We start from the raw sequence: 243,793 nt of genomic DNA on the forward strand, positions 1-243,793 counted from the left end.
AGATCTGAAAGCTCTCTCGCTAGCATTGGCAACATTTTGCATGGCGTGGCGCGAGGCGAGGGTCGAACGGCGACAAATGGGCCGAGCCTTATCGGCCGTGATCGCTTATTAAGTAAATTCCACGCGGGCCCGGCCAATTATCAATTACGATGGAGTTTGCGCTCGTTTGATTCATGATTGTTTCGCGTGACACGCCGGCCGCGACACGGCTTCGAATTAAAGCTGCGCGGTTACACGCTCGCGGCCGTAAATGTTAACGCGACGATTGCCACGGTGGTCACCGATCACCGGCGCTAACAAATTGTTTCGCTGGCTCCCTCTATCGTTCGCTCCCGCTCGCCGAAAGTCGCATTTTCCCCGAATTTTTTTTTTCCACACCCGCACAGTCGAAACCACCGGAAAACAACGAGCAAAAATTTCTGTGGTTTTATTCGTCGATCTTCGTCGAACACAATAGAAATTGTTCGGTACACGGTGGAATTGTGATTTTTATTCGCGGTAACACAACGATGGTCGAATTTTTCCGACAAATTTCGAACTGTGCTCGGTTGGAAAGTTTCAGTGGCACCGGTCGGCAATTAGTCAGACAGAACTGTAACGTCTGATTGCTTTTAATAAGCGCGATGTTCCGTGGGTTTATTTTCGACGAAGAACTATAGGTAAAAGTTTCAGCTGCGGGGGATGGTAATTGGCCGAAAGTAAAGTGTACGCGATTGGACGTGTAATTATCTGCGATAAAAGGAACGTGAGGTAATATACGTTTTTATAGAAGCGTACGTTGATATAGAAGTTTCAGTAGTACAGATGTAGCAATGATCGGACTGTTCTCGGTAAAAGTTAGAATTTAATGGGATTCGATTCTGATACTAAGTTGATGAGAGATGACTGAATTTTCTTCTGAATAGAATCACTGATCAAAGTAAGTGATCAATTACAAGATTCTTGATTGTATCACAATAGAAATTGAGTTCTTCATCAAAACGAGAACCCAGTTTGAGAATGTTCAGTAGTACAGCTCGACCATTGGTCAGACGGAGCTCAGGAAAAAGGAACAATTCTGCTGAATACATGGTGACTCTAAAACTAAATTCTAAATAGACCCACTGATCAAAGCAAGTGACCAATTACGAGATTCTTGATTGTATCACAGTAGAAATTGAGTTCTTCATCAAAACGAGAACCCAGTTTGAGAATGTTCAGTAGTACAGCTCGACCATTGGTCAGACGGAGCTCAGGAAAGGAACAATTCTGCTGAAAGCATTATAATTCTAAAATTAAATTCTAAATAGACCCACTGATCAAAGTAAGTGACCAATTACAAGATTCTTACAATAGAAATTGAGTTCTCCATTAGAACGAGAACGCTGTTTGAAAATGTTCAGTAGTACAGCTCGATCATTGGTCAGACGGAGCTGAGGAAAGGAACAATTCTGCTAAACGCATGATAAATTTTGTGTGCAGAGTCTGGCGGTACTTTACGCCAGTATTTTAAATAGTCGAGGTCTGTCGTTGGCCTGACCGTGTAGAATTAAAATTTATTTGCCGACATCTAATTACCGCGACGAATGGAACGCGCTCGCCGTATTTTGTCAGTAGACATAGAATGTTCAGTAGCGGTGGTCTGCGGTTGGTCGGACGCGGACTTTCGCGGAATCAAGATTTATCCGGCGACAGCTAATTACTTTGGATAAATGGAAGGACACGGGTTACGGGTTAACTTGGTCGAAGGGAATGGTGGTCGAATGGGATCGGTTCGGGCCGAGGGCCATACCGAACATGCTCCTCGCTCATGGTAGATTCCCCGCGCTGGAAGAACGTCACAGGAATCGTTCCCGCAGCGTTCCCGGGCGTTCGTCCTCACCGCACAGGAAACGGAGGAAACGCAATACCAACCGGGCCGGCATTATGAAGTCACCGTTCGCGGTGTGTACGTGGCCGTCTGCGCGTGTAACTCGGCAAAGAATGCGACCACGAAAGCGAAACGCGGCCCGTCCTCTCTCTCTCTCTCCCTCTCTCTCTCTCTCTCTCTTTCTCTCGCCCTCTCTTCTCTTCTCTTCTCTGCTCCCGGCGTATAGAACTGCGGAGCAGACAAATGTCGATGGCGAGCAACAAGTGTCGAGGGTGGCGGTCTTTACTTCTGACAATGAGTACAAAATCTGGCTGACTCGAATACGGGGCGAGCAAGCAGCCCCGCAGTGTGCCGCGGACTCGTCACAAAGCCCCGGCTACATTCACAATTAGCGATCACGCGAATTCGGCTCTCCTTTTCATTCAACGGACACCAGCGAGCACACGCTCGCGTACGCGTCGCATAATCCCGCAGACACCCGACTCACGATACGCCACATATTTAATCCATTCGCTCAATTCCTGATTTCATCCGGCCGAAATCTGTACCAAGGAATGTTCGAAATTAGGACGTAGCAAGTATGCTACTGTGCATTTTGTTTCGCGACGATTTTAACACTAAATTTAACCGCCACCGGTCAAAATGACCGGCTCCAGATTGATTATTTTACAATTACTGAAATAGTAAAAATGATTTCATAAGAATTGATTGAATAAATATCTATAGTTATTTGATAATAAATATCTTCAATATTCTCATTTTTATAAGGGAACATGCACCAATTGCTTTTAAGGTTCGGTGGGTTTAGTGTTAACGGGATTTTTGTACGATATAAAACTAAAAAATGTTGACGTAAAAATCTTAGGAAATCTGAATAAATTCAATGATGTAAGCAATACTTTGAATAATGGTACAGCTACCGTACTCCTAGTGTTAAGGGTAGTTTCCTGCACTCCTTCTGACCAATGGTCGATCTCCACTACTGTAGCGTATCGCTATAATCGAAATAATAACGTGAGAAATACCAAGATTACATTTTATTCCACGCCTCGGATGGCAGAAACAAAAACGCATTATACCGGCAATTTGCACCCCAGCCCGATCGGAGGTGCGCGTATCTGATATAGCATTCTGAACAATTTTTCCCGGGAATTTCGCGCAGCTCTGTCAATTTGTACGGGAAATTAACGCCGATTCGTGTTTACCAGATGGAAAACTAAACACGGGCATCGATCGATTAAAACCCGCTCTTTTTTTCCCCGGTGGTCGGGCGTTTTTTTTTCTCTCGGCTGCTGGCGCGCGCGCGCACGTGTGTGTGTGACTGTCCGACTGTGTGCGTGTGTTTTTCTGTTTCATTTTTCCTTTCGGGCGTTGTTTAACGGTCGGTTAGCCAGCCGCGAATAAATCAGAAGAGAGAGAAAGAGAGTACAGGCTCGGTTTGTGCGTCGGCCGCCGAGTTTCATTCCAGCGATTATTTCACATTTCATTTGACGGAAGATTCGTCGACCCTCGTAAAATTACACGGTACCTTTATTCGATAAGTTTTTCACATTTCATTTGACGCAAGATTCATCGCGCCCTCGTAAACTTCACCCCCGCGGTACCTCCGCCTCGATAACTCTTACCTCCCCCGCGTTTTATTTGCTGCTACGTTCTTCAACTTTCCCGCCCTCTTCCCTCTCGCCCCTAGCTGCCGCCCAACCATCCGACGATCCTCTAAGAAGTTGCGCGAAGATTATGCTACCCCTCCTACACGAGTATCCTCGTTTTTCTTCGAAAGTATCCAACGTCCGCATCGACGATTCGAATTTCCCGCCGAAAGGTGATTATCGAAAAGTTCGTGGCCGAATTCCTTGTTGTATTCCAATACGAAATCGGACGCGAACTTTTCCCACTGACCCCTAATGCATCGAGAAGCGTACATCTTCGAGAGACTCCTGCCGTAAGTTTTCAGTTTCTAGACTCGCTTTTAATTCGACTCCGACCGGGACCAGGAATTTGAATTTAAAGGCGCATTTCAGTTGAATATCCCTCTCGCGTTTCTCCAAGCACTTTCGAGATCCCGGAATCTACGGTAGACATTTTTCCATGCATTCTGGACCTTTAGGAAAAGGGATCCTTGAAGGGCCAGTTGAATCGAGTCAAGCATCTCTTAGTGATGCGAAGAGATTTATGCGTTAGAGGGACCGGATGGCCACCGTTGTTATTTTCACGATTTTCGTACAGAACAAAAAATTGTATGCAGTCGACGATTCGCTGGTGGTGGAGTAATGGTCTGGGCGGGAATTGGGTACTATGGAAACGCGCGCGGAAATTAAGTCTATAAGTGGAAAAATGAATAGTGCAAAGTACAGGATGTATAAAAAGTAATGGTCATCCGTCCTAGGGGTGAATCTACACCTCTGGTGGACATCGGTGGACATTTGTGAGAGAAACTTGTTTACAACAAAGAAAATTGTTGTTAAAGTTGTTTTTTACATCAATACTTTCTACTCATCGAGAAGAGAAAAAGTTTGAAAGGAGCCACATGTCGGAAAGAAATAGTTATTGAGATAATGAGCTGTTAAAGTTCTCGCAAAATTTGATTGTGTAGATTTATACGTATAGACAAAAACCTACTATAGTCCACACGACCGTGTCGATGAAACAGACCATGACCTACGACGGACGACCATTACTTTTTACACACCCTGTACATTAGTTTTATCAACGAACTATTGAAGAGACATGCTGTAAAAATTGCGGGCACTAACTTCATTTATCAGCAAGATAATGCAAGTGTTCGTACCGCGAAGATTGTAAAAGAATATTTTGCACGGGGAAATATTTAAATTTTGGAGTGGCCAGTCGGTCTCCAGATTTAAAAACATTACAGAAAATTGTAAAAACCTTGTATTGAACGAAACTGGGTACCGTTAAGCAGAAACGTGGTTCAAAAATTATATAAATCTATATCGAAACGTTTATTCCAAGTTCTACAAATAGAAGTCGGAATTGCAAAATATTTAGACATAATTTTTTTATACATAGACTTTATTTTTTAGTTATTTCAAGAAATGTGTGCTTTCATCTTGACGCACCGATTTTTCGTTTAATGTTACATATTTTCTAGTAAAATTGCATCTTCTCGAAATAAATGCATCGAAACATATTGAAATAATTTTTTATTCTTATTACCCTGTATATCAAGATCACACAAACAATGTAATATACTAACTTGAAAAGATCGAAAACCATTTATCTGTATAATGTGCTATCTTTTTGTGGCAGAGTATCAGTATGGCCCGAGTCGACCGTATATCATGCGACTGATAATGATAGTAAGATACTTGGAAGTGATTGAGGGAGAATGAATGTCACTATTGCTGGACTATTTAGTTTAGGTTATCGGAAGGTAGTAATCGTGATTTAGCAATCGAGTGTCAGTGTTTCTTCCAATACTGTTATGAGCTTCAGTAAGTATGTCTGCTAGTAAAGTAATCATGGCTCGGATTTTTACATCCTTATATTTTTCCACATAGGCTGCGGAGGACACTACACAAAGATCCCTTGTTTCGCCCATAAATTATCACAGGAGTGAGGCCAGAGTTGGGCAAAAATTTTATTGAAATAAAATATTTCGAATAAAGTGGGTTTTGAACCCACTTCGAAATTTTTATTTGAATAAAATGTTCGCCCAACTCTGAGTAAAGCTGATCTATTTTCCTTTTCAAAACAGAAATCTTCCAGCCGTACCCAAGTCCTGAAAGAAATCTTGGGACCAAGCAGGTCAAATAAATAAATATCGCAAAAATGTCAGTGGGCCACTCAATCGTAGCGTAAACACAGACATGACGCGACGGGACGGTCGCAGAATTTCTCTATTCTATTCTATTTTATTTTATTCTATTCTATTAGCAGAATTTCTCTAAATAAAAGTTTAACAGTATTCACCTGTGTACACACTGCAATATATAAAACTGAAAAAATTTCATTTAAGAGGAAAAAACAAGATCGCTTCGATTTTTTAAATATTAAATTGTATTTCTGATTTTGTTACGGCCTTGTTGCTTCGCCTTTTCGCGCACGAAAGAATACTTGTTCCACGCAGCACTAGTCCGACCATTCTGATCTTCTTTCAAAAATTTTTAGGATCATCTACAATATATAAAAACGTGGAGTGTTGTTTGTTCTTTTAGGCGAGGCTCTTTTGTAAATGTTTGTTCATACACGTCCATTATTAGTACATGAATTTATTAGTCTAAAAATGTTCAAAAAGATTGTCCGCCCTTAACACTTTGAGTGCTCGTTTGTGAACTAAGTGGAAGGAAATCGAATTACACCAATGTAATGAATGTCAACTCCGTTTATTTCAGTAGTTGTAGTCTTTGTTGCTCTGTGATTTCTCTGTGCTTTTTATATTTTTAATTTTCACGATGACCTTCCTCTTTGGTGTTAGAATTCCCAGACGCCGCTGAGGAGGAGGAAGAGTTCATGCCAAAAAGATTAAAAATATTCCACGATTTCGACGAGCTCGAAGATGTCTGATAGTTCGTCGACGTTGTTTTCCACCATTTCGGGTCGTATCGTGGGACTCGTATGCCAGAAACGGAGTTGTCCTCTGTCTCGATCCAGCCCTTCACGATTAATTCGGGGGTATGTTCAAGCACATGGATCGACTTTGAAAGAGAACGCTTCTCGGGGAGCACGTGTCCCTGCGAGAGACACGTCAGCACGACGAGCAGAAGCCACCAGCTCAGACAAAAACGGTGAACTTGAAATCTCATTTCTGGAACAGCCTTCCTCGAGCGGATTTCCTTTTGCGAACGAGAAGAAATTAACCGGAGACCTGGTGGACGAGAACGGAAAGAATCATTACTCAACGCGTCTCTGGAAACTCCACACTTTTCCGAAAAAAGATGAATCGGATTCAAAAACGGCGACAAATCTCTTCAACGAAATTTTCAGAATACGCGTAATCGACACGGATCTACATAACATACTTGTCAAGCGACGAATTACACAATTTTCTAAAAATTTCTTCCTCGCGTCGCACAGTGGTCCAAACGGCCGATTTAGGAGTGCAAAAGTCAAAAAACCAAACATGAAGTAGGCATTTAATACTGTTTCTTACATCAACACACATGTCTGTAGAAGCTGAAATCAACAATTTTACTTCTCAAATCAATTATTGTTAAGTGTGGCATAGGTTGAAAGTAGCAGTATGAAAAGTACATCGATATAAAGGACATCCTTTTCACCTATTATTTTTTTGTTTGGAACATTAATATTGATTTCTAATTATAACAGCCGCGTTCAGAAGCATTAGGAAGATATGAAAAAAAATATAAAACAATTTTTCGGAAATGTTTAAATAATGTTCCTCAAGGAAGTATTAAGAAATTTATTTTTTAAGTTTGTTGTAGGAAATACTAATGATATTCGCCCGTATTCGCGTTAATTTTTGCATGAATATTAGGAATGGAATATGTAGTTTGTGGTTTCATCAAATTTATTTACAGAAAATTGCAGATTAGCAAGTTATTTTATTTTTTCTGGTACAGTTCGATGACGAGTACGCGTGGAACGAAGAGGTTTTAAGAAATTCATTTCTTAAATTAGTAGGAAATACTAACGATGCTCGCCCGTATTCGCGTTAATTTTTTGCATAAATATTAGGAATGAAATATGTAGTTTATGGTTTCATCAAATTTATTTGTAGAAAAATGCAGATTAGCAAATTGTTTTATTTTTTCTGGTACAGTTCGATGACGAGTACGCGTGGGACTTACATATATAATAGACGTATTATTATAATAAATAATATATAATAGACGATTAATAGACGTATTAGGCAATAATGTGCAAAGAATGCACATTATTATTATTATTATTGTTGTTGACGTAAATTTCATTTCTGAAAATTATACTTTTGTAAAAAACGAAGAATTGTGTACAAGTTTCTCTTTTCTATCACTATACATTAAAACTGGCATTATAAATTGAAATATGTTACTTCTCTGCTATATTTTAAGAAAAAAAAATATTTCAATAAACTTACGGAACTCTATTAGCCTTCTTTATACTTACCTAATGTGTATAGAATACATGTAACACAGAATTATCGATTATTAGAAGCGTTTATACTTTTGCACTCCTAAATCGGCCGTTTGGACCACTGCGCGTCGTGTGGTAAACTAACTATTCGAACAACTCGAAAACGACTTGTCCCGGTTTTCCGAAGAACACGATGAACGGAAACTGCATGTTCGACTCACCAGGCGTCAGTTTCTCGAAAATGAACGAAGTCTCTGTAACTCCTGGAAGAGAAGCGACGAGTTCCCCGATGATTCTCTACTTTTCTGAAGGACGCGGGTCGTTTCCGTCGTGAAAGTCGCGTTCCTCGTTGGCTGTCGATCCGGCGTTTTTAATTCCTGCTGGCAAGTGCTCGGCGGTCGTCCAACAATTATTCAAAGATTTATTGCCCGGCACCAGAGCGACTTTGTATTTATACTCTTTATTCGGGTTTCCCCAGGCGTGTCCCCCGACGTCGACGACACCGTCGCGTATCACGTACGATCCCCTCGAGACTATAAGACCCGCTTCGCCATAACTTTTCACCGGGTACAATGAAATAAAGCCGCACCTACGGAACGTGGGACACCGGAGCCCGGTTCACAGCCGAACTAGTCCGTACAAATACCACAATTACTCTACTGGATGGTACGACGACGGAGGCTGCGAGAGAATATCCTTCGTCTTTCTTTCGTCACTCTATTTCTCTTTTTCTTTCTCTTACTCTTTCGGACTTTTTTTCCTCTTCTTTTTTTTCTATTCGGGTCAAGAGTGCAGACCCGCTATACGACTGGGAATTTTTATCGGGACAAATGTTTCGTCAGATATCTCTATCTCTCTCTCTTTCGCAACTGTCCTCGTTCCGATTGTCATTATCTGCCGACGAGTATCTACGTTCGATTTCGTGTGTACCCGACGGTGGACCCGTGCAAAGAATCGCTCGACCTTCCACAAACGCGGAAACACCACTCGCATTAGTCCTCGCAATTAAACAGCACAGCTCCGCTTGGACTTTTATGGAATTTAAAGGAACTGGGGCGGAAGCAACATTTTCTTTGATCTGTCCCAGGGTCTATCTTGGTCTAGGGAATACGACATTCTTGTTAAAACCCCTGTTGTGGAAGGTCGGACTTTCTTTAATCGCGCGGAGATCGCCAGTCTACTCTTGGCAGCTTTTCCGCTGAAGCCAACACGCAATCATTGGACTGCGGATCTTTATGCAATATAAAAATTGTTGGCATCGATTCCAACTAACAATAATTTCACAATTCATCAATCTTGACTCAATTGATCAATCAAACTTTCACAATCTTGACCCTGAGGGTCAAGCGGAGTGCGCGGCAAACAGCACCAGCGCACAGTGGGACGAATGGCCGTTTTAGGTGGAAAAAAGTCATTTCAGAAAATAGATATAACATTCATATATACTTCTTTGGGAATGTTCACTGACCCTAATTATACCCATAATAATTCATTTAACAGTGATATGAGCATAGAAATCAATACGTGAAAACTCCGAACCGTAATACGGCGAAATCGTACGTTTATATTCGTTACAAAGAAACTTGTATCAGAGCAATAAATAAGATTCTTTAAGCTTCTATACACGATTTTCTATATTAATATAAATAAATGTTTACATTAATGTTCACAAAGTTTGTTAGCAAAGTCCTTTAGAATAATTTTGAGACATTGTTTAAGTACCAGTTTTCTAAGTAATTTAGTTGACTTTAACAGAGCATAACTAGTAATCGCCGGGGATAGCCGGGTTGAAACTTTTTTTGTTTTATAGTTCAAACTATACTAAAGAGATTCTGACGAAAAAAAACCCTGCGGAATGCTGCGGATCCGCCTGCTACAATTTTTTAAATTTCTGTATCACCGTGCGCGCCGCGTGCGTACGGTGCATAGAGACTGAACTGCGCTGCAGTAGTGGACTGAATGGGCATGCTAGCCGGGAAAACGTCATATAAACACACGCAGCGATAACTCAGAAATGTTTACTTCTTCTAAGAGCCACAGAAGAAATTCATTTAGTGCCTGCAGAGACGTGAAACTGAAAGTATCACTTTGTTAGACTGCAGCGATCGAAATTGTTTTCTTCAGCTAGCTTGCTTAGAAAACTTACCTTTAAGCAGTAATTTTCCATTATACATTTTTTCTAAGTGCCATGGAGAATGTTACTACCCGTAAGTACCTATTTGATCATATATAAGTTATATAAATAATGTTTTTCGTAAAGATTTTGTTGGTTTTACAAATACCATTTTTGTATGCCATGTAACCCACTTGAAAATTGAATAACTGAAAAATGCTAAAAGATCTTGCCATAAAATTTGCATAGAAGTTACTTTAGACTGTTTAAAACAAATTCCCACAGAAATTAGCTGCTGACATCTTCTACATTGTTTGTATTTTATTTTTTAGTTTCAACTGTTTCAGTATCGAAACAAGAAATTTTTTAATTATGGATATCGGATGGACATTCCAAAAATAGTATTCTTAGTTTACAGCGACAGTGATATTACCAAAGAACTATAGTTATATTTTTTTTGTAGTTATATTGTTGTATTTAGATTTTATTGTTATACTTGTTTAATATTACTGTTACATTATTTATGTAATTTATATAATATTTTTTACATAAATACTATTTTTAAAGGCTGTATATATGTTAAATCTAATTTCTTGGCCTAACACAAAATTTGAATCGGTTTCAAGAAGCGTGATCTATGATTTTTCTGCACCAAGTTCAATTTTCTTAAAATTTCCTTTATATTAAAAATCGAGTGCTAAATTGTTAATACTTTATCTATAAAAAATTACATATAATTCAAAAATTTTTTCAAAAATTTATTCGAAAATTTTTTTATGCGATTAAAATTACCATAAACTTAAAGATTGAGATCTCCTCTTTACAACGACACCACATACGTTGATATCACTAGCCGCATCTAATGTGTAGGATTTTTTTCCACCGAAACAATATATATAAACGTGCAGTATTGTTCGTTCTTTAATACAGGTAAATTGTACGTCACAGGAGAGGCTCTACGTAAATGTTTATTCATACACATCCATTTTTAGTACATGTTTTACAAGGAAAAAAATGAGTACATGTTCCTCGAACTAAAGACAAATTACCCAAAAATTTTCGAAAAGAAGGTCGAAAAGCTAGACGAGCTCGAAAAGCTAGACGAGTTCGCAAAGCTAGACGAGTTCGAAGAGCCAGACGAACTCGAAGAGCCAGCCGAACTCCAAGAGCCAGGAGAACTCGAAGAGCCAGCCGAACTCCAAGAGTCAGGAGAACTCGAAGAGTCAGGCGAACTCGAAAAGCCAGACGAACTCGAAGAGCCAGACGAGCTCGAAGAGCTAGACGCTTTCGCATAGCTACAGAAACCCGGCAAGCTACACGATTTCGAATAGCTAGACGACGCTGCTATCTCCGAAGATCGCTTCTCGGGGAGCCCGTGTCCCCGTGAGAGACACATCATCACGACGAGCAGAAGCCACCAGCTCAGACAAAAACGGTGAACTTGAAATCTCATTTCTGGAACAGCCTTCCTCGAGCGGATTTCCTTTTGCGAACGAGAAGAAATTAACCGGAGACCTGGGGGACAGGAACGGAAAGAATCATTACTCAACGCGTCTCTGGAAACTCCACCCTTTTCCGAAAAAGATGAATCGGATTCAAAAACGACGACAAATCTCTTCAACGAAATTTTCAGAATACGCGTAATCGACACGGATCTACAGAACGTACTTGCTGAGCGGCGAATTGCAATTTTCTAAAAATTTCTTCCTCGTGTCGTGTGGTAAACTCGAATTATTCGAACATCTCGAAAACGACTTTTTTCGGTTTTCCGAAGAACACGATGAGCGGAAACTGTATCTTCGACTCACCAGGCTTCAGTTTCTCGAAAACGAACGAAGTCTCTGTAACTCCTAGAGGATAAGCAACGAGTTCCCCGATGATTCTCTACTTTTCTGAAGGATGCGGGTCGTTTCCGTCGTGAAAGTCGCGTTCCTCGTTAGATGTCAATCCGGCGCTTTTAATTCCTGCTGGCAAGTGCTCGGCGGTCGTCCAACAATTATTCAAAGATTTATTGCCCGGCACTGGAGCGACTGTGTATTTATACTCTTTATTCGAGGTTGCCCCCACGACGACACCGTCGTGTACGTATCCCGTAAGAGACAATAACCATACACATACGCCTTCCTTTTATGTTTTTTCACAATCTTAATGAGCTGATGACAGCGTTTTCAGTTTTTCCAATTCTTTCAAAGCTTTTATCTTTCTCAGAAATGCATGTAATTCACGATAATGTTGCGTTTCACTTGCTATTTCGCATCTAGGCAGATAAAGCTAGAAATTGAACAGCTGTGCAAGATTGTATAACTTAATTTGTTATTGCGTAATTATATACGTAGTGTGATAAGAAACAGCAAAATATTGTTCAATAAGCATCGAACTTAGCACACAGCTAGAAATTAGTCGTGAGTGGACTGCGAATTTTTAAAAAAATTAGATGAATTTAAAAATACCGTTACATTGTCTTTAATCTATTAAACATATTATACAGAAAATAAATTTCGATTTCTTTCCAGGATGTTGCAATTCAGGTAGAAAATTTTTATTTTGCATAAAGATCTGCAGTCTAATCACGATTAGACTGCGCATTTTTATCCACTCCCGAGTCGGACAGTCCCTCTCTTAGGTCGTGGTCGCTGGCCGTCTTGTTTTCTCTCGTGATTTATAATTTCATTTCATTCAATGATGTTTGTTTTACACCTTTCAAGTTATCTTTCGAGCGCAGTTATCTAATTGACGGAAAGGTTATGCGTGAACGGCTTACATCAGCAAGGTCCATCTCCTTTCCAGGAAAGAAGAGCAATACAGTCTTGTTTACAAGAGTGTACTCTCGAGGTCTACAAAGGAACCAGCTTTGTGTAGACGATTTATAGATAATTAGAAATAATATTTGAAGCACTATTACGCTCTTACTTAACACTAAACCTACCAAGCATTAAAAGTATCTGGTAAATATTGCTTTATAAAAATGGCAACGCTAAATTCGTAGAGATCGTCTGTAATTTTGCGATATAATAGATGCTTGGACAAGGAAATTTATTCCATCATTTTCCCTGAACGGATTTTTATAATTTCGATAATTGGAGAAACTTTAAAAAAAAAAATTAAACCGACTTCGAAAAAACGCACTAAAAAGTATAAAAAAGTGTGAAATAAAAAATAACTTCTTATAAAGAAAGAACGCACTAAAAAGTATAAAATAATTTCCATTTAATTTATGTGAATACACCCGAACTTAAATACAATACAATCTTTTCGGAGGCGGCGCAAATATATTATTTAAATATAAATATATTAGTATTTAGAAGAAGTTAAGGATTTTCGTAATTTACAGTGTCGAAAATTTTCAATTTTGCGCCGCCTCCGAAAAGATTGTATTGTATTTAATTTCGTGTGTATTCACATAAACTAAATGGAAATTGTTTTATACTTTTTAGTGCGTTTTTTTTTATTTCACACTTTTTTGGTGCCCTTCCGTCGAACCTACAGAGGTGTCTTGGCAAAATATCTTCGCTCGACATGAGTTGCCGCCAGCGCAGTGGTGTTCACCACTAGAACGGTCTGGATTAAGGTCGTTCGACGGGTTACGGCCAGTTACAGTGCGGCGAACGCCCGCGCTAATGGTGAGCGCCACTGAACGTGCCGTTGCGGTGCTGGTCCGTCTAGTGTGCGGCAAAGACCACCACCCGCGGTGCCTTTTCGACGGCGCGGCGCGGACCGGTGCAGGTAGACACCGTGTCGGTCTAGTGTGCGACAACCTTACAGGTTGTTCGAATCGTTACTGTTCCTAATGTCTAACATTCAGCGGAGTTCACAACGGTATCACCACCCTACATTTTCGCAAATAAAATCGTAATTAATAAAAAAATGTAAAATTTTTTTGCACGGGACCATCCCGGGGACATACTCTACAAGATGCAAAAGGTTTCGTTCCGATTGGTCCATCCATCTCGGCGTAATCGGTGAACATACATAGAAAAAAAACGAAAAAAGAGGGCACTTACAGATCGAATTGAGTAACCTCCTCCTTTTCCGAAGTCGGTTAAAAATATATAAAACTGGTCATTTGACCGTGGTAGGTGTTGTGTTAATAATGGGTCCCCAATCTCCTGCATTTGCGATTGTTGCTTCGCAACGTTCCGGCACACTTCCTGCCAATTTTTCAGCATATTGTGGGATCGGGACCCCCAGATCAAGTATACTGTAGGAGATTGGGAAGAATGGGAGGGTTCCGTGGGTGATCGCGTTAGTTCGATCGGCTACCACCAGTGAGGCCGGGGTTCGATTCCCGCGGCGGCGGTGCCCTCATTTTTCCTGAGATCCAACAGTATGATACTGGCACAGTCACCTCCATATCTTTCTTATTTGGTAACTCAGACTTTTCACGCTGTGAGTATATTTTCCCCTGAACTTTTGCTTCGTGTATGCCCACTCGTTTTCGATTGGATTGGCATCTGAAGACTGAGATGGCCAATCATTGAATCGTGATTGACACCTTCGCGGGCCCACGTCAGACCTTTTCCGACGCGTTTCGAAGAGAGAAACGGTTTCTTTACACAGTGAAAAACTGTTTCACTCTCGAAGGTTTTAAACGTACTAACAGATCTCTTCGATTATTAGGGGACCCCTTGAATTTTTATATTATCGTCTCACTTGAAGAGTTTGTTCGCAGATAACACAGATACAGCGAGTAAGCTCTTGTGAAACAGACTGTACGTGTGAAAACTGCGACGGATGTCCAACAACATTCGTTCGTGGAACGATACATAATAAAAGTTATTAGTTCTGCGAAATGCTAGATATAAGTTCTATTCTATCTTTTATCATCCTAAGACGCTGAACTCTAACACAGTTTATCTAACAAAAGTCTTCTAATCATTGCGCCGCGCCACGCCGAGTCGTGCCAATGGTAAGATTAGAAATCTGTTTCTCAATCAGAGTAGTTGATGCACGATTAAAATTGCTCGGAGCGAAGCGATTGTTACACTATTTACAATTTTACACAGACTTTCCCGTTTCGAACTGGGACAATTGTTCCAGTAGTCAGCCATTTAACCCTTTAGCTACTGGTATACAGGGTGTCCCAGCTAACTTGACCACCTTGAATATCTATGTTGTTTTTAAAGATACGTCAAATGTCTGAAGAACAAGGTTGAATGGTAAAACGGGGCTCATAAGATACCAACAAAATTTTTTTATTCATGTAATTTTTTAGAGATATGAAGGTCACCTTCATTTTTTTTTAATGGAATGAGGTATTTTTAATACATCAATCGATGCAGCTGGACATTCGCAATAAAAAAGTACTAACCTATGTATGTCGAAAAGTTAGTAGTTCAGGAGATATTTCAATTTAAAAAACCCTAAAATACCATACTGTCGTACCAGACGTTAGTGTTTACTTACTTATGTAACGTCTTAGTTACATTAATAAATCCGAGCGATTTTGCGCGAGGTCTTGGGTATCTCGGTCCGGGATCCGGCAAGGTCGCAGCGTGCTCATCGTTCACCTAATTAGCCGGCCTTTTTCTGGCACAAGGGAGCCGAACGAAGCTGTTTGAAAGGATCGAGAACCCTCGGCCGGGTTGTGGCGTCACCCTGGGGCCAGATCCGTCGCCGGACGGGGTTAATACCTGCAAGGATTTGCAACCGGCGACCCCCATTCAGGTAAACGTTCAGCCGGCGAACGTTATTACGTTTAATTGGACGTGAATCAGCCGCGGGAAAAGGGCCGGACCCTCGAGAGCTTTGACGTATTCAGCCTCCGCCTCTTCCCCCCCCCCTCTCATTCTCTCTCTCTCTCTCTCTCTCCTTTCCTCTCCCAGCCTCGAAACTTTCTCGCGCAAAGTTTACCACGGCGGTCGTGCGCGTTCTTTAAACACGCGCGGCTTGCAAAAGCCAGCTTCAAGAGCGAGCCTTGAGTACTACTTTTCTTCTAATCTGCAAGTAAGTTGTCGCCTTTGTACCGACACGGTTATTACAACACCGCCAACGCGGGCACACGCCCCGGCTAATAGCGACCGGCATCGTTTAAAACCGGAAGGTGGAACGTTCTCGCGGAGAATACCACAGTTTTTATATTTTAACCCGTGATATCACCACCCGGAAATGCGAAAAATGATAGCTTACGAACACTCGCGAAACGTATTTGAAAAGGGATTGTACAGCACGACGATTTTGTTTCCAGTAGTCCGTTGCTTTGGCTGCGTCCCTGTATAACAGGACGTTTGAGCTTCGTTTCCACCGCTGGTGTTGAATTTGATAAAGGAACTGTGGCGGTTAAATATAAAAAAAACTTCACAAACACGAGGATCCGTTAAAAGACAAGAAAATATGCTTTATTAAACAATGGACGTACAGAAAATGAAAACCGTCGCACTTGTACGATGCCCGTTAAATACAATACTCGCGTGTCGTGTATACTGTTAAACTAAAAACTAAGACAAATCTCAGCATTTGAATCCTCCCTCTGCTCCGGGGTCAGCTCTATTTAAAGATAAATCAACTAGGCGGAGGTATCCGTTAATGGGGGAAAAATCATCCCTATTCGCTAGACGACTTGAGGGAGGAGGGTCTTCCTGATCCGTGGAGGAGGAAGTCACTCCCTCAAGTCGTTTTAGTGGATTTCCAAAAAAATATTCGTACTATGACCCCCGGAGCAGCGCGTTCATAATATCACAAGTGGGCCTCTTAATTTATGACCCCTCGACCTGGCACAGGCCAAGGGTAATGTCAATTGCTTGGGTACCTGCACATGGGCTAGGACCCACTGTTTCCGTTCGGGGCCCTCGCGTACCCGGATTAAGGACCCTCGGTATCGTTTTATGGTCCCTTTTCCCGAAGTCATTTGGAACGATGCAAAAAAGGGAAAAAAGGCCTTTTCGTAAAATAAATACGCTAAAAGTCGAGGGGCCATCTGTGCCGCTTGTAAATGAACGCGCATTTCTTACAGCTGGGGTCTGTTCTTTGGATTATCATTTCGTCTACCGAGAGGTGAATGTTTTGGGAATGCTTGCTCGGCGAGCTCCCGGAAGTCAAAAGCACCTTCCTCCGGAGATAATTGTTAATAATACACTGGGTAAATATGCCTTATTACGGCCACTTCGCGATATAGTCAGCCTTCTTCGAAATAAATTCCTTCGCACTGAAATTAACTTGCCCTTGGCGAGACTAATTTCTTTGTAGTAGTAACGGTGTAGAGCAGGCGTGGGCACGGGTGGAGCCCCTCAAACGCCTGCTTCCCCCACCAAGCTTCCTTTCGGTGGCGCTCCTCGTGGCTCCGCTGCACGAGGCCTGCGCACTGCTTGCGACAAGCGAAACGCGTCCTTCCTACATAGCAACGACGGATGCTGGTGGGGGACAGTGGGCACTGCGGTGGGGACAGTTTTGCCTCAATTGAGGCAAAATTGCCCACGCCTGGTGTAGAGAATCGCGTCCGGCGACATTTACGGCAGGGACATCACTATTCTGCATTGGGCCCGGTACGTGACCTTTGTAGTTTGGCTACGTCGTTGGGCCTGTCAACACCATAAATTTGCTAAAATTGTCGTCCGTATCCGGAAACCCTCGATGCAGCCCTGCCGTAAAACGGTTAAAATAATCATCTCTCAGGGTCAGCGCGGCTGGCTGCTCGATGCTGCGGCGCACATGTTTTTTAGGTAGCTGGAAGAACGAAGGGTCGGTCCCCAAACATTGTAATCTTGGCTAAACTTGGGGCCCGCCTCTGGTAATTAGTTTGTAGCCAATCACCCTCCACGTCAAGGAAGTGGGGATGAAACCCCCAAGGAGTTCGGTGAAAGTAAGGAGTGGGGGCGACTTAGGAAGTGGGGGTGGCCGAACCGTCATTTTTTGATTTCGTTTTTCTTGATCTTCAGAGTCTGAAGTTCAGACCCCTTTTAGAAGTGACTCCAGTCACACCTAGAACTAGCACCGCGCTCTCTACATAGTCTTGTACTGTTTGCGACGTCACTTCTCCGTCAATTCCGCGTACGTCTGGGACGATAAAGGACCGGACCGCCCTCTAACGGGACACGTTACCGAAAATACAGGATTCGAGAGCGCTCCTCTAAGAGATTCCGATATTATCGAGGACCTCGTAATGACATCTGTCGCGCGTGCCGAGAACGGCAAGTTTCAGGGCCTCATATGGGACACGCTGAAGGAGCCACCGATCTTCCGAATTGTCACGGGAATGTAACAGCATCCCGCAGCCAGGAAGCGCCCGATCCAAAGCAAATGGCCATTTTCGAGATGAGGCGCGAGGACACTCGACAAACAAACCGGAGGCGCCGCCAGGACAACAGCTCTACTGAACATCTCGTCCGCTGCGACTGATTGAAAACCCTGACGCCGTCTCGCCCCGTCAAGGGAGAGTTGCCCCGGGGTCGGTGCCCTCGTAACCAAGAAGAGGAAGCCCCTCCGCCGGTCAAGAGAGCGATAGGCTCCTTGGCCGATTTCGTGACTGTCCGGGGCCCTAGGACGCTATAGGGAATGCTCCTGTGCCGAAGAGTTCGCGCGGTGGAAATGCGCCATGGGCAATTCGGAAAAGCGATCTTCGATCCGCTAGACCGCCGAAAATCGATGGATCACTGTCGCGCTGGCTCTCATGAACGCATCACGCATTGAGAAATGGTATCCGCGCTGCGTTATTAGAGTAAAGTTGAGTCGAGAGAATAGTGAGTGCCTGTTAGCGGGTCTCGAGGTGCCTGAGACGAAGCCCATCGCCGTTCCGGCTTGCTTGACGCTCTATCGGGAGCTGTGTACCATCTAAAAGCGTAGAAAACGAGAAACGGTAAGTCGTCCCAGTGATTTTTTCGATATTTCGTAGCGCGACGACTTGACCTTCGTCGCGTGAGGGCGAACGCTTCCCGTTCCGTCCTCGATAATTCGCTTGTATTCATTTCGGGAGTACTTTGAGTTTTCCGGGTAATTTCGAGAGAGTTTTCCTTTTCGGATTGCGTGCGAAGGAGCGTCCTCAGAGGAGTCGCGTTTCGTGAGAGCAATCTCTTCGATATCTTGTGAACGAACGCAGGCGGGGTCGCAACTTAAATCTATCGGCGCGAACTGTCTAATAGTGACGAACAGTGAGTGTGATTCGGACGACGGATTCGGACGACGGATTCGTAAACGTATCGGCGCATTTGCGGACTAGCTATGACCAGTGATGCCAAGGCTGTGGTACTGTGGTACTAAACCATACCCCCACCATAGCCTACTATTGCCCCTACGTTGTTTTCCAACGCGCCCGCGCGCTACACTCACCAGCGTACCTCTACTGTATCCATAGATTTAGTACCACAGTACCACAGCCTTGGCATCACTGGCTGTGACTCGACTCTCTAACGATTCGACGCTGTTCTCGACGTGGAGCGGTTCCGCAAGGACCATTTTATGGCCGTACAATGTTTCGTAAGGTGCAGGTAGTTAGGGACGAGATGCTCGCAGTGCATGCCGCCTGAGCGTTTAGGGATTCCTCGTGCCGCGTGACACTTGAGGCGAAGAGTCCCGTGCACTGATGCCAAGGCTGTGGTACTGAACCATACCCCCACCATAGCCTACTATTGCCCCTACGTTGTTTTCCAACGCGCCCGCGCGCTACACTCACCAGCGTATCACTCTACTGTATCCGTAGAGGTACGCTGGTGAGTTGGTGAGTGTAGCGCGCGGGCGCGTTGGAAAACAACGGAGGGGCAATAGTAGGCTATGGTGGGGGTATGGTTTAGTACCACAGTACCACAGCCTTGGCATCACTGGTCACGTGCCGTGTGACACTTGGGTCGAGGATGCCCGGTGGTGCGTGCCACTTCGGACGGCGGAGATTTATGTCTCCCGCAGGAAGGGTCTCCCCGTGCCGTGTGACACTTGGGGCCAGTGATGTGATCAGACCCACCGTAATTCGCGCATGCGCGGCCAAGGCAGTACCGTATCTACAATGACGCAACCGAGCGGCCAGGGCCCTGACGCCTTGAGGCAGTTATTCTGGCGGGAATGTACCAGTGTTATAGGCGGGACACGACTGATGGACGAGAGAAGTTTATGTATTCTTTTCCCTATACCATCCTCAAAATAAAGAATAAGTTTCAATTATAAAAATCTGCGTGGGGTGCTCAAGCTACACGATTTCATCGAAATACTTACGCTACTAAGGCTGAAATTGCCGCGCATGCGCGAGTTAAGGTGGGTCTGATCACATCACTGCTTTGGGCCTTGGCGTGGTGAAGGACAAGGTTGGGACAGCTCGTGTTCCGTTCGTGGCATTCGGGAATACTCTCTAATAGCCAGATCGTAGCTCGAACTGATTCGATACGGCCTCCGCCGCCCTACTTATACGCCTGTCGCGATCTGTTCACTCGCGAGAATACGCGGCGTCGCGGTAGCCACCTCGCGGCCGCCGCGGGAGGTAGCGCCTCGCAGTCTCGCGTGGCGCGCTCGCGTATAGTGTATGAGGGAGATGTCTCGTGTCCTATACACTCATTACAACATTGATATGTGAAAGCATGTAGAAGAATTTAAGGATTTTCGTAATTTCGAGTGTCGAAAATTTTCAATTTTGCGCCGCCTCCGAAAAGATTGTATTGTATTTAAGTTCGTGTGTATTCACATAAATTAAATGGAAATTATTTTATACTTTTTAGTGCGTTTTTTCGAAGTCGGTTTATGTAAGTGTTTATTCATACACGTCCATTATTAGTACATGTTTTACAAGGAAAAAAATTAGTACATGTTCCTCGAATTAAAGACAAACTGCCCAAAAATTTTCAAAAAGATTGTCCTCCCTTAACACTTTGAGTGCTCGTTTGTGAGCTAATTGGAAGGGAATCTAATTACACCAATGTAATGAATGCCAACTCCGTTTATTTCAGTAGTTGTAGCCTTTCTTGCTCTCTGATTTCTCTGTGCTTTTTATATTTTTAATTCTCATTATAATTTTTATAACCTTCATAACCTTCCTCTATGACCCTAGAATTCCCAGACGACACTGAGGAGAAGGCTCTGTTCATGTTAAAAAGATTTAAAAAATTCCACGAACCCGACTCGGCCTGATTTTTCTGATACGTCGACGTCGTTGTTCTCCGCCATACCGGGTCGGCTCGTGCAACCCGTATGCCAAAACTGGAGTTGTTCTCTGTCTCGTGCCAGCCCTTCAGGATTAATTCGGGGATATGTACAATCGCATTTGAAAGTGAACGCTTCTCGGGGAGCACGTGTCCCTGCGAGAGACACGTCATCACGACGAGCAGAAGCCACCAGCTCAGACAAAAACGGTGAACTTGAAATCTCATTTCTGGAACAGCCTTCCTCGAGCGGATTTCCTTTTGCGAACGAGAAGAAATTAACCGGAGACCTGGTGGACGGGAACGGAAAGAATCATTACTCAACGCGTCTCTGGAAACTCCACCCTTTTCCGAAAAATATGAATCGGATTCAAAAACGGCGACAAATCTCTTCAACGAAATTTTCAGAATACGCGTAATCGACACGGATCTACAGAACGTACTTGCTAAGCGACGAATTACAATTTTCTAAAAATTTCTTCCTCGCGTCGTGTGGTAAACTCGAATTATTCGAACATCTCGAAAACGACTTTTTTCGGTTTTCCGAAGAACACGATGAACGGAAACTGTATCTTCGACTCACCAGGCTTCAGTTTCTCGAAAACGAACGAAGTCTCTGTAACTCCTAGAGGATAAGCAACGAGTTCCCCGATGATTCTCTACTTTTCTGAAGGATGCGGGTCGTTTCCGTCGTGAAAGTCGCGTTCCTCGTTAGATGTCAATCCGGCGCTTTTAATTTCTGCTGGCAAGTGCTCGGCGGTCGTCCAACAATTATTCAAAGATTTATTGCCCGGCACTGGAGCGACTGTGTATTTATACTCTTTATTCGAGGTTGCCCCCACGACGACACCGTCGTGTACGTATCCCGTAAGAGACAATAACCATACACATACGCCTTCCTTTTATGTTTTTTCACAATCTTAATGAGCTGATGACAGCGTTTTCAGTTTTTCCAATTCTTTCAAAGCTTTTATCTTTCTCAGAAATGCATGTAATTCACGATAATGTTGCGTTTCACTTGCTATTTCGCATCTAGGCAGATAAAGCTAGAAATTGAACAGCTGTGCAAGATTGTATAACTTAATTTGTTATTGCGTAATTATATACGTAGTGTGATAAGAAACAGCAAAATATTGTTCAATAAGCATCGAACTTAGCACACAGCTAGAAATTAGTCGTGAGTGGACTGCGAATTTTTAAAAAAATTAGATGAATTTAAAAATACCGTTACATTGTCTTTAATCTATTAAACATATTATACAGAAAATAAATTTCGATTTCTTTCCAGGATGTTGCAATTCAGGTAGAAAATTTTTATTTTGCATAAAGATCTAATCACGATTAGACTGCGCATTTTTATCCACTCCCCGAGTCGGACAGTCCCTCTCTTAGGTCGTGGTCGCTGGCCGTCTTGTTTTCTCTCGTGATTTATAATTTCATTTCATTCAATGATGTTTGTTTTTACACGTTTCAAGTTATCTTTCGAGCGCAGTTATCTAATTGACGGAAAGGTTATGCGTGAACGGCTTACATCAGCAAGGTCCATCTCCTTTCCAGGAAAGAAGAGCAATACAGTCTTGTTTACAAGAGTGTACTCTCGAGCGTGTACGGAGTCGTACGAAAAAAGACGGAGCCAGCGAGTCGCGGAAATGAATTTCGCAGCGTTTGGAAATTTTCATTTCGAAGATCACCGGGCTGTCTGCTCGCCGGGCGAAAATTAGACCGGCGCAGCGCGTTTGCGGAAGCTCGCGTTCGAGTTTAAATGAATTTACTTTTCGCGTCGTTTTTTCGACGAATGCCCGCGATAATGTACCGAAAATAATGGGAAAGTTTTGATAAAACGAGCCAGAGCAGAGCTGCGCCGGCTGCGAACTCTCCGTGTGTATTAAACGGGAAACGTGTTTCTGCGGGAGTTTTTCATAAAGGGCGACCCGCCGCCGTTGAAATTCTTGCGAATTTTTCCGGGGCTCTCGCTGTCGGTAAACACTGCATAACATGTATGACGGCGCCATTGACTATTTATAAAATCTCTGTGCCCCGAGAATCCCCCGACCCCCGTCCCCGAACGGGCTTCTACTCTTTCTTCGGCTGTCCGATGGAACTGGTTTTTTGACCGGGAAAACCTTCAAACTCCCAAATATTTGCACGATCACATCTCCTGATTTTTCCAATATTTAAATCCACGAATTTTTTATGATTAAATATTTGCACGGCCGCAGGAACGGCCCTGTCTCGAAATAATCGACGATTCGCGTTCGGTCGCTGTTGGACATTTGGACATGTTTAAATAATTTTTCGAGTACTCGAATCTTTATACTTCTCAATTTTCAAGCAGTTGTACGCTTCCAGGACTTTACATTTTGTGTATTAGGCGATCCAGATATTCTCCAAATTTCTCAATTTTCAAGCAGTTGTACGCTTTCAGAACTTTACATTTTGTATATTAGGCGATTCAGATATTTTCCAAATTTTTTAATTTTCAAGCAGTTGTGTGTTAGGCGATTCAGACATTTTCCAAATTTCTCAATTTTCAAGTAGTCGAGGGCTCCTAGGGCTAATTTCGAATATTAGGCGATAGAGACAATCGTTGCTCACAAATTTTGCAACACTTGACGCAGCACCAACACTCAAATATTCCAAAGACATCAAATTCCCGTGAATTCAGGCGATCACCCGTTCGGCGCACCAAACTTCGCTATTTTAAACACTCGGAGGCTCTCGAGACGCGAAATGTTCGTGTATTCGGAGATCGGGGAACGCCTAAGTTTTCAATCTTCCGATTTCTGGAGACTTCAAAGGCTCCGGCAGAGTCTGCCGGCGTAACCAGCTATTTATTTCGTCGCCGTTTCTTTTTCGTTTCCGATCTCTCTCTCTCTCTCTCTCTCTCTCTCTCTCTCTCTCTCTCTCTCTCTCTCTTTCTCTCAGTCGCCTCGGCTTGGGTTCCAGAGTAGCCTGGTTATTTAAACAAAACCCGGGGGGCGGAAGTGATTCGCAGATTGTACGGGGACAAGAAACTAGCTCGAAAACTGGCTCCGAAACTGCAACATTTCGGGGAGAACAAAAAACGCGCCGGCACGGACCAAGTATTCCGCAGAAAGAGAGCGTAAGAAACATTTTTCCAAAGGATTCCGTCTGAGTAGAAGTTTGCGCATTATTTCCCCGGCTTTCTGGCCCCGGCCACGGAGAAAGGAGAGAGGATTTTATCCCGAACTCAGTCATGTGCAACAAAGGGGTATTGATATGGGCCGTGCTTGTGAAACGGGCCAATAGCTGCGGCCGCCATTGTCACCCGCGGCCAGATCCATACCGGAGATATCTGCTGTATTCTTCCAACTACAAATTCCCCCGGTCAATTTTTTCCTTCCTCTCTCTCTCGCTCGTTCTATCGGTTCTTTCTCTAGCTATCGTCATTACGTATCTCTCCACTTTCCGCCAGTCGATACGTCCCTGCCAAACCGGAGCATTAGCCCCGCAACAAGAAAATTCCTGACGCCCCATACAGACGCCATGTCCATCCAACTCTCCCCAAAAAATTGGAAAACTCTGACTCGAACGTCTAAACAGTTTTATGGCCAGCGAGTCGGTTAATTTATTGCGTTCGAAAGTCGAGCCTCCGATGGAATTTTTTAACAATCGCAGGACTGAACATGCATTTTTTCACATTTCCTTTATTTAGGCAATGTTTTGAACAAGGTGCAATTTGTTTCGTTTGAAAAGATGTACCTTCGCTCTGGCATTTTTTAATAATCACACACAATTAGGGGATGGTCCCAGGAACGCGTACAAAACATCTGCAGATTAAATAAATCGTCGTATCGTCGCTGTACATTACATTTGTCGGAAACGTCGAGTGTATGTCGTTTAAAATGATGTACCTTCCCTGGAATTTTTTAGCAAGCAAAGCAATATAAATTTGCGAATATATTAAAAAATCTAGTCAAAAATATCGCAATACATTAAATCACACACACATAATTTCAAACCCTATAAAAAAATTATTACTCTGATTGTTAAAACCAGCCTTTGACATTGTACTAAAAATGCCAGGCGCCGTTCAACAATTTCTCTCGGCGAAACCATCGCACATAAAAATCCCAAATTTTACAGACCTGTCGATGCACATTTCGAGAGTACGCGGTGCAATTTTTAATGAAAAACATCGACTCGTTTCGAAGTTGCAGCGGTTTGAAGAGAGCGCCTCGAAAAAATGATTGTATCCACAGCCACGTGCATTCATTTCGCATCGATTGATCTAATAGAGTAATTTCGCGCGGCAATTTCTCGTAATACGGTCGCGTGCGACTCGGCGCAGGGAATGCCGGCAGAAAAAGTAATTGTTTTCGGTCGAGCGTTGCAATTTAAAACGACCGCGGCGCTTTTGTCGGTCGTGTGTGCGTCGAGTTAGGCTGCCGAGAACTGCGCGCACCCCTAATTCGGAACAGTATGATACCGGCTTTTAGGGAAGTTGTTTGTTTCGAGGGGAGAGAGAGATAGAGTGGGTATTACGCGGCAAGCCGCGTTTTTATTATTCATTTCTTTAATGGGATGCCGCATTGTTTTCTTTTTCCGGCTGCTAATTACGAGAAGTGGATTTTCGTTGGCCTCGGCAACCGAGAGGATGCTGAACGCATCCGCCAACCCTCCATAGAGACTTCATTTTACGCGAGATCAAAGTGTCTAATGTAATTACAAGGAATTAAATCGTACGGCAGCGACGAGTATCACGGAAATTGTAACATGGCACAGAAAAACTCGACATAATTAATACCCCGAGACGGCGAGCCCTGAAAATTTTCAAAGCTCTGTCCCCACGGGCCGCTCGTCGGGAATGCACGAGCACGTAAGCCGGCACAGAAATATCTCAAAATTGATCCGTTGTCTCTAATAATACGCCCAGATCCCGAGAAACCAATAACAAATGGAATATTTCATCACCTTCCTTCTCGAAGCGTATTCTGGTCCAGTGATTTCCACAAAACAAATATCTCTTATTCTTCCTTTGCAGAAAAATTTGTGGACTTTGCTGAAACGTAAGCAAACGGGACCAAAAATTTTGGCAAAAAATGTATCACCTCATTTTTCATGGGTTAACGCTTAATTGCTTATAGCAAACCCAATCTTGATTTTGCCTCCATCCAAAAATTCGTGAACTTCTGTGAAACATAGACGAAACCGATTGTGAAGGTACGACACGGAATGATTTTGTAGTTTCATAGCAAAAAATTCCCAAAGTTTATCAAAATTTAGCGTCCAACTCTAAAACACCCCCTTTCCATGGGTGTACACAATCGCTTGCACCAAACCCAATTTTGATTTTTCCTCCATCAAAAAATTCGTGAACTTCTATGAAACATAGACAAAAACGATTATGAAGGTCCGATACGAATAGATTTTGTAAAAAAATCGGGAAAGCAGCCGAAAATGTCGCGTTCCGTAGAAAGTGCTCTCGAGCCGGGCGATTGATCAACCCCCTTGAAACCGTAGCCGGTGTCCGTCGACGCGGATTAACATAACGAAATCCGTGCAGAAGTGGATGTTGTTACGTCCGTGACACGGTATTCAAATGACGAACAGGTTGTAGGTCAGCGTTGAATATTTTATGAGTTGTTTGGATGGCAAAGTTGAATTTATTACATAAACACCGCACGACCCCCGGGCCCACGGCATGATACTTGACGTTCAGGTGATAAGACGGTTCGTTACGTGCTGGGAAATTTGCAAATCCCCCGGTTACACCGACACTTCCCTCTCAAATAATAATTAAAGAACCGCCGGGCCGTGGACAATTTCATTCATTATCCCCAACCGCTGCATAACTTCTTACAAAACTTAACAACGATATTCCCAGAATGTTCATCGACTGGGCACGGTGAAACGTCGCGGAAACTTCTCCAAGATTTTCACGGATTAGTCCACAAAAATTCGTTGATCTCGAATTTTCTTTCGGGGGAGCATCGGGGAACTTGGGAGTATAAAATGCACTCTTTCGTTCGATTTCGCGGGTCGAATGGCTCGTGCGCGGGGCGGAGAAAATTTCATAGTAATTCCAGAAGTTCGAAGTTGACCGATCGCTGGAAGTTTCCGAACTGTCGCGTTTAAATTGCAAAAATTTCGCTCGGCCGACGATCCCTTCTCGGTTACCGCCGTCTGATGTAATGCATAGGTATACTCCATAAGCGAAGGTACACATCGAGCCTGTATGGCCAGGCGGTCCCATATCCTTCCTCCCCACGGCACACAATTTCCAAATGCCGAAGACACGGCGAACAATCCTAAAAAACCAATTTCTACTTCCCGAGTTATCCGAGAAAATCCCCTGGCGCAGCTTACTGCGAAAATTGAAGAAAAACAACGAGTAGTCTGACCGGAGGCTGACCCGCACCACTAGCAAAATTTGTCTTTGCCCTTTGCCGCAGCGCGAGCGTTCTGTGATCGTTCCATCGGGCTTCTCGATCGACGCGAGCCCAATTAATTTAATTGATCCACCGAAGGGAAGAGGGAGGAAACGTTGTGAAAGTTTCCGTGTTCGCATTCAACCGGCATCTCCCTGCATCTTTCAATAATTCGAGCTGGACGATGAGACCGATTCGCGGGTCTTTTATTCGCGCGCGAGTTCCCGGGAAGTGTCCGAACTTATCTCGATCCCGCTCCGGCTGAATCGGCTTCCGCTAATGGACTTCTCTCGGTCTTTTTTCCATTCGGTTTTACATATTCAAGTAGCTTCGCGCGCGAACGAATGCTCGTGAAACGCGATTTTTAATTTAGAGCCGGGAGCAGCTCGGGAACGAGACGAGAACCGAGACGGATCCGAGACGATACAGACACGGAACGGTGGAACGTATTTCGTATTTCCCGCGTCGATTTCCAGCCTGCAATCTCCTTTACACTTTCCCCGTTCTACCCGTCGAGTAGAATTGCTTCCGTGGACTGGGTTTCATCTTCCATTCCGCCATAGTTCCGCTGCTTCTTATTTCTCCCATACACGGAAGACGGGAAAGCCCTCCGTTCCCTTTTTCACCGATATTCCCTGTGTCTTCGCTACCCTCGCCGCACCTGGGGCTCCCTATTAACTTTTCATTCGGCTTCTCTCGTCTGCCTTGCCACGTTCTCTGCCAATGTCTCCCTCGCAATCAAATAAATATAAATATCCTTCGCCTCGCGACGAGGATCGCCGTTAACGGCTCGCAACGTGGAATCTAGCTTTATTCCCTCGCTCGAGATCGTGTCTAGAAAATAAAGGACAGTAGACGATGCTGCGTGAAAAGGCGCGTCGGATACGTGCTGTACGATTTTCCCGTAGCTGGCTCAGTTTCCGAGATAATCCGCTTTAAAGTCGTGCTCGCGGAAAGTAGAAACGGCCAGCCACATGGTCAGGCACTTCGAATCTTCGAACTCGATTATCTCGGAAATTAGACGGCCTACTGGAAAAATTATTCCCATGTTTTTCATCCAGTCTTTTACCTAGATTTTTAGAGTTGCTCTTGAACGAGATCTCTAATCCTGTTAACAGCAGATATAATTTGGATTGTTTGCCGGCTACAAAGGCGCGGGTAGCTATTATTTCGATCGGGAGCGGGCAGAGTCGAGTGCCTAGCACTCGGCGATATCTTTTGTCGCATGCCGACGCTCGCAATCGAGTTATTCACAGTTCGAGGGGCAGGGATCTATAGTCATGGATAGCCTCTTTTCTCGGTCTTCGCTGTAATCGGGTTTACGTAATCTCTGGTAATAAACGAATCCATTTCCCCCGTAAATAGATTTCCCTCCCCTGGTTTTCGTGCGTCGAGTCGCGTCGTCGAATCGACGTTCTCTCTGTCGAGTGAGAGAGACGTTCACAACAGAAATGGCCGGCCACATCCGTTCCGACGATCCTTCGTCGAAACACAAAATCGTCGGTCATTTCTGTACGCCACCGTGCTTCGGGAATCTGATTAGCCCTTGACGACGGACGCTTTTAACCGTGACATATTTATATACTCGCTCCTTCGGGACCAGTGCCAACCGCTTGCCCTATAACGTCGAGGCAATCCGTAATATCAAGCCGACGTTCAACTGAAATACAATTCTATTTCGCTATCATTATTAACATTCTGACTACTGTCACCTCCACCAAAAATAGGAAACGGAACTACTTGCCTAGAATTATTCTAAATATGTACAACTTTTCTATTTAATTTCATTCTACAGTGTAGAATAAAATATCAAGCCGACGTTTTCAACTGAAATACAATTCTATTTCGCTGGCATCCATTCATTATTAACATTCTGACTGCCACCTCCACCAAAAATGGAAGACGGAACTCCTTGTCCATATTTGTAAACGAATTTTATCAAATTCGTTCACTTCAACTTTTCTATTTTCGTTTCATTCTATAAAGTAGTTCACTTTTATGGAACTTTCTAGACTACCAGGTAGACACTGAACGTGCTAATCCGCTCGCAAAAATTCAGGGTCAGAAAGGACCTCCGATCGTTTAAGGGTTAAAGAGCAGGATGGATCAACCGGAACAAATCAGCCTGTCACCGAGTAGATTGAAAGCGTGCCCTTTTTTCTGTACGGGCTCGCGAGCGCGTGCAAGGTGTGTCGCTAATTCCATTAAAAGCATTTCGCGATCCTCGGCGGCCATGTTGCGCCACGCTACGCGCTCCGAAACCTTCTACAATCTGTGCAATCTTCGAACCAGCGATTTTCTGGCTCCTAAAATAGCATCGAGCGTCGCGGTTTCTTCATCAAAATGGAGGACACTGGTGAACTTTACGGAGTCTTCTAGGACGAGGATCCCTCGGCGGCCATATTGTGGCATGTTGGAATCCTTCAATAGAATCTATCATTTTCTAGCTGTAAAACAATTTACGGCTTCGAGATTTCCGTTGTTCGTGAAAATAGGGGGTTCTCTATCGAAATGGAGGACTCTAGTGGATTTTGCAGGGTCCTCTAAACCGAGTGTCTCCTCGAGATCCTTGTTCAAAAGCTTCCAGACTTGGAACAGATGTGTTTCTGGCTCTCGAAAGAGTGTAGAGCCTCGCAATTTCCTTCGGTAAAATAGACTCTGCTAGTGACTCTAAAGCGCTCGAGAGCGCCGCCATTTTTTCCCTAGACTAGCCGCGACGTCCTCGATGAATCGTTAGTGAAAGTCGAGCGTGTCGAGTGCCGGCGTGAACTTATTATTAGTGCACGTTAATTCGTGTATAATAAGCCCATTAGAGTCTTCTTATTCGACCGAGTTGAAGTTGGCGTCCGTCCTCTTCCGGTTCTGCCTCTTTCTCTCTCTCTCTCTCTCTCTCTCTACCTCTTTCTCTCTTCCCCTCTCTTTCTGGTTCTTTCTGTTCGTTTTTCGCGGGACTTTGAATGGCGTTTATTAGGGCCACGGCTCTACATCGAGAGCCACTTCGAAGCTAGCAACATCGCAGCGGGATCATTAAATGAGAAAAATTACTGCAGCCCCGACGAACTTCCGTCAGCCAACTTTTTTCCTCATCTCTTTCACTCTCGCCCGCTCTCCTCCCTCCCACTCCCGCTCTCTCACTCGCCTTCTCCTACGTTCTCGTCTCACTTTCTCTTTGTCGATTGGTTTTTGTTTTATTCCCGCGGCAGAGAACCGATTTCTCGTTTTTCGAAACTTTTAATAATAACGCGATGACTCGACGGATTCGTTAAACGAGGAGCCAATATATCGTTACCGACTCTCTGCCGCTCTCGATCGCCCACTTTCAGCCGATCCTTAACATAATTATTAGAGAGCAAAAGCAGAAACAGAGAGGATATCATAATAAACGAACCGTGGAAGTATTTCTCAAGAAGTTCGACCGCGTCGAGGGCCTGCACTCTCGATTTCCCCTTTGGGAAGCCCCATTCTAGGGACCTACTCGTGCTACCAGAGCCTGCCCATGATCTCCAACAGACTCGCGATCTGTCTTCTGAATACGAAGAAGCTGGACACAATTGTTAATCAGGTTGCCGATCTCTCTGCTGAATGGTTCCAACATCTTGTAACGTATCAGACGATGACGGTTCCAAACGTCCTCAAAAATTAAGTACCGATCCGTTTCCTTTTTTTCTTTGTCATTCCACAGCCAATGAGAGTGACCAATAGAATTGAGGGAATGAAGGATGGCTTCCTTCCACGTGCGTATTCGAGAAGGTCATCCTTAATCTCTAGGAGCAATCAAAGACCCTGTGCATCTCTGGAGTTCCGGGCCGTCGCGCGTCGTTCTCAGAAGCCGTGAGAGCGACGTCTCTCAATGTTTCACGCGTCATTCGGTATTAAAACGGCGCTTAAGCGAATTTCGACGACGCACACCTCGGCACGCGCATGCAAAATTCAATATTTCAATTTCCGACAAATAGCCCCGGCCGTGCTCGCGCGAGCACTCGCGCTCGCGCCAGCGCGGCTTCATCCACTTATTCAGCGTCCGATAAATTTTCAATATTCAAACACCGTTGTGCCGGCAGTGTGCCACCAGAGAGAGAGAGAGAGAGAGAGGTGGGAGGAGTCGGTCGCGTTCGCTTATTCGACGAGAGATTTTCGTTCGTTTACACGTGCGACCGGCTGCATTAATACGGAAACGCGTCGCTTTGCATTTCAAACGTTGCTTACAGGACCGCCGACCAAGCGTCGCGTAATCGACAAGAAGGAGCTCATTTTAATTGGAGAACCAGGTCCGATCGCGGCGCTTTGATCGCGCCGGACCACGATCGCGACTCCAGTCGATATTCAATTAAAAGATCCTCCGTCTGAGGACCGCGTTAGACGGCCTCTTTCGCAGCCCTGAACCTCTCCGCCCCAGTAACTCCCACGAAATTACAATAATCCAGTTAATAACAACGAAGAAATCTCTCGCTCTTAATAATTCGAATGATAATCGGTTACTTACTGGACTGCGGATCTTTATGCAAAACAAAAATTATCTGCACCAACTTTCAAGGGACAGTAGCAGTATACATATAGAAGATTCTTTCTTTTTCTAATAATCTTAGCAAGTTGAAAATAATATATTTTTAAACTCGTTGAACCCTAAAAATGACTTTATAGTCGAAGCAATTCTTATGTCGCTTGTATCACAAAATAATTAAAAGCAATTCTTATATCACGAAATAATTCAAAGCAATTCTTATATCACTTATATCGCAAAATAATTCAAAGCAATTCTTATATCGCTAAATTGGCTTCATGTTCAATAAATTGGTAAAACGTTCGTGTGTGCTACCTGTAAATGGACAAAATCGAAAACATTGTATGTACCAAAAATATTCTAGATAGAATGAATTGTTCGCTTCCGGTCTCTAAATTAAACTAGTTTTTTTTCGATAAAATCCGCAGTCTAAAAATGTGCTGGGACGTGGCCCGGATAACAGAGACTCAATTATTACGAGTTCATACAACTATTGTCTATATGCATATAACATACAAATAAACGAAGTTCTACCGTATAAAAAAGACGAAAATATCGAGATCATCCTTTTCGAAAAATACAGTTCCGAAAGGTGGCAGGTGTTCCGTCGTCAGTTGATTAATTGGCCTAAGTTAGGGAGTATAACGAGTGGGTATTTGCGAGGCAAATGATCAGCGTGTCGGCCCGTTTACACGGTCCCCGCGAAACCTGAGCCCGAACCCGGGGGCTCGTGTTCCGAAAATAAGAATAGGAAGGGGTCGGGCGAAGCTTCTTTTGCCAAGCATAATGATCCCGGTCGCATCCTGTTGGCGGCCGACAATGAGGATCGATAATTCGAAAGGGTCGACTGGCCACGTCGCCCCGCCGGCAAAGATTTTCGCGGAATTTCGTGCCACGGAACTCTGTCATCCGACGCGGAGGAAGAACACGCCGAGACGCGCCGGACCACCCTATATTTCAAAGGATTCCGTGACAATTCGCCCCGGCCCGTCCAGCCGGAGCTTTGTTATCGCGCTCGCCTTTCTGCGGGTACCTGTGCTCGATATCATCGCTCTCACGACCCCGAGATATTCTGGGTCACTGCCGGATAGACCGGCGAACAGTGCACAAAACGCTCGAAAACAGAAATACTTTTATCTCTCGTTAGCGTCGCGTCGTTTGCGAGACGTACAGAACAGTAGCGGATAGTGGAGGCTGTTTTCTATTGGCTGGGGACTCTGTGACGTCGCACGGAAACGAGACGCTAGCGAGGGTAGATCACATTCACCTGGAACTCTCTCTTTTTGGAAGTTTGTATTATCGCAATCCACGTTCGGGTTGAAAATTGCACTAAAAAGAAAGTAACATAGGTCCTTCTTCCCGACACCCATTCAACTAAGGAAACGGTTTCATAGAAATGACTGAATTGATTCCTTTTTTCAGCAAATATTATAATGAAGCGTGTATAAGATTTCAATCAGTTCAATCTTTTCGCTTCTATGTGTACCGATCATCGAACTTATTTTCCGCGTGAAGCGTTGCGAACGATAAAAGCGGATTTGGAAAAGTTTCGATTGAAGCAATACTTTCGTCGTATTTTTTCAGCTCTCCCCGGGCCCCTTCCCTCCTTTGTTCCCGTTTGTTCTTTGCAGATATGCACAGAGTGCGCGGATATTTCGCCGATCCATTTCAAATATTTCGCACGGTCCGTCCGATAACAATTTCGCCGGTGGAAATTCTCGCGCGGAGGGATGATCTTTTCGTTTAATTTTTCATCGATAGCGGGAGGAACGGCGAGAGGAAGCCCTTAAATAACTCGCGTCGAGTTGAGTCGAGCCGAGTCGAGTCGAGTGGCGGGAAAGGTGAAGGCAGCTCTCGCCGAAGTATAATGAAGAAAGGTGAAGAGACCGATGTCGAGAAAGAAGGAAACTATTACGGGACAAAGGGCGGCGGGGCTGGGAACGGCGGGCCACTGCCTTAAATGTGAGAAATGGCGGCACGAAACGCGAGTGTCGAGAGCGCGCGATAATCTCGATGAAATTTTTGGCCGAACAAAGAAGGAAACGTGCTCGAAAAGGGAATTAATTAACGGAGGAACGCCCTCGGGAGAATGATCGCGCGCTCTCCCTCCGTTTCACCCTTTCCTCCCCGCACCCTCTCTTGCCCACGTTCGCGCTGATGTAAAAATATTCGAGGGAAGTTTTTGATCGTTTCGAGAAGAAATAAAAATAACAGAGCTCCGGGTTAAAAAAAAAGAGAGAAGGGAAACAGAAGGGAGAAGGAGAACGGTATTTAATTATTTCTCTCGGCGGAGGAACAGCGGGAAATTTCAATAAATTTGAATCGCAAACTTACAAATTAAATTCGGTCGGAGTTCTCCTACGGTGTCTATAAATATTGTTCGGAATTTTCCCCCGTAGTTTTTCAGTTAGAATGTTCCGCGCGAAACGGAAACCGATTAACGGATACGTCCGAGGAAACTTCATCCGCCGCGTTGAAATATTGCTTTCTAAAAGCAATACTGTTTTCTGAAACCTATACCGCGCGCGCCCGCGGAAACTTTCTCTATTATTACGTTTGCTGTATTTAACGTTCCCCCGAGAATAGGAGAGAGAGAGAGAGAACATGGTGCAAGAACTGCGATAATTTTCGATCGGAAACGTTTCCAATAACGTTGTTCCGGGAAAATATTAACTTATCGAGAGAGAAAGATCGTTTCACCGAGGATGTTCTTTCCGCGTTTGAAAAGTATCGCGACGCGCCCGGTATTTCTTGAAACGCCGTGAATCAAAGGGAAAAGTGTTGACGATTTATTAATTATCGTCGAGGGCTCGACGACTGTGCATATTTAGTTTCGCGAAATCGTCGGCCGTTGCTTTGCCCCGGACACCGAATGCTTCGCGCAGACTTTCCATGGAATCAGCAAAATTGCGCGACTGCAAACATCTGTGACACTCGGAGCTCGGTCATCGTATTTGTCCATCGAGTTTATTTCCGGGTGAACTCGGTAATTCATTCTCGTGCGCTTTTAATTACAAAATCTCCGCGCTATAGAAATTCTCGCGCTTCTTTGTGCCACGTTTTAAAGCTGCTAACGCGAGCGAAAATACTCCTCCCGCGTGTGTGCAAACACGCGGCCACGTCATCGAAAATACAGTTTTCAGTCGACCGGGAACATTACGCGAGATCAAAGAAAATATATTTCAAGAAGTGAAAACCTTTTCTCATTGATTATATCAGAGTTGGGCAAAAATTTTATTCGAATAAAAATATCGAACAAAGTGGGTTTTTTCCAAGTGGGTTTCACACCCACTTCATTCGAAATTTTTATTTGAATAAAATTTTTGCCCACCTCTGTCGATTATAAATAGACAGCAGATCTTTATCCAAATCAAAATTCTCTACAAAATTCTTCTAATGTTTTTAATGTTTTAAATTACACCTACTTATTTTTGTCATAAATGCATAAAATCTTTCAAAAAACAAAGAGAAGAACGTAGTCCAATAATTTGTTGCAACTACAACGCAGGCATTAAAAATGTGAAACATTAATTTTTAAACGTAGAGGAACGAGTGCACGCTGGTCTTTCTGTATTTTTGCAAGGAGAATCAACCGAAATTTCTCTGAAAGGAATCGGACGTCCCGATAAACGTTGTTCAGCCTCGCTTTGATTTAAAAGATGGAAAAGTTCGATGCGAGGCGAATGCTAAGTTGCTCCGATGTCAGACAGAAGTATTCGACTCGGAAAGCTTTGACTGGCGACCCTAATGTCTCCCAGTGTGCCTCGCGTATTTGAAATTATTGGGGGATCGGTGTGTATGTATCGAGCCACTGAGCCAGAAGGGAAACGTATACTTTCCCGAGAGTTGGCAATCTTAAGAATGTGATGCTAGGCAGCTATACATAATCAAAAATGGAACAAAGGGGCTGCTCCACTTTCGACCAATTGTCCAGAGTTTGAAAGAAAGTGACGTCGTAGAAAATCAGGCCGTAATACAATCGCCCAATGAAGAATGCGAGAAGAGCTTTTCTATTTCAGAAACGGAAGAGTCGTGGGGCTTTTTTCACTCTTTCTCGTTCGGTTGTTTTAAACAAAAGCAAAAAAAGAAAAGAAAGAAACGAAAACGCGGTTGTTTATGGACACGGTGATTCGGTGATCCGTGAACACTACCGGAGTGGTATCGTTCGGCTTGGGAGAAACTACTTTTTATCTGGCAAGTATTATACCATACACGGTGTCGTTTTCATACAAACGTCATATACGTTTCCGGGCCATTCTGAGCTGCAGAGAGTGGCCGTACTTTTCTTATCTCGCAGCCATTCTATTGCATCGTATACGATCTACCTTAACGATATCAGCGGCGTACAGTAAACTTCGATGTTGTTCACAGACACCGCATTATATTTCGAACGGAAACGACTTTTATCATTTTAACAGGCTTCGTTTCACGGCAACTTATATGCTCCGAGAAGTTATATAATGTTCGGGGCCCCAGCGCGTTCCTACAACTGGATTTTAGATGGAAAAAGGAACCATCGACAAGGGAGAACCGTTTTAAAAATACTCCGTGCAAAATGGTTGCATAATTTTTCATATTTGCGAAGCATTACATTCATTGCTCGTAAGTGGACAGGAAAACGGTCGCGATTGTTACGAATATTAAGAATATTAAGAACTGGATAAAATGTTATAAAAATATAGGAATATCCAGGAGAGTTTTCTGTATTCGTAGCATGCGAAGCGGTTTATACACTGTTGCACAAATAGAGAATATTTAATATTTTTATAAGTGCAGCTGATTCAAGCCGAAGTTTCCATAAGAACCAGTGTAAAACGCGGCACGAATCATCTGCTCTTTACAATGTTAGAACAACGCCACTTGACGTAGTGGCGAAACCTTGAAACTGATAGCCAAACGATGTCGATTAGCATCCGATAACACTAACATTTTATGCAATCATAGAACAGAAAAATATGAAAGCAGAGAGGAAATAAAAGCACAGACGAGATATAAGAATATATCTATATAATATATCCTATATCTCGTCGGTGATAAAAGTGCTCACGCCCGGGGTTTGGCCGTGTCACTTTTGTCTTCACATCATGTTTTGTGTGCCTGGAACAGCTCCTACATCATCTTTAGCATGGAACAGAACCTACACCATCTTTAGCAGGAAACAGAACCCATTTGTGGCATGGATCAGAACTAGCTTCAACCACCGATCAGATACTATTATTTAATAGTTAATATCATTTAATAGTAAGTATCTGGTCGGTAGTTGAAGCTAGTTCTGACACATTTATATTTACTCTATTCGCACTCGTGTTATTTCTGAATTTCGAATTGTTCGCTTCGAACACGAGAGCACATGGATAAAACAATAGAATTCCATCGTCAGCTCGAACAATATTGACTCGATAAAATTTTTTACGAAATAGAATCACAAGTCTAAAAGAAGAAGTTCGAAATAGTGTCGAACAACTGTTCAATTTTCGCAGCATTAGCTCGACGTGATTGTCGATTTTTAATATTTTATAGAACAATCGGTGTCATCTCTGCGAAATAAAATATTTGTGTTTACAGTGGCCCCCTGGCCACTGTATATTTATACATACACACAGCACACGCCACACACACACACACACATATATATCAGAGGTTTGAAGTTTCAAGTTGGTACTGGTTGGTAGCACTGGGTAGCACTTCATCAGTTGGTCGGTTCAATTTTCAAAGTTGAGTTGTTTTATGTCAACGTGTGTCAACGATTCTAACTGATTCTAACTAATGTCGTGGAGGCTTTGATAAACTTTTGAGTACGGTAAGTGTAACAATACAGCTTCAAATAACGATATAAATTACTGCAATCTCGAGTAATGGTTTGAACAGTTTCCATCGTTGAGAAATGTCTGTGGCCATTATATTTACCTTCTACTTTTAAATGCCTTTTATATCGTTCTCATATTGCAAATTACAGTCCATACCCCCAATAGTAATGGGGAATTACGTTAGCAAATATTTTCTTCGAAATACCGACACTGAGAAAGAAGAAACAGAAGTACAGTCCACTTCCACAAATGATCGAACTGTTGATGATAATTTCAACACACCAGTAGCACAAAAAACATTGCCGATTGATCCTAGATCAGTGACTAGTGGTATTAACAGAACACCAATCGAGGTAATTCTTGACCCATATTTTTTAAATATTTTTCCAGCATTGTAGATTACATTAAACAATGAATAAAATAATATTGATAGGTATATTCCACACCTGTTGGAGTAAACGGAAAAGTACTCTCCACGATTCCAAGGCATTTACAATGTAAACCGTACTTAGAAACGGATTTAGATCATCTGCCATGTTTATCGCCGAGGAAATCTGTACCGACAGTAGAGGACGAAGAATTAGATTCCTTGGATGGGGTAAATTTATAAAGTGTATAACAATTCAGCACTTGTATTACTTTATTAAGTTTTACTAAATTAAGTAAGTTATTTTTAGGATTTCACGAATACAGAAATGCAATTAACACCTCCAGTGACCAGTTCGATGTCTCTAAGAGCAGTTACACTGACAGATGAGGAGCGTTACAGTGTCTTAGGCATTGACCCTAGATCACCAGCTGCAGATTTCAGTAGAACTCCAATGTTAACGCCACTATCTATGATTCTTTTAAAGGCTAGGCACAGAGTGAATTCAAGAAGACGGTGTAGCTATACTGATGCCTCTCGTCCAGGATTCTCTTACTGTGAAACTTCCTCGGAGTTTAATATCCCGGAAATACAAGTCTGGCCTGATTTATGTATGTGTAAAGAAAGTTGTTTGAATTTGATGAACAACAAAATTAATGAGAAATTAAACGAATCTGACTCAAGTTGCAATCATTCATCTCAGACAGATTCTGGTAAGGATATCACTGTTATTGAATCTTCTAACTTAAGATTAGTTAACTAAGGACTACGATTAATTATTCTACAAACATTTTCAGCGGAAGACAAAGAAGTAGAAAGTGGAAGCGATGATGAAAATAAAATAATTTCAGATAACTACAGTGATGCTAAAAAGAACATAAAACATAAGGATGTTCACACCACCGATAACGATATGATAAAAATATGGAGAGATCCATTAATATCAGACGATCACACAGAATTGGATTCAATTGAATCACAAGATACACGCATCGAAAAGAATATATCACAATTGCCAAAACAAGAAGTCGATGACAACAGCGTTGCTAAAGATATACTGTCGCTGCAATTATCTAACTGGGAAATTCATAAAAGGACAGATGTATATAAAAAGAAGAAAAAGGTCTTCAAATCAGAAATTAAAATGATGATAGATGAAAAGAACATTTCCAGTTTTAATGATAAAGATAGAACCGAGTCTACAAAGGTATTTAATATTTTATCAATTATATTGAAACAATAGAAACATTAATCACTTTTACTTCCAGATTCGAGCTCCTCTTGCTAATCGTTCAAACAATGGACACATCCACACCAATGTAGCAATAAATTCGCCGAAACAGGTAATCGGAAATAAAAACATAAAGATTACAGTTTCACGGGAGAATTCGTCGCCGCACAAGTATATTACAAAGCATAAAACAAGAGGTATTGAATGGGATCCAGACTCCACAGTTATTATTTAACACTAAGCGTACAGAGTACAAACTGCGACTGGTATACAAATTTTTATAAAAATGACAAGACTGAATCAAATTAAATGCAATTTTTACAACAATAATTTTTATCAAATAAATACATTTATTTAATCATTTCTAATGTAATCATCATTGCAACTTAAATAATTATAAAATAAGAAATGTAAAACCAGTCATAGTACGATTAGTGTTTATTATATATATTACTAGAATCGTTAATCTGGGATAGAAATGTTTAAAATAAGGAGGCTTTTCAGATTTTTGTAAACTTTAATAATTATGTGTTGCGAGCACAAGCATAATTCGGAATATAATTCATTAAAATGATAATAAATTGTTTTTATACAACAAATTGACTTATTTATTATCTCACGTTATTATACTGAATTATCAGAGTCTTTTGCTTGCATTGCAACTCGTATCTTCGATTTGACTTCTTGAATGGAAAGTTGAAGGTCCTTGCTTGGTTGCACCAGTTGTGACACACTGAAAAAATATATTAAAAATAGAGAATCGAGATATCAATATTTAATATCAGTTCCAACTCACTTTGGATCTTTTATTACAATTCTCTTCTTACTGTTATCATTTTTCGCGATCAATTTAATTGTTATATTGCTCTCAACTTTTTTGGGATTACTGAAAACCTTTTTACCAGAGGCATCCCAATTTACTATGTTGCTTGTGTTGATAATTGAGGGTCTAACTATTTTGTTTTTTATACTAGTGTCAACAGGTTGTCCTTTGTAATTTCTTTTTTTGCGTTTCACATCATCGAACCTTGATAATTTTGTATTGCTTGCTGTTGTTTGAATAATAGCTTCGTCTATGCTGTATGGAGCTTGTGATGTGGCAGATGTAATTGATTCATTATCTTGGTAATTGTACGAAGTTGAAGGTAAACTAGGTTCAGACACTGGCCTTGGATCTATGTTTTGTGGAATACCATTGTAAATGGAAGTCAACGTTTCTCCAGGATAGTGTTTAGTCAGACGTTCTTCTGTTAATGGTAAAGCTGGCGTCCTTTTCTTTCTATGATATTGCTCCCTAAAATTTATTACTGAATTTTATTTCATTCTTGATAAATAATGATTAGAGGCGTGTAAGATCTCGAAAATTTCGACATTTTCCGGTTCTCGCACACCTCTAACAATCGTTCATCCATGAATTTTTATAGAAAATTGGTTTTCCGACATACGGGGGAACAAATTTATCTGTACTTGGATTCAGTGCATCTTTCTGATTTCTCTTTATGCGTATACCCACTTCTCTATGGCGTTGAGCAAGCTTAGTTTTGGTTTCTGCCACAGTTTCTACCTCGGGTACATAAAATATGTGCAACGAACCTCCATAAAAATTTTTACCATCAATGAACCGTTTTGCTATTCTGTGTAATACCATTCAATGAACACAGTAAAGAGAAAACGTTAATTATACAGTAATATCAAAGTAAAAAATATAAACCTTGCACTCTGTATACGTGCATACTGTAAATAATAAGCTTCTGTAAATTCTTCTGCAGGATAGTCAGGGACTACATGAATCCTTTTCACATCCCCATACGGTTCGACAAGCTTCTTTACCTCTTCACTTAATTGGAGCTTCGGTACTCCGCATATCACAACATGTTTTGATTCATCGTTTATCGTATAAACCTGTTACACAGAGCTGGCGTGTCAAGGAAATATTACAATGAAAATAGAACATAGTTATATCATATGTTACAAACTATTCATACCAAACTGCAATGGTCTAAATTAAAACGATTAGAAATCACGATGTTTATCAAAGCAATAGAATTTAAAATAACCTATTCAAAATATGAGGTTAGAAAGAGTATGTTGTTATTTATGTATGTATAATAGGATACAAGTCCACAATGCTACCTTCACGGATGTCAACCTTTTCCCTTGTCTATAAGGTGGTCTCGTATTACAAAGCTTCTGCTGTATATGATGAGGAAGTTTTGTAATCTTGCATCCATCATTCATGACTTATAATAATTCTTTGCTACGATTTTCTTTCACTGATGTTTTTCTAAAATGACGCCAGCTAGGAAATATGTAGTCGTAAGTACTTCTCACATAACACCACAAGTAAAGTCGTAATCTAATGTTTCTGACTAATTTTCAGAAACATTATTGTTGTATAGTTGTATATTTCTTTGCAGTCGTGTATATATATGTAGCGCTTTTAATGACATTCAATCAATAGCCTCACAACAAGCATTTATATCGTAACAAACGTTAATATCTCGATTGTTGTAGCCGTCAAACATCAATAAATTGCAGTAACAAAAACTCGAGTAAGTTCGCGCTTGCTTGTAGAATGACACGAAGTTTGAATCAATTTCGGTAACATAACAGGTGTTCCCCTTCGTGTAAAAAATATGTAATGTTTTCTCAATATCATTAAATAAGTGTAATATAATCCATATTTATTATATAATGAATTCGTTTCAATTATTTTTAACACATAAATTACAAAATCGAAGGAGATTGTGTGTAGAACAGTGTAGAATGAGGATCATGAGGATATAATAAATCTTAAAAATCCCTATTATCGTTCGATCCGTCTTGTATATTTTTTATAGAAAAATATTTAGGCAGTATATTCTTGATTATCTCTGTTTATACAGATTGTTTTTGTTGTGTAATATTAATTTTTAAATAAACGTTGTAATAATTCCCTAAAACCACCGACGGAAATGGATACGTATAAAACGGATGTCATCGTCCAGAAGAGTAATGGCGTCCATAGCGGACACACAATTTTCCTACTGTTTGCCCGTTGTGTTTAAACTTCCATATTAGAAGTAGATATTCTCTAGTTGTCGGTATACACGTCGAGTAATGTTTCCTTTAATCTTTATGTTATATTAAACGGTTCGAAAACATTTTTGTTACGTTCGGTGCAAGGAAGTGGTTGTGTACATTTCAAGGGTTTTACAGTGGAACAGCATCAAAGAAAATTTGTTCGCAATTAATGAGCAGGTTGTTTACCAGTTTCCGTAAACGTGTTTCATTAGTTTTAACAACAACGAATTCTAGATTTCTATCGAATTTCCGTTCGTCGAGTTGCTTTCGATTTTTTTTTTTAAAGAAAATTATAGTCTAACCTTCGATAACGTTCCAATTTCAGTAGAAGCAGATTTAATCGATCATTTACGGGTTTCGGATACTTAAATGTACAATAATAAATCAATCGAAAACAAATTGAACGTGCTCCGACACGGATTCATAAACTGTGGACAATTTTTATCGATAAAAATTCCGTATTTTACTTTCACATATTGTGAAAGTTCATTTTGTGACTTCTTATGTTTGGATGTGCAGATACACGTTTCAATTAAAACGTTTTCAATCATTGCCATCACCGTATTATTAACGATTAATTGAAATTAACATTACCTCTTGTATTTGATCAATATCTCTTACAAATATTCAAATTTGAATTTAATTTTAGTTTCACTCGTTTGTTAATTTGGAAATGTGCTGCATGACACACATAATGCAAATCTAATAAACTTAAAAATTAGACACGATTGCTTACTATACTGCTAATAAACACTGTATTTTATTTTTATTTACAGAATTAATAACTGCAATGGGTTCGACATAGCATCATTAAGATATATTAAGCAACAAATATGTTTGTCCCATATTATCCGTTTAGATTATATTTTCTTTTATCTATTTGAATTTTTTGAATATAGCATCTCATAAATTATTTCATCATGTCCGCAAATACTCAATTCGCAAATCCTCCACCAGCTATAAGCTTGCCTAATATGTCGGTACCACCACCCGCGACTCCAAATTTATCAGCTCCACCTCCCAATTTAACTACCATCAATACATCTGGGAGCTATCAACACCGATACACTAATCACAGAGATGGAGCTCGTGGTTTTTTCAAACCATTCAGACCATACCATGCTCCAAAAATTGTTGCTGCCGGCCAAGATAGTTTGCAAGATGAATTCGATGGAAAACGGCTTAGAAAATCTGTTATGCGCAAAACTGTTGATTATAATTCTGCTATTATAAAAAGCTTAGAGGTAGGAACCTTAAATTGCTCTATGAAATTGAATTGAGTCAATGATAAACGGGTCTAATATAATCAATCTTATATGCGTAGAATCGAGTATGGCAAAGGGACTATCGGGACAGACGTGCTCTTCAGCCAGATGTAATGTATTATCCTGACTTACTCCCACCACCCAGTTATGTTGACAATCCGATAAATGCAGTCACTACAAGATTCGTGAAGACTGCAACAAATAAAATGCGTTGCCCTATCTTTTGTATGGCATGGACACCAGAAGGCAGACGCCTGGTCACTGGTGCATCCAGTGGAGAGTTTACTCTGTGGAATGGCCTTACTTTTAATTTTGAAACTATTTTACAGGTACGCTAAAGTGCTTCAACAATATTCTAATTATAGTTGATGTTGCGCGGTGTACAGTAAAATTTGGTGCTCCTTAAAATATTCGTCCACTAAAATTCTTAGGGTATCCACGAGGAGCCATAACATTTTAGTGTACGCTCCAAATTCAGATACTTTTAATCAAAGTTCTCATTTTTCTGCGCAGGCACACGATAGTCCAGTGAGGACAATGGTGTGGTCACACAACGAGAGCTGGATGGTTACCGGGGATCATGCAGGCTACGTCAAGTATTGGCAGAGCAACATGAACAACGTCAAGATGTTTCAAGCTCACAAAGAAGCTATTAGAGGACTCAGGTATACCATCCACCACACTAGTCCTTACGTCTCTTGCGCCACTGTTATAGACGATCCGTCCATCCTTGCTGTAGTTAAGATATTGGACATGACTCTCATTCTCTTCCTTCTCTGGTTTCATGACTCTTCTGCTATGACAATAGTGATTCTTGTATGGGTACACAGGTGATCTCCAGAGATTTCGTAGTTTCGAAAAATTTTCTAATACCAGGCGCATCAGAAATGTGCAAATAAATAACTCCATGACGAGTCCTATCGCAGAAATTTTCTGGTCCATTTAATTTTAGAGAAGTCTATATGTGAGAAATGAATATTTGATAGAAATGAACAGGATGTAATACTACACAATATGCAAGTAGATCGAGTTGTTATTGCTCCAATAAATGTATTAGTTAATCTTGATCGAATTGACTATGTGGTATTAGGCTAAATTTTTTTCAAATTCTTTGTATCTCCGCGGATCATAATTATATTCAAAGTTAATGTGAAAGGATAGCGTAAACTTCTCTGTCAACTGTGTTGTACACGTGTTAATATGAAACATTTAATTTGTACTCCTAAAGTCTTAGGGACCTAAGTTGATCTACACATTCATTTATGTTGTGATAAAAGAAAACCTGCCAATACTTTATACTGTTCTATACGAAATAGTCCGAAAGAGAAGTGAAAGAAACCAAAAGAAAAGAAAATTAGGTCCTTATGGCTCTTGGTGTGAGTTTATACAGTCAGGATGTGGGTCAAGATGTATATTCTACAGTTACCAATAAACAAAAAAGAAATATATACAGTAATTCCTAGTCGAGACTCCCATTGAACTATAATAAAAATAAATATCCTGTGTCCTTACATCATCCAAGTTTGAATAAAGTTCAATAAAGACGTTTCAGTATTACATGGTTCTGATAATAAAGTATTTTTTCTTCGATTTGTGTCACTTGTGCCCTTTTGCAGATGAGAGAGAGAGAGAGAAAGAAAGACTAGCAGAGAAATATAATGAAATTCATGTACACTTCGGACATTTTTTTTGTGCAATAAATGTTAAATTTTTAAAAAATATTACTCTTGGTGTATCACTCGGTGGTCATGTGGCATCAAAGAGAGATTCTAATCTTACCATATTAATGATACCGTTTGTTGCTTAATGAGCGACGAATTTTGCTTGAGTGCCAGATATGACTGTCGAAGATGGTTTTTTGTTTATTTATAATATTTACACATAGATCTTCCTTTTATTACTGATGTCTGTCGATTCCTCAAGGTGCACTTGTGTCACAGCATCCACGATGCATATATTCTCACAGAACATTATGCTTTTCTGAAAATTAAACCGAAAGTAAACTTGATTTGCACATTTTTACATATTGCCAGACGCGTTTTTAGCGCATAAATTGCTTACACTTATAGGAGGAATGATGCATAAAATTCATCAATAACAACAGCTTATACATTTTATTTTTTTCTACAAACAATTACGTCAGAAAAAAAATTACGACCATGAATTAGTATGCTGATCGGAATTAACTTGTACATACGACATTATTTAGGTTTCACTTGAACTGCATGCGTAGACACGGAAATGTATATAAATAACTTCCTTCTCAGGTACCACGAAGATAAAGGCAAAATACAATATTCTTTGCTTGTTTCCATACATACATGAACATTGCATGCGGTAGTGTTTATTTAACGAACAGAATGACGAATCAGTAATAAATGTAAGCTTTTAAGTTCAATTTGCAGTAATCATCTCCTGAAGTCATGTTATAATAATGTCCGCAAGATGTACCAAGTGTCCCATTGAATTCAATAAATACTTCTCACGGTCTACTTCCTATCATTTCGAATTTATTGCACTTGTAAAAAAAACATAATTTTTTAATAAAACTCAATAAAACCCGGTCGATATTTCATTGTGTTGTGTAATTTTTTTAATATTTACTACTTCACACTTGTATTTATACTAGACAATGAAATCAAGATACACATTATCATAGTACTTGTTTCATTCAGTCTTTTATTCATCATAAACTTTTTCACAAAATAAAAAACTGGTTTTCTAAACAATATAACAGTGTTTGTGTAGTGTTTGAATATAAACTATTGTTTTTTGGGCGGGTAGTTTCAGCCCAACGGATCATAAGCTGGCAACATGCAGTGATGATGGAACTGTGAGAATTTGGGACTTTCTTCGGTGTCACGAAGAACGAATTTTGAGGGGTACATATCACGTTACGTCTTAATCGATTAATCATATTTTCCATAAATATTTAATTAGGCAACAAGTCAGGTATCTCTATAAACGCAACTCGACAAAGATGAAAAGGAACTCATTCGTTCAACCTTTGTCTAGGTCACGGTGCCGACGTAAAATGTGTGCACTGGCACCCTCAAAAAAGTCTAGTCATCTCTGGGAGCAAAGACAACCAACAACCGGTTAAATTATGGGATCCAAAGACTGGTCAATCGCTCGCAACTCTACATGCTCACAAGTCAACAGTCATGGACGTGAAGTGGAATGAAAACGGGAACTGGTTGGTAACCGCGTCGCGGGATCACTTGCTCAAGCTGTTCGACCTTAGGAACCTAAGCCAAGAAGTTCAAACGTTTCGCGGTCATAAGAAGGAAGCTTCCAGCGTCGCGTGGCATCCAAGTCATGAAGGCTTGTTCTGTAGTGGCGGTAGCGATGGAGCTATTTTATTTTGGCACGTTGGGTACGCTTCTGACTACTTCTATAGTTCATTATCCGATGCTAGAGGTTTTCGCAAACCTCTATCCCATACTATTTGCATGATTCATGTAACATAATAAATTTTTAGGGCCGACAAGGAGGTGGGTGCGATAGAACAAGCTCACGACAGCATAGTCTGGACGTTAGCTTGGCACCCGTTAGGGCACATACTCTGTTCAGGTAGCAACGATCATACTTCAAAGTTCTGGACACGTAACAGGCCCGGCGATTTGATGAGAGACAAGTATAATCTGAACACGTTACCAGCGGGATCTGCTGGCGTTGACGATCACGAAATAGGTATGTTAGAATTGATGTGGCTCGAGGAATTGCTATTACTACTTTGTTTCATATATTTTGTAGCTGACGAAGCGGCTGTAATACCTGGCATGGGACCAGAAGACAGAATCAACGCCGACGGTGAACCGGAAGACAAAAGCGGCGGCATTCCAGGGTTAGACTTGGATCATGCTGTCGATGAAGGAAAGAAATTCGCAAATAAGAAGGTTCCCTATAGTAAACCTATTCCACGAAATTTCCAAGCGCAATGGAATGAAATGGAAGCGGAAGATATGGAGCAAGTTGAGGCTCTGAACGCGTTTGTGAATCAGTTGATTGAGACTACGCCGGGTGCAGTACCTCTGAATGAGGTCGCACCTAATGGTATTATATTGTACGGGAAAATGATTCCTGTTGAATGTGAGTACTATTTCAATTTACTGTCGATCAGGATTTCGACGGTAATTACAATAATGCTCTTTATATTGTAGCTGGCTCCAAGTTAGCGGAGGCGATCAGCAAAGGAAACGATGCCATAAATAAGTTAGTATTCTCTGGGGACATAGAAGAGTTGCGAGACGTCGTTGGACCACCGGACAACGTGGACGAGGCGGAGGAGTTTCTGCAGGACGACGGCGAGATAGATTATTCGAAAGTTCCCGACATCGAACTTCCTCCACCATTACCTAGTTCTAAGTTTGCACAAAACCCTGAACTGCTTAAGGCTCTGAATCGTGGTGGAAAACGGAAATTCGACCAACTGATCGGCTGGAGTGACGGTGGAGCTAGCGACAGGACGTCCAAGATACATCAGCCGGTTTTCGGCGGAGTGATGACTGAAGACTCGCAATCGAGTGATACCGATTTAAGGTACACCGGCAGCAAGGGGAACCAGCACTCCAACGATAACAACTCTTTCCATGCCGGACAAGACGAGGACCTCAGGAAACTGTCTCACGGTGATAACGTGAGAAACATGAACCGTGGCGACGAAGACATGCGATTCAACATATCCAGCGGACCTGGCAGGCCTAGCTCGCGTTCCGATTACGATGTAAGGAGTAACTACGCCGACAAAGATTTTAGAGGTTCCCACGGATTCCCACTGAAGAAGCCCTTGGACAACGACATTTACGACGACAGAGATCGGGATGGTAGTTCGCGGTGGGACGACGAGAAATCGATGAACGACGGCGCCCGGAAAGGGGACGGTAGTTTCTCTAGCAACTTCGACAAACGTGATAACATGCCAATGGGAATCGGCCCCGGCATCGGTAATAATATGCCCCACTTAAGCAACAGCATATCCCACATGTCCAGTCATCACAATATGCAAAATATTAATCCCAACATGCCCCCTCCGATTCCGAGTTTAGTGCCACACCCGAACATGTCGCAGCATCCTATGCAGAACAAACCTTTGCATCCCGGTATGCAGGGAATGGACGGTCCCATGCACATGATGCATCATCCCAACATGCATCCCGGGTTTGGTCCAAATGGACCACCACCTGGAAACTTTGGTCCAAACTTTCGGCCACCGAACGGTAATTTCGGGCCGAATCAGCACTTCAGGCCAAACCCGTTGCCTCTGTTCGGATCGAACCAGGGACCGTTCGGCAATAGTTTTCAAGGTTTGCCAAATTTCAGGGGGCCGAACGCCGGCCCTCCGAATTTCGACAGACCCGGTTTCGGCCCGGGTTTCCGGGGTCAGAATCCCGGGCAGAATACGCCAAATAACTTTAACTCGAATTTCGGTAACTTCGGGAATAAGCTCGGACCTAATCGTGTCATGAATCGGGGTCCTAACGACAATAATATGGGCAGAAGCGGGTACAACAACCGTGGCAGAGGACGGGACGGCGATCAGCCACGTGGTATCCGAGGAAGAGATAATTATTGAGATGAATCAAGAAGAGACTTGGTGTGCAAACGTTGGTAGACCGCCGTTTACACCGCATGGGCCGCCACGTACCATGCAGGTTATACAGTTTCCGAATGAAGAATCATAATTCGTAGGACGGTGGTACTCTTGTAAAAGCATCGCAGTGTAAAAATGACGAGACCTACGTTGGACGCGCGTAGCGGAACCATTTTGTACTCTCTGTTAAAAAAACCGGACGTTATGTGCTTGAATGAAAGTATACATATATTTTCTTTTTGGAGGAACTTTATTTGGGAGAGCTGTCCTTTTCCAGAGAAGCGACTGATTATCCATTATTAGACGGCTAGATTTCTAAATACGGGAGGTACCTCATCGATGTAAGCGCGACCTCTCCGCGTCTTGTAACACTATCGCGCAGAATATAATGAATTGTCTACGAGACGTACGGGAATCGCAAGAATTGTAATATAATATTAATAACCAATGACGCCAATGCTGTCTCAAAGAAAAAAAACTGTTCACAAGCTGCCTTGCGAAAGAACTTTCTTGTTCCGATTTGTGGATCGATTGAGGGCGCGCAGGAATGGAGAACACGAAGAAAGAAAAGAAGCATGTGGAGCATGTCGAACGTTTCGTAATTGTTGCTGGTCGTCGAAAAAAAAACGATGAATTAACTGTGAACCAGAACAGTTTACCTATCAGTTATTAATAAAATGAAGTAAGACGCAGAATCATTCGAATTAAAGCTCTGTCCCAGATTTAATTTATGAATATCATAGATATATACATTTAATTGACTACTATATAGTTCAAATGTATAATGCATAAATATATATTTTAATTCTATCCTGAACATTCCACCCCGTATGTCGAATTGAATTCGAATACATATATGTTTTTTGATTATATTCGAACTATATGCATTTGTTGTCGTTAGGTAGATTTACAATCATACAAATGACACTTGGTTCATTAGCGTATCACACGGTTTACTTCCGACGTTTGGTGGTGGTGTTGTGATAAAAACTAACCTCGTGTTATGATCCCTTGAGAGAGCGAGACTTAAGTTATTTATACAAAATGGGTAAAAAAGGAAAGGCCGGAGGTGGAAATTTAGGAAAAGCTTTGATTAGGGATCGTTTTGGTTCTGTGAAACATAAGAAACACGATGATATGACTATGGTAAGGTAATGACTTTACTTATAATTATTCGACTGCGAATTTCTATGCGAAATAAAAATTGTCTGTCTTGATCGCAAGAAATAAATACATAAATACTTATTGCTTTTTCCAATGATTTTAACGAGCTGTAAATAATACAGTAAGATTTATTGATTCTTTAAATGTTTTGTATTTCATTCAGTTATTAATGCGTAAAATCCGCAGTTCACTTATAACCTTTTACATTCCGGTATTTACATGTGATTGAGACATTTCGTTGTTCAAAAGTCGTGTCTTCGAATAGATCCATAGTGTTGATTTAAATGACGGCTACGATTGGGGACGACTCAATCTCCAGTCTGTCACGGAAGAAAGTTCTTTCCAAGAATTCCTTTCAACTGCGGAGCTAGCTGGAACGGAATTTCAAGCGGAGAAATTGAATATTAAATTTGTCAATCCGAAAAGCGGGATTGGCTTGCTATCTAAAGATGATAGGACAAAGATTTTGGAGTCGCAGAAGAAAAATCAAGGTCTGCTTAAGATCCCGAGAAGACCGAAGTGGGACGCTTCTACTACGGCTCAAGAGTTACAAGCCAAAGAAAAAGAACACTTCTTAGAATGGAGACGCGCTCTGTCTCTGCTCCAAGAAGCGGAGGAATTAATGTTAACACCTTACGAGAAGAACCTGGAATTTTGGAGGCAACTGTGGAGAGTTGTGGAACGCAGCGATGTAGTCGTACAGATTGTCGACGCACGGAATCCGTTACTTTTCAGGTGCGAGGATTTGGAAAGTTACGTTAAAGAAGTAGATGCTAGGAAACTGAACTTACTGTTGATCAACAAGGCAGACTTTTTAACGGAGGAACAACGAAAAGAATGGGCAAAGTATTTTTCAGATATTAATGTAAGAGTTGCATTTTTTTCTGCCACATTAGCAGCCGAAGAACAGAAGACTTGTGAAACGATAGAGGAGGAAGATCTTGAAGATGAAGAAGACAGGGAAGTAGAAAATTCGGATGATGACGACAATGAGTCAACATATAATTCAGAATTTGCTTCAGAGAGCGAATACGAAAGTGCAGATGATGGTACTAGTCTGAACGACACAGATAGCACAATGAAAAATTTTGAAGGAGAGAATGAAGAATGTTATTTCGATCCTCTAAAGCCCTCCACAGAAGAAATAAACGAAGACATTGATAATGAAAAGATCACAGAGGTAGAAAACTCGTCAGAATTATTAAGTAGAGATCAATTGGTATTGTTTTTCAAAGAAGTTTATAAAGGGAAAACATATACTAAAGGCATCACAACAATTGGTCTAGTAGGATACCCAAATGTAGGTAAAAGTTCCACAATTAATGCTTTGTTAATGGACAAAAAGGTATCAGTGTCTGCAACACCAGGCAAGACAAAACACTTTCAAACACTCTTCCTGGACAAGGATCTACTTCTTTGCGATTGTCCTGGTTTAGTAATGCCAAGTTTCGTTTGTACTAAAGCAGAAATGATTTTGAATGGTATATTGCCGATTGATCAGATGAGGGACCATGTTCCATCAATCACGTTACTAGGTACTTTAATACCAAAACACGTTATAGAAGACCTTTACGGCATCATGTTACCTCTACCCATAGAAGGAGAAGACCCTGACCGTGCCCCAACTGCAGAAGAAATTTTAAATGCCTACGGATGTATGTGATCGAGTTTATTGCAGAGTTGGATATTAATCGAACTCTAATTTACCATAGATGTTCCCAACATGCAACAATATTTTACCAGATGTTTTCTTTGACTTTAGATAATAGAGGTTTCATGACCCAAAACGGACAACCAGACAATCCACGATCGGCGCGTTATGTTTTAAAAGATTTTGTAAATGGCAAACTGTTGTATTGTGTCGCGCCACCAACATTAGAGCAAGATAACTTTCACACATTCCCTCCACGACGAAGAATTATTCCTGTAAATAGACATGTACCAGCTAGGACAATACGTGTTAACAAGGGAAGTAAGACTAGCACTGAGGATGTAGATAAAGTATTCTTTCAAAACAATACTTCAAATGTACATACTAAAGGAAAAATAGGAAGGATGCATGGTGTATACCATGGTAGTTCTAGGTATGTAACATTATTGTATATTTATTATTCAATAAAGTCATCCATGTATAATTATTGACAATAATCATTCATATATAATAAGTAATAGAGCGTTGGTACGAATGCCCTCGATAATATTTCGGCAATTATTGTAATTTCCAGCGATACAGGATCGGTACTTGGTTCCACGCAGAGCTTGTCAGTTGAGGAGAAACCATGGAAAAAGTTAAATAAACATTCGAATAAAAAGAAACGCGAGAAAACGAGAAGATTGTACGCTCATCTTGATCAACACTGATTGGTGGATATCGTTAGTACTGTATCGGTTGTTTTGAACTGTTGGAGGTCTTTTCGCTATATAACAGCGGATCGTATTTTGTAACATACGAATCTCTGAATTTTTATGTGAGGCGTCAGAGATCCATATTTGTTTTAAATATCACAAGTACATTCTAACAATAAAATACATACACATATAAGAATAATTCGCTGTTTTGCTTATATGCGTATATATTATAAAATTAAAATATTTTATAATTTATGTCCTTTACATTTTTTTCGTTTTCCTATCCCATTTCTTACATAGCTAAACGTTCGATGTCGTTGAACAAACACGGCCGTACATTTTGCTTTTACATTTCGCGAACGGTCAGAGGAGTAATGTAAACAGCATATCTCTGAAACATATCCCATGGAAAGCAATGATTTATTAAATAGGAAGCACGAATCGAATTTCTACCCATTACCAGTGAAATTCGTTCCACATAGTCTTAACCGGAGCATGTGGTAGTATGCTTTGTTATACTTTAGGTATAATTTAGTTTCTTTTATAAGTTAAGTCCATTGGCAAACACCAGATTTCAGACTTGTTACAATGCTTTCAATAGAAAAGCACAGTGTGTAGAATCGTTCTTGCAAACTTCGATTCAAATTCGTGAAGCATTTCATCTATATCATTGTCTAAGTCTTTGCTATTAGCCAGCTGCAACATTATATTTCGATCATTATACAAAAAGATATTGTTCAGTGTTATAGCTATATGCAAAAAATAAAAAATTTTCAAATACCACGGTGACTAGTTCGCAAATTAGAAAAGATCCAACTGTTGCTTCCTCGTGATTATCCTGGATATCAATATTAATTAGGTGCACCGGTTGACTATCCTCCTGAGGCCTGGATTCCATACATTCAATCACTTGATCGTACACCCGTTCTTCGCATGTGATTAGGATATCAAACTTGTCTTTGGACAATTGAAACCGCTCTGGCTTAGGTTTAATTCTACGGTTTCTGTCCAACATATACAACAGACCAGTCTGTGTGTAGCTAATGTTATTGTTAAGGAATTAACTTCAATTATTATACAGACTTATACTAGAACAACGTGTATATTTCTTTCTGACAATTTATTATAAATGCTATAAATGTGTTAAAGAAAAAGAAAAAGAGCTTTTCTTGGATGTTACTACCGCCTCACGCTTCTTGCCTGAAAGAGAAAAAAATAGGTTCGATTATCTAATTAGATAGGATACTATTGCTTGTCTTTTGCTAAAAGGTCATTGTAGATTTCTTCGTAAGACGTTCCGAAGTCGTAAATATTTGGACGATCCGGGGCGTTCCCGGGAAGCTTGACCTTGTCCCCTGTCCCGAAACTTTTCACGTTGAATCCTTTTTTGCTGAAAAAAAGTTCGGTAAATTCAGTGACGAATAGGTTCTCGAACAGAGAGTTCTTTTGACCGGATTGTTTGTCATCCGAGCCAATTACCTTAGGAAAGCATGGGCTTCCATGCTCCGATTCATATTGCTAGAACATATTACCGCTACGCTGATATTGTTTAGCGTAGACATTTCGCTTAAATAGTCTACCGGTTAAAAAGAGGAGTCGTGCTATGAAAAAAGGAAAATAATAAACGTAATGTCACTTAATCACAAAGGATCTGCACAGAGGCGAAACTCCGGCGTTTTTCGAGAACCAAATATCAATGCGCTTGCGTGTGCAAGTGGTTCCGACGTGAACTGAGCAGTTTCTGAATTTCACTATATCGATAAAAAATGAAACAACCAATAATGTGTAAATTTGTAATGATATTGAAAAATTACAATTACAAAGTTCGCAATTTTTGAGTTATCGATGCAGGAAACTTGGTTCTTTGGACATATAGAGGTTAGTAATTGTGTTTTCAAAATTTGCTACACGTCAGTTTCTGGAGCTATGTTCAACATGGAACTATGTGCTTCTGCACGCATGCGCGCTGGAAAATAGTTTTGGAAAAATCCACTGGTACGCCTCTGTACAAGCACGGACCAGATATAGAAAATATACCTCGTCTGTGCTTCTTTGTATTTTGTGTGTGGTTCAAACCCCTTGCGGTAATGTAGTGAAACGTATTTTCCAATTTAGTGTTGCGCAGTGACCTCTGCACGCGAACAAGAAGTTACATTCATCGGAGGAATCGACAGTCAATAATGAAACAGACGACACGACGGTGGAGCTCAGAATTAGGCATGATCAATTTTTATCGACACATGGATAAAGCGGTTGAGATCCGCCACTTTGATTACTTTATTTGAAAGTTGATCAACGTTTAAATAGAATCAAGTAAGTAACATTAATATTAAAATACATGTATATGTAATTTTTATATTGAAATCATTTCCTTGTACTTTCATCGCAATTTTCGCTAATAAATGGTCTAGAATGCTGTTGTAAAACAGGGTTATAACAATTGTTGAGGTTATTGCATTCTTTAATGTCGTAGCATATATAGATTGAGATCGTAGCTTTACATAAATTTTGTAAATTGTTTGCTGTTTCCTTTTGCAGATGAACGTGTTATGTTACCCGGATGAATTTAAAGACATTATATCTGTTCTACAACCTGGAAGGATATTGGATAACTTGGAGAAGAAATGAGGTATGTAAGAAAAAATACTATTTTATAAATAATAGTTGTTTTTATTTTCAACTGGCGCGCGCGCGAGCGCGAGTAACCAATCATTATTTTATTATTTATGTTACCTAATAACTATAAACTTCTTCTCCTTATATCTTCTTCTTTTATGTAGTATATAAAATAGAAAAGTATGTGTGTATGTGTGAGTATGTCGTACGTGTTGCCCATCTGTCGGGGTGAAGTTGCCGGGGCGCGGTGATATTGTAAATAATCGGCCGATTCTGAGCTGTCCGTGCGCGTTTTTTGTCTGCTATCTGCTATGACAACCTTTTCAGGTATACCGCCAGTGGCCGGGCGTAACCCGCCCGGAGGGCCAGTATAAAATAATAGATAATAACAGAATGCTGAAGCCACATGAAATTAATTATTAATATATTTTGACTAAAGATTATAATCCAACTAGTATTTAGTAAGTAAAAGGATTAAATTCAACCAGCATTTAGCATTTAGCTCGGACATTAAGATTAACAGTCGAAGAAGAGCACTTCCTTTCTAAATGAGCACAAAAAGAAGCAAAAACGTTGCTTCGGATAAAAGCGTTTTTTTCTGGCAAGATTCGAGGATGGTCGTCGCTGAGTTTGCCACTACACGAGCTGGTTGATTGGCTTTTGTAAAAGAAAGAGTAAGCGAGCAGCAGCCTCCTCGCCGTTAAATTGCATAATGTCGTACGGCCGCGGATCTCTTGCAAAATCGTGAAATAATGAGCGGCGTCGACAATGAAAATTGTGGGTTTCGGATCCCAAATTAAGGCGGAGCAGTTTGAGAAGCTTTAATCCCCGGATCGACCAATCCTTGCTTACAATTAGGCCCATTCCCACTACTATTCCAGTCGAATTTCTTTCGTCAGTTTCGATTACACGTCGACCATCATTTCTTCTTCTTCGATCAGGCCTCTTCATGACATGAAATCCTTTATTCTTGAACATAAAAGCAAGTACAAATTTAGAATAAGTTATGAGACTATTACACGATATAGCTGATTGAATCTGATGGTCGCATTCGTATCTGATTTTCGCAAACTTGTCTCTACATTTGCATAAATATCCACAATTTAGTGATCGATAGCAGATAAAAGATACGAATTATGGTTTCGATAAGTAAGTTCGAGTTAAAGACCACAGCAAGGAATTATAGTTCACAAAGCATCAAATTACGAACACGGACTGGTCACCAATTTGCATTTCGCTTTTCCCTAATTGGATGATCACCTCGTTGATTGGAGAAACTCCTTTCGTCGCTTGCACCGGCGACCAGATCGACGATTGACGAAACCAATTTAGACTTGGAATCGTTTCTTTGTGACTGTCATAATAGACTTCGCTCAACGTGCAATCCCTCTTGCAGGGGATACTCTAAATCGGCCAAACACGAACGGAACAAACACGAAACATCGATTAAGTCTAAATTACTAATACAGAATCCATTTTATCGTAAAACATTCTGCAAGAACTATCTTTACGCCTAGATAACCAAGCTACCTACGAAACACAAAATAGTAAAAACATTAGAATTTATAACAGTAGTTCCGATTATTTTCAATCCATTAAAATGATTACGAAAGGGTTAGTTCTACTATTAAAAACCTGTCTGTTGCAATTGAGGTAAAACAATTTTATTTTCCTTAAAGATCCACAGAACGACGTTCATTAAAAATGTTTCACCTTATAAAGAGAGAGAACAAGCGACTTTGAAAAGTCGTACTCGATGTTGAATTTATCAATTAAAACATTTAAGACAAGTACAAGAAAAAATTCGTAGGAGATAAAGAAGTATAATATTGACTTTTCCAACAATCCTCGTCATCCGCGAGTAGAAAAAGCCGGGAGGATGGTTCCAGCTAAGGCCACGTTGGTAGTTATCCGAGGAATCTAGTAAATAGCTCATTGCTAGAGCTAATAACTAGAAATCGGAATCCCGATTGGCCAACTAATTGTAAGAAGCCGGCTAAAAGGTGGAATTCGCGAATCGGGAGTTGCGCGCGCGCCATTAGCGGAATGCGGCGGTCAGGCATCGAAGTCTCCGGGGGCTATGGCGATTGCATATGTTGCACACGGGTTCCCGTTGACTCACGGCGTCCGCGTCCGTCCGATGGAAAAGAGCAAAATTCACGACTCGCATTCCCGTATATGAATTTGCATCCGCAGCGATGCGAGGAGAAGCCTCTCGCGAGCGAATTCTTTCTTGTCAGTGCAGTGGCACGCTGAGATCTCAATAGCCGCGAGAGCTAGCGGTGACGAACGCTTGAAATTCCTTTGTTCTAAACTAATCGCGCCGTTTATTTCAATTTAAACCGGTGACTGGCCGATTCGCGAGATTGTTCGGCCCCTTTTGCCGAACTTTTATCGCGATTCCCTGCCCCGCAGCGTCTTTAGCCATCGTTAGAAGGAACCGTTAGGCTCGATTCGAAGAGCTATTGAAAATGAAGTCGGAGATCGAAAGGAATATACGGGTCTCGTTAGGTTTATTTATGACGCTTCTTAACGGGCAGTCCAGTTAAACGAATATGTAATAGGAATCGAATAACCTTCGACCCTCCTACCAAAACAAAATGGCGGTGTTCACCGCATGATCCTCGAGAGGAAATTGCGTCACTCGGTCGTGGAACTACCTGGCAACGATTTTCGTCGTGGTTATCTCGAGTCCCTGTAAATTATTCCGCGTGTGTGCTCGAAGACGGATGTCCTTTAACTTATGGATATTGATGAGGGACGTCCGAAGAGCGCCGGTCGGGCATTGTCGACGTCTGACGCATGTCCTCCTCGCATAAACGCGGTGTGATCCGCCCGATGCACCGGCACCTGCTAAATTATACCCTGAATTATGGCTGGACTCGTCTTCCGAATATCAATCGGCCTGCTCGCTGGCCTTTCTGCTCGTTTTTCTAACCGATCGTTCGTGAAGTCGCTGTTTCGAGCCTGGATCGCTGAAGGATCGCACAATTTCGAGGCACTTGAATTAATGGCTATTAATATCCCCGTGTGCATGCTTCAAGAGAGCATCCGGATATAATAGCTAGTTGGATGTTAGCTGTAATGTCCTCGCGAGGTAAGGACATTCGTATAAGAACTGGTTACATGTGCGATTATTAATGTGGCCCAAGAGTTACAACTCCGAACAAATTGATCCTATAATTTCGTTCGTCAGTGTACTTAGAAAGCTAGCTTCCCGAGGACTCTTATCACCGCAGAGCATACTTTGTTAATTAATTAGAGATCGGTTCGGTCCTCGACTGGTCAGTTACCTAACACTCTATTTTAGTATAACTTTCCAGACTGCTGCTAATTATCGCAGGTAATTGACACGGATAGTTGCGTCCGTTTTGTCCACAGTCTTCACGAGAGTAGCGCTCTAAGGCGTCCGAGGAATCGATACACTGCGGCAACTCGACCATAGCGAATTCCCGTCGATTGTTTCGAGTGTCTCGCGACTCTGGCCAGGTAACAAGCCGTAACCGTTCGTGGTAAACAGAAAATTCCGCTCGTTATGGTAGCAAACCGTGGATTTCGGGCCATTAGACTCGCCGAAGATGGCTGTTGCCTTTGAACAGAGAGCCCCAGGAAGTATCCGTCGTATCTCCTGATCTGGAACCTCGGAACGACCGATTATTTTCGCATTTAAAGCGTGTGTCTTTAAATATATGTCTGTGAAATCTCGATACAAAAGACAATGCCTGCAACGCCCTACACCGGAAGACCCCTAACTCACGAACTTCACGCTGACGTCGAGGATGTTCCACGTTCGATCTATTAATCCGTGGCCATTGCAATTACTCAGCGGGCACGAGAACGGAACGGAGAAAGTGTTACTTTCTCCATTCATCTTCGAATTTTTCCAGAGGCGTCACGCCTCCGCGTCCTGCGGCTGGTCGCTCGAAAAGTCAACGACTATGATCGCTCCAGCTAATTAATTATCTTGACTCATTGACATTTCGTTGACGGTTCGTCTCTGGTCGGCCGGATGGTAATTGCGCTATAAATAAATTTCTGCGACGATAATCGCGCTATAAATAAATTTCCGCGTGTGGGAGACCTTTGCGGATTAATCGGCGACGTCGTCGGGAGAAGAACGATGAAGGATGATAAGGTCAGGGTCTCTGGTCGTTACAATGGAACTTCGTCTTTGATTGAGAATAGAAGAATAGATAATGGAAGGTTCGCTGAGAGACGGAGGACTTGTAGAAGAAACAAGATTACCATCGCGTCAGCAGGATTAAAATAGAGGATGACACACAGGGGGAGGTTCGCTGGCCGGAAGTTCTACGATGGACGAATTTAGGCGGCGTTTGCTGAGAAAAGCCTGCCCGAGTCATCCGAACGAATCATGCAAACAAGTTGGTCCTGTGGCGAACCTGTAATTTAGTAATGGGATCACGAGGATCGATCATGAGGATCTCGGACGTCTGAACGGAGACATGGAATCAATTTGATCCATTGCTCCATTGTTTGCTGGGATAAATGATTCCAGTTAGTCTGCCGAGTCCTGAGAGCAGCAAACTAGACCGGGGTTGAACCACAATCTTTGGTGCGAGGAGTCTCACGATTGGGGCTCGAGGATTACCTCTTCGGAGTAGTCGATGGTTAGGTTAACCGATAGTGGGAGTCCATAGTCTGTTCAACGAGTCGAGTCGAGTCGATACAGATAAACAACGCATCAGCTGTTAATCTGGCGATAGTGGCGAGGCTGTAGCCGTTCGCTCCATCAGGCTAATCCTATCCAATCCTGTCTGAAGTGTCTTAGCAAGATTGCCGTGATGCATAGCTGCTATAAACAACAGTTAATATGCGTCTTGAATAATTAACGCTTTGCCTGGTGGCGAGGTTAAGGGGGTAGACTCGTTTTTACGATTGCAAGGGCGCGGGATGCGTCTTCTCATTGCTCGACAATGCAAAGGACGATCGGGGCGATTTGAGGGCGATCGCGGCCTAGATTAATCTTTTGACTACTGAAAAATCTCATCTTTGCATTATCCCGCACTCTCGCAATCCTGTAAACGAGAGTCTACCCGCTTAACCAGCAGAACTAAGTAACTATTTGACGATTGGCTGGCTAATTGTCGAAGCGTCGAGCAGAAAGACGTCGAGCAAAGTCCTGTGGAAGGTCGGAGCGATTAGTCGAGGATTTTAAGGAGATTTGCAGCGACGATTGCGGGAAAGTACGGAGCTGTCTGGTGAAAGAGAAAGGCTCTGGGAAAGGATGTATAGCAGAACGAGCCGGCGCGGCAGGCCGTCGTCTCTTCGCGGTGCATCAGAATGGTGACCTTTCGTCGTTGCGAAACGCTTAGTACTCGAGGTTAGTCCTCTACCAGTATCGATACCGTTCCGCTATATCGGTCGACGGTTGCAAAATGGAGGCACCTCTTGCCGGCGATTCCTCTGGTAATTACTTAAACCCCGATGCTCGTCGCGTGTAACGCTTCGCTTGCCGCGCGAACCTCGTGCCTTGGAATTGGGCGTTTAATCATACTCGTTAACGATGACTCAACGTCGTGTCCGGACGGCAGGCATAGCATTCTCTCTCGTTTAGCGCAAAAACGAGCCTTCATTTCAGATTAAATTGATTGAAAAGACCTCGATTTTACTTCCTGTTCTCCAGTGTTTCGAATATCGTCGAGTTCTCCCGAATCCTTTCTAATTAACGAGCACAATGCACATTCAGAATAGTTTCTTAAGAAGGCAAGCTACAGATACACGCAATCGCAGATCTTTGAACCGTCTCAGAAAGGAAAAAGCGTTTAGTCATTACATCCTCGGACATGATCGACGTTATACCTGTAACGTGCACGCTTCGAGTCGCGGAAGGATCATGAAGATTGGGTGCAAGTGGCATAAACAATTCTCGGAGAGGAAAGTCCGAGGCTCAATTTTCAGGCTGGTCGCAACGCAAAACAGCAGAGGTCATCCACCTTGCGACGCGATTTTCAGTCGTGAAAAACCGCGTGTCGTTCACTTTCCACGGTGTTTGCCACCGCGACGGGATCATGGTACCGTAAACTTGAATACTCGGCACCCGTGAAATCGAGTTTCATCGAAAACCATGGTAAAACCTCGATTATTGGAACCTGCGATATCTACATCCTTTATTACGCGAAGATATTCCATGTGCAAACAGTTCAGTCTAAAACAATCCATAATTTTGTTGTACATTTTGGTGCATGAAGTGCTTGAAGAATCTGGAACTGTCCATTTCATACGACCTCGATGCAGCAAAAATTAAAATAAAGTCAAGGTAGATTCCTGTCCCAGCTGAAGCTTGACTCCTTAATTGGTCAGTGGATCCCAGCGAACCCGCCTCGAGAATCTACATTTACATAATACGTACTAAGCAAGAGCAATCATCGAAACGTGTCCGGGACCAACGAGGACAACTCCCAGGTGACAGTCTGTCGACCGAATCTGTCGTGTCCGTCACGAGTGGTCGGTTTTCGCAACGTTCGCGGCCGCCAGTCATCGTCGATCGATCCGCGCCGATAAATCTCGATTTACCGGTGAAACTCGAAAGTCAATGTCTTGTTCGGCTGCGTTCCCGGTTGGGCAAGGGTACATTTCCATTTTGATGGCCGAGCTGTGGCAGCGAACCAGCTGGACACGCGTTCCAAACGGACAGGCCCCGTTAGATTGCGTAAACCGATCGAGATCCTCCCCGATCTTCTCCTTCGAATGCTATACATACACAGTACGAAGTAGCATTAAAGGATCGTGCACAACAAGTCATTCCAACCTCGTTTCACACGCGAAGATTTATGTTACGTAAATACTTGATCAAAAAGGGACGGCTATCTAACAGAATTCAAGTCGTAGAATATTATTCCTCGATCTTCTTCGAATGCTATACGTACACAGTACGAGGTGGCATTAAAGGATCGTGCACAACAAGTCATTCCAATCTCGTTTCACACGCGAAGATTTATGTTACGTAAATACTTGATCAAAAAGGGACGTCTATCTAACAGAATTCAAGTCGTAGAATATTATTCCTCGATCTTCTTCGAATGCTATACGTACACAGTACGAGGTGGCATTAAAGGATCGTGCACAACAAGTCATTCCACTCTCGTTTCACACGCGAGGATATATTTTATGTAAATACTTGATCAAAAGGAGATGTCTACGCAACAGTATCGATAGATTTTCCTGCTGCACAGGAGAATTGCTGGTTAAAGCGAGTGCCATCGATTCTGCGACTGGCTGTAGATCGTGTTCCCATGAGAGATTCGTTCGGCCGATGATTAGCGTCTAATCGAGTAGATTTCAGAGTCGGGTAGACAGGCAGAATCGAAAAATTCCAGTCGACGTTTTCTAACGGTGTCCTTTCTCGTTAACGCGTATCACCGTCTCACCAGCTACGCAATATCGTCCGAGCGGTTTCGAATATTAGATAAGAGAATTACGGTATTTAGCGTCCCCGGTAATAACGGAATAATAAACGTTAAAAGCCTTCTCCGACGGATACGAGGCGGCCGCGATCGGCAAAAACGTCCCCGGACGTTCTACTTGTTTCTGGTAATAATCCCGGACCGGCGTAATTCCGTTATGCAACGTCGGGATGATCGTTAATCCGATGATGTTTTGATTTTAATGGAATATACCGTACGACCGCACGAAAAGAAAACCGGAAACGCTCGCCGCCGCCTGCAGAATGTCTTCTGCCTTCCCAGAGGCCAGTAATCGCGTGCACAGATAGATCGACCGGTGATAACGTATAACGGAAGAGGGTATCGATAATCGACGAAGGATAGCCCGTCGAACGATCGAGGATACGGCCGCGTTTAATTTTATAGCAGTTTCGCATCGAAGCCCGCCGCGGGACCCGGTATTGCGTGCATATTTCATTTTCATTTCACGGTCGCGAAATGGAACTCGCTTCGCCTTAATTTTCGTATTTGTACTTGCACTTTATTCACACGCCCACTCTGAATCGCAGATCATTATTCTCTAATAACATCGAACGAACTTGCATCTATGCAGCTGGTTTCCCTCCGTTTAACTCCGGAATCCTTCATAATTTAACCCTTTGTTTTAAACATTTCCTCCGACCTAGAATAATTCTGTTCTATATGACTTTTTTTCATTATATGGATATGGAATTGATATAATACCTCATGCAACACTTAAATGTGTAGTAGTTAATTCGATAGAATCAGATTTAAAAATGTAAAAATTGGATAGAGTTTTTTCTCGTATTTTGTTAACCAAATTTCTCGGATCGACGTGTATTGCGTAAGGCGTAAGCCATACGTCGGGTTGGCGCGCAATTCGATCCGCAGCTTCCGGCAATTTTTGCAAAATCAGTCGCGGGGTCATCGAGAGCCGCCGCAACGAGACGTGGCTCGCGAAGGATGCTGAATTATGTAACGGAACTCGCGTGGCATTGTGTGCTTTATTGGTTGCAATTATCACATTACGTTGCTCAACCTTGTTGCGCCGTTTTATAGCAATTCTCCTGGCAGTCTCCGTGGGGGCGTTTCCGTCAAAAACGTCGAGCGATATTTGCGGTTGAATATATCGACGAATATATTTCGACCGATATGTAAGCCCGGTGCCGTATCGAAATTAAAATGTAAATAATGCATCGACGCGTACGGCGCGTCTATTATGCGTCCATGAATATTCCGCGTGTCATAATGGCAGAGTACATAATTTCTAATAATAAAGTATTAATGCGTTCTCACTGGGCGACATTGGCATACAGGAGCCGTAGTAATGTATGCTTACTAATAATGAATGTTTATGAGGCTGCGTAGCATGAATACTGATCGTTCTGCCAAATTAATACTTTGTAATTATGTCCCTTCAGCAAACGTCAGTCCGCGCGGTGGCTGGCACGATGATGGAAAATGAATGATTGGCCGCGATGTACCGCGGTTAAAATTAACATAATCACGGAGTAGTAAAGAGAAGAATCGCCGGTGATTGTGTTAAACTGTAATTCTTTTAATCGCTTGGGTCAAGTCCGTCTCGGGTAACTATGTTGCTGCTAACATATAACTGCGTGTGCCCACACCTTTCTCTAGTACAATGCTTTTGGGGGGTAGACTCGTTTTTCCAGGATTGAAAGGGTGCCAGATTCGCCTTCTCATTTCTTGATAATGCAACAGTGGCGTGTATAGGGCCCCGAATTTCGTAGCATTCATTTTTTTTACAAGTTTATTAAAGTTTTCTTGCAACTTTTATTTCTAACTTGAGTTTGAGGGCCCCAAAATTTTTACCGCTAGGGGCCTCCACTTGACTTGAACCGCCACTGTAACACAAACACGGCGTTTTTCAGTAGTCAAAACGCTAGATAAAAGATCGATCTAGGGCGCTATCTCCCTAAAAACTCTTATTTTTTCGTTTGCGAGGCGTAATCTGCATTATTCGGAAGCATACAACTGCGCACGTAGTTATTTTCATAGCTAATGCGAATTACGCCTCGTAAACGAAAAAATAGGACTTTTGAGGAAGATAGCGCCCTAGATCGATCTTTTATCTAGCGTTTTGGACTACTGAAACACCCCGTGTTTGTATTAAGGTTAAGTTAAGGGGTAAGCGCAGACTAGTTTTTGTAAAGTTGGATTTTAAACTTATGTATATGCATTTTCAGTCTGGTATGTAAATACTTAACGCTGTCGGTATCAAACGCTTTGCACAGTTATTACTGGTGAATTAATATTATGTAGGATTACACTAATTTTTCTTGAAAATTTTCATTTCATAGGATATTGTACAAAATGTCAACTACTCTGCACTTTCCCACGAAAATGGGGCAGGAGCGTAACTTACTTGTTAGAGTTAAAAATGCTTTCACACCTTGTTTCATGTGCAACGGGACAAGAGCAGAATTATAAACAAGCTATAAAATGCTTTTTATTGCATTAAATTTATTGTTTAGTCTTACAGTTATCCATTTTTAAACAAACAAGTACTTTTTGCTGAAATATATAGTTCAAATTAACTTATAATACATTAATAAATACAAGCTAGAGAAACTAACCCGACCTTACCTTATTGATTATACCTAATCTACCACCTTAAGGGACTAGAAAATTTTTCTTTGTTAGGAATTATGTCTCATGCTCCGTAACAGAATGGAGAGTGGGAGAAAAAGATGGGGAGAAAAAGCGAATTTTTCGAATCCGAAGGAATTTCGTGGCACTTCCGGCTGGACTCGAGTATTCCAGAGGGCCGGTAGCATAATCGGGAGGTCGATCAGCGAGCACTATACTTCAGGAGCGCAATTCCGAGCCGTGCGCGCGGTACCGATAATATAACAGAGATAATCCCGCGGCACGAAACAGCGTGCGCAAACGGAACGCGAGATAAATACAGGATGATTAATGGCGGCCGTGTATACACACAACGTGTGTGCACTTCTGACATTAGACCGGTGTCGTTTGGTAGCTGGTAGCTCATGCTAGCGCATGAGGGGCCATGTTTTCGTCGGGTCGTCCGCACTGTATTTCCCTGTTTCTTATTTATCACTTCCACGCTCCTGTTCGCCGTTGTAAACCCCAGCCACGGGGAGAAAGTGGCGTCGTATGTAGATGCTGTCACCACCAGACCACCTCTCCACTTCGTAAATTTTCCTACAGGATGCCCTCCGGGGATGAATTTTAAGTCCTCGGGTTCGCGTTTATTATGCATGCTGCAGCCGGAACTGCCGGCCAGGGTCACCGAGCCTGTCGAGTGTCCCGCTATGATATAAAATTGGGAATTTCAGGGAAAGATTCGCTCGAACGGTGCTGATTCTCTGAAGAAAGTGCTCTTGGTACTTTAAAACAAGCCTCGGCCATGAAGGGTTAATTTTACACAAAGTAAAAATAGTCTGATACCGACTAGAAGGAACGGGAGTTGCATAAAAATTGATTTCTTCTCTTAATACTAAACCTGCCAAGCAATGAAAATGGCTACTATGCGTTGCAAATAATATAAATTCAATAGTCGATATAATTGTAAAATATAAAATCTGGAAACGGTCACTTAACACTAAACTGTTTTAGTTTACAAGAAAGACAAAATTCTATTTAGTTAGATTTTGTGCAATTTTTATTGTCTTGGATAAAAAGATATAGGGAATCAATCTCCAGATAAGCAACTTCTTCATTTTAATCATTGTAAAATGAGAAATATAAGACCGGTCATTTGACCGGCAGTGGTAGGTTTGGTGTTAATAAGTTTAATGGGTTGCAAATAATGTTCCAGTGATTTAATAGAATTAGAATTTTTGCCTACTCGTTTTTCCCATAAATGCATAAAACCTGCAATTCAATGATCGCAGTAAGGTCCGCAGTGAGTACGACCTACAGCCAGTTGAATAATTCTCCTACGAACGAATTCATAAGATGGCGAGATTCGCGGGGAAGGGTTTCGTGTCGATTGATGATACAGACGATGATCCGAAATGAAACGATTAGGGTTCGCGTCGCGTGCTGATGGCTGAAGGCGAGCGGATCGTCTCGCAACCGCGCGGCCACCGGAAACGGTGTACGAACGATGTCTAGGACGCGATGCAGTCTTTGACAGGCACATCACGCGCGAACACACGTCTACGCAGCCTAGACACGCAGATTTCTCGTGACATTGCTAGAAAATCTCCGGTGAATCTCGATTTTACTTAACCCGATTCTCCATACCTCTCGGAAAGGTCCGAGAACGCAGTAGATCGCGTATTCCTCCATTATCTCGCGACGAATCGCGTAATCGGTAGACTTCTAAGGAGTTTAAAGGTGTTCGTGGCGACGAGATGCACACCTGGTCGATTAGCTCGGAGAGAATTTTTTTTCATGATTCGTTCGAAATAATTGGATTTCTTAAATTGGAGAGACGATGAGGAATGTGTGTCGGGACTTTGAACGTATTGATGGTCGTGAAACATGTTTCCTAGAAATCCCCGCGGGATCATTATGCTGGCGATGAGTCGTTAATTAGCCACCTAAATTCCCATAGTGCGCGATACCAGCGAATGTTTGCGCAAGCGTTGATTGTCGGGCCTCATTCTGGCTGCGCGGTGTGTACTGACTCGATTAGGTGCATGGAACTTTAGATGCTCCTTCGGAACATCTGTATACGTATTTTATTCATAATTTATTGATTAATGAGTGTAGATATTTTGATAAATACATATACAGTGTCACACACATTTGACGTGACGTTACTTTAATAAAGTATTTATCAAAATGCCACTATGACTCAAGTTTGAAAGTTCATTTCCAATGATTGAGGGTACACACGATTCTAACAATTACAGAAAATATTCTTGAAGCATCCATTAGATATCCATTAAGACATTCATCGAGGCATTAATATCTTCCATTTCTGGGGACAAATTGTGATGATGCATTTGTTACGAAAATAAAACACAATTATTGGAAATCGCATCCATCATATTAAAACGAGCATACACAGTTCTTGTGTACTTATAACGGATCCCAGTGGATTGAGAATGCATAAAAGAAATAAAATTATTGAAAATAAAAATAAAATACCGGCTTCCGGTGTTAAGATGATTCGCGGAACGAAACCGAGAGTGCAAAAGAGGAGTTCTAAGGGCAGTGCTCGCTTTCGCGCGTAGAGAAAAGGTCTCTCGGAGAAAGCAAATGCACGAGAAGCCGGCGCGTCGGCAGACAGCTTCCTGACTGTCCATCTCCAACGGCGGCCATCGCCGTTACAATATTTTTAGACTTTCTTCTTGCTCCTTCGACTTTTGCTCGTGAGGTATTTATACCGTACGCTGCTGGCCTGTCTACCGAGATAGCAGAACGGTCGGATAAGAGCCGATTTACAACCGGAGCAACGAGCCATTTTATTTTCCGTCTTTCTACCCGATAACTCCGGTTGGAAGATGAGACGCACCGACGTCCTCAAACACAGCGACTGAAAACGTGTTCCGGCAGCTAAGATGCATTTTTCTGGAATCACCGTGAATAAACATTTCACAATTCGAATAGACTGCGGATCTTTATGCAAAATAAAAAATGTTCTCATTGATAGCAGGACACAGGAGCAGAATAAAAATTGTATTCTCCTTTTAATTATCCTATTAAGTTGAAAGTAATAAATTGGTGTCCTTAAATATTTTTGACACGTTCACTGCTATAAATTGTACATACCCTTTTTTGTCATAAATGCATAAAATCCGCAGTCTAATCATAACAGTTCGGAGCAAATGAAGTAGAAGACCGGTAGCAATGTCGTTAAACGTGTAATTTGCCTTGAAGTTGATCTTCGCCTTATCGAACGCTTCATCTGAAGCTGTTTTCGATTTTTTTTCTAATAAGCTTTAATAGATTTGGTTCATTTTGATAGTCGCTTCGAGGAAAGTTAACAGGCATAATCTGACATGCATTAGGGATCATTAATTACGCTTACCGGTATAAACTTGTCAACCTAATTAGCTTCTTATCGGAGAAGTGAACGAAAGCCTCTTCCTTGGTACAAAGTTCGGCCAATTAAACAGTAAAATGTAAGTACTGTATGGTGTGTAATGTATTCCGAGTAATATATCGTTACACAGAAAACTGATAATTCATTTGAAAATTGATCGTGGACTAGATTATTCGATACGTCGAGGTTAATCAGGCTTCCCGGCGTTGACCCATCTCCTTTCCATCCGTCGATCATGTAATATCGAATCCAGGAAGTCCCAGAAGCCAACGTACATCCGGTACACGCGATGAAAGTACGGAAGCCGGTTAACAACGATTATTTCGGTGGAGGGAAGGATCGAGGGATCGATCGAAGATATTTTGCATCTCGCGAAAGCCGGGAACCGGCGAGTTCGAGCGGGCAAATGTCATTAGGCTGCGATTCCCGTCACGATTTGTCCTCGATCGGTATGCGAACGCCAAAGATCTGATGCCCTGAGTCGACATTGAAACGAGTCGCATGTCGAAAACGAATCCGTGCGATCTTTTCCATCGAATGGATCATTCCAGGCTTGAAAAACGTTTCTACAGGCATTCAATTCTTTCGGGTGATTACTAGACTGTGGATTTTATGCATTTCTTGCCGAGTTTCTGCATGTAACACAAAACTGTGAACATATGTTACAGGAATTCAGGAATGCCGTTATTCTCGACTTGTTAAATGTTTGAAAATGTAATGCTTGAACTGCAAATTTTCCACATTTGAATTGGGCGATGTAAAACACAACCATTTAATTTTAAAGCGTTTTTTTTCCAAGTAATCGCAAGAATCCGTGACCGTTCGCATAACCGCAGGTGCGTGCACGGGCAGATTAACCGAGGAACGCGCAAAAAAATAAGAATAATCACCGCTTTAAGGAAGTTCTTCGATACAGGCGGACAACAACGTCGAGACACTGACAACCTTGATAGGGCATTGCCCCAGCATCTATACGTGGAGACAGGGCGGAATGCTAGTGTGCTTCGTGTGTATCGCGAGAAGTCACGAGAAGTCTCGGTTACATGAGCTAGAAAGTAGAAAAAGTATCGTTTACAATGCGGTTGCACGCGTTACGATAACCTTCTGTCGTGGCGATTTTTTCGGGGACATTTTCAAATTCTGCGGACCGTGTAGCGTGACACCGTCTCGATGTGGCAGCGCTCCGATCGCGTGAGAAAAACAACGAGATCGAGAAAAAGTCAAGATAAGCAGGAGATAGCGTGGTTAGATGGCTCTATCGATCATTGCGACGCTCGATCTGTCAGAATAACGCAGAGATAATTAACGAGCCAGCTTACAAAATGTCTTTCATAAATCGTTTGAAAAATCGGAATTCTCATCTGACAGATTCCATATTAACTTTCAAAAGAAATTAATTTATTCCTGCTAATTAATTCTGTTTGTCGCGGCGGTGGGAATCTTTCCATCCAATTTTTATGGTTGTAGTCATACATTTGTGAAAATTCATACAGCAATAAAACTAATTGGATGCTATTCTAAAAACGTGGAGGAGGGTCCAAGAATTTTGTGGAATATTTTTGAATGTCCAATAGGTGCTTAAAAAATAATTAATTGCGCGGTGTTGGTTTACGGGTGTGCTAGATCATTTTTACCACGCTTATATTTTCGTACTACGGTCGTCACGATATTTAAGAGGCTGGATCTTTCGATCGCAGCCGTCCGAACGATTTCGCAACTTGCTATATATAGTACCGTTTAATCTCATAGGCAGCGGTTCAATGCTTCCGTTTCGAACGCGATATTTCATGGGTGTTACCCGCGTATCAGCGATAGAGCATGAGAATTCATCTCCGTTGATCTGAGCACTGGAATCATGCGACTATACAATCCAGAAGTGCGCGGCTGGTATCACGGCGGAGCTAATCCAGATCATTGTTTAACAATACATATGTCAGCGACGTATCCTACGCAAATCCAGTTTGAATTTTTCAAATTACTTTCAATCTGGTTGCACCTATGAGCACACTTATGAACATTTAATTACTTCATAAAAATAATTGATCCAGGGTATGTCCAAATTCAATTTTCCAGGTTGCATTGCATGTGGAAATCATAGACACACACGAACATTTATTCTTGTTGTTCATACTTACGTTAGGGACTCATTTATGAACATTAAATTACAATATAAAAATAATTTATCCAGGGTATGTCCCAATTCAAATTTCCAGGTTGCATTGAATGTGGAAATCATAGACACACACGAACATTTATTCTTGTTGTTCATACTTACGTTAGGGACTCATTTATGAACATTAAATTACAATAAAAAAATAATTGATTTGATAACAGATTGCATTGACTGTGGAAATCCTAGACACACGGGAACATTTAATCTGGTTGTAGTTACGTTATGGACGCATTTAAAACGTTTAACTGCCTCATAAAAATAATTTATCATTTAATGCGACAATCCTAGACACATACGTCCAAAATCGTGTAAATTAAATGATTACTTAAAATAAAGCAGTCGAAATCCAGCTTAGATTTTCCAAACTATATTGAGCCTAGCAACACTTACGGTTTAGTTGCAAGCGCATTAAGTCGTAAGAGAGAATTAATTGGTCCCCGACAGTACTGAACGATCACGTACCTTGTCTAACGCCGGCATCGGTTATCGATCGGCGTTAGTCAGACTATTGCGAAGGCGCGAGGCAAATAACCCGGCCATTATGAAAGACAGAGGGTACTTAAGGCGAGACCAGACAGGAAAACGTGTTCCGAACCGAAGGTAACGCGGGCACGAATCGAGCCAAGGTCGTTCTACGTCCGAGAACCGCGATTCGGGCTAGCCTCGGTAGCATGATCTCGTGGAAAGTGGACTGGTATCGCGTGATCGTTCGAGAATTGCTCTTGGGCGAGCAGTTTACAGTTTGATGACGCCATTCGCCGTTGATTTCGTTCAAACCGCGGAACGTTCGCGTATTTCCTGTGGAATAACGACACTCCTCGAGTCCCTGCAAATCGATAGTTTAGGAAAAAGAAGCGAGCTTATGATCAACCGGCAGTCGTTGAAAAGTACATTAGAGGAAGCGCGTTGTAATGACCTTCGCGGAAAATTGCTTGCCGGTCAAAGACTTCCATGACTGAAGGTGCTGCGGGCCTAATGGCATCTAAATGATCCGATAATAACGGTGCGTATACGCCGCGCCGATTGAGAATCCGCGACGCGACGGCTTATACAGAAGACTGATTGGCGAAAGCCGCCTGGAAATTGAAATTCTAGAACACGCTCGGCCTGCGCGAGCAATTTAGAACCTGAGGTTTGCGGCCTCGCTACCTTCGAGGGCAGAAAATTGTTGCTTGAACTTGGCAGCGACGAGAACTCGCTCTCGGAGCTTCGCGTTCGCGATGATTGCCAGCGATCGAACGCGTGTTCCTCGCCTGTGTTTTCGCGCGGGATCCATTACCGAGGAAGAACCCTTCGATGCACATTTTTGGAGACGGTTCTGACTTTCAATGGTACTTGCCATTTTCATTCCGCATGAAAATCCGCGGTTTAATTATAAATTATGCTTTCAGTTTCGTTTACCCAGAGTGTCGAGCTCGTCATTTAATTCCTCGGGTTCCGACGATCGAATTAAATGCACGCCTGTTTCATTGCGAACATGTTTAAAAAAAAATTGATAAAGAAGGCGCACAGTCCTGTCCATCATTAATGACAGAGGGGAAAAAATTGATGAATAAAGCACGGCGTTGTAATACATCATCAATGACGCAGGAAGATGGGTCCGCCGCGTCGCGGAGGGATTAAAATGGGGTTCTTCAGTCGCGGCCTCGAGCGATTAGAATTGCCATTCCCCGAGCGCTGTCAAATTGCGCATGATTCATAGCCGGTATCTAAAGGCCGTGATAAAGTGCGAGGTTCATTGTGCCGGATCCGCTAACAACGCCGGACATATAAGGAGGGCATAGCCACGTGCGGGATAAGTAATATCGCAGATATATCGAGCGTAAAGTTACCGGGGCGAGGCATAGTGACCGTGTGCGTGGACGCGGTACGAAACGGCGCAGTAGTGAACCGCGACCAAATGTTAATGGAAAACAATCAGCGCACGTGCAGACACTGCAGACAACTGCGAGCGTTTGCAGACATTGCAGACAATTGCAGACGACGCGGTGCAATTTTCTGCGCGAGCTGATACACAAAACGGCCGCGGCGCACGAACCCAACCGGGATCGAACCTATTTTCTGCGCGGACGCAGGAATGTGGGCTAGGTTCAGCGGAGATCTACCATTCCGTGACCGTGTGTGCTACCTCGATGCACCTGTGAACACGCTGAACACCGATTACACTCTATTTCTTAAACAGTTTTTCCTTCACACTCGCTGAATACGCGGCATCGCGTCGGACAGGTTCAATTACACGGATTAGTCGGAATACCGAAACGCCGTGCTCGTTCCAGAAAAAGAATCGGGGGAACGATCGACGCGGATGAAGGAGCCGATCGAGGAAATTGGAATCCTGCATCTCGTCGTATATCTCAACTTCTTAGCTGTTATCAATTTGATCAAACGAACGGTTTTCCCGAAGTAACGAGCTGATGTAGCAAATTTTTTGCCACTTCTGATGCCCAGCATTACTACAAAAAATAGAAATTTATTACATATGTATATTTCTTTCCTCGATAGTTTCGACGAATTGGAAATAAGACGACGGTATTATTAAGTTCTTCCAATGTTTTTACTACTTTTCCGAAGCGAATGAGAAAAATGAGATTGTAAAAGTTGAGAGGGACGTATAACAGATTGCCAGAGAGTTGGAAATTGCGTCCTCAGCTTTAACATCCGGGGCGGTCGGCTCGTTTATGGGTCAACCGAAGAATATGGTGCAAGAGTACCACGAAACTGTCATCGATTTCCCTAACGTTCGTTCCGCTGCGATCCGCGGGATCATCAATGCCTAACAGAGGCACATTGTCCGCTGTGTCAATCGCGGACGACGATAATTCTATAGAATTAATCGACTACGTTCATTCCGGGGAACACGCTTAATGCGTCCTCCCTCTCCGTCGTTTTAATTCGACCCGCTGCTGCTAGTATAATGCCTGAAATCGAGAAAGACACGACGTTCTGGCTAACGATGTCGAAATCTGTAATGACACCGAGGATCTCTCTCGCTTTTCACCGCGTCGGCGGCGAGATCGAGATACCTATTTCGAATGAAAACGACAGACATGTTTGAAATCTTTCGGCGAGAAAGCGGCCGGGCTCCGTCACCTGGCGGGACGTTCGTTTTACCCGAGATTCTTCGAAGAAAGAAAAGTTGCCGTTTGTCACGCACATACACCGTGTGTTTGCTGACTCGCTCGTGCTCGTGTCTAATTACCGGTATTGCTGTTAGAGACACTAACGGGCAGATTAAGCGCTTAGAGCGCACCGGAAGGCGTGACGGAACCTCGAAGAAACGCGGATGAGACTTTCGCGCGGATCGCTCACGAAATCAGAAGGGAATACTGAGAATCAACCTGCAAATCTCTGAGCAATTATTTTCAAATTGGTTGCCAATCACATTGGGCGGTCTGATTTTTAATATTAACACTAAACATCACCGGTCGAAATGACTGGTTCCAGATTTTTTACTTTACGATTATTGATATAATACATCATAATTTATAGGAGAAAGGCACAAATTTTGAGTCCGGTAGAGTAAAGAGCAGCCAAAATAATTTCATAAGAAATAATTGTATAGATATCTTTAGTGGAGCACATATTATGTACAATAGTAGCCGCACGAAATCCAAATAAAATCAATCTTGTCATTTTTATAAGGGAACACGTACCAGCTACTTGTAAGGCTCGGTAGGTTTAGTGTTAATGGTGGGGCGCGTTTGATCCTTCCATTCGAAAGCTAACTGGAATCTATTTTTCATTCTGTAAGGTTATTCTATATTGTTTTATAATGACTTTGTAATGTATCTGTAATGTTTCAAGAGTTTATTGGCATTCTGCTATTTACTTTCTACTCTTAAGCTTGATCGTAAATCTCGGTATCTTTAATAGTAAGGCCTTATCCAATATGGCCGCTGCAACCAGGTTCCAATATGGAGGACCCCGAAGCACATTGTAAACGCATTATCACCAGAACTATCGGATCTGGTCGGAACGACCCACTCTAGAATTTTTATTCTACTATGACTCAGGTCGTAAATAAATTCAATTATCGCTGTCCCCTGTAGCAATAAAAAACACATTATCAACAAATGTACGGTGTCGTAACGCGATTTTCCTTCTATGTGTTCGGAAGACGAAGTACAAAATTATGAACGCAACCATTAATCTTCTACGTATCATTCTACATACTTAGATGGAGGATCGTATAAACTTTTAAGTACATGCCTAAGTGACACACGACTAACTTGACATTCAATCAAGCAAGTATTCGAACGATCAACCTGCAGATGATTTGAAATACGATATTTCATATAATCTTCATATATTCCCCACGACTAACGGTACTTGCAAAGAGAGAGGGGACCTTTTTCCTTCGTCTGGCGACTCTGATTCAAACTAAAGTTACTGTTAGTCTGTTTTACTGTTCTACATATATTGTACTACTATATTAAATTATTAATCCTCCTTCTGTCCCATAATAATAGTAGCAAAAGAATATAAATATAGAACGCAACATTTATTATGAAAAAAACTAGATTACATTAAACAATAAATTAAAAATATTACTGGATTTCTCAATAATTTGAGAAGAGCTTTGCTTCCCTATATGTATGTATGCGTGAACTTAAAATTATTGGAACCATCGTTCTTCATTGCTTCTAGCGTAACTTGTGTTTTCTTATCTTACTTTTACAATCGGTTGATATTCAACTGAAATAAAACAATTGATTTCGATCAGCGGATGAAATTAGGAAAATAGTTATAATTCGTAATAACTAGGTTAACCTAAAAATTGCAAGCTGCGTCGAGAGAAATGACAGATGTCGTGAAATATTGATTTTGATTGAAGCCAATAATAGAAAAAAATTCATTCGCCAATAATTCCCGTTTAAATATTCACTGGCTGCTATTATATTATGGGACAGAGGGAGTACTAAATTACTATATTAAAATAACCATTACTATATCGAAATTACGATTCAAACCGATTCAAACTAAAGTTACCGAATTTCCCGAGAGATCTCGGAGTTTGAGCAGCAGTTCTTCCGGTTCCCATGGCTCGCGTAAATCGTGGATCCACACGGGATCTGCCGTAGATCTCGGGCGGCTAAAGAGGCGTAACCCGCCCGGTTACAGCAGACACAGACGTCATCGCAGCATTTGCATATTATCTCGGGCAGGCCGTCCGTATAAATAATAAGTAAGTCACGATCGAGTCACGAGGTTGGATACGGAATTACGAAGTTGCTCTCTCCGGGAGCCGTGATTCACGGTGTTCGGTAGCGAACCGGCCGCGGCCCCTAGCCAGAGTTATTGCTATGGCGAATTGATAGCGTACAGAGACCGTTTAAGACCAGCGATTAGGTGAGCCTAGTGCCCGGCAGGGTCTCCAGATGGACGAGAGAAGCGAACGGGAAACCGTATCTCCCGCTAACGGCCGACAAAACTTTCGTGTTCGATCGGGAATTACGAGGCGCTGCTAGATAGATACAAGGTGAGACTGCTCGCTTCGTTAACAATGTTCGAAATTTATGGAGTCCGACGGTGTCTGGTTCGGAAGTTCACCTGACCGCGATCCTGTGCCCGAATGATTCATTGTTATGTTTATGATCATTAATTGCTGTTTAGTCGGGACGATTAAGCGGTATTGACGATCGAATTAATGCGCCGGATAATCAGAGACCTGTTTCAATTATGACGGCGAAAAACCGGCTGCCCGTTAGCCGTTTAATGAAAATAGCTTTTGCAATTAGGTCTGCACAATAAAATCATAGTGGGGAGTAAATTCGTCTTCCTCTTCTTCTTTTTCTGTGGTTAACGTCGAGGTCATTAGCAGGACCTTAATGAAGAATAAAAACTTTCCATGTCATACAGTCAATATTTATCTCGCATTAAAACAGTTTTTTACTGAACAAACAGTGAACCGGCTTTGTTTCAGAAAAATATCTGATGACCTTTCGCACCAGAGATTTATTTTATTGGTTACGTCATTGTTGTATCTCGTTTCTACATTTTCTGCTTTCTACTCCGTTCATTTCGTCCACGTTTATTTTTGCCGTGCAACTTTTATGTTCCTCCGGAGGCGTCGTCGATTTTTCAAGATAAGATCGCGATGCATCGCAATGCACCAGGAGGCTTGTTAGGTTAAAAAATGATTCGGGCATATTTTTCGGGAGATAAGTTCAATTTGATTTATCGTTAGCGGCCCGACTAGCCGTTTTCAGCGCGCACGGGGCGCGAAACATTTCAAGGATCTCCTCTCTCGGATCACCGACGTGTTTACTCGCTTAACGATGTTAAACGGCTTGGTACCGGCTTTTATATAGGATGGTGCAATTATCTTGTTAGGGCCGCTCTGTTGTCTCGAGAGACGCAAAGGTGTCGGAACATCTAAATACACTCGAGAGATCGGGAATCAACAATCGAGCGTTGCTTAGTTGATCGAGTGCGTGCTATGTGCTCCATTTTAGAGGGGATGCTAACAGAATTTTAATTATGGCTCTGCCAATAACACTGATGAGTGAAGTCATTACTGATTAAACATCCAACTGGAATTTTCTTCTTCAATCTACAAGTTCCGATTTTATTAAATATCCAACAATTAAGGATTTTCTTCTTCAATCTACAAGTTGACACTTTACTAAAAATCCAACAATTTAGGATTTTCTTCTTTAATCTACGAATTAACACTTTATTAAAAATCAATCTTCAATCTAAAGTTCAGATGCGATTAAAAACCTGAAAACTTACATACAACTGAAACATTAAAAATTACCAGGCTTCCGGTATAGGTGAAGTGTTTAAAAGGGGACGTATGATCACCGTAGAGATCCTGCACGATCGAGATCCGCGCTGAAAAACGGAACCGCGCGGTCTATTCTTGACGTTCCGATAATCTGGCAGTCTGGTAGCCTGTTAAGGTTTCCTCGACGTCGAAAAAAGTCGAAAAGCGAGTATCGCCGGCGTGCCAGCGATCATGGCCATCCCCAAAGAGACGCGCCTCGATAACGACGCAGAACGCGTTTGTCCAGCCCTGGATCCTGGTGTTCATGCTTTGAAGTGGCCGGCAAAAACTGGATCACTTCTTTCGACGGTCGATCCGGCATCGATAAAACGCGGCTCGTTCGCGCAAGAAGCAAGAATAGCAAGAGTCTCCCCTCTTCTCATCGGATCGATAGAACAACGAGCTCCCCGGTTTACCGAAAACGGCGATCCCGTCGTCGCCGTGGCCGGGAAAGTCTCGTCTCGAGAACGTTGCACGCTCTGAATCGGATCGCATCGGACAACAGACGAGCCATGCCGGCTACAGGCTCGGCTCGGAAACGAAAGTGAACCAATTTCTAATCGACTAGCGCGATCCGGCGCACACGTGCATACTACGGACGCTACCAGCTGAATCGAAACCAGGACTTGCAAACTGTTCCAACGTCGATTTCGGTCCCCGAAGAATGTTATTCCAAGCAACTGTTGTAATAGAGTTACTTACTTCACAAATGAGTCACAAATTCCAGCAACGAATGCGAATATCGTCGGTTCGGATAGCAGAGGCTCCATTCTATCGTGGATAAAACAGGCACGCGTGCCTCGAATGGTATCGTGTTTGGTGTCAATTCGAGCGGTAAAGTGTCACGGATGTTTCAGTGAAAGTTTTATGAAGAAATAATTATAAACAAGAAAGTTATATGTTGTTTTATCTGATCCCATGTCGCGTCACACTTCTTGGCGAGCCATCTCTTGCCGAGATCGCAAGTTGCCTAACAGCGGATGATGATAGAAACTGTACTTTTATTAGACTGCGGATCTTCGTGCAAAGTAAAAATCGTCTAAGGCAAGAATCTCGAACCTTCTCGCAGCTCTCGATGAGTACAGGCTTGAAGTCTTACACGTATCTTTTTCGCAATATGTGGAACAGTTTCAGCAGTTCTTTAGGTTTGAAGTCCTGATCGAAACGCATCACGGTTCACGGATCCTGGATCGCGGTCGGAGGGAGAAAGACGAATGTGGAGGAAGCGAGCGATGGGACGAGAGACCAGCTGAACCGCGGCAGGAGAGAAGGCTTGTGCAACGACCCCGAAGAATATATATGAGGCAACAGAGAAGCTGTTCGAGATCGTTAAGCGACCATACGTCTTCGCAGACCGGTGTCTACGCGAAACGTTCACGCTTCTGCGAAAGGCGCTGGCGAAATTAGCCCCCCGAGGACCGACACCGTCCGGACAGCTCTGCCTGAGGGGACGTCCCACTGTGATATGTTTCCTTTTTCGACTTCGGGACACGGAAAACCACCCCTCTGCTTCTTTGCGAAATATTAGATCGCGCCATGCGAAATCCCAAATCGTTCTGATCATTACTTATCGAATTTCTACACTGGTCCCTTACTCCCACGGCTTGATCTGTTCCTCGACATCAAATTGATATGATACTGAAAAAATAATGGACATACACCTCTGGATCGGTGGACATTTGCAAAACCTAGGACATTTGTACAACTGTTTCACCCCTAAGACGGATGACCACTACTTTTTGTACACCCTGTACAATTAATTCGTTTTTCTCGCGGGATCTCGCGAAGAAGTTGAAACCTCAGGTTAACACATTGCCGACCGGTGATTATTGCATAATTTTGAAGAATCTATGGTACATGGCTAAACACTTTTTAATGGAACCTTCAATAGCCTTCATTAACCTTTCATTTAAGATTGTAATATAAAAGAAAATTTCTATGCTTTCTGTTGGTACAGCACAATTATATTATTGAAAATCCTATTAACAGGACCTAGGGCCTCCGATCACACGATGCGCTACTGATACAAGACGTTCCTCTTACTTTCGTTTTCCAAGCGACTTATACATAACTAAGCGATCCCGCCATTCGCGGAATGCAACAGCAGCAGGCCAGCGCGGACAAAAATTCTGCTTAAAGAAATATAAGAATTTTTACATCTCATTGTTGTATAGATTCCAATGTCCCTTGACTGTACGAATGTCTCTAGTTACGAAGAAGATAGCACCTACGTGAGATGTAACTCCGATAAGCCGTGGCGTTCGGTTTAAGAACCCCAATCGCCGAGGCAGATGATTACGAAACTATTTTTTCCGCGATGAATGAGCCTCGTTTACCCGTCGACTTTGACTGATACATAAATTGTTTCGAGCACAGAATTAATTGTATAGTTATGGTCGAGTGGGATCGGACGCCTAGTTTTTCCGCCGATTTAAAATGGTAACTAGTTTGAAATGTAGGCCTCGCGCGGCGCGGCCGATTTTAATTACAAATCGGTATGAAACCCGGAGGTCAGGTCAATTACATAAAACGAATAAATCCAAGATACATAGTCAATTAAGATGATATCGAGTGTGGTTGATGGCCTACAGGATAACAGTTTCTATTTGCCGCGATAATGAATTCGCGAGTGTGCACGGACGCCATATGCTGCGTCGCCGAGGCCTGAACGTCTTCGAACATCTGCAATGATGCATCACCCGCGGAGTCATCTGGTTAGCAGACTCTGCGGACGTTCTTAGGACTGTATTTTTTTACGTTGCTAATACAATCGAGCATTCAAATTAATAGACAGCGAATTTTTATGTCGGCTACGAGTCGTTAACCCACTTATTCACGTGCGGACTAAACGGTTTCTTGTATTTTGCATAGTAAGACAGTTAGACAATTATTTCAACTGAATTGGGTATGGGAATAAGTTTCCGTCCTCTTGACGTCACGTATTTGTTGGAACGTAGTACATGTTTTTGAAAGGTGTGTGCCTAAGCTTCGAAACGCAGTTAGCGGCAATTGTTTGGAGCGTGAACAGCAATCGGGTAAACTTTACTTTAACGGACTCGAAATTTGTGCCTTTCTGCTATAAATTATTATGTATTTGGTATGTAATCCAGTAGATTTGTACCCGGGGCGGCTGCAGATCGAAGTTTCCATCCTGTAGGATCAATGGTTCAGGAGCTATGCTTGTTTAAAGTTGAGCAATCTGCAGTGTTTTTGACAGGTGAGGGCGCAGCCATATTGGTTTGTAATGACGGTCGCGCGCCGCTTACCGAGCAGAATAATTAATTAGTTGGTTAATTAGTTGGTAAGCAGCTCTCGCGACCGTCATTACAAACCAATATGGCTGCGCCCTTACCTGTCAAAAACACTGCAGGTTGCTCAATTTTAAGCAAGCATAACTCCTAAACCATTGATCCTACAGGATCGAAACTTCGATCTGCCGTCGCCCCAGGTACAAATCTACGGGATCGCATACCAAATACATCATAATATATAGGAGAAAGGCACAATTCTGAGTCCGGTTAAGTAAAGAACAGCCCAGCAGTCAATTTTTCGTGTCAAAAACGTCGACATTTGTTCCACGTAAGCAGCATTTGCGGGAAGTTATGTTGCATTATTTTATTTTAAAGAAAGGTGCCGCGGAATCGCATCGTTTGCTCGTGGATATATACGGGGACGATGCTCCATCAGATACAAGTTATAAACAATGTTTTCGGCGGTTTAAAAACGATGATTTCGACGTAAGGGACAAAGATCGCGATGGTGCGCCAAAAAATTCGAGGATACAGATTTGGCAGCATTACTTGATGAAAATCCACGTTAAACACTTGAAGAACTGTCACATGAATTCAATAAATGTTTACACGCTACGGGTATGATTTATAGTTTATACGCTTTTGTTCAACAAAAAGGGCGGAAATTTATTCCCATACCTAATGGAAATACTTGAACAAGACCAGTAAAATATTCATAAAACTTAAACGTCTGTTTCTTCAAGTTACCAAAATGGCCGCCGGCAAGTGCAGGCTTTCAAAATGGCGGACAAGTCTCCGAAGTTACTTACAAAGGTCCTACAGTGTTTTAAATAGTGTCCCATGTTTCGTGAAAATTCCTAATTAATTATTTTTGCATGAATCGTCCGGGAACGCCCAAAGAAAGTCTGCTATCGATGGAAAGTTTGCAAAAATTTACGGTTCAGGAAGCAAACTGTGCGGACGGTTTTCATTAACCTACTTGATTCCGGCAGACCTCAATTGAGATCCGAGTGCACCGATCCGGCAGACCTCGATCGGTTTTACCTTGCCATTGCGCGGGTTCGTTAACTAACATGTGACATCGCCATTGTTCCATTTGTCAAGCCGTTTCCCCGCGGAATCGAATAAAAATAATAAAGAAACTAGCACGGGCAGTAGTGGAGAATTGTTGAAAAATGATTGTGTCAAGAAAATGCTCGGAGGACGTTCTATCGCGAGGCAAAAATCTTGTTTTCACATTTGGCTCTCGATCACAGCAGAGGATAACAATTACCGTGCTGTTTTCGCAACGTGCGTTTCCAAATCGTTTCGAACTGCAAAAAGATTCGAGATAGCAGTGGCTCGCACTGCTCCTCGAAATTAAAAATGAAAGCCTTGGAGTTTGAACGCAGCTTCCATATGACAAAAACGATTCAGACAATATTTGTTCTGAGAGGATCACGGGATATATTAATCGTTTTGTGATGTCGTTTCGTAAAAAAGTCGGTCGCTAAAAGTATTGTTTGTTCATGCATTAAGTGCGGAAGGTGGACGTCTTCGATTGCGTTGGATTTTAGTGATGCAATTTATGCGTGACTATCGGAATCCGAGTTTGAATTTCAAGTTGAATGTGACTGTCGAAATTTGTATTTCAATTTGAATCTGAATGTGACTGCTACAATTTGCATTCGAACGTGAATTGGACAGTTTAAACTTGAATTTGACTATTGCACATCTCGTTTCACATTCGCGCCAACAAGTTCGTGTTACAGAGAATGAAAATTTGTGTTCGAGTGCGAACTACAAGATCATTAGAACCGCAAGAAACTAGAACGCAAACACGGCACGGAAACATTTACCTTGCACTGTCCGAGGCTTTTTATCCTCCGATCAAATACATGTACAAAGAAGCCGAGCTAGATTTTCACGGGTGCGAAACCACGAAATTCCACATTTAAAGTTCTCGATCGCGATTTTCACCTACAGTCGGAACTTTCGCTTATTACGTTGTCCGCTCTCATTTTTCTGTCGCATTATCTAGGATTTCAGAATCGCGTGATCTAAAGCAATTGAACTTCCGCTGTTATTTGGCGCGGTGTACGTAATTGCGTCTGAATTGAGATCCATCTCGAGATGCAGAAGATACCGAGTCTAATCCACGTCCCATTTTCAATCATATAAAACCGACCAATAGGAAACAACCAACTCGTAGGGAATCGTTCAGTAGATTTATTCTGGGGACGTAGAATAAAAATCTGAAAAAAGTTAATTCAGCACATTCTCGTAGTTTTTATAATATACACATAAACTAAAGGATTAAATTGTACAGATTACCCCAAAGTTTTTTTTAATATTATTAGGTTGGCAACTAAATTCGTGACCTTTTGTTTCGTAATTCTTTGATTGTATCATTATTAAACTGCGGATTTTACGCATTTATGACAAAAATGAGTAGGTGTAATTTAAAATAGCAAAAATATTTGAAAAATTTAAACATACTATATATATAATACTAAATATAATAGGGAAGAAAATACATTTCTATTTCACTCCAGTTTGTTGCAATTCAACTGAGAAATTTTTATTTTGCATAAAGATCCGCAGTCTAATCATTATAACCTCATTCAGTGACCATTCCTTTCGAACTGTATATCATTGGAAAGCTCTGAATCTTGCGATTAATTTGATATAAAAAATACTCATGCTTAAAAAATATATATAAGTTACTTTGTTTGACAAAATATGGAGGTCGCGAACTTAGTTGCCAACCTAATATTACAAAATCAATTCAACTAAATTAAATTACAAGGACTAAAGATTACCCTATTTTTCGTAACGTTATTGCAAATCAATTTGCAAGGTCCTCGTGATCCTCTGTGTGGGAATCAGGCCGGATCAGATCTTCCAGGATACAAGGATCTCCATTGTAAGGATCTCCGAATGATACCTTGGGATTGACCATAATCGCATCAAGTCCGCAGTAAACGTTTAATCGTCCTGTTAGAAGGGGCAGGTCGGAACGTGATGAGATATGATACTCCGCCATGTTGGATGGCGATGTTCGTGACAAAACGGTCCTTGCGGATTCCTCCGCAACCGATCTAATGATTCCGACATGGGGGTCGAGCGTGAAAAGATGACTGGTTAGCTCGATTGGCAGAACGAAGCTTCGCGGCGGCGTTAGATAACAGCACTTGAGAATGATCGGAGCATCGTCGTCCCCTTTTCGAGTCATTATTTATAGAGGGGCCTACAACAGAGGAATCCTTGATGGCCTATTTGCTGGACTTCAATGTATTTTGTTCAAAACGCGGTAATAATATGTTGCACAATGGAAATCAAATGGCCTTAAATATCCTGTTCGAAAGAAAACTTTTCAAGCTGGCGTCGAGAGAGAGCTTAGAATTTCTACCAAAACGACGGGCGTCTGTTTGTTACGGTTGTTTCCGTTTTATGGAAGCGTTAACTTGCTCCCCCGGGATACGTCTCATTAATTAAACGCGCGCATGCTTTCTGGCCTAGCAATAGCAGTGTTTCACTTTTTCTGATTGCCGCGAGGAGAGTCGGGAGAGTTTCGTAATTAACGCAGTACGCTCGGTAATTAAATTACCTTGAGTATATGTGTAACACATCGTCGATGATGCCCTCTGTGTTTAGAACGAGGGAGAAGCATATCATGAATGCATTAAATCCTTATTACAGAGGAGTCTGTTTCTAGAACCGACAATTGAAACGATTCGGTCGAATAAAATTCCCCGGGGGCAGGATGCAACGTCGGATAAATAAATTTCCCGAACCAAGTCAGATGGGGAGAAGCATAAAGATTTATGAAGAATAGCGAAGAGGCTGAGGACGATACGGAGGCGAAAAGACTTTATTTCTTCTAGGCGGATTCGCCGTTACGCGGATCATCCAGGAAGTACCATTTATCAGTCCAGCCGCGGCAAGAGAAATCGTTGCGAAAATAATATATTCGTCGGGGTATGCATTATCATCTTCCCCGTGGCTCGTGTATGGCGGAAGGTGGGCCTCGATGGCGGGCAATTCATCGTCGCAGATAGCATACGAGGATCGCGATTCCTCGGGCATCCCCATCGGTGACATAACCCTCGAAACGAAAGTTACCCGGCCGGCTCCAACGACTCCATGAAATGCTTGGTAATTTCCGGTGCTGACGGTTCCGTGCAACCACGGGTTATCGCAATTTTCCTATCCCCCGGCAGTTTTGCAACAACGACACGGAAAACTGCGTGCGCACGCCTTATCCGGATAATTGCCCGAGGAATTTTTCGTTCGAACTTACCTTGTGGCGACGTCAATTTCTTTAGACGAGTTAATCCTCTCGCTTAAAACTAATTTACAATTCCTTAATCCCTTATTAACCTTCACTCTGCGTATAAGGGTGTGTAACCACACCCCAGACTAATAAAAACGTACACTACTCCGCGAAGGAAAGAAGCACCCGGCCGTATTTAATAGAAAAGCGTAAAAGATCCGCTGTTAAAATAGTTCTGAGAATATCTCAATAAATCAATCATTGTACAATACAATTTCCACATGAAGATATTGTTTGTCATTATATCTTATAATTGGACTGCGGATTTTATGCATTTATGACGGAAGTGGGTGGATGTAATTTAAAACAGTAAACACATCAGAACAATTTAAGAACCAGTATGTTATTACCAGTGATGGGCAAATTTTATTTTAAATAATAAATAAACGTGTGATTTTAATTGCAAATAATAACTAAACTTTTTATTTCAATAAATTATTATTTCTTATTTGCAAATAAAAGATTATTATTTGGATTGAGGTGGAAATCAAATAAATAGTTTTTGGTTTTCTCTTAATTTCTTGTATTTTGTATATACATACAATGAACACGTGCGCGTTTTTTGTCTGCTATAGCATCCTTTTCAGGTATACCGCCAGTGGCCGGGCCCGTCCGAAGGGCCCAGCTGCCTATAAAAAAAATACAATTTAATTTATTATTTGTCAACTAAAATAATAATTGAAATTGTATTTGTAAATGAGAATTAACTTTATTATTTTAAATAATTCATTTAGACTTGCTCAAATAATAAATAACTTGTTATTTAAATAATTATTTATTTAAATACATATATTTATTGTCCAACACTGTTTATTACCAAATTATTAACGATGTTAAAGATAGAAAAAAATTTTTATATGGTTTCTGCGTTTTGTAATTGACGAAGAAAATTTTTATTTCGCATAAAGATCCGCAGTCTGCTTATAATTATACTGGGTGTTTCTTTCTTTTGCGCAGTAGTGTACATGGAAAATATTTTACAAAAAATCGTCGGAACTGTACAGTATAGGATTACCATCAGAATACATATGTGCGCAGAGTGAAGGTTAAAACGTATCAATGAAATCCCCTTCGAAGCAATGACAGATCGCGGCAGCATCGTCCCGATTTCGTCAGCCTGCCTTTCATCGTAGTCGTTTCGCTTTCGTTCGATCCTCGCCATTGCGAAAACCGGAGCACAACCGAAAGATTCGCGCTGGCGATTACACGTCAGACGTCAAACGCGCGCTGATAAAAAGATGCAGACGGAACCTCGCAGTCCCGGCACTAAAGTGAGCCTAATTGAGAATTCATTGTGGTCACTCGGCCTGAGCGAATCTAGAACCGTGCATTGCGATTTAGACAAGGCTGCCGGGCAGTCATTTGGTCGGATTATACATATATGCGCTCGACAGACTTAACTCACGCTTAACTGATCTGACTTAGACTTAATTGACGCAGCTCCGGCGGAGAGGTAAGCGTCCTATGCAGGCGAATTAAATCTAATCGGTCTAAGGTGGCTACAATGGTAATTTCGTTTTATTCAGTTCAAGATCTCCGTGACACATCTCCGCAGCGTCGCAGCTAAGTGTAGTTTTGCTGGATGGCCTCGTTAGTCCTGAATTCGATGTATGTACGTGTTCATTATTTCTATCTCGGAGATGGATCAATTTTACCACTGCGAGGCCTAACACAGACTTAAATTAATCCCTTCCAGTCGGAGCTATTTCAACAAGAAACCTACCATTGCCGGTCAAATGACCGGTTTTATATTTTTCATTTTACAGTTGTTGAAATGACGAAGTTGCTCACGTGGAAATTGATTCGGTAAATTTCTTTATCCAAACACTATTGACTATTGTCAGAGTGTTGCTCAATTTTTGTTCAGCTGAATTCTGCTGGAGTCAGTTTGATTTGAGGACTTAATTACCCGCTTAATAACTATAGCAGTTCAAGAAGCGATGCAAAACAATCAAACAAAAGACTCCGCTTAATCAGGAGCCCGGCCAGATGTTAAGTCAGATGTTGGCCAGTACCGTTTGCTAACATGCCTCTCTCCGGGACCGCAATATTAAGTAGAAAAGTATTACTCACGTTTCATCCGATTCGGTGTTAACCGACAGCTGTTGACCGGCGCCGTTGGCCTTAATTTTCTTTGCTCTCGCGATCGACATCGACCCAAATTTTGCTGAAGCACCTTTGCCAAGCGGCCAGACGGTATCTCGACAATGCCGTAATACTCTTCGTGGTCACGAGAATGAATTATTCGGTTGTTGCGGTGTTCCATCACTGGTTTCTTCGAAACAAACATTCCATTGCCACATAAATACATTCAATTGCCTTCGGCGCATCCTTTTTTTTCCATTCACTAACGAAGTACAGGGTTACAACAAATCAGTTGCGAAGTTGTTGTTCCTGTCAGTTAGTTTACCAATACTCATTAGTAGACTTCGGATCTTTATGCAAACTGAAAATGTTTGCATTGATTGCAAGACAAGGAGCCAAATAAAATTTTTTATACTCTTAACTATCTTATCGAACTGGAACTAATGCACTGATGTCCTGATGATCTTTTTAATACGACGACTGCTTTGAATTGTGCGCATCCATTTTTATTATAAATGCATAAAATCCGCAGTCTACTCATTAGTATAACTAAAACAGCAGAAACATTAGACGAATTTAATGCTACTGTTATGTATTATTTTCAATCTATTAACCCTTTGCACTTGGAGCCATTTTAACTGGAAAATTAAACATTTATTCCGACCTACAATATCTTCATTCTGAATGCTTTTTTTGAATTTGGTGGATTCGAAATTGATATAATACCTCATACAATAGTTAAATGTTTAATAATTGATTAGATACCAACATATCTAATAATGTAAACAATATAAGGGTTAAACATTTTTGGAAAATTCGTACATAATTGATTGATTTGATTAGCAAATTCGTTACTAATTTTTATTGGCATAGTTTTTCTGCCACATTGAAATGATTGAAAAATTCGTATAAAATTTTGTCAGGGTATTCAAGGGCCGAAAAGATTGCCTCCATAGGCCATCGGGTTATTTAGTGGTGTTTTTCCTGTGAATAGACCATTCCTGGAACGCTTTTGCACCATGCGCTCGTCCACCAGTCTCGCCATATCACGGATCGCACTATAAAACTCACCTATCTCCGTTTTTATGATACTTTCGAAGCAGGAAACAGCACCTCGGCCTGCAAATATTAAAAATTTATACTCGGTCGTCGAGCCGCGTTACACCGCTACGATCGCTTACGAAACGACCACTAACTAAATAATTGTAAATTCGCGTGCACCGCTCGCGTTTCTTGTTTGAAGAAAGTTTCGTGGATCGGAGAAATAGTTTCCCATTTTTTCGATTATTAAGATCGAAATCTGTTTACCTCTTTCTTAGCGAGCTATTTGTTTCACCATCTTCCGAGGCATTTTCCTTATTTTTAACAGATCAAATATATTGAAGATTTAGGAACAGTAACTGCTATTATTTCTGCGGCAACGTATAATAGTTTCGTCTGGCTTGTCGATCGACAGTTGTCGTGTCCCGACCTCGATGCTGGCAATCTCGATAACCGAAGCTAGACATCAGAACTCGCGTTTTCGTGGTTCGTGCAGGCGAGCGTGATATATTTCGGAACGAGCTCCGAGAACGTTACATTTTACATAAGCGCGCGCTCGCTATCAAGAATAGGCATTATTCCGTCGGATTATAAGTCGCACACCGCCCGCAATCTGCCGATCTGCTTTGAAACAGGATGTTCAATTAAATTTCGCTACGCGAACGCGAAACATCTGGCTGAGACCTCGCTTCGACGACGATTCATCGTCATTTTGTACAGGACGTTTCAACACGACCCCCCTGACGATTTCCTCTCGCAAATTCATCGTCAGTTCTCCCAAAACATTAATCAAATCACTAAATCCACTAAAAATATTCCAGGATTTATCTCCCTTTATATAAAATGACTTATATAATTAATCGCGAAAGTATTGACTGGAGAATAGAGCTTACGTCACAATCGCCGATAAAACTATGAGAAGCATTCACTCTGCAATTTACTCTTGATAAAAAATAGGCGACAACAAAGCAGGATGTCATTCCAGCAACAATGATTTCACATTCGTTATTCTACACTCCGTTTTAAATGCCCGGGGAAAAAGCAAATTGCTTTTAGATTGCGCCCGAAAACAAAAAATCCTCGGAGAAAGGCGCGTGTGTGGATGGTTAATTGCAAGTTTTTGCGGCCGCCATTAGCAACAATTTATTAGGATGCTGTTGCGCCATTATACGTTGGTTTACTTAATCGACAATACCCGGAACGCGATAAATAATGCATCACGGTGAACGATAGATAAAAGTCATTTTGCAGATTCCTCTTAGCCGAATACCCGTTACTATTTCCTTCTAACTGTGCTCGCGTGGTCTTCATTTTGCAACTGGCGCAATTTCAACCGGTGGCCGCGCGAAGTGAATCCCATCGGCCCGTGCGATCCGCGCGGATTATTAATTATTCGCATTTAATTATCACATCCACGAACGGTATCGTGTTATCGGGAATAATTAATCAGAAGTCAACGGCGTACATCCAATCGGCCGCGTCTTATATTTTCCCCCTGTCGTTCAGGCTTTATTAACGCCCGGTCGTTCACTCGCCGCCATTGAGCAGCTGCGTAATAGAAATTTCAAAAACAAAACCAACCTGATCGAAGACAACGGTCCTGAAATCGTTTTCTGCAATTGGAATGTCGCAGTTCAGCGTCGCGAGCTCGTTACTGCGTGCGAAAGTGGTGAAAACTATTTTCCCGGCTTGTGAATGCTTGATTTTCATTAAATAATATAATTTTATACTAGGTTGTATACAAAAGGCACGACATTTTTTAATGAGGTATTAGAAGCATCAATTGTCCCATTGATTTTCATTAAATAATATAATTTTATACTGGGTTGTATACAACAGGTACGACATTTTTTAATGAGGTATTAGAAGCATCAATTTTCTCATTGATTTTCATTAAATAATATAATTTTATACTGGGTTGTATACAACAGGTACGACATTTTTTAATGAGGTATTAGAAGCATCAATTGTCCCACATTGATTTTCATTAAATAATATAATTTTATACTGGGTTGTATACAACAGGTACGACATTTTTTAATAAGGTATTAGAAGCATCAATTTTCCCATTGATTTTCATTTTTTAATAAGGTATTAGAAGCATCAATTTTCCCATTGAATTTCATTAAATAATACAATTTTCAGACTGCGGATTATTATACAAAATAAAAATTCCCTGCAGCGATTGCAATAAATAGAGACTAAATTGAACGTTATTTCTTCCCTTAACGATTTTAATAGAGGAGAGATCATATATTGACGTCTTCAATTTTTTAAATTTCAACACACAAATTTGAATTTCATCCACTCAATTTTTCTATAAATGCATAAAGATCCGCAGTCTAATAATTTTATACTGTGTTGTATACAACAGAAGTGGCATTTTTTAATGAGGTATCAGAAGCACCAATTCACCATAAAATGTATCGACAAGTTTTTAAACAATTGTGAAGAAAAAAGTGAAGGTCACGATTTTTAATCAGTTAAGCAAGTTAAGAGGTGCATTTTGAGCTTCAATAGCTTAAAATTACACTCTACTAAGGTTTATATGATCTTTGCATATTTTTATATACATTCAATTTACTTTTCTCCACACAAAAAATCACAGCTGCCACACACGTGCTACGTAGGTGCCGACCGAAGCAACCTCGCATAACCATAACACGTCCGAGACTCGAGAGACGAATATCCCTCCACCATAAACCTCCACTTGTCTGCTACACTTTTGCACCGGACTGTATCCGCGGCAAGTGTAGGGAAACCCGATTCGCAGCTGCCGGGTCTGAACGACCCACCCTGTATATTCCCCGATGTTTTCCCATCTGTTCCCAATGTCCATGGGGTCCCGTGGGTATCTCCCTCTCCGAGTTAGGGCCACGTAAGTCGACCAATCGTTCCCTCCCTCGCCATCGCCCCACCGTTCTCTTTCTTTCTCCTCTCTCTCTTTCTCTCTCTCGGAGCTCTCGACCCTCGAGTGGCCCGTATTCAAAGACTTCGTCCGGCGTCTGTCGGCAGTTAGTCGCGGGACGTTCGTCGCGAAACGCGTGTTCCCGGTCTATCGTGGTATACAGAGTGCGATTAGGGTACCCGTGAACAGAGACTACCCTTATCACGGCCGCACGATAACATCCGAAGTGAACTTGACCCGGTCCGGGCTCCTATTTCGATCGAGTGTGTGCTTTTCCGCTTAGCTACCAGTGCAACAGGTCTCGGCAGCCAGCTTCCATCAATCTTTATCGATTGTACGAGTCCTTCTGGATGTCTTCGTCATCGGAACAGCTAGGAGACCGACGCTAGAGTCTACGTAATTGGTCAACCTTGACGAATCCGAGAAATACCTTGATCAGTCGGAGCTGAACTGGCCCTAGTGGTGGTCAGAGGGAACCAGCGAGAAGAAGGCCGGTTAATTGAGATCGGAGCCGGGTCCAAGGACGCTGGGAGTCGGCAAAAACCTGGTGGAAAGGCTCGAGGAAGAAGGGTCCTTGAGGATATTTCGGAATACCTGCTCGACGATCCCTCCAAGATCTTTCGAAGAAGAAAGTTGCTGCATCCGGCTCAAGACTACGCTGGCCCACCTTCCTCGGGTCGGTCATCTTCCCAGCATTTCGTAACTCTATCGACGAGCTCCTTTCTTCAACCGCGCATTCCTACGGATCGAATGATGGGACTGACGCGATCTCGCGCCGGAATGCCGGCAATTTGACCACTCCGATGCGTTTCTGCCACGGAAGACCCGTAAACAGCTGCGGAATGGGCGTCGCAGCGCGTGCTCATCTCTCGGACTCTTTCGGATCGAATGGAGCTGGTCCGATGACGATCTGACGATCTATCGAGCCGCACGAATCGACCTGTCTCTCCGCGACTCTCGTGAGTAAACTGTGAGCAAAATTCACCCGCCGATCTACCCGGGTACCCGCGCATTTTCGTTCACTCCATTGCGTTTGCGTCGGTTCCACAGCTGATGGTTCTCGCACCGGGCTTTTCCGCAGCTGGTCTATAGTGTCCTGTGATATTCGCATGTCGTTGTTTGCGTTGGTTTCCACAAACATCCGATTTCCATCGGTTACCTACTTTTTTCAAATAAAGGATCCAGTGTCCCGGGATATTCCGAGCTCGTTTTCGTGATTTTTTGGTTACCAGTGGTTGTCACTAGACCGTGGGCCGTGGTTTGATTTGTAAGATTCCTTCGAGCTAAGTTTTTGTTAAACACGAGGTACGTACGATACTCGGACTAATTCGTTGCATTGTGTCTTGCACGTGGATTTCGTAACACCCGTGCCGTGTCCGCGGCGGAATAATCTTGTTAAGTGTGAACGTTTTAGGAGAGTATTTATGGGACTTTCACGCTGATGGCTGGTAAAAGCGTTAACATTCTTGCGAACTTTCGGAAAACGTTTCTAAATGTAGGCTCTTGCCATTTTAAAAGTCGTCTTCGTGGAAGATGGAGAAGGAACGAAGTGTAGAATGTACATATGTAGATGTTGATTCGTGGCTCCCAGTGAAACGTGATGTATAATAGATCCTTGTTCTGAAAGTCGTTTTAATGGGAAATGGGAAGGGAACGTGTGCGAATTAATTCGTAACTCGCAGTGAAACATGACGTAGATGCTTATTTATTGTCGAAAGTCGTTTCAACGAATCAAGTGTTTGTCGCAAGAATTAAAAGTATAAAGAAAGTACAAAGGGCTGATTAATTTGCACACTGAATAATTTAACTTTGCCGTCGTAGAGTGAGTAATCGAATGATATTTTTGAGCAGAATCAAAATGGCGCTGGCCACCCTAGCGCAGGGGTTAACGAGTACATGGTACACTATCGCTCAAAAGTCTCGGGGAACTGAATCGATAAATTATACGTAAAAATATTTTATTTTTTACTACGATCATTTCTTTATATCAATAATGGTTTAGTGAACAAAGTGTATGTCTTTCCTTCGCTGTCACGGTGCTGACAAAGTGGTTCTCCAACGTATGGCAGACTGGAAATTCACAGTGTAAAATGTCAGGGGTGTTTGAACCACGGTTCGAAAGCATAACCAGACGATCGAATTCGCAGTCATTCGCGAGGCCACGGAAATTGACGTAATTAAGAGCCGATCGAGCCATTTCGATACCAACAGTTTCACGGTTAAAAGCGATTGTCCCCAGAAAACTACCGTTAAAGTGATCGTGACCTCGATCGGGTCTCTATAGGTTCTATATAGATCCGCGTTGATCGTCTATATATGACTAAACAACCGGATCGGCGACTTTTTTGCGAAATCGCTGAAAGGATACAGCCTAAACTTGACTCCGGGAACGTGTTCGATCTTTTTACCATCGAGACTCCGAATTCGTTAACGCAATCCCCGTCTCCATTCTCGCGAAGATTTTTACGTCGGATTAACATTCGCGAGCTGTTATTGTTTGGAGATCGCTGTCTGGGTAGACAGGAAATGAGCTCTTCATTCGCGAACATTCTTCCGCCATTTTCGGACCGATCCCAGAGACGTTACCTGGCTAATGCAGCACTTTATACCACAATTTAAAAATGCAGGACTTCAACCTACGTTTTTAAAGTGTTACAATTCACAGAAAAAGCAATTTTATTAAAATTATTTTAATGAAAACGACAATATGAAAATTAATTTTATTGAAAATTTAATATTGTTTAATAGTAACATTACATTATTATGAGAATTGATTTTAATATTATTGAGGGGAATAGTATTAAAACTAATTTTACAGAGAATTTAATATTATTTAAAAATACATAGAAAAAAATAATGCGAAAATCGCGTTTTGACATCCTGAAATAAAAGTCAAACAATCTAATAAAAATTTGAATAAAATTAAATATCATAAGCATAATTAAATACAGCGTAAAATAAGCTTTAGGTAAATATTTATTGGTATAAAATCGCAATTGAAACAAAGGAACAAAAATCCTGCGTTTCTTTCTTTACAAACTAATATTACAAATTAGAATTCGCATCTGAAATTAAATTCACTTTGTTTTGATAATCTACTGAATTATCCTTCGCTAATAATTTTTTGCCATTTTCGTACCATTTAAAAAAAATAAAATCATTATTTCTTGCCGTTTTATGAACCCTATTCATTGTCTCTCTTCCAAGCGAACTCTCCGGCAATATCCAGAGTGATCGATAACATTCACGAGAATCGAAGCGGAAGAGTGACTTCAGGGGTGAAGCGAACCAGAGCTGAAGTTACTAAACGCGTTCCCCTAATTAAGTGTTGCAGTCACACGGCGAAACCATCGGACAGATTACCAATTGAATATCCCGTTGGCAACGTTCATTAAACTAGAATTAGAGCAGTTCGACTTCCCCCGTAGGTGGCTCACTTCGGGAGCGGTTTAGCGTTTCGCATCGTTTTAATTGGGATGCATTAGAGATACAATTAACGCTTGAAAATGTTCACTCGCGGATCTGCGCTTCCGGCCGATATTGTCAGTTAGGCTCTCGTTACATGATATTTTCTTATTTCAACTCGAACAGGGGCCAACCAACCACAGTCTGCCGTTTATAATTTCACGATCCACGGATCGCACGGCGCGTTCGCAAACTGGTTTTATTGCCCACGGGAGAGAGAAAAGGAAACGGGCGAAGGATCCGCCTGCAATCTTGTAAATTTCGCGTCGATTAATACGCGACTTCCACTTAATGAAGCCGTATTTAATTGGAGGAAACCGGGCATTGTAGTCGCAAGATTTTCCGCGGTTCGATAAACCTCGTGATGATCGCCTTTGTTGTGCCAAGTGCACACAGAACATTGTTGCTAGACGTACACGCAACGCTCATGAAAGTCGTCTCCGTTGACTCTTGCTTTCGATTGTTAATCTCGAAGGATAACGACGGAGACTGCAGCGGACTTTCTCGGGAATTCAGGTCCTGGGAGTGGTATCTCGGTGTAAATAAATTTTAACGTGCCAAGTTGTTCGACATACTGTCACGAATTCATTTTATCCCTCGTCCATCCCATTTTTCCGAAATAAGTAATGCTGTACAGTTACTTGTAGAAACCCATAACCGAAAAACCTAAGATGTAAATGTAGACTCATCAATTTGAATAAAAAAACATCGAGAAATAACTGTTTACCTTGTTGTTTTATCGATTTCTTTTTATCACTGTGTCAATTTGACATCGAAGGTCAGATTCAGTCCCTGAAATGAGGGACGGATGAGGGTTGAGAGACAGAGTAGCATAAATGGTACCAAAATGGTAGAATTTTAGTTTGTCATTAAAGTAGCAAGTCTCGGTGTGAATATCTTTAACGTGGCAAATTGTTAGACGTACTGTGACGAATTTTTTCCATGAGATAAAGTAGCATAAATGGTACCAAAATGGTAGAATTTAAATTAATCAGTAAGGAATCATAAAAAATAGAAAACACAAGAGATTTAAAGAGTACAATTTTGCTTGCATGAAATCGAAAGAAGAATAGATTTAAGATTCGAATTCGTTCGTGAAATATAAATGTGAATTTTTAAAAAACGAACGGGTCACTCTCCATATCAGAATAGTGAGTTTTGAGCCAGCCTGTATCTTCATAAAATGGTCCAATAGAAGTGTACAAAATGGCCTAAATGTCCCTTCACTTGCATCACTCGCATTAACGTCTACCTCCAATTAAGTAGTTGCAAAACACGCCCGAGCGTAGCTGAGCTGAAATTATGAGGTGGCTTTTGCCGGAGGCTGTACGAATTAAAACGAGATAGAGATCGAGATTGATCAAGCGATGTAGAACAAGCGAGGGATCAAGATGTTAGCGGGAATTTGACATTGTCGAAACGATTAAACTTCGCTTTGCCATCTCGAATTGATGAAGATTCCAGTGCACACGCGACCACCGGCAACAATGCTGCGAGATACACCGTAGATACAGTAAAAACATCGTTTTGAGCCGATGATGTAAGGCAGATATCATCTACGGAGAGGATATTATAATATAATGTGCGAGAGAGGCGGCCGACGTGACGCGACGCAATGGAAGTGTGTGACGAACGTTTCGTAACGTCGTTCAGCGCTGACTAGGTCCGGATTTTTATTAGCATAGATGGCGAGGGATTCGTTAAGCAACGTTCAAAAATTGCGAAAGGTTCGACGATCCCGTTGAGCGGAAAAATTAATCGATTTCGCTCGAACCGCGTTCGATTACGAGATTTCAATGCCGGGATATGAGCATCCTCTCGTTCCCAAGATATCTTTCACTTTTTCCAATTAAATATGATTTTATTATACATAATGATACACTATTAACTTGCAAACTAGAGCACCTCGTAATTAGATTAATTTCCGTATTTTGTAGATTGTTTTTACCATTCGTTCAACTATTAAATTTTTCTGATATAATTTTATCGACTTTTAGTGCAACGAGTTATGTACTTTTCGCAACAAATTTTCCTCTGATTCATCTCTAATATATTTTAAATATTGTGTTTACTGTTTATTAAAATTTTCTGGTAGTTTCATTGATTTGTAGCGAGGTCGTTGCGTCGTTCGCGCAAGAAGATGGCGCGTCCGCAGGAATTGGTGACATTCGCGCGAAACCGTGGTTCGCCGGGAATGACAAATCGTTTGGCGACTCGGATTTCTCGAACGAGGCCTCCTCTGTGCTCGGTAACGGTCGTATGAGCCAACTATCGAGCAAGAGCCCCCGACAATGTCGGTCGACTCGCTGCAGGCGGCCTATTAAACCCGCGTTCGCGTCTCATCGCGCTTAACCCGGTCGCTTACCTCCTTGGCCCTATAAGTATTGCGGGAGTCATCGCGTGGGTGGGATCCTTTCACTCTCGAGTCGTTATCGTTTCGGTGTTTTAATTCGTCGGCTCGGCTACCGTCATCCGCGAATCCGTTAGCTCCTCGCGCTGCGATTTATTTTACCGCTGCGATGATCCTAACTTGGTTTTCATTCATACTTTCTCCGAGTAAGAAGAAAGTTCATATTTATTGTATGTCTATAACATCTTACTTCGGTTTAAAGAAAATCAACCCGGAAATCTCTCTCTGTTATCATTGGATCCTTGAATCATTCAAAATTGCAATACACTGCCCGAAATTACCATAAAGCCGCCAGATTTTTTGGTGAAATCTTATAATTATGTCATAGTAATGAGAAGCTGATGCACGATAGCATTTTAGGATTAATAAAAGAATCCATTTACATGATTACATTCATAGATATATTGTTTATTTACAGAAAAACGTAGTTATATATAGTTTAACAAAAAACGAACTGCGAAATTTCCATAAAGCCAAGATTATCGAGAATTTCTTCTATATTTACAAATTAATACTTGGTATAATTGCCATCTCTTCGAATGAAGTACGAAGAGTTTCTGCTTCGACGGATGTCCACGCTTTGTTCACCGCAATCCATAACTCGGAAACAGAGTTGTACTGTTTACTTTTCTTGCGAGTATTCCCCAAAGATTCTCAATTGGGTTTAAATCTGGCGAACAAGCTGGCCATGTCAGAATCCTCATGTTTTTGTTGTCTAACCACTCCTTTGTTCGTCTTGATGCACGAATTGAGTCGTTATCATGCTGAAAAATGTAATTGGTATGAAGACCATTCATCATGTAAATACTATGACATAATTATAAGATTTCGCCAAAAAATCAGGTGGCTTCATGGTAATTTCGGACAGTATCTACCTAAAAAATTCGTCGTTAACGTTAGCAGAAAATTTGTTGGCCACCCTGTACGCGTAAACTGGGGAAGATTGATGCAGGCCAGTTTCGGAGCGATTCCGAAATTCGCGGTCATAAAGTTGCAGCCTCAAAGGCGACACCAGCAAAGCGAAAAAGATGAAGGCGTTTCCGCGAACCGCTGTTGAGCAGGAGCCAGCTGGCTTTGAGACTGAACTGGACGTTGACGATTCTCTGGAAGTGTCCCAATAGGGATGACCGCAGAGAATACCAATTTACTATCGATACTTCTGACTAGGCCGAGGACAAGATTTCCAAGCACTCGAATAGCATCGATAAACACTGCGCTCGCTAAATATTTCAACTGCGAGCGTGGCCTACCTCCTTTCTTCTATCACTCTAACGTTTCACGTTGCACCTTTCCGAACAGGTGCCTCCTCGACGTGGCCAAGTCGGATGAGGATTTTTTGAGACTCTGTGCAACTGTTTGCAACTGTGGAGCGTACAGAGCTCTTGGATTTGGAACGAAATAGAGCGGGTTTCTGCATGGGGGCCGTTTAGGGGACGATGACGTGCGCGAGGTCGGCAATTTAAAGTGCCATTTGCTTCCTGTGGAAGGGAACAACGGCCTGGTTTCTCCGTTCAGCGTGCCAGCTCTAAGTATTCGCGTGTGACCGTCCTAATTGCACGGCATGCTACGAACGCACGCTAATCAACGAAGCCCGGGCCCGACTCGGCCCGGCCCGGCGTTTCATACGCAGAGATACACACGCGTGCTCTCTCGGTACATATCCGCGACGCGGTTATTAACGATATACCGTGGCCCGACGTCAAACAGCACCGAGCGGAATACAAAACGATTGCTTCGGTTCTTCTAGCTGCCGGCGCCATTTCCCTCCTCCTCCTCCTCCCATCTTCTGATGATGCCTTTTACTTTCCGAAGGATGCGTGATATGACATTCGAAAACGTGCTCCACCAACTTTGAACGCGTTGCGTTTTCAGCCGAGAAATACGGTTGTTTGTGGTAGAACCACTTCGGCGGTGATTTAAGATCCAACCACCAAAGGCAATTTTGCTCCTCGCGCAGGATCTCGATAATTATTTTCAGTTAATACTCCGGCTTTGCTTCGCCAAGGTCTGTCTATTTACAGACTCCCTGTGGGGCCGTATTGTTGGGAGATGCTTGTCTGTCGATGGTGGAATGAATTATGCTGGTATCGATATCGTAGGCTGGTGCAGTGACATTCTTACGGTCGCCATCTTTGATATGATCGGATGAAGGAGATAAAGAATGTCGTGTCGGATAGTCTGAAGACGGCTAATCAAGTCAGCTAGTCGTTGCCATAACCTAGTGCTCGCCACTTCTGTTTAACAACGATTTAAAAAATGTTCTTCGACGCGATGGGGACTATTACCGAGTCTCCGGCATTACCAGAGCCGTAACGAGGCGCTCGCCACGGGCGCAACTAGGTTTGCGGCGCAAAACAAAGAATACCGACCCGGTTGAGGGTCGCTTGGACGCTTTTCAAATCTTGCAAAAATATTACGAACTCTCGTTACAAAACACGTATCCAAATCTAGACATAAAATTTCCATAACAATGCCTATAAACGACAGCTTCCTGCAAACGTTCGTTTAGCAAATTGGAAATTGTAGAATCGTACCTTCGTTCTTCTATTGGACAAGAGCGATTAACAAACATGTCTATAATATCAATTGAAAAAAATGTTGTCAGAACATTAAATTATGACGATATAATAGATGTGTTTGCAAATGGAAAAACGAGAAAAATTACTTTATAAAATATGCTGAACTGTTTTATGTTTTTATTATATTATTTTAACATGTACCTATGTTATTTTAGTTTTCTTTTATTTTGTCGTCATTGAATATGAATAAAAATTTGTTCTTATTTAGGTTATAGATTATTTGTTCATGCAAATACCTCGACAAATACATTATTGTATATACAGACAACTCATTTTGACGAGGTTAAAGCATTTAATATATTGCATTTAGTAAAATTTAACTTGTTACATTAGAATTTTTAATTTTTTTGTCATTGTTGGGTTACGGGGAGGCGCAAGTTAGACACTTGCCACAGGCGCTTCGTATCCTCGTTACGGCACTGAGCATTAATATAATACTCGGAGCGTCCATTTCGTCTCGGGTAACCGCCCAAGTTAATTCGGGGCTTAAAAGGCGCCTTTAACGAGGGTGTGTGCACGATAACCGGTATGTAGTTAGAATCGCGACGATCGTCTCATTGAGCGGGCAACCACGCGTGTCCCACGGTACAGATATCGTGGAAATAAAGCGGAGCACATGGCTCTGGGCCTGATCTTCGCACCTCGTCGGCTAATTCGCATGCAAATTTATGTGTCATTATGCGTGGCAACCACGGGTACAGTTACATCCGCCAAGTTGGTAGCGCCGTATAAAGCTGTCCCGCGGGCCTCCAGACGCGTTTCGAGGAATCCTGCGAAACTTATGACCGGCTTCCGTTCGCGTCGTCGTCGGCCAGACTGGATTTATGCCAGCCGAGGATTTCGCTAAGGGCCCCGCGCGAACTAGACACCGTTTCCACTGCGAAAACGTTCGCTGAACTTGAGCGCGTTCCGCACGAGCGTCGAGCAACGGCGCGACGAGCGATCATCTTGATCCCTTTGGGATTTATTCATGAAGGATGCCTAGACTCGCATTTTTACGGCATAATGCGCCGCTGTTGCACCGCCGATGCTCCCCGAGACAAACAATGCGCGCAGGAGTTAAGCAACTAGTTGTCAGTTCGGTGCCTGGATCTAACCTTGAATTCAAAGTCCGGGAAAATATGTGCTCGGGCTGCAATCGCTGAGAAGCGAGAGATTAGTGATCGTAATTGTAGACAAAGTAGGGACGCCTGTTTTACTTTCATGGGTTCCACGGAGATTGCGACTCGAGCTTCGTTTGTGAAGTCTTCCGTTTGGAAATCGAAAGTACAGTCGTGAGTACTGTGACTGTTCTAAAGAACTCGAGTTAAATGATTATCGTGCGTTGCTTCGAAGGTTCTAATTTTTTCATTTCTTCGACTGGATACAAAAATGTTGAAGAGTAGGGTGAAGTGCCTTAATATGGTATAGTCGCCTATTATGGCACTACCTTATATCTTGTAAGGGAGAAGTCGCACTCTAGTAAGAAAATTCTGAAACAATATATACATAGTTTACCATGTTTCAACAGTGTGCAGTGCAATCGCACCATTCTATAGATTTTTGTGTCGATCCTCCCCCAGTTGTGTCTGCTTCACGTCTTGAATATTTTTGATACTGTAGTTTCAGTTTATTTATATGAATGTTTTCCAACTGTTGGGTTTGGACTGAAACTCATTTTCTCTTTGTTAGTAGCTAGTATTATCAGTCCACGTGGAGTTCCCAATATGGCACTACCAAGGGTCCTCTAATATGGGTATAGCTATGGACATTCTTGATGTGGGTGCCGAATATGGCACTAGGTGTCATATTAGGGACTCAAGCTGTACCATATTAAGAACCCCTTGCAAATGACACACCACAAAAAATATTTTTTCCAAGCTGTATTAATTTTAGGGATGAAATGCATCTAACAATAAGTACAACTGGTAATTTTTTGGACGGAAATAACATTCTAAAATAATGAAAAAATGACATCAACAAGAAGTGGTTCATATTTGGGCACTTTACCCTATATCTGGAATGAGATTGTAATCTCTTTGTCTAGAAAACGTGACGTTGGTTTTACTGCCTCTCGAAAAAATTGAGATTTGCGGTTCCGGATTTTGAATTTCTTCGATTGATACAAAAATGTTGAAGAATGTGGCACGAATGAGATTGCAATCCCTTTGTTCAGAGCAGCTGTCCATCGTTGATTAAAATTTCACTGTTCTAAGATGAAATACATGGCGCACTCGTTACGTAAAATATTGCCTGTCAATCAATTGTTTATTAAAAATGAAGGTTTCCAGCCGAAACGTATTGGTACGTCGAGAGTGAACGCGCATCCTCCGAAGTCCTCAGCACAGAATTCGTAGACGTAACACACACACACACACACACACACACACACAGACCAGGGAGACGGTATTAGCGAGCGTCGAGGTTTGACATAACCGCATGTGGCGCACACGTAATAGCGGTTTACAAGAGCACACGAAACACGGAACTTTCGGTGTTGAAAGGATCTAGGCATGCGTGTCACGTACGTGTGCGCTTAGTCCGTACACACGATCGCAGACGATCCATCGCAATGCTATCTTACTCTCGAATCGCGAAGATCGACGAGAAGAATTCGTACCCGAGTGAAATCGCCGTAGCTCTCTCGTTCGTCTCGCTTCTTCTTCCGTCTTCTCTGCCCACCACCGGCACAATTAGGGTTAATTAGTACGCGTAAGCGAGAAATCGCAATTGGAGCAGACCTGTATAGCAACAGCATCAGTCGCTCTCTCCTCTCGACTTTCCATATGGTCTTCCTCAGGCAAAATGCTTGAACCGACTGCGCCTCTGCAGGAACAGCAACATTATCTTTACACAATTAACATTTCAATACGTCATTAACTCTCAGGCAGTCGGTCTTTTTCACGACTGCACAATTGACGGTTCGTAAGAACGCTCGCAGCTTCGCTTATTGATAGACGAGTGTTAAAATTGTAGAAAGTGAGATTACCATAATTAGAGAAGGAAACACAGTACTTTCGATAAAATTGTTAAAGAAAGAAAGGCCCTTGCGTAGACAATTTTTATCTTGCACAACGTTTCGCTGTTACATGAATGAAATTGTAAAAAGTAAGATTACCATAATTTGAGAATGTCAACACACTATTTAATTGATTAAAATTGTTAAAGAAAGAAAGACCCTTGCGTAGACAATTTTTATCTTGCACAACGTTTCGCTGTTACATGAATGAAATTGTAAAAAGTAAGATTACCTTAATTTGAGAATGCCAACGAATTATTTTCGATTGATTAAAATTGTTAAAGAAAGAAAGACCCTTGCACAGACAATTTTTATCTTGCACAACGTTTCGCTGTTACATGAATGAAATTGTAAAAAGTAAGATTACCTTAATTTGAGAATGTCAACACGTTATTTTCGATTGATTAAAATTGTTAAAAACAGGAAGGTCCTTGCGTAGACAATTTTTATTTTGCTCAAAGTTTCGCTCTTATGTGAATACGCGGCGTAAACACACTTTCGATCATTTGTTACGTGTTGCGTTACGAACCAATACGTCCGGAGCTACTTTGTACTATAATTTGAACTTTCTTGCGACATCCGAGGCTTTTCATCACTATCCCTGCTCCAAATAAAGATTCCGTATAAAAACATACATAGAAAGGCAAACTTTATTTTTCCAGAAATTTTAGAAAAATTTTCCTTTTCAAATTTTCTTAAACGCACGTAGCCTATGCAACCGAGCAACCCACTAATTGTTCCCGTTTCTGTTCAAGGCTGTCCGTAATGGTTCCCGCGCAATAAAATTCTGAATAAATGACGAGAAACGGAATGAAGTACCTACGTGCGCCGGACAATCCGCAGACGTAATTATGCTGGTCGTCGCGCCGTGAAAGAAAAAACCGTTTATCTCGATAAGAAGGACGTCCTTCTAGCCGTCGTGGTGGACGTTCGTCCTTCGCCGGGTACCTGTTGCTTCAGCAATTAACTGTTTTTCCATAGCCGCCGATAAATTAGTCGATCCGCGGCGCGATTAATTTGTCGTATTCACGCGCACGAACGATATCTAAACCGCGAAACCGGTGTGGGGGTGGCGGCCTTGTTGCATTCTCGTTTTACCGCGACTTTTAACCTTCGCTTCGCGAACGTTGCCTCTGCGAAGTCCATGCTTGTTCACCGTTAGTCATGTAATACGCAACATGTTCTGAAAAAGCACATTTAAAAAATTACATCATATAAAATTTTTTAATTAATTTGTTATCGTACCTTTGCCAACACATTCCCGACATTTTTCTGTTTAAAATGAGTCCAAACACGATACAATTCGGTCCATATTTTCTTGTGCAATTCACGATACAGCGGAGCCTCGATTATCCGAACTGCACTAAATATGGTTCGAATTGTGTCGTGTTTGGACTCGTTTTAATAAAGAAATTGTCAGGAATGCGTTGGTAAACGTTTCGCGAAGAAATAATTAATTATATCTTCCTTACATATATGGAATGCGCATAACTAACAAGCTTCAGTTATAAATAGACATAGTCGTATCCAAGGAGGAGCAATCAGCGAATCCGTTTAACTGTAGAAGAGTATCTCCGGTAGCCATGCCAGAGATCGATTATGATCTGGCGAGCGAGGGACCCTGACGAAGAAAAGCCCGTTGCCCGAATCGTTGCATCGAGCCACGCCAGGCCAGGAGAAACAGAGACGCTTGGACGCGGGACACGTGAAACCGGTTATGCTGATGGCAAACTGTTTTTCACCTTTTGCACCTCCCTCTACCTGGGCATCGCCCCTCCGTGTCCAGGTCTGCTCACTACCGGCGATGCTCTATCCTCTAGGGCCAGGGGACTCATAGGTCTAGATAGCTCATCTTAAAACTAGATTCCTGGCTGCCCGTCAGCCGATCGTCTACTAACGGTCGTCTAAACGCTTTTAAATCCTCTGTCATTTTTAAACGATTAACTTTTCAATCCTCTGACAACAGACTCTCATAGTCAGATAGGTCTAAATTCATGTTAGTTTTTCGGTTGTTCATTAGTCAATTTGGCGTAGCAGTATTTCATCATTCTGTAGGTCTGGGTCAGGAAGTTTCCTCACTATTTAGGTCCAGGTCTTCATAGTGTTACTTAGTCATTTTAGATCTGGATCCTTATCAATTAAAACGACGGCCTTTTAGCGACTATTAGCACACTTCTGAAGGCTTATTAAACAATTTCAGACGCTAATGGTGTATTATCTTGAACATCAGAAGTTCTCTGCCGCCAGGTAGCTCATCTTAAAGCTAGATTTCTACTGTCCACCTGCTGATCCTCTCTCAGTCGTCAATGATTTCACAAGACAGTCTCCTACTATTTTCTACGACCATGTTTTTCATAATCTCTCAGTGTCTTGGACCTAAATTCTTGTCTCTTTCCTCTAATGATCTATCATCTTCTAAATACTGGGATCCTGTGAAGTCCTCTAGGTCCAATCACCTCTTTCTAAGTAGAGTTCAATCCAGATTGTTCACCTGCTGATCCTCTCCTAATCTCTAAATCGCCAATAATTTCACAAGACAGTGTCCTACTATTTTCTACGACAAAGTTTTTCATAATCTCTCAGTGTCTTGGACCTAAATTATTGTTTCTTTCCTGTAATGTCCTATCATCCTCTAAATACTGGGATCCTGTGAAGTCCTCTAGGTCCAATCACCTCTTTCTAGAGTTCAATCCAGATTGTTCACCTGCTGATCCTCTCCTAACCTCTAAATCGCCAATGATTTCACAAGACAGTGTCCTACTATTTTCTACGACAAAGTTTTTCATAATCTCTCAGTGTCTTGGACCTAAATTCTTGTTTCTTTCCTCTAATGACCTATCATCCTCTAAATACTGGGATCCTGTGAAGTCCTCTAGGTCCAATCACCTCTTTCTACAGTTCAATCCAAATTGTCCACCTAGAGAGCAGTCTCCTAACGATGTCCGAGGTACTTCTAAAGCAATCTTCTCTGAATCGCAAAATTCTATTACCCTCCAGGATCAGGAAGACATTAGCCCAGAAGAAAATATCTAATTTATCTCCTAGACCTATTCTCAATTCAATCCCGGTCCCCATTTATTCAAACGATCGGCCCTTAAAAATCGCCAGCCAGTTCAACAGCAATCTCCATCAGTTTTTGCGCAACAACGTGCTCAACAAGGATCTGCCAGGTTCAGTGAGCTCATCCGAAACCTGAATTCTCGCTATTTTCTCTCCCTTAGTCATCGGTTTTTAATATCGAATGCCTCGCGTCGCTGATTCTTACATTTCGTTGAGCACGCGGCGAGCGAGGTGTCATTCATTTTTCGTGCGACGCAGGAATTCCTGCAAGTCCGCCGAGACCAAGTATAATTAACCATGCCAACGGGAGAGGAACGTGGAAGTCAATTCCCATCTGGACGTCGAAGATTAAAATTGTTGGCGAAGCTCCTCGTAACGGCACTTTTCGTCTTTCTCAATTTGCATGTTTCCCACACGATGGAAACAACATTATTTTTACGGCATTTCGTGGCGGCTGGGTTCAACGAAGTCCCATCACATAAATCAGCGAGGTCATTGAATCAAAAGTCACGGGAAGATTCATTTCGCGAGAAGCACGTAGGCCCTCCAGCGATAAAATACTGGGAAGCAACATTTATTTCGACTTTAACATTTAACACATTATCCACCGGCAATTATTCCATAATTTTTTAAAGTCCGTGGCCAAGTATTTTTTAATAGTTCTCTCAACAGCAACAGCTACTTTAATCGCCAACCAACAAAACTCACCTCTGACAACGTAATAAAAATAATTTTGTTTGGGATTATTGTGTAAAGTAAGATTTTCTAGCTTCCTTTTGGCACAGCACAATTTTTGAAAGTGGTGTGCGAGTAAATGGTGGTTAGTTCGACCTGGAATTTACGAACAAATGTTACACGAATTATTATTGAAGAGTTTTAACGATCCATTGGCCGGAGATCGAATCGATCAGCGTGGATTTCACGAAAACGAGGAAACAGGAACACACGATCCGCTGAATTCGCATGGCGGGTTACATGCATGTGCCATATAATAGCTCGGCGCGGCTGATACAATTGCAGGATATTAACAATTACCTATAATTTTGTCAGAACTTATGAAAGCCGTACAATAGCTTTTACTAGTCGAAAGTTGTGAGAGTTGTTCTCGTTTCTGTTCGACTTGCAAACGTATCGGAATGCTACTTTTCTTTTCCCGTTCGATGTCTCTCGCAAACGATCGTATTGTTAAGTTGTTCGCGAGGCTGTTGCGTTCGATTATGCACTCGTGACTGATAAGCATCGCCGGAGATCATCGGAAGCCTCTCATGAATTCATGCAACGTTCGAGTGCGTAAGAAAAGCAAGAAGAAATAATTCCATCGGAAATAATCGCAATGTTACTTTCTAGCATCCAATTAAAATTAATAACACTGCTCGGACCTCCATTCCATTTCGAATATCGCCTGACGAACTATTAAAAAATATCTTGTTTCCCTAAAGTGCTGTAAAATATTAATTTTCTCCGAAGTCCGGCAAAAAGCTTCGTATAACTTTTGTTAGCATATTTCCCTCTCTGTAATTGTCGCGGTAGTGCTTGAAGTGCACCAGAACTGATCATCGAATGGACTGCGAGGCACTCCGACGCGTTTTCTCTTAGCGAGCAAATAAAATGAAGTCGTTTCGACGGCCGCTGCGTGAAAGCCGGCATGTTGGTGTGTCCAGCTACCTTGACACGATCGACTCGTTCCTGTTGAATTTTTCTCCGGCGTCTATTCCGAGCCTCTTATCGCATACCTCCGCGATTTTTCAATCGTTCGTACGGGTTTCGCGCGTTGAAAGAGGCGCGAGTCATTTGCATCTCGCGAAGGGTCAAGGATAAAATCGTGGTGGCGACGCTTGTGCTGCGGACACGTGACTCCTCTGGGACTTGATAGAGGAATCCAAGCCCCGTGATACCCCCGCCATTTTCTTCCGAATCGATCCTAATTTTTAGCGCGCTTCACACTAAACCTACCGACCATCATGGGTGTATTAAGTTTATTTCTATTTTGTGCGATTTTTCTCATAATATACAGGGTGTCCCAGCTAACTTGACCACCTTGAATATCTTTGTTGTTTTTAAAGATACGTGAAATGTCTGAAGGACAAAGTTGAATGGTAAAATCGGGCTCATACGATATCAAAAAAATTTTTATTTGTATGTAATTTTTTTTAGAGATATGAAGGTCGCCTTCATTTTTTTAAAATGGAATGAGGTATTTTTTAATACATCAATCGATGCAGCTGGACTTTCGTTATAAAAAAAGTACTAACCTATCTATGTCGGAAAGTTAGTAGTTCAGGAGATATTTCAATTTAAATAACTCTAAAACACCATTACTGTCGTACTAAGGCATTAGCGTTGGCCATGGCTTTGAAAAAAGAACATATTTTTCAACTTTAAAGAAATATTGTGGCGTTATTATGAAAGATATTGAATTGTTCTTTACAGCAAAAGATTCTGTAGACTGTCCCGAATACAGTGATATCCAATATTAATACATCATAATTATTTAAACACCACTAGAACGGTCGTCCGCCGCTCCGTATCGCGAAGATATTTTGCTTTCTGGTTCGAAAAAAACGTCGACCATGCAAACTTGAAATGGTGGTTTCTCAAGATAAAAGTCTGCTCTATCGCGTGGTATAGTTCGATTTTCCGCTAAACCCTTATTTTTTTATATAAATTGAAAAATATCCTCAAAAATTGGTGCAAAAGTGGTGTCTCTCCGCCTTCAGTGATTGTTTAAAAATATTTAAACAATTATAATGTATTAACATTGGATATCACTGTATTCGGGAAAGTCTACAGACTCTTTTGCTGTAAAGCACAATTCAATATCTTTTATAATAACACACCTCAATATTTCTTTGAAGTTGGAAAATATGTTTTTCTTCAAAGTAATGTTTCTCGAAAACTGTGCGTCTAGGAGAAAAATTAAGGACAGATTCGGAATCAGCGCAGAAAACTCTCTAAGAACCACCCAACAGTAATTGTGGAACAAATTGTGTTTTCAAAAAGTTGTTCAGACTGTAAATGTTTATGTTTTTGTTCATTTTCACTGGACAGGTCACTCGACGAGGGTCTTGTTACTTTTGCAAGGCAGTACAAACTAACGTCCCACGGAGTTCTCGGTAGTTCTAGTTTAACTGCTGTCTGTCATAGATTAGTGATTTTACGGATGGCGGCCCTACCCATCGGGTGTTCAGCTCGCGGCGATATCGTTCTAGGCGATCGAATAATAACCCTGATTAACAAGGAACAGGAAAATGCCTTCGGACGTTGTACGGTCGTCGGAATTGCTCTTACGTGGCGAGATCACCTTATTAACTAATAAAGAAAAATAATCCTGGATTACGCCGTAGGATCTCCTCGATTACCATCCTCCGCGTACGACCGGACCGGTTGCGTCAAAACCCCATAGGAAAACGCTTCCGGTTATTAACGTCTTCCTACGAAAAGACCCCGCTCGAATGGAAGACAGTACTTTCCCATACTCTTAATTTTTGTCGGTACTTGCGGAGGTGTTATTAGGCGGTTGGGTAAGGCCTGTCATTCGGTCTTGCACGATCTATCGAAAGCAGGAGTTAAGGATGCTTATAGTACTCGTTCGAGCAAACAGGGAAGAAGAACATTATTTTTCGGAATTTATTGCAGGAAAGCCGCATGATGTGCCAGCAAAAACCTGATTGCTATGTGTTCGAGCAGGATTCAGGATTGTGGACAAATTTTTCTGCACATTATTTCATAGTTTTATACTTTCTACATGTCATTTTAAATGGACCTGTCATTTTTTATTCAACATCGTTACCACTAGACAGGTTTCCATACAAAATAAAAATTGTTAGTATTAATTGCAACATAATAATCCTGGACTCGGAATGAGTCACTTCATCTGCACAATAGTTCTAGCGTACCTAATCATGTTTGCAAAGATGACGATCATTTACATAAGTATTTGTTTAATCTCAGTAGGGGTAAAACATGTAATCTCGGATAATACCGGGATACGAATACGCGGAACGTTGCGTGACTCACGAAGCAGGTCAGCAATCTCTTTTGAAGACTATACACGTTTTGTTTCCATTCTTCGCAACTTCTTTTATCTTGAAACAGTAGTATCTTAGAGTCGTGGCGACGCACACGGGCAGTTCCCTTACGCTGTTAACCCGCTAACTTTTGTGAGCTGAACCGCATCGAGGTTCCAGGGAATTTCCGGCGTTTAACCAATCGCGAACGTTGTTGTTGCAGACGCAGCGGCTTGGCACGTCAGCGTGAGTCGAACCGGAGAGAGGGACAGTGTCTTCGGATCGATACGCAGCCGGTGGACGAACATTAGCTCGGAAGATGTTGCAAAGCTGCAACGGCGGCGGGTCGAGATGCGCCCGGCGCGCCTTGGTCTTCGTGTTCGCCTGGGGCTTGGTGATGATCGCGGCCGTGCAGTTCCGCCACGTGGAGAACAGCCTAAGGGAATCGCCAACAGGTGAGGACACCGCTGGAGATGTCCTTGTGGACGACGCGTATCGTCGCCGGGAGGTGCTAGTCAATCATCGAGGTTCTTCGAGCCTGGGTCTCTCGAGGTACCTTCTGCAAAGGTCTCCAGCGGACTCCAGTTTCTCGAACTCGGCTGGTTCTGGAATCCTGACCACGCTGACAACGCTATCGAACAACCCAACGAAGAATCCCCTGGACTTGGAGCCTTTGCTGGACAAGAGTCCCGCTAAGACGGAAGAAGAGCTGATCAGGGAGATAGAACAGAGGCTGCCTAGCCTTCCGTTAGCCTACTGGAACAAGAACAGCAAGTATCCCGGCGCGCTAAGCAAGAGCAAACGCAACGACAGCTGTTCGAACTTGAAGTACCCATCGATCTATGACATTGAGTTCAACAATGTCTACTGGCAGACTATGAGGACCAGTAATGGGACGTTCCAATTTTTCGGCGCGTTTTACGATCGTCGTAAACTATCGAGGATTGGACCAGCGATCAGGATAGTGGGGATGATCGACCGGATCGAGCCCACCGTGAAGACACACTGTCAGCTGTGGTACGACGGCGAGAGGGAGCCGAGGGTGGTGGAGACCTTGGAGTACAAGTACATCTGGTACCCGAAGTGGGGCAACTACAAGCAGGGCATCTACCAGCCCTACGTGATCGCCTGCAAGGTGCCCCAGTCTCATTGGCTAAAAGGACCACCTGCCTCGGTGTCCATGGTCGAGAAACCGTGCGACGCTGCCAGCAACAACCTCAGGGTGATTTATAACAAACCAGAACGCAAGAAGGACTTCGCGGTCTGTGTGAAAGGCTTGGATTTCCTTCACGAAGACCTATCGGTTAGGCTGGTCGAGTGGATCGAGCTGATCACCCTGCTAGGCGCAGACAAGATCTTCTTCTATCAGCTCCAGGTGCACCCGAACGTAACCAAAGTACTCGACCACTATCAGAGGCTAGGCAAGGTCCACGTGACCCCGTTGACCCTACCAGGTGGACAACCGAATGTCCCAGCGTTCCAACACATGTACCTCACGAAGAAGACCAATCACAAGAGACAGAACGAGCTGATACCCTACAACGACTGTCTCTACAAGCACATGTACGAGTACGAGTACATCGCGTTGCTCGACGTCGACGAGGTGATCATGCCGGTCAAGGACGCCACCTGGCAGGGCTTGATGAAGAGGGTCCTCGGGAAGGCGTTCAAGATTAGGAACGAGACCAGAGCCTCGTACAACGTCAGGAACGTCTACTTCCTCGACGACCTACTGCACTCGCACGGCTTCTTCAAGGACATACCGAAGTGAGTAAGATTCTCGACTTTCACGCCGCGCAGTTTATCGGTCTGGCGGAGCCGAGTCCGACCGGGAACAGATAAATTCGTGGCCGCCGACGCTGCCTTACGACGCCATTTTCACGTTACGTAACATGTTAACGATCCCGCGTGAATCACTGGATGCTGTTATCTCGCGCGGTTTTCGAGGGAACCGGCGAATCGATTTGTTTGAAGAGTCTCCCTCGTTGTTCTTCGTTTCAATGCTCCAGACGGTCTTCCGGGCTGGAACCTCGAAAAAATCGATTTTACCGTCGTCGATTTTGTTCTAAATAAAATATGTTGTAGTCCATGTGAAATTAGGGGGGGTTTAAGTCATCATTCAGTCGGTTTCGAATTTTTTTAGAAATGGCAGGCCTTCAAAGTTTTCAATTTTTGCCCATTTTGCCGAAAACGGGACTTGCTTACGAATTTTTATCTCGGGAACTATTTGTCCGATTGAGCTACATCTTTTTTTGTTTTATTCGGAAAGGGTTAGGCTATATTACAAAATAATTTTTTCAACCTCGTAAACCAACCTTTATTTAGAAGGGGAAACTTCAAGGAATATAACCATATTTTTTCATAAATCACTCTGGCCCCTCATCGAACAAACGGTAAAAAAAGAATTTGTTTATATTTTTCGACATTATAAAGTTGATTTTCGAGGTTGAAAAAATTATTTTGTAATAGCCTAACCTTTCCCGAATAAGACAAAAAAATGGTGGTTAATCGGACAAACAGTTCCCGAGATAAAAATTCGTAACTGAGGCCCGTTTTCGTCAAAATGGACAAAAATTGAAAATTTTGAAGGCCTGCAATTCCTTAAAAAAATTCGAAACCGGCTAAGTAATGACTTAAACCCTCCACCCCCTTATTTTACATGGACTATAACATATTTCATTTAGAACAAAATCGACGATGGTGCCTGCAAAAACTGATCGATTTGGCATGGAATGACCCCTTTTTGAATATCTTCGAAGCTGTCTTCAACCCTGCCAATAGGGTTGCCAGAAATGTTTTATCCAGATATAGAAGATGTAGTGAAAACTGCAATTATGTATACAGTGACTCCCATTAATATTCAGACGCTCTAAAAAAATCGATAACTTTGTTAATATTGGACTATGCGATTTGAACTTTTGTGGGAAGCTAGAGCAATTAGTTTACTACAGGATTCAAAAAGAAATTTTTTCAAAAATTGCATTTGGAAGGAATTGTAGAAAAAATACTAAAAGTTACATTCTACAACTTTTTTATGCGGGCCTATATTGAAAATTTTAAAAATACGTTTTGTAGATCTGTGTCAATTATATGCACTGTGAAAGTTTCATAGAAATCGGTTGATGCGGGAAAAAACGACAGGCATTGAAACATGTAAGAATCCTTAGATTCATTGCAGTTAGACGCAGAGAATCGTGAAAATCTGCAATTTTTACCATCTTTAAACGTTTGTAGCTTATTGCATCGTCGGCCGATTTTGACGAAATTACCAGAATACGTTTAATTTGCACACAAAACGTGTTTTCTAAATTTTGCATACAAACCCACACAAAAAAGTCGAAAAATACAACTTTTAGTATTTTCTCTGCAATTCCGACAACTTGCAGTTTTTTTCAAAAAATGTTGTCACGTTGTGTAGCAAACCAACTGTTCTGACTTTTCCAAAAATTTCAAGTCGTATATTCCAATATTAAAAAGGTTATGGTGTTTTGAAGAGTGTCCGAATATTAGTGGGAGTCACTGTACATATATGAGATAGGCTCAAAATATAGGAGTTCACGTAAAAGAGGTACACAGCAGATTTTAAACTTTTTTATTCAAACAAAGAGATTCTTGAAAATTATATGCTATTCAAATATGGTATAGGAGATCAAGTTCAAATATAGAAGACTCGCATCAAATATAGAAGATCTGGCAAGCCCACCTGTCAACGAACAGCCGAATTATTATGCATAAACTATGGAAAACTTTTCCGCACCGAATACAGAAGTGAATCCTCTGTTCCCAGGTACATGCACATGCTGCAGCACGTCTACCGTTCGAAGAACTTCACCAAGCCGAACCAGTACATCAAGTGCTTCCACAACCCGGAAAGAGTGGTCACCCTGCACAACCACTTCCCTCTGGCCTGTCTAGGCGCAGGATGCACCAGTTACCCGATCGAGACCGAGGATGCACAGTTGCAGCATTACCGAGCGGACTGTGTGAAGTCCCTGAAGAAGACCTGCGTGGAGTACAGAGAGAACAGTGTGCTGGACACGACGATATGGCGGTACAAAGACCAGCTGGTCGACAGGGTCACCAGGACCTTGGAAACCCTTGGATTCTTCAGGCCAAGCTAGCCCCAGAAAGGACTATTCGCTCTGAACGTTCCTCCAGTTTTCCTTCCCGCGTTGTTCTACGGTTTGCTCGCTTCTCGAAACAACGACGAAGCTATCGATCCTCGAAGAGCACGCAGAGATAGTCCTCGAGCCTTCGCTTCGATTAGAAGATCCCCCATTTCGTTGCGTTCTTCTATGAAGCTTTTCGTGACTCGGTGAAGCTGAGATTCTCCATTTCGGTGACTCGCGAGTGACCGAAGGAGGTTGTCGGTTAACGAGGATCATTGGGGATTAATTATAGATCTCTGAGACGAGGTCGGAGATTCTACGATTTTGAAAGACCTATCGATCGTTGGGCAACCTGCTGGAAATACCAAGGAAACATTGAGTCATTTACAAGGTGCAAGAATTTAATCCGCAGTCTCGTTTCAAAAGATCCCCGGCTCGGAGCGAGATGCGCCGACGATGGTATTGTAAGATAGTATTAAGCTAGATTATCTTTACATCGAGGTTAGCCTTGTTTTCAATCATCGCAGCCAACGTTGCGGCTATTCACGGAGAATTCACTGATTGGACTGTGTACCTTGATGGAACAAATTATCCTTTCTCTATTAAAGCGTCGATCTGATCGTTCTGTTTTTCTAACGTTAGTAGAATCTCCGGACACGACGCATTAACTCTGTACCAGCTGAAAGCCTATTAACCAAGTGCACTATAATATCGATTCATGATTAAGTTCGTTGTTGCCAATGTGTACAGGAAGTGCGCAAAGTATTCGTGCATCTTTTCGAAACGGATAACTTGGAAGGTTTAGTTTGCCAGCTAATTTTGCGAAAGTTATTCGTTTTTAATACTTCGTACACGGACTGTAGCCTTTGGAGAAGATACCGGCACAAACATAAATTCTTTTTCGTCGATGACTGTCTGTCCAACGTCTTGCGAATCACGTCGAAACATTTCCGCACGAGTCCGTCCGAAATCGAGCATCACCGAGCAGGATTAAGGTGAACAAGATTAACCAGCATGGTCCCTCCGTCATGAAGGATCGGTGACCGGTTTGTGAAGTGTCCCGTGAAAAAACGTGATCGGTCCTCCGACTCGAAGGAAGAAGACGAACACGAAAAAGACCTCGAAAGCGTGGGTATCGGGTGTCCGCGACGATTCCCTGGACTTGCACAACGCCATTGCGGTCGAGATTTTGCGAAACGAGGCTCGGTTTGCCAATCGGGAGCGCGTCGAATCGGCAGGAGTGCTCGCGAGGATCGTCCTTGCTATATTTAGCACTGATCCGACCACGAACTTATGTAAGCTTGCGCGCTGTTCCGCTGATTCGCGCCGGTTCTCGCGCGAAACGTTTCTCCCCGGAGCGGCGCGAATCTGCGGACCAGCGAAACCTGGCCGAAAGATTCTTGTTGGTAACGTTGTCGCGCGACTAACTGTATCGCCAACGGCGAGGATCTTTTGGTCAAGTCCATTGTACCTTAAGTCTAGCCATTCTTTCGTCCTAGAACGTTCCGGTGGTCGTCGTGCATCAGTTGATCGAATTAAAAGGCCAGACTCTCGTTTCCAGGATCGCAACGGTGCGGAATGCGCCTTCTTATTTATCGACGATGCCAAAGATGGGGTGTTTCGGTAGTCAAAAACGCTAGATAAAGGATCAGTCTAGGCCGCGATCACCCTCGAAAGCAGGGTTGCCATCTGCGAGTCCCGCCAGGTTCCTTACCCTCGCCCACACTCGTTAGCTTGCTCCACGTGGTACGCGTCAGCGTTAGCGGGAGGAGTGGGGGAAGCAAAGGCGAGCTCCGCAGCACAGCTGGGCGGGACTCGCAGATGGCAACCTTGCTCAAAAGTCCTATTTCACGTTTACGAGGGGCAATTTTCACTATTCAGAAGCATAAAGCTGCGCATGTAGCTATTTTCATAAAGCTGCGACAGGGCCATTTTGAGGGCCATTGCGGCCCAGGTTGATCTTTTACCCAGCGATTTTGACTGCTGAACAATCCCATCTTCGCGTTATCGAGAAATTAGAAGGCGCATTGCAGTGCCTAGAAACGAGTCTGCCCCCTTAAACGAGTGTGATATAAAATGGTACACTATTTAGAGCAGACGAGGGATCAATATTTTGCAAGATGTCACGTCGTCCGGACGTTCGTTGTTACACCATGTATATCGACCACGACATGCATTTAATCGAAACTATCCTGTAGCATTAGTTAGACTTATCCTTTCCGGAAGACTAGCGGTCGCGATGTAGCGTGTCGGCACTTTTTGTTCTCCTTTTTTATCTTATCGGAAGATAACGGAGAGGAAAGACGACTGGGCATGGTGGGAAACAGTGGAGGATGCTGTACGAAACACGCTGCCGGTCGTGGATCTTAAATCGCCTTGAAACATTCGATCCAGAAAGACTGAAATCTCCGCTGAAGAGTCAATACCAAAGCTTTCGAAATATTGCGAACGATGCGCCGAGAGTAATCAGCGAGATTTTGTTTGCGGAAGATGGAGAACACCTGGCTGGATCTCGGTTGCGCAATGTTTGCGGCAAACACGCTGTTTGAACTGTAAATTACTCGATACTAATTTTCTGCATAGCCGAGGGTTTGTAGTTTCAATAATCTCTGTCTGAATTTCGCTAATGCGATTATTTCTATGGAGAGACAGAACGAATATGGGAAGCATGTAACGTCCTCTAAACAGTGCCTTTGGACTGTCACGGTTCTTGATAGTCGAACGAGTAGTTGGAAAATGTTCTTTACGGAAGTGGCCTTAAACTAGCAGTATTTAAACATTTTTATAGAATAGCTTCGAAATAATACAAAAGATCGCTCAAAATTAGCAGAATAATTGAAAGCAATATTTCAGTGCTCAAAACGAACATTCTAAACTAATTCTAGATTAGTCTACGAGAAATGATAGAGTTATAATTAAACGCACAAAATGCCTCGAATTTTTACGATTGATGCGCCGATAGTTACGACAGTGGTCTATGTCAAAATTTAGATAAAATCAGTTTATCAGTTATTTCACATCACATTATTTTATACTAAATTAATTCAATGTAATTTTCAGTGCTTGTTATTTCTTTTAAATATCTCGAAACAAGAAATATATGATTTTGACCAGTTCCGTAATTATGGGCACATGTGTGCTCGTCACTGTTAGATGATCAAGTATTGCATATAAAATCCTAATTGTTAAGAACGTCTTGAATTTTTACAGAACATGTGCTCGTCAGCGTTAAATGATTACATAACGTTTGTGGTTATTATAGATCGCTAGAGACCAGCATTGCTGCTTCGTTTCGTTGATACGGAGACCGTTCATGGTCTCCAAAATGGCGCCGCGGAGTCCACGACCGGCAGTGATCGTCGAAACTTCCTGCGAACCAGCCACAAGTCCCAAAATCCCACGATTGCTCGCGCACGTTGCGAAAGCTTCTTGTTCCAGGGATGCACAAGACGAGCCGATTAATTTCGGTCACGTATGCCGGGAACGGCACGAAATAAATCGCGCCGATGCGTACGGGCTTCGAAAAGTTATGCGCTCGAGACTTTCAGGAATTTCGTTGGGCGGACGCCACAGTTTAATTGATTGTCATGGTGCTCACGCAAGCGGATTACGCGATTTTTCTCGGGTCGAAATACAATCCTATCTCCAGAACAAATTATCTAGTTTCATTTAATCTTGGAGACAATGAAAGTCTTCCAGTTTGAAGTACGCGATAAGATTTGGAAGCTTTAGTTTGTTAAAGTCCTTTACTATTTTTGATAGACGATGAAAATTGTGTTTCATTTACAAATGTACATTTTGGGAAACGATTGGGGGTTCCGCTTGTAAAGCACACTGTGCTTCGTTTACAAATATTCATTTTAGGGAAACGTTTACGAGTTGTGCTTGTAAATTCACACCTTGTGCTTCATTTACAAATGTTCATTTTAGGGAAACGTTTACGAGTTGTGCTTATAAATCAGCACACTGTGCTTCATTTACAAATGTACGTGCTGGAAAACGATATTGTGCTTATAGATCAGCACACTATGTTTCATTTACAAATATTCCTTTTTGGGGAAACGATTGTACTTGTAAATCAGCACACTGTGCTTCATTTACAAATGTACATTCTGAAAAACGATTGGGTACTGTGCTTGTAAATCAGCACACTGTACTTCATTTACAAATGTACATTTTGGAAAATGATTGGGGATTGTGCTTATAAATCGACACACTGTGCTTTGTTTACAAATATTCATTTTAGAGAAACGATTGGGGATTGTGCTTGTAAATCAGCACACTGTGTTTCATTTACAAATGTACATTCTGAAAAACGATTGGGTATTGTGCTTATAAATCGACACACTGTGCTTTGTTTACAAATATTCATTTTTGAGAAACGATTGGGGATTGTGCTTGTAAATCAGCACACACTGTACTTCGTCTACAAGTGTACATTCTGGAAAACAATTGGGAATTGTGCTTGTAAATCAGCACACTGTACTTCATTTACAAATGTACATTCCAGAAAACAATTGAGTATTGTGCTTATAAATCAGCACACTGTGTTTCATTTACAAATATTCATTTTAGAGAAACGATTCGGGATTGTGCTCGTAAATCAACACCCTGTGCTTCATTTACAAATGTACATTCTGGAAAACAGTTGGGGATTGTGCTTGTAAATCAGCACACTGTGTTCGAATGAAAAATTGGCATTTTGGAGAGACATTCCCGAAACATTCGCGCGCAGCATTTGTCCCGTGGACAAGGATATCGTTCCGAGCGGCGAACGAAAGTGCATCCGTGGAACGACTCAAGCTTTCCTCCGTGTCTCTGTTCTTTTTGGCATGGTGAACCTCGATCGCTTTCTACGCGATACGATCGAGCTGCTCGGCGGTCGCGGAAGCACCGTTTTCTTTTCTGCGTAGCTCAGAGCGCGATTGACGTTCCACCATGGATGTTTAAATAATAACTATCGTAGCGTGCCGCGAGCTGCACCACCCACAGTTCTTCAAACAATAGAAACTAGTTGGACAGAACAGTACTCCGTTTTTTGACTTCACGTTGCCCTCCAAACAATTGTTTCGATTAATATACTCAAAATTGATTGAAACTGCATTTTACGCATGCATAAGAAAATTTTTCAACTTCCCCAATCCGTCGAAGAAAGAGGGAGATCTTTAATTACTCCGCAATGCAACCGGTTAGCATGTAAATTTGTTTATTGTTACGAATTTTCGGGTTTTGTCCAGGTAGCATTGTTCGAAACACTGTGCGTCGAAAACTCGTCGACACTATGCGTCTTTGTTTTACGAGGAATATTTATGCTCACAGTGGTCTTCTCTGCGTTCTATCGATCGGTTAGGTTCTATTGTTAGGCGATTATAGTCGCGCGTGTGTGCGTATCATTGTTCGGGCGGACCGGTTTCAATGATCAGACTGATGACGATATTCCTGTCGAAAACGAATATTTCAATATTTACACGCTCGGTTTCGCTTTCTTTCCCGAGGGAACTGCTCGTGCCGATGATGTTCCCGTGCTGTTTACGACTCGACGTTAATAGGGGACTGTTTGCTGAGCCGAGAACGTCTTATTTGGACGAAACCGAGCGTTAAAGTGCCTAAATCTATTTAGGCGTGGAGCCGCGCCTCTCAATTCAGTCGACCTTTCGTTTTACATGTAAATATACTGAAGAGTCGGTTGGTATATTAATAAACTATTACGAGATACGTGTGTGCCTATTTTATTTTAAATTCCTTTGATCTTCCGAGTGCATCGAACATGAAACTACAAGCGTCCCTTGCAATTGAGACTCATTGTCTCGAACAAAACAATTATGTATGAATCTACAATGGATTAATAAAGACAATGTGATAAAAAAGCATATCTGCGTATGTATTTATTGAACCTTCCCGAGCGTCCGATTTGTTGTTGTGTTAGACGACTGAATTTTCGAAAATTTTCGAAAATTTTCGAAAATTTTCGACTGTCCGACATGTCGTTGACTTGTACTACTGAAATTCGTGCCACCTCCTCCGATATCATGTTTTCCTAATACAAAAGTCAATTTTCGAGATTTTTAAAAATTTTCGACCGTCTGGCTTGTCGTTGACTTGTACTACTGAAATTCGTGCCACCTCCTTCGGTATCATGTTCTCCTAATACAAAAGTCAATTTTCGAGATTTTTAAAATTTTCGACCGTCTGGCTTGTCGTTGACTTGTACTACTGAAATTCGTGCCACCTCCTTCGGTATCATGTTCTCCTAATACAAAAGTCAATTTTCGAGATTTTTAAAAATTTTTCGCCCGTCTGACTTGTCGTTGACTTGCACTACTGAATTTCGTGCCACCTCCTCCCATATCATGTTCTCCTAATACAAAACTAAATTTTGGAGATTTTCGAAGAATTTCCTCGAAAATTGATAAAGTATTAGGAGAACATGATACCGAAGGAGGTGGCACGAAAATCAGTAGTACAAGTCAACGACAAGTCAGACGGTCGAAAATTTTTAAAAATCTCGAAAATTGACTTTTGTATTAGGAGAACATGATACCGAAGGAGGTGGCACGAAAATCAGTAGTACAAGTCAACGACAAGTCAGACGGGCGAAAATTTTTAAAAATCTCGAAAATTGTCTTTTGTATTAGGAGAACATGATACCGAAGGAGGTGGCACGAATTTCAGTAGTACAAGTCAACGACAAGCCAGACGGTCGAAAATTTTTAAAAATCTCGAAAATTGTCTTTTGTATTAGGAGAACATGATACCGAAGGAGGTGGCACGAATTTCAGTAGTACAAGTCAACGACAAGCCAGACGGTCGAAAATTTTTAAAAATCTCGAAAATTGACTTTTGTATTAGGAGAACATGATACCGAAGGAGGTGGCACGAATTTCAGTAGTACAAGTCAACGACAAGTCAGACGGCCGAAAACGTTTTAAAACTTAATGTTTGTCGAAGTATCAATATTTGTCTCTTTCCAAAAATTTCGAAGATGTTAATCTAATTCTACTATCGAATACTAATGTACAGGGTGGGGGAAAAAAGAACACATCCACTGTTGTATGTATAACTTATATTCTTTATTTAACTAATAAAATTACAATATTGATTATTTTATTTGATTATTAGTGAATATCGAGTATTTCGTGGTAAGATAAGAAGTTCCCTGGCAGGAATGCAGTGACGTAGGTACGCATAGAGTCTCCGTTCCCGCCATAAGTGACGCTGTAGTTATTACTCGTGGCGGCAAAACGCTCAAACAATTAACCGAACTTACCAATTGTAAGTACATGAATGGTGGCGCCACGTGATAGTAAATTACCGATGCTGGATAAAGTAGTTCTACTTTATCGACACAGATAATGCCACTGTAGCTCATGTTTATCATCTGTCGGAAATATCGACAAGTTTGACGGTTTTGTCACTACTTGGAATGGCGCTGTACGGAAGTTTGAACGAAGCAAATAATTCTTGCCGAAATTCACGTTCTACCTTATGGGAAAAACGGCACGAATCATATGATCAGTATATGAAATATTAATTTTATTTCAAATTATATAATTTTCTACACAACCTGAATTCTTAAATATTGTAAAATGCATACGAAGTCTCTATGTATTATGAACATCTAATTATATTTCTATTTGTCGCCTCAATTAAACGATTTCCACATCTTCTAGTCTTGAAGTCATATTGCTCGAATATTAATTATCCGAACATTTGACTATTCGCTTAATGATTTCCATCCATAGTATTACACTTGCCTTCCATTGTTCAGTCCTCACTGGTCAAGGACAGTTGAGTGATGTAGAAATCGAATTGCTCGCACATAAACTGCTCCCCCAATGAACACGGTTAATTGCGCTTACACCGGTCTTAGAAACATGGAAACAGACATGTTTATTTGCCAAAGACGAGGAACGTAGGGTGCAAACAAGCCGGCTAACAGCTCCGACCAATGGCGGATAAGAAATCCGTATTTTTCGGCACAGTCGTAGGTGGACCAGTGGTAAATGCTCGCCTCGGAACGAAATTTCGCCGGTTGCAGAGACGGGATAAATTTGGAACACTCATCTCGGACGAAACGCGGCTGTGTTTCACGTATCCGTGGCAGTTTCGCGTCGAGGATCGTTTCTCGCACGTCGCCATCGCGATGTCAATTCTGACGAGCCAGTGTATTCATTCTTTAAAAAAACGCGAAACCAACTGAGTAAACAATTCCGACAATCTTCTCTGTCGTTGCATTCACGAAGCTCATCCGCGACGAACAGAAATAATAATAATCAGCCATGGGATCGATGGCGACGAGAGAGAAACCGAAAACCGTACACGTTTCACGCGTTCTCCTTTTGCAATAAATAATATATTATTGAAGAACTGTTAGATTATGCTAGATAAGTGAAATAGTGTAGAGAATTGGGGGAAACAGGTGCACAATGTGGCTGTGAAAAGAAATCGAAATATTAATAAAACAGTAATGACCAGCCATGGGGGTCATTCGTGACGACAGAGAAATCGAAGATCGTATATGTTTCACGTGCTTCTTTTACAAAAGATATATTAGCTAATTGTAAGTGACATAGTGTAGAGAATTGTGGCTGTGGAAAGAACTCGAAATATTAATTAAATGCTAACAATCAGCCATGATGTTCCAAACAAAAATCCTTTTTATAATAAATGTTATACTATCAAAAAACTGTTAAGATATGCTGGCTAAGTGACGTAGTGTAGAGTTTCGACATTTGGGGAAAATAGGTGCACGATGTGATTGTGGGAAGAAATAAAAATATTAATAAAAAATTGTTGATCAGCCACGAGATCGTTTGCGACGACAGAGAAATCGAAGATTGTATATGTTTCACGTGCTTCTTTTGCAAGGGAAGATGTTTTATTGAAGAACTGTTAAGATATGCTTTCAAAGTGACGCAGTGTCGAGGATTCTAGGAAATGAGTGCAGAGAGTGGCTGAGGAACGAATTCTAAGGTTCAGTGGCTCGAATCGGATAGCAGGATGCCGCCGCGGCCGCGACCGGAAGCGTTCGATCTAATGGTGGAGACCGAGAAACCGTCTAAGTGCATCAGTTTCCTTCGGTTCCTCTGGAAATTCTTCAGATGCGTTTTCTCCCACGTGTTCCTGGTCTCGCTGGTCGTGCTGTACTGTGTCATCGGCGCTTATGCGTTCGAGGCCCTCGAGGCGGCCCACGAAAAAGAGGTTTCTGCTTCTTCCGTTGCGTACACGAAATAATTATAACAATATTCGAATTATAACAATATTCGAATTATTAGAATATTCAAATTATGAGAATATTCGAATTGTAACAATATTCGAATTATGAGAATATTCGAATTGTAACAATATTCGAATTATAACAATATTCGAATTATTAGAATATTCAAATAATGACAATATTCGAGTTATAGCAACATTCAAATCATAACAATATTCGAATTATAACAATATTCGAATTATAACATTATATTCTAATAATAACAATTGAATTTTGCTGTCTGAAGAGATGAAATTCCATGGAAATGATTTATTTTGTTCTCTTTAGCCCCCATTTCAATTGCCAAAGTGTATATGTATTAACACTAAACCTACCACCACCGGTTGAACTGACCGGTACCAGACTTTTTATCTTACATTTATTGAAATAATAAAAATGATTTAATAAAATACGTTTGTATAGAAATCTTTAGCGGAGCTAAATAAAATCAGTCTCGTTAAAATCAATACGCATTCGATGTACATCTTTCCGATAAATAAAATGTTGAGTTTCTTAACAATTCATTTACATTTGATCTGAATTTTTTTACAAAAACCTACTTAACCCCTTGCCTTACAACATCGTGTGTGACACGCGATGAAGATTCTGAACACATTCTGATAAAAATGTATGTTCATAATTTCCATTAAACCGAAATAATATTCTATTTTGGTTTTGTTAATATACAGCTGTTGGGGAACGTATAGGCACACAATTGATATCAATATTCTCCAGTTGTAGGAAATTACGATCTACAAAAAAGTTCTAGTCACTAAAACCGTAAAACACATCGTAAGGCAAGGGGTGAAAAATACTTTATTTGTAAAGGGTTGTAATTGACTCGATGAAATTGAAAAATTAGATGATGTCTCGTTTGGAAGAGCGGCGTTCAACGTTCGATTGTTTCTCTTCCAGATCAAGAAGAGCATCAAGGGCATCAGAGGAGACGTGGCGGAACACCTATGGAAGATCACGAAGGAGGTGGATGTCCTGATTCGCGAGAATTGGACAGATAAAGCGTTACGCGAATTGAAGGTGCAGTATAAGTGGGTTACGAGCGTGCCAGAGTTTGTTTTCGATGCGCGCTGACTATTCTTTTTTTCGCAGGATTTTGAGAACCATCTGGTGTGGATGATGGAGAAGGAGGGCTGGGATGGCAGGGAGGGCGAGGACGACATTCAATGGACGTTCGCCGGGGCTTTATTTTACTCGATCGTGGTGATTACAACAATCGGTGAGTATTTACGGCCGGTCATTCTTCACCCCATTCTTCAATTTTCCATTTACGGAGTACTTTATTGACGGTCATTTTTACAATTGACGCCTCGTGCGAATATTTCTATATCTAATAACACTGTCCAACACCAAATTTGTTCCACAATTACTGTTGGGCGGTTCTTATAGAGTTTTTTGCTCCGATTCCGAATCTGTCCTTAATTTTTCTCCTAGACGCACAGTTGTTGAGAAACATGGCTTTGGCCATAGCATTTGGACAGTGTAATCAAAGATTCTTTGGCCTTTTCTCGAAGCTTTGAAGAGACTCACTTTTCATTTCGTTTTTTATCGGTACAACAAATCTCTTGTAAATCCTGCTGTTTTGTCGCAGCCTTACAAATAACTAGTTACTATTAACTTGAGTGCAAAAATGATATACATATATATTCCTATCACACTTAATAAATATAGAAATCCTTACAGAAGTAAATAAATTCGTTGTCTACGGACATCGGACGCTTTATCTAGAATCTAGACACAAAAAATCAGTCACTCTTTTCAAAAAAAGAAACAGAACAGTTCCGGTAACGGAAAGCTACGGGGAATTCAAGCTTTCTCGTCGTTGCTCGTCTCGGTCTCGTTTTTCTTCAAAGATCGACTGTAAAAGTCGTAATCGTCGTAGTCGTAGTTTTGTCCGTAAGGGTTCCCCTGAGGTCTAGGATACTGGTTATAGTTTCCTCCTGGATACTGGTAGTTTCCAGAGGGGTATCTGTTCCCGGCGTTAAAGTTGCTGGGAGGTCTTCGATTACCATAATAATTCGGCGATTGAACGAACGACGATGGTCCGTATTTGTTCGGATAGCCCTGGAACAGAAAAAGAAAAATGTTCTTCACTGTTTTAAATATTATCCATCCAGTTTTTCTATGCATGTATAAAATCCGCAATGTTTCATAATCAATACATACATACACCACCGTCCATAAGTATTTGACCATCTTCAGAGTTTATCGAAAATATACAAAATATATCTAAAATACAACATTTGCCACAGTATTTCTTTTATACACTCATATAAAGGTAATAATTAATAATGCAGATAATATTCAACATCAATTACTGCGAATAAAAAGACGATAAGAAAAATTGAATGAAAACTGGTCGAAACTGGTTTACTATTTCCAAGAGGAAACATTAAAAAAGCTTGTTGCTAGATTGCCTCGAATTGTAAACGCCGTCATTGCCCAGCGAGGTGGATATATGTATTGATGAACGAAGTACTTAATAACTAGACTGCGGATGTTTATGCAATTTTCAATGTTTGTAGAGAAATTCTAGGAAAGTGGTACCAAATAGAATTCTATTTTCATTGGTTATTACCAATGGAACCAGACTTCCGATTTTATGCATTTATGACAAAAATGGGTACGTACAATTTAAAACGATGGAGGTATTAAAAAGATTTAAGGCCACCAGTGCATTAGTTTCAGCTTGATAAGATAATTAAAAGAAGAATGAAATTGTTATTTGGCTCCTGTGTCCTGCAATCAATGCAAACATTTTTTATTTTGCATAAAGATCCGCAGTCTAAGGAACAACATTTGTAGATGCAAAATAAATAAAAATCGTACTAAATTCTGTCGAATTTGATATTCCAGCATTTTTTGAACATTTTTACAAACCATAAACGCACAAAGATCCGTGGTCTATTAATAACTTTCATCTATTTACTGGTAAAATTCTTAACATAATGCATTATAATACACTTCTATGTCAATCATATACATTCATATTCATTCTACTTCAAAGTAATTTAAGTTATAAGGTTGATATCACAAATACTTATAGACGGTAGTGTACATGCGATTATTATGGAACAGTTCTCCTTGGAGGAATAACAAATTTAACATAAATTCTTCCACGAACCTGCTGCGGAGGATAGTATCCTCCTCCAGAGGGGCCGTTAACCAGCGCCGGGTATTTTCTGCTGCTAAAGCAGCAGTACTTCTTATCGTTCGAGCAGCTTCCCTGCAAATAAGAAGGATCGAAAATGTCGGAGGAAATATATCAACGTCGAACGTGGAGCCGTTCGAGAAGCGACACTCACGAATTTTAGTCCAGTCGATGGACAGTTGAAGCTGTATCTGCATCTGCAAACGTCGAGGTCGCGGTATCGGGGATCATTTCTGATCCAAGGTGGCACATAACCACCGTCGAACGAGCCGTCGTCTGCTCCTCCATTGTAGGGAGGTCTACGATACGAAAAAAACAAGTCAAAAATACTGTACACCAGGTTTTTACCTCGAAAATGAAACATTCGGTAAACTTTATTTTACCGGACTCAAAATTTCTGCTTTTCTCCTATAAATTATTATGTATTTGGTATGTAATTCAGTAGATTTGTATCCGGGGCGGCTGCAGATCGAGTTTCGATCCTGTAGGATCAATGGTTCAGGAGTTATGATTGCTTAAAGTTGAGCAATCTGCAGTGTTTTTGACAGGTAAGGGCGCTGCCATATTCGTTTGTAGTGACGACCGCCAGCCGCAATTTGGTCGAAACTCGAATCATTTCAACGAAAAAATTATTACATTAGTTTTGTTCACAAAAATCAATTTCTTGCAAAATCCTGAGGTCGTAGACAAATTTTGAGACCAGATTTGAAATCAGCGTGAAAAAACCTACGGGAAATGACGTATAGCATGTTCAAAGAAAAATTTTTCCGCGCGTGGTATTGGAAAAACCACAATTTTCTTGACTTGTGCAAGTTCAACGAATTTTCTCAACGTTGAAAAACGTTCTTACCATAATCTCCCTATTTTTCCCATATTCTGCGTAGTTTCAGCTTTAATTTAAAAAAATTTCATCGCTCTACCTCATTTCTATCGAAAGTTCTTTGATTTTGAATCGAGTTTCGATCAAATTGCCCACTGTGCGCCGGTCCAACCAACTCGGTAAGCGGCGCGCGGCCGTCACTACAAACCAACATGGCGGCGGCCTTACCTGTCAAAAACACTGCAGATTGCTCAACTTTAAGCAGTTATAACTCCTGAACCATTGATCCTAGAGCATCGAAACTTCGATCTGCAGCCGTCCCGGATACAAATCTACTGGATTACATACCAAATACATCATAATTTACAGGAGAAAGGCACAAATTTTGCGTCCGGTAAATTAAAGAGCAACCGAAACATTACTTACACATAGAATATTTCCATTCTCTATGATTTTTTTGAAATTTCATGGTTATAAAATTGACATAATACCTCGTACAATACTTAAATATTTAGCAATTGATTCGATACCAACATATTTAATTGTGTAAACAATATTTTGAATAAAGTAATTTTTGTGGCGCCTCTCAGAGTCACCACTCGAGTGCTAAGGGTTAATATTGCGCAATCTCGTTACGTGTACGTAACGCATTGCTAATAAATATGTTACAAAGTATCAATACGAGCCACGTAGAACCCAAGGAACGAAGTTATTGGATTGGAATACAACGAGATGATACAAATACCTTTTTACAATGCCAGTTGGCCCGCCAGGACCGACAAGAACTCCATTGTTGCCAGGATACGATGCCGGCACAATGGGTCTACTATTAGGACCGTAAGGTCCGCCATTTTGTGGTCTAAATCCTATCAAAGGTCTCTCGTCCAAGTCCTCCAGGTTCTCGTTTACTAGATACCTTTAATTTAACCACAGAAATATCACAGGACTTATTAGCCAACACGAGTCACATGTCAAACGAAACATAACGCAATCAATTAAAATGTAAATCATCAATTGTTAATCTAGTCTTTCAATCTCGGGTGATAAGTGGACTGCGGATGTTTATGCATTTATAGTAAACTTGAGTAGATGAAAATCAAAATTGTTAAGAAATTTAAACAAATTGAAAATGTCAATCCTCAATTAAGACTTCTCTTTTAAAATCATTAAGGGAAGAAATAACGTTTTATTTAGTTTCTGTTTCTTGCAATCTATGCAGACAATTTTTATTTTGCATGAAGATCCGCAGTCCAAGCTTCAAGTTGTTAAAAACATATTTTGTTCGACACATGCAAACCTTTAAAAATTTTAATTGAACAACTTTATATTGTATTAGGGGTATACATATAAATTTTAAATTCTCATTTACACATTTTAATATTTTTAATTTAACGCTCACCGTACCGCGGCCGCTTTCATATTTCTTATTTTATAATTATTGGAGTTACAGGGTCATTAAATAAATAAATTTCGTCTAAATAAATTCAGTCTTGTCATTATTACAACACAACGCGCCAGTGTTAAAGCGTATACGAAGTTCGGCGTTGCTTTGATGATTTTGGTCGATATCCAAGTAGTTTAGAAAGCGTTCGAACGTAAAACCGGAAGTACTAGCTACTAGACACACCTTGTTTGATCGGCTCTTTTTTCACTGGGTTGATCTTTGTCTTTCCAAACCCATTCGTCGTCTTCGGCGTTGATCGCGACGACAACGCAACAGACGATGATCAAGGTCCTCATGGCAATGGCAGGTTCGTTCGATAGTAGTCAATGGTCTCTAGAGCTGGTCAGCTTCTCACAGTCGCCGAATATCAACGGCACACGACTAAACGAGAGTGAAAGTGAATCCGCGTCTTTATATATGCACCGTGGAAAGGTGAACGCACCGGTAGGCTCACTTCGAGGCCCCTTCGATAGCAATCTCGAATCAACAGCGTTCGTATGGGGTGATTTACCCTTTAACCAATTAGCACTTTGACCATTAACAGCCTCCTATACATGACGTAATGTTTCGCGTGGGTTTCCAGTTAATTTTCATGTTTGACCCCCTTCCGAAGCTATGTCCAATTTTAGAATCTGAATCTTGTGAAGTATTTTGATGAAAATGTACTTTTACAGGTTTACAGGCACTTCAAAAAATAAATATAATATGAAATCAATTTTCATGTTTCACCCCCTCTCGAAATCATTTTTCGTGTCCCCTCTGTATATTGGGTTGTTGCCAATCTCCAATTTTAGAATGTGAATTTTATGAAGTATTTTGATGAAAATGTACTTTTACAGGTTTACTAGTTCATTAATAAATAAATGTAATATGAAATGAATTTCTATCCCCTCTGTATATTAAGTTTTTTCCAACCTCCAATTTTAGAATGTAAATTTTCTGAAGTATTTTGATGAAAATGTACTTTTACAGGTTTACAGGTTCATTAATAAATAAATGTACATAATACGAAACCAATTTTCATGTTTCACCCTCTCTCGAAATAATTTTACGAGTCTCCTTTGTATATTAGGTTGTTGTCAATCTCCAATTTTATGAAGTATTCCAATAAAACTTTGACTAATGTAAAACCAAGTTTCATGTCTGACCATTCCCGAACAATTTTTTCCTTTTTTTTTTATGTACTAGTTACATGTAAAATGTCCGATTTTTGAATGCTATAACATGGTGAACATTTAATAACGTGGATTTTTATGCATTACAAAGTACGTATCAATTTGCAGAGATTGGGATGAAATGAAACCTGGATTCCCTCATGGATGGTTGCGCGAGGATCGAAACGGAATAAAATGCTGGCTAAATTATATTAAATTTTTTATTGCGTCGAGTTTGAAACTATCGACATCGTGAACATGTAAATTCCAATTTTATTAATGAGAGGAGTCCAGTGTACCTCTGAATGTAATAAAGCAGAAGTTTTTATTGAATACGTATACAGGTTGTCTCAAAATTCCTTCAACATCCGGAAATGGGAGGTTCCCGAGATCATTTGAAGCACGCGTCTAGGTCGCGCTCTGATTGGTCCGTGTTTTTCGTTAATAACTACTTGGCAAAGCCGCGGACGCCATTTTTGCAAAGGAAAATGTAGCTTCAAATAATCTCAGGAACCTCCAATTTCCGGATGTTGAAGGAATTTTGAGAAACCCTTTATATCGAATGAAACGAAAATTTCATGTATTCATGATTCTTCTAAACAGTGCTCTGCAATTAGAAAGCATGTGTTCTTGTATTTATAATTTTTCTGAACGGTGCTCCGCAGTTGGAAACGTACATAGCTATCAAATGAAAAAGAGATTTTGATAAAAAGTTTGATTTGATCTTGATCTTTCAATTTCGCTGTCGACGACGCGGAAGTATCATTGAGCCAAGGTGGATGTCGAAAGAAGAATCAAAGATTCTCTATGTCGAAAGAGCATGTGTCCGTAAGTCCGCCGAGGAATCGAAAGAAACACGCGGTACAAACTTCAATATCGTGTCTCCTTTGCTTCGGAACTTCCTGGAGATCCACTCTCGCAAGCTCGCATTACAAAAGTTTTCGCAATTTCTATTTTTCCATACTTTGCGCATCGGACGGCCCGCGGAAGAGGGGCCGATTTCTCAAGAATAAATGGTTGGATGGAATAATTTAACGAGACGGAAAAAAAGGTGTACGACGAAAAACGGACAAGATAGACCGTATCCGGCGGATAAGGACCGATCGATCGGACACAAAAGCGGAGCGGATGTTCGACCGTCCAGTCTGATTTCGGAATGCAACTCGGTCACGCGTTATGCACCTCCGGTGCATCCTCCTTGCCCTCGTGATAAGTCTGCTTGAATGCGCGGCCATTTTGACGTCGAAACAGCCATTAACGTCTCAGTTTATCGTTCATTATTGTTCCTCCGTCGTTGGTTCAGACACTCAGTCCCATTGTGCAAATAATAATACACAAGTTCGCCACAATTATTCGCATAGGAGAGTAAACAATTATCATAATCGCATTCTTATTACCAGACTGCGGATCTTTATGCAAAATGAAAACTTTCTACCTGAATCGCTACAAGCTGTGGTGAAATAAATATTTAATTTCTTGTTGAATATATGTCTAATAGGTTGAAACAAATATATTTAAATTCTTCAAATTTTTTACTGTCAGAAATTAGACCTACTCATTTTTATCACGAATTCCGCAGTCTACTTATTACTATTGATAGTTTATAATTAGACTGCGGATCTTCATGCAAAATGAAAACTTTCTACCTGAATTGCCACAACCTGTGGTGAAATAAATATTTCATTTCTTGTTGAATATGTCTAATAGATTGAAACTAATTGTATTTAAATTCTTCAAATTTTTTACTGTCAGAAATTAGACTCATTTTTATAATAAAATCCGCAGTCTACTTATTACTATTGATAGTTTATAATTAGACTGCGGATCTTAATGCATTTATGAAGAAATTGGTTGGGAAAGAAAATCGGTTGTATAAAACGGGAAAAGATTTCAAAAATTCAAGAATGCTGTAATGTTGTTTTTAATGTAACAAAGTCGTTAAGGGATCAAATCAATGTTTATATCATTCCTGCTTTCCCGATGAATGCGTAACAATTTTATTTTGCATAAAGATCCGCTGTCTGTTTATAATACATATATTCGACCAGAGTTGGGCAAAAATTTAATCAACGATTGACGAATAAATTTCTACTTCAATCGTTAATCGCAATTAACAATTAAGCTCCTACTTTAGTCGTTAAAAAATTGCGGTTAACGATTAAATACTTATTAATCGTCAATCGGATAATTGATTAATGATTAAGTGCTGAAATTTCGAAATGAAATACGGAATCAAACGTTTTACTGAGATATATTTCTGTTGATACTCCATCTCCATCATTTTTCGATGATTTCTTTTTCTAATCAACGATTGGCGATTAACTTCATCAATCGATTGAATCGATCGTCCATTTTTCAATGGTTACCTTTTTTAATCGTACACATTAATCAATCAATCATGGTTAAAATTTTAATTCATAATACTCTGTACTAACCTACAAATAGGGCCGGCCATCTGGGGGGTGCTGCGGATGCTATGCACCGGGGCCCCGCGATTGATAGGGCCCCAACATGATCAAAAACTAAAATAATGTAATTTTTCTGAAGTAATTAATATATTAGCAAAACAAAATCACGCGTTAAATAAACATGCATTAGTAACATATGTTAAATGCTTTCGGCGCAACGGTTCGATCGTTTATTACTAATTATGAAGCAATTTTGCTAATTATCAAACAAAATCAACGTTTCGATCCTAGTTTGGAGCCTTTTCAAGATTTATTTGAAGTTTTTAGCCATCCATGATAAATATGTTTCTTCGTTTCTTGAAAAGGATCGAAACTAGGATCGAAACGTTGATTTTGTTTGATAATTAGCAAAATTGCTTCATAATTAGTAACAAACGATCGAACAACAAATACGATCGATAGAAGAAACATATTTATTAGTAATAAATCATTGGTTTGTAATTTTTTTTACTTTACAAAAAATTTAGGGCCCCAAATGGTTTCTTGCACCCAGGCCCCTTTACAGAAAAGGCCGGCCCTGCCTACAAAGAAGCGTCAGTTCAAAATTATTGCTTTACAGACAATGAATCAAAAGCGCTCGGTCAATTATGATTTCAGATTTTCTGCTCCAAAGTGACATATCGAACCCATGACAAATATTCCTAGAAAAATGGATTCTCTTTAGCCATCGACGACAGTGACACAGATTAATTAACCCGCTGACCGTGTAAAACGAGTTAACACGTGATCGTGACGCGACAGTGTCTGAAAATAATTTTTCCTACGCATCCCACGTTAGAGTTCCCGTGTTTAGTGATTCACGTGGAGGAACCTTCATTTTTCAAATGTAGTGACATCATATTTAAGCAGAAACGGCGAATGAAAGACGGGCGGGAACACGAAATGCAATAAACGCGTTCGTGCACGCGATACGATACGCAACAGAGAGCCACGTGGGTGGCTGTTACATGGGAACGGCTCTTTCTCGTGGCTGTCCTTCGCTCTGGGAAAATCCCTGGCCCGAAAGAAGGGGAAGCGGACCCATTACCGGTGGTTCTCTGGCCTCTTTCTTTAAATAAAATCAAGCAGCATGTCGTAACTCCATCTTGCACGGAGTTACGGTGTTTCCCGAAGGTCGTCTGCATTGTTTGCACGCCATTAGGACCGGACAAACATGACTGAGGCTTCCCTCGTCGAACAGACAGCAACATCCATTACATCTGGCAACCACAAGAGAACCTAATCGCGAGGTTCTTGAACTCCTCTTCCTATGCAGAGTCCGGCTCGGCTATGATTTCAACAACGAAAATAATTGAGACAGCTCGTAGTGTGGATTCGACATTTTTCAACTTCGTTCCAAGAAGAAAATTTAGTTTATTTTTAACCGACTTCGAAAAAGCAGGAGGTTACTCAATTCGATCTGTATGTGCCTTTTTTTCGCTTTTTTCTATGTATGTTCACCGATTACGCAGAGATGGATGGACCAATCGGAACGAAAACTTTTGCATCTTGTAGAGTATGTTCCCGGGATGGTCCCGTGCAAAAAAATGTTACATTTTTCTATTAATTACGATTTTATTTGCGAAAATGTAGGGTGGTGATACCGTTGTGAACTCCGCTGAATGTTAGATTTTAGGAACAGTAACGACGCGACATCGTTACTGTTATCGATTGCGGCTTTCAGATATTTATAAATTACGATTTGGAATGTGACGGCTGACAGAGATAAAAAGTGTGAAATAAAAAAAATTTAATAAAAAAAAATTAAACCGATTTCAAGAAAACGCACTAAAAAGTATAAAACAGTTTCCACTTAATTTATGTGAATACAGACGAATTTAAATACAATACAATCTTTTCGGAGGCGGCGCAAAATTGAAAATTTTCGATACTGGAAATTACGAAATCAGCAACATCTGTCATTTGGAAAATTTTTAATTTTTGCGCCGCCTCCGAAAAGATTGTATCGTATTTAAGTTCGTGTGTATTCACATCAATTAAATGGAAATTATTTTATACTTTTTAGTGCGTTTTTTCGAAGTCGGTTTAATTTTTTTTTATAAAATTTGTTTGATTTTAATAAGAAAAATAAAATGGCTGGTAAATCTGGAACACACAGAAAAATCTCTGTGCACCCTACAAAACAGGATAACTTTCTGAAATTCTGCAAGCATTAATTTGCCAGCTGATCACTTTGGGAGTAACGTGTACAACAAAGGCTCTTCTTCAACGTCGAGGCTAATGCAATATCGGCGGGCATTTTTCTTTCGAAGAGTTAAAAGACGGTTTCCGCTTGCCGGAACAGCCGCGAAAAGGTTAATCGACAAGACCGCCACGCGAGAAGCCTAGAAATCGGGAAAACCGTGTTACCGGGAGCCGTAACTTCCTCTCCCTCGCGGAAGAAAAGTGAATTTCCTCAGAGGGTGGGAATGGCGACGCCACTGAAAATGACCTTGATCATTGAATTTTCTTGCCGGAGAGACCGTTTGATCGTACCGGCGCGTCCCCCCCATCTTCGAAATAAAATTATATGGGGACCGAGTGGCCGGCCATTTTCCCTCCTATCAAAGATTTCTGCTCGAAGCCCGGGCTTCTGATACGATTTCCTTCGTCTACCCCTTGGCGATCGAACGCGAGCATGTCTGTAATTTCTTCATCGCGCGAATCGGAGCCACTTTTATCGAGGACTCTTGGTATTTCGTGAGAGAACGCCTTGGCAATTTCGTTACGCTCCTCCCGAACCGTTTGTCGAATTACTGATTATTCATTCCGTCTGTAATTTATCCGTTCGCTACCATCATTTGCCCATTACAGGCACAGATACATATTTTTAAGATCGTGATCTCTACTTTTTCTTCGCGATTGCGACCAATTAGAGAAATTAATCACACATTAGCTAGTAAAATAATCCTTCTGACGTCTGAAAAAAACTCGAGCTGTTGGGTCCAATTTTGAAAAAGTTATTCGTTTTTAAAATATGTGTTTTATGTTAAATTAAATAACCATAGTAACTATACAGGGTGTCCCAAAATTCGTGAAAATTCCGAAAGGGGATGGTTCCTGAGACCATTTCAAGCGACATCTTCCTTTGCAAAAATGTTATCCACGGCTTTGTTTAGCAGTTATTAACGAAAAACACGGACCAATTAACAAAAACACGGCGCGCCAATTGTCTATTGGGCGACTGGCAACTCGCGTCTAGGTCGCGCTCTGATTGGTACGTAGTTTTTCGTTAATAACTCCTAAACAAAGCCGCGGATGCTATTTTTGCAAAGGAAAATGTTGCTTCAAATGATCTCAGGAACCTCCCAATTTCCGGATGTTGAAGGAATTTTGAGACACCCTGTATAAATCTACTAATTCTTCAGTGATCGATGACTATATCATACCAAGCGATAAGGAACTCGCAACCGGAGTCAACTCTTCTTTTTCAGCTGCCATCTTGGCGGATTGCGGAGCACTGTTTCGGAAGATTATGAATCCATGAAATTTTCGTTTCATTCGATGTATAAATCTACTAATTCTGCAGTGATCGTTGACTAAATCTACTAATTCTTCAGTGATCGATGACTAAATCATTTGCAAAGATGTTGAAGGATCGGACATACCAAGCGATAAGGAACTTGCAACCGGACGGATGTAGGATTATGCTAATCGCAAGAGCCACTCGATGGTGGAATCTAGACGACCTTGACCCAGACTAGTAGATGATTCCGCGAGACGCGGAGAACGTCTTCTCTCAAGGTCGTTGCGAAATGGCTAGACTGGACCTCGGATGCCACTTCCCAATATTAACCTTGCTTCGAACGCCTCTCATGGACTTTACCAGCTTTGTTTGCTTAGTAATTTACACACTACACAACCTCGTCTTCCCGACGGTGCTTCGAAACTGTTCTGAGGGCGTTTACCTTCTGGGAATCAAGGTCAACTCGCTCTCCTCACCAACAAATTAATAGCAATCCTTCCTCGGCGCCACTGTGACCTACAGATCGAAGCAGTCCGAAATTGAAGCTGCACACAAATCACTAAAAATAACTTCTTCGTTGAATATTTTAAGTCCCTGGTACTCTGGAAATGTTTTTAAACGCCATGTTTGGAAATCTATTACGGGAAAACTAAATGATATCGAGCAAAAAGACTTTGTGCAATATATTTCGACATTATTCGGTATTTTAGACAAACTTTTGTTGTTTACTAATTGTTTATATTTTAGAAAATCAATCTTTAACACTAGAACTACCGAACCAGTCAAAATGATTGGTTCCAGATTTTTTCTTTTAGAAATATTAATATTATAAATATGTTTCTCAGAGAAATATTTTTAGTGAACTTCTTTACTGAAGCGCATACTTAAACAAAACTCAAACGAAATCCTAAATAAATGCAATTTTGTCATTAATATAAGGCAATCTATGCCAATTGCGTTTAGTTCTCGGTAGTTCTAGTGTTAAGAAAGCCTGAAAGTCCAGTAGTAATTCAGTTCGCTGTTTTTGTGAAAGACGTAATTTGCAAAGAAGTGAATTATTGATATTTATAGACGCGCATCGATGAGATTCTGTGGGAGATTTGTAATAGAATAAGTTTGTAAGAAAATGAACTGTTTAAAAAGCGGTTGACAAGCAGCAGCTTGAAATATTCCGTGTTCTATGGACCTTCCGGAGGTGGTCTCAAAGCAGACTGTAGAGAAATTCTTTCGGCCAACAAAATTGCAGAAGGGTCGTTGACTTTCCCCAAAGGCGTCTCATTTAAATTCCCGGTCTGAGACGCACTCGACAATTAACTACACTTTACGCAACCGGGAAATTACGCAAGGGTAATCGAGCGTGCTCTCGGTCGACAGGGTACGGCCACATCGCTCCGAAGACCAAGAATGGCAAAGTCGTGACCATATTTTACGCCATCTTGGGGATTCCCCTGATGCTGCTCTGCCTCTCCAACATCGGAGACATCATGGCGTCGAGTTTCAGGTAATTAATACCTCCGAGACACGGGTTCGCTCTTTTCGACAAATATTTTACCAAACGGCGTCTCTTTAACAAATCATTTTATGATTCAGTAATTTGATAATCCAGAAGAAAAATTCGTAAATGACTAACATCATGCTGTATTAAACATGCAAGTCTACAAACAAAATCGTTTGATACATTAAGAAAAATAATAAATCATGTTTGACGTTCTCCAAATTGATTAATCAAGTAGAGAAGTTCGACAATAACTAACATGATAATATTTTAAACCATGCAAGTCTACGAAAACATCGTTTGATACATTAAGACATGTTTGACGTTCTCCACATTGATTAATCAGGTAAAGAAGTTCTACAATGACGAACATTATGCTAGTAAATGTTCAACTGAATGTATCTTTTCACATTCTGTTTTCGTTATTGTATGATTGTGATTGAAGTTGTAATATTTCAGATTTCTTTATTGGAGAGTTTGCTGTTACGTGTGCACAAAGCCGCCGAAGAAGAGGCGACCGAGGCCCCATTTCGGCCGATCTTATTCTGTGAGGCAGCCAGGGTAACTATCCTCAAAGTGGGTAATCTGACAACGATATACACGGTAATGTAACGAGGTTGAATTTCCGGTAGACGGTACGGCGGAAGTAGGGGTGGCTTTCGACGGTCAGTAAGAATCAGTCAAAGATCTGCAGACTCGGCCCTGGGCCTGTCCGATTGTATGACGAGGTCTTCGTTCTCCGATATGGACAGCAAGTATGGCACCTTCAAGTTAATGAGTCTAGTCAGCCGAATATACATATGATCTGTTTATTTTGAAAGTGGCCTAACTCCATTTTAAATTGAGATATTTAAGAGTTTGCGTTTCAATGAAATTAAAAATATACGTACAGGATACCAATGTATCACACTCCTTAAATCTAAGAGAGTTAAATTTACAATTCCTATTAAAATAATAGCAATTATTAAGTGAATAATATGTGTCTTCTTGCCAAAAATGGACTTGGGCCACTTTCAAAATTAACAACTAGATTTGTCATAAAATTTGAAACAGTCCAAGTCCATTCGGTATAATTTAAAAAGCTTCAAATTGAAAAAACAATATTCAATTTATTTTATATTCGTCAAACAACTGACAAATGGACTTGGGCCACTTTCAAAATAAAAATTTGTATCATTCTATTAACCAGCTAATTTCCTTTTCACAAAATCTGTGTCATTTTAAATGTACTAGTTACAATTTGCTTCAGAATGAAAAGATAACGTAGAAATGTAAATATTAAAATTGCTAGCTCGATTTTTCTCGAAAATGGACTTGGGCCATTTTCAAAATTAACAACTAGATTGGTCATAAAATTTGAAACAGCCCAAGTCCCTTCGATATAATTTAAAATGCTTCAAATTGAAAAAACAATATTCAATTTATTTTATATTTGTCAAACAACTGACACATGCCCTCCGGCCAAAATAAAAATTTATACCATTCTATTAACCAGCTAATTTCCTTTTCACAAAATCTGTGTCATTTTAAATATACTAGTTACAATTTGCTTCAGAATGGAAAGATAACGTAGAAATGTAAAATTGCTAGCTCCAGTTTTCTCGAAAATGGACTTGGGCCACTGTCAAAATAAACGGCTCATATCTTTCGTTGGAATTTTCAAATTGAGCAGAATATAAAACTAATTTTCCAGTCTCTTGTACAGTTGATTTCAGCACACGTTTCTAAATATCCTTTTTTTATTCCGACGTAGGTACAATTCCCGACGTTACGAGGACACGGAGCAGAAGCGTCTGAGTCCTTATTATCGTGCAGGAAGCTCGAGTCTCAGTCCAAATATAGGATTCAAATCCGCAACGATTTCTCGATACTCAGACCTGCCTGTCGAGCCGTCGGGAACAACTGCAGGTACTCGAATATTCCCATATTCCCTCGTTACTTTTTAATATTGCAACAATTCCGAACCCACTCCACCATTTTCACTGTAAAAACAAGACCAGAAAAATCGGGGACACCTCCGCACAATTTTTGTTAAAAGAACCAACACGTTGAAATAACAAATTACCTACCGGAAATTATCCTGTAATTTTTAAACATTTATTAATAGCAGTAACGATGTAAATCATGAACCAGCAGGCTAGTCTCGCTAACACGTTCGAATAATTTATTTCAGGATCGTTTTATATGCATATGTATAAAATTATATGTATAAAATTACGTGCCAGTTCGTTAACGTTAAATAATTCCCATTGTCTCTCTAAATAAAGAACAACTGAAGATACTCGAATACCTCCGCGTCCTCTTTTCGCTACGAACACAGTAAACATTGCGAGAAGATGAGGAAAAAAGAAACTGAGGTCGCGCCGCACAGTTTTCCCCCGGGAAGAAACGCTTTCTCTAATTAACGATTGCATTCAGCCAGTCCCAAGATGACACAATCGCTGGACAGACGATTGTTAATGAACCGTGCGCCCAACGACACGGATCGTTCCTCGGTCCTGTGCAACAAATACGCCCTGAACGATCTGGAGAACGAGTTGCAACAATGGCAAACTTCCGGGAGGAACGGAGGTAAATAGTTCCGATTGCATTCTTCGCTTTTTCCTTTTATTTCCTCGGCTCGAGTTTTGTCTTGAACAGGGGAAATAAAAATGTTTTACAGGTCGGGACACTCGGGGCGATAAAATGTTCGGGGCAATTGTTTAGGAATGTAATTTACGGGCCGTTTAAAAATAATGGTTTCCTCAAGATGCTTCGAGAACCGTCGCGAAAAGCGAGCTATGTTCATCTTGAAATGTCGAACGATGCGATCGATGCCTGTAGCTGTTGCAGAAATTGATCGTCGAAGGATATTTTGAAACTAACCCTGTTTATTGTAGTAATTAGATTGCCGATTTTATGACATTTTTTAATGGACTCATTGTAGAATGGTATTTTTTTAAAATTAGTGACCGACAACTCGAGAAAATTGCAAGAGGCAGAAGCAACAGAGAATGGCGATCACGTCGAGAAGCAACCCCCATACTCTTCAAGGTCGCTGCCAAGACGGTGTCTGTCCGTCGAGGGTGCCACCACGAATTACAAAACGAACCTGACGCCTCCTGTGCGATCGTCCTCTGCTTACTCGGAAATGGAAAACTGGAGGAGACATCCTGCTTCTAGAGCCAGGCGCTATAGAAGCAATTACCCCGTCGGTGAGGCTATAAAAATTAATATACAGCGCGGTGCATAACTTGCGGTCCACTCCGACACCTGACAAATCACGAACTATTCAACATATTCAACTATTCAAATGCTTCCCTTCTTTATGCAACCTAAAATGTTGAAATCCTTCTCAGCAGTTTTATCTCGTACCAGTGTGTACATATATAGAGACTATTTTTATTTTCATCGTCTATACAGTTAGGAGCAAAATTAATCACACACACTTTAAATCAGAATAACTTTCTTATAAATCGACTAAACGACTTCAATTTCTAGGCTAGAAGAATTAGTTTAGTAAATGACGTCTAAAAAATACGTTGAAACAATGCATTTGGTCGGAATTGTGAAAAACGATAGCAAAAATCGATTTTTACGACTTTCAGCTAATAACGAAAATTTAAAAGATGCGTTTGGTCAACTTGCATAAACTATATATATACATATACGCTCCGAAAATTTCATTGAAATCGGTCAATTGGTTTACAAGTTATAAACGATCAAAAGTGGTATGTAAAAAGTCCGGAAATCTTGAAAAATTGCAATTTTTACCATTTTGAATCGTTTGTAACTTGTAAACCAATTAACCAATTTCAATAAAATTTTCAGAGCGTATATAGTTTATACAAGTTGACCAAACACATCTTTTAAATTTTCGTTATTAGCTAAAAGTCGTGAAAATCAATTTTTACTATTGTCTTTCACAATTCCGACCAAATGCATTGTTTCAACATATTTTTTGGACGTAATTTACTAAACCAATCCTTCCAGTCCATTCATAAAAAAGTTATTCTGATTTAAAGTGTGTGCGATCAGTTTTGCTACGAACTGTAAATAGAATATTCTCTTCGAACAATGCAAGGTTTTTCGCGTTCGAAAAATTGCATTCAAAGTATGTTTATGAATATTTCGTGGTTTATTTTGCGAGTCGGGTATTGTGCGAGGCACAATGCGTCGACCATCGATTTTAGAAGGTCCTGTATGTTTTATGAAAGTCCATTTTCAGCTCGTTCATACAGGCGAGACACACTACCCGCGGACATAATGCAAGCCACGGGTCTCCCCATTCACAGACAATATTACGCCGACGATTTTGATTCGGATTATGAGTATTATACGACCGCCGAAGACGACAGACAGCCGATAAAACCGGTGCCTATTTGGCTGTGCGTGTTCCTCGTGGTCAGTTATATATTCGGTGGTGCGTTCCTCTTCAGCGCCTGGGAACAATGGCCGTTCCTCGATTCCGCTTACTTTTGCTTCATCACGCTCACCACCATAGGTACGGTCACATCAGTAATTATTTTCGAATATTACCAGACTGCGGATAAATTCTCTGCTGCTCTCAAATTCCATCTACTCATTTTTGTTTAATAATAACTGGACTGCGGATCTTTATGCAAAATAAAAAATGTTCGGCATTGATCGTGGGAAGCAAGAATAACATAAAAATTGATCTCACTCCTTAACGACTTTGTTACATTAAAAGCAACATTACGACATTTCTGAATTTCTTAAATGTTTTTCTATTTTATATTTCACTTAATCAATTTCTTCATAAATGCATAAAGATCCGCATTGTAGTAATAACGTCCTAGAGTTTCTCAAATCTTGAACTATTTCAAATATCTTTATCATCTTCTAGTATCAAATATCTTTATCATTGTCTAGTAATCAATAATTACTAGACTGCGGATCTTTATGCAAAATCAAAATTGTTCGCATATATTGCGAGACACAGGAGCCAAATAGAAACCTCTTACTTTTTTTAATCATCTTATTAATCTGAAACTAGTACACTGATGTCCTTAAATCTTTTCTTGTTGTCATGAATGCATAGGATCCGCAGTCTAATTATAATTACAGTTCGAATTGCGTTAAAGGCGAACCGTGTACGTCACCGTCGCGTCGTTGTGCATGAGAGAGTGCGAGCATCATCAAAAGGATCGATGATTTATGGCGTTTCAGGGTTCGGCGACTTCGTTCCAGCGTACAAGCTCGACGCGCACAAAGGGATCGCGGTTTGCTCGTTGTACTTGTTATTTGGGATTGCTTTGCTGGCGATGAGCTTCAATCTGGTGCAAGAGGAGGTCATCAACAACGTGAAGAACGTCGCGAAGAGCCTCGGGATCATCAAAGAGAGTGACGACGAGGAAGAAGCCGACTCGTACGACGCGTACGACGCTGAATACAACGACGAGGTCGACAACGAGCTCGAGGACTGCGTCCTCGATACCCCTCGATGTCACTCGATGCCGAGGAACGCTCGCGGAATCTCCGTCGCGTAGAAAACCCGCCCACGCCCCGAATTTTTCTTTTATTTACCGACAACCACCCCCCTCCGCCCTTCACTCCCTTGTTCCCGACAACCACCAGATTCTCTCGGGGATGCTCACTTTATCCCATCGAGACTGTATTTACGAGATTCGCTGACACTGGAACTACCAAATCCGCCAAAATGACGGGCTTTACGGGCCTTAGCTCCCGTTTATTCCATCCAGAATTACCCCTGTGTATTGCCCGATTGATTCAATTGTTAAGGTCAATTTTGAAAGGTGCCTTTGGTGGAATAGTGTTTAACCCCTTGACGTATATTAACGAGTCACGCTCGTCTGGAAGATTTTAAACGAAGCCTAACAAATATGAACGTTACGCGTTTCTTTTTAGATGAAATAAAATTTGATTCGCTTAATCAATATTTAAGCATTAAAATAAAGGTAGTCATACGAGAAGAGTATAAATTTTCTTTTCTCTTCTACGACATTTTTGGAGATAAAGACGTTCTAATCACTGTAACTGTAAGGAAAATGATACGGCAAGGGGTTAATGATTTGGAAAAATTGGAAGCGATGTTACTATATTTCAAGCTTGTGTTAAATTGCACTTACTTATTTTTCTAATCCGTAAATTAATCGAATCTGTTTCCTATATTCTGAATTTTAGGTCTCTGTATCTATTGATATTTTATAATGGAGAGGGATAATATAAGTATGTAAGTTTGCGATCAATATATTATGGATTTTATACGTTCGTAGCTGTAGAACTCGGCGAAATCGAATAATTAATCTAGTCACACCTTCATCTCAACATCGATTCAATAAAACGTTGGATAAAACTCGATCATGATTATTCATTCCCACGTTAATGATTTTATTCTTCGTACAAACCAATCAACGAGAACATAAATTTACTGTAAACGTCCTCGATCCAGGGTCCAGTGATGTACAATTCAGAATGATCGTTGCAAATATCACGAACGAAAAACAAAACGAAGGGAAGAACATCATCATCTCAACTAGAAAAAAAGAACTTTTTAAAAACCACGAATATATTAATTAAAATCCACTAAAAAGGAGAAAATAATTTTTTCCTGGTTCGCCATAAAATACCGAATCCAGTTAAACGATTAATAATATTTTTCCCCAAAATTTTAAGCGATTAGTTCAAAATCTGTTTTGTTGTAAAATTAGTTTCGGAATAGATAGAAAAATTTGACATATCAATTTAAATAAAATCATGACATTAGTGACTATGAAAGTGAAAACGTGGAGCACCCACGAAGATTACGTCAATTTAGTTTACTTAAATTTATATGAAATTTTTCTATCTATTCCGACACTAATTTTATAACGGAAGAAATTTTGAACTAATTGCTTAAAATTTTGGAGGAGAATATTATTGATCATTTAACTGGATTCGGTATTTTATGGAGAACCAGGAAAAAATTATTTTCTCCTTTTCAGTGCATTTTAGCATAAGCGTGGTTCTTAAACAGTTTTTGTTATATATATTTTATTTTCTACTTTTATTGTCAAGATTGGACTATGGGAAGTGGTTTAAAATTCGATTACAAGATTTGACGCATGCAACAACACGTCGAGTCGCTATAAGCGTGGTAAAATAATCAAATTAAACGTAAGAGAAATAAACAAAATTTCAACTAAAAATCGTATTCTCTCACCGTTCCACATTTCTGTTAAAATCCAAAGTTCAATCTCGAATGACGACACAAGTATCACTCTTTAAACATTCTCTGTTCAAGCTACGGCATTTTCAGCAGAGAAAATTAAAAATTCGAGGCTGTCAATGTGTTTCACCGAACTGATCAACTACTCACAATTACCCAGACAGAAAAATCTACGGGATCTCGTCGCCTCAGCCGTTGAACCGCAGGTATTTCCTGTCTTACCGCCATAAATTCGACGTCCCGGATCCCCGGCGATTTCCGCGTCTACCGGGTGTCCAGGAAATCGGAATCCGGTCAGGGACGTGTAGCTTGGATCGAATTATTTTTAGTCGCGCGCTATTTTCAGTCACTGTGTCGAACGAAGTCGCTACGGAATCAGTGCGCGAGCAAACTTCGAGGAAGCGGCTCGTTTTCGCGCAATTATCCGCGAGAAAACCGTGCTCTTCGCGGAAGCATGCTCGAACGTGGCTGAAACCAATTAAAAATTCTAGTATTTTCACCTGATCCATCAATTTTCGTTGTGAAGCATGCGATCATCTCCGCGAAGACCTAAAAAAAGAATTAATTACTTCTGGAAACTTTCGGAGAGACCCAGCTCGATAAATGGACAGAGCAAGTTAGCTTCTGCTTGATTGACTTTTGTTTGATTTTTCAGCAGTTTTAGAACGTTCCGATTGTTTTCGTAGGTATTTGTTTGAACCTGTCGAGTGCGCGAAAAGATGAAGAAAGAGGACGACGGTTTCTCCGAGCTCGGAACTTCTTTCATATTCCAGAAGAGTTAATCTAGAAGAAAGTTAATCCGGGAGAGTTAATGTAAGAGTGTTAATCTCTTCGAAGAAAGTTGTTACTTATAGTATTGGATTTTTCGACGGTTCTTTAATATCTCGTTCGTTTAGCTAAGTGTTTCTACGTGTTCCCGGGATTATCGATGTTTAGAGACGGAAAGTAGGAGGATGATAATCGCTGAAACTTCGTGACCGCTTTTAAATCGGTAATAACGGTGGTGAAGTCAACTTGTTGTTTGAACTTCGATCTTCCGGTGATTCTTTCACTTTTCTTCTTCTTGTTCGAGCGTCTTTATATTTAATGACGCCTCGAGATTTTCAATCTTGCCGGCTTAATGAGCAAGCTCAGCATTTAATTTGAACTTTCTCACACTCTTGCGTCAATTAAATATCTCAAGAACGAGAAGTGAGATTATAGGCGCACACACGCATGTACGTGTACATACTTTCATTCATAGAACCAGCTGTAACTCCACTTGAAGAATACTCACGAGCGAGGTGAAACTCATTCAAGAATCTCATTCAGTGTTTAAACAGCTAATCGAGCAGTGGTACGCAGCCAGAAGTAATTATTAATCGGATCTTAGTGCGAAATGAAAATTCTGCTAGATATTCATTTCAAGGGAATGGACATTTTTTGTGGGGTTGCAAAATTGATTATTTTTTAATTTGATAATATTCTAAGGAAAACGAACTCAAAGTTGGCTATTTTATGTAAATGAGAAAAAAGTGTTTGCTTGTCTTATGGCAATATCCAAAATTTAATAAACTTGCTATTCTCCAGCACAGACGATAAAGAATTTTTAAAAAGAAATTGAGCTGAAACACACGAACAACCAATAACTTTTGCATTCAGGAGAAAACCCTACCATTCAGCACACGGGAAGAAAGTGCATACCTCGAAGTAAGATCTACGACTTGTATGCGGTTCCTTGCGAATTCAGCTGCCCGGGTGGACAATTTGCAACCTAGAACTGAAACAAACGGACAAATAGCTTCTACGGGCACTATACAACGTACGAAACCAAGAAAATATTCTATCATTGAACACAGTGAAATAAAGTGCGACGCTGGAAGCAAGATCTACGATTTTTGCACACGGATCTTTGCGAATTCAGCTGGCTTGGATGGACAGTTCACTATGTGGAGCTCGAACACGCAGCTTCTGTATTTATTATCATTCGCCTCAACCAAGAAAATACTGAATCATTTAGCACAGTGAAAGAAAGCGCGAGTTTCTGAACAAAATCCACTACTGGCACAGAGTTTCTTGCGAATTCAGCTGACCAGGTGGACAATTTGCAGCACAGAGCAAAACTACGCGAACAACTAGCTTCTGCATGTATTATCATTCGCCTCAGCCAAGAAAATACTCAATCCTTTAGCATAGTGCAAGAAATTGCGACTCTTGGAGGAAGATCCACTACTGGCACACAGTTGCTCGCGAATTCAGCTGACCAGGTAGACAATTTGCAGCACAGAGCTGAGGCACATGAACAATTAGTAGCTTTTGCATTTGGTACTCGAGAACATACCCAATCATTGTCAAATACCCAATGAGAGTGCGTCGCTTGAAGGAGAATCTACTACTGGCACACCTTTCCTGGCAAATTTAGCTGACCAGGTAGACAATTTGCAGCACAGAGCAAAACCACGTGGCCAACTAGCTTCTGCATGTATTATCATTCGCGTCAACCAAGAAAATATTCGATCATTTAGCACAGTGCAAGAAAGTGCGACTCTATGAAGAAGATCCACTACTGGCACACAGTTGCTCGCGAATTCAGCTGACCAGGTAGACAATTTGCAGCACAGAGCTGAGGCACATGAACAATTAGTAGCTTTTGCATTTGGTGCTCAAGAAAATACCCAATGAGAGTACATCGCTTGAAGAAGAATCTACTACTGGCACACCTTTCCGTGCGAATTTAGCTGACCAGGTGGATAATTCGCAGCACAGAGCAAAACCACGCGACCAACTAGCTTCTGCATGTATTATCATTCGCGTCAACCAAAGAAATACTCAATCATTTAACACAGTGCAACAAAGTGCGACTCTTGGAGGAAGATCCACTACTGGCACACAGTTGCTCGCGAGTTCGGACACGTGCGAGTGACCGGCACGAGATGTTGATCTACCGGGTCGAGCGTGGGCGTGTTCGAACCGGGCCGAGGTGTGAAGCACGTGGTAACACGTGCCCGTAGCTCGGGGCATGTCTCGTCGGCCGGTGTCGAATCGGTCGGGGACGCCCCCGCCTTGTCTATGTTTAGAGACGGTCTGTGGGCCACGGGGGAAATCTCGTTTCGGAAATGTCGCGGCCCGGCACGGAACAATCGATCTCGAACGGCGGTACCGGAAGCTGTTGCCGGCTATATAGTAGAGGAAGGGTTGAGGAACTAGCGAAGAAAACCCGGACCTCCCCGGAGTCGCCTGCCGTACGAATGGCGGATAAGAAGTTTTCGGGCCGCGGTTCTCCAGTCGGAATTCTTGATTCGACGCGGGGCCGAGCGGTCGTAAACGGTTCGACAATAGATTTCGTTAAGCTATACTTCCGATCCCGTGACGGAGTCGATACCAGAGCACCTCTGGCCGCGATAGTATCCGAGGAAAGGCAGAAAGGACCGCGATACCGAGACGTTTCCCATTAAAACGCGCCACTGTAATTTTCGATCGGGGACGGGTCACGGGTCACCGGTCACCTTATAATCTGACTCCGTTACCCCTATCCTCTCTTCTTGCCTTTCGTCCTGCTCCTTTTTAGCATTCCACCCTCTCTTCCCATTCATTTATCCCCCCCCTCGGAGGATCAAGGATGTTCCTCCTGGAAAGAGAGGAACAGCCAGAGGATAAGAGAGAAAGAGAGGCTTTATCTCGTTGATAAGAGAAAACTAGTCTGAATTGTGTAGCTGGACGGGATGAAGTTATCGGTGCTCGGGTTACGTCAGGTAAGGCTTTCGGCAAATCTGAAATTCTGGAATTCACTTGATTCTTTAAGCTGGCCATTGTTTGCGAGTGTGTGCGTGTATGCTTGGAGGTTGGGTTTCTCTTTTCTCATGACGCTACTGAAATTCTTTCTGCCAGCTTTAACCCCCGGGATCGTCGTGTACTTTCCGTGGATTAGAGTGAACGCAACCCTTCGTGACGGAATTTTCTTTGCTTGGGATTTTTCTGTTGCGAAATGCTTTTGACGCTTGTAGCCGAGTTCGTAATGGATTGGATTGAATAACTTCAGAATTAATCTGTAACACGATTGGCTAACGATGAATGTTTAAAAACACTGTTGTACTAGTTCCAATCTTATTTTCTCCTCGTTTAATAGCGAACGTCCTCCTCGCGCAAGGAAAACTCGATTTCCCTACTTGGGTGTTCGGAACCGCGTCGTCCAAAGTACATTTTCCTCGGAAATCGCATCGTCGTGGTTTTTCAAGGAAGAAGCGTTACACTCTCCGTTTATTTGTACACGCGAAACCACGTTACCGCGAATTTCGTCGGCCAGGAGCGTTGTAACCGATCGTCTTCCGAAAACTTTCATGTTTTCGAGAGCCATCGTATTTTCGGTGATTTTATTCATGTTCGAACAACCATGACAACGTAGCAGTTCGGCTGCTTTCATGGCACGATCGTCCGACGCGTCTGATCATGACCAGTCCATTCTACTTCTCGGCGAATCCTGGGAAACGGTCACCGAATTATCAACGGAGAAAATGTTTTTACGTATTTCTGCAAGTAGATCGTACTACTAATTATGCGACACCCTGTATATCGGGAGGGTTCTACACGTGTATTTACGTGGGTGCGTCGAGGGTCACGGCCTGGAAATTTCACGGGGCTTAAATTTTGCATGGAGAACCCTCGCGTGTCGCCATTAGACCGACAGGGGTCTGTTTGTTACGCATGAAACTTTCGAATTGCGTTTCTTCCCGTGGGCGCCGCCGTGTCACGCGTCTCGCAAAATTTACGCCAACCTCCCGCGGGTGAGATTCGCAAACCCGGAACGGGAATCGGTAGTTTTGCAATTAACCCCTTCGCGTTCTCCGACCGGCCGTCTCGTAAACTGATTTTTTTATTCCTGTTCACGGACCAGCTGTCCCACGAGCTTCGTTCCGTCGGGACGTGTTTCTGCTAATATAATTAATTCTTTATCTACTCAGCGTTTACTTTAAAAATGGACTGTAAAAACGGTGAACAATTGTTTCACAAAAAGTGAGGACAGGACTGAGATTCTCCAGGGAATCGTGTCCCTGCCTCTCTATTGGTACACCGCCCCCATTGACGTTCTTGTAACGAGGTACAGCTTTTCTGTCGCTGTTGCCCAGCCGCTTGTGCCAATAAAATTATAACATCTAGAAGAACAATAAATCTCCGGGAGAGTAGCAATTTTCGTGTGCCTAATTGGTTCATTCTAACTCTGGTACCGCGTAGATAAAATTATAAAGCAGGGACCAAAAATAACAGTGATTCTAAGATTTTCTACGATAAAAATCATTAATCGAAAGTTGATTATTATTGAAATTTAAGATAATGTACACAGAAGATGAAGGAAAAAATTCGAAGAACAAAATGATTAAAAAATATCGATTTTTATACTTTTTGGTTACAAATAACAGTTATTAGTGTAAATTGGTTCCTTCTCGATAACTGTTATCGATGAAGAAAAACTGTTTCGATCGCTCATGACAGTTATCGATGGTCGAATTTCTTTTCACTTGTTCATGACAGTTATCGGTGATCGAATTGAGAAAATTCATTTTGGTTATTTATTTAATTATGGAGCTACTATTACTATTACATTATTGAATAATTGGGTTACTCTTTTTCGGATGGAGCAAACCTGTGAAATTCATTGAGAAGGTTTCGTACTACAAGACGAATAAACAGACCATAAGAATAACACAAAATCTGTTTGTTTGTTACATTAAATCTTGATTGTAGCAATTAATTTTACGAATAAAAAATTTATGCAATAATTAGTTGTCTACCATTTGAAAGTTGTACTATTTAATAATAACTATTAGAAATTTCCTTCATCAATAACTGTTATGAGAGACCAAAATGAACTTCTCCCATCGATAACTGTTATGAGCGATCGAAATAAATTTTTCTCATTAATAACTGTTATAAATAGACCTCGGATCTTTATGCAAAATAAAAAATGTTTGCATTGATTGCAGGACACAGGAGCCAAATAAAAATTGCATTCTTCTGTTAATTATCCTATTCAGCTGAAACTAATACATTAATGTCCTTAAATATTTTTAATATGTCCACAACTTTAAATTGTATGTACCTATTTTTGCCATAAACGCATAAAATCCGCAGACTAGTTATAAGTAATCGAAATGAATTTCTCTCAACGATAACATTTACCAACAAGAGAACAAATTTTCGGTTACTTATAATCCTTATCTGTAACCAATGCGATTCTAGTCGATTACTTTTTTCTGTTTGCTTATAACAGTTATCGTCCCTGTTATAAAGACCAATTGAATAATTGTGCGAAAGTGAGAACAAAACTGAATCGTGTCCCTGCCTCTCTACAGGTACAGGTCCGCCCCCATCGACGTTCTCGTAACGAGGTACATCTTTCCTGTCACTATTGCCCAGCCACGTGTGTCTCAATAAAATTATGACATCTAGACAAAAATTCTCCAATAAATATTACGGCAAGTTACAACTTTCGTGTGCCTAATTGCTTCATTCTAACTCGCAAAGGTCAGTGAATAATTTCGACAAAGTGGGAACAAACCAGAAACTGTGAAACAATTTATCGACGTTCGTGACGTGTCGATAAAATAGCAACAACGACACCAGTGAACAGATATATATGTCGCTGAACAGCGTCCCGGAATAGAGAAAATGGATTTTCGTTGCGTCGGGACAAGTTCGGTTTTGGAGTGTGAAACATCGTCGAGTTGAGGGGTCCGTGTGAAACCGCGGTATATCTCGGAGTCCTCGGATGCTGGATAAAAGATGGAAGGGGATCGACCGACGTATTCGTCGTCGAGCAAAAGCTGGCAACGTGGAAGTTATCGCGGCCGTGTCGGAAGACGGAAAAAACGAAGACGGAAGCCGTGGGGCGAGAGGATCGCGGACTGGACCAGGGCTCTGATAACCTTTCTCTTCAGCAACGTTGGGATAGTGTGTCTGGTGGTCGGATATACTATAGCCGGTGCTTTCCTCTTCACCCACATCGAGGGCAGGAACAGCCTGGACATCGCCGGCGACGTGATCAGGCTGAGAAACATGACAGCTGCGAACCTCTGGGAGCTTACCTCCAAGGTGACGAGTTTCTTCTTTCACGTAGCTTGCTCTTTACGACGCTCTCCCCTCCATCTCCCTCGCCGCACTGGACATCCGATACTAACCGTTTCATTAGTAGCTGGCACTTTTCTTATCTGGATTAATGTTTACCTACTTTCTCACATTTTTATCTAATCTTCTGCGCGACGTTTCTTACTTCTGGGGATCTCGTTTCGATTCATTCGACGGTTTCTATTCTGAACGCGACTACCGGAGTCTTCCTGCGAAATCAAGATTGCCTTGAATTGCAATAAACTCGAGTGAAAAAAAAATTAAACCGACTTCGAACAAACGCACTAAAAAGTATAAAATAATCTCCATTTAATTTATGTGAATACACACGAACTTAAATACAATACAATCTTTTCGGAGGCGGCGCAAAATTGAAAATTTTCGACACTGGAAATTACAAAATCAGCAACATCTGTCATTTGGAAAATTTTTAATTTTTGCGCCGCCTCCGATAAGATTGTATTGTATTTAAGTTCGTGTGTATTCACATAAATTAAATGGAAACTGTTTTATACTTTTTAGTGCGTTTTTTCGCAGTCGGTTTACTTTTTTTTATTTTAAAATTTTTTTTATTTCACACTTTTTATCTCTGTCAGCCGTCACATTCCAACTCGTAATTTATAAATATCTGAAAGCCGCAATCGGTAATTGCTGTTACTGTTCCTAATATCTAACATTCAGCGGAGTTCACAACGGTATCACCACCCTACATTTTCGCAAATAAAATCGTAATTAATTTAAAAAATGTAAAATTTTTTTGCACGGCGGACCATCCCGTGAACATACTCTACAAGATGCAAAAGGTTTCGTTCCGATTGGTCCATCCATCTCTGCGTAATCGGTGAACATACATAGAAAAAGAAGCGAAAAAAGGCACAAACAGAATAATACAGATCGAATTGAGTAACCTCCTTCTTTTTCGAAGTCGGTTAAAAAAGAAAGTTATTTTCTTTTTCCCAAATAAAAAGATTCTTCGGCCACAGATAAAATACACCCGGTTTTCTCAGAAAATAGGAACGAAACTTGCGAGACAATGTTCAATAGAAAAACAGAAATGCAAACGACCGATTAATGCAGAATGATGTAACGTGTCCCAACATTTTCTTTCGAGGACTTCCGGCGACAGGTAGAAACATGGCGTCGCATTACGCATGTAAAGAAAAATGTCCGCAAGGGTGTCGCCAATCCGAAAGGAAAGAATGATAATAATTCTTCCCCTTTTCTTCCGCAGTGTATCTTCAGTTACTTTTCATTTGAAAAATTCCGGATATGTAACTAGTTCACTGTTCTCTATGGAAATATTAGAAAAAGGACCATTTCCACTTTGAAAAAGTTAGATAGTTAGTTAGATAGATCAGTTAGATCACAGTTAGATGGATCAAATAAATTTTGTTTCGTAGATTAAATTCGGAAGACAAAGAAACACGCTCTTCCATTTCCGATTAAGAGGACCGAGCAAAATTTCGATTGAATGAGTTTTCTCCGAAGTCCCAACGAGTCCGGACTCGAAATCATGAAACGAGGAGGGGGTGGAATTGAAGTTGCCGAAGTCTAATCGCGACTAGGATGGCTGGCATTAACGTTCGTTCGAATCTTTACACAGGAGAACGTGTTCTCGGAGCGAATATGGAAGACGAAAGTCCGAGCAATCCTCGAGAACTATCAGAGGAAAATGGTCACGGCCATAAAGAACGGCTACGACGGAGCAGATGAGAACAAGAGATGGAGCTTCGCCGGGGCCTTCCTCTATTCCCTCACAGTAATCACTACGATCGGTGAGTTTGCCTTCGCTCTGTTCATTTTGAACCGAGGATCATTCACAACGAATCTCTCTCTTCCCCCACCCCTCTCCCTCTCACATTCTCCCTTTCTCTCTCTCGTCGTTACCTTACCGTCGAACATCTCCGAGAAGAAAATTAGAATCAATGCTTCAAACGTTACGAAGTCCCAGCGAGAGAATTAGGGACATTCGGGAACTTATGGGGTCGGTGAGGCAGCCATTTCTCTTGCAGCCCATATTCCAGCAGAATTATCGAAAAGGTAATAGTTGACAGGAATTATAATTTCGCCCCCCCCCCCCCCGATTATTTCCCCAAAAGATTTATTTATTCGAACGTATACGCGCTGCTTCCGATTTATTAACACCATCGCAACTATATTGACTGTGTGAATACATATTTTATTTTTAATTTAAAATATGTATTGTTACGACACGAATATGCTGTTTTGTGATTGGATATTTCGCCGTTATCGCGGATACGGAATGTATGACGGTTTTAATTTTAAGCATTCTAAAACATATTCTGTGTTAAGCTCATTACGAGCTTCGCTCGAGTTTAAAAATTCGCGCGAGCTTGACGCGGAAAATTTTCCGGGAAAAAGCGATTAAACTTGTTAATATGTTTATATGATCCATGTATCAGTATGTTTTATATACAGTGGTTCGATGGGAAAGACATTTTATGTCATGTTTCAGATACTTTAATATTCCACTCGTTGGCAAATTGTTCAATGTGTCATCAAGGGAACATTGACAAAGAGAATTTTAAAAATACTTTTTGAAAACCACGCTTATAGTAAAATGGACTAAAAAGGAGAAAATAATTTTTTGCCTGGTTCACCATAAAATACCGAATCCAGATAAACGATTAATAATATTTTTCCCCAAAATTTTAAGGGATTTGTTCAAAATTTCTTCTGTCATAAAATTAGTGTCGGAATAGATAGAAAAATTTAATATCAATTTAAATAAAATCATGACATTAGCGACCATGAATAAAAGCTTGGAACGCCCACGAAGATTACGTCAATTGTGATTTTATTTAAATTGATATTAAATTTTTCTATCTATTCCGACTCTAATTTTATGACGGAAGAAATGTTGAACTAATCGCTTAAAATTTTAGGGAAATATATTATTAATCGTTTAACTAAATTCGATATTTTATGGAGAACGAGGCAAAATATTATTTTCTCTTTTTTAGTGCATTTTAATATAAGCGTGGTTTTTAAAAAGTTTTTTTTATATATTTTACTTTCTATTTTTATTGTCATCGGAATTGGACTATGGGAAGAGGTTTAAAATTCGTTTACAAGATCTGACGCATACAACAACAACACAGAAGTTAATATAAGCGTGGTAAAAAAAGATGGAATAGAAATATTCTCAATAATTACTTAGCAATTACAATTACTTTTTGAAATCCTCTTCCGATGCAATCAAATCGTCAGAAATAACACACAATCGGTCAAGCACTTCTCGAAGAGAGTCTGAACGTTTTAATTTCCGTGTCGAGAGCATTGCAGTTAAAGATCGAACTGTTTTATGATAACGATGTACGTATAATTGTCCCTCGTTAATATAATGAATCCGTGAAATCTTTAGTCGGATCATCCGCTGGACAGTGCTAATGACGCCGCGCGCATTTCAAAATGGTAGCAATTAAAATGCGATGGAATCCCGACGAAATTGATCAAGGACAGCATCCTCGAAGCGACATTAGAACACTATCTTTTAACTTGTTTTTCATTGTTTAATCGCGCCGTTCAAGTTAAAAAAAAAATCAGTGATTGACTGGAAAATTCTGTTATTTTATGAACAATCAAAATATTCTATACCCATTGGTCCGGACCATAACTATATTCATACTGTATCGAAAAAATATTTGGCGATCAGGATAATTCCGGAAGCTTAATTACGTATTTTCTGGGCGCATGTTTTCGATATCGGGACCAGAACGTATCTGTATCAGGCCTGGGAAATTACTTTCGCGCAGGGACGACGGCCGACAAGCTGCGCGAATCATACGCGGGGGAGTTCGTTAGGCCGGAAATTAATTAACGGCCGAGCTGAGCCCGCCGATCGGCCCCCGACCTCCTGAGACTGACGAAGCTACTCCGAAGTACGTTGATCTTAATCGATCTTCCGATTGACACGCTGTATCGGCGCCGATTAATTAATCCACTACCCCTGGCCGTCGTCGTTCGGCGCAGTCAGAGATCGAAATGTTGTTAGGACCCGTGGAATAGAAATCGGTCACGTTTATCGGATACGGCCGGAAAATGAATCGCTTTCCTGTCCTGTCGATGATTTATGTCAAAATAAAACGTATATACTCGAGGGGTGAGACCATTTTGTTCCTTTTTAATTTACTACGTTGACTGATGGAGTGATGTCCATTAAAATCTTCTGAAATCGAAGTAATTTATCTAGGTGCACCAGCCAAGTTCTCGCACTATCTACCTCCTTTTACACGAAACAACTTAGCCGTTTTTTAGAGGCTTATAACTCGGCACTCGAGACAAATGGAGAGATGTAATTTCGTACACTTGTTAAATGCTATCATGTCTCAGTATTGACAAAACATTAATCTTCCAACATTAGTAGGTTCCGAGATATAGGACCACAAAAATCGTTAAAGTCACTGACCGACTGACTGACAGGTCATCAAAACCTTTTGGGTACTTCCCATTGACCTACAAGCTTGAAATTTGGTACATAGGTCCACCATAACAAACACTCAAAGGAATAATTATTAAAGTTTGAAATTTTACACCTTAAAGGATGTGACCTTTCACCTTTCGAATTAGAAGGGGTAGAACTAGTCACTTCCTTAGAAATAAACTTCATTTCCCCAACTTGGGTTCGTTCAAATTTGTCAACGAACTTTGTACAACACAAGTGATGTATCAAGCCAAAACACAAGCTTGTTTTGGCGAGATTTGTTGAATAAAGAGAGTGAGATGAGAACAAGATGAGTTTTAATGAGCTAGCGATATTCACGTGTAGAGAATCCGTGAATCCAGAGATCGAATCTTTTTGTCTTACTCGCGAAAACCGGTCAAGGGACGCGCGACGTTTCCCGTTAGCGAGAGCGAGAACGATTGACGCTCGAGATCGGTGTCGAACAGCTGGCAGTTTACCGTCACCGTCGAACTAGTGATTGGCAGATCGATAAAGCGATCAGCCAATAGGAATCCCCTTTTGATGGGGTCGATAATCGATCCTGGTAGCGTTCTTTTAAACTAATTTTTACACACGATTTTTTCAGTATTGCAAGAGGTATTTCTAAGCTAACGAACTTGGCCGTATTTTGTTTGATCTCGCAACTTTTTACGGCCATAGGAACTTGGCTCCTGTTTACAGGATGTTTTTGTTGGAATGTAATTAAACACGGAGAAGAATCTTTCAAATTTAACATATGATTCGATGAAAAATTAAAAGTACTTTGTGTGGCTGGTTTGACAGTCTGCGAAATAACAATAAATCTCAGAGTGAGATTAACATGGGAAACAATGGAACCGAGTACATACGAATATTCAGGAAGATCGAGGTAGATCCAGTAGAAACCAATCGAACAATCGGTACAGATGTTCATTGTGAACAAGTAGACTGATTGAAGTCAGCATTGGAAACGAAACGGTCAGCTTTGCCCGTCAGGGCGGAATCACACACGGCAGAGCGGACGTTGCAGATTCTGGAGGAATTTGCTCGGCAAAGGATGATTCTGGGGTCTAAGGTAATGTTTAAATTGGTTGAAACGTTGATGGCAAGGCCTACCATTCCCAGCAGCGTTTTAAACGTTTTAAAAATATAAATTGATAACTTCAGTAACTTCCTAAAATATGTAAAATTTCTCTAAAAATAAGTTTGTCCAGTTTTTGCACGAGGTTCACAGTGAAGATCTTTCACTTTTTTATAATAAAATCATGAACAGTTGGTTTCGTGAATAACTCGGGAATCAATGAAAATTCGTGCAACACCTGTCACGAGGAAAAGAACGGTGATCGGTGGAAGCTTAACGTCCTTGAGAAAGGCGGTCAACGACGCTGAATCGGAAATTAATTGACTCATATTCCCAGCGACCTCGCAAGATCATCGAGCGAAGGTCTCTATCGCAGGAATCGATTTTCTTCTAGCGCGACTTGTTACAGGCTGCTCCGAAATTAATTTATACCGTTTCATTCACCGGACCATCTTAATTTAATAGTTAGCAGGAAGCAGGAAATATTTTAGCACCGGAAAGAAATGTTTCACATATTCTAATTTCTCGAAAATAATCTGCGAAAATGAGGATTTATTTAACCACGCGGTGAAAACTAAACACGTTGCACAATTAGATAGCGGAAACGAGGAAATATGTAATTTTACGGCTCTTTTGTTCAAAAATGATATAATGTTCTCGCGGCAACGGTCGCTAATTTGGACGCCATTTTCAAAAGCTGCAAACACCTTTCTTTCGACGTGAACAGAAAATGTAGGACACGCAAATATAAATAAAAAACTATCACCGTTTCATGAAGAGACTGGACTCGAGATTTTATGCTTTTATTTAATGATGCAGATTTACTTTTACTGTGTAAAAATTCAGAAATTGATACAGGACAAAAATTGTGTTAATAAATAACAAAAATACCCAGTATATATATACCCTGTATATAACTAAATTCATAGAAACAGAGAGAATCATAAATAACAGAAGAATTGTAGAATTACAATCGCCAACTAATTGTAAAAAGAAGGCAGATCAAAACGAGCTTCCGTTAACACTTTACCTACCGGAAGTCTATTAATAGGATTTTCAATAATTATGCTGTACCAAAAGAACGCATAGAAATTTTCTTTTACAATTATAATCTTAAATAAAAGTACTTGATGACGTTATTGACGGTGACTTGTTAGTTCACAATAAAAATTGCTGTCACTGTTGAAAGGGTTCCATTAAAAAGTGTTTAACCATGAAACACAGATTTTTAAAAATTATGCAATAATCACCGGTCGTTACTGTGTTAACATTTGTTTATCCGTGTGCCCACATACGTTAATAAAGCCGCTTTTCCTTACAATACATTAACAAATTGAGTATAAAAGCACGTGCCTCGCGTGGTCACCGCTCAGAATAAATTCCGACAAAGTCCGAGTCGTGCGATCGGAACAGCCTTCGATTTTTGACAAAAGTAGCCATGAATTGCGAGGCGATCGTAACAATTGAATTTGTTAATAAACGACGTCGATCACCGGTCGTGATCTTGGAGCGTTTCCGCCGACAGGGCCGGGTTGGCAGCAATTCAGTTCGAATGATAGGTCCGACGACGTAACTTCGCCGAGTTTAACGGGGCTCTGTGTACCCAAATGATCGGCCGATATGCAATTTGTGCAACGAGCAACAAACTCGTAAGTAAACTCCGGCAAAATCTCTCGTGCAAACCGGCTGCCATCCCCATGCACCGTCCCTCCTCGTCCCCGCAAAACCCTCCTCGAACTCGTTATCGATCTCGTCTCGGGAATTCTACCAACAATCGGACATACCCTCCGCCACACGGCTTTCCCGAATAATTAACGCGTTGTCTGCTAACAGAATTACGCTTGATTGGCCGCCGAGATACATCCCGTATATGGCATTATCTCTATCCGCCGGCACTCGAAAAATGAATCGGAAACGCGAAGTAAACGACCACATTGTTCCGCTGTTCCGTAATACCGATCCATTACCGGTCGCGCATTTAGGGGAACATCGCGGATAGACAAAGCACGTCGAAATCAAACCGATGCCGATTTTGTTTCAATACTTGCCCCACAATGCCCAAGCTCGAAAAACAATTCCGGATAACATGTCAATGGAAATGCCTTTCTTCAACGCCATTGTTGCGCGACTCTTTCGACGACCATTCCACTCGAACACACTCTGCCCTACATTTTTGCCTCGTTAATGGGTTTTATTCGGAACATCGGTATTAATTATTTTCCGATTTTTTCTCCAATTTTGATGATCGTTATGAAATTTCCTCTCGACTGTAACAAGACTGCGGGATCTTCGTGGCGAAATGAAAATTAGAAAATTTTCTTCTGCGTGATCTGCGAAGTAATTTAAACATCGGAGCGCGCAAGTTCTTGTTGGAGATGATCCGCGCTAACGTCCTTAAAACCGTGGCCTCGAATTTAGGAAACTTTTTCCCAGTGAGAGCGGAGGATAAACAATTCCGGGCAATTTTCTTGTGTCAATGGTTGCTTTGGGGGCGGTAGTTAGGGACAGAGGCCGCAGAGGGTTAGGGATTTAGGGTAGAGAGATCGCGTGTGTCCTCACCCCGCGAGGTCTCGTTCCGGGGAGGACACCGGCGAATAAAAATTCCGTTGTAACATCCTTTCTTTCTCTGTCCTTCTTTTTTTTTTATCGTTACACCAGCGTCGCTCGATATTTCTTTTTTAGACAATGGCGCGGGGGCCGGCACGGAGGGAGATAGAGGGAATTAACGACGCGAACTTTTGGCACTTTAGAGGGGGCGTGCGGTGGCGATCGTTTAATTAATTCCAGGGGTCTCTCGTGGCCCCCTCCTTGCGTCCCTCGCTCGTGTTTCACCCGGTTCTAGCCCCCCACCCCATCATCCACTACTCCCCCCCCCTTTTTCTCGCCCCTGCTCGTTCGAGACGAGACCCTGCTATCCACTTTATCTCGACCGTGATTACAGACCAGCAGCATCAGCCTAAAAGGGTCGGCTAGTCGACAGCCAGATCGATTCACGGTGCCGACCCTTGCGACTCCACCACGATAACCGCCGGGGAACGCGTCAAAATTCGGCACCACGCGAATAACCCGAAGTAGAGCGGGTATTCAGCGATTTTCGGCACGATTTCTTTTCCGAGGGAACCCCAACAGAGCGATTTGCTGCGATCTCCTCCATCGTGAAACTCGAATTTGCCGGAGGCACTTCTATCTATTATCGTTGCAGCCCCTCTCCAGTAGTTACTTAAAATGGACCTGACAATATTTTAACTTGACAATTTTGCATGCGTTCCACAATATGTTCACACAATAGTCTCTGTAAAATTAACCTTCTCGTTCTAACGTTCGATGAACCCTATTAAGCCTGTCGTTTTAAAATCACATTACTTGTTACTTCATCTAAATGTGCTCGAATATCGGTAACACGGCCGCCATATTGGAAAGACCCGGCAGGTATAACGAAGCCCCCGGTAACCCGTTTACACGTGCAATTAGCAATTCCGGTTATGATAACCGGGTTCTTAATAATTCGTTCAGCAACGTTTTGAATTTAATTAAACAAACGTTGCTGAATGATCCATGTCTTGAGACTTCGTCGTTTTTTATCGGGAATATTGAACATATAATTATTGTGGCTTGCTAACCATTCATTTAAACAACTGTAACTCCCATACGTAAACATTTACTTTCTAATCAGTAGACTGCGGATCTGTGTGCAAAATAAAAATTGTCTGGAGCGATTGCAAGAAATAGAAAAAAACGTGGTAAAATAGATTGAATGTTATTTCTTCCCTGAATGATTTTGATAGATATTGACATCTTCAATTTTTAAAATTTTCCAACAGTTTCGAATTTCATCTACTCCATTTTCCTATAAACGCATAGAGACCCGCCGTCTACTAATCAGACATTTTTAAACATCCCGCAGTTCCCGAATTCGCTCGGTACAATTTCGGATATTGAATTCTCTGGAATCGGTGTCGTCTATTTATTATAGCTGGCTTACCACTCTTTCCAACAATGACACGGAAAGTAACTAACGATTGCGCAAACAAAGTTCATCGACGAGTGCGATCGTGGTCGCCGCACATTTGGTCGATCAAGCGGATAACGCGATTACGGTCGTTCGTCCGCAGCCGAACGGTTAAACGGAATTGAAAAGCATTGTATGTGTGCGTGTAAACGTTTACAATCGTTTGTAAACGAAAAAAAAGAAGGAAAAAATATCCGTTTAGCCGGCCTCTCCGTGAATGGATGTATCAACGCGCGAACGTTTGATCGAGCAAAACCTATGCGAAGCGTGCCGCCGCGGATCTCTAATAATGATCAGCGGGAATGTTTATTTTACCGAGCGTAATAAACTTTCGTCTACATATCAATTAGTAATCTCGATTGCGAGCTTGTGCTCTCATCCCTCGATATCCTATGAAAATGGCAATTCGCTATTAACGAACGTAAACGAATATCCAATTAGATCACCCATTTTTTGCTTGATCTATTATCGTCTCATTGCACCGATTGTTTTCTTTACAATGATTACATTTTTAAAGCATGGAATTAAAATTTTCGTGAAGGAGTTAATTAAAAAGAAAAACTTTTTACAAACCACGCTTATATTAAAATGCACTAAAAAGGAGAAAATCATTTTATTTCCTGGTTCTCCACAAAATACCGAATCCAGTTAAATTAATAATATTCTTCCTCAAAATTTTAAGCGATTAGTTCATTTCTTCTGTTATAAAATTAGTGGCGGAATAGATAGAAAAATTTAATATAAATTTAAATAAAATCATGACATTAGTGACTATAAAAATAAATATATATTATATATAAATTATAGTCGCTAATGTCATGATTTCATTAAAATTTATATGAAATTTTTCTACCTATTCAGTCACTAAATTTATAACAGAAGAAATTTTGAACTAATCGCTTAAAATTTTGGGGAAAAATATTATTGATCATTTAACTGGATACGGTATTTTAAAAAATGATTCTCTCCTTTTTAGTGCATTTTAATATGTATAAGCGTGGTTTTTAAGAAGTTTTTTTTTTATAGATGCAAACATACATGGTTTTTAGTATTTGTTTAGAAGAAATATATAGATTTCTCCTTTTTGCCACGCGATTGAAAAAAAAATTGTAATTACTATTAACAATTTGTCCAGATGTCTACTTTCAGATCGATCCAACATAACAAACGAAGCGCATAAATAATTTCCTCGGCGAGTATAAACGCGAGAGCGGGGTAACGCCATTTATCCTGATAGAGCAATGATCCCGCAAAGAAAATGGGATCCCATAGGGATCATCAGGTAGGAAGGACGTAAATAGTCGGCGGAAGGAATAGGACGATCGGTTGATAATTAATCAGCAGTCGTTCAGACTCGGAGTACACCGGTTCTCCGCGATTATTAATAAATTACAGACAAATAAAGCGGGCCAGCCGCGAATTATCGAGCGTGCCCGTGATTAATCTTGATAATTGATTGGCCCACGGCGAAATTGCCGGGTATAACGAGCCCGTCCCTGGCCTACCAAGGGATATCGGTTCCGGTACTTTTGGTTGATCGCCAATAATTCCTTGGCAACGAGTTGCCCTGCTACTAATGTCCTCGATCCGTCAACAAGTATCACGGGACTCGACGCTGATTACCAAGGATCGTCGATGATTTATGCGGTCTAGAGATGGCTCGAACCATTCAGACTGTGTGCACTGACTGAAACCTGACTGAAACCTGTCCGTTTGATTTTACCTTTCGCCCCTTTGCCTTGATAACCCCTGCCGTGAATGTTAAACTTTCGAGCTTCTGTCAGCGATAATAACATCTTCGTTTAACGCTTCATTCGCGTTAATTCACGTCAAGTCGATCGCGAACTTTCAAAGAAAAGAAACACCCGCAATACAAAATCTCGCCGACAAAATCTCTTGATTAGACTTCGCAAAAAATATTTGTATACTCTTTAAACAATGCAGAAAAAATCCACAATGAAGGGTTTTTGATCTTCAATTTTCTTTTCAAAAATACCACGTTTCTAAAACGAACTAAAATGTATAAAATAATTTTTCCTAGCCTCATACAGATTCTGTATCTCCTTATACAGTTCACTGAATAGTATAAAACTCGTGTATTCCATTTAACAATTTTACTAAGTAAAAATAAAAGGTTTCTAAGAATGTTGTTTTTTAACAATTTTGATGAGTTAGAGTACGATTCACCTATCTTTACTTCAAAATAGACGAAACCGCCCCCAGAGGGTGAACGCACAATTTTTAAGCAGTTTATTGCGATCATCGTGTGGGATAAAATAATTTTCGATATATTTTATGAAATTGGCTCTCTGCTCGGAGGCAAACCGAAAATTTTTAGACTTTTTCTCGGCGTGTGCGTGCAAACGGAAACATCGATACCGCGGGGCGTGCCCCCACCCTCTCCGCGAGCCAATAAAAACGCGCTCGAATTATTTTCGAACTGGCCAACGCATTATAATTTATCGACTTCACGGAACGATGATTTATTCAATGCGGTTATTCATCGGCAGTGATTTTTCGGGCTTTGTGGGAGTGGTGGGGGGGGGGGGCGGTGGAGAAAAAATATTGCGGGGGTGCGGCAGCGCACGGTCTGGTTCGTGCCCCATTCGCTCGTCGCCATTTTTCGGACGAGCTATGATTGACTATCAAGCGGATCGATCCGGTCACGAAGGCCTCGGAAACTTCTGACACTGCCAGTTGTTTTATTTTTTTGCTCGCCGGGGATTATTATTAGGCGAATAATCGTTCGTGCCTGGTGTTGCCGAAGTTGCGAGCTCAGTTTCAGAAGTATTATATCTATGTACAGGATCTTTTGATCGAAGAACGGCAATAAAATTATACAATTTTTTAATATTTCGCACACAATGATGTACAGGGTGTATAAAAAATTATCCATTCTAGGGGTGAATCTACTGAGACAGAATATAAGTTCGTGCCCGATTTGAAAATAAAGTTCAATGGTTAAATCTTAAAGATTTGGTTAAAGATGGGTTAAATTAAAATTGAAAAATGGTTAAATTTTCTACAGTTAGAAAAGAATAGTGACTACATATGTATAATTGATTAATAAAGTTGTATTCTTCGAAATTAAACCATCGAACTTTATTTTCAAATCTGGCACGAACTTATGCAATCATCTAATATTAATGTATAGGTACTTACAAATGTTTCAGAATCTTCTGTTCCTCCGTTTGATCCACAGCACACTGCCATTCACGCGAATCAGAGAACACCACACTTCTAGAGAATCATTGAACACTACACGACACACCTTCCGAAATCGTGACAACAAACAAGAAGAAGTTGCGCCGACCACGATCAAAATAGTACTGCGATTGTCACCCCGGTTTTTTTGTCACCTTGCTTAAGGGTGGATTCACTTACTAAATGGGCCTTAGGTAGAGGAGGGGGAAGTTGTCAATGAAATTCCTTTTGGTATTTTCTTCGGTCGCCAATGGTGTGATTTGTAAGTGTATGTCCGCTCGTCGCTTCGACGGGTCTGTCACACGTGCTGTTCATATGTCGGGATTGAAGTTGCCGGAACGCGGTGGTTGTAAAATAATCGGCCGGTTCCGAACCGATTCGCATGCGTTTTTTGCTTGCTATAACGTCCTTCACAGGTGACAACCACAGAACTATTTTGATCGAGGTCGGAGTAACTTCTTCCCGTTTACTGTCACGATATCGTAAAGCGTGTTGTGTAGTGTTCAGTGATTCTGTAGAGAAGTGTGGTGTTCTGTGCTTCATTGTTAGTAAGACGTGTTCTCGAAAATGGCAGTGTCCTGTTGATCCAACGGAGGAACAGAAGATTCTGAAACATTTGTATTTTATAATGTAGGATTAATATTCTTATGCGTAACAATGAACATGAGGTATTCTTTCACATTTTGCAACTTCAAATTTATGAATCGAATGGACAGGGAGACGATCACCTTTTTGGTACGGGCCTGTCGACGAATGTCCCTTTAAATTTCGTTTGTCTCGAGGCACGCACACAATTATTGTTCTGTCTCATCGACACGGTTGGGTGGACTGTATTAATAGGTTTTGTCTATATGTATAATTCTTCAAAATCAAATTTCGCGACATGTGGTTGATTCCAAACTTTTTCTCTTCTCGATGAGTAGAAGGCATTGATGTAAAAACAAACTTTGACAACTATTTTCTTCGTTGTAAACAATCTTGCGGCAAGTTTCTTTTCCAAATGTCCACCGATCCAGAGGTGTAGATTCACCCCTAGGACGGATGACCCTTACTTTTTATACGTCCTGTATCTTTTAAACAGATTTTCAAAATCGTTTAATATTGCTTACGTCTACCTGAATGTGATGCCCCCACCAAACGAGTATTTCCATCAGTGAACAATACGTGGTCCGGTGAAAAAAACCCAATTAAAAATCGAAACATTGAAAGCATGCATTTATGCATTGTATGTGGTAACACATGATGCACACGCATGCATAAATGCAACTTCGACATGAATTGTATACAGTTTTATGAATTTTGAAAACCGAAAGCTGAATTATTAAAAAAAGGTTCGTTCTTGCGAAAAGCATCAAAATGAAATTTGGTTTAAACATGAATCAATTCCTGATCTCCATTTTATCCCAGAAAACATGGTCACCATATTCAGGAGATTTTTCATTGGATACGTAAAATGAATATACCATTTACTATTTAATTAGTTGTTTGTTTATGGGACTAGCTAATAGGAATAGTCATCTGCGTCTGGACGAACACAGCAAGTCCCACGTTTATTAATTGCAACCGCGATGATTTAAAAATAACAGTTGTGATGGTTGGTGGTGGGACGAAGGGGGTGAAGGGAAACGAACACGTCCATTCAGCGGGCAGGGGTGGATTTTTAATGCATCAAGTGCTCCCGCGAATTCGGAGAGCGCATTTGCGTCGCGCAAAATACGCGCGCAGGGTTTTGCCAGATCCGACCGTGCCGCGTCGACGAACGATTCATCTTTACGATGTCGCGCGGTTTATTGCCATTGTTCTCGGCGAAACCGCGACAACCAGTCCACGTTTTCGGTCCGACGAGAGATTTCCCTCTCCTCCCGTTATCCCTCGAAACCCTGTTTTGTTCTCGCTCCCTCCCAAAAAGGTGATTTGCATTTCCGCGGGGGCCAGCACAGGAAAAGCCGAGCCTTACTAAAGCGCGGCTATGAAAAATAGAATATCATTGTTTTTTCGATTGCTTTTACGAGAAGAGGAAACGTCCCGTCGAGAAGACAACCCTCACGCCGTCACTTTCGAAAATTTCTATTCGGACTTTTATCATCGGAACTACGTCGTCGCTGCTTTATGCAAATTCGCAATTTTCGTTCCAGTTGAATTTCGCCGGCGCTGCCGCGATGAAATTTGATTTTACGATGCAAAAATATAAACGAAACCGTATTCAACTGCAATTTAGTCGGCGTTTGTACTCATTACAAGACAAAGGAAAAATGTATTTTCGAACCCAGCCGCTTAATCACAATTAAGTTGCGTTGTTGTAGCTGTATAGCCGGCGAAAAACGTTTCCATTTCGAAATTTTACGAACAGAATGGGGCTGAATATTCATTTATCCAGGAGAAATGTAGTTCGTGTATATTGTAGTACGTTGCAAAAAATACTGACTCAATGATAGAAATAAAAGAATAATAAAAAACGAAAAGGTTATCATTGTTTCCGTCACACTTCTGCAGCGGTGAAGAATAAATTTTTACATCTATCGAGGCCGTACGGTGGTTGTGTCGGCAAGTATTTTAATCGAAAATTCTAGAAGGCAGATGACGAAGACGCAGCACAGGCTGAAGACTATAAAAAAGAAATTCTCGATAGCACGGTGCCCCGGTATTAATTACTCAATCGACTATAAGTTTCCGTCGAGCGTTCCTTCGCGGACGATTTCCGATGCTCGACGGTCGACGATCATAAAGATCGAGAACTCAAAAGTTTTTCCAATACGGCGGAAAATTATCGTCCAGCGTGAAGATCTCCTCAAAGAAGGTTTTCACGGCGGGACAAGTGTCATTTCGTACGGTTATGGCCCGCATTCATCGGTTCCCCGCGGAGAACGATGCCGAATACCGTTGCCCATTAAAATTATTTACAACCTCCAGTTCCGCTCGTATTTGAATTTCAAACTGCGTCCAGATTGCGGCCGCTCGAGTGTCGATTCGTTTTTAATACTCACCGGAAACTCTTCCGAGGTGATACAAAGGATAGGATAGTGGTCGTCCCTAGAGCATTCTTATCGCGGAACGCTTCTCGAAGCGATATCAAAGGATATTTCCACGTCTGACAATGTCTTTCCGATGGTCTTAGCTATCTTCGGAAAGCTACCCACTGAAACTGCTTGGGAATATTGAATCTAGCAATTGCTGGATGATGAGAACTTTTGTTTCCAAAATGGAATTTTTTAAACCGGGAATTATATTGCAGACATCAATTTCTACAAATTAGAAAACGATCTCTTACCGCTGACGGAGATGTTAGTGTACTTCAAACAAGATTATTTAACATTAAAGATTGCAGAAATACTATACGCTGTCTCGTTAAAATGCTTCGCAGGTTTTATGATTATCAGGTTTCTAGAGTAATGTGTTTCTGCTTTTCTTTCAATTTTCCACAAAAATTCCACAGAAATAAACATGTGAGCCACGAAAGTATTCGAACGACCTTTAATACAGTATTTTTTATAATCAATTAGAACCATTGGCTTACGAAATGATATGCAAAATACATTTTCCAAAAATTATAATTTACGAAGTTACATGCAAAAGTAGAAAAGACATTTTTTAATACTTTTTTATTTGGGCCCTTAATGAAAATTTAAAATATATGTTTTGTAGATCTATGTTAGTTATACACATGCCAAAAATTTCATCGAAATCGGTTGTCGTGTTGTCGAAAAAGTCGTGTGAAACTACGATATTCACCGTTTTTAACCGCTTGTAACTCGTGTGTGTGTCAATCGAGTTCGATGAAATTTTTGGAATGTTTATAACTAACACAGATCTACAAAACATATGTATATTTTAAATTTTCATTGAGGGGGCGCAAATAAAAAAGTTTTAATAAATGTCTTTTTCATTTTTGCATGTAAACTTAGAAATTGTAATTTATGGAAAACGTATTTTGCAATATCATTTCATGAGAACATAAACAATTATAAAAAAGTTATTCTGTTTTGAAGGGCGTTCGAATACTTTCGTGGCTCACATGTTTATTTATGTGAAATTTTTGTGGGAAATTGAAAGAAAAACAGGAACACATTACTCTAGAAACCTGATAATCATAAAACCTGCGAAGCATTTTAACGTGACAGCGTATAGTAATTCCGCCATTTTTTAATGTTTCGAAACTAGCTCTTGGAAAATTTAAAACAGTCTGACGAGATTATAATCTTGTTTGAAGTACACTAACATCTTCGACAGCGGTAAGAGATTGTTTTCCAATTTGTAAAAATTGATGTCTGCAATGTTGTGCCTCCGTATCTGCTGTCGCGATCGAGGGAGTTATCTAATCGAATATCGATACTATCGGACAGGTTACGGGAACATTTGCCCGAAGACGAAATGGGGGAAAGTGGTGACCATCGTATACGCCATAATAGGTATGCCACTTTTCTTGCTGTACCTGAGCAACATCGGCGATATTCTTGCGAAGAGCTTCAAATGGACCTACGCCCGCTGCTGCCTCTGCAGGTGAGTGTCTTCTTCTTATTCCGACTATTTCTGTAAACTTAACTTGAACGAGCCATTACGACGATTTTCGACTGCCAGTCACCGCTGAAGCAATTTCCGAAACATTTGGAGTAAAAGGAATCGTTTTTTTAAGGTGCCGGAGGAAGCCGAGGGAATTGACAGTGAGGGGAGTGCAGCGCGATGGCGTCGACATTAGGAAAAATCATTGGCAGGTAAGTCTCTTTCCAAAATAAAAATGTTTCTCTCCTTTTTCATTTTATCTAGAGAACAGAATCAAAAAGAATGTTGGATCATTTTTCTAAATACAGTGAGTGTAAAAGGTATTCGCACGCCATTTAAAATAGAATATCTTTTTTATAATTCTACCAAACGACCTGATTTTTTTTATAATCGATTAGAACCATTGGTTTACGAAATTATATGCAAAAAAGATTTTCCAAAAATTGTAATTTACAAGGTTACATGCGAAAATAAAAAAGACATTTTTTAAAACCTTTTTATTTGGGCCATTAATGAAAATTTAAAGTATATGTTTTGTAGATCTAATAAACATATATTTTAAATTTTCATTAAGGGCTCAAATACAAAGTTTTAAAAAATGCCTTTGTTTATTTTATATTTTTTGCATATTATTGTATAATATATATTATATTATTATATATATTAAACTAATGCTTCAATTGAATGAACCTCTAATTTTATTTATAAAATGTGAATTATTGAACACAATTGATGCTGATCATTTAAATTGCCTACAGAAATATGTTTCATCATTTTGCCATTGGTACGTTACCCTTAACACGGAAGAACTATTGTGGAAGTCTAAAGACTCAATTTCGATCTTTTGTGTCCGATAGTTGCCCTCCCTATAGTTTGACAATTATACAGTACTGATTACAATTGTTCGGTGAACAGATGGTTAATATGCACGGAAGAGAGATAGATGCGACGAGTATGGACAAAGAAAGTTTAGAGAGCAGCGAGGGGACGAAAGAGGGTGATGGGAACGACGATGACGATGATGAAAGCAGCAGCTACGATCCTCAGCGCGTCACGGTGCCTTTGACTCTATGCGTCGCCATTATGGTCGGGTTAGTATTAACAATATTCAGGTTCCATATCCGAAAAATCTTGCTGCGGGGAAATGCGAGAAATATCTCGGCTAAAAATTGCGATCCAATTTAATTCCAAAAATTAATATTCCTCATTCCTTTCAAATTATGCAGTATCAACAGAAGTCCTGAAAAATCTTTCTCTTAAATTGGATTACGTTCCTGATGGTAGCCTGTTAATTCATGGGGGAAAATTACCTTTGGAATAATTTTGTAAAAAGTGCCCTGCTCTCTGAATGACAAAGTTTAATCTTTCTAATAAATGCATGAACGTTATCAATCGAATTAAAATGTAACTTGCGGTTGTGTAATTCTTCGCGAATATTTGTCGTTAACATCGTCCGGGTCGGCGAACGTAAAACTAATTCGGAGTGTAGCAACTAGGCCGCTTAAGTTCCAGCCGAAAGCACGGAATTATTTAGCGTGAATCGAACGGGCAGAATTTCCGGTTCTAAAAGTTCGCCGTTCCGTACGACTTTTCCAGATACATTTGGGGCGGAGCGATCCTGTTCTCCGAGTGGGAGGAATGGAACATGCTAGACGGCTCTTATTTCTGCTTCGTCTCTTTATCGACCATAGGCTTCGGGGATATCGTTCCCGGCGACAAAATCTACGCGGCTCAGGTCCTAGATTTGTCCTTCATCTTCTGCTCGATCTACCTGATGCTTGGTGAGTGGCCATCTTTACGCTTCGACGCCCTCCGTGTTTAAACCCTTAAAGGGATACACATACCGTGAAACAATAGGAGAAATTCAACAATTTTTCTATGTACAAAATTTCTTTAAAAATATCAATTTGTACATCTCATTATGCGATGCTCGAGCAGAATGTGCAGAGAATTTAAATTAAATACAGTAAGTCCTCGACTTACGCGGTTAATTCGTTCCAGCGCTTTCCGGGTAAGTTGAAGTGATTGTAGAGATTATAATTATTATTAAGTTCTCAGATAAAACGTGTTTTGCTTACAATGAAGTTTGTACGAGCACTTCAGTCGATTTGTTGCAGCTGTTCCAATATGGCCGTCCAATTATCCTGATTACACATCGGTTTGATTCTGGCTTCTCCGATCGTTATCCTGCCTTATCCTGCGTTATCCTGATTACTCCAGCCATTACCCAACTGCGAATCAAAATAATCAGCACGCCATTCTCCTTGAACAATTTGTCGGTTGTGATCGTACACTATTGCACAGTGCCTCGAGAACATCTCGCAATGAAGCGAACAGACAAAATTATTTAAATAAAATAAGATTTTTAATATACCACGTTTTTAAGGCGGACTAAAAAGTGTAAAATCATTTTTCCTTGCCCCATACAGATAGTCCTGAAAATTTGTGATTGTGAATTTTGAATAGCTGTGAAAATACTTGTGAGATTTAAAACGAAAAACGTGGAGCGCGTGCAATAGATAATTGATGCATGAATTGGTTCACCTAAGTCACTAACAATTTTATTGCACTGCAAATGATATGAACCCTTACTATTATCTTGCGCCCCACGTTTTTCGTTTCAAATCTTACAAGTATTTTCATAGCTATTGACAATCTGTATGGGGCTAGAAAAAATTACTTTATACTTTTTAGTCCGTCTTAAAAACGAGGTATATTGAAAATATTTTTTATTTAACTAATTTTTGCCATGTGCTCTCGTAGTCCTTTTGAATCAAAGTGCCCCTACGATAAAGTACCACTTTTAATTCGAGTCGTCAAACGTTTAAACATTCCTACGGGAAAACATTCCAAGATCCAGAAATTCCTCTTAAATTCTCAAGGCGAGGACCCTTGGAATGACTTTACGGTACGGTCGACCATCTGGTGGTAGTTTTTCAGTAATTTCTTTTCATTTTATTTTTTTTTAGAAAGACCAGTCTGCAGCCAGCATATGGCACACAGTAATAAACACAAGTAGAGAAGGTTTTATGACTTATTCATTCAATTTGGCCTCACAGTTTCAATAGATTGGTTTCAAATCAATTGCAAAATTTGTACCGAACAAACAGACAGGCAAGAAAGCGAGTTAATAAAAACGTGGTAAAAATCCGATGAAACATAGTAAATCTACCATGTACCTTTAATTCTGCATAAAAATAAACGAAATGATTAATATAATTACCAAATGATTAACAGAATGAATGAATTTTCATTCTGCTCAAAAATCTGCAGTCTATTGTAACCAACCATACGAACACTATTAAATATCATTACGGCCTCTTTGTTCCTTTTCCTCCAACTACACGAACATCCACTAACAATTTCCCTGCCACCCCCATCAACCCCTTGCCACCGATTCCCGCGACACACCCCGTGCCCACTGGCACCAACATAAAGGATGAAAATAGAACAGCCGATACAATAAAGTATCGAAATGATATTTCACCGAGGGAACGGTAGACGTTAACGATTATTTTCACGAAAAATAGAACGGACGTTTGACGAATAAGCTCTATCCGTAGCGCGGCTCGCCCGCCCTCCCGAACGATCAATGGGGATTCTCTGTCGCTTCCAGCGAAGAAACAATGAAACAAAAGATCGATCGGTATCAATAATTCGTAACCCAGGGAACGAAAAATGGCGAGAAAAGAACCGGGAGATTTAAAAACTATCGATGAACGTAGTTTATCGACGAGCATATGGACGGGAGCGGGTGTTCGTAATTGTTTCTTTGCCAGAACGGCAATCGGATTCCCGGGAATTTCCGCGAGCGTGGGGAACGGCGTGCTAGGAACGAACAGGATGTCCCGTGGGCAGACTTAATCGTTCCGAAAGAGCTGAAACGGCTACTATAATTCGTCGAACGGGCCTCCGGTTTATCCGCTTTGGATCCGCGCGTACCGATGGTTTCCCGCGTTAAGTCGTTGAACGCTTTGTCTCGCGCGCGCGTGTGAAAACCCCGCTCGGATTTCGAAATCATCGATCCCGTGATATACCCCCCCGCGGATAATCGGCAACAGCTCGGGATTTTTTCGCCCGGGCGGAACAATCGAGCGGCACGGTTTATTCGCGGGCGAAAAAGTTTCGCTCTTTGTGGACCAACCCTTCCACTTAATGAGGATTCGAGGGCCGAAAGTGTGCGCGAAGCGTGTCAAGGGTGGCAAGATCGATTGCTTTTTAACCTCGGCACTTTGTACAACGGGGCACAAAAGTTCGACTGGGCTGGAGCCTGTCTCTTGGAACTGACAGGAGCCGAGCTGTGTTGTCATAGTTGTAGTTGGACGGTTCTTTAGGGACACTCTTGTTTCTTGGATCTGATTGGTGAGAACAGGGGTTGTATATTCGTCCCTTGTTTCGTCGAGTTTGTTGTAATTATTGGTTTTTTGGAGTACAGTATAGAAATTTAACTGTCAATCTTGAAAAGATCCCCTGCTTCGCTAAGTGTTCATTCTGGGTCCCAAATACAGAGCAAGTGAAGAGGCATTCAAACAGAAATTACTTCTCAATGCCTTTCAATTTAGTATCGAAATGTAATCTGTCAAATCTATTACATGAACATAAATACAATGTAATTACTAGACAGCGGAACTTCAAGTTCAACTTCAAGAAGGGCCAAGTAAACATTTCTCTCACTCTTTAATAATGTTCGCAAACTGCAACTAATACATTGATGCTCTTAAGTTTTTTAAATCTGTCCACTGTTTTAAATCACAACTACCATTTTTGTCATAAATGCATAAAATCCGCAGTCTAGTAATTACCTAAAAAGATCCCCTGCTTCGCTAAGTGTTCATTCTGGGTCCCAAATACAGAGCAAGTAAAGAGGCATTCAAATAGAAATTTTTTTTAATACAAAGCAACTAATACGTTGATGCTCTTAAATTTTTTAAATCTATCCACTGTTTTAAATCACAACTACCCATTTTTGTCGTAAATGCATAAAATCCGCAGTCTAGTAATTACCTGAAAAAATGCTCTGCTTCTCTAAGTGTCCATTATCGGTCCCAAACAAGGAGGTATTGTTTCAGACTGCCTCATTGATTTTCTTCTTCCATGTAGCTTATTACCGAACTGATCGTTCCATCAACCACTTAAACCATAGACACAAAAATAATCGAAAGAGACGCTTCGTTTCTTTAGATGCTCGTTCCCATCCCCGAGCAACGAGCAACTAGGGAGGCATCAATAACCCAAGCGAACTCCATCCCTTCGTAACTTAACATTAAAATTCGATCGGCTGGGTCCACCGTGTCATCTAGGTCTTCGAATGTTACACCCTGGGGAGAATTATACGATAAACATCAACGATGCCAATCCAATCGTTGAGTTACTTCCGACAATCGTGTACAACAATATAAATGGGTCATGTGTGTGAAATAAAGTCGAAATTTTATGAAAATCATTTTCATAAAAAATGTTCTATCACTTGGCAAATAAAATGCCAGACGACTTGTGGATGTTTAGTACCTTTCGCACATCAATTTACAGGCATTGGAATGCAATGAAATAAAACATTGAGGATCGTACGAGAGGTCGTAGCAAGATAAAATCTGCATTTAGTTTTAAACTATCGACACTGTGAAAATGCAAATAGCAATTTAATTAATGCGGTAGAAGTCTGACGTACCTCTGGACGTAATAAAGCGAAAGTTTTTATTGAATACAAGTGTTTATTTGATTTTATTTAAAGGGCTGCATTGTGCCCGGGAATAAATTGTACCAGCGAATAAAACGGAGGAGGAAAATATGATTGCTGAATTGATTTTTAATGTATGAAATTTTGAATATATTTAAAGTGTTCAGAATTCACTTGATGCACACTGACGTGTACATAATAAATTAGCAGCAATTCTGCGACATAATTAAGAAGCCAATTTTCGCCAACTTCGAGGCTGCATCATTGCGGAAAGTATAACTCAGGTGTCACGGTGTGTTACAGGTATGGCGTTGATAGCGATGTGCTTCAACCTGATGCAGGAGGAGGTGATCGCGAAGGTGCACGCCCTGGTGCGTACCATTAAATATATCTTCCGGTGTGACAGGTGACCGAGCCCGGTCTCAGGCCACGCTCCGCACACCTGCGCGACGCTCGGTGAGTCCAATCCCGTCGCGTTTTATTCATGGAATATCTTCGGGCAATGTAATCGTGCCGGGCTTACGACGATCGACATCGAGTCGCAACGAAATACGGGATCGAACTCGCTCGATTTATGTGTGTGCTCGATTCCCATGAAAAATGCTTGCGACAGCTTCACGAGTTTTTGAACGTTCGCGAGACCGGTGAACGAGTGGACCGCCGAAAGAAAGTGACTTCTCTCTTGCGGCGAGCTTCCCCAACAAGTCTACAAACATCCCGGTGAGCGTGGTATAATAAATGAGATTTTTCAGCATCTCAAATTCAATAATGCAAATCGAACAAAACGTTCTGATTGAAATTCAACGTCGCGTCCGCGTAACGTAGCGTATTAACGAGTTAAGACTTTGTTATCCGCATTCAATTTAAAGCCTTCGCCCCGGCCAACAAAGAATAAATTGTCGGAACAAATGTACCGGATAATCAATAAAATAATAATAAATCAGTGGATCAGTAAAACACAAATAATGAAAAATAAACAACGCGTCCCTGATAATCTGGACTCCACTGTAATCCAAACAATTGGACAGCAACGAAGTTAAGAGACTCGAATCAATACAATAATAATAAATGGATCGGTCAATCATGAAATGAAAAACTCCGCTTTAATCCACGAAAGTTGAAAGCCAGAATTTTAAGAAATTTGAACGAACAGTGATCGAGGTCGATCAATTCTCGGATCGAAATGTTTCTTGATCGAGCCACGCGGGCAGGATCGCGAGGACCGATCTGTTAAGCGCCTGAGAAACAATTTTCTTTGAGGATTTTCCCGGGAGCTACCGCCGACACGAAATACAGGAGACAAGATGTCGCGAGGTAGCACGCAAGATGTCCGTCGCGCACCAGGCAAAGGAGAGCAGAGAAAAAAAAGAATTGCGAAGTGTACTGCAGCGGCGGCGACGACGTTCGAGGCAGGTCTTCCGGGAGCACGCTGTCATCCGCAAAAAGAGAGAGCTTGTTTCTATCTGCGACGACTCGCGGAATAGATAAAGGGACCGAGACCGCCCGGGATGAAATATGAAATCTTCTTTCGCGGGAGAAATGTAATGAGAAGCTGGAAAAAATGGATCGACGGAGCCCGATCGACGAAATCTTTGAATCCTGCAACTAGTCTTTCCCTAGAACGCCTTTTCACATCGTTATCGCATCTAATTACGTAAATTAATTCAGGTTCTCGAACCTCGCGCTCCGTTTAATTAAAATTTGTTCATTTAAAGATTAAGAGTTCTGTAATTACAAAGTGGAAGCGACAAATATATTTATAATATGATATATTCAATACAATACAGTGTACAAAGCATTTGTACACCCTTTAAAAACTAATAACTTTTGTATAATTGTATCAAATGTACTGATTTTTTATCGTCAATTAGAAGCATTTGTTTACGAAATGATACGCAAAAAAGATTTTCCAAAAATTATAATTTACAAGATTACAGGCGAAAATAAAAATGCCATTTTTTAAAACTTTTTTATTTCTGCCTTCAATGAAAATTTAAAAAATATACATATGTTTTGTAGATCTGTGTTAGTTATACACATTCTAAAAGTTTCATCGAAATCGATTGACACACACAAGCTACAGGCGGTTAAAAACGGTGAAAATCGTAGTTTTACACGATTTTTCATCAGTTTCTGCTTAAAATCCACAGCATCTCGTACAGCATGTGTATAACTAACATAGATCTACAAAACATATATTTTAAATTTTCATTAATGACCCAAATAAAGAAAGTTTTAAAAACTGCCTTCTTTATTTTTGCATGTAACCTTGTGAATAATAATTTTTGGAAAATCTTTTCTACATATCATTTCGTTAACCAATGCTTCTAATTGGTGATAAAAAATCAGGTCGTTTGATACAATTATAAAAAAGTTATTAGTTTTTAAAGGGTGTACGAATACCTTGTACACTCACTGAATATCGGTTTTACATGTTTTATAATTCATAATTAATTTCATACCAAATTTGTTATCATCGGTGTTTAGAACGTGTGAATACTCATCCGGGGTTGCCAGAAATGTTTTATCCAAATATAGAAGAAGTTGTGAGAATGATATATGAGATAGGCTCAAAATGTAGGAAACTTTTTTATTCAAACAAAGATTTTTGAAAATGATATGTTATTCAAATATGATATAGGAGATCAAGTTCAAATATAGAAAATCTGGCAACCATATACTCATCAGGAGGACTAGTACAATTATTTTATTGTATAATTGTTACGACTCTTGGAACGTGCATCACATTATCGTTACAAATCTGCGTATTTCGTCCCGGCAACAAATGTCGCATAATCGTAGCAGCCAGCGTTACGAGCCGAATTGTTTACAAGTTAATTCGATTTCTAGATAGCGAATCAGATTTCACCGTCACACTGTATATTAACGAATTTTGCACCCGGTAACGCGATACTAACAAATTCAACGCGGAAATATCCCCAATTAATCCAGCTCCCCAATAATTCGAGCTCGATTCTCGCCATCCGACATCGGATTATTCTCCTCTAGTTTTTATTGTTGCTAACACAGGAAACAAGACAGCTTGACCAAGCTTTTCGATAGACAACGAATTTTTATAACAAATGGAAATTGTCTGCATCGCAAGAAACAGAAGTTGGATAAAAATTTTCTATTCTTCATTATTTGACTGTGGACCTTCACGCGCAATAAATATTTCCTTGAATGAAAATACACTCTTTCAATAATTTTGGGAAGGATTCAAATTTAGTCATTAGAATTTCAATTCTCGCGCGCTGCTTCCGTCGATATAATTCGAATTGTTTTTGCTGTTAACCGTTTAATCCGCGTTCAACCCGTGAATTCAATTAACATGTATCCCCCGTTAAATGGAGAACACAAAAGCTCGTTAAGGGGAGCACGCTTCTGTTTATTTTCAATATTCTGTTTTCGCGAGAAAAGGCTGACCTAACTCAAAAGTGCACTCCTCTTCTTGAGAGCGACGACTCTCGAATGCCGAGGACAGTGTTTATTCACTGGAACTGTTCAAAATTACTGAGCAAAGCTGGAATTATTCACGCGAGAACGTTTTACGCACTGTTCTACCTTTATATTTATTTACTGCGATTCACAGTTTTATTCTCGATGCCCCTAAAGAAAATATTTAGTTTCTCCTTAATTATATTTAAAGTCACCATTTGCTAGTAATTGCGCTCGCAGAAGTTTATATTATCGTTAACAGTTTCTTGTTAAATAAACCCAAGGAGTTGAAATGCTTGACAGGACAAATTCAGGATATAGTATCAAACGATCCGAATGCTATTCGAATTTATTTGTTAAATTCAATTTAGGATCCCGAATTCGAGATTGATTCTCGACTTTAAATGTCAAGTTCATTGTTCAACTAACTATATGTTCGAGAGGAAGCAGAGCATGTTTCGAAAGCCACTTTGAAGCCTGTTGATTTTCCCCAGCGACTCGTGACTTTGAAATTACCGTTCATTTACATTGTTTTAAGTCTATTACCTTTGATACATTCGCTCGGTTGTCGAATTCAAACCGACCACTTTATACCAGCGGAACACTTATGAACGGAGTTTTGTTTGTCAGCCTTTTCGCTGTCGCTAATTGAATATTCTGGAGGATTAAACGCATTGTCAAGACGAGTTGCAAAAGTGGCTGCCTCCGACTCTTGTCTCATCTGTCGGCTGCTGATATTTATGTATTTGTATTTATGAAAACTTGTAGGAGCACGTGAAGTGCGCTTTTCACGAAGCGTAATGTGATTCTGAATTTATTCCAGCTACGGAAAATAACATTTTATTTACTTTTGGTCTCCGTTAGTGACAAATAAACAAAATTTTAAAAGCAAATATTGAAATAAATGTCTATTTCTGTTTTAAAAGTTTTTGAAAATTTACGTGCGTTCGCATAAAAATAACATATTGATATCAATTTTTCTTTTTCTCGCTAAAGTTTTCACCGCGCGAATGAGAAAGGAAATAACAGAGTGCACCAACATTCCGTTTTACAAGTTTTCAAAGATTTTCGTGCGCTGCGGATGAAGGAAAGTCCACAGTTCAGTGATAAATTTAGAGAGATCTTTTGTTTCAGCGCAATACAAATGTGTATTTGTATCTACACTATTTTTACACTGTGGTCCACATCCGCGCAACGATATCCGATCGACGTGGATATACTGTTGGCTTAGGGCATTTGAAATAAACACACACAAATAATATTTCACTTGAATACATAAGGTGGGTAACGAAAGTATTCGAACGCCCTTTAAAACAGAATAACTTTTTTATAATTGTACCAAACGACCTGATTTTTGATAATCAATTAGAAGCATTCGTTTACGAAATGATGTGGAAAAAGAACTTTTCCAAAAATTATAATTCAAAAGGTCACATGCAAAAATAAAAAAGGCATTTTTTAAAACTTTTTTATTTGAGTCATTAATGACAATTTAAAATATATGTTTTGTAGATCTATATTAGTTATACACATGCTACGATTTTTAACAGCTTGTAGCTCGTGTGTATGTTTATCGATTTCTACGTGTAACTACCACAGATCTATAAAACATATATTTTAAATTTTCATTAAGGGCCCAAATAAAAAAGTTTAAAAAAATGCCTCTCTTATTTTTCCATGTAACCTTGCAAATTACAATTTTTGGAAAATCTTTTTTGCATATCATTTCGTAAACCAATGCTTCTAATTGAATAGAAAAGTTATTTTATTTTAAAGGTTGTTCGAATACTTTCGTTACTCACTGTATTATTAGCTCAAGGAAGGCACGTCTTTGCTTGCCGAGACACTGAGACTGGTAGTCGTAGACGAAAAATTCTCACACAACAGCGAGAAAGAGAGAAAGAAAAAATAATTTTTGTATATCGAAGCAGCCTTCATAAAATAAAAGAAAAAGTGAAATGTTGTTTATGGTAATCAAACAATTCTAAAAGCTAGGACATGACTGCAGAACCTGTATGTAACAAAAGAATATTCTCGAACAATTAATTCAGTTTTACCATAAGCGCATAAAATCTGCAAGCTCCTCCATCAGCCCAGTATCCTCCAGGCCATCAATTCTCGTCTAACCGCCGTAAACCTCCAACAGGTTAACGAATGGCACCGTCCCGTGCATGGAGGTCCGAAGCCCGTGCGACTCGCGGGAAGAATCGCAGAAGAAGGTCGCTGTCAGAGGAACGATCAGGAAGAGATCCGAGGGGTCGCGTGGCCTCGGCCTTCGACATCTCTCGATCCGAGGAAGACGAAGGAGACGGCTAGATATCAAGTCGGGACCGTGGCTCCGTTGGTGTAGCGGGTGGGGTGGGAAACCGTGCGGCGGGGGTGTTCGAAATAGTGGAGGCTGTCGGAACGAGGTTGCGGCGTTCCTTCATGCGGCGATCGGACCGCACGAGGCCGCACATGCGCTTCGAGACCGTTTCGGGCTGGTCTTGCGCCTTGTGCAGCCCGTCTACGGGGTGCGTCCGTGCCGGCGACGCTCTTCATGGACGGCAGACAGTTCCCACGGCACTCGACGACCGCCGTTTCTCGTCCAGAGCCTGGCAGAACCGCGTCGATAACCCTAGGACCAGGGTCTTCTAGGATTCCGGATCGTCCGGGTGTCTTGATCAACACGCGAATCACCCGAAAGGATCGGCTAACCTAAGAGGAGCTAGTACACGCGAGTTGCGAAGATGCTGCGTCGAGAACCAACGTGGCAAGCCACCTAGACGAGCAGCCCCGGGTTCTATGGCGCCAACCGTGATCCTCGGTGAACAAAATCCCCCGAGGTCAGCCGAAACAGGTGTAACATCTTCGCTTCTGGACCTGTTTCAAGGATCCAGCCACCTGGAACAGTGCGCTAGATTTCCCCGCGGGCAAAGGCTTCGTTCCACAAAGAGGTTTAGCAAATGAGTCCCAGCTTGTGGGTCAAGCTGAAAGACAGAGGCCGGCGACTGGCTCCAGAGGATCAACGGAGACCGTTGTCGACCGGTGTGCATCGTCGACCAGTGGCACGACGGACTTCTTCCTTCTCTTTCGGGAGTGTGATCGACGAGGATTAGTGTTCCCCTTCTTCCCGTGTGTCTTCCTCGCTGCACCCGTCGCGAACCTTTCAGAGGTTTGAGGAAGTTCTCTCGTCCGTTCGCTGGGAACCCGGCTTGATATGAACTCCGAGGCGACGACGCCGGAAAGTTGAGGCCTGCACGGACGGCGGAGCGATCGTTGCTTAGGTGAGTACAGCAGCTTGACGAGCTCGCTTTTTTCGAACGTTTCCGAATCGATGCACCACCGACGACGCTGCCTCGTGCACTACGTTGCACCCCGTTGCACCCCGTTTCACCTCGTTGCACGCACACGATTTTTGTCGATGCGGTTCCGACTCGGTTCCTCTTTGTTTTCGGGCTACGAGCTGATTCGAAGATGACACGTAGCTGATCTGTAGATGATGTAGGGGGTGAGCTGAGGTTGAACTGTCTGCTGACGTTAAGGATTGATCGGGAGCTATCATCTGAGGTGTTTGAAATCATTTTATACAGGATCTGGGTTGGGATTTTTAGTCAAGTTCGAAATTCCATGGCTTGTTTTATAAAACCAGGACTAGGATCGAGTTCAATTTTAATAAATCAGGAAATTCCTTATGGGGTAAACGTAGAGAAGTTGTCATTAATGTTTGTTACTGATAAATATATAAAGATCCCCAATCTAGGAGTTAATCTGCCACCTAAGGTGTTTGAAATAATTCTGTACAGAGTCTACAGATGCTCTGTGACTGATCAGGAGCTAATCTATCATCTGAGATATTTCAAATAATTTTATATAGCGTCTCTCTAGACGCTCCGTATATGATCGAGAACTAATCGGTCACTTGAAGTGTTTCAAATAATTTTATATAGAATCTGTAGATGCCGTGTAGCTGGTTAGGATCTGATCAGGAGCTAATCCGTCACTTGTGGTGCTGTACGTAGGTGATCAGGACCCGATCTGTCATCTGAGGTATTTGAAATCATTTTCTATATGGCAGACTTTAATTGATCAGGAGTTAATCTGTCATTTAAGACGTTCGAAGTAATTTATACAGAGTGTGGAAAGGAATAACGTGTTAGAGTTTGTAGCACGTTGCCCGGAACTCCGAGAATCTGATTGAGATTCCGAAAGAATCGAACGGAAGAAAGAAGCGTTGACAGAGAGGCGGGACCGTTTATCGGGAATTGCGAGCCGGGTGACAAGGGCGAAATTACTTGGTCGATCGCGAGGAGTTAAACGTCGAATCGACGCCTCTAACACACGCTCCGCTCCGCTCTGCTCTGCTTTGCTCTGCTTTGCTTCGCGCCGCGCCGCGCCGGCCGAATGATCGTCGCCGCGAGGCCCGTAAAGCCCGCTCTCGGTCGTTAGCCGCGAGAATTATCGGCCTGGAACGTGCATGGACTCAAATCTAGCCTGAACTGCCTCATTCGCTCATCAGCTTTTTTATTGGGAGACAATGTTTGCTTGTGGGAACAAAAGGTACTGAAGATGGGGCTTTTGTAAAAGGGGATTTTGGAAATGGCGGTTTCGTAGACAGGGTTTTTGTAAACGGGGGTTATACACATGGAGGTTTTACAAAGAGTGGTTTGAAATTAATCGGGTTCTTGAAACAGGGCTTTGCGATTACGGGATCTTGAAAACCGGGATTTTAGAAACAGGGCTTTGCAATTAGGGGTCATGAAAACCGGAGTTTTAGAAACAGGGGTTTTCAAAATAGGAATATCAGAAACAGGTGTTTGACATTTTGTGAGTCCCGAAAGCAGGGATATGAAATTACAAGGATCCTGGAAACGGGGGTTGTAAAAACAGGGATCTTAGAAACAAGAATTTGAGATTACGATTTTAGAAACAAGAATTTGAGATTACGAGAGTTCTGGAAACAGGGGTTTTGTAAATGGGGATTTTACAAAGAGGGGTTTGAAATTAATGGGGTTCTTGAAACAGGGGTTTGCGATTAGGGGCTCTTGAAAACCAGGATTGTAGAAACAGAGGTATATCAGAAACAGGTGTTTGAAATTTTGTGAGTCCCGAAAGCAGGGATATGAAATTACGAGAGGATCCTGGAGACGGGGGTTCTAAAAACAGGGATTTTAGAAACAAGAATTTGAGATTACGAGAGTTCTGGAAACAGGGGTTTTGTAAATGGGGGTTTTACAAAGAGGGTTTTGAAATTAATGGGGTTCTTGAAACAGGTCTTTGCGATTACGGGGTCTAGAAACCGGGATTTTAGAAACAGGGCTTTGCGATTAGGGGCTCTTGAAAACCGGGATTGTAGAAAAAGAGGTTTGCAATTAGGGGGTCATGAAAAGAAATCGGAATTTTAGGAACAGGGGTTTTCGAAATAGGAATCTTAGAAACAGGTGTTTGAAATTTTGTGAGTCCCGAAAGCAGGGATATGAAATTACGAGGATCCTATAAACGGGAGTTGTGAAAACAGGGATTTTAGAAACAAGAATTTGAGATTACGAGAGTTCTGAAAACGGGTTTTGTAGATGGGGGTTCTTAAGCCGGAGTTGTAGAAATAGGGGTATCAGAGGTGTAACAGGAAATCCGGTTAATATTCGTCGAACCCTGGCAATTCCTTGCTGTAGGGACGAACACCGACCAATTACGTTAAAAGATCCGTAACACGGTGGTCGTGGAGCAACAAATTTCTCGATAGGATAGGGATGGGGACGTTGGGACTGGGGATGGGTGTGTGAAAAGGCGAATGAGAAGGAGCGTGTAGGGCGTAGGAGGAGGCGGAGAAGGTGGAAAAGTTGGAAGAGTAAGGGGAGCAGCGTCGAGAGAGCGAGAGAGTCAGGTAAAATAGAGAAAGGAAAAAAGGAAAAGAAAAAAGGGTCGATGGAAGAAGAAAAGCCGAGGAAGGGGTTTCCGTGTGCTGGAATGACAACTATAGCCCAGCTGTCGTCATTATGAATTATCTATGTAGGAGCGACGCCTGCGCTTTTACAGGCCGGGAGAGAGCTAAAAGCGAATTTCGCTGACGAATCGACAGACGCGTCCTACTGTTGCGGATCGAACAACAACAACGGAGAGAGCAACACGCTTACGTAAAATCGCTCGATCCCCTCGCGACTGTCTTCCCTTTCACCTGAATGCCCGATCCGTGTGTCCGTTTATCTACCCTTTGACTCGTTTCGTTTATTAATTCGACTCCCGGGTTAATCCCAAAAGTTTCTAGGAAAAGTATTCACGAAAAGTTCCACTGAAATAGAGAATTAGGCTTATTTCTCTCTCTCTCTTTTTTCTTTCTTGTTTCACCTTCTCTTAAACCTTTTTTGCTCTGTCCAGTTGTTTGGTAGATTGGCGTTATCAACGCCGGTGGTAGTAATGCGCTCAAGTCATTTGTAATTTTAATTGAAGTTAGAGGGATTCGCCTGGACCAGGTGGAGAGTCTTGGTTTGCTTGATCAAGAGAGATCTTCTTATCCGGATCCAGCACTCCCGGGACTCGGATTCTACCACCGCTAACGGCGGAAATGGCGGATTTCGAGTCAATGTGAAAATTTCAAGGGTTTCAGTGGTAAAACCTTTAAATGGGTCAGACTGTAATCTAGTGGTTTGGAATGGAGATTTAATTGGTGTTCGGAGTTTGGACGATTTGTCAAGGGAGTTTACTCGGCGGTTTTAGAAGTAAGATAGATATTTATAGATTTGTTACATTCGGACTGCGGATTTTTATACGTTTCTAACGAAAATCAGCGAGTAAACAACCACATTGAAATTATTGAAATTACTAAAGAAATTATTATTCGAGCACTATCGAGATACTACGAGGACTAAAATTGAAGTATCCAGTCAGATTAATTATTTAGGGTTAGAAATGTTCGATTAATTAAATTTTTCATGTAAAAATTGAAGTATCCAAACGTTCCTATCCCGACTTCAACGAAATATGAATTCTCCAGGGTTGAAAATTCCCAAGATAAACGGACGAAACGCGAAAACATCTGTTTCCTCTAGAAATTAAAATTGCAAGTACGTCGGATACCTGGCGCGATGGATTATTTCTGAAATTCATCCCGCAAAGTGGCTCGAACATCCGGAACGAGGACGTCTGTCGGTCGGTTTAATTGAGAACTTGTAAAGCCGATAAAAAATTTAGAAAACCGAGAGAGGATCCACTCCGCGCCCTTCTTAAACTGGGAACAAGCTACCCTCGCCGAAAAAAAAGAAGAAAAAACCGATTCCCCGTCGCTCGAGTCGTGTTCGAGACCCTCGAGGGTCTGCAACGTTTCAAGAGGGGCTTCGAACGGCTTTCTAGTCCTTTCGTATCCGTCCACGAGCGTCGAATCCTTCGAGATTTCTCGATCGAAGTTGAAGGCAAACAACTCGCGCCGCGTTAGAGAAGCGTTAAGTGAAAATTGTTCGTCTCGGAGGATCGGGGCCCCGGCTTGTATCGTGTTTATCTACGCCACTCCATTACGTTCAACGAGCAATCGCCAGTTCCTTCTAACGTTTCCTCCATCTACAAAACAGCGAAAGAAGATAAAGGAAACGAACTGCTGCAGCGACCCGTTGGTCCCCTCTTTCCCGTAGTCTGCTGGTACATTGTTACGGTCCATCTCTATTCAATCTTTCGGGGAAACAGAGTCAGCACACTAATTTCCGACGAAAATGTAGGACGTAATTCCCAGGGAAATATTTGACTCTAGGATTTATTTTATCGGTCATCCTTCACGTTAAAGGGTGAAAAAGTCTCTTGGAATTAGGGGTGCGGCAGGTCACGAAATTGGCTGTTAAAACTTTTGAGGGAAATATTTTTGATTCTAGGATTTATTTTATTGGCCATCGTTCACGTTAAAGTGTGGAAAAAAACCCTTGGCATTATAAGGAGTGCAGCAGGTCATATAATTGGGGATTGAAACTTTTCCGATTTCAGGGAAATATTTGACTCTAGCAGTCGTTCTACTGGTCATCGTTCACAGTTTCACAAACAGGAGAAACGGAAGAAATACTTTCGGGGTCTGTGCTAAATCATGCAAGACAATTTTCCAAAAAAAATAGGAGGAGGTGAATAAAACGTGTCTCAAGAAATATACTCCCGCATACAAACTCCAGTCGCGTGAAATATTAAAGAGAACATCTTACACAGAAAATGTTCCTGGGGAAGCATTCCAAGAAAAGCAATTTCCGAATTTTCCCTCTGCACACCCGAATAAACCGAAGCGAGAGGATAATAGATTTTCCTTTAGCGTTCTAAATTTTCTTCGAGAATATCTCTTTCCATTTTCAATCGTCCCGGAGATCAAGCCCTTCCCAATTACGGTCCACTCTGTGTAAGACGAGGGTGAAATTGGGATTTTCTTTGGTCAAATTTTTTAGCTCCCGGCTAAACATCGGCCAAGTTGGTCGCGTTGAAGAGAGCTCGTAATCCTAAGGGTCTTCAGTATAACCAGGCTTCTCTCTGTCTCTTTCTTTCTCGTCCAGCTGGAAGAAGAGGGATTAGAGGGTAGACTTTACGCGAGCATCCTTCTCGCTCCGTGGTCCTTTGAGACCTTTATTAGCAGCGTTTATGTACCCGGGCCTCGTGGAATACACCTTCTGGAAACTTATCGCTCCGGGCATTTCAAATAACACCCTGGTCCCAGGGTGTTCTCTTCCGGTCTCGCGCACTCTGTTTTTCCCATCGCGTACCCGCAACCACCCTGGCTCAGTTAATTAACCCTTTGTGCGTTGACGTATCTTTCCTGGTCGGCAACACCCCGTTCAAATTAAACAGATGGGAAAAATGTAAGAAGAACCCGGAGAATCATTTAATTGAAACCGAGTTCTTACCTTCCGCTAATTTTGCTCCGTTAAAGAAGAAGAGGGGGGATTCTACGGTGTACTTATCGTCGGCGATGCAAAAATTCTTTGTAAATATCCTGGTGGAGGTCTTTCTTTATTAATCACCTTTGAGGAATTAATGGTTCACTTTGGGGCCAGCCTCGTTACTCGATTTTTTCCAAGTTCGCTTTCTTATGAATTTACCTGGGTAAAATGAAAATGTCGGCTGGGAAGGTAAAGTGATAGTTTTATCAATGTCTTCAAAGGTATGGAGCTGTAATGGCGACTGGTTTGTTCACAACTCTGTTCTGCGGGAAAATTTTAATTGTAATCTGGATCAAATGACCTATGAAAATGAGAATTTCCATCCGCAGTCTATTAATTATCAAGAAAGTGTTCGCTCGGGAACAGAACGCTTCAAGGGACTTAAACTTGCCTGTTATTTATTCAACAAACGAGATTAGACGTGTCTCTCTCTTTTTACTTTCAGCCTACTTCGTGACACATGAACATTTCCGAATTAACTCCACCGATTTCATAGAGACGGCCCACCGTGCACCAAGTCAGATTTCGCCGCTGATTACGATTCCTTTTCACAACGTACGATTTATGGTTAATTATCCGACTCGAATTAACCGGTAGCAGGGGCGTTCGACCTCCGTACGACTATTTTTCCCAGTCAAACGAAATCCTCTTACGGCTTTCAGCGAGGATCGCGCGCAAAGCGTGACTCTTCATTGCGGTATTGTTCGTCGGCTCGTTTCTCTCGTCGCGTTTTTCCTCCCTTCGTCGTCCCTCTCACCTCCCACCAACCCCCATTTTCTCCGACAATGGTCGATTATCGTCGAAACGCCGGTGAAAAGTCCGAAATCCCGGGCGAAAGTTGCGTTTCGAAAAATTTCGTTCCCAGTCGAAAATACCCTGCCTTTTCATTTTTCGTTCACGCGTTCTAATGCCTACCCCCTCGTCGATGCTTTAATTCGTCCCTGGCTAAATTGGAAACTTTCTCCAACGGTTTTTCAGCCCTACTGCACCCTCCAGGTTATCGACTTTCGTTGTCCGACCCTCGTCACCCTCGTGCTTCCATCTTATACAGCCCCTTTCAACAGATTTCTCGAAACTCGAATAAAAATCTCAAGATTCGCTCGGCCGTGAATAATCATTTACATACAATTTCACGCATTCGTGTTCGAAGAAACTTCGACGTCTTGATTCTACGGTTAGACTGCGGATTTTTATGCAAATTCCTATTTTCGCAGCTGAAACATTTGCACCGGATGATCGAAATTCTGTCTTGCGAATGATGGTTCGATTTATTCTTTTATTTTTATATGTATATTTGTATCGTTGCTTGAACGCGTTGTTAAATTCTCTTGAATCGCCTGAAAGGGGAACAGGAAACGAGAGAAACGCGATCTGTTTATTCCAATGTCTACGTAAACGCAAAACAACGAGAAAACTTGATTCATTAAAACCGGAATCCTTATTTGTATGGTTTCGTACATTTGCATCAGCAACAAGTGCTCGAGATCTATAGTCTGACCGTTACACTGTACCTTTTTACATCATCTTCGCTGTACCTCTCCCAACAAAGAAAGTTCATAATTCAATTGAGGCCCTAAGAAAACTGTATAAATTAATATTGCAGATGAAAAACACAGTCTGTTTGTCCAAGCGTTTCCATAAATGCGAAATAACAAAATAAAAACGTTGATTCATTAAGCCTGGTTTTGTGTATACATTTGCATCTGCAACAAGTACACAAGATTCCCAATTTTCAGATAATGATTCAGTTCATGTTCAAAGAAAATGTATAAATAAGTATAGTAATACAATACTCTGTGAAGTATCACAGAGTCCTTATAAAAATTCATATTTCTTGTATGATATTATATATGCATGTTTTGCATCTGCAACAAATGTGCATAAAGATTTTTAGCCAGAACAAAGCACTGCACTTCTTTGAACAGAGAAAACAATAATAATGACTGGCCTGTAAAAGGGACCATAAATATCCCACAAAACCAGGGGCAATTAAACGCGATCATTGTTACTAACACAGCACGAAAGCGTTCCCATTGAGCATGATCTATTCTCGGTAGCCAAGGAAACGAGGAAAGTTACGATCGCGGGGGTGTTAGGCTGCAAGGGGATGCAAGAGTGTTCGCGCGTGTGTATATAGGTATGTGCACAGGAGAAAACCGTGCCGTTTGAAAATATTTTCTCGAGGCGTTATCGAGTTTCAACCATTCATTCCGTTCGAATGTGCCCGCCGTGAAAAGCGTCGTCGCGACGGAAGTTATGCGAGAACGTTGTCGGAGGACCGGCTGGAACGTTAAGAAGAAGTTAAGGGCTGCTTTAAAGCGTGCCACCGGCTTGGAAATACCTTCGAGCCTGTCTTTGCGACCAAAACTTCCTTTAACCCCCTTTAAGTTATACCCTGTCCACCCGGGGGATTTCCTGTCGCCCCGAAATTACACCGACGACCATTTCTTTTTTCTACTCTTCGAGACTTCACGGGACCTTCAGATCTTTTAAAATGGAAACTCGAACACTGAACCATTCCATATGACACCGTAAAAATCGATCGCGTAGCTACGACAAAATAGAAAACATTCCGAAAATAAAATTAATCAAGTTCGTAAATGCGTACGCGAGGAATATTCGAACTGAATTTTCCCAAAAACGGAGCCCCAATCAAAAATTTCGATTCTACATTTTCGATGTATTTTTCTACACAAAGAATCCACCTACACTCGATTATACTACTCGCACCGAACCACTCTGCACGAACCCGTAAAAATCGATCAATGCTACGACCAAATAGAACATTTCGAAAGTAAAGTTAATCAAATCCATAAATGCGTACGCGAGGAATATTCGAACTGAATTTCCTCGAAAGCGGAGCTTCGATCAAAAAACTCTAATTCTCCATTTTCGATGTATTTTTTGTATACGCTTTGCATAAAAAAGAAAAGATTGTACTCTAAACAGCTGCGTTATCATAGTTACCAACTGGAAAAGTTGCTAGTCAATTTCCTGGGCACATCCGATATAGGTGTTTCGTGTGTGGGTGCAGATAGTTAGCCGAGAAATCATAGCAAGAAGGTGTTCTCGAAGCTGTTCTTGGGGCGAACCGAAGGCTGAGCCTCAAGGTTCCTCCGCGAAGCTTCAGCTTCCGGCATTCGGATCGCGACGAAAATCCGACCCGGTTTCCCCGACGATTTTCACCGGGATTCTCGGGGAACGATTCCGAGGTTTTTCCCTCCCCTCGGCGACCGATAAATCTCGTTTCCATCGCGCGACGGATAAAAGCGCCGAGTCGTCGAACCGCAGCCTCCTCCAACCCCCTCGGCTCTTTGCTCACCGCCATCACGGTTTTATAAACCCGCGTTTCATTTGCCCCCCTTTGTTTCCATGGGAGATTAATGACTGTAATTGCCGCGGAGAGATCGGGGCTCGGATAGACGTGGTCGCCAGCTTGCTGCCTGAACCCCCCCTCGCCACCTCCCACTCCGTATCCAACGAAATTTCCGCGCGGTTAATCGAAATAGTTGCTCGAATTCCGACACGTTCAGTTAAGAATTCCTCCGTGATCGACGGGCTTCGTTACCGCTGCTTGATGGGACGGCGAATTTTTTCGAGGAACTTCCCGCGACGGGTCTCTTATGGTCCCTGATTCGTTAAACCCCGTTCATATCGGGCAACTTTTAGTCGAACGACTCAGTTGACCGCCCCAAGCGTAGGTAGAGCAGAAAATATTAAGAAAGCTTGCTATATAGAAATGTAAGGAATATTCCACCCAACAATTTCTATACGTTGATCTTCATATTCAATGTTATTCAATCCTCACCATTTTGTACATGTTGATCTTCTTATTGCACCCAATTCAACCCCAAAACTTTCTGCATGTTGATCTTCATGTTGAATGTTTTACAACCCCCACCATCTTGTACATGTTAATCTTCTTATTGCACCCAATTCAACCCCAAAACTTTCTGCATGTTGATCTTCATGTTGAATGTTTTACAACCCCCACCATCTTGTACATGTTAATCTTCTTATTGCATCCAATTCAACCCCAAAAGTTGCTGAATGTTGATCTTCATGTCGAATGTTTTACAACCCCCACCATCTTGTACATGTTGATCTTCTTATTGCACCCAATTCAACCCCAAAACTTTCTGCATGTTGATCTTCATGTCGAATGTTTTACAACTCCCACCAATTTGAACATGTTGATCTTTTAATTCCATCTAATTCAATCCCTATTTAATTTCTACTGTTTAAAGGAAATTCCAATTAAACACCAGAAAAAATTTAGATGATTCAACCTGAATTTCTGCCGTCAGAATTACAAATTGCTAAATTAACTTTATATAAATGTACAAAGAGTGCTAAATATTACCTACCCATGTTCCTCAGAAACGCATAAAATCCTTGCTCCCGTAATCACTTCTCTCTGACTTCCATTACTAATTACCCCCTTGGAGCAGCCGCCCGCGACAGAATCATTTGCAGAGAGTTTCTCGCAGCAAAACAATGGAGTCACGCTACTAATCGGGTAATTTAATCGTGTCGTGAGTAAAGTAAATTAATCGCGACGAAGGATAGGGTACCGTAAACGCGTATTTATAGTTATAGAGAAACAGGGTGGCGCGAGCGCGGGGATGGATTTAAGGGCTGGGCACGAGATAAGGAAGGAAAAGGGCACGAGTTTAGCAGAGGAGGGTTAAGAAGAGAGAAAGAGAGACTGCAGAGAAGCAGCCTTTTTATCCTCGGAGCCGCGGGTGGGAAGAGGTTCTCGTTCGCAAATGAGGCACGAGCGACGAGATAAGGGAGGGAAAGCCGCGGGCCAGGCCAAGCTACGGCGTACACGCGAATAAAGGGCGATCAAACGCGATAAAAACTCTGCTCGAGAGAACCGATAAGACCTAATTGAATGTTCCCTCTCGATTTTAGCCGGCCGTAAAGCCGGGAAACTTTAGACGGGGGCCTCCGTCGATAACCCTGCCAAAGCAACCCCTTCTTCCTCGTACGACACACATTTCTCTTTTGCATAACCTACTTTGACGCCGGGCCGAGCTTCTTGCTGATCTCTTTTCGGCTAGCCTAACCGCGGACACGCTTCTTCACCTGTGCCGAGCTGAAGCGACTCGAATCTGATGTTTTCCAACGCGGTGATGACCTACCATCAAACGTTGTTTACCAACGACTCATTAACACTACTTCACATTACTTTATAAGAATGACAGGAACGTGTCTATTTAAATTTTTAGCCACCTTTTTGAACGATTCCTCATGGAGATGCATGTAAAATTAATATTGAAATCAATAAGCTTAGTTAATCGTATCTTGTCTGTATATTCTCCATTGGCTGGTAAATTTACTCCAAATACTAGGTCTGGAAACGTTTACCCATAAGTACACATGTTTCAATATATGCTGGAACCAGCAGATGCTGTAACGATCGAGATTCTAGAACTAATTAGTTCGTTCTAGCATGCTCTCCACCGTGTCCCCGTGAATTATAATGATTTTCACTTATATCTCTTTCATTGAATTAATTATCCCTAGCTTTGGATAATAGAAAGATCGAAAGAATCTAAAGATATTGGTGCATAGTTCATAGCTTTCGAATTACTAAAATTATTAATTTTCCATCAATCGATTATTTAGCTCCTGTATCTTGTAATTGATCACAGTTTAGTGATTATTCCTGTGCGAGTTAATAGCGGAATACTATTTTAGTTTACATTAGCAATTAGTGGTTTACTGGTTTAGTAATTATATAGACAATGTGTAATGTTTAATGGTTCAGTAATGCAATATTTAGATGGAAATGTAATGTATAGGGGATGGTGGACATTGTAATGAATAGACTGCAGATCTTTATGCATTTATCACAAAACGGAGCAGGTGTAATGTAAAACAGTCAAAACATTGGAAGAATTTCAAAATACTGTTATATTATTTTCTACCTATTAAACACATTGAGAAAGAAAATAAATTTTTATTTCACTCCAGTTTGTTGCAAATCAGGTAACAATGAAAAATTGGAAGAATTTGAAAATACTGTTATATTATTTCCTACCTATTAAACACGTCGAGAAAGAAAATACATTTTTATTTCGCTCCAGTTTGTTGCAAATCAGGTAACAATGAAAATAAAACAATGAAAAGTTGGAAGAATTTGAAAATACTGTTATATTATTTTCCACCTATTAAACACATCGAGAAAGAAAATAAATTTTCATTTCGCTCCAGTTTGTTGCAAATCAGGTAAAACATTTTTAATTTGCATAAACATCCGCTGTCTAGTAAGGAAAATTCATTGTTATTCGAGGTGCTGTGACAGTGAGGTTCTTTAAAGCCTAAATAATTAATTGTAAACTATCATGCGTGAAAAAACGACAATGCCAATTAAAACTACAAATACACAGTAAATATTTTTCGACAGCATCTTCCTGCGTATTTTCCGATGAAATCAAAAATTTCGAATCAGACGTTTCAACAATGCTTAATGCCGTACCTGTAGAGCCAAACAAATATAAAGCAATTCCACTTAACTTCCACGAGATCTCGCAACCAGCGAGAAAATAGAGTTTCGCTTGATTCCGATTTCTTCAAACTCGCCGAGGAAAAACCGTGAATTTGCATAAAGTTCCGCAGTCCACTAATGATTACAGGTAATTAGTTCCGAATCCTCGGACTCGTCGGCGTGCCGCAGCTTCAATCTTCGTTAAAGTCTGATTGCGAGTGGTACCATATCGTCGTTAAGGCTAATTGGGTTATATTAGTCTTACCATTAGTTTTAATTTCGCCGGTTTCATTGCGCACCACCTCCCGTGCAAATAGCATTGTAGCCCGGGATTATAATTACCACAGGGGCCTATTGTGCATACCAAGTCACTGTTAAACGAAATGAAATATCGACAAAATGAATCTCTGCTTCCCTCTCTCACCGTCTGTCTCTCTGTGTGGGAAACGTCTCGACGGTTCGTAATTGACGTTAAGTAAGGCGAGACGGTAGATTACGCGGTGCTCGGGGCTACAAGGTAAACGTTACTGTTATTTGTGTACCGGGATTCACTTGACGCGACATGCAAGATAGTTACGGGCTCGTTATCTCGCGCTAGCAGACGCGTTTTCATTTCGAGACACTTGAACTTTTCGCGCCCGCGCAAGAAGAGAAGAGGGGGACGAGAGAAACGGAGAGGAGCGAATCCGTTTTTATAAGCCCGATTGCTGGGAATAATCACGCCCCGGCGCGGAAATCCTGGCTCTTTGATAGCCTAACTTCCGAATAATTTAATGCAGAAACTGCCGCTCAAAGAGAATCGGAAGTCACCGTCGATCGAACCTGCCTAGATCGCGAAACGGAGTTGGAAAATGAATAAACGAGTGCCTCCGATTTTCGCGTGCCCTCCGGAATTACGACCGAGCACTTACGACCCCTGAACAGAGAGCATTTCATAGAGTTTCAGAAAGTTATTGTAAGAATTTTTAGGAAAATGGTCGTCTTAAAGCAGAAAAAGTTTAGACGAATTGTTTACTCTAGTCACTTTTTATAGAAACCATTTTTTCCAAAAAACTTCATCCATCATAGACGACTTTTAAGCTAGTAAATCAAGTATAAGGAAAATATTTAAAAAGCCACATAAGTAGTTGACGTCCAGCTCACGTGAAGTGCCAGTTAAATATTATAACATCCGTAAAAGATATATTTTATCACATTTTTCCGCGAACCCTAGTTGAGTCAGGTTTACGATGCTGAAAGCAGTAGTCCAATTTATTTTCTGCTGATTTTTCCCTCTGATTGTTCCCCACGGAGGTTTGTGGAGTCCCTCGTGCAACATGTGTGAACCTCTCTGTCCTTGTGAGGGGGATATACGTGTCACGCAAGGGACTGCAATAACATTTATCTCGCGGAAAGTTCTGATAAAACGAATTCCTACACGTTTTACCCATTACTGACCAGGAAATGTATACAGCGCGGCAGGCTTACGGGAGAATATTTAAGTAAACGTGTGAACTGCGTGATTGAAAATTCTCATAAACCAATAATATTTATAATTGATTCTGCGTCATGGTTATAATAACAACAGGATTGCGAACTTACTCAAGTTTTATGCTTTCATAGGATAAAGGATTTCTCAAGGAAATCTTTCTATGACTTCAGGAATTGCAAAACAAATCGAGTGTTAACTCTCGTCGCATGCAAGTGTCCTGCGGACGCGCATAACCGGGCTAGCGCTAGCTCAGCCCACTTAGGATCCCCAATTACTTCGATCGCGATGGTTCTCCGGGTGCGGATTGTTAAAGCTCCTGGGTCGAACAGAGAAATATCGAAACGGAGAGGAGAGAGGGGGATGAGAAAACGAGAATGTCGACGACGAAGAGGAGAGGGGGGATGGAGGGCGGCAGAGAGAAAGAAGAGACGAGGGGGTGGTGCGAGAGGGCGTACAGGGTGAGAAGACACGGTCTGGCAATATAATCGGGAGGAACACGGTAACACCGCGTAACGAGTTAGCACAACGAAGCCAAGCCAGGGGTCTTCGTGGCCCTGGCAGCTCGCAATCGATAGCCGGAGCAGCTAGAGGCGTGGGAGTCTGCAGCCTCCGGGGTCGAGAGCGAACGAGACCGAGCTGGAAACAGAAAGAGAGAGAGAGAGAAGAGAGAGAGGAGAGTGAGGGAAGGAGAGAGAGAGAGGGAGAGGGTGAAGAGGGAGCGAAAGGGACACAAAGAGACGTTGGACCGAATTTCCGGAGCAAGACGAACTCGCGAGGAGCCGAGGAGGAACGGAAAAGGGGGACTCAGAGGAAGAAAGCGTGTCGCGAAGTAAAACCCAGACACCAGACCCGAGAACGCTCTCTTATCCGGAATTTCGCGCCGGGTTCGATTCGGCGGTTTATGGGGTGTGGAGAGGGTGCGGGGCAGGGACACGGACTGGAATTTTCAGCCGGGATCCGTCGATTAACCGGTTTTGTGTGTTGGGGTTTGATAGCGTCGACGAAACTGGAAACCAGAGGACATCTCAAAGTCCTCAGACGTAACACAGGGTTTTTATAATGCGAGGCTACTCATACGAAATTATATGTTAGGATATAATAGGTATCTTGTATTTTGTTTCATATAATATACTATCTGCTATATAAATTATTCCAACAAATTACAGTGTTCCCGCGATTGATGTGACTTTCGGCTTTGCGGATGATGTGACTCTTTTTTATCTACGATATCTACTTATTTCTGCAAAGAAATTAATGTATTAGGGTGTTTAAATTGGGGTTTTATGATGTATCATTCTCAGGTATGGAATAGCATTAGTATTTCCCGCTTAGCACCGTTGTTTACGCAGGATCGTCGTTTAGAGTTGGAAAAGTTATCCAAGAAATCTATGTTCGGCACACATACAAAACGTAGTACCATTTCGTTTCCCGAAACTCGATACTCCCGAGGTTCTCACAACAATCGCGGGAACACTGTATTTCTCAAAATCATGGAGACTGTACCACGATTTTCGCCTCTCCCTCTGTAATAATTAGTAGACCCCGGATCCTGATCGAAAACGAAAAGTTCGTGCATCGATTGCAAGACACAGGAGCCGAATGTAAATTTATATTTTTCACGAAACTTAATTTTAATTGCATCTCTCAATTTTTTTCATGAATGCGTGAAATCTATAATCCAATAATTAAACTGCGGATCTTCAAGGGCCAAAATTTCGCACGGTGTTCTATTCGCCATTATGGAGGCGCGGAGGGATCGGAGATTTTGCAGCGGGGATCCGTCAATTAGCCGGTTTCGCGTTCGTGGTTCGAGAGCGTCGTCGAAAAAAGGAGACGAGAGGACACCTCCGGGGTCTCGAGACGAAGCTTTCGAGCGTATAATAGGGCGAATCGGCGAAACGAGACGGGACTCGAAAGTCGCGGAAGCCTTTAAGGAAATAGGTCGAGAACCAATAAGTCGTTTAAAGGACTCTCTACGCCGGGGTTCCGCTCGCCGGCCGACGGATTTATGGAGACGCCTTTTAATTAAACCCCGCCCCGTGCCCTCCGCGATGCTTCCCTCTGTCCGGCGACGTTTCCGATATCGGCGCCTCTTCCCTCTCTTTGGATCTCTCTTTCACTCCCCCTGTTTCTCTCTGTTTCGTTCGCCTTGCTTTGAATTTCGCGCCTTGCGTCTTTGTGGAATTTGGTTGCTTTGTAGCACCGTTACCTTCAGCATTGGTGGTCTTTGACGTGGACGATGGGGTTGGATTTGGATTTATTTCTTGTGGAATTTATATTCTTGCTCTTCTCTCGCCTAATATCCCATAATTTTGAAATAAATCATTTGGGACCGGCTAGAGAGAGAAGTTCTATTCGCTTAGCTATGGAGAAGCGGCCATTTCATGTGCATGTCAACGCAATAATAGAAATCGGCGTCGGATGACGGATAAATAAGGGTAAATGGTAACAATCATCTAGAGCACACCGGTATCCCGCGGTAATCTCATAACTCCCGACCGGAAATATCGGGAGCGAGCATACTGTACAGACACAGAGGGCCGGGGTGGTAGTTGGGGGTGGGTTTTCAGGGGGATGATGGGGGCGAGAGGTCGCAAGTTTGTTCAGGTCCGATTGCGCGGCGGAGCATCTGCTCCCGAATTCACGGATTTCGAGCGTGTACACACGGGGCAAAGTTCGAGCAAAGTTTGCGTTACAATTGCGTTTTGCTCTCTCCTCGTGCAGCGAGCGTGGCAGGGCACGGCACGGCACGGTAGCGCGGAGCGAGCGCGCCGCGCCGCGTCCACGAGCATAAAGGAATTTCATTTATCGGCCCCAGGCTTTGTGCAACACCGGGAATTCGAATCAACCGCGTTACGCAAACATTTCATACCGGGATTACATCGTCGATACGCGTTCCTTCCATCGTTTCGTTCGAGAAACGGGAACGGGGACGGATATGACGACTCGCGGAAAAATGGCGGACGCATCGACGAGCTCCGACGCGAGCGAAGAATGAAAACGCGCTGCCGAATGATCTCTGGATCACGTGCGCAAAGAAACATGCACGATATTCGGTGGACTATTTCTGATTGTAAGAATGATCTGAGCACAGTGGTTTTATGTTGCAGCATTTCACTTTGTGCGCATTATAGCGCGGTCAGCCAATGATTATTAATGAATCATGGACACTATCGAAACTATCATTTATCTCGTCAAGTTCTGATATCGTCGCTGGAAGAGACACGCGGCAACCGTCGTTCGATCGTTTCACCCACGTGGGAGCTATTGTTCAGACACGATTCACTCGGATTATCTTCGACCTGTTAATTAGTTACGCATGTTGGCACTACTCGGAGGAAATTACGCTGCATCAATTCCAATTACATCGCCCTATCTTCGAGAAATCATCCTTTGAGAATTTCGTCTAATCACTGTATGTATTGTGCATACAACACAATACCGCGCGAGAGATGAAAATCATCCCTTTGATCCTTCTCGATACCTGAATTAATTAATTATTCGTGAACATACAGTTCACACGGCGCGTGGGAATACTATTCCAATTACAGTAATGAAAAGGCGTGAAAAAGGATCGCAGTAGTATTACCCGTGCTGTGGTCAGACAGGAGTTAAATGACCTGCTATTATGATCGCTAGTTCACGAAGCAGCCTGAAAGCGTACACGTATATGTATAATTCGAATAGTTGTATACAGTAAATTGATTTATCATGCTCACCAGTTGACATACGTTAAATTAAATTTGATATTAACATTTGTGCAGTAAATTCGCTGGCCGGATGACATACAGGGTGTCCCAGTTTTTCCCGGCCAAACTTTGCCAGCGTGTTTCACACGCAAAAGTAAGAAAAAAATGTTATATGAACATATGCTCTTATATGTTTTATTAAGGAGTTATAACTAATAATACAAAATGATAATGAACTGGCACACATACACACACACATTTCGTCGACACAGCGTACGAATGTATTATGAATATCTCTATTTGTGTTTACATAAACTCGTATGTTTACTTGCTGAAGTAGTTAATATCGACATTGATTTCTGCTGAGCAAATAATGTTTAGTACGCTGTACGACTTCATATCGAGATGCTATCGAGATGCTCTAATCGCGCAATTGCTAAGAAAACTAATCGGTCATATACTGTGATTAATAATTATATTAATTTACGTGAAAATTACGGGAAAAATCATCTAAAAGGTAGTAATAAAAAATAGTCAAAGCGACAACATTCAATATTAATGAGGTCTGCAGCTGAGGAAAGGAAAAATGCAGCACAATTTCGAGCTGAATTGGAGCTCCCAGTAACAACAAGACGTGTGCAACAACTTTTAAATTCTTCTGGACAAAAATACAACGTAAACCAGGCCTTAAAGAAGTACATAAACCGGCCCGTATTGATTTCGCACGGGCACAAAACACAGTGACTTTATAGAAATTTCGGCCGCTGTATAATATTTTTTTCTTACTTTTGCGTGTAGAACACGCTGGCAAAGTTTGGCCGGAAAAAAAACTGGGTCACCCTGTATATTAAATTCATTTGATTTTAACAATTACGCAATTTAGCATGAAAAATAAATAAAATTCTCGAACATTTTCGACATGCCATATAAAATTCCTTCTGTGGAACTCGCGCCACGAAAACTCTCCCCAAAACCTCATTATCAAGCGAAACAAGAATCCTCCGAGTATTCGTCGGAATCTGCCGGAAAACACGCAGAAAGGCGGAGGCCGGTTTGTTATCGGAAATCGAAAGGCTTCTCGGTGCAATTAGTGGCGGGCAAACAAAGAGCTTCCATTACCGTTTACGAAACGATTATTTTCAGGCCGATTAGATTACCGCCGATACAGAAATTTCGTATCCGCGGATTTTCGCTGGCCGAGGGTTTTCTCGTTTCTTTCGATCCCGATTCGACGGGTACGATGAATCGTGAATTCATCCGAGTAGGTGCATAACGCTCGAGAACATCCCCCCGGCTCGAGTCGGCTCGTCGTGACGTCGACGTCGTAGGAGGGATGCCACGACGACCCACATTCCGTCGAATTTAATTTCATGCCTTATCTCTGGTAACCACGGTACAATGCTTCAACTGGGGCGGCTGCGAATCCTTCTATCTTTCCCTTGTACGCTCCATATACACCGCGTCGTCGGAGCAGCCTGTACAACCACCCCTCCCCCCCCACCCACCCGCCCGCAACGTCCCACAACTGTCTAAAACGTACTGCCAACGCGAAAACGGTCCAAACATATTTTCATTTATTACTCCGGAGTGTGTCTAGCGGAGTCGCGAAGACCTGGGACAAAGGGAAACTGTAAACATTTCGGGGAACTGTGGAATCGTGCGCCCTTAAAGCGGGGACGCTGCTTACAACACCAATAATGAAGTTCGGTTCGAAATTTTGACGGTAATTTGCCTCATATGCAAAATATAAACTGTCTACCTAAATTGCAACAGATTGGAGTGAAATAGAGATTGATTTTCTTTCTTAATATGTTTAATAGGTTGCATCGATCTAAATCGAAAATTAATTTTATAGAGAATTTCATACTGTTTAATAGTGACATTAAATTATTATGAAAATTAATGAACAGGGTTTAATATTATTTAGGGGAATAATGTTTAAATTATGAAAATTAATTTTACAGAGAATTCAATATTATTGAGGAGTAGTATTAAATGATTATAAGAAAAATTAATCGTATGGAATTAATATAGAAAATAATTTTAAAAATAGATTTAATAGGTCGAATCTGATAATTAGACTGCGGATCTTTATGCAAAATAGAATTTTTATACATCGATTGCAAGCTATATAGGAGCTAAATAAAAATTTATTAATTAAAAATAGAATATCGACATTGTTAAATTGTTTTAATCTTTTTCCTTTCTTGAATTACACCAGCTCATTTTTGTCATAAATGCACAAAATCCGCAGTCTACTGATAATATAACAGCAAATGCATGAAATCCGGTGTCTACTTATAAACAAGGAATATCCAGTGAACTATTGAGACGTTCCTAACGAGACATATGTGCGTCCCGATGGGAGGAATGCCGCAGACGTTCCTGACGCATTTATTATTCAAACAGACTGCTCGACGAACAGGATTGCCAGGAGAAGTAATAATAATTTTTTCGTGTCAGAAGCTTGATTGACCCATTTCTTAGCCTCGCGTTCCGCCCGTGCAATTTTTGCCCGCGTTTTCTCTAACGAAATCGTTCGTTCGTTCGCGCGCCGGCGAAACGGTGAATTATGGATACGATGTTTGCGCTGGAATTCGATGGAACCCCGCGAATCCAGCATATTCTACCCCCACCCCTCCGACGAAAAGGAAATATTTATGACTGTTTATGGAGCTCCGTGCGTAGATCCCCCGAGTGCGCGGATTTTTTGCTCGAAACACGTTCAAATACGCAGAACCCGGGAAAGTAGTTCGATCAAAATTGATAACTAGATAAATATATATATGCAAATCTACGACTTTCTGAATCATTTTCATTTTTGACTACATGGATCTTTCGATGTGAAATAAGCAGGACTGATTTAAAGCAGTAAAATAAACTTGCATTATTTACAATTTATTAAAACAATTAAAGAAACCGTTTCTGCCACAAAGTCGTGAATTTAAGAATAATATTGACAAACTTGAACTCATCGACACAGTCCATCCAGTTTCAGAGAGTTTATTCGAAGTAATAACGTAACAATAAAATGTGTGAAAAAAGCTTTTTAAAAACCACGCTCTTATATTAAAATGCACTAAAAAGGAGAAAATCATTTTTTCCCTGGTTCTCTTAAATAGTTAAATAATTAATAATATTTTTCCCCAAAGTTTTAAGCAGTTAGTTCAAAATTTCTTCGGTTATAAAATTAGTGGCGGAATAGATAGAAAAATTTAATATAAATAAAATAAAATGATGACATTAGTGACTATAAAAATAAAAGCGTGGAGCGCTAAACTATATTGACGTAATCTTCGTGGGTGCTTCACGCTTTTATTTTAATAGTCGCTAATGTCATTAAATTTTTCTATCTATTCCGACACTAATTTTATAACAGAAGAAATTTTGAACCAATTGTTTAAAATTTTGGGGTAAAATATTATTAATCGTTTAACTGGATTCGGTATTTTATGGAGAACAAGGAAAAAATTATTTTCTCCTTTTTAGTGCATTTTAAGCGTGGTTTTTAAAAAGTAATTTTTATATATTTAATTTTCTACATTTACTGTCATCGGAAGCAAGTGTGTATACAAAATTTCAGCGATTATAAGATTTGACGCATACAACAACACGGCAAGTGAATATAAGCGTGGTGAAAACGATGCAAACCGTTTCTTTTTTATACGGAGGAAATATGAGGAAAAATTTAACGAAGGGGATTCCGAGGTGCACTTGTTATTGAAATTTCGTTTGATTATGGCATCACGGTTCTTTAGCCTCCGGTGAAAAGCAAAGGATGAAAAATGAGTTCGCGCAACCTCATTTTCCGCGACGCACGCACGTAAATAGAGGGTGATATTTATTTACGCGCGACGCGCGCCGCGCAATTAACCCTTGATAACCCTTAGCGCGTGGCACACGCGTCGTTAACCAGAATCCTCCCTTATTGACGCGGCAACGTCAATCTGTTTTACCATGAAAATTAAATCTAGTTAAATCACATGTACGAATTTATACGATTTTCGCCGGGCCAGAAAGTTTCGAGTAACTTCCATCAGACTAGAAAATGGCGTGTTAAATTTTAGATACCCACTTCATAATGATTAAAGTGCGAGGCGGGATTAAAACCTCACAGCACTCTAGGGGATTCTAGGATGAAATTGGATATTATGGTGCACGCGACTCTTCGTCGGATACCATGAACCACCTGTAGCGGGACTTCATGTGCTCGCCACAAGGTTAATACATTTCTCTGGTGCTCTAATTGTCGACGATTGCTATAATAGCTTTCTGAAACCTAAGGTAGACCTAAGGTAGCTTATGGTGATCGTCACACGAGGACTCCTAAGTTGATAGTTTTCTCATTGATGCTGTAGCGGTCATGAAATATCCATCAACCTAAAGCAGACCTTAGGTAGTTTCCTGTGTGCACCACAGGGCGATTCTTGGAATAATACTTTTCTCGTTAGTACTCCGTCATCGATTGCTATATTGCAGTCTCCTGTACTCGCCACAAGCGGGTTCGTCGTTTAATAGTTTTCCCACAAGGCTAGCAGTCATCATTATTAAATATAGCTTTCTGAGCCCAGCATATAACATCCAACAACCTTAGACAGACTCTAGATAACTTATGGTGCCCACCACAAAAGGGCTCATTGGTTAAGATACTTTCCTTGCTGATACTTTCTCAGCCAATCATGAAATATCCAGCAAGCCAACGCAGACTGCAGCCAGTTATAATGATCGTCGGTAGCAGTGCCAGGACGAAACTTACTGCAATTTTCTCTCTCTTTCCACGACCTTCCCACACACCAATTTGCCTTTGCCTCTCCCCCACCTCTCCCCAGTCTCTAACTTCAACCACTACTTGCTATACTCCAAAGTAGTAAGTTCTAGTTTCAGTACTATTCAAGTATGTCTCAAGCGTTTCGCTATATCACCCCCGTCCACCAAGACGAAACTAACCATTACGGTAGGGGGGTAAGTCTTGACTAGTGTCCTCGAGCGACCAATTAACCCAGCTCTCTCTCTCTCTCTCCTCCATGCTCCGACGTCTATCGTCATTCACAATGGTCCAAAGTAGGCGGTTCGAGATTCACAGTGTGTTCCAGCGGACACCAAATGGATCGCTGTATCCGCCCCCGTACACCAAACTGTGAAACTATAACTGGTATTCCCCTAAAGGATTCCTCTATAGCGACGTTCTGTTAGCTCCGTGACCATTAACATGATCCAAACTCGGCGAATGATCGAAATACACTGTTCCACAGTGGCTAACAAATAACTCCCCTGTGTTCTCGCCCAACTGAAACTGCAAACGATAGATCCCCTTTCGTTTATAGCAACTTTGAACTAGTTCGAGCTACCTCCCTCTTTCTTTTCGCATCTCTGGGGGAATTGACATGATCCAAACTAGTCAAATGATCAAATTTATACTTTGTATCTGCCAAATAGCTCCCCTATGTCCTCACCTGGATTCTCTTTCGAAACTAGCCAGTTAACCACCTCAACCAAACAATAACCCCAAACGACACGCTCCTCCAACCATCGACCTTCATCCACGCACTCTCCTAGCACTCTCATTCGCCATGAACTCACACCGTCCACAATAACATTCCAAGCTGAACAACGACACCTCGAGTTTCACAGAATTGTGTCCGAAACCGTTCATTGTGTCTCGCCTACAAACAGCCGCTCAGTCGAAAGGCAAAAGATACGTGCGCGCGATACGAGGGTGGGCGTATTTAAACTGGACAGAGGCAAAACACGTAGAGAGAGAGTGAGTGGTGGTACGAGAGAAAGAGAGAAGAGAAACCCTAGCAGTTCATGATGTAGTCCGCGAGACTGGCGTGATAGCAGTGTTCCCCACCGGTGTGTTGCTCCGGTACATCTGTCGGGAAAGTGTGGTCTCGCGTTAACGGGCCTGCCGCACGGTGCCGCGCCGCGTAGGAGGCGGATACGCTGTTGGAGGTCGATTGTGGCTATTTCTGCTTGTGCGGAACGCGCGATGCCGCGGACGATCGCTTTATCAGCTCACTCTGTGACTCCTCCGCGGCGTTGAATGCCGGTTAAAAGCTGCGAAAACGGGACATTTATTTCGGGAAATCGAGCCGGCCGCACCGCGCGCGCCGCGATTATTAACTCCGCACGTAATGGGACGCTCTCGCCGGCAGGAAATTGAAAAACACGACCGAGAGGACAAGAGGGCCGCAGGCTCCGCTAGCTAGCTCGTGGGTTAGAGAGGAAGAGAGCACGCCGCTTGGTCCGGATCCAATTCTTTCGGCCGGGCCGGACCCACGGACGCCCGGGGAGACGGGAATTCACGCTTGTTTACGCAAAAAGCTTCCGTCGTATTCCACTTCTGGCTAGCTCGAGGGGGATAAACAATGCCCGGCGCGTTGTTCCAGTTTACGGGAATACTTGCACGCCCGATGCTTGACCCCGGGGACTCCGCGTCAGTTACAGATCCTGCGAAACGAGATCGCGCTCCCCTCAAGCATACACTTTTCTAAATGAATTCTTTAGACGGACCGCATTCTGCCTGGACAGAGATGAGAAATTGGACTGAACAGTGGAGTTCTCGGACGATCGGAGTCCACGACGTTTTATCTGGTTTCTCGGTGTTCCGTTATGAATATCAATTTTTTCAAAGGGGCTGTACACGCGAACCGTCTCATGCAGAAATGGTGTAGCTCGATATTCGTCTATTAAATTAACTTGGCATTTCTAAATCCCTTTAATATTTCCACTGGGTAATATTCTACACGTTATCCCCTTTATTTTACCCGAGGTGTCGGCAAGTAAAAGTCTTACAACCAATCGCCTGTACGAGCGCTACATTATTCCGTGTACGGGATCGCTTGGCGAAAGAGAGTAAAGACATCAGGGGTCTAGATAGCGCGTAGATCTTGCGGGAAAGGGGCCGCGAGAGCATGCTGCCTCGTAAGACAGGTGAATCTATGCGAGCGGGTTGCCGGCCGGTTGTCTAAGATGCATGGTATCGCAGGATCTCTACCGTGGCATGCGGAGGAGCCTTAATTGCCGAGCAAGGGGCAATTAGCCTGGCGGTGGTTGAACGTGGCGGGGGTTGAACGGGCTGACATCTAATCGGATCCTCCGGTAATCTCTGTGACAGGCTTGCCACCGCACCAGATGGACGAGGCTCGAGGGAGGATAGCAGAACGATAGGAGGCGACCGGTTGCGGCTGCAGCTGCGGCGTCGGTCGCTGCACCTGCAGCTGCAGCTGCGCCGACGGCGACGGCGACGGTAGCACCGGGTTTTGATCAGACGCCGGAACGATGCAGGCCACCGGCGACTACTATCAGAGAGCGAGCTGTTGTCCCGGAAGGAATGCGAACGCGAACACCGAGGCGCTGCAGATCAGCACCTCTGTCAAGGGTGCGGAGCTGCTCTGCTGTTGCTGCAGCTGCAGCACCTCCACTAACACCGAGACCCCGGGTCTACTGGCCAGCCTCGGGGTCTGCGTACTCATCTTAGGGTACACGCTGCTGGGGGCGTTCGCATTCATGGCGCTGGAGGGCGGCCTCAAGTCAGTACGTACGGATTTGGACATTGCAGACCTTGATACCGGGACATTGCTATGCACACTTCTATAACACGGTTCGATCCGCCATGTTTCTTATCCTTGTCTCACCGTTTGACCAATCGACAGATCGAAATAGACCCAGCCACCGGCTTCGTAAGATCGGACAAGCTAAATCCCAAAGCATCTCGATGCGCCGGGTCAGTTATTGATGAACGTAATAGCCAGCAGCGTCCCCGAACAATAAGTTTTAACTTCGACGGGGCGTAGTCCGGGAACTCTGTCCCTATCGCGTCCCGATTATGCATGCGGCGAGATCCTTAAACCAATTTGAAATTAATCCCCGCTGATCCAGGATTCATCGAACGACCTGCTCGTTACCGGAGGTTCGAAGACCGAGGGTGGATCCTACGTGGTGCCCAGCCTCGAGGACGACACTGCGGCGACGGAGCTCAGGGCACGCACGGTGGAGAAGCTTTGGAGTATCACGGAGGATTTGAATGTGCTCTACAAGGAGAATTGGACCCGGCTGGCGGCTAGAGAGGTGTTCGAGTTCCAGGAGAACCTGGCGAGAGGTCTGAGACGGACCTCGTCGCAGTACGAGCCCGTTGGATCGCGATCCAGGGATCATGCCATGGATCGAAGGCCACATCGACGGTGGACATTCAGCGGCAGCCTGCTGTACTCGCTCACGCTCATCGCCACAATCGGTAAAGTTCATAAATAGATTGATCGGTTGCGTCTCAGAGAACGATGCAGAGATGGCAATATGAAACTGCTGAATTTTTATTTTGCATGAAGATCTACAGTAATGTTTATTAAGTTGTATCGATGTTTCAGGGTACGGCGGGGTGACGCCACGCACGATCTGGGGTCGTTTGATCACGATAGTGTACGCGCTGGCGGGGATTCCCCTGATGTTGGTCTATTTGAGCACAGTGGGCGATGTGCTAGCAAGAAGCTTCCGCCGTTTGTACGGCAGGCTTTGCAGGCCTCGGAACTGCGCGAGGAAACAACAACCACCGCCACCCCCGCCGCCGGTTGGTGGAATCATGAGCAAAACATATAGATACGAAAACCACGTCGACTCAAAGTCCGGAAATTATTACTCGGCCAGCAGGGAGAGCTCTTGCGACGATTTGGGGACGAGAGGAACCAGCAGCGCCATTTTGCTAGACTGTGGAAGCGAGGGACTGCTTCATGCTACCACTAGCTCTACCGCCGCTCTTCAGGTGCGTATCAAATTTCTAGCCAGTAATGATACGCATTAATGCGAATATTAACAATTTCCTTGTTGCAGGACGTGTCGTCCGGAAACGGCAAACGGCATTTTCACCCGTGCTCGTTGTCCTTGTCGACGACCTCGTCGCCGGGTTACGTGGTCGAGACGAGCACCGTCAGGATACCGATAAGCCTATGCCTGGTGATCATACTGATCTACATATGCGGCGGGGCGATAATGTTCAATCGACTGGAGGGCTGGAGCCTCCTAGAAGGCGGTTACTTCTGCTTCACCAGCCTGGGAACGATCGGGTTCGGTGACCTGATGCCGGTCGGAAGAAACGCGGCGACAGCGACCCTGGAGGAGCTCAGCTTGTGCGCCTGCTCGCTCTACATCCTCGCCGGGATGGGCCTGGTCGCCATGTGCGTCAACCTCGTCCAGGAGGAGGTGGTACGCGTGATCAGGGACTTCGGTAGAACCTGCGGCATGTCGTCCGGGGTGGTGGTCGGACCTATCGGTGGTACAGGTATCCCTGATGCAGGCATTCGACGGGGAACCGCTAGATCATTCCGGCCGAGAAATCCCCTGGTTCCGCTTTAAGGTCCATTTACGGAAGCCTATATCGAATATCAACCAGACTTTTTCATTCATTCTACAAACTCCATATAGTCATTTATCTCCACGAAGCAAGTGGGCATTTAAGTAGATTCAACCGAAGTTGCACCACATAGTTCTCGTTAATTACCACAGCGAACACGTTTGAGCAAAACACGTAGAGATCGGTTCAGATGAAAATCGCGTCGGGGATTTCGAAGGAGCATCTTGACCACTCCGCAGAACCCCTATGTTGAAAGGCAGCTAGCTCTAAAAACCGCGCGTACAAGTACCCGCAGACTATCAGACCACTTCAAGCTGAATCTTCGTTTTAGGTTCCGGTCCTGGGCTCAAAGGAGACCTCGACGACGGTGGCGGCACCAGCGACTCGCGGTTGTCCGAACAAGAAGAGGAAGCAATCGCCATGTCCATGGTGCCAGCATCCTGACAGCATCAGGCCAGGAGTCCCGGTGACGGGAAGCTCCTGGCCCATGCATCCAACACTGCCATAAAACCGTCGCCCGGCCACCATTCTCTGCCACGGAAGAAGTCCGCCATCTCTGACGCGAGGAACTCGTCGGTGCAACAGTTCCAGCGTGCACAATCCTTGAGGAGAAGCTGTCTCTCGCCGACACAGTATCATCATCAGCATCATCAGCATCGCCAGCAGGAGAGCTCGCTGCACTTCGAGTACTTTGTCCCGAGGAGTGTCAGCGAGTTTAATCTGGCTGCGGCGGCGGTCACAGACATGGCGGTGCCACCCCCGCCACCATCATCGGTGCTGAGACCCTCGGCAGCACTGACACCCCCGCTAGCATCCGTTGCCAATCCGTTGAACCAGTCCCGGTTGTTAGAGTGCACCGGAACTGCGACCCGGAGCCGGGAGAAGATGGTCACCTTCGAGGACGAGGGCGTCACATCCACCCCCACCAGGAAGAACGTCTCTGGATTGGATAACGTTTTCATGTGACGCTGCAACGATCGATTACGCGACGATCTTGCCAGGATCGATCTGTACGCACGCGGACGTTGAACAAGAACCATCACTGGAGACCAACCCCTAACACCTTCAGGCCGGACGGAATTATCAAATACTTAATTAATCCCGAGGGGCTAAATCCCCTTATTTAAGAAAAACATTTTCATAATTTTTTTTTCATTAATTCAATCTATCGAAACCGGTCTGAGCGTGTTAAAGGGTCACGTGGTAAGACTGAAGCAGTGAGAATAAAGTGACGACTCATGACGGTGTACAGAAGAGGAAAGGACTTAATGGAACATGGGAAGAGCGAAGACGAAGGCTGTATATGCTCTACCGAACTACCGGTGTACAGAATCTCTGTAAGAAGTTAAGAGGCCGGCAGGGGCGCGTCAAAACTCCACGAGTTCTCTTTTGTGCCCGGCGGGAAGAAAGACGCTAGATTTCTACCGTTTAAATTATAACGACCGTTACTGTAACACTAATCAATACTCTTATCGCTGCTGATACTCTTCTTCTTACTATTATCGTTGCTAGGTTACACGAGTGCCAGCCGGGACTGCGAAATCGCTGGCGGGAACTTACTTTGTACAGCGCCGGAAACGCGTCACGCCTCTGCGATCTATCGGACTATGGATCTATATTGCCTCTTCCTCCGCAGGTTCGATTTTCGTCGACAAGGCACGGAACAGTGCGTGCTAGCTGGACGAAACCCAAAATTTAACCCGATTCTTTTTTAGTAAACAAGGTATCACATCCGTATTATGTGAGATTATTTAGTTAGTAGTCGACAGTTTTGCGTTCAACTGCCTTCAAAGTCCAGAGAATTAAAATTTGAAATGAAAAGACGTGAAAATACGGTTTCGTCCAGCCAGTGCCAATCTCGCGAGAAAAATCTCCTCGGAGTTGCTCCGCCCACTTGTTCTTTGCTCCGCCTACTATCCCCCACCCCCGAACGTTCTATTCGAATGATTAAGATCGAATGCGGCTTGGAGTTGCTATGAGTTGCTCGTTATCCTATCATTTGCATCGAATGAGTTGTATCGATTTCCTTTTGTGTTTCGTTTCGGAATCTTCTGAAAAAGAGGCGGTGTAGGAGGACAAGAAAGACACAGCCTTAAACCGCGGCCCACAGGCGGTTCACTTAATATTGTTACAAAAAGACAGATATCGTAAAGTTTAGAAGAATGGACGATCAGGCAGCTACGAGAACGGTCTGTCCTAGCATAACTCGTTAAGGGAAAAAAAACTCGTTTAACCGACGCGTCGGGAGTCGCTTAATTTTAATACGAACCGATCAAAACCGTGTGTATGTATGTGCGAGGCACGGAGGGGGCGTGGTTTCGTTACGGTGAACTTTCCACGGACCATCGAGCGAAACGAATTTTTCCGTTTTTCTTTTTTCGTAAACACGGACCAAGTCCAGTCGACCTCAGTCCACGTGGAAGCAGAATCGTTCGATCGCTAGACTGGATCGAGGCTCAACAAGTGTTCAAATACGCTGTTTATATATACATACGTGTCTCTTTCTCGATAAAAATGGATTTTCATTAAAGCAGACGAAGTAAAACCGAACGACAACCTCATCAATTTCCTTCTTTCCACTGTGAACGCCCACTGTCCACACCCACGCCTCGGCAACGCCCCAAGGGGCGTGTGTCTTCGAATAACGAATCGGTTCACTGGTTTGATCATTATTTTTCTCCCCTTTCGCATTGCGAACGACAAATAAATGACATACATCCCGTCTTCTTCGCTCACTTCCACCTTCGTACAATGAAACTGATCAAGAACGAGTCAAAGACGAATATATAATTCTTGTTGCGGTTGGTTTCGTGTTACAACGAAATGTAAAACATAAAAATATGAAAATCACTTGATACAACAAATTTGCGAGAAACAATATGTCGAATTGTCCAAGTTTTTACGTCTCTATGTACACGTAAGGAAGAGAACTGTTCGGGAATGAGCTGTGAGCAGGATCTAAGGTAAGACATTTGCTGTTCAATCATTTCAGATGTTGCGTTGCTGAATCGTGATTGAAACTCCACGAAAAATGGAACGATAGCGACACAGCAGTTCTGAACAATGTGGAGCGTACGCTCATATGATTGTTCTTGTCAATCGTCGTCCTCTTCGCAATAGTCCCACTCCTCCTCTGGGGAGTTTCGTCTGATTGGACGCGACACCAGGATGTCATCGGGGTCCGTCTGATTTGGACCGAAGCCCATCCAATTAGCTACAAGCCCTGTCAAACGAGTCACGCAGTTACCACGATTAGACAAATTAATTGGTCAGAAGTGTACAAACGGTATCTAGTGGTGAAACATTCAGGACCTTTAATTTTACTAAGGAAATCCTCGCCCTTCTCTTTGGGACAATCGCAATCCTCTCCCTCCTCCGATTTCTGTTTCACATTTTGATAGACCGTGTACCCTATGTCCATCGCGTGATTCACTATGAACTGAGCGGTACAAAGGACCATGACGATTAACATTGGCAGGCACAGGGTGGTTTCCACGTTGTCCAGAATCAGGTCCAACCATTCTGGTAGCAAACTGCAACCACTCATTTTTGCTCGTTCGACCTAATCGCCGGTGATTTAAACTATTCTTTTCGAAAGTGATGATTGGTCGCTACGTTTTGACACGGTTTGTTCGTTCGAAATCGTTTACAAAATGTACCATGCTCTTGTCAATTTTGTCGCAGGGAGAAAACATTGCCGAAACACAATTTGAAGTACGTCCCGCAGCTCCGGAAACATCAAAAGCTGAATGTTCAAATTGCTCGTGATATCGACTGTCGATTCCAGTTAAATGATCGTCGATATTAAATCTTTGACGATGTATGTTCTTATCCTTAGTTATTATGTTTTTTAATAGATTGTTCAAGAGCAATCATCACCTCCGGCAATATAATCTACTCGAATCTAGTACGATTCTCGAAAACTCGAAAGTACAATTATTTAAAAACTTCCGGGGTAGATACAGCGTACAGGTTCGTCTTTTTAAAATGATAAAAGGTTGCTCGTCTCGCGATCGATGCAAACAATCTTTATGTTGCATAAAGATCTGCAGTCCAGTGGTTGGTGTCGTTCCACGATCGAAAGTTATTTGTATTAATAAACTAGGTAGTTCGAGACATGTTGTTCACACTAACGTATCGCTCTTGACCCCGGAAAGAAGATGGACCTCGATCATGCAGATCGTTCTCGCGTAACCTTCTGCGATAAGATAACTCGGTGTTTGTAATTCACCAGAAACGCGTAATCAAAAATGTGCAGTTTAATTGCAAGAACTGATGCGAACGGTATGTTCACGTTTGTGGAAGGTTGAGCGATCCTTCGGAAGGGTCCAGCGTCGCAGATAATGACGGAGAAATGATCGGGACGGGGACAGCTGTAAGAGAGAAATGTCTGGCAAAACATTTGTCCCGATATAAATTCCGGCCGGAGATAGCGGGTTCGCACTCTTGACCCGAATAAAAAAAAGAAGAGGAAAAAGATCCGAAAGAATAAGAGAGAGAGAGAAAGAGAGAGAGAGAAATCGAGTGATGAAAGATACCCCGTCGTCGTTCCTTCTACCAGAGTAGCAGTGGTATTTGTACGGATTAGTTCGGCCGTGTACAGCTTTATTTCATTGTACCTGGTGAAAGTCTTATAGTTTCGAGACGATCATACAGGAAACGCAACGGTGTAGTCGACGTCGAGGGACACGCAGCAGGGTACCCGAAGAAAGCGAAAAAATACACGGTCACCCCCGTGCCGGCAATAAATCTTTGAATAATTGTTGGACACCGAGCACTTCCCAGTAGGAATTAAAAGCGTCGGATCGACAGCCAACGAGGACTATTGCGACGAAAACGACTCACGTCGTTCAGAAAAATAGAGGATCATCGGGCAACGGTTGCTTCGCCACCAGGAGTTACAGGGACTTCGTTCGTTTTTTTGAGAAATTGAAGCCTGGTGAGTCGAAGAAACAGTTTCTGTTCATCGCGTTGTTAGGGAAACAGAGAAATGTCGGTTTTGAGAAGTTAGAATAATCAGTTTACTAAATGACGCGAGAAAAAAGAAATTTTTAGTATATCTGTGTCAATTATATACGTACCCTGAAAATCTCGTTGAAGAGTTTGTCGGCGTCTTTGAATCCGGTTGATCTTTTTCGGAAAGCGTAGAGATCCGCAGAGACGCGTTGAGAAATGATTCTTTTCGTTCCCGTTCATCAAGTCTCCGATTAATTTCTTCTCGTTTGCAAAAGGAAATCCGCTCGAGGTGGGCTGTACCAGAAATGGGATTTCAAGGTCTACGTTTTTGCCTGAGCTGGTGGCTTCTGCTCGTCGCGCTAACGTGTCTCTCGCAGGGACACTTTTTCTCCGGAAAGCGTTTGCATTTCCACTCGGTCGCGAATATGTTTGAATCTATCCACAAAAACATCCCAAAGGAGTTGCCCGAGACAAGGGTCTACCCATTTTTTGGCAAACGGGTTCCACGATCCAGCACGACCTCGACGGCCTCGACCTCGACGACCACGACCTCCACGACCACGACCTCCACTAACATGGACGTGTGGTTGTGGGATATAGGCGACATATCAACCACCACCACGGAGAAACCGCAGGAGGGCGTCGAATTCCGGCAGATCATAAAAGTTCCCACGAGATGCCCGGAAAAACACGATTTCGTTAGGGGAAAATGTCGACTACGTGTGTGAAATAAACGGATTTTATATTCATTGCTTTGGTCTAATTCGATTTCCTTCTAGTTAACACTTTGAACACAATTCACGGATAAATGTATTATCTTGATGTTGACAAGCACTCGTTTGACCATGTTACCACCTAACTTTTGAATAACAGTAGATAACAGAAGTGCAAATGTAATTAATAAATTTATTATCTCTGTACAGTAAGTCCCCAACTTTGTTCCAGCGATTTCCGCGTATATGTTGAAAAACTGCGTAAGTCAAATAGTGCCTGAGCGCCATCGCTGAAAGGTTATTAATACAATCTTCTTTGTACTCATCTCTGTACTCATTCGAAAGAAAAGCTTAAATAAACCATCTATCTCCATGGAAAATTTGTCACTCATAAATAGCTAAATAGTACACAAGCAAACACTTATCTTCGTTTCTGTTATCTATGTACCTACAAAGCTCCCGTTCTGGTAGTCAAAAAATGAATTTCACTTATTGAATTTAACTTACTGTAAACGAGATACTCGATTTTCACTGATATTCCCGGACTCATGAGTTATGTTGGAGTTGGAACATTTTTTTGCAAGTTTGAGCGTTTTACCACAGACGAGTTCCTACTTCCTACACAGAAGAGTGGTTCCCATATCTCGTCCACCTGTGGTGAAATGGCGGCATTTACAGCGAACCACTATTACCTTCAGACGATAATTTACAATGTACAATTGATAGGAAACTGCTTCACCGACGCAGTACTGCAGTCACTGATAAGCGCCATTCAATGACAAAATATATCTCATATCTGCAAAACTGCATTTTTCGCAGGAGTTTACATGTATCGTTCTCAATGATTGCTGGTACAGCTCGACCATGGATAAAGGTTTACTACGTTGCTTAGACTTGTTAAAAGAGAACGACGAGATCGTGAGAATCAATGCGGAGTGTGCGTTATTGACTGTCTGTCAAAACATCTTGTCTCATCCCAATGATAAGCAGTTTAGAGAGGTGGGTCTGGAGGACCCTCTCATTGAGAAGCTGCTTCCAGCTATTGGAGCTATGGAATGCTTATTTGACATAGGATTTATCGAGGTAATCATATTAAAGCTGCATCGCAAAGTCTGGGCATAGTTTTAACGTTTTCATTCGTTTAACAGGCTACCGACTCTCTGGTCCTACCGGCAGAAGCATCCCTCCGTAAATTATTAGCTCTGGAGAATCTTCTGTCCGAAAAATGCTCCACCAAGTACAATGTGATAGACAATACCGCAGCCTACAATATGCTGCCGAAATCAAACGATCCAGTGGAGAGAGCCTTCTTCGCAGAAATCATCCATTATTTTCAACGTGTTCCCCATTACTACGAAAACAGACTTTTACAGACCAAAGCAAAGAAACTGGTACCCATCACCGAGCTCGAGATAGCCACCATGAATAGAATGAAAGAACTACGAGAGTAATTTTCCACTATAGTTTTTCCATAAACACTTTTGCCTTTGTATTTCTTCTTTAACACATTATCGTTACAGGAGGATTAAATTGAGCAACGAGAATCCGGGAACAAGTACCGAAGGACAATTCGAAGAGAGTAATATCGACGCCAGGGATTTGTTTCTAATGGAGCTCACCCATTGGTTTAAGTACAAATTTTTCACATGGGTTGATAGTCCCAGGTGTTCAGTGTGTATGGGTAGTTGCGAATTGCACAAGGTTGTATCTTCCGAAGATCCTAGGTGTTCAAGAATAGAGATACATAAGTAATTAGTCGACGCTTTCTCTTATTTTGTACAGGGCGAGACAATAAGAACTCCCTTTTTTATCTCGATAAATAGACGAGTGCGATGATCTGTAACCAGGTGACCTTGAGTCTGACGTCTTCGTATAATAATAATAGAAAAAAATTGGAAGTTCTTATTGGTTCTACCTGTGTACCAGCGGCCATTAATTGATTAGTGAACTGTGTATTATTCTAGATGTACTAATTGTGAAGCATTTGTCAAATTCCCGCGTTACTCTGATCCAGAACCACTGCTGACTCTAAGACGCGGACGTTGCGGAGAATGGGCCAATGTATTTATGCTTTTCTGTTGTTCGTTGGGATACGACTCGAGATTTATATACGATAAGACTGACCACGTTTGGATAGAGGTATGGATGAACAATATAACTTGTCATAAGTACGTATATTCACGAACGACAAACAATACTTTAGGTATGGTCGATAACTGAGCAGAGATGGATCCACGTAGACCCGTGCGAGGACGTCATAGATCGTCCTTTGATGTACGAAAAGGGTTGGAACAAGAAATTGAACTATATATTAGCATTCTCAAAGGACGAAGTACAGGATGTTACATGGCGGTACACGCGGGACCAAGCAGCCGTGATGAAAAGACGGAATCTCTGCTCCGAGACTAATCTATTACAGTTCATTGAATTATTAAACAAATACCGACAGTGTTCCAGCAACTATAGTTCGTTACGTAGGCAATACGTGACCAAACGAAGGCTATTAGAACTAGTAGAATTAATACGTATGCCGAACGAGCAGAATTCCGATAACCATGGGATTTATCAGGGCAGGACAACCGGTTCCTACAAGTGGAGACTGGCGAGAGGAGAGATTGCTCAGGTACGGAACGTGTCTACGAACTGGCAATCCTCAGTCGGTTTATTTTGACCCATCTTCTTTCAAAATAATTTTCAAAGATAACAATTAGTAGCACTAATTGTAAGATCGTAATGCAAACTATTTGAATTGTACGTTTTAGTCGAGTTCGCGAGCAAGCTATTCCTGGGATATTTCGAAGTATGGCGAGACATTTCATCTGTGTTATTCGATCGTTAAGGACGTGTATAGGGTAATGGATGACGACGATAGGATGGTAGAGGAAGTGCCCGGTTGGCAAAACGGTGCAAACGAGGTGCAAGGCGGAGTGTTCCGGAAATCTGAGTCCGATTGGAAAATGGTGTACCTGGCACGTTCACCCGAAGCCACTTCCGGGCAAGTGAAATGGAGTTTTCTAATTACAAATCCGAATTTATGCGTATCGACGTTCCACTTGCAAACTGTGATACAAGTATATGAAGAAGCGAACGTATCGTGGCAGTTGGAAGCTTTCTTCGATAGTACAGATCCTAGAAAATCTCTAGTAATTCCTATAAACGATTGTACCAATCACACCACAGATCAATTAGAGGGATCAATAAAATTAACTCTTACCGCGACGGTTTCCGGCGGCAAAGGTGACTGTGCGTGGCAACACGCGCAGCTTTTCCGACAGAGTTTAGAAACCAAAGGGGATCGATCTTTCATAATTAATATTCAATTAAAAAAACGGTAGTTACACACAGCAAGATTATAGATCAATAAAGGTGAAAAGTCCAATATCACACAATGAAGACGTTCTACATTTAACATTCCGTTGAATTTAAATAATCATAGTGAACAAAATATTCTAGAACTGTTGCTCATTCAGCAAGTAATTAAACTGTAATTAAATTGTAAATAAAGACGAGTTCTCGGGAGTTTATAAGCTTGAAAATGTTTATTCCATATACAAAATAAGCACACTAGAGATGGCACTTTCGAAAGATTGTGTCCAATGAATATCAAATCATTCGTTAACAACAATTTCGTAAGCATTAGCAATATGTTTGAAGACAACGCGTTTCCTCTCCGTATGTCTTGAAACATTATTTTAATGGTCACCGATTCGTCGAACGCCAACATTATAAAACAATGTCGCGTCTGGTGTAACATAACATTCTCGTTCGGAAGTGCTCCATTTGTAATTATCTATCGTTGTGTTCGATCAAAGTCCACTGTTTGCGAGTACAAAGATGCGAGATACTAACGAAAGACGATGAAACAACGCAATGTGCAGTGATTCATTGTATAAAGCATAAAATACTTTCAGTTTTACAGAGTTTCTTTTCTCAGGAGAATGTAAATATAGAGGAATGTCGTAACCACTCTTACGAACCCAAGAAAAAATAATTATAATTACAGAGTGCAACGATGTTGCCGAAATATGTCACGGTACCGGTCTACAGTAAAGTAACTCTTTAAATATTGTTTCCGATTCACTTCGCAATCGGAATTGCAGTATTTCGCCTACCATTATTTATTTACATATACTTCGCATATCCCAGCACCAATTTAAGCCTGTAATGCCATCTTAGTCCTATACGTACATCGCATAACATATTTAATACACATACATACAAAACATATTTAATATCTACATCGTCACATAACATTTACGACTATTTAAGTAATAAATTCGAATAACCTTGCCTCGCGACTGTTTATACTGGTACTAAATAATGCTGTTCGAATATGATGTATAAAATAACAGATAGGCACTGGTGTTCTGTGATTTAACTTGGTTCGCCGTAACTTCTGTTACTGTCTGATCGTCGTACTTGTACCACCTACGAAACAGAGAATAGATATTACCTTCTGCAACAACGATGCAATGAAACTGTAACACCAATGAACAACAAATGTATACACACTTGTTCTGGGTGGCATTTTTACAAAACGCCGTGTAATGGCCGCCTTCCATGGTTCCGTAGTGATTAGACATTGCGTATAAACTGTAATTGTAGCTACGAATGTTCGAAATGGTAGGTGTATTGCTGTCTATAACCAAGTATGATTTCAAATTAAAATCGGTCAGGGGGAAATCGACAGCGGTGTTCCTCTTCTCGAACCAGCCACCACTCTCCGCGAAACGATTCAAGTGTATCACCACTATAGGCGCCAGTTTAACGAAATCGAACTTTTTCGTAGCCTCTCTGGGCGTCTGACACTTCGGACACTTCCAACCGACTACTTTCTGGCCAGTCACGAATTTCAATATACAATCCTGTGAACAAAACAATTCGTCTAGACTCAGACAATTAATTACGCTATCGATTAATGCGAGAAGATCGCGCTTACGTTCAATGTACACCGATTGGAGTGAGGCAGCGATGTCGTCAGACTATTGAAACTCTCGTACGTAGTGCTACTTTGTTTGCAAAAGCTACAGGTAATGGTGGATCTCAGCTGACCGAAGAACAGGTTTGATATTATCGATTGCATAGATCCCATTGCTTTGTACCACGCTTCCTCAGCAACAGTCATTACCAAGGGGACCTTATGCTTCTGAAAATATAATACAATTAGAGCCGAATGATCCTGGAAATAAGAGAACATTTGTTTTATTTAGAGACATACCCTTTTCAAATCGTTGTGCATCCAGTCTAGGAGGAAAGTTAGGAATTCGTGGGAATCCTGCTGCTCGTAGCTTTCAAATTGTAATTTGTACTGCCCGACTGCGATCTGTAAATTATAGTTTCATATGTTTAATTTAATGTTATTAATAGGTCTAGCGTCATTTGCATTTGTTAAATGTAGTATTAAGCGAACCTTGAGATCATGGGGAGATATACTCTTGTATTGACCTCTCCAGAGGGCTTTAATCACTTGAGCCACCTCTTCCACAACTTGTCCTTGTGTGTTGTTATCGTTGTTCGTGTTAAGATCGTCTGTGTACATGTTGTCGGTGAAATACTTGGTTAAATTCGTCGTGTTACTCAAGCATTGTATAATGCTATTCATGTAACACGAGTTCCCCAAGTTCTTCAACCCTGTAATGCCTGGATGCTGTAACACGAAAGTCAATACACTTTGCAATCTTTTCCACATCACATCTCGATCACACTAAAATTAAATATTATATTTTATCATGATGCAATAGACATTGTGGATTTTATAATGTATTTGGAACTCCCGAAATTTTAACGAAATTAATTTGCAATATTGATAGTTCATCTTCATCTTTCAATTACCTTACGGAAGTAGTGAACGTTAAAATGAGGCGAAAATTTTCTAGACAAGTTTACCATCTTTTGGTTTACAGTACAATAACAACACTTCCATTCACATGCTTTAGAGATTATTCAAATTCCGTCACAACACTCTACATCACGATAAGCGCATAATATACTCGATCAACGAGCCGAGAAGAAATTAATACACAGAATCGAGTTTCACTCCGAGGTACAATGAAGAATGAACAGGTATCGGTTATTAATGTAACGTTGGCTGCGTAAATACTGATGCACATGACGCACTACGATCAAATTGGATTCAGATACCTTACAGCTGCCGAACGTTTCTGCGCTCACGTGCTTTTTCAAGTCACGGGCTAGAAGAAATTTCTAACTGATCATTCTTATCGATTTTATGATTAATTGTTCTCAATCGCACCGGTTTATCTCCGCGTCTAATCAAATGAGAATCACATGGACCAAAATCACGTGCGCACATTCTATATCTATTATAGACTATAATTATATTTTTATATTTACCACACTTCCATGAACAGGTGTCATTCTCTCTTCACGATTTGCCCAACTGCCGTGAGACACTTTATTCTCAGTGCCGTGCGAACCATTTTGGCTATGCAGTGGAGTCTGTGGCTTCGATGTCCTGTCCACCCTTGGCGCTTTCCGATCTATCAACTGAACAAATGAAACAAATTAATCTACTGCTTTCAATTACGTAAACGACGATTCTCCAATTTAAGATGGGTAACCTTTAGCAAATTAGGACTAGAATACGAGCGCTCCAAACCACTGCCTCTTGGCGTGTAACTCTCGGATTTTAAAGGCTCCTTGTGAACACTAGGTTCAATTTCCTTCGGCAGTTCTTTCAATTCGTTCTTCACAGTTTTCCTTCGGAAATATGAATAATTATTATTAGACAGCGGAATTTTATGCAAAGTAAAAATTGCAAAGTAACACTTACTCTCCGACTTTCTTTCTCGCTTTGGCTAAGTTCGTCATGTCCAGCTTCGCGGTGGCAAGATTAACTTCCAAATGAAGTTTCTCACGGTACTCGGGAATGGTGAACTCGACCGCCTCCATTCTCGAATACTTATCTTCAAGATCTTCTTCGACCTTCTTGTACTCATGTTTCTAAAAACATAAAAGTGAAGTTGTTCTTCGGTTTACATCGTTAAATTTCGTTAGCTTTCCTTAGAATGTTGAACGTTCGTTACCTTCTCCTCTAATTTCCGGCACAGAGATTCTAAGTTACCACGGATGAAATCCTCCTCGTTCGAACCTTTGTACTCGGTGCTGTACTGAATGCACAAGGCGCGTTCTTGCTCCAGGATGTCCTGCATCAACCGCATCTTGATTTTCGCTAGTTCGTACTGCTGCCGTAGCAATTTCAACACGTTTTTAGCTTCGGACTCGTCTGACAGGATTGGTTTATTACTGCGATCGACAGTCGGTTTCACGATGATATCGCTTTTCTTCTTTACGTTCAATTTCCTTTCGGGTTCGAGCTTCGACATACCTTTGCTGAACTGCTTCCAAACCTCGTTGTTAACATTGATCCGTTCCACCTCCACGGAACAGTTCTTCATTGTGGAGCCATTGTTCATGAGGTTGTTCGATTTTATAGTAGATACATTGTTACGTATGTCCGCGTCCATGTGCTTGTAGACAATATCGTTCGTGGAGATGTTCGTACTCGCGTTCTCATCCTTATTTACAGACTTTAAGCCAAGCACTTTCTTCTCGCGTGTTTTGTTGGGAGTGTCCTCGTTGTCGTGGTGTATCCAGTCAGGATATTCGATGGTATCCAGTATTTCGTTCGAGGTATTATTTAATTTAGGCTCTGCGGTGATATTAGGGTTCGTCGTATACGCTGGATAACGAGTTAGCCATTCCGCGTAACCCCCGTCAAGAATAGTGATTTTCTTGTGTAGTATACCGGGATCCCAATTCTCTAAAATTGTTTTGAACACATTCAGTGGATTGGTGGATGTCAGAGTCTTGCTCGATGTGTTCCAGTCGAGTAAAATGGTGATATCGACGTACTGTGCTGCTCTGTGTCTGTACAAGTACAAAGCTGTCTTATCTTTGCGCATACGCCTCTCAAAATGTGTCGCCAATAATCTAAAACCATTCGAGAAAGGTATTAGAGCACAATAATATCCTTTCCTGTGAAAAGAAATATCGCTTGCCTACCCAGTCTTTATCTCGGAGCTCGGAATGTTGATATATTTATTAGACCTTATTCTGGAACTATCGAACTCTGATTTAGACCTGATGTCGATTATCAGATATCTGCCATATTCGTCTTGAACCAATTGAAACAGCTGTTCACATGTTATGATCTCCTCGTTATCGCCAGCCAGTGGGTCTCTGGTTGGTGTTTCTGGCAGTTCAATAGGACCGTCGATCGAGGACATAAGTGAGTCGATGATAGCATCATCATCGGTCTTCATTTTCTCCATGCTATTGGTCTTTCCTGTCATTCTTGCTTTTGCTTGCTGCTTGTACCTCGAGTCTAATCTTCTATTCAAGTCTGCAAGTATTTTTTTTACTTCATTGATCTACAATGTAAATATGATATATAGATTTCTCTTGTTTTTACATCTGGACAGTATTGTGTTGAAGTATTGCGTGTCCCTTCAGGTTGTTTAGAATTCAAGAGACCTTGATCTGTGAATGGTAAAACTTAATAAAAAATAAACAACTGGCTTCCCACCTGATTAACGTTCAAATCCGTCAGTGAGTATATTTTGTCGCCTTTGTACTCGTATGTTGTTTTCAACCATTCTATGGAATTTAGCCATCTGGTCAACATGATGAATCTGTCCTCCTCGTTCCCATGTTTTGCTTTGTCCTCAGCTTTGCTATACATGTCTGGTAATCTTTTGCAGACTTCTGTCGGCCTTTTGTTCTCGTAATCAACCTTTGCTCTTCGCAACAGGTCGTTTATGCTTGTGTACATCAAGGACCTTTTCTCGGACATCTTTGAGTTCATCATTGTTAACTATGTGTGTACACATAAATGTGTCACGAAGATCTACAAATGTAAAGCAATACAAACAAATAAATCTCCGATCGTAAGAAAATTCGATTCACGAACGGAGAAGCTGTGTACTTACATTTCGGTTAAAATAAAGCTTCCAAAGGTAGCTGGTGAAATTAGGATGCGAGCATTATGCAAAGTTAAGAAGATCTGATGAAGAACCGCTAATGCGATTGCAGTTGGGTTTGGGTTATCCAGCTTTGTTGTTCGTACACGTACGATTAGTGTCAGTTAGTGTCAAGGTTACTATACCTCACGATAGTGTAGAGAGAGTGGTACGAAGTGACATTTCTGTTCGCGAATAGAAACGCTATGTTTTACCAGACACAGCTGAATCTTTTAGATTACTTCTAGATTGATATCCATGGCTCTCCTGAACGTGCCTGAACGTGACCACTGGGACACTTCGAATCGACGCCATCTGCCATTAACTGCTCCAAAGAATATACTGGATGATCCAAAAATAAAATCGCTCAATTTACTGACGTGTCAAGCGGTTCTGTAGTGCTGGAAGTGTACCGGATGATTCAAAAGTAAAATATTCCTGTAAAATCATTTCTTATTGTATCGAATTTATATTTAATGCTTCATAGAAAATATAGAACAATCTTGATTGAACAAAATACAATAACAAATCTAAATGGCACTGAGATTGTTCAATAGAATTTCCTCCTATAGCGTCACAGACAAGCTATAGGAGTAGACCAATCGCGTCTCACGATCTGAAATACACGAAATACACATGTATACACTGTATGTTATGTCATGTACATGTACAGCTTGTCATAGCTGTGAAAACAGTAAAACATACAAAACAACTGTTTATATGTTTGTGTGAATACACTTGTGTCACTTTACTTTTTAACTGAACTGTCGCCACGTGCATCGTTTGACAGGTAACGATCAGTTCTCTATCGTTGTGAAGTTCCGCCTATTTACCACTGCGCAGCCGGGTCATTTCCCCTTGCGGGGGACATTCAGCCGCACAGCTATAGATTTGACAAGCTGTACATCCGTGGCATTTTTACTCAAAACAATAATATTTATAACCATATGTTATACCTGATAAAAACATTTTCGATCGGACTGCTAATAGTAGAACAGTCTCCGCATGCGTGCTTGAATAAAGGATTTCAAGTTTCACTTTAAAGTGAAATAACCCCGACGGCACACCGGCTCGGTTTCAGCCTGGCCCCTGTGCACAAAAGGGCGCGTTTTCCGCCTGCCGAGGGCTCGAGCCCAGGGCCTGCCGGCCGGGCTAGGATTCAGACGATTTGCAAGATTGCAAGGGTGCGGGATTCGCGTTCTCATTGCGTGATAATACAAACACGGGTTTTTTCAGTAGTCAAAAACGCCAAATAAAGGTCAATCTAGGCAGCAATCGCCCTCAAAGGTCTTATTTATTAACTTATTATACTTTTGTCGGTAACAAGGGAGACTGCTACGCATTTGCAAAGTACTGCCACATTGATGCGACCCGCCCTGTGTCGCGCATGCGCGAGAAAAGTTGGGCCCAATCGAAGCACTGATTGGCCACATTAGTGTGATACCGTGCTGCCCTCTCAAAAACAGGCTGAATCCCAGCCCGGCCGTCAGGCTCTGGGCTCGAGCCCCCGGCAGGTGAAAATCGCGCCCTTTTGTGCACAGGGGCCAGGCTAAATCGTCCTGATTTGGTCTCAACGCTGAGCCAAGCATTGCGTTAGCCCGTAACGTGTCGGGCTGGGGCTCGGCTAGCTGGGTCCGGCGGTGGGCTCGGGCAGACTGTGCTGTCGGGGAAATTTCATTTCTAAGGTGCAGAGCGAATTCAGAGAATTTTTCGATACAAATAATAACAATAATATACTAATAAAATAAAAAACTAATATAGAAGTGCAAGCGGTAATATTAAAACGTTATTATATATAGATATTCCATAAGAAAGTAATAAAGATCGATTTTAGCCACTTTTATGCGTTGCTATTACACATTTCGCAAGTGTCATAATTTCACTTTCGAGATATTGCCGTTTAAAATTTTGATCACTAATACGTTGACATAGGACATCGGTTAAATTACATTATTTTTTTGAGCCTTTCGAATTTATTTTCATGATTTTTTTCTGGTAAAGACGTAAATCCTATATCAAATTTTTTGAAATTGTGACATGCCGCGTTTTTTCCCGTTTTTCCTGACAACCACAGACTTTTGAGCGTATAGACTATAGACCGAGACTTTTTAGGGTATGTGGTCTAAGGTTTCTGATCTGTGTTCGCGCGGTTCGTGGCGAATCTTGACAGATGTGGGGTGGGGGGCCGGCGGCTGTATGAAGGGGGTAAGGAGAAGCGAGTGGCGTCGACGCGGGCGCAGTCTTGCGGCGGATCCGCGTACGAGAGGAACATCAATGGGCGGTCAGAGAGTAAGATGGCGGACTGCGAGTCGGAGGAACAGCAGCGGTTGCCAGCCGCGAACGAGGACGTAACGAGGAGCGTTGGCGTGACGATGATTAACAACGGACGCGTGCCTCAGCACCTGGTGAGCCAAGGAAACCCGATCGGACAGGGGCCGAGGTGCGTCACCATTTACAAAACCGAGACTGGCTTCGGGTTCAACGTACGCGGCCAGGTCAGCGAGGGTGGACAACTGAGGAGCATCAACGGGGAACTATACGCTCCGCTTCAGCACGTAAGCGCCGTGCTGCCTCGGGGTGCAGCTGAGAAGGCTGGTGTGAGAAAAGGCGATCGGATCCTCGAAGTGTGAGTACAATACTATTCCCACCGAGCGATCCGTCTTTTGTCTCGGTTTCGAGCCGAGCGTTTCTTGTCTCTCCGCGAGCTATGTACGTGCGTGCCTGTACCTGTCAAACGAGTACCGTCTAACGTTCCCGTACAGACAAGAGAACCCGTCGAATGATTAACCGATTCCCACGCGATTCTTCGCTATCTTCCAGTCTGAAGGAGTCTCGGATTATTCGGCTGGATGTTTCTTCGCCAGAACTTCTCCAGGATCCTTTTTTGACAAAGACTATCCCCCTTCCCGTTTGTCTGTCGCGCATTTTTTTTCCGTACGCCTCTCACGCAACGAAATAAATCGGCGAGGCCGGTACTTGGCTCGCGAAACGCTGTTGTTGTGCAGCTGTCATCTTTAAGACAGCGTAGACGCTGCACAGCAATCTCCGGAGGAATCGGAGTATTATATCGGTGGCAACGCGATAGCGTAATGCTCGCTTTAATCGATTCGACTGGTTAGACGGTTCGGTGGGCTGTTTACCCGCGGAAGAGACGACGGGTTCTTGGCACGGTTCGCGTTCCACCTGTCCAACCTCGAGGTACCCGTGTTGTACCATTGTGTTGTACCCGTACCTGTCACCAGCCTTTAATCCGCATTCTACCCTCGTCCGTCATAAATCCTGACCAACGTCCACACTTCTGTGTAATTGTACGACGTTTCCGGAGCCTCGGCAATCGCCGATAAACAAAAACTTAATCGGCCCAATTCCATTGTTCCTGTTTTTCATCTCGAAGTACTAGTTACCCTTTGATTATTCTTTTCAATGATCGGGAGTTCTTTGTCTCCAACAGTTTTCTACTAGTAATAGACATTTTGTATTTCTCGTATGTGTACATCGACATTCACGATTTGACTCGAAAAGAGGTGAACAACATTTCGGGAAGTGGTTAATCAAACTCGTCGGAAATATTCGCGAAAATGGCAAAACGGAGAACAAAGAAATTACGTATGCATGTACATATTCCGGTGGGAACGATACTTTTCGAAAATCATTTTTCGTGCGTTTACAAAGTTCATGGAAGTAAAGACGAGCGTGTATTTACCAGCTCCGATTTTTCGAGTGGAAATCGCTCGTGAACCGACAACAATGCCGCCCGCGAAACCTATTTAATTCGCGGCTATCTGTCCACGGGAATCCCGGTCAGATTTCGAGGGAATTATGTAGCGGAGAGTAATAGAATTATCCGGAGGGAAATCTCGGCTTGCACGCGCGCGTGAGTCGCGACGTTCATTCGAAACCGTTCAACCCCGAAACACGTTGCGCCACGACATTGCCGCTCTCGTTCAGCTAAATCTTAGACGCGCATGATTTATGATCGAATCGCGGTACCAGCATGGCGGATGCAAATCGCCGGAAAGGATAAGAAATTGTTATGATAACGCGACGCCACGGAAGAAAACAAAATGTTATCTTATGCCGAGCTGTTGACGAGACCGTCATCATCTCTCCCGGTCAGAAATCGATGGAAATTCAAATGTACTCTTCTTCGATAAACAAAATGGCGGGGCAGTTGCTCGGTAAACAAAATGGCGGATTCGAAAACTTACGAGATGCAAAGATCATTCAAATTACCCTTCTAATAGAGCTTTCTCACCTTTCCCTTCACGGAACGCATCGGGGAAACAATCTAAATACGAAAATTGATTTTTTCAACTTTTTCGACGTGGTAAAAGGCAATGGTTCACACTTTTTTTATATCGGACTATTTATTTGGGTTTTAAAATGCAATTTCGTTGCATAAACTCATTTCACATAGATGTTTCAGCTTTTCTGCGGTGGTGGGGAGAAGGGGCGTTTTCTGTTCGATTATCAGACCATCTGGTAGCTCTAGATACGTGTGACGGCAGTTGTTTAACTTTTTAAAAGGATTAGTTTGGGCACCAGGCAGGTCGTCTGCCTGTGATTTTCCTAACGGAAGGTTTAACATTCGTGTGACGCTTGTGTAGGACGTGGAACGAATTCGAAAACTGTTTGTTCGCAGTACGTTCCTATCGTGGTTGTAACCCGACGCAGCATCGGCTTCCAAAATGAAAACGTCATCGCGACGTTCGTTTTCGATCCGCGATTCGCACGCGACTGCCACCGTACAGGCTTTCCACCTGGGTCCTGCGTTATCGTCGACGTGATACGTACCACAGAATCGTCGCGTGCAACACGATCCCACGATTTTTGATCCCTCGCCTGAAATTCTTGTTAAAACGTCCCCGTTTTAGGGAAACGACGCGTTTCCGACACCCAACTCTCTCACAAAACAAGATAACTTAATCGTTTCATAACTGGACTGCGGATCTCCATGCAGATAGAAATTCTAGGGATCGATGCATGCAAATTGCAGCTAGGAACAATCTCTTCTACTCCATCGGCAACATTATTGCGTTTCAAAGGGGTGGATTTCTTACTTAGCTTTTCCCGAACCTCTTCAACCCTTAAATATGGGATTAGATTTTTGATTTTTTCTTTTTAAATTCTGTAAAATTCTTTTTAAAATCTCTTTGTTTACCGATGGCAAGATTATTGTACATTTTTATGTTCTCGGATGATTACAGACACTGTAGATCAGGCATGTCAAACTCTTCCACCACCAAGGGCCTCATTGTGTATTATAAATTAAGTCGAGGGCTGCAATTGAAAATAAAAACGTGGTAAAAAAGCAGATTCGAGATAGAAAGGATACACACTTTTTTTTATTGACGTTGCTGTTACACATATAAAATAAAAAAATATGTACGTACAAAAGTTGTTTTATTTTTCAAGTTTACTTTATTTGAATAAAACTATTTCATTTTTGTTTCGAAGAAACTTGGGAATGTTTTTCAGTAACGAAGTTTTCAAAATTTGGTTGAATTTGATGAACTGTAATTATATTTTTGAAATTGATTGTACGCACGCTGGTCTGTTAATCTTGACCTTTCCGCAGTTTTATTATTTTTTTAACGTTGAAAATAGTGGTTCGCAGATATATCTGCTACCGCTGTTACCGAACATAGCTGAAATACGCCTAATTGCACATAACATATCGGGAAATCGGTTGACAATGCACAATCACACTGCATTTCGATTAATTCAAGTTGTACAGGTTTTGCACTCCAAATTCACCATTCTGCAAGTCAATTTCACCATTCTGTAAATCAATTTAACCCGTTCGCAAATCAATACCACCCTTCTGCAAATTAATTTCACCCTTTTGTAAATCAAATTCAACCTTTTACAAATAAAGTATTTTTATATAAGTTTTTGTAAAAAAAATCAGATCAAATTTATTCATTGCGAAGATGTACATATATGTATAATAATAGTGTAGATATGTATATTCAGTGTAGTCATTTTCTGATTAATAAATTTTAGAAATGAAAATACATATTTATCGAAGCGTATTGAGTATTGGGTCTTCCCTCGCAGTAATGACACCCTTCACGCGTGTCTAAATTTTAAATAAATATATAATTTGATCGAAATAAATAAATAAATATTTCTAAATATTCTTAATGGGTGAAATTGATTTACAGAAAGGTGAAATTGACTTGCGAAAGTCAATCATGAAAAATGAAAAATGTTTTTTCATCAACAGTTTCAAAGTTTTTGGTCGGCCGCGAACTACTTCCGACGGTCCGCGTGTTTGACATGCCTCCACTAGATTACTGAACATCGTAGAAAAATTGCAAGGTACAGAATCTATACATAGAGATTCATTTCTTTTTTAAATAACTTTAAACCGTTGACAATAACACATATTACCACGTTTTTATTTTTTCGATTCATTCAATGTTCTTACCGTTTCGCATTCGATCTACACATTTTTGTCATGAATGCATAAGATCCGCAGCCTAGCGAATTAAGTCCATCTGCTCGCAATTAAGTTGGTAGCTGACAAAAGTCCCAGCGAATGTGCTTAATCCTTTGACCACTAGATCAAAGATAAATAACAACAATGCGCGTCGAATCAGTTTGATGCAATCCATCTAGAAATTATATAATAGTTAGGTATTTCCCCGTGGCCTGTGTACAGTGTCGTAAAAGAACACCAACGAGTTAACTCGTCTTGGGCGATCCGGAAATTGTTCGCGGCGGTGGCATAATTGAAATCCGAGTTTGCCCGTCGAATTAGCATGGGGCGCCGTTAGCCTATAAAGTCGAATTCGAAAATATCGAACGATCCCGGAGCGTGCTCCCCCGAGATTGGTGCTTATGCTGATCGCGTGGCGATCCAGCGCATAATTTATCACGAAAGCAAGCTGGCGCTATCGTGCCCGTGAAAGTTAATCGGTCCCGATGAGAATGAGCAGGACCGAGCTTGCCCGGGAAGGATCATGAGCCATTTCAATTAACGTTATCGTTCATCTACGCGTCCGGAGCGCCCCTTCGAAATGTAGTCCCAGCTGAGCAAAAATGGAAAAGTTAAGCATTTACGAGATCTAATTAGTGTATGCCTAATTTCATCGTTAGGATTACTCTAAAAATTGAAAATCATAAAATGTTAACCGACTTCTCTGCACAAAATTCTTCTAGCTCGCTTCTGTAAACAGGCAGAAATTAACGTCACTTTGTCAGCTGGAATCGCGTGTTGAGCCGGACTGTACATTGTTCGCGGCTGGCACCGCGCAAGTACTTTCTTTCGTTTTTCTTTCTCACGGCGCCGGTTTTAATCGAACCATAAATTGGCACAACGTTTCCTGCCACTTGATCGGTCCTCGGAGTCGTTCTCAGCACCGTGACAAGCCGTTCATTAACGAATCTGAATTAAATAAGACCGGGCGGCCAGTCGGCCGCGTTTCGGACCGCCGTTGCCTTTTGCACACTCCTGTTGACGAACCAATTTTTTTTCGAGCGGCTTCCGATTCGCTTTAAGTGCGGCGCGAGGCTTTCCATCGAGCATTTACCATTTCCATAACTGAATACGATTCATTCTCTGGAGGCCTGGCAAAACGACGTGAGAATATAAATTGTCTGAAAAAGGAGAATGTTTCTATATTGAATGTGATGTGGATATTATTGTATATTAATTGTTAGCATCGAACAATTAGCGCGCAGTCCCGAGGGGATACGATTTTTGGGAATTTCTCTATGGAGATGCGTTGGAATCGCGAAACCGTGCGGTCGTTAATGTCACGCGCAAATAAATCAGCAAGTGTGTGGCGGACACTGGCATCGGTCTGCCTCGGAATGAACGAGACGGATCCGAAAACGATCCCGGCGGTAACAGCTGTCGTTACGACTTGATTACAGCATGAAAATAAATTACGGTCTTGTTCGCGTGCGATTTAAATTGCGCCGGGGGTCGCGGCTAGGGGAAGTCGTCGAAAAGGAACGATGCAGCCAAAACCCCGAGTCGGTCTCCTAATTAAATTGTAATTGGCGGACCGGATAAAAATAATCCGCAGCCAATAGCCTGGACCAAGAACTTGGTAAACTTTCTATCATTTGAACAAGTTTTGGTCGCATTGTAGCAGCGAAATTTGCGAAGACACATTGCGATTTCAACAGACTCGTAGTTCCAATCGAAAATCAATGTTCTCGCACAAATTTTTTAGCCGCACTGTACCGGCGCTGGACGCCAATCGATGCAGGAAAACGAAAGTCAATCCTGTCTGGCAATTCGGCTGTTGTTCGCATTGTGAGCGTCTTTTTATCAGCGGCCGTTTACTTGTCATCGAGAACGCGGCTCGTTAAAAAATCTCGACAGCCGCGGAGGCAATTAACGTTCGATTAGCCCGCGGCGGTTGCGATCGACCCATCGCGTTCTCTGACGAGACAGCGAACCGTAGCAATTCATCCTGACGTCTTTCTCTTTTTTCTCTCGTGTCGATTCCGTTTTATTAATCCGCGTATAGGCGACACCGACGGTGATTCCGCGGGAAATCGACGACACGCGCGCGTCGATCGATCGATCGATCCCTCCGAGGAGTCTGTTTAGAACGCAGGATTTCCTCGAGAACGATCGAGGAGGCTTCCCGTGTCTTGATCGTTTCCTCCTCGCCTTCGACAGCGCGATTAACATTAGCATCCTGAACGGGCTTTACGATACCGTTAGCTCGCGGATAAAATATGGTCGCGCGTGTCCCTTCCTTTTCCTACTATCCCTCTCTTTGTTTGAATTGTTCGCCAAACAGTTTTTGCACAGTCGAAGGATAACGTAATAGAACGCTAGCCGCGGAGAACGTTGTACGCGTGACATTGGGCACATAATGAACCCTAAAACCAGCCTGTGGCGGCGGTGACCACGGGATTACATAATACAATTAACCGGCCGGGAATTATGTAAGATGGAAACAAAGACGACCTTTAGGGACGCGATTCCGGTATCATCGGGAGCTACTTTCGCCGTGAACTGTCGTTTGCTAAAAGGTTTGTCGGTTGTCCGGCTTCTGACAAGTGGTTAACACGTGTGCAGGTGATCTCGATGGATTTTCCTCCCAGCCGCCAAGGGCACCATATTAAATTAACGTACGCCGGCTTGCTCAAACGATTCCGGCTCAAGGATTTACCGAAACAGGTGTTCCGAAACGCTGATTCCTCCGTGCTAATCCGCGATCCAGGATGCACCGAAGTTACCGCGTGATAAATTCAATTTCGCAGCGGAACAAGGGAAAATCTTCATTTGATTACACTAGAGTATTTTCAAGAGGTGAGAGCAGACTTCTTGCCACAGAGACAAAGAGAAAAATACTAACGAGGTGCCGAATACTAACGAATACTAAGAAAAATACTAAGAAAAATACTAACCACTGCCGCACAGTGGGCGAAATCCTGATGAAATAGACAAAATTCAACAACTCAGTGTTTTGGACGTAGATTTCAAAATGGTCGATTCAATATGGCGGACCGAAAAATCAAAACTGAATGGATTTTTTTGAAAATTGATATATACGAGTTATTGGGGATGCTGATTTGGAATTTGTATTCGAAATTATGGAATTCAAAATCGCTGATGCAACCTGGCGGAATCCGGAAAATGTGTACACAAATCGATAATTCATTGAATACTGAATGAAATTATTTGAATATTGCTAGTCCAATGTGTGTTTTTGGGGTCGCTTATTTCGAATATCAAATTAAAATTGTAAAATTGACAATGGTGAATCTAGTATGGAAGACATTTCTTGAAGACAATATGTATATATATATTTTATATATGTAATTGTATTTGAAAATGTATGCAATTATAAGCCTTTTCACCGCAACAAGGTACCAGTCTAAGAAAAGGCTTTTTGTGTTTTTTTGTTTAAAATTTTTATCTTTTCTTTTTATTTGTATTAATGCGGGAATACTTAATTTTTTATGTTTTATGTAGTGAACACAATTTTATTCTGCCTCTATCTAAATAGTAATATTATGTTCTTCAAGATTTTCAAAGCAATTTTCAATATCTAAAGATTCAATTGCGAGTTTTAAGGTTATCCTTTATTCCATCTAGTGGATAAAATGTAAAGTTCGAATGTAAAAACGAGCACATTATATGTGGCGTGAAATACTGGTGCGAGATAATCCAACAATATGTATATTTCGCTCATCAACTGGTATATTTATTTTTAAATATATTTATTTGTTAATAACAATTTGTTATTAACTTTAAAATGTTATTAACACATGAAATAAACTTAACAGATTCACATAAATAGCCTTTCTGATTCTGGATATTCCCACTTAACTGTCTGCATGGAAATACATACAGTATTATATTATTAATATCTTTTCAATAGGCAAAAATAGGCAAACGGGGTTTGTTTCATAATTTTAAGGATACTGTAAGAAAAAGATTTATCCTAGTTTCGTTCAGGCATAATGAGGCAAAATTATTAAATTGCGCATCGGAAATTTACTTTTCTTATTCAAAATCGTGTTAATACGCTGATCAATTAATAAACTTGAAAATAATTATTAAACATATTTCAAAAAAATATGAAATATTTTTTATCGATACAATGTATAAAGAGCTGTATAAGTAAATTTTTTTATAATTTTACATGCAACTCTAGCTGTGTACGTGGAGTTTGAACAGACAGAAATATTATGAAATTAAAGGGATGAGCATTAACGACAATAATTAAATATAAATATCAACTTATACTTAATAACTTTTAACTCATTTCACTTGTTTTTCATAAACTTTAGGGTATTGTTAAAGACGTAAAATAATTGATTCCGGTCATTTAACCTTCCGTCGGGCGCAACCGATCTGAGAGGCACAGCGCGATCATTTAGTATCCGGAAAACACAAGCGAATCAGTCACCCCCACCCTTGGGAAGGGCCAAAAGGGCGGCCCTACGAGTGTAGACGACAGCAAGTGCACTATTTCCCTAACAGCAGTTGTATAAATGAACTTAATTAGGTGTTTATCCCGTCAACCACATTGCGCCCAAAAGTTAAAAATCGATTTTTGTCCGGATTTCGCCCACTGCGTGCCGCCAGGAATCGAACTCTGTCGTTGAAACATGGAATTCGATGATGGATCGAATAGATGAAACGGATAATAGATCGAACTTTTAATGCCGTGGATCAACAACCGCAGGACAGTGTCCACTGTCTGGATTCCTCCGACGTCCTTCGAGAGCCGCGCACGTTATCAGCGGCTCGACGGAAACTTGCAGACTCACCTCTGAGAACTGTAATTAGTTCCGCAGATCGCGGTCGGCCTGATCTCATTGGATCTCTCGTGTAATTGCGCGGACAAATATAACCATGGGAGGGGAAAGTAACTCGATTGATAACGAGCGAGGATATTCGGAGAATCGTTCGTTCAGTGTGGTTCTCTGTGCATCACTTGATAGCTGGAAGAATCCGCGACGCTTCCATGCGGAAGACAGTCGGATTCGTTGCATAATTGCTGGCTGACGCAAACGAGCCTAAACAGTGCCGCGGATCTCGCGGCGCATTTATTCGCACGCGGCAACTCCGAGCGCAGTTATCACTTTCTCCGCGACAAGAGAGGCCGTTTAGTATTTTTCTCGGGATCTTCCCCCACTCTCGTCAGACGCTGACCAGAGCGAGAATGTTGACTCTCCTGTGTACCGTCCGACGAGCAATGTTGCGAATATCGCTCGCAGAAACAACTGCGAGCCGAATGGGAACGCTTATGGATGCTCGAGAGCCGAGAGTGATCATTGGGCTGCGGATTTTAAGCGTTTACGTGGAAAGAACGGGTGGGTGCAACTGGAAACAGTAGGAAGATTGAAAATTGATTTAAAAACGCCTATTATTATCAGCTTGTTAATTAACGTAGGCAATTTTTATTTTACACGATGATCCGGCAGTCTAGTAATTCGTAATTCTCTCTCGGCTGCGAATGGTCTGCCACGTCGATTAAATATCAATAACAAAGGAAGAGTTTAACGTCCACATTTAGTAGAGCCTGCTCGATATCTTGGTCACGAGTCGGACGAGATATCGCAGCGTAAATGATTAAAAAGATTCGGCCCACGCTGTATTATTTCGAACAAAGATAATCCTGTTTGATATCGTTTTCTATAAATTGTACGTGGCCTTCGGACAACAAATGTCTCTGCGAGGTAACCTCGTCGCGACGCGATTCTTCTTGCTCTTTACTTCATCCACGTGGGAGCATTAACTTGGCAGAAATGGGAACGGTCGGGGATGCTGTGCGATTTATGGGCGCCGTTGGATATCGATCGAGGCCCTGTCGATCGGCTGGAAAGGACGCTGATATCGATCAATGCAAATACGCTCGATAAACGTACGTGACCTCTTTCGTGCGGCTCGCGGCCGAGTATATGTATTGCAAATAGTAACGTAACCTGATGGAACGAATCGTATGTCCCTGTATCGAGTACCAGGAGCTTTTGCTTCCGTGAGAACAAGCCACGATGGTGTCACTCGGGTGCCATGATCGTTGGGGATGATCGCGTCCGTTCTTTTTTATTCTTGCCGGAACGGAAAAAGATGATGCGAACAGAGAGGAACGACGTCGGAGACCGTTCTCCGTGGCGGACGATCGATCAGGTTCTTCGCGAAGGTGTTAACCGGTTCAGCGAATTTACTGCGATCTGCACGCTCAGCTTTCTCTTCAATTACGCCCGCGACTTTGCTGATTAGAGCCTCGCGGGTCTTGCCGCTTCAGGAAGCGAGTCGATAGAGCCGACGCTCAGGATGCTCGTTCGTTTCAGCGTTATCGGACGTCGAACACACTGAAAACTGCGCCTCGCATTGTGTTGCAATTATTAGGAGGCTTTGTTTGCTCAATGATTTGCATTATTAGTAGGAAAGCAGCCCCACGCGAGACAACGTCGGAAGATGCGGTATTTCTAAACGTGTGTGTGTGTGATCTAATTATTGACAATCAGACTATTTAGTAAATTTACGAATAAATAGGTTAATAGTTCAGCGAAAATCAATAAATGTATATAATTATAGAAGAGAGATACTGCAACGTGTTAAACTATGAACGGAAAATTTAAGCACGACTTGCAATTCCACTTCTATTGTAAACAACATCTAGAATCGCGTTCTCGAGCACTCTGCATCCTCAGCAATATTCAATTAAGAAATGCCTTACCCGAGGAATCATGGCCTCGCTAATCCGCGACACTAATAGCAATCGAAAAGTCTTATGTCAATAAGATCAAGATGCCACCGCGCGAACAATCAGCCGATGATCGTGACACATTTGTCGATCGTTTGATCGAAAGCGGCCGATAAGAGGCATCGAATATAGTCCCACGGTGATCGCAATAAAGTTCGACTATCTCGTTTACGGTCGAGCGGCGTCGCGCGCAATAAAAAGATTCGAACGACGACGAATTTCATCGCGGTTTCCTCGGAACCGTCGATCTTTTTAACAGCCGGGGATTGATCGGATCCAGGAGACGAAATTACGTTTCCAGCGGGGGCTCCTTTGGATTCGATAATTCTATTTCTGCGTTCGATCAATAGCAGTCGCCGGCATTTTCTTCGGTTCGACTTCGACGCGGTCTGCGAAGTTGAAGTGCAGGGAGAGTAGGGGGAGCGATGCACTGTTGCATCGATAGTCATTCAGGGTAACCGCGGACATGCTTGGATAAAGGGTTCGCCGTAAAAATAGGTATCCGCGGTAAAAATACGAGGCGAGGCTCCTCCGGAAAACTTGTTGCGAATCAAAGTCTCCGGGTCAATCGTGTGAAAAATTTCTTAAATAAACATTGTAGAGGCTGTCTCAAAGTACGAGCTCCAGCTGGAACGTGGTATACAATTTTTTCGATGCTCTCGATGCGAGAAAACCTGTTTTGAAGATTCAGAGGGCAATGGGCATCAGGGAATGGGGTAGGCATCTTATAAATTCTACAAACTCCACAAACCCACTCAACTTTCGTGCATTCGATTCTTCGCTCGCTTGCAGAGAATCAAGTAAAAACCAAGGACGACCAAGAGGAAAAATAAAAGCGATCTAGCTCGCGTAAACCGAGAAGATCTATTTTGAAGATTTCAAAAGTAAGAGGAATGCGATGGGCATCTTATAAATTCTGCAAACTCCACAAACCTATTCGACTTTCGTGCATTCGATTCGATAAAAACCCCAAGGACAACTGCAAAAGGAAAAATATAAACGATCTAGCTCACGTAGACCGAGAAGATCTATTTTCGATTTAGATTTCGAAAGTAAGAGGAATCGGGGGATGCGACAGGCATCTTATAAATTCTGCGATCTCCACAAACCTATTCGCCTCCCGTGCATTCGGTTACGATAAAAACCAAGGACAACTAATTGTGAGAGGAAAAATAAAAACGATCTAGCTCGCGCGAACCCACCGCTCAGCGTCTAGAATAAGTAGACGTGGCCAGCCGCGACCAGCCACGTGGCGAGTGGCCCGCTTGTCTAACTTTCAAAACTCGTTTTCCACGGAAACACGAAGGCTTTCGTGAAAAATGATCGTCCCACATAATCGACCTAGTATTTCTCGTAGAATCTTGCCTCGGTATCGATCCGGCGGATCAGTGTCGATTGTTCCGTGAAAATATCTCGGAGTCCAGGGATGCGAGCGTATACTTATCTATCTGTTGGGCGGACTTGGTTCGTCGTCGGAATTAGAGATAATCGAGACTCTTTAGAAGGGGGAGCCGGGCCAGGGAGAAACTAGATAGGCGAGTGCATAAAGTCGCGCGGGGTACGGTCGTTGTATTTAGTCGCAGGCCGTTGCAGCTAACGGCCGCCGTCCTTTCACGCCCAGGAATCCCGGATCGCGAGGCTGATCACCTTGTTTTCGCGAAAGTCGTCGCGGAACCTTGCTTGCGGCGCAGGCCATCTTGGTAAGGTCAGCCGGGAAAATCAGCGGGCATGTCAGTGTTGCGATAGGACGACACCGTGACAGATGTTGTCGTGTTACGTGACCGCGGTGCGGTGCGAGTGGTCGGACAATGGACGACGGGGAGCGGATTATTCGCAATTGCGTGCGATCGCCACCCGGTAAATTCGCGGCTGATAGAAACTGGAGGCGCTGTACATTCTTGTCGGAATTCACGAAAATCTCTGGTGTCTGCTTTGCAGGAACAACGTGAACGTCGAGGGAGCCACCCACAAGCAGGTGGTCGACTTGATCAAGTCCGGGGGCGACGTCCTGACGCTGACCGTCATTTCCGTGACGCCGCAGGAGGCGGAACGGCTGGAACCTTTCGAAGATCTGAGGTACGAGTCCGTCGATCATCACAGTTATTACTAGACTTTCGTTTCTGATTGATGTTCGTTCCAAAGATTGCGGTTCTTTGTGCAAAATAGAAATTGCTTCAACCCCGACGAAGCTGACTGCAAAGCCCTTGATATTAAGAACCCCTTTTTCTTTTAGTTACGCGTCGGTGGACTACAGCGAGAAGCGGTCCCTGCCTATCAGCGTGCCCGATTACCATGTCCGCGAGAGGAAGCACGAACGTTATGTGGTTTTCAACGTCCATATGGCCGGCAGACACCTCTGCTCGCGACGCTACAGAGAGTTCGCTGCGTTGCACGTCGCCCTGAAGAAGGAGTTCATCGGATTCAACTTCCCGAAACTGCCTGGGAAATGGCCGTTCCAGTACGCCCTTCTCAATCATAGTACAGAGCTAATACGATTAGGAAAAGAAATATTAAAAAGCGAGAAAGAACTTCTCATCTTGCATGCATTGTGTCTACGTGTTTATCTCTCTGCATGTTTCTGTACGCTAATCTGACATGCTAATGATGCAAGTGGGTTAATAAACACTGAGTCTCTGCTATTAACAGATTGAGCGAGCAGCAGCTGGACGCGAGGAGGCGAGGGCTGGAGCAGTACCTGGAGAAGGTGTGCGCGGTGCGAGTGATCGCCGAGAGCGACGCCATGCAGGACTTCCTGACCGACAGGCTGGAAGAGGACGGTGACCAGGGGCCAGCGGTGGATCTGAAGGTTTTGTTGCCGGATCGCGAGGTGGTCACGGTGACCGTCGCAAAAGCTGCTTCCGTCAAGGATGTATACGACGCAGTCTGCAGTAGAGTCGGCTTGGACGCGGAGACGGCGAGATACTTCTATCTCTTCGAGATCGTCGAATATAATTTCGGTAGGTGTGAATCGCACCCGTTGAGGAGGTCTATGAAAAGAGGTCCGTGATGATTGAGATTACGGTGGTTTCAGAGAGGAAGCTACAGCCCCACGAACACCCACACACTTTGTACATTCAGAACTACTCGACAGCCAGCGCGACGTGTCTCGCGATAAGGAGGTGGCTGTTCAACGTGAACAGACCTCTCGGCGAGCAGGCGCTCACTTGGATCTTCTGGCAGACCATCGACGAAGTGAACAGGGGCCACATCACCGCCGGCGAGCGGCTGTACCAGCTGAAGGCGCTGCAGGACGCGTCGAGGAAGCACGAGGTACATGAGCTACTTCTTAAGCTCGCTGTGTAATAAATACTCGAGGTCTCCAAAGCTGATGTATAAACTGGTTCTCTCGCTCGCAGTACCTAAAGTTGGCGAAGGAGCTGAGCGGCTACGGTGACATCGTGTTCCCTCACTGCGCCTGCGACTCCAGGAAGGAAGGTCACGTGGTCGCAGCTGTGGGTGCAGCATCGTTTAAGCTCCACGCAGCAAAGGAGGACGGCACCCTGGAGTCTCAAGTGGTCGAGTTCCAATGGAACGCCATCACCCGATGGGAGATCGACGAGGAGGGTATGGCGTTCTGCTTCCAGTATACGCGCCAGGACAACCGTCCGCCTCGCTGGCTCAAGGTCTTCACACCCTACGTACGTGTCCTATATCGTGAGAGATACAGTAATGCTCGGTTGAATTTTCATCGTTTTTCTTTTTCCTTTTCGCAGTACACGTTCCTGTCTGACTGCTTCGATCGAATATCCGAGGAGGCGAAGTGGGACGACCCGGGCGAATGACGCAACGTCCGCCGCTAAGGATCCGAAATGTTTGGTGCATAATACGCGACGACGGATAATATGCCGTGTGCCGTTTCATCGAAGGTTTCGCTCTCGTGTCTGTCCTCGTAGCCGGATCACTTCGATTAGGATTACGTTTTTTAAGAGAGCGACGAGTAAGACACCATCCAAAATCATATCAGACTCTCTCGTTTCGCCAGATCGTCGCGGACTTGTCTCTCTCTCTCGCGGGACTCGTCCGCGAACGGGTGCATCGTCACACAAACACACGCGCGTATTCTAAAATCAAACAGCTACATGTAGACACGTAAAACACACAGATTCATTTTGTACCGTGAAGGTAGTAATGTTCTTCTCCAAGGAAACACGCGGGCGAACCGCAACAAAAATCGACGAACCACGAGCAAAACATTGTCATCGTTTAGAATTAGCTATCTACCATATAGGAGATATCCCTGATATGGTACCAGCACTCTAGTTTCAGGAAGGAGGAAAAGACATAAGAGAATTACGTTAGTATCCAGGGTAAGAGGGTTACAGTATCGAGCTGAAGATCAGCCTATAGACTCGAACCTTTGGCCTATCGCTCGTTGCTATCGCATATGGGAGATCGCAGGTCTCTGTTTCTTTTTTTTGTGCGAAAAACGGGAGACCGCGATAGCTACCCGGACGTTCCTCTTTACTAGCCTAACATAGGTGTGCGCGAAGGTCTCGCGCGAGCGAAAGGAGCTCAGGCGACAAGTATTATTGCGCGACGTTATTAGTTTAAGTCGTTCTCGTTTTTCCGTTCAATGCACCGATCCAGCGCAAGTCCGTTCTATCAAGGCGAAGCTTCGTTCCTCGTTCGTTTTTTGCTCGTCCAGGCGATCGCCGCGACGGTTCATGGGGCACTCGGAGGCGATCATGGGATCCTCTTTTTCCTCGGGAGCTATACATATATTTTTACTATTGCACGCCGCGGAGAAGAAAACGTCGACAGGGAAAAATCGCGAGCGGTCCGGTTTCGCGCGAGCACTCAAGGAGTCGGGAAGAAGTCGAATCTAATTCAGAACATGAAGAAGACCCGACGGCGAAGAGATGATGCCAGTCAAGAAGACACACCGGTGGGAACGCCATAACGAAGAGAGAAGTAATAAATGATAATACTCAGTGACACTGTTGAGGAGATGCTGATAATAAGAAACGAAATGAAGATATATAAATATATTATATACCGGGTGAGTCGCTTAACTGTACCGCCTGAATTTACTCGTAGTCTTTGATGTAAAGGAACTTCTGTTTGTGAAACTTTTTGTTATGCAACGAGTAGGTTACCAGTAAATTCATGTGGTACAGTTAACTGACTCGTCCGGTATATGTGTAGAACTTTAGGCAGAAGACGGAACCGGGCAAAATGATTCCGTGGACGATGTTAATCTCAAGGTTGCGGCCGGTCCCGTCTTTTTCCTGAAATTCTACATATATATATACATATAAATATACGAGTAATTTTAATGTCTTTGGTCAGTGCGAGTACTGAACTTGATGAACTTTTAAAGGATCTTGGCCTGCTCGTCGCGGTTCACGGGTCGCGTGGCGAGTCCTCCGGAGCGAGACCTCTTCCGCCATTGTTCGACGAACTGCCCAGACTGTTGGCATAGTCATTAGCCAGCGTTCCTCTCGAAAATTGATAGACGATACAATGTTACCGGCTCTTGTAGACGGTGGAACGGCGTACGTGTAACTTCCTTGCAGTATTTTCGAATGTTTTATGCGTCGACAGTCACTTAGCCCTAAAAAGACTGACGAACGAAGAAACATCAAACAATTTCATATAGTGTATGCTCAACCTTGAAGACGTACGCGACAAGGAATGAATTCAGAAAATTGTTTAAATTGAGAGAAATAATGTTTTCCCAACAATTTTCCATTCAGTAGGTACCAAGGAGCCTTCATAGCTGTTCTAGGGTTAATAGTCCTTCGAATATCGAGGACAAACAGTTCACAATCGTTTTTAGTAAAAATGTGATAATTGCAGGGGGATCTCGCGCTCGACTGTTTCCGTGGTGGAAGGATTAAACGCGACGGATTTTGTTGCACCCTATGAAAGTATGACGGACAAACGCTGGCTGGTTGATTATGCGAACATCTTGCACGGTTTCGTTGCCCGCTCCGGACGGTTCGCGAGGCGGCTGGCAACGAGAGGAGCCTCAGCAGATAATAATTCTAGAGATAGATGTATAACTAATCGTTAATGTTTTTAAACTTTATTCTGGATGAATGAAGCGATGCTCGGGGAGGATTGTAACGATGTTGAGTAGCGGTAGGCTGTAGAAACGAGCGGAGAGAAAGGGAGGAGGAAAGCTGTTGTTCGCGCGGATGCCGGTTCCTGGCGAGCCAGGGGGTGCGAGTCGGTTATGTTACTGGACGCGTTGATTCGTTGGTCCTGCCGTTGTCGATCGATCGAACGGGGAACGCGCGCGGCGAAACGACCCTCGATTCTTGTTCTCTGAATATTGAATAACACTGTCCAACAAACGTGAACTTCCACTTGCGCTTCGATACCGCACAATTTAATTTTGACGAGACAGTCGGTCGTTTTCATCTTGAAGAATTGTTCTCCCGAGGCTCTCTAAACATTATTTAAACGCGTTCAAATGTTCATAGGGTTAAAAAACAAATATACCAGTGTATTCAGGAGGGTCTGGAAAAGCTGAAAATGTGTCACTCTTTCGTCAAAATTAAATTTTCGAAAAACCAGGCGTGTGAGAGACGATTTTCTTGATTCGTGGCCAGTACCACCGAGATCTACTATAACAATTGTTTGCCGGTTATCGAAACGGAGAATTGATGATGGTCAGTGTAAATATTCTGTCCTGGGAACTGTGCGGAGCGGCGCGTAGATTGTTGTTGTCGGCGTTCTAGCTGTTGTTGATCGATTCGCGGCTCGTTTCGAGGGTCGCCGGATCGCCGATCGTCGGAACAAACGCAGCCGTTAGATTTTCATGAATTTTTTGTGATGTATTATTCCATTAATCGATGAAGTAATTATATAATTAACGGGCCGGGAGCGTGTGTTTCACGGCGTGTAGAGTTCGCAAATCAGCAATAAGATTTTTTGGACGGTGTGTAGTCTGCACGGTAGGGTGGGTGTCGTTTAGCGTTAAGAGTATTTTGTCGGGTTGGGTGGATTAGCGTGAATCGCTCAGGCGAACGAAGAAAATACGTCCAAGTTAACACGCGCATCTGTCGACGGTGCGCTTCTTCATTGAAGTTTTGAAAACAAGGCGAGAGGGTGTGTGAGAGAGAGAGGGGAGAGGGAGAGTTTCTCGAGAAATTTTATCGGCGTTCATTGTTCCGCGTGTATTTATTTGTGACGTGTATATTTATTGCGATCGCGTTGCCCGCGAATTAAAATCGGCCGATCGTTGATTATTTATTGTCGTCCAATAGTATTTTTGTAAAGAACGTAGCGAGAAAGCGGAACACCGTTGTACAAGCTCGGGGAGGATGCTGTCTGCGCGGCGTTCGACTCGAATCGCAATTCCATTTTGAGTGGTAGTCGAGAGGCGGTTGGTACGATTAATTATTAATTACTTCATTAATTAAACCACGCTACAAAAAAGAGCAAGTCCTGTCGGGGAGTCGGACGACGAAAGTTAGGTAGTATAATTTAATTATTGTTACAGTAAGACCATATCATTACAGTTAAACTCCTTAGACGTTAATTACAAGTTATTATGTATAATCGTAGCCCGTAATAACGAATGCTCCAGTTCATCATCCGATGTCAGTTCCGCATGGCGATCGCTGCGAGACTGGTGTTCCGGATTAGCGACACGGTATTGTTCGAATTTGTTTTTTGCGAATCATCTTACTCACTACAACCGGGGAGAAATAAAAGAGATGCAGAGAAGCGACTCCTTTCACGCAAGTTACTCTCTTCGTTTCAGCCTCGCCACACGCTTCCTTCGAAACTAGATCGCTAACTGAGAACCAAAAGGGAACACGCAATCATTAAAGTTTGGTACGATACTGTCTCTATTATTTCATTTCTTGTTTACTTCGTCGTTGACCAACGCCGCCTAGGTTTCCGTTATTCGGAAAATATTTTTTAGGGCCATCGGACGTATTTTAAACTCTGCGTTGACGCACAGTATTATCTCGACGGTAATTTTAGCTACTGTGTTCCAAGATAATCGCAGATATCGACAGTTTTTCACTTCTTTTCGCAATACCTCGAATTTGGAGGGGGGTGAAACGATCCATTTCGGACAGAAACAAAAATATTTTAATATATTATTTAATATATAAATATATGTTATCTAATATATTAATATATATTTAATAATAAGTGATTTTAATGCGGGGTGGAAACCACCCTATGAAATTCAATCCCCAAATTATTTAAGGCAGAGACAAAAATATTTGCATCTGTAAAATCTCCTCAAAAATAAATGCAATATT

The 243,793-nt window shown here is 41.9% G+C and overlaps 16 protein-coding genes and 1 long non-coding RNA gene across 24 annotated transcripts; 10 read left to right on the forward strand and 7 right to left on the reverse strand.

Moving 5' to 3' along the window:
- Positions 1-20,644: 20,644 nt before the first annotated feature.
- LOC143215623 (uncharacterized) lies at positions 20,645-22,518 on the reverse strand. Its single transcript, XR_013010405.1, has 2 exons — positions 21,633-22,518; positions 20,645-21,339 (listed from the first exon to the last, which is right to left on the reverse strand). It is a non-coding gene; the product is annotated as an uncharacterized LOC143215623 (long non-coding RNA).
- Positions 22,519-37,209: 14,691 nt separating this feature from the next.
- LOC143215973 (uncharacterized) lies at positions 37,210-39,949 on the forward strand. The gene is made up of 6 exons (XM_076438635.1): positions 37,210-37,742; positions 37,899-38,102; positions 38,183-38,347; positions 38,427-38,829; positions 38,914-39,323; positions 39,385-39,949. Exons 2-6 carry the CDS (start codon positions 37,917-37,919, stop codon positions 39,580-39,582), a joined length of 1,362 nt encoding a protein of 453 aa, XP_076294750.1. The 5' UTR covers positions 37,210-37,742; positions 37,899-37,916; the 3' UTR covers positions 39,583-39,949.
- On the reverse strand, positions 39,845-42,091 carry LOC143215974 (RNA-binding protein 48). Its single transcript, XM_076438636.1, has 5 exons — positions 41,481-42,091; positions 41,059-41,249; positions 40,793-40,981; positions 40,144-40,641; positions 39,845-40,080 (listed from the first exon to the last, which is right to left on the reverse strand). Exons 1-5 carry the CDS (start codon positions 41,583-41,585, stop codon positions 39,972-39,974), a joined length of 1,092 nt encoding a protein of 363 aa, XP_076294751.1. The 5' UTR covers positions 41,586-42,091; the 3' UTR covers positions 39,845-39,971.
- Positions 42,092-42,312: 221 nt separating this feature from the next.
- Positions 42,313-49,963, forward strand: Wdr33 (WD repeat domain 33). Its single transcript, XM_076438631.1, has 9 exons — positions 42,313-42,587; positions 43,187-43,654; positions 43,735-44,004; positions 44,189-44,340; positions 46,460-46,557; positions 46,691-47,051; positions 47,157-47,368; positions 47,432-47,767; positions 47,839-49,963. The coding sequence occupies exons 2-9, from the start codon at positions 43,331-43,333 to the stop codon at positions 49,248-49,250; spliced, it is 3,165 nt and encodes a 1,054-aa protein (XP_076294746.1). The 5' UTR covers positions 42,313-42,587; positions 43,187-43,330; the 3' UTR covers positions 49,251-49,963.
- A 212-nt stretch (positions 49,964-50,175) lies between these two features.
- On the forward strand, positions 50,176-52,980 carry Ns3 (nucleostemin 3). Its single transcript, XM_076438632.1, has 4 exons — positions 50,176-50,414; positions 50,698-52,087; positions 52,195-52,516; positions 52,658-52,980. The coding sequence occupies exons 1-4, from the start codon at positions 50,313-50,315 to the stop codon at positions 52,791-52,793; spliced, it is 1,950 nt and encodes a 649-aa protein (XP_076294747.1). The 5' UTR covers positions 50,176-50,312; the 3' UTR covers positions 52,794-52,980.
- Positions 52,522-54,497, reverse strand: Ssu72 (Ssu72 CTD phosphatase). Its single transcript, XM_076438637.1, has 4 exons — positions 54,261-54,497; positions 54,028-54,171; positions 53,563-53,821; positions 52,522-53,477 (listed from the first exon to the last, which is right to left on the reverse strand). Exons 1-4 carry the CDS (start codon positions 54,341-54,343, stop codon positions 53,376-53,378), a joined length of 588 nt encoding a protein of 195 aa, XP_076294752.1. The 5' UTR covers positions 54,344-54,497; the 3' UTR covers positions 52,522-53,375.
- Positions 54,498-65,205: 10,708 nt separating this feature from the next.
- Positions 65,206-91,540, reverse strand: LOC143215977 (uncharacterized). Of its 5 annotated transcripts, XR_013010492.1 has the most exons (3): positions 87,389-91,540; positions 86,331-86,912; positions 84,257-85,944 (listed from the first exon to the last, which is right to left on the reverse strand). XR_013010492.1 is itself a non-coding variant. In XM_076438638.1 (2 exons), the coding sequence occupies exon 2, from the start codon at positions 84,212-84,214 to the stop codon at positions 83,828-83,830; it is 387 nt and encodes a 128-aa protein (XP_076294753.1). In that variant the 5' UTR covers positions 84,215-84,229; positions 87,389-91,540; the 3' UTR covers positions 81,103-83,827. The 5 variants fall into 5 exon arrangements, 2 of the variants coding, with proteins under 2 accessions (XP_076294753.1, XP_076294754.1); XR_013010494.1 differs by lacking the exons at positions 84,257-85,944; positions 86,331-86,912 and adding an exon at positions 65,206-66,118; XM_076438638.1 differs by lacking the exons at positions 84,257-85,944; positions 86,331-86,912 and adding an exon at positions 81,103-84,229.
- A 625-nt stretch (positions 91,541-92,165) lies between these two features.
- On the forward strand, positions 92,166-119,847 carry LOC143215972 (uncharacterized). Of its 2 annotated transcripts, none has more exons than XM_076438633.1 (3): positions 92,166-92,308; positions 110,092-111,635; positions 113,656-119,847. In XM_076438633.1, exons 2-3 carry the CDS (start codon positions 110,188-110,190, stop codon positions 113,987-113,989), a joined length of 1,782 nt encoding a protein of 593 aa, XP_076294748.1. In that variant the 5' UTR covers positions 92,166-92,308; positions 110,092-110,187; the 3' UTR covers positions 113,990-119,847. The 2 variants fall into 2 exon arrangements, with proteins under 2 accessions (XP_076294748.1, XP_076294749.1); XM_076438634.1 differs by having other exon boundaries at positions 92,177-92,319.
- A 2,076-nt stretch (positions 119,848-121,923) lies between these two features.
- Positions 121,924-143,705, forward strand: Galene (potassium two pore domain channel subfamily K member galene). Its single transcript, XM_076438031.1, has 11 exons — positions 121,924-123,178; positions 124,149-124,268; positions 124,341-124,467; positions 137,105-137,231; positions 137,685-137,786; positions 137,858-137,980; positions 138,979-139,133; positions 139,644-139,796; positions 140,174-140,419; positions 141,433-141,708; positions 142,395-143,705. Exons 1-11 carry the CDS (start codon positions 122,978-122,980, stop codon positions 142,712-142,714), a joined length of 1,950 nt encoding a protein of 649 aa, XP_076294146.1. The 5' UTR covers positions 121,924-122,977; the 3' UTR covers positions 142,715-143,705.
- LOC143215699 (uncharacterized) lies at positions 124,385-129,044 on the reverse strand. Its single transcript, XM_076438044.1, has 5 exons — positions 128,847-129,044; positions 127,965-128,135; positions 126,554-126,698; positions 126,373-126,474; positions 124,385-125,312 (listed from the first exon to the last, which is right to left on the reverse strand). The coding sequence occupies exons 1-5, from the start codon at positions 128,957-128,959 to the stop codon at positions 125,055-125,057; spliced, it is 789 nt and encodes a 262-aa protein (XP_076294159.1). The 5' UTR covers positions 128,960-129,044; the 3' UTR covers positions 124,385-125,054.
- A 1,052-nt stretch (positions 143,706-144,757) lies between the features above and the next one.
- On the forward strand, positions 144,758-180,126 carry LOC143215697 (TWiK family of potassium channels protein 18). The gene is made up of 9 exons (XM_076438042.1): positions 144,758-148,124; positions 150,720-151,458; positions 153,095-153,266; positions 168,570-168,726; positions 168,860-168,938; positions 169,642-169,817; positions 170,323-170,507; positions 174,707-174,859; positions 179,988-180,126. Exons 2-8 carry the CDS (start codon positions 151,150-151,152, stop codon positions 174,811-174,813), a joined length of 1,185 nt encoding a protein of 394 aa, XP_076294157.1. The 5' UTR covers positions 144,758-148,124; positions 150,720-151,149; the 3' UTR covers positions 174,814-174,859; positions 179,988-180,126.
- Positions 180,127-180,347: 221 nt separating this feature from the next.
- LOC143215693 (TWiK family of potassium channels protein 18) lies at positions 180,348-208,190 on the forward strand. Its single transcript, XM_076438036.1, has 6 exons — positions 180,348-181,107; positions 205,491-205,909; positions 206,255-206,609; positions 206,740-207,131; positions 207,200-207,647; positions 208,051-208,190. Exons 2-6 carry the CDS (start codon positions 205,655-205,657, stop codon positions 208,161-208,163), a joined length of 1,563 nt encoding a protein of 520 aa, XP_076294151.1. The 5' UTR covers positions 180,348-181,107; positions 205,491-205,654; the 3' UTR covers positions 208,164-208,190.
- Positions 208,167-210,269, forward strand: LOC143215702 (uncharacterized; the record flags this gene model as incomplete). Its single annotated transcript, XM_076438047.1, has 1 exon — positions 208,167-210,269. A coding segment is annotated over one exon (519 nt), but the record flags the coding sequence as incomplete, so codon positions are not given.
- On the reverse strand, positions 210,215-212,805 carry LOC143215701 (uncharacterized). The gene is made up of 2 exons (XM_076438046.1): positions 211,032-212,805; positions 210,215-210,942 (listed from the first exon to the last, which is right to left on the reverse strand). Exons 1-2 carry the CDS (start codon positions 211,264-211,266, stop codon positions 210,815-210,817), a joined length of 363 nt encoding a protein of 120 aa, XP_076294161.1. The 5' UTR covers positions 211,267-212,805; the 3' UTR covers positions 210,215-210,814.
- A 1,319-nt stretch (positions 212,806-214,124) lies between these two features.
- Pngl (N-glycanase Pngl) lies at positions 214,125-216,915 on the forward strand. The gene is made up of 6 exons (XM_076438033.1): positions 214,125-214,471; positions 214,537-214,835; positions 214,909-215,136; positions 215,353-215,527; positions 215,592-216,011; positions 216,151-216,915. The coding sequence occupies exons 1-6, from the start codon at positions 214,253-214,255 to the stop codon at positions 216,721-216,723; spliced, it is 1,914 nt and encodes a 637-aa protein (XP_076294148.1). The 5' UTR covers positions 214,125-214,252; the 3' UTR covers positions 216,724-216,915.
- On the reverse strand, positions 216,909-222,741 carry LOC143215688 (ubiquitin carboxyl-terminal hydrolase 8). 2 transcript variants are annotated; one of them, XM_076438026.1, is made up of 12 exons: positions 222,340-222,741; positions 221,937-222,257; positions 221,414-221,781; positions 220,435-221,341; positions 220,182-220,351; positions 219,970-220,108; positions 219,743-219,895; positions 218,799-219,035; positions 218,607-218,711; positions 218,328-218,534; positions 217,901-218,253; positions 216,909-217,816 (listed from the first exon to the last, which is right to left on the reverse strand). In XM_076438026.1, the coding sequence occupies exons 2-12, from the start codon at positions 222,216-222,218 to the stop codon at positions 217,702-217,704; spliced, it is 3,036 nt and encodes a 1,011-aa protein (XP_076294141.1). In that variant the 5' UTR covers positions 222,219-222,257; positions 222,340-222,741; the 3' UTR covers positions 216,909-217,701. The 2 variants fall into 2 exon arrangements, with proteins under 2 accessions (XP_076294141.1, XP_076294142.1); XM_076438027.1 differs by lacking the exon at positions 222,340-222,741 and having other exon boundaries at positions 221,414-221,753; positions 221,937-222,077.
- Positions 222,742-224,588: 1,847 nt separating this feature from the next.
- Snx27 (sorting nexin 27) lies at positions 224,589-243,366 on the forward strand. 2 transcript variants are annotated; one of them, XM_076438034.1, is made up of 7 exons: positions 224,589-224,995; positions 237,504-237,641; positions 237,799-238,023; positions 238,212-238,522; positions 238,597-238,835; positions 238,922-239,203; positions 239,279-243,366. In XM_076438034.1, the coding sequence occupies exons 1-7, from the start codon at positions 224,664-224,666 to the stop codon at positions 239,345-239,347; spliced, it is 1,596 nt and encodes a 531-aa protein (XP_076294149.1). In that variant the 5' UTR covers positions 224,589-224,663; the 3' UTR covers positions 239,348-243,366. The 2 variants fall into 2 exon arrangements, with proteins under 2 accessions (XP_076294149.1, XP_076294150.1); XM_076438035.1 differs by lacking the exon at positions 224,589-224,995 and adding an exon at positions 227,712-237,422.
- The last annotated feature ends 427 nt before the right edge of the window (positions 243,367-243,793 follow it).

Source organism: Lasioglossum baleicum, chromosome 14 (assembly GCF_051020765.1).
Source record: "Lasioglossum baleicum chromosome 14, iyLasBale1, whole genome shotgun sequence".
Classification (NCBI taxonomy): domain Eukaryota; kingdom Metazoa; phylum Arthropoda; class Insecta; order Hymenoptera; family Halictidae; genus Lasioglossum; species Lasioglossum baleicum.

What these genes read in the sequence shown, in the direction of transcription:
- LOC143215973 (XM_076438635.1), top strand. Translation starts at nt 37,917, where the DNA reads ATGGGGAATTACGTTAGCAAATATTTTCTTCGAAATACCGACACTGAG. An exon ending in TTAACAGAACACCAATCGAG is followed by an intron (nt 38,103 to 38,182) that starts GTAATTCTTGAC and finishes TAATATTGATAG; the next exon opens with GTATATTCCACACCTGTTGG. An exon ending in AATTAGATTCCTTGGATGGG is followed by an intron (nt 38,348 to 38,426) that starts GTAAATTTATAA and finishes AGTTATTTTTAG; the next exon opens with GATTTCACGAATACAGAAAT.
- Ssu72 (XM_076438637.1), bottom strand. Translation starts at nt 54,343, where the DNA reads ATGTCTACGCTAAACAATATCAGCGTAGCGGTAATATGTTCTAGCAAT. An exon ending in GAAGCCCATGCTTTCCTAAG is followed by an intron (nt 54,172 to 54,260) that starts GTAATTGGCTCG and finishes ACTTTTTTTCAG; the next exon opens with CAAAAAAGGATTCAACGTGA. An exon ending in TTTGCGAACTAGTCACCGTG is followed by an intron (nt 53,478 to 53,562) that starts GTATTTGAAAAT and finishes ATAATGTTGCAG; the next exon opens with CTGGCTAATAGCAAAGACTT.
- Snx27 (XM_076438034.1), top strand. Translation starts at nt 224,664, where the DNA reads ATGGCGGACTGCGAGTCGGAGGAACAGCAGCGGTTGCCAGCCGCGAAC. An exon ending in CCTGGGAAATGGCCGTTCCA is followed by an intron (nt 238,024 to 238,211) that starts GTACGCCCTTCT and finishes TGCTATTAACAG; the next exon opens with ATTGAGCGAGCAGCAGCTGG. An exon ending in ACGCGTCGAGGAAGCACGAG is followed by an intron (nt 238,836 to 238,921) that starts GTACATGAGCTA and finishes TCTCGCTCGCAG; the next exon opens with TACCTAAAGTTGGCGAAGGA.
- Wdr33 (XM_076438631.1), top strand. Translation starts at nt 43,331, where the DNA reads ATGTCCGCAAATACTCAATTCGCAAATCCTCCACCAGCTATAAGCTTG. An exon ending in CTATTATAAAAAGCTTAGAG is followed by an intron (nt 43,655 to 43,734) that starts GTAGGAACCTTA and finishes TTATATGCGTAG; the next exon opens with AATCGAGTATGGCAAAGGGA. An exon ending in ATTTTGAAACTATTTTACAG is followed by an intron (nt 44,005 to 44,188) that starts GTACGCTAAAGT and finishes TTTTCTGCGCAG; the next exon opens with GCACACGATAGTCCAGTGAG.
- LOC143215977 (XM_076438638.1), bottom strand. Translation starts at nt 84,214, where the DNA reads ATGACTCGAAAAGGGGACGACGATGCTCCGATCATTCTCAAGTGCTGT.
- Galene (XM_076438031.1), top strand. Translation starts at nt 122,978, where the DNA reads ATGCCGCCGCGGCCGCGACCGGAAGCGTTCGATCTAATGGTGGAGACC. An exon ending in CGTGGTGATTACAACAATCG is followed by an intron (nt 124,468 to 137,104) that starts GTGAGTATTTAC and finishes CTCGGTCGACAG; the next exon opens with GGTACGGCCACATCGCTCCG. An exon ending in ATCATGGCGTCGAGTTTCAG is followed by an intron (nt 137,232 to 137,684) that starts GTAATTAATACC and finishes GTAATATTTCAG; the next exon opens with ATTTCTTTATTGGAGAGTTT.
- LOC143215697 (XM_076438042.1), top strand. Translation starts at nt 151,150, where the DNA reads ATGGAAGGGGATCGACCGACGTATTCGTCGTCGAGCAAAAGCTGGCAA. An exon ending in CACAGTAATCACTACGATCG is followed by an intron (nt 153,267 to 168,569) that starts GTGAGTTTGCCT and finishes ACTATCGGACAG; the next exon opens with GTTACGGGAACATTTGCCCG. An exon ending in CTCGATCTACCTGATGCTTG is followed by an intron (nt 170,508 to 174,706) that starts GTGAGTGGCCAT and finishes GGTGTGTTACAG; the next exon opens with GTATGGCGTTGATAGCGATG.
- LOC143215974 (XM_076438636.1), bottom strand. Translation starts at nt 41,585, where the DNA reads ATGAATGATGGATGCAAGATTACAAAACTTCCTCATCATATACAGCAG. An exon ending in AAAGGTTGACATCCGTGAAG is followed by an intron (nt 41,250 to 41,480) that starts GTAGCATTGTGG and finishes TCTGTGTAACAG; the next exon opens with GTTTATACGATAAACGATGA. An exon ending in GCACGTATACAGAGTGCAAG is followed by an intron (nt 40,982 to 41,058) that starts GTTTATATTTTT and finishes GGTATTACACAG; the next exon opens with AATAGCAAAACGGTTCATTG.
- LOC143215972 (XM_076438633.1), top strand. Translation starts at nt 110,188, where the DNA reads ATGTTGCAAAGCTGCAACGGCGGCGGGTCGAGATGCGCCCGGCGCGCC. An exon ending in TTCTTCAAGGACATACCGAA is followed by an intron (nt 111,636 to 113,655) that starts GTGAGTAAGATT and finishes CTCTGTTCCCAG; the next exon opens with GTACATGCACATGCTGCAGC.
- LOC143215701 (XM_076438046.1), bottom strand. Translation starts at nt 211,266, where the DNA reads ATGAGTGGTTGCAGTTTGCTACCAGAATGGTTGGACCTGATTCTGGAC. An exon ending in TTTCCTTAGTAAAATTAAAG is followed by an intron (nt 210,943 to 211,031) that starts GTCCTGAATGTT and finishes CTCGTTTGACAG; the next exon opens with GGCTTGTAGCTAATTGGATG.
- Ns3 (XM_076438632.1), top strand. Translation starts at nt 50,313, where the DNA reads ATGGGTAAAAAAGGAAAGGCCGGAGGTGGAAATTTAGGAAAAGCTTTG. An exon ending in AACACGATGATATGACTATG is followed by an intron (nt 50,415 to 50,697) that starts GTAAGGTAATGA and finishes GTCTTCGAATAG; the next exon opens with ATCCATAGTGTTGATTTAAA. An exon ending in AATTTTAAATGCCTACGGAT is followed by an intron (nt 52,088 to 52,194) that starts GTATGTGATCGA and finishes CTTTGACTTTAG; the next exon opens with ATAATAGAGGTTTCATGACC.
- LOC143215693 (XM_076438036.1), top strand. Translation starts at nt 205,655, where the DNA reads ATGCAGGCCACCGGCGACTACTATCAGAGAGCGAGCTGTTGTCCCGGA. An exon ending in TGGAGGGCGGCCTCAAGTCA is followed by an intron (nt 205,910 to 206,254) that starts GTACGTACGGAT and finishes CCGCTGATCCAG; the next exon opens with GATTCATCGAACGACCTGCT. An exon ending in GCTCTACCGCCGCTCTTCAG is followed by an intron (nt 207,132 to 207,199) that starts GTGCGTATCAAA and finishes TCCTTGTTGCAG; the next exon opens with GACGTGTCGTCCGGAAACGG.
- LOC143215699 (XM_076438044.1), bottom strand. Translation starts at nt 128,959, where the DNA reads ATGAGGACCTTGATCATCGTCTGTTGCGTTGTCGTCGCGATCAACGCC. An exon ending in CATCGACTGGACTAAAATTC is followed by an intron (nt 126,475 to 126,553) that starts GTGAGTGTCGCT and finishes TCTTATTTGCAG; the next exon opens with GGAAGCTGCTCGAACGATAA. An exon ending in GATACTATCCTCCGCAGCAG is followed by an intron (nt 125,313 to 126,372) that starts GTTCGTGGAAGA and finishes TTTCTGTTCCAG; the next exon opens with GGCTATCCGAACAAATACGG.
- Pngl (XM_076438033.1), top strand. Translation starts at nt 214,253, where the DNA reads ATGGATAAAGGTTTACTACGTTGCTTAGACTTGTTAAAAGAGAACGAC. An exon ending in AGAATGAAAGAACTACGAGA is followed by an intron (nt 214,836 to 214,908) that starts GTAATTTTCCAC and finishes TTATCGTTACAG; the next exon opens with GAGGATTAAATTGAGCAACG. An exon ending in TCAAGAATAGAGATACATAA is followed by an intron (nt 215,137 to 215,352) that starts GTAATTAGTCGA and finishes GTATTATTCTAG; the next exon opens with ATGTACTAATTGTGAAGCAT.
- LOC143215688 (XM_076438026.1), bottom strand. Translation starts at nt 222,218, where the DNA reads ATGATGAACTCAAAGATGTCCGAGAAAAGGTCCTTGATGTACACAAGC. An exon ending in TATCTCCCCATGATCTCAAG is followed by an intron (nt 218,712 to 218,798) that starts GTTCGCTTAATA and finishes TATAATTTACAG; the next exon opens with ATCGCAGTCGGGCAGTACAA. An exon ending in TGCACAACGATTTGAAAAGG is followed by an intron (nt 218,535 to 218,606) that starts GTATGTCTCTAA and finishes TTATATTTTCAG; the next exon opens with AAGCATAAGGTCCCCTTGGT.